Genomic DNA, 265818 nt, shown 5'->3' with positions numbered 1-265818 from the left:
ACGTTAACATACAAACACATTTCAAGTATAAACTATTAAACAACAATGGTTTAAAACCGGGAGGCTAACTATAGCCTAGCTAAATACAGCAGCTGCCACTCTTTATTCCGAATTAGTTGCGTTAGTTTAGCCGCTGTATTCTACGGTCTTTTCACATTATAGACAATTAAACGCACTCCTTGTCGTTTCTTTCATTATGTCATTCTATATCTCATACATAGTTTAGTTTAATGTGCTAGGCCTGCTAACTCAGAGTAGTGCTAGGCCTTATGCTAACCTGACACCGGACCGTAAACATACGGTAACGTTCATCTTCCGCACAGACCTTCCCCTAACTTTGATAAAAACGACAACATTGACTTAAAAATGGATTTCACGGTAATTTGACGCCAGACGTCAACGAGGAGACGTTTGGAGAAGTTTAACTTCTGCTGTCATTTGACTTTTAAAACAGTTACAACACAAATAAGTCGCCCTGCAGCGTTACACTACCGACAAAACTTTCATAAAATGTGTAATTTAAACTCAAGTTTTTCAACTAAACTTCTGAATAAGAAGATTAAACTGGGAACATATGCTAACGGCTAACAACAGCTAGCTCAGAGATGGCACCAATCATTACTGTGGGCGCCACATTATAAAAGAATAATGACAAAACAGAGCATTAACACAAGAAAGAGCAAATGTTTTTGAGTACTTTTAGAGTTATTTTGTTGTGCTTTTAGAGTTATCTCTATATTTTCTTTTGTTTTGTGCGTTTTTGTTGTACTTTTTTTTTGTCAATTTGTGTTTTTGTTGTGTTTTCAAAGTCATTTTTCATATTTTTCTTGTCATATTGTGTATTTTTTTTGTTATTTCATGTATTTTAATTAGTTTGTGTATTTTTGTTTTTTCTTGTCATTTTGTGTTGTTTTGTTGTTATTTTGTGTATTTTTTAGTCAAATTGTGGGTTTTTTTTTTTTGCGTTTTTGAACACAATTTCTTCTATAAATTCTCGTCATTTCATGTTTTTTGGCTCATTTTGTGTATTTTTTCTGCCTTTTTGTGTATATAGTTACTGTTTTGTGTATTTTTATTCAATTTTGTGTGTTTGTTTTTTTATGTATTTTTGGAGTCATGTTGGGTTTTTGTTTTGGGGGCCACACAAAATTAAATGACATGTGGCCCATGTCAGGTCTAGCTACATTTTTATTATCTGTGTTAGTTTAGCCAGTGTCTATTAAAACTAAATTACATTTTTGTCAGTGTACAAACTAATTGTCATGTATGAATAACTATGATATTTAACAATCACCTGTCATTCTCTAAAGTATTGTTGTATTATTAAACATTAACAATCTGTCCTGAGGGTTTTCCTTTAGAAACAACTTGGAACTATTGTGAGTTTTCTAGTGAGAGGGAACCCACAGCGGGGTCAGAGGTCAGCGTGGCTTTGTTTAAGTGGACACTTTATTAGCAGCCCATCCTCCGAATAGCAAAGGTCATCTGTGTAGAGAGAGAAAGGAAGAACAGAGCGAGCTTTTAGACACTAAGGTAAAAGTTTGGATGAATAGGAAGGAGCAGATACAGATGGATGGATGATGGATTAATGTTTTCTGATCGCTTAATCAAGTGTTGGGCCAAAAGTGCAAAGAAAAGACTATTAGTTTACACTCAGAACTACAATTTGATACAAAGCAGTTCAGACCAGTAAATTATGACAAATCACGATTTCCACCTTTATTTTAGTCGAAATATGTACGCTGTGTATAGGTTGGCATCTGTTGAACAACCTTTTTAGTGAAGAAAAGGACATTTCTTGAGAAAAACAAGTGTGTTTAATGTATCTACAAAGACGCAGAACATTTAATCACCGACGTCTGACCTGCTCAATGTAGTGTTTTACTTTAGGATTAAGTTTGGATATACAATGTGCTTCATCTATGTATAAAATATTTGAATAAAATCAATATCTTGTCTTGGATAGGCTCTGAGCATCAGTGATGTTCTGCTGCCTCCTGCTGGTCACATTTAGGCATTAGTTTGTGTTGTTTTTTCTTAAACAGAGCGCCCCCATGTGGACACATTAACAACAACAGTTACTTTTTATTATGATTCATGAATAGCGGTGGGATAATACACGGAGTTAACGATACGATACGACATTGGACTCAGGATAATGATATGAAAAAAAACATCAGTTCTGAAAATATGCTTTATTTTATTTTGATTCTTAACGACTGTGTAAAGCAAATTCTGACATTTTCTTTTAAACGCATTAAATAAGTCATAAATGTTTTCCTTAACACGTGTACAAAGCCATTCCACCATTTATAATGTAATTATGGAGCTTGGCTTCAAAAACTGTTTATAATTTCTGTGTTCAGGATTTAATGGGCGGGTCAGAAATCAGGGACACGTTACGTAACGTAGCATCATTAGCATAAACCCGATCCTGCTGCTGAAGCACACCAAACTTCTGCAGTCTCCAGCAGGTGCAATTTGGCCCCTAGCTGAAAACAAACCTCATATTCAAACTCAGGGGAATAAAACGCATCCACTGGTGCCACATTTTCTATGAAATTAGCACGTTTATACACCGCGATTTTGTTTTTTGCCTCTAGCGGGTGCAGTTTTGACTGTGCACATATTCGGGCGGAGCAGACCTTTCTGCTGACACCTCGTTTGGTCCAATCCGAGCACTTTTGGAAGCACGATGGATGCTGGAGCCACTTTCACACTGCTCTCTCCCATAGACACAGGACATGGAGGCAGTGCCCTTCCCGCGTGTGGGCGTGGTTCCAGCGTCTCAGAGCAGTGATAAGTGCTTGATTTTCCATGATTTTGAGACAGATTTTTATATACTTAGCAATTTTTTTCATCTTTCAAATGTGGCTCAGTGGTTAATGACATGTTTCTGTGTTGTGACAAACTCATAACACACATTTATTTCTGCTTTACACAAACTTGAACGACCTTTACGACTCAATAGCAATATAAAATACTACCCTCGATACCAATCGTACCATTGACGATATATCTTGCGCACAATATATCGAACCTAAAATATAAAACCTCTTTTTGGATTGTGATAGAAAGCTTTTCATTAATATAATATGTGATTATGTAACATTTATTTAATGCAAAAAACCAAACAAAACATGATGGAATCAGTTTAATAAAACAATGTGAGCTGTGTAACAAACATCTGTGTTGTGACCAATAATAATCACCGTAATAATGACTTGTTTGGAGTTGATGTGATTTAAATCAGGGTCAAAGGTCAGAGGATTAGTCCTGACAGAAGCACTGAGGGGGGTCTTTGAAAGCATGTCACAGCCAATCAGACGGAGCAGATGTTTGTGCTGCTGCACGTGAACCACGTCCAGATGTGGAGAGTGAAGCACCTCTGGATCATCTCAGTCCTCCACATGTGGAAAAACATCCTGTAATAAAAGGCTTGGGATTCACCATAAATATCAGCCAATGAAGTTATTGTTATTTTGGAACCAATAAGATGAGCTGATACCTAACTCCGCCCCTTTGGTCTTTGACCCTATGGAGCCAGCGCTGCTATGTGCTAAGCTAAACATGTGGAACTAGTTGCTACGTGCTAAGCTAACCATGTGAACATTTATCGTCTGTAACACATGGAACACAAAGATTCATCTTTAGTTTCTTTCTCCCTCACCTTAAAGACAAACAACATGTTTGGAAGGAATATGAAACGTACGCTGCACAGACGCTGAAAAACCGCCTGGAGTTCTCATGTTTATATGAAACATAATAGAATCACAAAACCACATAAAGACTACACTAAAAAGACACAACATAAGGACACATAATAAACAGGAGTCACACAAACACGAGACAAAAAGACACAATGCAACAAGAAAAACTTACAAAACAACAAAATACACTAAGTAACACCACCACAACACATTATGTGTATACGAAATACATGGGATGCAACGTTTCCTATGACAGAAACATCTTCAAGTTTTCTTCTCCGTCGCCTGAAAAGATGACGTCAACATGACAACGTTTAAAAGGAATATGAAACGTACGCTGCACAGACTGTGAAAGACGTTCAGTTAGATTGAAGTGTAGAGTTTAACGGCTGCATTTCCAACGCACATTAATACATTATTTGATTTTTGTTTAGTCACTTTAATTGTCTTTTAGGGACATACTCACTTTTAAAATAACTTTAGTAAAATCATTTTTGTAATGTGTGCATCACTGGTTTTTGTTGAAGTGTGTGTGTGTGTGTGTGTGTGTGTGCGTGCGTGCGTGCGTGCGTGTGTGTGTGTGTGTGCGTGTGTGTGTGTGTGTGTAAACCACAGGTTTTGAGGAACAACCACATTCTTGCAGTTTCTCCAACAGTATGTGGAGAAGGAAACGGGCTGTAAATCATGGGGAAGCTCCAGGTCGGTGGTTCCTCTGATAAGAACAAACTTTATGATAAACTGAAGGAAATGTTTCACTGGAGATGAACAAACAGAAGTTTATGTTTATTGTGAGGATGAGGGGCCACAGTGATGGAGCTAGTGTTTACGGCCACTGGCCAAAACCAGCCACTGTAAGACCACAGCTATGGGGGTTATAAATAAATGAATGAATGAATAAATACATACATACACAAAAAGCATGCATAATACAGGAAATAAATAAGTAATTAAAAAAAGTATTTCATTCTTTATTTACCATTATTAATTTATTCAAGTATTTCTTTAATTATTTTTTAAAATTTACATCTGCATTCATTAAACTATTTGTAATTCTATAATTATTTGAAAACACCAAGTCTGACTGAACGACGTGGCCCCGCCCCCTGCTGTTAAAGCGTTTGTATTTCACAGCAGTAACAAGAACAGCCGCTAGGTGGCGACACACACTGCATGTTTAGCGGTGATTCTCATTTATTTAACTTTAGTTATTAATGTATCCCATAAACACTGTACATATGAGTGTTTTTATGAAATAAAAGAATCAAAGGAGTCATTAATGTTAATGTGTTTAGTTTTAAAGGTATGTCATTTATGTATTTTTAAAATGTATATATATATATTTTTTAATTATATTTGTGAGTGTGGAAAGAGGGAAGACATTATGGAAAATAAAATAATAATATTAATTAATATTAATGGTAGTACTGTTATTAATGCAAAAAAAGGCATAAATAAATAAATAATAATACATAAATTAAGAGTGAAGAAAAGTTACATTTAATCAAATATAATATAATAAAATAAAGTAAAACAGAAAACATTTGAGGTAAATAAAAAACAATGAAATTAAATTGAGAACCTGATGCTCAGACAAAGGGAGGTGACGTATTGTATGTTGTAGAGTCAGTCACACAGTACTGTAGTCCTCCAGGAATCACACTGAGTCAGAGCTCCTGAGCAGATTTTCACTCATCGCAGCAGAAGATGAATCACAGATAATGTGAACAATGTGTCCCAGGAAAACCTGAGAGAGTGAATCACACGCATGACGTTTGTCCTTATTTACACTGGGACACACACACGCAGAGAACACACACGCACAAACACACAGAGAGAACAGACACACACACTAAAGGGTAGTTTAGTCAGAGATCCTAAAAACAAAGAAGAACAAAGACACGCTGATCAACAGAGCTCCGTTTTTAATCAAATCAGCACAGCAGCAACAACCTGTTTGTTTCTGAGAATTGTCAGAAAGTGTTAAATTCAACAAGCACCATTCAAAGAAAAGAGCAGAGCACACCTGTCCTGTGATGAAGACTTATAAATTAAAAATAATACACCCATGCAGAAAATCCCTGTGAAATGTACATTTGTCATCTTTATTGCAGAAAAGTTAAGGAAATCTTCCTGATTTCTTTTTCAAAAACCTTTTTTCTTCACCTCACCCTCGGCTCCTCCCTCCTCCTCCTTGGTGGTCTTCAGTTTACGGTCTTTTTTCTTTTTTAGTCACGTAGAAATGTTATTTTGAACGAGGAGATTGTTGGCGTGTATGTAGTGGAAATGATTCCCTGTACAATCATACATCCGTACAAAAAGAAATCCAAGAAGTGAATAAAAAAAACCAGCAGAAAGAGTTCAAAAAACCAAGAAGTACAAAGCAAACCTGGAGAATTAAAGCAAAGGTTTGTGAGTGTCCTGATGATTGAGAACAAGAAAACCACATCACCTGTAAATCCAGCTCTCAAATATCTGTTCATGGTTCTTTATCAGTTTGTTCATTATTGAAAAGGAATCGTCTTTAATCGTAGAAAGCGGCGCAGGAATCCTCAAGACTCTGTTACACAAAAATCTGTGACCACAGGGGGCGGCGTTTCCCAGCGTCAAGTATTTATGTCACAAAAAGCTGAGAACAGAAGAAGTTGAACACCGATGTAATGTACTGTACTCATCCTTCACTTTAAACTGTTTTTAACTCAGAAATCGTCTCTGTTTTTATCTCTAGTCGGTCACAATGTTCCACTTGCTGACGTCCTAAAGGTACGCGAAATATGGCGTCTTTCAAATGTATAAAATAACAGCCGTGATGTGTTTATTGCGTTAGCCTCTAATGATGACGTTAGCAAACAGATGAATGTGATTGGTCAAAGCTGAAGCCGTTTGACAGGCAAATGTTTACGTCACAGCTTTACTCGCTGATGGCTGCAGTTACTGTCTGAGGAGGAGGAAAAGTAGGCAGAGCCAAAGGCACGCAGCCTTTCTGCGATGAATGAATTAAGAATAATGTAAACATTTGTTTTTCTCAGCTCTTTTTTCTTTCTACTTCTATCCATCCTTATTTTCTTGACTTCTTCTGCTGTTCTTCATGTTTTCCCCAGTAAACCTCCTCCAACAGGTGAACAAAAAGTGCGTGCACGTAGCACGTTAGCGCTCACGTTTGCGCTCTTTGTTAGGGAAATCTTTTAATGGATGTCATATGAACTGAACGAGCTAACTCGCTAACGTTATTTGTGTAGCTACTTTCTGACAAACGTCACTAATTGCTTTAGAAAATTCTTACTCTAATAATAATTTGAATTAATTAGTTTTTATTTGATATCAAAACCACGTGAGTGTGGGCTTTTGTTATCTGTCGTCACGTTTCGTTCACTTGGTGCGTTGATGTAGCTGCTAGCATAAATGCTAATTAGCGCGGTTGTTTGTGACTCTACTCACAGACCTGGTGAAATGTCGCCCTCTGCTGTCACAGATTTATCTGCGATATTTCCATCTCATGTCTCTCTACGAGTCTTTGCCGTGTGATGAAAACCAAGTCCGTGAACGTCTCCATGGTGACCCTCATACTGTGGTCACCCTCATCACCACTTCGCGGTTGGTGGCGGCACTGATGCGTGGGTGGTTGGGCCTGAGCTGGCTGAGGATGTGGAGGATGGTGTAGCCACAGTGATGGTTGAGAATAGTCCTCAACCTCCGGCTGGGCCGCACGCCGCCACTAGCCAGGCTGTGAGGGTTGCCACGGGAACCGCGGCCTCCCGCCTTCCCCCCAGAACTCACCGGGTCACCCAAGTCCTTGGACTTCTCGTAGTTCAGAACCTTCCACTGCTGGTTGACGGCCTGCCATCGTTTGAAGATCCGATAAACGGACGAACCCTCGTGGATGATGAGGCCTGGAGATGCAGAAACAAACCAGTCAGGAATCGTACCAACAACCCTGAAAGTAGCTGCTGTGAATCCACTGGATGCCTCTATACTGGCTAACTATCGAACAATCAGAACCTTCCTTTCATGGCAAATCACAGAGAAGCTGGTCTTCAACCAACTGAGTCAATTCTTAACCTTCAACAGAATATTTAATACATTTCAGTCAGGCTTTGGTTCCGATCACAGCACAGAAACTGCTCTGATCAAAGTGATCAATGACTGATCAAAGTGATCAATGACTGATGATTCGGTTCTCATTCTATTGATCTAATGCAATGGTTTAAGTCCTACTTGGAGGACTGAAGTTACAGACGTGAACAATGTCCTGTGGGGTTCCTCAGGGCTCTGTTCTTGGACTCCTTCTGTTTAGCCTTTATATGCTTCCTTTAGGACTAATTCTACACAACTGTGAGGTTGATGATCAGATCAACTATATCTATGGACACAGGTCAAATAGTGGAGCCCAGAGTTCATGGCAAACATTTTAGTCGTTATGCTGCAAAGAAGAAGTGGAACAAACTGCAGCAGAGGTGAAGTCAGCATCACATGGAACATTTATAAATCTTTTTCTCTACTGACTGACTGAGAGGGAGATTTTTAATAATTTCATTGTTGATTTAATGTTTTTACTGCTGATTTTAAACGTTTCTATTAATTGATAAACATGTGTATGAAATGCACTTTAGAAATACATTTGCCTTGCCTGAAGATCAACAATGTGATTTTAAATCAAAAAGATTTAACACTTTCTGCCTGACTGTAAAACATAAAAAATTCTTTAAATTTGATTTATTTGATCAATTTCACTTTCTTTGGTTGTGTTTGCTCTAATCTTATTATTAATTATAAGGTGTGTTTTAAATGATAGCTGAGTCCTGATGTAAGAATGTATGTTGTGGAGGTTTTAAAATAAGAAAAAGAAAAGGAGGACGGGGAAAATAGTTTCACAGCTCAGAGTGTGACACCATCTGTTGTGTTGTCTTACACCAACAAATCACCGTTACACCAAGAAAACAGCCTCTGCTTCATCATCATCATCATCATCATCATCAGTATTTGTTTGTTATCTCATACCTTTGGACCGTCTGTCTGTTTCACTGCTGTCACTGCTCTGCTGAATGTGAGCAAGATGCATGTTCTCCTCCCCTTGCATAATGTGTGTGGTGTTGTGTTGTTGCGTAACGTGGCCTCTGTCAGCTCGGCTGTTTCCCAGAATCCTTCACACCGTCTTTACTTCAGTTACAGTGAAGTAAAGATCGACTCATCCTCCTAACTTATAGAAACATTCATAACTTCACTCAAACACTAAAGAGAAAATAAATGCTCAACTTTAATGACGTGTGTTGTTTTGTTGACAACTCAGCAAAAAAAGAAGAGGAAAAACAGCAGAACAAACAATAATCATCTTAGAGCCGTGTTGTGGACCCATCCACTCACAAAAACGTTATAAACCTCTGTCTGAAGAAGCAGATAGTTTGTGATGCGGTGCCGCCGCGCACAGTGATGGAAATGGAGGAGGAAGTAAACTCTGTGACCCGTGATTTAAAGGAAGTTTTGGATCACGGGAGTAATTTTAAATAACCATGAAATATTAACTTAAATAACTTTTAGCAGTACAAAAACGTTTTTAAATCCAAACAAAATGCGACACAGTGACGTCATGAAATACCACGTCAATACAAAGAGGTTCGTAATCTTAAAATGAACATTTTGTAACTTCAAATTACTTTTCTTGCATTTATAGGTAGATATGGTGCATAATAATGTGTTTAGTTAGACATAGATTTACGAATAAGAACATTTAGAAGGTTTGAAGTCACAGTGGAGAATCCCGTTAAGTACAGTAAGGAAGTATTTGTACTCCATTACTTCCCGCCTCAGCAACTTTTACCTATGCAGACGATGTCCATGAAGCCGTACATGCCGTAGCAGATCTGGAAGAGCAGATCCTGGCGCTGCCACTTTGCCGATGGGCTGAGCGACGACCAGATGAGCCACGAGATGCTGGCGATGAGGAACAGAGACCCCAGGATGATGGCGGCAATCTGGACTTTCTCTATCACCGTCAGAGAGATGGCCTGCCACTGGGAGGAAGAGAATACATCACGCTATGCTAACTTAAAGTAGAATACATCACGCTATGCTAACTTAAAGTAGAATACATCACGCTATGCTAACTTAAAGTAGAATACATCACGCTATGCTAACTTAAAGTAGAATACATCACGCTATGCTAACTTAAAGTAGAATACATCACGCTATGCTAACTTAAAGTAGAATACATCACGCTATGCTAACTTAAAGTAGAATACATCACGCTATGCTAACTTAAAGTAGAATACATCACGCTATGCTAACTTAAAGTAGAATACATCACACTATGCTAACTTAAAATAGAATACATCACGCTATGCTAACTTAAAGTAAAATACATCACGCTATGCTAACTTAAAGTAGAATACATCACGCTATGCTAACTTAAAGTAAAATACATCACACTATGCTAACTTAAAGTAGAATACATCACACTATGCTAACTTAAAGTAGAATACATCACGCTATGCTAACTTAAAGTAGAATACATCACGCTATGCTAACTTAAAGTAGAATACATCACGCTATGCTAACTTAAAGTAGAGAACATCACGCTATGCTAACTTAAATGAGGCTACATTACGCTATGCTAACTTAAAGGAGGCTACAATACACCATGCTAACTTAAAGTAGAATACATCACGCTATGCTAACTTAAAGTAGAATACATCACGCTATGCTAACTTAAAGTAGAATTCATCACGCTATGCTAACTTAAAGTAGAATACATCACGTTATGCTAACTTAAAGTAGAATACATCACGCTATGCTAACTTAAAGTAGAATACATCACGCTATGCTAACTTAAGGTAGAATACATCACGCTATGCTAACTTAAAGTAGAATACATCACGCTATGCTAGCTTAAAGTAGAATACATCACGCTATGCTAACTTAAAGTAGAATACATCACGCTATGCTAACTTAAAGTAGAATACATCACGCTATGCTAACTTAAAGTAGAATACATCACGCTATGCTAACTTAAAGTAGAATACCTCACGCTATGCTAACTTAAAGTAGAATACATCACACTATGCTAACTTAAATGAGGCTACATTACGCTATGCTAACTTAAAGGAGGCTACATTACGCTATGCTAACTTAAAGTAGAATACATCACGCTATGCTAACTTAAAGGAGGCTACATTACGCTATGCTAACTTAAAGTAGAATACATTACGCTATGCTAACTTAAAGTAAAATACATCACGCTATGCTAACTTAAAGGAGGCTACATTACGCTATGCTAACTTAAAGTAGAATACATCACACTATGCTAACTTAAAGTAGAATACATCACACTATGCTAACTTAAAGTAGAATACATCACGCTATGCTAACTTAAAGTAGAATACATCACACTATGCTAACTTAAAGTAGAATACATCACACTATGCTAACTTAAAGTAGAATACATCACGCTATGCTAGCTTAAATGAGGCTACATTACGCTATGCTAACTTAAAGGAGGCTACATTATGCTATGCTAACTTAAAGGAAGCTACATTACGCTATGCTAACTTAAAGGAGGCTACATTACGCTATGCTAACTTAAAGGAGGCTAGATTACGCTATGCTAACTTAAAGGAGGCTAAATTATGCTATGCTAACTTAAAGGAGAATACATTACGCTATGCTAACTTAAAGGAGGCTAGATTACGCTATGCTAACTTAAAGGAGAATACATTACGCTATGCTAACTTAAAGGAGGCTACATTATGCTATGCTAACTTAAAGGAGAATACATTACGCTATGCTAACTTAAAGGAGGCTAGATTACGCTATGCTAACTTAAAGGAAAATACATTACGCTATGCTAACTTAAAGGAGGCTAGATTACGCTATGCTAACTTAAAGGAGAATACATTACGCTATGCTAACTTAAAGCAGGCTATATCAGAAGTTTTTTCACAATGATTTTTTTAAACTTTTCCAAAACATTTTACCAAGTTTCCATGACTTAGTTCTGAAGCGTTAAGATCTTTTTTTTTTTGGCATACGCATTTCCTGGTTTTTTTAGCGTACACCAGCTGAAGTGTTCTTACCGACACACGGTTTTATAAATAAGGCAGAGAGTAAATTTGCGTGAATTTGTGAGATCTCGTGATTCTCACTCAATGATGCTGTCGGTGTGAAGCACTTTCACTTTGAGAAAATGCTTAATATCTTTGGGTTTAACATATGTTAAACATTAAAATAAAATAACCTATTTTTCCAAAACTTTTCCAAAAGAGTTCAAATATTCCATGACTTTTCAAGACTGGAAAATTGTTTTTTCAAATTCCATAACTTTTCCACGATTTTCATGACCGTGGGGAACCTGGATTAGTGTAAACTGAAGGTTTCTCTGTGAGTGATTGGTCACAGCTGTGGTGATTAATTACATTCCTGTAAAACCAGGGCGGGGTAGCTCTCGACAAACATCATTAAAATCCATTCAAGAATGACTGTAGGGCTGAGCTGTGATGCTCATGGTACTAACGTCGCTAATGACAGGCTGTGATTGGTCGGTACCTGCAGAGGGTTCTTGGTGCTGATGGCGAGCACCTGGTACTTGAAGTAGCACAGTTCACAGCTCCAGGACCCTCTCTCACTGATCCAGCGAATCAAACATGGCTGATGAGTACATCGCACGGAGCCGTCGCAGCGACACGGGCTCAGCAGCTCCCCCTGCAGGAGGCGAGAAGAAAAGAATGGTCAGTAATTCCTCTGCACAACATGACTACAAAAACACACAAAACGACAAAGAATGCACAAAATAACAGAAAAAAAAAAACATGAAAAACAAAGAAAAATATAAAAAATAACTTCAGAAATACGACAAAGTCACCACAATACACAAAATAACAAATAAAAACACATACCATGACAACAAAGATACACAAGGCCCTATGCTACAAATCTAGATAATTATATCCTGGATTAATCTCTGTTAACAGGATTCAACTAACCAAACATTCCCTGTCAGAGAGAAGCTGTCCTACGAAGGTCGATAACAACACGCCAATTTAAACCAAGTGAATACAGCCTCACTACGTGTGCGTTCATATGAAAGGGGTGGAGCTTGCAGCATCTGACCAATCAAGGGAGAGAACTGTCAGACTGAGCGTCTTTGCAGGAGGAACAGTTTATGATCTTAAATAAATATAATGAATATAAATCCATGATGACAATGAAAAGCAACAGTTTTAGTGCAGCCCACCAGGAGGCGGAGCTTTTATACTCCCTCAGATCTGATCCACTTCATAACTTGGTCCCAACCAGGTTAAGTGTTGCTTAAGTTTATAATGATGAATAATTAAAATCCATAATTCAGACCAAAAACAACATTGTTGTTACAGAAAAGGCAGGAATAAAATAACTCAGACAGGAAGTTGCTGATACTGTTAATGTGTAAAAATGTGAGATTATTAATGATATTAATCCATTAGATGGGATATCCCATTCAATGGATTAATATCATAAATAATGTTTTTTTACGCATTCACAGTCAGCTGATGAAGCCTGTGTCTCTGTATACGCGGACGAATGAAATCATATATTTATTACCAATTAATGACTTCAGTCCATCAGATATAAATCTATATCTTTCCTAAACGATGTCATCAGTAAATGAAAGGTTTGCAGAGAATATTTAGACATCGATGCTGTGTGGATCAGTGACACAGTGACGTGTTCACACATCACCTTTTATTGGACAGCTCGAGAACTGATTGGTCAGGAGGCGGGGCTTTAGCACACACTCAGATCCTAGCCAGAGTAAAACCTGCTCCCGACCAGGTTAGTCGTTCAGCATAAGCTACCATGGTGATTTAGCTCCGTAAGACGTTAGCAAGCTTCGTAGTCCAGCACACTGATTAAATCTCGGAAGTTAGCGCAATAAGAGGCATTCACGCTTTGTAACATACTCCCCAAATGACAACAAAGATAAACAAAATGGTAGAAAAAATGCAAAGAATAAAGTGAAATTTAAAAAAATAACTCTAGAAACATAACAAAGTCACCCCAATACAGACAATGACAAATAAAACACACAACATGATTACAAAGATACACAAAATGACAAGAAAAAAACAAAAATGACTAAAAACTCACCAAATGACAATAAAAACACTAAATCCTTTGTCCGTCCCCACATTCTGTGTTCCTTGGATTGAACAATCATATGTTTGTGTCCCTCAGTGTAATAAAGTCTGTCTCTACGTGAGGACGCGACCTCATCACATTCTGTTATTGTTGCAGAGCGACGTGAACTCAGGCTCTCCCTCACATCCCTCTCAGCATTGTTTGTCTGCTCAACGTCTGACAGAGAATGAGTCACCGACGCTCCCTCAAAGGTCGACTTTAAAGAGACAAAGACGAGCGACATGTGTGAAATCAAAGCAGTGTCAGAGTAGGAGGGACAAACAAAGGTCTGATCATTAGAACCATCATTAGAACCATCGTCTCTCCTTCTTTCAGCTGTAAAATGCTTAAAGTGAGTGTGTGAATCACACAAAGAAAGAGCTTTAAAACCCCTAAAAGAAGGTAAAACCAGCCTGAACGACCATTAACAAACACAAAAGGCCCAAAAAACAATTATAAAACAATATATTTTGACCCAAATGAAATAAAATGACCATAAACTGAGCACAAAGACGCCCAAAATGACCCGACCAGGTTTATTACAGCCATAAAAAGAGAAATATGGACGATCAAAACAATCCTTTTATCTTCTGTCAGCGATATAAATACTACGAGACACTAGAAACAAAGAATACACACAGAGATGGTTGATGTTTGCCATGGCAACAGGGGAGGAGCCAAACCAGCATGTTTTCTACACACTATACACACTAATGTAAACATGTGGGGTGAGTTCTGTGTACGCACAGATATATATTACAATATTTTTATTTATCAAGGTTTAAAAAGGAAAATGAGGAAATTGTTGGAATTTAAAAAAGGTTTTTGGTTTATAAAAGCTTCAGTGAATCAAACACTCATCATCATCATCATCATCGTCATCGTCATCGTCTCTGTGCAGAAACGTATCACATCATCACACATCAGTGTTGTCCAGTGTGACACACACACACACACACACACACACACACACAGTGGGTGAGTCATGTGCACTGAAGCTAACGAGCTAACTTTCTTTCTTTGTTAGCGTGCTGGCAGTGTTCCAGGCGTGTGGGATCATGGTGGTTATGAAAACACTGTCGTTTGTCACCTCGTCTTCACTTTGCTCGATTAAAACTCTCCATCTTTGTGAATCAGCACAGACTGTAAAAAGCCTCTGGGATATTTCACATTCTCACGCTCTGCGAACACGCACAAAACACCACTAACGGATCAGAGAATGACCACAAAGGGGTGAAAAAAAGACACGACACACAGATACACAAAGGAGCTCAGAAAGGGACACAAAAAGGACCAAATGCCTCCTTTAAAGGTCACAAACTGACCATGAATACAGCAAAGGACCATTAAAGGTTAAACAGGACTAAACCTAAACACACTAAATGACCTCAGAAATAATAAAACCTGACAATTACAACGATCAAACAACATCTTTTACGTCACAAATGGACCAGAAATTTATTAAAAGATCAAAAAAGTCTGAAAATGAATCAATGGGCAAAGAGATAAACATACTAAATATAACAGCACAAACTGACCAATAATATAATAATTAAATGACTTTAGTAAAACTGAACCTGAAAATAAAGTCATATAACAATATTGCAAATTGAGCATAAATGCAGAAAGTTTGCATAAAACGGGTGAAATATAACCATTCATAATGACCAGTAATAAAGAATAAGTTAGAATTGCAGAAACTCTGACTTTAAAAATGACAAAATTGCCCAAAATGGCAGAAAATAAGCACAAAAATAAAATAACCAAACAAGGAATTAAGACATAAGACTTGGAAGAATAACAAGAAAATTCACTAAAATACCTCAGACATAAGACGCTAAAATAACCAAATAATAACTTTAAAAATCACAAAGTGCCCTATAAATAAATAAAATAGCCACAAAAAGCTAATAGGATAAAGACTAATCTTAGATACCAAAACCTCCAGAACGTCAGAATAAAAGAGCTAAATTATACAACATTTATTAAATACTCAAACTAGGTTCGGATTAATAGATATCAATATTAATAGAAAAATCACAAACTGACTATAAATGCATAGAAACACTTAAAATTACACAAAACATGCTCCAAATGATCAGATGTAGAAAAAACCAGATGAAATAAGAGAATATCTCACAATACATCAGTGTTTAAAACGCTTGAATAAATAGCCACTGAAATAACATTATTAGAATAACCTATTAGCCTACAACGAATCTAAACACTAATGACAAGGCAGACAATAAAATGACACCAATAATTAATAGTAATAAAATAACAACTTCAACTGACACAAACTGATCATTAAATGCAGGAAATGACCAAAAACACAAATATGGCACCTGATAACTTCTTTAAAAAACACTTATTCTCTTTAAAAGCATAAATTGCTCACAAAGAATAGACAAGAGGATAAGTCCAAATAAATAAACTTCAAAGATTACAAATGGATCATAAATGTAATAAATGACCAAGAAAGATTTCAAAGGAGCAGAAAGATGAAGAAAACTGAGGGTGTGAATTAGATTAAGATTAAATATAAACTGAGCAAAGAGCCACGCTAAAGAAAGAAAAGAATCACAGAAAATATTAAAAGAAACAGATTGAATTTAAAAGATAAAACTCAGGCTCAGAATGACCAACGAAAGAAGATAAATGTAAAAAATAACATGAAATAGAAAAAGAAGTCATAAAATGACACGTCTAGATGACGTGTGTTAACCATAAAAAACATAGATTTAAATGAACAAGACAACAGTTATCAACATGAACCCAGTGACACAGAACAACTGAATCCAGGTAGAAAAGAGCTCTGAAAGGTTGAAAAGACGCACGTAAAAGTGCTAGAAAATGTGTAAAATATCCACAAAAAGAGCATTTACAAACATCAGTGGTTCACTTTTAGTTTTCTCTGCTACGCTGGAGGCATGAGTTTAATCCCCAGACCATGAATAAACTTTATTCCTCCAATAAATTAGACAAATAAAGAATCTAAAAACCCAAAAAAGACTGAGAAAAACAGGCAAATGAAGCAAGAATGATGGGAACGATAAACAGGAGAGGAAAAGCATAACCATTATTAATATTATCATTATTATTCTAACATCTGTGCAGTAAATGAGGTTAAACTAAACTAAAGACAGTACATCAAAAAGTGTGACTGTGACCTCAGTTACCTTCAGTAGATTGTACAGTAGATGTTTTACAGTGCAGGCATTACACAGCTACTCTGAACATTTCATCATCAGAAAAATGTTCCATGTTCAGTGTTTTTATCACTTTGTTTACAGTCAAACTAAAGTTAAATCACTAACACGGGCATCGATGGAGGTGGAATAAGCAGAAGGTGTGCAGAACATAAACTAAAGTTCATCAATCGTCCCACACAACATAAACAAATATTACTAAATGTGTGCAAAAAATGGGATTTCATTAAAAATATTTGGTAAAATGCAACTTTTTACCTCAATTTTATCTAGTATGCCCCTAGAGGTGGTTTAGGGTGGTGGTGTAACGGTTAATGTAGCAGGCTGTAATCACGAGTGGTGTGCCAAAATATTGATACCACGATATGTTGCAATATTTCATCTTGCCGTACGTTATCGATACACTGGCACCAAATATCGATTTTTTATTTTTTATATTACAACATACAAGACATGATGAAAACAACCTATATATACATGATACCAGATAATGTAGTACATACACAGTACAATGAAACAATTTTTTAAAAAATTTTATTCAGTTTATTTCCGACATGGTTACATTCACTTTTTTTTTTTTTTTTGTACATGCCGAAAAAGGAGACGAGAGAAGCAGTTTGCTTATCTGGGTCCCGTCCCCTGTTTTACCATCGCAAATTTACATGGGTTTACATGTCTCTCTGGTCAAACATTCTTGAGTTGTTCTGAACAGTCCTTTTTTGTGTATTCTCATCTGTAGTCAGTGTTGTCTTGTTTTTATTCCTCCTCCTCTCTATCGTTGTTCGTGTTGGCCTTGTTCCCTGCCAGACGTTGTTAGCATTCCTCCAGTTCAAGAACAGTTCCTCTTTCGAAGGTGTTTGGAAGGTTTTTCCCTTTTCATCCATAATGTCACCACTCGGGAATGTCTCTTTTGGACACACAAGTTTGCAGCTTGTTTTGTCTCTACATCAAGGTTAATCCAGCTGTTGTTAGTTCTATTGGCAGTGTTGTATTTTCCACTGTTAGATTTAACTTGTATAAACACATTATATCTTAGTTCATAAGCAAGGTAGTAATTTCATTGTACAGGAAAATGTGTTTCTAACTGCACATATGACAATAAACACTTTGAATTTAAATTTAATGTAATCCTTAATCACCCCACCACCTAGCAATTGAAATGAATAAATGACAGACCTTTTTTACTCTTGGTTTCCACATTTAATTCAGTCTCCGTAAAATAATCACAGTGAGTTTTGTTTCCAGTGTTTATATAGATCTGGGTCCATATCCATGATTACCATCAGTAATGTTGTTGTTTAGGTGGATCCTTCGTATTTTCCCAAGTCTTCCATCGTTTTGATGAATATTGGTTTTCCGTTCTCTTCTCCCAGTGGTGTGATGTAAATCCTGCAGTTCCTTGTCCACGTCTTTAAAATCTTTCCTCCTTTTTTATTTGGCGTGCCTTCCATGCGATGCTTGCATTTTTTTTTGTCAGGCTTTCATTAATAAAAACCTTCGTTTCCTTCAGCTTTCTTCCTTGCTTCAGTAGTTGTCCTTTGAATTTCATATTCGTGAAGGTTATTTTTACAGCTCTGTTATCATTTTTCTTTGGCAGGAGTTGATGTTGTCAGGGTTCAGGACAATGTCCTTCGACTCCAGGTAGTCAATGACCTGTTGCTCAATCGATTTTGTTTCTTCGTCACTTGCGTAACTCCTGGGTTTTATCTTTAGGCCTGTGATGATGACATCTTTCTCTCTTTCCTTTTGTTCCAGCTGTTCAACCCTGGCGTTCAACAATTTTATCTCTTCAGCATTTCTTTCATTCTTTTCTTTCACTACCTTTGCTTCGCTTTGTAGGTTTTCCAGTGAGTTTTCCAGCGTCTTTTCCAACGACTTTATCTCGACAGATAGGTTTCGTAGACCCTCGCGTATCATCTCCTTGACCTCTTCCAAACTCGAATTGGGTTCTGAAGGGCCTCCCTGCGGTTTTTTCACCATTTTCCTTCAGTCTTGGGCCCAATTTTTCAGGCTGTTCAGCTGTAGCCAAGGTCGTGTTATCAGAGCGAATGAAAACACGTCTGCTCTCTCCAAAGACCAGAGACTTATCATCTCCACTCCTCACACAATAGGTGAGGAGTGGAGTGTGTGTGTGTGTGTGTGTGCGTGTGTGTGTGTGTGCGTGCGTGTGCGTGTGTGTTTTACTTCCCTGTCATTCATGTGAAATTGATTGACGATGTTTTGTAATTCCAGTGAAATTGATTCAGTGTAGTAGATAAATTCTGAATTTCTTCAGTGACACAGATATCGTAAGTTATCGCGAATGAAATTTCTTGCTAATATATTGATTATCACAGAATCATTGTATCGTGATATTATCATTATCGTGGGCAAAATATCATGATAGCATTCTATCATGAAGTACCTGGTGATAGTGAGCTCTAGTATAGGGTCATTGGTTCTAATCCAACCTGGTCCCTAACTGTTGATGTCAGAGCGGAGGACTTCTCCTATTGGTCAGTCCATGTTCTGATCTCTAGAAAGTAAACAAGACTAAACATCTATCAGATATGATCTATGATAGAGCTTGGAACTAAATTTCACTACAGGTATGGTTAAAATTAGTAGCAGTGATTAATATTATTGGTGCTTATGCCCCCTGGTGGTGTCTCCACACACACGTTAACAAACCACTGCATGTACAAGTCTTCTTTAGCATCAGTGTTTGTAGATGAAGGCACGAGTAATCCTGGATTCTTATGGTGCGTTCATAGTGAAGGTTACCGTGGCGACTAGATTTTAATTTATGTTAATGTAAATGACGCAATGTCAAGTGACCTCCCTTCAAGTGATGTGACTCACATGATTCCAGCGACTCAATCTTTTCAAGCAACTTCGAGTGACGATGCGTCCAATCAGCAACGGCTTTCTCCCTATGTCACTCCCTTTTTGGTGGGTTTGACGAAGTGACAAAATGAGCAAAAAGTGCGACTATGTTGAACGACTCATCACAGGCGATTTAAGCGACTGTAGTCCCTGAAGTCACGTTTGGTGTGAATGCAGCTTTACAGGAAATGAACCATTTATTTATTTTGTTTCATTAACTTCATAAACCACTGATGGTCTTTGTAATATTCTCTGTACTGTAAATCTTTAAAATGTGATGGAAATTATCCAAATGTTGTTGTGAAACTGAGTCTTTTAAATTAATTGTTGTGAAAGAATTCAAAGGCAAATGGTTTTATTTTTCAAATTGACCATACTTCCATCCATTTTCTGACCCTCTTGTTCCTGTTTTTCCGGGTGGTGGGGGTCTGCTGGTGCTTATATCTGGATCTAATGGGGCGCTAGGTGGGGGTACACCCTGGAAAGGGTGCCAGTCCATCGCAGGGCAACACACAGGCAAACAAGCACTCACACTCACATTCACCCCATGGCCAATTTAGAGGCTCCACCCAAACTAACAGTCATGTTTTTGGATTGTGGGAGGAAGCAGCAGTACCACAATAAAACTCACACAGCATGAGGAGAACATGCAAACTCTACACAGAAAGGGCTGAAGTGTCCACCTCAGGGCTTGAACCCAGGACCTTATTGCTGTGAGGCGGACATGCAAACCACTAAACCAATTGCAAAATAACAAGTTGATGCAAAATGAGGCAAATAATAAAGTCACATAATGATAATGGCACAACTTTTGCTGCAATTTATCTCAAAAAACTGTCGCAAAATCAGGCGTTTTAGGCCAAAAAAATGAAATAAATTGGTCACGAAGCATCAGATTGATTGAATAAATATTTTTTAGAACATTTGTGTTTGTCATTAACATTCCTCACACTGGTCTATGGCTGCTAAACTACCGTGACAATATCGTACCGCTAATGTTTTAAATATCGTTGCATCTCTACTGACTGAGTGAAAGTTGTGAGCTCAGTTGTAGTAGTGTTGTTTTACAGTGTACATCGTGTGTGTGTGTGTGTGTGTGTGTGTGTGTGTGTGTGTGTGTGTGTGTGTGTGTGTGTGTGTGTGTGTGTGTGTCCTACCTGCTCCAGGCCCTGGAAACAGATCCTACACTGGGGGGTCCGGAGGCTGCTGGCGGTGCTGCCCACAGACACGCAGTCCAGGCCGGGTTTGGGCTCCTCGAAGGCCAGGCTCCGGGGTCGCGGCTCCCGGCCGTAGTATTCCTCCTCATCGTCCCGGGAATGGCAGTCGAAGGGCGGCCAGCCGCAGCCGCCCATCCCCAGCCCGCGCATGGAGGAGGAGGAGCTGTTCGGATCGGATCGTCTCTCTGGCTCTGAACCGGACCGACTCGAATCGGATCGCATAAACACCAAGAACTTCAGTTCATTAAAAAACATGCGGATCCGATACTTGAACATGTTGGGCTACATCTATTATAGCTCAATAATGATAACAATTATATTTATTATAACAATATAATATAATAATTATTATTGTTATTCAGCAGACATGTTGGTGTCCACATTGATCCAATCAGATAGAAAAAGATCTGACCCACTGATGGCATGTGTGTGTGTTATTCTGTGAGTGTGTGTGTGTGTGTGTGTGTGTGTGTGTGTGTGTGTGTGTGTGTGTGTGTGTCTAAGCCAATGCGGATGAAAGATTTCCGACTCTCTGTCAAACAGCTCAGTTTGTGTCGGTCCTTCTCCAGCCGCTCCGTGTCTGTCCCTGTCTGTCTCTGTGTCCGTGTCTGTCCCTGTCTGTCTCTGCGTGTCTCAGAGCAGAGGATCCTACATGTTTTTCTTGTGCTACCCGAAGCAGAAAACATCCGTAGAGCGGAGCAGAGGAGGAGATCCAGCAGAACCGACACCCAGCCACATTCCATCCACACAGTCCCGTCCCAAGAATAAAAGCAGCATAATAAAGAAAAACAATAATCCTCCTCCTGTGATGATGATGATGATGATGATGATGATGAAGGCCTCCTGTCCTCTTCACACCTCCTGCTTTATTGTTCCTCAGCTTCTGTCCAGTGAACCTGCTGATGGCTCTGATGGAGGATGGAGCTCCATCCTCTGCTGAAGCTCCTTCAGGTTTTCATGGATGCAGCAGCATCAGGAGGAGGAGGAGGAGGACAAGGCTCTGCTGGTGGGCCGGGATGCTGCTGCTACTGCCTCGGATTTTCCTGCTCCAAATTCTCCGTGTGGATGCTGAGCAGCTCTAGGAGGAAAAACGCGCTCACACACTCTGACATCCGGGTAATCACCGCTGATTCCACCGTCCGTGTCCGTGTCCGTGTCCGGTGGAGATGGAGATGCGCCGCCGCCCGGCAGCGATGGAGCTCCGGCTGCGTTTATTGTTGTCGCCGCTGACCGCGCTGCTGATGTGGACGCTGACGAGCACGTTGACGTGCACGCTGCGGTCACTTGCACCGGGAGCGCGCCAAGTACGAACCGGTGCTGGAGCAGCGTAAAGAAAATGACGCAAAACCGCCGCCAATAGAGAGTGAAACATATGAAATACACCTGGAACATCGCAGCAATAAATATTTCCTATTTAAAAATATATTAAATCAGAAAAACTGAAAAATATTTCCTATAAAAACAAGTCCACTTTTTATAAATAAACTTATTTTTTATCTCTTCGATTCAGTAAAACCGTAACTTTTTTCTTCTTCACTGAATGCAGCCAAAGTTTTTACAATAAAGTAAATAAAGGTGAAAAGGACCAGAAACTGACAAAAGCTGTGGAACGAAACACAACGTTTTATATTAAATAACGGCACAAAATAAATGTTAGGGTTAAAAAAGAAGAAAAAAATTACAAATAAAGTCTCATGAAAACCTTTAAACATGCAAGTTAAATGATTGAGTTTGGGGGTAAATATTAAAATAAAAACCACTTTGTACATAAAAATAGTTTAAGTAGAGGACACACATAAATAATGAAAGATAACACAAACTATTGGCAAATTTTAAATTAAAGTGAGGAAAAACAATTTGGCTTACCTGCATTAGGTTCCCCCTAAGGATGGAGTTAAATAACTTGGTTGTGGATTTAGGATATTTGGTTGTGTCAACACCCTGTTTCCACTCAGGTGTGCCTCGTCTCCTGATGGACTCCCTCCACTAAGAAAACATGGCGACACTGCTTTCAGTTATGCTGCAAAGAGCTTAAGTCAGTATCGAATATGAACATAGACTGAGAGGGTGATTATAATCAGTTTATGGTTTATTTAATGTTTTTATTGTTGGTTTTAAACCCTGTTAATGTTTCTGTTGCATTTTTTCCTTATACACTGAATTACCTTGTGTGGAAATGTGTAAAACAAGTACGTTTACCTTGCCTTAAACTGGTGATCTTAACCTCAGTGTAAACATATGGAGTGAGCAGAAATCTGCCTTTATTATTGTACAAAAACTATGGACTTTGGATATCCAATAATTAAAAAACCCTGATGATTTAAGATTAGTTACTGTCAGAACACGTTGAAATAATGTGGAAACATGAAAGAGTGCAGGTGTCCATCCTGACCTGAATGCAACACGCTGACAAATGGTATAATTAGCTCACTGACAGGACGGAGGCCAAATATAAGGCCATTGAACGCAGCACGGACAGAACGGTGTGTGTGTGTGTGTGTGTGTGTGTGTGTGTGTGCAGCACTGTGATATAACAGAAAATGTTTTGGGATGTAGCTTTAATGCTCTCGCAGAGTCCATTCTATATCTGTAAGAGGACAGATGGCCGTCCCTGTTGGTGCGACACACACACACGCGCGCACACACACACGCTGACAGGACGCAGCTCCTGTAAAATCCCAGAAAAGATCAAACCCTTCCAAACTCTGATCAGCTGTGTTCTCCTGAGCTGAAACAGGAGGTGATCATCGTTGGTCAAATCTGAGTCGTTGGAGCGTTTAACACAGCACAGATTCCAGGGAACGTTTTCATCGATAAATAAAACACACGTTTGAGGCGTTTGAGTGCAGAGGAGAACACAAATACAGCGAGAAGAGACGAGCAGTACAAAAAAACCCTGTAAGATACTCTATGACTAAGCACTCCTTAAACAGTGCAGAGAAGGTAACCAGGGAACGAGAAACACCTGAGTGGAGACAAGAGGAAACCTCTCACAATCTCTCTGCATTTACAATCAGAGCAGAGAGGGGGTGCCCAACACCAGCAGGGTCTACAGAATAAGCAGGTTGTTGTTAGCATTAGCATCATATACTCAGGTGGTGCCGTCCTCTTCCTGCTATAGATGGTCAGAACCAGGACACCGTCATCCATCCACAGACATCCTTAGTTTTTCAGAGAGCAACGTCTATCACAGCGAGAATAAAAAAAATGTGAGTATATCTAATCTGAGGGTCACATGACCAACATTAATGTTAGCATTAGAATAATGAAGAATCAGAGCATTAACACAGGAAACAACAAAGGCTTCATGTACTGCTGTGTTTGTCATTAATGTGGCCCTCTGTGGGCCCCAGGCCACCAGTTGTTTATTGGTGGACACCGACCGCTTCATCAAATCACATATTGACAGTAAATATGTCTGTATTTAGGACAGGAACAAATCTATTCTTTATACGTCTGTGACAAATAACAGGAACAGATCTATTATTATATGTCTAACAAAGGACAGGAAGTTCCTGTCTATACGGCTGTAATTAAGGACGTGAACAGATCTATAATCTATTAAATGAATAATGTTAGATGATGGTTAGTCTAATTATTGTGAACATTTTTCTGCATGAGTAAAAACTCACTTTAACTAATAATAATAAACATAGATCTATGAGGAAGAGGGCGTGTCATCCTCTAATCTAATCTAATCTAATCTGTGTTTTTAAAGGCCAGCTCTGCCTCCTCATTAAATCCAACCTTGGATGAAATGAATCAGGAAGCTGTTCTCTCTCCATCCTCCCACACACTCCTGGATCATTCCCAGCTGAGGGATTAACGTCGTTCTGAAGGAAAATCACAGGAATCTAAAGCTCCCACTCAGCCGATTGGACGATGGTCTCCTGCAGAAACGATCAATGAATGTGATCAGAGGCAATAAAAAGCTCTCAGAGGATTAGTGAACCATGTCAGAGGCCTTTAACAGCAGCTACACTAGGGCTCTAGACTGTACCCGTGTGGCCACAAGGTGGTACTGCAGCACTCAGTCCTGTCCTGCAGGGTTGGAGTCAATTACATCATCAATTATTATCCACGTTCAATAACAACTCAAATATGATTACGGTGACTGGTATTACTTTCAACTCCAACTAATATTTTTCCCTTGAAAGTCAAATACATTTATGTTCTCAATTACAATTATTGAGCCTCCAATAAGTAAGCCTCATAAAACATAACCTTCCTCGTGTTAGCATCGCTAATGCTAACAGGTCAGTTTGACCCATGTCTTAAATCAGCTGTAAAATACACTAATAAATATTATCTATCATCTGATTACTTTCTCATCTCTTGGTTTCCTTGTTAGGATTCCTAATCAATAAATATAATGGTATTAATATTTTAGGTGTGGACGTCTGAGACTTTTTAATGTCACTTTAACCAGAATTTATTTCTTTTTTTAATGGTAAAATGATCCTAAAGAGAAGTGACAGGTAGTGGGAAAAGTTGATCAGAAACATATAATTATTAAATACGTATGTGTATGACACAGAACTGTAACATGGTTCATCAGGTTTGTGTTGCAAATGACAGTTATTTAGAGAATGTTTATGCCAATTACAATTACAAAATAATTATTTTAATTCAATTACAATTAGATCAACATATATTTTCCTATTAAATCTCAAGTTAATCTAAACTTTGTGCTCATGTCAAATGTAAAAAATAAAACCACTTGTCTTTAAACATACAGGTGTGTGTGTGTGTGTGTGTGTTACTGATTTCATCATGGGTAAATAATAAAACAAAAACAAAAACAAATTAGCTTTCTCACCATCATCTTCTTTGTGTGTTCCATGCCCTCTAGAGATTGTTGTTTGCACACCCAGCCTGTCAAAATAAAAGTCCTGACGAGCTCTTCCTCTCTGCTTTAGTCTGACTTGTGTCACTTCTTATCAAATGTTCAATTTAACAAATGTCAAAGAAACAGGAAAGTCATGGGAAAAAACAAAACCAAGCATTTTTGGAGGAAATAAATGTGTCATGGAGGACATTGTGTTCCCTGATTCTAACACTGACTGTAATTCACTCACGGCTCGTTCCTCACGTGGAAAACTTTCCTTTTGACCTGATCTGTGTTTTTGTTCACTTCCAGAAACAGGTCAGGGTTGGATTCTTCCTTTGGCTGGAGTTTGACAGGCTTGTCCTAAAGCAGCAGTGTACAGGTTAAAAACTTCCAGTCAAAGGCAGAGGGGTTCCATAAATATGTAGATCTATTAGATATAGATATTAAACCAGTGGAAAGGATAAAAAAAACAAAAAAAAAAGCTTCCAGATGGTGTTTTTATTATTTGGAAAATTAAGTCTAAAAAAAAAAATCCAAGTTACAGAACGAGTGCACACAGTCAACGTGAGGAGGAGGAGTTATGGAGGGTAGCAAAGTTTAATGGGCTGACGTCCAATCAGAGAAGTCGACGGGTTCAAGTAAGACGTGCACTTACAGCTTAGCTTAAGTTAAAATAAGAGAAAACACTTTAAAAGTCTGTGGGAGAACATGTGCATCCTTTCAGCTTAACATAAATATTCACACATATCTTTACAAGGGAATTGAACACTGATGACAACCAAACTAAAGCACACGATCACACGAGAGTGAAATATGAGCGGACAAAGGAAAGAAAAATCAACAGGATTAAAAAGGAAAAGCAGCCAAACACTTCATTTCATTTCCTATGTTCGATGCCTGCACTAACCTGCTCTGAGCACACGACAGAGGCGTTCAGGGACCGTGGGAAAATCTACGACAGTATTCCAAAGACTATGTACAACATGTTTCTACAGTCCGTCGACATCTGGCTCAGGTTCAGTTAATAAATATCTGCAGAGGAATGGGTTGGTCAGCACATTACAGCAGCCTGTGGGAAAGGTGTGTGAGCGTCGCTGAGCAGAGGAAGAGGAGGGGGAGGAGCTAACAGGCTGCTGTCTGATGACTCATGCAGAAGGTTCTATTAAACATCCGTTCACTCCAATCAGGGTTGGCTGGAATTCCAGCGCTGTCCGTCATTCCCGAGCGTTCAGAGTTCCTGCTAGTCTGTGTGTGTGTGTGTGTGTGTGTGTGTGTGTGTGTATATATATGCGTGTGTGTGTGAGTGCGTGTTGTCCGACTATAGGAAAGCACTGGGATTGGCTCGAGGGTCCTTCTGGTTCCTGTAGCGAACGGCCAGCCACACACCCAGAATCTGTGACGCAACAACAACAAGAGTTAGAGTTAGCATCATTACCTCATTCATTAACCATGTGAGGGGGCGGAGCCTAGGATCTGTTCTTTGTCCAGAATTCTATAAAAACATCTATAGATCATAGTGATGGAAGGAATGAGTGATAAAGTGATAACACACATTTTAAAGAATCTCATTTTGTAAATAAATGGAATGAAAAAGTATTTAATGCATTGGTTCACAACCTTTTTTTGGATCGTGACCCCATTTTGATATCAAGAATTTCTGGCGATCCCAGACATTTTTTTTCTAGAATTAGTTTTTGATCATGTTTGAACTCAGATAGTCATTTTACTGCATTTTGTATATTTCACAAAGTGAAACGCAGTTGTTTAAGACTGTACTGTGTGTTGTTTTCATAATAATAATAATAAATTAAAAAAAATTTTTTTTTTTAAACATTTCTAAAATCTATTTAAATTTTTCAGAAATTTCAGGTGACCCCATTTAAACTGATGGGGTCCCGACCCCAAGGTTGAATAGATTTAGTTTAGTTTTGATCATTTCTCTTCGTCTCATGTCTGGGGGCGGGACCAAGACAGAGGCTGCGTCCGAAAATATTCCCTCCCATCTCCTTTCCTATCCACTTTTCCATAACCCCATGATGTCATCCAAGGTGTTAGGGGAGGAGTTAGGAAACGGCCATCACGTTTGTTTTGACGATCAGATGCACTTCCACTAGGTGACGTAATAATCTGATGGATTGGAACGCTCTTTTATCATGGCCACCACTTAAACACTTCCGGGGGTTAAATAACAGTGGATAGGAAAGGAGATAGGAGGGAGTATTGGGATGCAGCCTGACTTATTTTTTTTCTCTCTCCTTCTCTTCATTGCAAAACACACACTGCCATCTATTGGCCTGGTATGTCTACTACATCGTTTTCAGTGTTTCCCGCCGTCTTGTGTGAACAGAGATTGTTTAGAAAACATTACCGTGTGAATGTGGCACTTTTTGGAAACAAAAGCAAAATGTTGTTGTGTAAACAGGGCCTGAAACTCATGTATGGATGGATGCATTTCATACAAAAGCTATTAAAACACAATTTTAACACAATAAATCCACAGTGTTTGTGAGCTCAGAGGCTTTAGTGTGTGTGTGTGTGTGTTTTATCTGGATGGAGCTCCCACCTCAGTGAAGCTGAAGAAGAGGCCGACGCCCCCGAGGATCTTCAAAGCCTCCGTGGCGTGATTCAGCATCATCTCCCCACAGGCCAAACAGGAGCCGCTGTTTTTTGTACATAACTGTAGAAGAAGAAGAATAAAAATGTTCAGCGACTGTTTTTAGCTCCAGGATCTATTGTGAGGACAGGAAGTGGCCCACGGGTTCTAAAAGTTCTACCGCAGAAGGTCTGGGATACTGTTACTGGGTTACTGCACACGATTGGTTTCATGAGCATCTTCATGGTTTTATCTTTAATAAACTAAAGAAAGTCACATTTCATTATAAAGCAAATAAATAAATATATATTTTAACAATGCATTGTTAATTATTGACTGCTGTTATTTATTGATTGTTGTATTCTTACTTAAAAATAATACAATTATTGTTAAAAAGTATTTGCCAGAAAAAAGTAAGTGTATTTTCCAGAGTATAAGTATAAACTGTCATTTCAGAGCTGAATAAATATTATGAATCATTTTAAAAATAACGGTTTATTAATGGGACAATGGGTGGGATGATTGTAACTGAGCTCAGAGCGATGATGGGCGGGGCTTACTGCAGGGCAGGATTGCAGGTCTTGTTCAAACTGAACTCGGCTTCCCGTCACGTTGAGAAGGCCGCAGCAGTTGAGCTGCGTTTCCAAATCATTTTTAGTTTTATTCTCCAGGATCCTCCAGGTGGAGTTCAACAGCGCCTCCTGTAGGTACAAACAGTTCAGTACAGCTGTTACCGTCCAATAGACGGAGGGAGGAGAACGCCTTCATCTCACCTGCTGACCACGATTCATGGCCAGGCAGGAGCAGGACACGCCAAACTGGAAGAGGAACACGATGAAGAGGATGACCATGTACTGAGAGGAAGACGTCAAAGAAACAACCACAGCAGTAACCATGATCTTATCAAAACATCTCAAAAGTTCAGTCACTCCACTTCATCTACTCCATCATTCACTTTAAACAAATCAACTCCACTTTCAAAAATTCTTAAAATACTTTATTTTATTTATTCATTATTGTCCTTACACCTGTCTTGTGAAAATTATATAAAATATTAAATCTAATATAAATTTAAAATATATATTTTTTCTGATGCCACACAATTATTTCATAATAAAATCTGTTAGTTTTTCATATGTAGTTTTTTTTTTTCAATAGTAATAGTAAGAATGTTTATATTAAAAATATTAAAAAGTGAAGACATTTCTGATGTAAAAAAAGAGCAATTTAAAAAATAATAATAATAATGTATTTTTAAAGACTGTGTATAAATGTTAAGCTAAAAAAATTGCCTAAGTATTCTCAAATCTTTTAGATATTAAGGTTTCAGTTCCTCTACAATGCATATCATACATACATGCTGTATATATATATATATATGCTTTAAAAAGCATTTGTTGACCATTATCAGTGATTTATTCTCCGTTCTGTGAAAGGATACAAAGAACAACATGACTTGGTGGTGGTGAATGGCTCCGATCAGTCCCACGATGGAGATGAGCAGCAGGAAGACGCCCACCGCGATCACACCTCCAATGATGTGTATGCTGGACACCAGGCCGTAGCCTTTTCCCCACGCTGCTACACCAATCAGCAGCAAGCCCACCAACTGCAGGGAGGGGGGAGGAGTTAGGATGAGCTGTTTGATCATCTGAACGTAGTGTCATGTTAACACTCCACTAGAGTTACAGTAGCTCAGAGAATCATTATAGGATGAGAACAAGTACTTTCATATGATGGAGTGACTTATAGCTCAACTTTTCATGCTACAGCGCCATCTAAAGAGGAAAGTGTGAACTGGTCGTTGCTTCTAAGAGGTGTAGCTACAGTCAGCCAATCACAGACAATGTACACAGTTCCTCCTGTTTCTCAGGGTCAGCAGCATAGCATACAACAACAAAAATGTTAACAGAAATATACTAGTGCAATATAAACAATAACATAAAACAACAGAAATAAATAATAGAAACATATAAGAAAGAAAATACCCAGAATACACACAGGAACAGTAAAAATAAGTGTAAATACCAAAAAGGATGTTTTGCAGCATCAGAGCTTAGGCTTAATGTTCATCATTCATGGTTGATTCCAACTCTATGGTCAGAAACACGTGGATCAAACAGAGTGAAAGCTATTGTTTAACTTGGCAGGTATGCAAAGCTAGTTTTTTTAAACTCCACTCAAACATTGGCTGTGTTTATTCACAAAGCAGGTTTTAAAATCCTGGATGATGGTAATTACAGTCACTCAGCCTTTGGGGGGAGGGGGAAGAAGAAGAAGAAGAAGAAGAAGAAGAAGAAGAAGAAGAAGAAGAAGAAGGGGAGGAAGAAGAAGATGAAGATGAAGATGAAGAAGAAGAAGAAGAAGAAGAAGAAGACAACGACGAAAAAGACGACAAAGAAAGACCTCAGTCACAGGAAAAACTTTATCTCCATCGATATGCTGAAAGCTCCGAGAGTGGAAAATGTTTTCAGAGAAAATGTTCACAGAATGAACGTCACGCTGTGGGCAGCACGCGTCACATTTAAACACTGAAACCTTCTCGTAGAACTGCTCTGACATCTTATTGTTGATGGTCTACTGAGGGATGACTGTGTTTAAAAGCATCAGTCACGACTCACGAGGATACAAAACCGTTACCAAGGCCTCGGGTTCTACCACGGGACAAAAAAAAAATCAACAAGATGAAACCATGGCACAACATCAACATTAATAAGGGCCCCAGAAACATATGAAAACAGCAGAAAGAAAGCTTCATAGCCTACAGTGTCGTTAGGGAAGGGTCAGGGGTCTTTACCAACAGTATGGTACTCCTCATGCCAGTATGTGATTCAGAAACAGGAGGCAAGACGGACCAATGACACTCAAAGCTTGTAAAATACCAGCCTAAACCAGACATGGGCAACTGGCGGCCCGGGGGCCACATGCGCCCCTCGCACTAATTTTGAGTGGCCCCTAAAGTAAATACACAAAATTTCATTAAAAAAACCACACAAAAGTAGAGAAATATACATAAATAACATACATACATAAATAAATACACAAAATTACTCCAAATTCATAACAACAACAAAACAAAAAACCCCACAAAATTATAGACAGATTACAAAATGATGACAACAACAACATAGAAAACAAAAACACAAAAAATGTCTCCAAAATGACAACAAAAATACACACTTTTTCATAGCCCCGCTGTAGTAAAGGTTGCTCAACTCTAGCCTAAAACGAATGAAAACCAGAGGTTGTTTGTTTTATACTATTTGTTGTTATGTTTTATATGTAACTAAAAATGGAAATGAGCTTTTTGCTAAACCTCGAGAAACCATTTGTCATTATTAAACACACGCTTGTCAGCACATGCTGTCTTTTTAAACAAATAAAACTCGAAAATGAAACCTTGTGTCTGCTAAAGTGTGACTACATAAACAAACAACACAAACACAATACATTCAAGTTTTAATTTCACTTTTTGTTTAGACATCATATCAAGTCATCCAATTTTAGGAGATGTGAAGTCATTTTATCAGTTGATTATCGTTTCCAAAAACAATGAATCCATCGTTTCAATCCAATGTGAAAGTATGTAAAGTTTTATTCATTATGCGTTCGTTTATTGTTGTTTTTATTTAGAAACAATGACAGTACAGTTTCTATTTCTCAGACTCTGAGTTATTCCAGGACAAGTGCTTTGGTATTTCTACATCTTTTTCACAGGTTCACATTGTTTGAAGCACATTTTAACTCTAATAATTATTGATCTGACTCATGTTTACATTTTAAAAAGCAATTAAAAATGACACACACACACACACACACACACACACACACACACACACACACACACACACACACACACACACACACACACACACACACACACACACACACACACACACACACACACACGGTGGAGGGTCAAAGAACGGCTCCAACATGGCAACAGCTAAGCTAACAGGCTAACTCTACTGTCTACATCTGTGTTTACACGGCTAAGCTAAACCACACAGCTGTTTAAACTGTGTTTATACGTACCATTAAACATCTTGATAATGAAGACAATGTCACGGGGAGGAGAAATCATTAAAATAGAGTTAATATGGGTTTAAAGCAGCGGCTAACAAGTTAGCTCCCGGCTAACACGTCTCCATTCATCACAGTTAGCCGACAGCTAGCAGAGTTAGCATCCGTCACTCACCATGTAGACCACGTTGAGCGAGCACAGCGCGTTTTTGGAACAGGTGAAGCCGCCACAGACCATCTTAAAGCCGGATCAGGTCCCGAACAGAGTCCGTTACACTCAGACGATGAACGGGCAGCCGCTGTCAGCACTGACGTCACTGCAAAAACACCCCAGAGGGCGTCACTGGTGACGTAAGCGCATGACGTGACGTTTGCCTACGAGGACGCGTCATCGTTCCGAAAAAATAAAAATATTAATAATAATAATAATGATAACAATAATGATTATTATTGTTAAGATAAATATAGAAAATATGTGTTTTGAATTTGTTAAATGTTGATTAATTGTCACATTAAGAAAATAATTACATAAGCAGAGGCGAAAGAAACGAATTACAAGTACTCATGTTACTTTAATTGAGTTGGATTTTTTGGGTATTTGTACTTTTTTGAGTATATTTTTAACTCAGAAATTTTGCTTGTATTGAAGTACGTTTTAAAGTAATTTGTTACATTTCTATACACCCAACTATTACTGAACTAATGCTTATTTTTTTTAAATTTCTGTTTTATGGTCTCATTGAACATATTCCCTATATTCTTAGTCGTTCCATTTCTTATCAAAGCCACTTTCAATGATTTAGGTTGTGGTTTCTACCGCTTATGTTTATTATATTATATTATATTATATTATATTATATTATATTATATTATATTATATTATATTATATTATATTATATTATATTATATTATGTTATATTATATTATATTATATTATATTAATTATGGTGTTAGCCACATGGCACAGCTTTAGAGTTCATAAATATATATACAATTTTTTATTTATTTAGAATTGAATTCATTGATGTTATTTTATTTTTCAAATAATTGTACATTTTGACAAACATTTTATATTCTACAGATGCCTTTGTGGAGAATAAATGAAGTTCCAATTGTGCAATTTTTTGTCTGTTCCTTTTTAAGTTTCTACATGAGAGTTTTACTGTATGCAAGGGAACCTTACCAAGATTTATTACCAACAATACACGTGGTGGAGGTAAAAGTAATCAAGGATATACCAGTACTCTTTACACTGCTGTTATTATTACAGTAAATAAGTGAATATTTGCTCCAAAAGGCAGATCAGCAAAAACAACCGCTTTCACAGAACCAGTGAGAACAGTTTCCATGACGTTGTCTCCTTACTGGTATCAGTAATGTGAGATAGAGTTTCAGACCATCAGCACAGCCTCCATCGCTGAGGATGGTTTCAAATAAGGAAGTAAAATCATTTCATTTCAAACGTGCAGAGGAAACTGAACCCTCTATAGATGTGGTGTGCACATCGAGCTGGAGAGGAAGCAGAAAACAGCCGTTGTTGCTCCTTCTGGGCCTGACTCATGTACCAGGATGACCAGCAGCAGCAGATCTGTGGCCTCGGCTGCAATAAAAGCAGAGATCAAGAGACACGAGTGTGTGCAGAACGCCATCAGCAGACTGTCCAAGCAGTGTGAGAGGGTGCAGGACCAGCAGATACGCTCAGGACTCAAGGTTTACCTGCACAGTATCCAAGGTAGGAGGCATCACATCTGCTGTTAGAGGGGTCACCTGCAGGACCCTGACCTTAGGGTGAGGATCACCATCTATCAGTCTATCCTAGGAGAACATTCCCTGTGTTTTTAGGCTCATTTCAAACATTAAACAACTGTTCACAGCAGGGTTGAGGTCAATACATTTTTCAGTTACAATTATGTTTGCAATTACCCATGTTCAATTATTTTTTTTCCAATCAATTAAATTACTATGATTTTTTTCTCCTCAGAAAGTCAATTACAATTACGTTCTCAATTACTAAAGTTCAATTACAATTAATCACAATTACTGACTCTGACATTATTAACCTAATAAAAGTGAACCTTCCTCTTGTGTTAGCTTTCTGTTAGCATCTCTAATGCTAACTGGTCCTAAATCAGCTGTAAAATACACTAAAAACAATTATCTATCATCTAATTTATTTCCTATCTATTGATTACCTTCTTAGGCGTCATAATCAATGGAAATATAGATTTTAATAATTTTGGTGTGGGCATCACTATACCCATATATTTATATGTATTTTAAATGGTAAAACTAGGGAAAGCTTAATACGAAACATATTTTAATAATTGTTAACTACATATGTGTAGAACTGTACATAGTGTTGAATTACAATTGACATTTTTTAGAGAATTTTCCTGGCAATTACAATTACATAGTCAATTACCTAAACCTAATTACAATCTAATTACAATTACGACTGCAACAGATTTTCAAAATTATTATTACAATTATAATTATGCCATAATTTTAATTAATTATCAATTACGCGATTACAATTAAAAGTGACCCCAACCCTGGGTCACAGTGAATGCACTCTGACTTAATGATCAGAGACTAACAGTCAGTAAAGTAATACATCAGAAGATAGAATGAGTGTAAAGTGGGCCTATTCACACACAAAATATAATATAGTATAATATATATATAAAATATAATCTATGAGCAAAACTACATTTCAAGATACAATATGTGCCAGAACAACAGTGAAAAGGATGTGTATAACAACAGTAACAGGGGTTAAATGATATGAACTGCCTAAAGCACACAGGCTCACAGGAGAAAGTAAAAACTACAGAATCATTGTGTAAATGAAACTCAACAAAATGTGCAGGTTTTCACATTTTTTCTGGTGCTTATATTATATCACACAATTGCAGTAATTTTCAATGTTGATCTTTAAAAAAATTTAAATTCTTACAAAATCATTGAACTTTCTTCAAATCATGACATTATAGTTTCCTTAATTAAATAAAAATTGGTCATGACACAAACTCTAGGAAATGTAAAGTCCTGTTGGTACTAATATCTGCCACTTATTGCTGGATATCATCAGTTTCTTACATATTTCATGTATACGTGGAATCATAAACTAGGGCACAATAATGTTGAAATTACTTGTTTTCCCAACATAAAGTCTGTGGCCCACTTCAGATTAAACTGCTTCATATTTGGCCCCTAAACTAAAATCAGTTTGACACCCCCGGCCTAAAGGATGAAATAAAACAAAGCAGCAACATAAACCAGTTTAAAAAGCTTTTTAAATCATATATAATAAAAGTATAAAAAAGTAGAACAACAATTATACCTAGGACAGCAATAATATATATGTATATAATGGTATAAAATATATTAGTACTTAATAAACATAATAAAAGGTATATATTGTGATAGAGAATATCATTAATTTAAATACATGTCATACACATGCATGTGTATATGTGTTTGATGTGCAAGAATCAGATTCAGAATTCCTTTATTAATCCCAGGAGGAAATTGCTTAAACTGTATATATATATATACAGTTATATATATATATATATATATATATATATATATATATATATATATATATATATATATATAACTGTGTAGAATATATATTGCATGTGTATTGTGTAACATTAGTTTCTATTTTTTAAAATAATCTAGAGAGTTTAGTTTAGTTTATTGTGATGTGGTAGATGTGTATATATGAACTTTAGCTTTAACATACACACGTTAGCCTCATTAATTAGATAATTGACTGTTGTTTTTATGAAGACTGCCAAAATAAAAATTAAAAAATTCAAACACATTAACTGCATAAAACAATCATGGAGGTGTTGATTATGACTGGTTGAGGTTGACTCGTTTACCTCCATCCTCGGTGGAGGCTGAAGTGAATAAATGATAAACACTGGCCTTCTCACCGTCACTGACATTTAGAGTCACTATTAATGATGTTTCTCCGCAGCAGGAAGTAGAACCTGCTGTGTGGCCTCCTACATCCTGTCTGCCAATGTGCACACGGGCCTCAAAGCCACTTCCTCCCTCACAAACAGATCTGACTGCACTATCGCACATCATTTCCTGCTTCTCTTCCTCCAACCTCATTCTTTCAGTGCTAATAACGAAGCGTGAGGTGAAACAAAACGACTGTTTCTACACATCGTAGTAACGCCATGAAGTGATTTCACATTAATACACAGTTCAGTTACATCCTTCTGACTCGTCTTATATCTCATATTTGGATTATCTATTGAGTCATTTCAACAAATGTCCTACTCACTTTGGGGTCTCAAAAATGTTTGACATTTTTATCAATTGTTTCGTGATTATTCAATATTCACACTGTACATTTAGAGTGTGATCTGATCAATACTTGTTGATATATGGATAATGTAGTGAGGGGGTGTGTCCTTATTTATCTTCCATGTTCATCTTTCAATATATCAGTAACTCCATCACATAGAAAGGTAAATATGGTATAGTAATAAGCTCCACCCACTCTCTCAGAATATAGACATAGATCTGCTATACATCCTATCTGGTGGACATGTCAGCTCCTCTAAATAGTCACTAAGTCAGTGTGTGTTTGGGTCTGGAACATGTTTGGGTCTTCAGTAAACTACTTAGCATATGTCTCAGCTCCCTGTAATGTGATCAGCTTAGAGCTATGAACATAGACTGTTCACATCACTAATGATTAGTCACAGATATGCATTGGTTCTAGACTCACACACTCTGGAAATATGAACAATGTACTGTTTTTACTATTTTCATTGGTTCATAACTGTATGTGGGAATGTAAGAAAAAATCTGATCTGTTTTAATTGATAGTATTAAGGGTAATCTCTATTGGAATAAAAACTATTTTTATTTATGCAAGTTCTTCATTTTTTTGTGAATATTGAATAATTACGGAACAATTGATGTTTTATCTTGTCAAATATGTAATATCTTATGTCATATATGTTGCGTTTTCTTATGTCCTATATCTTGTATCATGTCTTGTGTTCATCAGTCAGATGAAGGTCTTTCGCCCCCTGGAGTATTTGAGCTTTTTAAAGTTCTCACACATCAGCAAAAAACAACATATTAATTGTGTAATTATGCTGCTGTGATCAAAGCAGGCTGATCCTCAGTGGACCAATAATAATAATAATAATATTTACTTTGATGAAACACTCTTCCTGGTGGCAGGGGCCTCGTTCAGTAGAATAACTCAGGAACTGTTGAGGAACAACATCAGCATAAATCATATTTTTAATAAGGATGTTTTCACTCTAACAGCTTTAGACGTGACGACAGGACGAGAGGTGGACTGTGTTGGGTTTACTATATAGATGTATTTGACATAGACTGTGTGTCTGTGTTAACCCTGTGATGGACGTGAGGAGGTGTCCAGCTGGGGATGGATGAATGCACACACACACACACACACAGGCTTGGTGTGTATCTGAGTGAGAGACGTTAGTGATGCTGGTGTCGGTTTCAGGATAATGAGATTTACTGTGTAGCTCTGCCAACTGCTGCCACCTCACGTGCACGCCCTCACAGACACGCCATGGATAGTTACACTGACTGAATGACTGTGCAACAGAAAAACAACAAATAACATAATCCTCCATATCCTTATCATTTATAACACTGCTTTTTACACAAACAAAGTAAAATCAACAATGCAAGTGTAATAAAAACATCTAACGGTTAAAAACGTCTCCTCCACATCTTTCTCTGACAATCTGTCTGTTTCATATTCCTTCCAAACACGTTGTGTATCCTTAAGAAGGAAACTAAAGATGAATCTTTGTGTTCCACGTATTACAGACAATAAATGTTCTTCTTCCTCTGAGACTGGGAAGTAATCTGTTTGGTTAGCTTAGCCCGTAGCGCACAGTCCCACATGTTTGGGTTAGCCAAGCACATAGTGACCAGCCCATAACAACTAGTTACTCATGTTTGGTTAGCTTAGCACAGGGCTGCCAAGTTTCAGAAAAAGACTTTAGTGACCTGATGCTCTCCCTGCACTGTGTCCTCCTAATGCTATAACCTAATCAATATTTCATATCATTTATCTGGGGACATGTCTCATGTTGTAGGTGTTTATCACAGATGTTGATGATGACAGAGGCTCCCACTTAAAACACTGTGGCCCAAGGCAGTGCTACCTTTACCTCAGCTCTCCTTGTCTGCAACAGAAAGGACGTCATTAAAAAGATCATCATGTAAAAAACATTCAAACATCAAGTCATTTTTCATTGAATCAATGTCTATAGAAATACACTATTACATACAATAATAATCATAAGAACAGTTCAAATGAACATTAAATTATGTATTTATGATGATATAACTTACAAGTGTAATTCGGCTACTACCAGTGTTCATAGCACTGCTAGTAGCTGAATAAGAGTTTTAATTATCTTAAGTTAATGTCTAACACAGACATACACATGTAGGAGTGGGAGATATGGGGAAAATCATATCACGATTTTTTTCATTTAAATCATTTAGACTATTTTAAAGTTATTTACCAATAAAACACCTTCTTTAAATCATGGCCCTAAATGAAAAAAAGAAATAAATGATCATTTAAGACAAGATCATTTTTTTTATTTTTTTTTTAAATTGTGTGTAAGTAATTTATCAAACTAGTTCTAAGTATAATTAACATTAAACTAAAGGTCTGACATGTTCTTATAGTCACAGTATTTTTACTTTGTTTAACTAAAGTAGTGTAGCATTAGCATTAGCATCACTGCTACATAACAAGACAGTATATCAGTGATTTCTATTAGTTATTGAGGTAACACACTCATATTAATAAAATCATACTTTAATCAGTGTTTGAACGCCTCATTTCATACAGTTTAGACAATCATATCCTTTACAAGATAAAACGTTACTGCTTTGGTTACATTAGGCCTGGGTGATATGGACCAATATTCATATCTATATATTTTTACTCTAAATGACAGTAGGTGATATAAACCATTTATTTTTTATCAATAATTTTACAATAAAAACAATAATAGGTCAAAGTCAGTGGAGCCACAAAGACCCTTTTATTAATCACTAGCAGCACAATAACTACATTTGGACTTTTTCCTTCATTAAGGCTGAAATGTGATTAAATGATGTAGTGATGATTTTTTCAGGGCAGCTCTGAGTTGTTGAAAGTAGTTTTTAAAGTAAATCACATTCAGGACACTGTGTGTGTGTGTGTGCGTGTGTGTGTGTGTGTGTGTGTGAGAGAGAGAGAGAGTGACAGAAAAACCCTTAAAACTGAATTAGGGTTGAAGAATGTTCCGCCTCGTGCCCATCGCCCGCTGCAGGGATGTGTCCCTGGAGATTGGTTTTCCAGGTCGGAGGATGGAGTGTGTGCATGTGTGTGTGTGTGTGTACTGGGGGGGGTACTTCTGCGCTGTTTAAACGCTTAATAATTCTTTGGTGTCTGTAACGCTGACTAGCAAATGGTGTGATTTGGCAGAGAAAAAACCTTTGGATGTTCTGTGTATGGACCACAGACATATGACGTAGACACTGCACCGCGAGGGTTAAGATGTGAACTACAGACGGTTCTACAATCTCCTGTTTTAATTCTCAATGATGACGAGTCGGTGCGTGTTGTGTGAGGTGTCGTTAGACCCGCCTTACATTGCTTTTGTTTGGTTTATTATTGTGTGATGCCTGCCATGATTGGTTAGATTTAGGCACAAGAAGACATGGATTGGTCTGGGATTGGTTATCTCCTTCAGTCTATCAGAGTTACTCCAGCTACGGCAAGCCGCAAGGATCAAAGTTCATTATCATGACAAAAATAGAGTATTGAATGGGGAAATATAAGTGTGAAAAATGTCAAGTGTGGCGTGTCATGTGAGAATGCATCAAATTGCGTGACTGTCACTCTCAGTGTGAGGCTTGGCAGCTCTGGCTTAGCATATAGTGACCAGTTTCGCATGTTTGGTTAGCTTAGCACGTAGCGCACAGTCCCACATGTTTAGGTTAGCTTAGCATGTAGCAACTAGTGCCACATGTAAGGTTAGCTTAGCACGTAGCGCACAGTCCCACATGTTTAGTTAGCTTAACGTGTAGCATCTGGTCCCACATGTTTGGGTTAGCTAACACATAGGCAAGGCAAGGCAAGGCAAATTTATTTATATAGCGCATTTCATACTCAAGGCAACTCAATGTGCTTTACATGATAAAACATTCAATTGTTTAAAATCAATAAGAACATTTAAAATCATCAGTAAAATCAATTAAAATCATCAGTAAAATCATCATTACATCAACAACATGACAAAAAATCTCTCTCTCAATCATATGCAGTAGAGAAAAAAAGTGCCTTTAACTTTGATTTAAAAATGTTCACATTGGATGCTGACTTCAGCTCTGCTGGCAGTTTGTTCCACTTCTTTGCAGCATAACAACTAAAAGCAGCATCACCATGTTTACTGTGAACTCTGGGCTCCACTATCTGATCTGTGTCCATAGATCTGAGAGACCTGCTGGGTTCATACCTGACTAACATGTCACTGATGTATTCTGGACCAAACCCATTCACAGATTTATACACCAGCAGCAGAACTTTAAAGTCTATTCTGAGGCTGACTGGGAGCCAGTGTAAAGACTTTAAAACTGGAGTAATGTGCTCTGACCTCTTTGTTCTGGTTAAGACCCGAGCTGCAGCGTTCTGAACCAGCTGTAGCTGTTTGATGCTCTTTTGGGGGATTCCTGTCAGAAGACCATTACAATAGTCCAGTCTGCTGGAGATAAAAGCATGGACCAGTTTCTCCTGGTCTTTCTGAGCCATTAAACCTTTCACTCTGGAGATGTTCTTTAGGTGGTAGAAGATGTTTTTGTGATAGATTTAATCTGATGCTGAATGTAAGATCTGAGTCAATCAGAACACCAAGGTTTTTGACTTGGTCTTTATCTTCTAAAGATCCAGACTCAGATACTTGCTGACAGCAGTCCTCTTTTCCTTGTTACCAAAGACAATCACCTCCATCTTGTCATGGTTTAGTTGAAGGAAGTTTTCACTCATCCAGCAGTTTACTTTTTCTAAACAGTCACACAACACCTCAATGGGACCATGGTCATCTGGGTTCAGTGATAGATATAGTTGTGTGTCATCTGCATAGCTCTGATAATCAACCTTACAGTTCTGTAAAATTTGTCCTAAAGGAAGCATATAAAGGTTAAACAGAAGGGGTCCAAGAACAGATCCCTGAGGAACCCCACAGGACATTGGTAATCTGTCAGATTCAAAGTTTCCAATGCTTACAAAATAGCTTCGCTCCTCCAAGTATGACTTAAACCATTGCATTACTTTTCCATTTAGTCCAACCCATTTAGTCCAACCCATAGCGAACAGTTCCACATGTTTGGGTTAGCTTAGCATGTAGCATACAGTCCCACATGTTCACCCACTAATAGTGAACGTGAGCTGTGTTTAGACGGTTGTGAGACAGGGAGCGTGCCTATATTCCCACAGCCCTATGTTCTCACATTTCCAAGATATTTCTTAAAATTAGGCCATATGTTCCCACAATTTTCACATCTCTACCCCTGGTAGTTAGGGGTTCGCCACTCAATCCCACGACTGGCGATTTGAAGGACAGAGCTAGCTTCCAAAGTCATCGCTACTCCAACATGGGGTTGCTGTAAAGTGACGGACCCTCATAACAAAATTAAGCTCACTTTCATTAGTTAGTGCAGTTTAGACACAGCGCACATTTAACTTTCTATAATTCTTTAATGAACAGTACACAACCTAATCTTAACATAGGGCTGACCCCGGGAGACAGGTTAGTTTTATTACTGATGGTGTGTTGTGTTGTTGCATTAGCTTAGCATGTAGCGGTGTTGGCTGAGCAGCATCACAGGGTAAGATGTGGGGCGACGCTATCAGGTCAATTATTGGTACAAACTCTAATTGACATGTAAAAAATAAGAGCTTTGCCTTTGTTGGTAGATAATTATTATAATAAATACAAATACTGGGATACATATTCATGCCCTTATGTGTATATTTATACTCAAATATATTATTGTATGTTATTAAGGGCGACCGTGGCTCAGGTGGTAGAGGGTCGTCTTCTGACTGAGAGGTTGGGGGTTTGATCCCAGTACCTGACTATGTGTCGAAGTGTCCTTGGGCAAGACACTGAACCCTAAGTTGCTCCCAGTGGTCGACTAGTGCCTTGCATGTCAGTCCTGTCCCACTGGTGTGTGAATGTGAGAGTGATTGGGTGAATGAGCTGATATATAAAGAGCTTTGAGACTGTTTCAGTGGTGATAAAGTGCTATATAAATCATGTCCATTAATTAATGAATTAATTAAGTTATTCATATTTAAGTATGAGCTCACAGTCACAGTAAAAGCACAGAGCAGTTTGCGTTTGTAAAGCTTTATCTGTGAGACTCTTCTTCTGTGGTGGAGGACGATAGATTTCTCCTTGAGCCAAAGGCACTGGTCTCAGAGTTGGTTAGTATTCAGTGTGAGTCACCACTGGCCTGTGTGTGTGTGTGTGTGTGTGTGTGTGTGTGTGTGTGTGTGTGTGTGTGTGTGTGCGTGTGTGTGTGTGTGTGTGCGTGTGTGTGTGTGTGTGTGTGTGTGTGCACAGACTATGGTTTGTGTTTTAATCAGAGATTATTAACTAGAAACAAAGATGTGGTGATAACAGGTGATTTGATTTAAATTTAAATTTGAACCAATTAAAAACCAACTTAATCTTATCCTTAGTTTAGGTCTTAGTTTAAATGATCCCCAGCCTGTGATTTCACTCACTGTATGTATTAAAGATGTTACAGTGCACGCTAATGTCCTTGTTTGTAGACATTACTAAATGTAGAAATGTAAAATGAAGGCAGAGTAAGATTAAAAATAACAACAAAAATTCAAGATCCAAAAATACCAGCAAAGTACAAAGAAAAAGAGTGAATCAGACAAAAAGACTTCCAACCATCAGAACTCAAATACTGAATGCAGCAGCATTAACTCAGTGTTCAGACACTCTTTAAGTAGTGAAGGGAGGCAATCAGGAGATGAAGCACACCTGAGTGACAACAGACATACTGACAAGACAGGGGATGAATTAACAGACATGAATTCAGATCAAACTAAGACCTAACAGAACATATTACCAACAAAATCTTCAACCAAACTGAAACAGGACTAACAAACACAATGAAAGAGGAGCCCACTGAGACTGGAACCCACAACCTTCCTTAAAGGACAAACTATATCAAATAAAAGAACCTTTGCAATAAAACGCAAGTAAAAAGATAAAGGATTGACCCAAAAATCACCCATAGACCCTCGACAATCTAAACTTTAAACTAAATAAAGTAATCAAAACACATTTTTAACAAAATATGGATGGACGTATTTAATGGATTTGCTTCATTATACAACTATATTGTATTATTATGTCATAAATACTTGCTTTGCGTTGTTAAAATATGCATGAACTGAACTTCATGCAAAAGCAGTTGATTATGAATTTTTGGAAAATGTTTCTAAACACCAGTTTTTATTTTTTCTTATCAGAAATTGTGAAAAATAAATCCATTGTGTTCAACCTGAATGTGTTAAATAGTTTCAGTCCTAATAACCAAATATTTAAACCCCATAATAATCAGTCCATGAAGTCTAATTCTAACAAATCAACCATCTGAGAGCTTTTATCTGTCATTCCTGAAGGACTTATCAATAGGATTTCTTGCTTCCTGATGTGGAAAAATAATCCCAAATCTCCCTCGTGTGTTTAATTAGGAATAAACAGATATATTAGGTTTGGTTGTGTGGTGTTAATATCGATGTCCGATACGCTACGGTTCTCTGAGAAGCTCCAGGTTCACGCTGAGAGCCACTACTGCTAATGAACACATCCCATTGGGAGCAGTGGACGACAGATCAATGCAGGAAACACACACACACACACACACACAATATAACAGCCATTCAGAGTGTGAGGAGAGGCAGCAGAGGAGATGATTGTACGGCCGGAGCTGGGAAGATTGGAACACCTTAGCAACAAATAAGCCAAGCCTCCTATAGGGGAGGAGCTACGTAAGGGAGCGGCACACACACACTGACACACATATGCACATGCACACACACAGTGGTATGAGATGGTTTTTTTCTGTTCAGTAAAAAATTCCTAAATTGGTTCACACACATAATCTGGGGTTGATTCCCTCACTGTCACTCATTTACGACTTGTGCGTGTGCGTGTGCAATGTGTTGAGATTCACCACCAGCTCCCCCACCCCACATCCCCCCCATGCAGGGTAGAACATGGAGGGGAGGGGCTGAGGGATGAAGTGCGCGGGCTGTTCTCAGTGTGAGAGGCGAGCGAAGGGAGAGGGAGTACGGGTGGGGAGGGTTGAAGGGATGAAGGAGAAGCCTTTGCATCGTGTCGACCGAGCGAGGAGGGAGGGAAGCAGGCTGTGAAGGAAGTGTGTGAGACTGGACTCAGTGAACCTGAGACAGCAGAGGACACGGAGACATGATGATGATGATGATGATGGCAGGACGCACCCTGGATCAGCCGAGCACGTTCTTATCTCTGCTGCTGCCAGGCTCTCAGAGCAGATGCTGATGTTACCACATGTGATGCTCGCTGTGATCCGACCGCTATGCGTGCCTGAGCGTGTCAACACACTGCATCTCTAAGGCTTCACCTTTTCACTGCTGACGTAGGATGAAGAACCTGAACCTGGAGGGATGAGCAACACGTACGGCTCAGAGGAATCTAAGGTCATGAAGAAAATCAGTGATTAATTGGTCATTTTCTAACAAAGGAACAGTTTGGATCCAAGTGACTTCATTTGCAACTCAAAAGACGTGAGAGGATTGTGAGGGGATGAGTTGAGACCCAAAGAAAAGACGTAGGATTCAGGGAATGGATAAAAGCAGCAGACGTTCTGCTGTGAAGTCTTCCAAGGAGAAATCTAGTCCTCCTCTGACTGAGATCTTTGTCTGGTCGGAGTATTGTGAGTCTCTTCGTCTGCTTTCATTCATCTGCTGTGCGTCGACTGAAGCCTGACCCGATGAGCGGAGGCGGCACCCTGCAGCAACGCACCACCTACCTCATCTCCCTCACCCTGGTCAAGGTAGAGGCTGTGGAGGAGAATGGGTCAGAGGCGAAGAGCGGCTGCCAAGGCCGGGAGCCGGAAGGTGGAGCTGAGAACGGGGCCAGAGTCATTCCAGGACAAGCTCACAGAGCCGAGGCGTACGAGGGACTCACGGAGAGGAAACCCATCAGCCCAAGAAGGGATAAACCTCTCTGTGGTGTGGAAACATCAAGTAAAGTCTCTGAGAATCCAACCGTCAATCTCCCGATCCCAGTGGAGCGGACTTCAGTCCAGAGGTCTAAAGACGTGGTGGAGGTTCCAACGAGACAATGCAGGTCTCCGGTTCTGACCACAACTCCTCCAGCTGAGGGCTTGGATCCATGTCATACACCGACCAGGACCAGCCTCCCGATCTGCCCGGCCAGTCAGCGGCCCGTCAGTCTGCTGAAGTCCCACAGCAGCGTCACCACCCGGGGCCGTGAGTTCAGAGAAGGCCGAGAACGCAGCCCGACGTCGGCCCAAAGCCTCGACCGGAAGGACTGCCGGGCCGCGACGCGCTCACCAGGGCCCTGCAGGGCCTCCTGGGCCGAGGCCAGCCGCCCTGAGGTATGGAAGGACGAGGTGGTGATCCCACTGGAGATTGGACTAATCAAAGACATGCCCAGGAAGGAGAGACTAAAGTCGGGCTCATCGTCACTACCGGGCGTTACGACACAGGTCTCCAAACCGGGCCGCAAAGGGAAGAGCCGCACGTTGGACAACAGCGACCTGAACAGCCTGTCAGAGGACCTGGGACTGAACCGGGATGCCCAGCAGGGCCAGCACAGCCAACGCTGTTCCGCCAAGGACCGCAAGATGCTCAAGTTCATCAGCGGCATTTTCACAAAGAGCAGCTCTGGGTCTGCGACGTCCTCGTCGACGCCGCCTCCCGTTTTCATTCAGAGAGACTCCAGTGAAGAAGAAGGTAGGACTTTAAACGTTTCACAACAGAGCACAGAACTTCACATCAGCAAGTTGGTTCTCTCCTGGTTCAGTTCGTCTCTCTTTTGGTTCTTGGTTCTGCAAAGTCTGTGAGAACTGTTGAGTGATTGGTCAAAAATCTGATGAAGGCGTGGCCTGTGTTGTTGTTGTCCCTCCCCTTGGTCGATCAGTGTAATACGTGTAAACATTCTCAAATAAAAAGGTGTCACATGTTCCTCAAAACAACACGCCGACAACCTGAAGTAGTTCAGATGTGTTCCCTCAATCTGTTCCGGATCGTGTCTGTTTTGTGATTGTTGCACCTAAAATGCCTGATCTTGTTGCAGCTTTTTTTTTTTTTTTAGAATTGCGGCAATAGTTGCAGTATTTTAATGCAAAGGAAACTAATGGCCTTTGCATTATTCCATAATAATAAAGACAGCTGCTTGGATTCACAAGTAAACAAGATATGGATTATTTTCATCACATTTTAAAAGTTTTTACAGCAGAGAATCAGTGGTTGTTTAAGACAAAAATAAAAAATCCTAAAATAAATCTATGGTACTTTTCCTGTAAGAATCTCCTCAATGCAGGATTGTAACTCTGAATGATGAATAGCATCATGATGATGTTGCACCATGTGCAGGGCCTCAGATTTTCAATTTTAAAATTTCCCCAATTCTGTTTCATAGTAAATTCCATGTCACTTTCCCCAAATCTGATTTGTTTTTCCATAATAAGACGTCGTGACAGGCTATTGAACATCTTGATGTAGAATTGTCCGTAAAGCTTGCAGGACCTGTAGCTTGACATTTTGACATTGGTTTTAGCCTTTATTATTTGTCTGGTTATAGTCTAGTATAAAATATAGGATATGAGAGCATGGATGAAACTGATTGGTTGTCATAATGCAGACACTGCACAGCTGTATGGTTCATCACAGTATTAATGTGCAGGATTCTTGTTATTTAACTGTTGGATGAAAACACAGGGACCACACTCAGTGAGTCTCTAAGTAAACCCCCCAGGGACCATTTAAAGACCATCACTCCATCATATTCATTTCTGAAGGATTTGAGCCTGAAGTCACCCCTCCCCCTGTGATCCAGGAGTGAAATAACGGATCTGAGCTCCATTTAACTCAGCTGGAGGTCTAATCTGCAGTTAAACACTCATCCCAGCATAGGATTTGTCCCAGAATGAAACCAGAAGGAGGGGCTTGGTGGTAAAATTACACTGTCCCAACTATTCCAAACATGACGCTTATCTGGAAATAATGCAGTAGGTTCTCTTTTCTGAGAATGATGGAAGTTTGCAGCTTTTAACACCAATTATATTCATAGAACACAAGCTCAGATTGAGAACTGATTATTTTTTTAAAGGTATGAAGCTGTTTAACTGTAGAGATCAAAACACTCTCCTCCACATCTGTCACATGTCTGTGCAGCATCCATTTCATATTGTGTATCTTTAAGGTGAGGAGAAGAAACTAGAAGATTATTCTTTGTGTTCTACGTGTTGCAGACAAGAACCCAATATAGAAACCACTACACATGTTTGAGTTAGCTTAGCATGTAGCCACCAATCCACATGATTTGGTTAGCTTAGCATGTAACAACCAGTCCAACATGTTTGGGTTCACAAATAAAAAAAACATTACAAAAAAAATAGATTAAATAAATAATAACGACCAATCCCACATGTTTGGTTTAGCTTAGCATGTAACAATGAATCACAAATATTTGGTTTAGCTTAGCATGTAGCAACCAATCACATATGTTTGGTTAGCTTAGCACATAGCGGTGCAGACTGATCTATCACTCCATCCATCCATCCATCCATCCATCCATCCTCCTAAGGTGGTATTGTCCTACTCCGGTTGGGGTTCTATCCCAGAGCTCTGGGGTAGTTTGAGGGTTCTTCAGAATCTTCAGCACTGTTGGTAGTTCTGAGGCATCTTCAGGTGAATTACTGCCACCTACTGGTCTGGAGTGTATATCTCTCCCAATTTGGTTCTGCTTTGAAAGCTCACCAACATTCAGAAACTTCTGCCACACCATGGACCAGAACCAGAACCAGAACCAGAACCAGAACCAGAACCATGGTGTCAGACCTGGTCTAGGACCGAAAAACAGCTGAACTCTTTTTTCTTCTTTGTGTCCTTTACCTTTCTGTTCAACGGTGAGCAGTAGCTCATCAAACCGTTGGTGTGTGTGTGTGTGTGTGCTTCATGTATTCATTCATCCTCTCATTGTGCATTCAGAAGGCGGGCAGGGAGGAGGGGTTGCTATGGCAATCGGCAGGACTAGTTATTGCTGCTGCTGCCACAGAGCCTAATAAAAGGGTAGTGTGTGTGTGTGTGTGTGTGTGTGTGTGTGTGTGTGTGTGTGTGTGTGTGTGTGTGTGTGTGTGTGTGTGTGTGTGTGTGTGTGTGTGTGTGTGAGAGAGAGAGAGAGAGTGACAGAAAAACCCTTAAAACTGAATTAGGGTTGAAGAATGTTCCGCCTCGTGCCCATCGCCCGCTGCAGGGATGTGTCCCTGGAGATTGGTTTTCCAGGTCGGAGGATGGAGTGTGTGCATGTGTGTGTGTGTGTGTGTGTGTGTGTAAGCAGCTGATGGACCTCACTGTTGGCAGTAGAGAGGGCTGGAGTCAGAGAAGCAGACAAAGGCTGACGGTGTGTGTGTGTGTGTGTGTGTGTGTGTAGAATGTCCCACTACGACACAAATAAAGTCATAATTTTATGACAATAAAGTCATTTTAATAGAAATTAAATTGTAATATTTTGAGAATAAAGCCATAACTTAAAAAATGGTAATGATACAGCGGTCAGAATTCCCTGTTGAAGTGAACACAACTAACAGCGATAGAGCTGAAGTCGACCACTTCATCCACATCAGACAAATATAATCTGACTAAATGTTCCACATTCTCCATAACGCACAAGTGACCACAACACACACAACATCCTCTTTGTGTTTCAATTTCATTCTCAGAAAATTGTGACTTCAATCTCATAAAATTATGATTTTATTAAGATATGACTTAATAACACTCATGATATTAATAAAAATAACTAGTTTATTCTTGAAATAATACAACTTTTAATCTTGTTTTATTTAAAGTCACACTCACTATTTTTAAGAGATATTAACACTCAGTATAATCCTCTCTGTTCAAAGCTTGAGTTCAAAGTAACATCTTCACACTGAGACTTGTCTGCATGAGTTAAAATACACTATAAACTGATGTTAGCTTAGCTATGTAGCGTAGCCTGTGCTAACAACACTAACAAACATCTTTGAAACGCTCAGCTACGCAGCTTCAACGTCATGATGTAACTTTTACTTTTGTCTGTGTTTTTTGATACTTTTCTCTCTCACATTCTTCTCTTTTTTCCTCCATAAAATTAAAAAAAGCAATGAGGCAGTTTGCAAAGTACAGATATTTGTAAAAACATGAAGTGAGTGAAAGTAAAAAGTCTTCACTAAAATAAATACTGAAATCCTGAAAGTAGTTTTTAAAGTAAATCACATTCAGGACACTTTAAGAATGTGTAAACAGCCCCGTTAGCTGCAGCAGCAGCAGATCTCTGCTGAGGAGAGACAGAGTTAGTTAGAGAAGAGAAACACATGCAGTGTTTCCTCAAACATCTCTCAGTGTTTAACAGACAGACAGACATCTGCACTGAGCCTCTGACAGACAGTCACTGACACAGCTGACTGTGTGTGTGTGTGTACTGGGGGGGGTACTTCTGCGCTGTTTAAGCGCTTAATAATTCTTTGGTGTCTGTAACGCTGACTAGCAAATGGTGTGATTTGGCAGAGAAAAAACCTTTGGATGTTCTGTGTATGGACCACAGACATATGACGTAGACACTGCACCGCGAGGGTTAAGATGTGAACTACAGACGGTTCTACAATCTCCTGTTTTAATTCTCAATGATGACGAGTCGGTGCGTGTTGTGTGAGGTGTCGTTAGACCCGCCTTACATTGCTTTTGTTTGGTTTATTATTGTGTGATGCCTGCCATGATTGGTTAGATTTAGGCACAAGAAGACATGGATTGGTCTGGGATTGGTTATCTCCTTCAGTCTATCAGAGTTACTCCAGCTACGGCAAGCCGCAAGGATCAAAGTTCATTATCATGACAAAAATAGAGTATTGAATGGGGAAATATAAGTGTGAAAAATGTCAAGTGTGGTGTGAGAATGCATCAAATTGCGTGACTGTCACACTCAAAGCGTGAGGCTTGGCAGCTCTGAATTATTATATAATATTCTTCCTTTATGTCAAAATAGGGAAAAGAAACAGATTTTGTACTAATCATTGCCATGGATGTTACTAACGTTACTAAAGGAACCCTGGACTGATTCATGTGCAGTTTGAATCAAACAAGGGACGTGAACCATATGTGACATGTGTTTAAATCCTGAGTGTGTAAGTGACAGCTGAGTGTGAACCCTAAGGTTTACTTAAAGGTGCAGACCACAACTCTCAGATCCCTCTATCCCCCTCCCTCCTTGCTGCTCTCTTGCCCTGCCTCCAAACTTTCCAAAGTCCCTCCCTCAGAGGAGCTAACAAGCTAACGTTAGTCGGACCACAATATCACAGTAATATAACATGCTCTGTTAAAAGCATATTACTGCAGTGCTTCTCTCTCTATATGCACACACCTCAGCAGCAGTAACAACTCAGTATCACTTACAGCAGCCATACAGAGGCTGCTGCACACACATGAACAACACATGCACTACAGAGTTCTAGTGTAACAATTACAAATCAAACATAATGTAAATCAAGCAGCAGTAATTATCTTTCAAGCAGAAAAGTCACCATTTCCATCTTCTACCCCTCCAGACCATACACTGTAAAAAAGACGGCACTCTAGCTCCGGGAAAGGGGTGGGGCCTGTGAGCAACAGCTGTCAGACAGCCCATCAAACACAATCCTGGCTCTGATTGGTTCTTTTTGCTCGTTCGCAGTGCAAAGGCAACAGGAGCAGCTGTCACTATGTCCTTACATAGTGACAGCTGATATGACAAAAAGTTACTTTTATAAGAGTTGCAGACTGCACCTTTAAGTCACAGCTCTGTGATTTAATGCCTCACCACCTTATATACAGTGAACCATAAAGATGATAAATGTGTTCCTGTCTCTGATCATTTGTCTCTTTCTGTCTCTACAGTGAACGTAGCCAACAGTCAGGAGTGGAGTCTGAGCAGAACCATCCCTGAGCTACGTCTGGTCAGGATTTATTATCATTATTATTAAGCTTTAATCGACTCAAACCACAAGTTGCTGAGGTGGTGCACTTTATTTAATAAAGAAAGATAATAATCTAAACACAAACTCCAAGACCAGAAAACAACAAAGTACAAAACAAATCTCGAAGTATACAACCTCAAAAATTGATTGACTGATTGGCTGAAAGCTCCAGAATGGCCACGCCCACATATAAAGCGATAATACGTGTGTTAGAGGCTAAAAGTTGATAAAATTACTCCAAAGACATTTTGATTTAAAAATCATTATGGGATGTTGGTGTCACTTTAACATGTGTCAAAATCAAGGCCCAGGGGCCAAATCTTGTCCTTTGGAGCATCCAAAAGTGGCCCACAGGAGAAAGTAAATCATTTACCAAACGATTCAATTGTAGAAATACACAAATTCAAGTCAACTCCACAATATTTGCAGGGCTCACAGTTTTTCTGTGCCTATATCACACAACTGTAGTCACACATTGTTGAGAGAACTCAATTATTCACAAACAACCTGACAAAATTCCCCCAAATTAGATTAAAATTTGCCACAAAATCAAAATATTTGGAATTGGAGATCCTACTGGAGATGATGTCATTAGTTTCTTGGAAATTGTTGGAGCCTTATCTAGTATAGATATCACTTATACATAGGGCACAATAATGTTGACATTTTTAACACCCAAACTCTGTGGCCTGCACACACGCACGCACGCACGCACGCACACGCACACGCACACGCACACACACACACACACACACACACACACACACACACACACAGAGGTTATCATGTGGTGATGCTGGAGAAACAAAGTTGTCCTTTTAAATTCAGTTTGCAGCTTTTTAATAAATAATAAATATTGTAAATCTTTACAACAATGAACATGATTAAAGTCCATTTGAACATTTCTATGCACTACTCATGGTTCGTTTAAGTTAATCATTATAAATCCATTCTGTGATGTGTGATCAGCTCTTCTTCTTCTCTCAGGGGGTTCTGGGAAGTCTGAAAAGTGGGAAGTCAGCGCTGGTGAACAAATACATCACAGGCAGCTACGTAGCTGTGGAGAAACCTGATGGTGAGCACCTTCTTCTTCATTTTATTAAGTTTTTCCAAGGTGAACATAGCCATCATTAGAACCTCCAGATCCAGAGGTTATTGGAGAATTTTTGGTGAACATCAAGAGAACATCTTAGGTTCTAACCTTGTCAAACTGTGTTCTTCAGGTGGGAGATATAAGAAGGAGGTTCTGGTTGATGGTCAGAGTCATTTATTATTGATCCGAGAAGAACCAGGCCCACCTGATGCTCAGGTACCTCTGAGTGTGTGTGTGTGTGTGTGTGTGTGTGTGTGTGTGTGTGTTCTAACAGTGTTCTTCCTCCTATAGTTCAGTAGCTGGGTAGATGCTGTGATCCTGGTCTTCAGTCTAGAGAACGAGGGAAGCTTCCAGGAGCTTTACCAGCTCTACAGTGACCTGAGCAGATATAGAACTGATGTTCCTGTGATTGTAGTGGGAACGCAAGGTAAAACACACACACACACACACACCCTTCATTCAGTAAATCTGTGTATTTAGCCTTGAATGCGGTCCAGAGCCACATGTTGAGAACCCTTCTCTTTCCAGATAAGATCAGCAGCTCAAACCCTCGAGTGATCGAGGACCAAAGAGCTCGACAGCTCTGCATCGACGTCCGTCACTCACTGTTCTACGAGACGTGTTCTACGTACGGCTTCAACGTGGACCGAGTGTTCTTAGAGGGTGAGACTGGTTCTGTTGTTAGGGTTCCTAATGAAGGACGGGAGGTTTGGGTTCCTAAGGAGGGATGGGAGGTTTGGGTTCCTAATGAAGGACGGGAGGTTTGGGTTCCTAAGGAGGGATGGGAGGTTTGGGTTCCTAAGGAGGGATGGGAGGTTTGGGTTCCTAAGGAGGGATGGGAGGTTTGGGTTCCTAAGGAGGGATGGGAGGTTTGGGTTCCTAAGGAGGGATGGGAGGTTTGGGTTCCTAATGAAGGACGGGAAGTTTGGGTTCCGAAGGAGGGACAGGAGAAGGTTGTAAGGGTCCTGTTGTTGTTCTGCAGCTGCTCAGAAGATCATCACTCAGAAGAAGCAGGCGGCGCTGCAGGCCTGTAAGTCTCTGCCCAACTCTCCCAGTCATTCTGGAGGATCCACACCTGGATCAGCATCGTTCCCTGGACAGGTAGGAGATCATCTTTGTATGTAGTCACTGAGCTTTAGAGGATCATTGAAACTGTCAGTTTGAGTTATTAGAGGAACGCTCTAAACTTAGTACGCACTGACAGGAAACAGTTTGTGTAGATACTTCCTTTAGAGACATGATGTAACAGTTGATGATCAGAATAAAACACACTGAAGAGTGACTCAGCTTCAAACTCTGAATAATGTGAGATAGACAGAATGCAACAAAATACACAACACTTCACAATAAAACACATCATTACAAAATACAATAACACAGACTATAACACAATACAAGATACAGTATAATAAACCAGTGGTTCTCAACTTTTTCAAAATGAACTCATACATGAACATTGAAGAACAGTCATGTGGAGACAGGACCATCTATAAGGGGGAATAAAGGAGAGATTTTTGGGGTCCATCCATAAAGTCAGTAAAATGATGGTTTATTGTTCTATGAATCTGTGATAACCACATTTATTTATTCATCTGAATAATATCCACTGTTATCCAGGAACGTTCATTATTATTATAGTCATCTTAAAGATGGAAATCATGGTTTTAATCACTAATAAAATGCTTCAAAGTGAATAAAAATGGTGGAAAAGGAGGTGAAATGAGATTTTAAAAACCACAGAAATTGGTTAAAAGTAACAAATTATAGTGGATAAAAACAGAGAGAAAAAGTGGTAAAAATGGTTCAAAGTGTCAATATTGGAACAATTAGTTTAAACTGATAAATAATGGGCATGACAAATGGTGAATGTGGTTAAATTGGCAAAAAAATAAGAGGTTAAAAGTGACAATAATGGGTCAAAATATGTGACATTAGGTGTAAAAGTAGTGAAAAAAGGTTTATAAGTGCTGCAAATGTCTGGAAAGTGGAAAAAATGAGCAGAAAACACATTGAAATGTGATGTAGAAGTGCCAAACGTAGGAGAAATGGAGCAAAAATACATTAAAAGGAGCAAAAATAAGGCAAGAAAAAGTGATGAAAATATGTTAAAATATGGTGAGTTTGGTGTAGTTGCAAAAAAAAATTAAAATTGTTCAGAAAATATTCTCTGTTTCTTAAAGGCATCTGGTGACCCTCTCCCAGTGTCTCACAACCCCAAATGGGGTCCTGACCCCAAGGGTGATAACCACTGTCATAGAGTACAGTAGAGTGAATTAAAGTAAAGTAGATTACAGTAGAGTAAGGTATTCTGTCATTAGTCTATATTCCAGTGCTCAGTCGGAACAGTTTGGCTCCGCCCACAAGCGTGAGGCTCACTCTCCTCTGCTCTGATCTTCAAACTTTAAATGGAACTGAAAGCCTTCATCATCAGCTCCTCATCATCATTCCTGACTGTTTGTGTGAAACCTGTTTCATCCTCATTCTCTCATCTCCATTGTCCCTCTTCACCCTGACCTCCTCCTGCTCCTCGTCCTCCTCCTGGTGGTCTCAGAGCACTAATGGTTTCTACGCCTGCTCCCTCCCCTCCACCCCCATCCTCTCCCACCGGGAGCTGCGGGTGTCACAGGGTGAGGGGTCGGTCGGGTCTCGCTCTCTGAGGAACATGAGCATCCCTCGTAGGCCCTCCCTCTTTAAGGTCAGTCATCTTCATCATCACCTCATCATCGTCACCTCTCATCGTTCTTCATCTATGCCTGGGGTGTTAAACTCATTTTAGTTCAGGGGCCAAATACAAAGTAGTTTGACCTTAAGTGGGCCACAGATTTTATGCTGAAAAACAAGCAATGTCAACATTAATATCCAGAAGTTTGTACTTTACACGACTTATAAATGATACATAAATGATGTTAGGCACCCACAATATCCAGGTAATAAGTGACAGATCTCGGCAGGATTTTCTCTTTTAAATTTTATTGATTTTGTGACCAATTTTTATTTAATTTGGGGAAATTATTGTAAATAATTTCAGGAAAATTGAGTTCTTAGAACAATTTGAGATTTAAAATGACTGTAGTCATGTGAAGAAATAACTTGGTTCCGGGTGTCTGATTGGTGGCACTAATGTAACACCATATTTTGTCCTGTTTGTGCATCAGAACCGAGACTCAGACAGAAGAGCTGGAGATCATAAAGCAGAGCTGAGCAGTCTGAGAGGAACCCCCATCAAACAGGTCAGAACTATACCAACATTTGGGTTTAAATCAAGTGAAAAAATGTATTTATATAAATAAGAAATAAGCAAAGTTAAACCATCAGGGGCGGAGTTAAATCAGTGACGCACTAATGTTTGAAACTCATTCAATAATCATAATTTTAATAGTTATATTGATTGTATTTATTGCTTCTGTAAGTTTAGCATTTCTAAAAAGTAATTAAAAAAATATATATATTTTTTTAAATCAGAAAACGTTAATGTTAATGACAAAGTTCTCCTTATAAAATAATTTTTTTTTATACACACGTATAAAGAACAGATCAGTTACTGTCCTTTGCTATAAATAAAGTTTGTGTTGGACTAGAAATGACTCGTCGTTCTTCAGTTTCTGACGTTAGCAGAACAAACATCTGCTGTTTCATCCTTTCCACCTTTTTGAGGATCGTTCTATTCTTAGTCAGACGTTCTATATTAATCGTGATGTCTGACCTGATGCTTTCCTCCATCAGATGATTTTGTGGAAACGCAGCAGCAGCTCCCTGAACAAGGAGTGGAAGAAGAAATATGTCACATTGTCCAACAACGGCACGCTGTCCTACCACTCCAGCTCCAGCGTAAGAACCTGCACACAATCAATACCATCATCAATACCATCAATACCATCAATACCATCAATACCATCAGCTGCAGTAAAAAGCTCTCACTGATGCTTCAGACACACACACTGGTCAATGAGAACCACTGATTATCCTCATAGGTTAACACTAGAAGAAATGTTTCTGCAACATCTATGCATTCTTGAAAAAAATAGTATTAATGTGTTTATTTTGCTTAATCTTGAGCGTCATCTGCAAAGACTAAACCAGACTTTATTTGGAGGAATAACACGTAAAAAGGGAAGTCAATGTTACACTGAAGTAAGGGGTGGAAAATGACTTCTCAAGGGTAACAAAAGCATAATTACTGTTGGTAAAACGTGATGCTGCTCAGCATGAAAACTACTTCCTATGAATTAGAAAAATAACAAAAATCTTTAATTATGTTTTTATATAAACACAAAATATCTCAATTATTCTTAGATAAAACTCTAATAAAAATTACAATCAAAAGGGAAACTATGTGAGGAAGATATCAGCAATACATACTGTACATACATATATCGTGAACAAACAGTAATTTGATCACAAACCATCTACTCTGAAATGTAAATTTGATCACTTTGAGTCATTTTAACAACAAGGAGGGACGAGAACAAGTATTTAACCAACATATAACAAAATATAAGGGACAGAAATCATGTATTATTTTTTTCAGGATTACTTACAGAACGTCCACGGGAAAGAGATCGACCTGCTGCGTGTGACCGTGAAAGTTCCTGGGAAGCGTCCCCCGAGGGCAGTGGCCCCTACTGGGCCGTCGTCCGTCCCACCCGGAGCTACACCTGGAGTGAATGGGCTGAGTAAGGAGGCGGGGCCTGCTGAGAGCAGCAGCACAGGTGAAGGTTTTTAATCTGTTTCTCTCTATGCAGATGATGTGAGACTATTTTTACAAACTCAGAATGTCTGCTGATGAACTCCAGCTGTTTTCAAACCTCCCACACATTGAACGTCTTCATCCTAACTACCTGATGTTTCCTTCTGTCAGTCCCTCAGCTGTGTCCGTCCACTCTGTCTGTAGCTGATGATCGATCCAGGGGTCTTTCCCCCCAGGGAGGAGACGTGGGTCTGTTGTCTCTCTCCACCAAAGCACAAAGTGTTGGTACGACACCTCACTTCTTCTGCTCATTATTCCATCCACATCCTTCATCATGTGCTGCATTAAACCCTGCAGATGCCCTGGAAGGCACAGCTAAAGACGGAGGTCAGTCGTCTCCCATGAGCGACCGCAAGAAGAACCGCAGGAAGAAGAGCATGAACCAGAAAGGAGACGCAGCCGTGGGACAAGCTGAAGGTGAAAAAGGTTTTACTTTGTCTTCATCCAGGAAGCTGCTTCTGCATGTTGATTCCTGGATAGCTGCAGCCCTGCAGGTTTTAAAGGCTGACCATTCTGCTCCAGAGATAATAATCATCTTCTCTGTGATATCAGTGTGTTTTCCTGCACATTTATGAAGTCTGTGAAAGGCCACAGAAACAAAGACTTTAGGGTCACAGATTGTAGACATTTATTGACCTTCTGTTAAAGAGAGAGAGTTTGTTTTTGGGTTTAAGAGAATTATAAAACAACAAAAATGATAATTAAACATGTGACTTTGTACAAGAAGAGGCAGTTGCAATGCATTCAATTTGATGAATAACATTAATGTCAACCCATGATAATAATAATGTTAAATTCTCACTTGTTTCCTCGTGTTTGAGACAGAAAAAAAGGATAGAAGTTAGACAACCTGTTTTTTTATGCTTTTTATGCTTAGATCCTTTTTCAAATGTTTATTTTTGTCTTTTCTCACTAAATGACTGACCCTTCCTTCCCTCTCTCTGATAATCTTCAGTGTTCTGTCTTTCTTTTCTTTCTTTCTGCTAACGTCTGTCTTTCTTTGTCCTTCCTTCCTTCGTCTGCAGCCAAACGCAAAATGTGGAAATTAAAAAGCTTTGGTAGCTTGAGAAACATTAACAAGACAGGTAACAGCACTGGGAGAGCGTCCAGACACACGGTTGTTTACATCACGTCTCAGTTTCCACCCTCTCCTGTGTCTGACACACACATACTGTACCAGCCATAACATTATGACCACCCACAGAGAGGACATCTACAGCTCAGATCACAAACACTATTTAGAAAGACATGGTGGGAACATCCTTCAAAGGTAAACATTTGGGTTCCTAAATCTGATTTAAAATCACCAACATGTTTGAGAAATGATAATAAAAGTGAAAACATCATCTCTGAAGGTCCTGGTCCTTTTCCTGAGCAGATGATTTCTAGCACCCCTCAGCACCCAGACTATAACTTTGTGTTGTTAACAGTAAAGGTGTAATGAAAAATGTGGAGATATCACAATATTTCACTGCACAATTATCATAACAATCCAAAAAAAATGTCCAAATCGATTCTTTTAATCATGTTCATAACAAAAAAGACATTTAATTGTGGTAACATCTGCATAGCCTGTAAACTCCTGGTCACTAGGTGTCAGTGAATGCATCATCAGACCTTGTTAAACTACCTCATTCTTCAATGCACTTTTATAAAACATACTGGGCTCTTTGATAGATGTATGTGGTTTCTTTTTTTAAAGAATATAAGTACTTGACAGAATCAGAAGAAAAAGTTAAACTTTTTTGAAAAATGTAATTTCACAGTTTAATAAACATACCACTTGTATTTGATATTTGTACTTGAATTACAGTTAGTTACCATTTACTGGTTCTCACGTTTAAAAAAATTAAATTAAGTGTATTTCATACCATTTTGTACTTATAAAGGTAAAATGATTGATATCGCAATATATATCTTATTGTTTAGTATCGGCATACATTGTATAGTGACATCTAAATCATGAATCGTATCGTATCGTCCTAGTTGACGGTGAGTGTTTTTTGCCAAAACATTAAACGCTAAGTTTCTAAATGTTCCTCAGTTCTGCTTAAAGCTCACGTTCAGCCATGAAAGAAGGTGATTAGAAACAATCAGCAGGTGGTCAGAATGTTATGGTTCACTTCCCCAGCCTCAGTTCTTCAATATATACTCATTTCTGTGTGAATCCTGTTTTTTTCACCTTTTCTCCGTTGGTCCCTTCACTCCCTCAACGCTCATCTCCAACGTAAATACTCAAATCTTCTTTTTGGTGGTTTTTAACAGACGAGGAGAACGCAGACTTCATCATTGTGTCGTTCACGGGCCAATCATGGCACTTTGAGGCTCCGAGTCTGGAGGAGCGCGACTCGTGGGTGTCGGCCATCGAGAGTCAGATCCTGGCCAGCCTGCAGTCGTGTGAGAGCGGCCGGAACAAGGTGAGGCCCACAGAGGGTTCTCATCCTGTTTGTTTGTTTGTTTGGGGCCACACAAAACCAAACAGAGGGCCGCAAGTGGCCCCAAGGCCTCCTTTTAGAGAAGAAAAGCTTTCCAAAAATGAACAAAAATAATAAGAAATGACAGAGAAACGAATGTCTACTGAAGATTGCGTGTGTGTGTGTGTGTGTGTGTGTAGGCTCGTCGTAGCAGTCAGAGTGAGGCGGTGGCGCTGCAGGCCATCAGAAACGCTAAAGGAAATGGACTGTGTGTGGACTGTGAAGCTCCCAGTGAGTTTCTGAATCTTTTTTTTCACATTCTTCATTCTTGTTTTTTCCTCTTTATTATGTTATTTAACATTATTGAGCTGAATAAATAATTAACAAATTTTAAACCTAAAATTTAGATTTTGTGTATTGGAAATTACCATGGCCTATGAGAGTAATTTCATTAATTTCATTATACTAATATTTATGTATTGGTTCTTATATGAAAATTTTATTTATCACTTAATTGTCTTAAAACAACAACTACTGATCAAATGAATGATTATTTTGATTTGATTGTTTGGTTAATTCTCAGATCCCACGTGGGCCAGTCTGAACCTGGGTGCTCTGATCTGTATCGAGTGTTCAGGGATCCACAGGAACCTGGGGACTCACCTGTCCCGGGTCCGTTCTCTGGACCTGGACGACTGGCCTGGAGAGCTCACACAGGTTCTGGCGGCCATCGGGAACCACATGGCCAACAGCATCTGGGAACGCTGCACACAGGGTCGGGTCAAACCCACCCCACAGGCCACACGGTGGGTGGAGTCACTGAGGAGGGGGAGGAGTCAACACAACTAATTAGGAGACACATTTTCAATTTTCATGTCAAGAGCAATGAGGCCAAGAAACCAAAAAGTTTTCTATTATTTCACATATTTCTTTTCCTCAGTAATCAAAGCTTTCTAAATGTGACCAGAACCAGCTGAAGTTCAAATAAAACCCAGATCTTGTGGAATGAGTGAAAACATTGTTAAAAATGAGTCTGAAACCTTTTTGGAAGATGAAATCGGATCCAGAACAAGAATCGTCTCAGGATTGAAAGCAATGCTTGCACCTGAAACTCTTCCACATAACTTAGTTTTTATTTTTCCGTTTCCGGTCAGAATCGTTGCTAAACGAGCTCAAAAAGCTCAGAAGAACTGCTAAGTATCACAAAAAAATTGCTAAGAAGGGATTAACGAAACTCCCACAAATCCAGATTAGTCCACATCCTGGTGTGTGAACATTGTGGAACCTTCATAGAACCGTTAAAACCAGGAGATCTGCTGGACGTTCTCACACTGATCTGATCTTCATCCTCTGATGTTCCTCAGGGAGGAGCGAGAGTCTTGGATCCGGGCTAAGTACGAGCAGCGGGCGTTTCTGGCCCCGCCCCAGCCCTGTGGGGGAGAGGACGGGGTCCCGGCCCGCCTCCTGTCGGCCGTGACGGACAGAGACCTTCCCCGGTTGCTGCTCCTATTGGCTCACAGCAGCAAGGACCAGATCAACGGAGCTTCATCACCATCATCATCATCACCGACTGGCTCCGCCCTGCACGCCGCCTGTCAGCTTGGGGACGTGGTCATGACCCAACTGCTGATCTGGGTGGGTTTTAATCAGTCAATTCATTATCTAAGCAATTTACATAGATTTACAGAACACCACCAACAGAAATGGAACAACTTAAAGGATCCGTGACACTCCCTCATAATGTTCAACATACTGTATGTATGTGAACACTGATTGGCTGAAAGCTCCAAAATGGCAACGCCCACATAAAAAGAGTCTGTTTGAGGCCAAAAGTTGACATAAATGACTTCAAAGTTTAATTCTTCAGCTTTAGTGTGATCATAGAACATTATGGGAATGGCTGGTGTGGCTTTATGGGTTATGGTTAGCTTAGCATGTAGCAATGCTGGCTGAGCAGGGTCTAAGTTAAAAGGGGCGGGACTATGATATCAGGTCAACCTATCTCTTTAAAGGGTCTAATTGGACCAATAAACAAATAAATTATTTTCCATCATCTGCTGATAATAAAAAGATAAAGTTTTAATAATCTTGCAGCCCATCGTTAGTTTACTTTTTTTTTTTTTTTATTTTGTTTGTAGGAAAAAAATATTTCTTTGGGTTTGCAAAACAAAAATGTGACAAAAAAGTTAAATGTGCTTATCTTGGGTTCAAATGCATCTTTGCAATGCATTTTTTTTATCAAATAAATGTGAGAATATGAATGTTTTCTACAGTTTATATCAGTAATATGAGCTCAGTGTTATTATGCTGATCAGTCTATAATCAGTGTTTCCCTCGCCATTAACACGTTTCCTGTTCCTCACACAGTACGGCATTGACGTGAAAGCGAAGGATCACCAAGGCCAAACCGCCATGGCGATCGCTAGGAAAAGTGGCAGCAGAGGTTGCTCTGACATCCTGCTCCAACATGGCTGCTCCAACGAGGCCTCGCCCACCGCCACACCCTCCACGCCCGTACTCGCACGCCGCTCCAGCACGGCCAGCCTGGGACGCACCAGCTCCAGGAAACGGGTGTCGTAGACGTAGACGTGGACTTCTACGGCGTTAGATCAGTGCCACAATTCTTTTCAGACAAAGACGAACTCAACGCGCTCATAAAACTGTTTAAAGACAACAATGGAGGATGTTTCTGAGACAAAAGCTCCGCCTCCAGTCTGTGCAGCAGCTGTTTCATTTTCTTTTTTTTTTAAATGTAATGATTTCAGGTGATGATAAGGAAACTTGAAAAAGGTTTTTAGAATCTTTGCTTTCCAATTCTGTGTTACAAAATACTGAATTCCCTGTATGGATTCTATCTATCAACATCTACTCTGTTCTCATAAAGACTGAAATCAAATTCTGTTTCTCAAACTGAAGGAAAACGTCTTTCAATCACAGCCTGTGCAGCAACCGTTTGATATTTTTTACTCATACAAAGTCTCTTCCCGCTCTCTGCTGCTTTTCCTTTTCTTTTTTATATATTTATTTAACCAGGTTTGTCCCATTGAGATCATTAGTGCAGTTACAGAGGAACCTAGAACCTTCTCAGACCTTGATAACGTTACACACAGACAGGGTAGGCTGTAAAGATTTTAAACACATTCATTTGTACAAACGTTTCAAGTTTGAATTCAGATAAACAAGTATTTCAATCTTACACCCGCCTAACGCCCTAACGCCCAAACGCCACGACCCTGAAAACAGGAACAAGTGGGTCAGAAGATGGATGGAAGTTTTTCAATCAAAAGGAGAAACTAAGCTAAACGCGTTCTTGTCCACATTTGTCGTTAAACTATAAGATAACCTTTATTCACCCACCCAGAGGAAATTTGCACAGTTCCAGCAGCAGATAAAAATAAAATAAATAAAACAAGTATAATAAAAAATAGAAGATATATACACATGGGCCTGTACACAGTACAGAGAGAAAGGACATTGTCCAATATAAACAGAATATAAACATATACACTAAACTAGCTGACTAGTATAAAGATTGTAACATCCATGATTTCTCATTCAAACAAACAGCTCTGTGCACAGTGTTACTCATGTGTCACAATTCTTTACCAATCAGAGCTCGGGAACAAAATCTGATTGGCTGTTTATCCTCCAGGAGAGACGGTCCGTAATATAAAGAAATCCCACAGAAACCAAAATGAAACCAGACTTTAACATAAGGACGTCCCACTGCAGAGAGAAACAGATTAAAGGAATATGAAACAGTCACTGCACAGACTGTATTTAATAAAAATAAGAGACTTTCCGTGGTTTCTTCCATTTTATAGTTTTTCACTCATTGTTGAGTTGAACGTGAGCTGCTGGCAGGAGGAGAGCAGAGTTGATCTTTGCTTACGTGGCACAAACGTAACGTCATTGACTGACTTCAAACCATGAGGATGAAACTGGATCCAAGTATCAGAATCTCTTTGTTTCATCAGACTGAGGAGCAAACGGGACGTGTGTGGTTGCTGGTTTGAAAAGCGTCTGCAGTAGAAACGTTTCCTGTTTCTCCTTCACTTCCTGAACCAGAAGTGCAATAATCGACGAGGCCTCATCATGACTGTTCGCTACGACTCGTGGTCGTTGGACCGAGAACCAAACTTTTCCTTCCCTTTGACTTTAATAAACCTGCCGTGTGTCATGATGTTGTTTGTTCTTCGTGCAGATGTATCCAGAACCAGATGTTAGCATAGCAGCAGACTTTACCTGTACTTATATCATACTTAATGTTCAAATATGTGACAAACACCTCCACACTGGGTTTTGTAAATGGTTTTACTGGAAGTTTTGAAATGTTTTCTTAGTTTTTTCTGTTTTGTTTTTTTAAAAAAGAATTTAATCGTCAACATGGAAACAGATGTTCTTTATCTTTACAGATGTTAGAAGCATCCAACCGTCTGACAGACAGAGTGAAGCAATGGTAATTGGAATAAAAATAAACCTGTTTTTTTTAGCATGTTGTGTTTTCACCTGGATTCCGGAATAAGACGTCCTGATGCATAGAAATATACACTAACCATAAAGGGATGCAAAACAGACATATGTTGAAGAAAAATCAAGTTGTTCAATGATATTATTTACAATCTTTACAAAATACACAGAAAAATACTCAAATATCAAAGTGTAGATATAAAGCAAGCACAGAAACACACAAATGGTATCAAAAAAGGATACAAATACAAACACGCTTCATAAATTACAGAAAAAATACACAAAATATTCATAAAGACACACGACACTTGCAAACTAACAAAAATGTGTCCAATAAAAATACAAGTAGGATCATGAAAAGTTACACAATGGAATTATAAAATCATCAGAAATAGACACAAAATGATAGTAAAACTGATTTAACGTCAATAAACACAAACACTGAAGAAGATACAGAAACAGAGAGAAGTTCATCACAAAAAAAGAAAAACACAAATGTGCAGTTCTCCCTCCAGCCTGTAGGGGCGGACCTAGCGTGTTTGATCTCAGTGACGTCATCATTCAGCGACGCTGGGTGTAGCCGTAGCGGAGCATTTGTTATTGATGAAGAGGAGGAAAAACACACAAAACAACACAAATTTAACAAACAAACGGACGGACCGACGTTAATGGTGAGCGACACACAAACGGGTTCATTTGAACTTTATTAATGAGTGAATTCAGACTTTAAACAGGAAAACAAATACTTTGAAAAAAACGTGCAGTAAAACATACAAACTGTTCACCTTCATGTCATCTCTGATCACAGGTTGTGTAAAAATACAGGTTTAATTAATACATTAAATTATTTAAAAAGCCTAACATTTCCGGACTGATTATTATTATGTAACACAGGCTTTTAGTTTTAGTTCAAATATTATATTTTTATTTAACTCTGTAGTTAAGCAGGAAAAGCCCATTGAGATGGTCAATAATTTATTTATTATATATAATAATAAACTAAATCAGCAGCTCAGCCACAGTGCTTTAAATATTAACATTTTACATTACTTCATGTCATTTATTTACCGTTTAAATAATTGATTATTGAAAACATCTGCATCTATTGTAATGTATTATTGTCATAATTACTAGTTACAATATCACTAACAGAAAATATACACTTTATACTACATATAGATTACTTTATAAAATACACAAACATAAGGGTTAAAATATGCAACATTAAAGGGTTCCTAGTCATGTTTACATGTTATTATACATTAATCGTGTTGTTTTAAAAAAACTTTATTGTTGCAGTTTTTTAACATTACAGCAGAATAACTAAGTAAAAACATTTTACATTTGCGTTTGGCTTTTCATTTGGTACATTTTCAATAACCAACCAACCCTGAAATCTGATCTGTTATTTCCAATACAAAGTTTTTTAGGACAGAATATATGAACATTTACTCTGATCAGGTTTGCAGATCCATAATAAAAGTTACATTTCAGGGATTACATATTCTCGACAGTTTCTCTTCAGGTCCCATCTCAGTTTTAAGTATTTATGGATAAATTGGGTTTAAATTGTAAGAAGGAATAGATTCTAGATATGTTTGTTTTTTCTTTTAATGTTGCTTTCTGTTGTGTCCATTAAATGTTATATTGGCAGGAACTGTTCAACATTAATGGTGTTTTTATTAAAATAACTTTTCTGACACATTTTCTCACAAAGACATAATCCAGGATTTGTAAACGTATCATCAGGATGTTTAAACACTGAATCTGTTTCAGGTTTGGATTACGTTCTTTTGTGGATGTGAACACTTGGTCCTGAAGGTCACCTGCTCCGTTTGTCTGCTGTCGGCCTGAAGCTGCTCAGCCATGAGAGTCCGCCTACTGGGTTCTGGCCACGCCTCCAGCATCCTGGCCGAGCTGAACCGCTGCCGTGAGTCGCGGCGTTACTGCGACGTCACGTTGAACGTGGGGAATGTGATGTTTGCGGCGCACAGCGCGGTGTTGGCATGTTCCGGCTCGTATTTCAGGAACCTTCTGAGCAACACTTCCACCTCCAGCTCCACCTTCTCCCTGCAGTTCATCTCCTCCGCCTCCTTTGAGAAACTGCTGACCTTCGTGTACACGGGGGAGGTTCTAACGGACCTGATGGAGGTGGGCGTGCTGTGTGAGCTCGCTCAGCGCCTGGGCGTCGACCAGCTGGTGAAGGCGTGTCACCACACATTTCCTGACCTTCAGTCATCAGCCTCTGATAAACCAACGAGTCCTGGAAACATCAACGTGGACTCCACGGGGATGATAGCTGCGTCTTCACTCTGCTCCTCATCATCTTCGTCAGCTGCTCCCACGCCCAGCGACGCCCCCTCACATGCTGACCAATCCTCCTCCGTCAGGTTTCTGCAGGACGCCCTGGACCTGAAGACGGAGGACATCCAGGATGATGTTTGCTACGCCCCAACTCCAGAGGGACAAGATGTGAGCGCTAGGGGCCACGGATCTCAGCAGATGAAGACGGAACCACAGGACGTGAGCTCAGAACCTCCCATGGTCTCCTTCTCCCTCTCACACTCACCTCAGCCCCAGACCTTCATTCCTGCCTCTTCCTCACTGAGCTCAGTGAGTGGCCTCCAGGAGGCGACAGAGAGGGACAAGCTGCAGATGTTTAAGGAGGAGGAGGAGGACCTGCAGACCCACATGATGGAGGGAACATCAGACGACATCATAGAACTCAGTGACGAAGAAGACTTCATGGAGGAAGACGAGGACCTCGTGTTTGTGGAGAATGGAGACGACATGAGCAGCCAGGTGAGTTAGCATTAGCATGTGTTACCATTAGCTGTTAGCGGGATGAGGACAGATTTACACACGTTTAGTTTTTACATTTGAACTTTTCCTATAAGTCCTTACATATATTTAAAACGTACATTTTAAAGACCTATTACCTCTTCATTTGTACACCAGTGTTTCTCAACCTTTTCAGACTGTGACCCCCAAAATAAAGGTCCCATAGAGCAGGGACCCCCACTGTAGCTGAAGGTGGTTGAACACAGACATGAACATTGAAGAACAGTCATGTGGAGACAGGACCATCTATAAGGGGGAATAAAGGAGAGATTTTTGGGGTCCATCCATAAAGTCAGTAAAATGATGGTCTATTGTTCTATGAATCTGTGATAACCACATTTATTTATTCATCTGAATAATATCCACTGTTATCCAGGAACGTTTATTATTATTATTATAGTCATCTTAAAGATGGAAATCATGGTTTTAATCACAAATAAAATGGTTCAAAGATGCTGGAAAATGTGGTGAAATGGGATTTTAAAAAAGGACAGAAAAAGTGGTAAAAAGGGTTCAAAGTGTCAATATTGGAACAATTAGTTTAAACTGGTAAATAATGGGCAGGACAAATGGTGAATGTGGTTAAATTGGCAAAAATAATCATGAAATATGGTGAAAAGTGACAATAATGGGTCAATATATGTGACATTAGATGGAAAAGTGGTAGAAAGGGTTTATAAGTGATGAACATGTCTGGAAAGTGGAAAAAATGTGCAAAAAAGTCATTGAAATGTAATGTAGAAATGTAGCATAAATGCATTAAAAGGAGCAAAAATATGGCAAGAAAAAGTGATGAAAATAGGTTAAAATATGGTGAGTTTTGTGTAGTTGCAGAAAAAGGGTGTGATGCACTGACATGTCTTAGACTGTAGATAAAACTGGTAGTGGGCTTAACTTTAGACACGTTGATCCTAAATACCTGTTTTAGGTATTACCACTCACTCCTTCCCTCTGTCCACCACCATTATACCTAAGCTTCACACTGGTCACCAGACTGGTTTGATTACACAACATAATAAACAACTATAACATCACATCTCACTCTCACTTAAAAGCAGTCAACTCTTCCCCACCCTTCCATTTCCTACCCTGACTCCCTCTTCCCTGTTCCCTCCCCCTCATCCAGGTGTAACACTGCATTGCTGTCTTTAAAAGATTACACTTCTTGCCGTGTTGACCTTCGACAGCATGTGCAGACAAATAAAAAATAGAAAATAAAATAAAATGAAAAATAAGAATATTGTTCAAAAATTATTCCTAGTTTCTTGAAGGCATCTGGCGAACCCCTCCCTGTGTCTCGCAACCCTCAGGTTGAGAACCCCCGTTGTAGACAATCTATTGCTAGTCCTCTGCCCCCTGGTGTCTCATCTTTGCACTACAGTTATAACAATCAGAGGGTTCACATTTTTTAATCCATGGCTTCATCTGATTAACCTGCAGCTGTAGAAGCAGTTTAATATTTTGATTACTTTACGGTGATATTTTCATTCAAACATTGACCAATATTTTGGGAGAAGAACTTCCTCAGATGAAGGATTGATGATGAGATGCCAAACGTTTCTGTCCAACTGCATTTCTTTCAGTTAAAACAGGTTTTAATGTGTAAAAAGATAAACATATTTAGTACTTCTCCTATATTTGCACTTTTAATTTTCAGAAAACCAAACATTACCTGCTTGTAATTTATTTCTTTATTTAAAATGCTAAATTATCATGTGGTGCGACTGCTGCTTCTAAAAAATCTTTAGAATTACTCTAAATCTATTATCATTTTTACCCTATTTGATAAGTTTGTAAGATAAGAGTATTTTTAAAGTATTTCTGTATTTATTTCCATCATAATATTAATGCAAACTTTTTCTGGTGATTCCCATTTTTGGAAAAATCATGCGATGTGACCATTAACAAATGACCTCTTTGGAACTTTTATTTTTGAAATTCGATGAAGGACAGGAAGTTGCATCATACACAAACTTGTGATGGACCCGTTGGAGCAGCTAACAGGTTTGTTTCTCTCTCACCTTTTTAACACTCGGTTTGTAGTTTCAATGTTTGGACATCATGTGCAATAACCTTAAAAAAATAATAATAATTAAGTTTTTCTACAAACATATAATTGATTATAAATTTCACAGTAACCCTTTGTGGGTAGCTAGCTTGTTTTGTTGAGGTCGCTAATTGTTAGCATCTTAACTTTGATTTAAGTTGAAATGCAGAGAGCTTTCAATCAGTGATGTATGTCGTAAATTGGACATTTTTGTGCTTTTATATTTCATTATTAATTTATATAAATGTCATTTTTCTGCTATTTGTGGGTTTTTTGTTATATTTTAGACATTTTTGTACATTACAAGAAGTTTTTTAAAACTCATTAATTACAGCATGTGATCTAACTTTGGTAATCATACATTTTTCACTAATTTATTACTTATTTATAATTTTTATCTATTTTACCAGATTCCGCTGTCAAGCAAAGTGAAAAGCACTCGCCACAGGCAGCGTGTGAATTCTGACCACAAAGAAAGAGAAACAAAGGAGAAGAGAAAGGTATCTGACTAATGGAAACTGTAAAGAATGCAACATGAAGTACATGTCGTGTTTCATTTCCTCAGAGAAATTCTACTTTTTATTTTTCACGTTAGTTTTTAGCTACAAGAAAATAAAAGAACAGGAAAAGATTTAGAATGTGAAGTTAAACAAGCCAGAGAGAGAAATGTTAGGCTGCATCTTTTTACACAGAAGATTAAATGTTAGTTAAGCTAGGTTTAATGTTAGTTAAGCTAGGTTTAATGTTAGTTAAGCTAGGTTTAACGTTAAGCTTGGTTTACTGTTGGTTAAGCTAGGTTTACTGTTAGTTAAGCTAGGTTTAATGTTGGTTGAGCTAGGTTCAATGTTGGTTAAGCTAGGTTCAATGTTGGTTAAGCTAGGTTCAATGTTGGTTGAGCTAGGTTTACTGTTAGTTAAGCTAGGTTTACTGTTAGTTAAGCTAGGTTCAATGTTAGTTAAGCTAGGTTTAATGTTTGTTAAGCTAGGTTTACTGTTTGATTTAATGTTTTATTAAGAAGTGTTCATGAAATGCTCGATTCAATATTTGTTTATTATTATTACATTTATGAAATGTTTGTGGACTAGAGAACATTTAATTAAATATGGTTTGAACTACCTTTGCTTGGAATTTATTGTTGATCTTTTTTAATGATTTTCATACCATATCATAGATATTTCATATCTTTGTTTTGACAAATTCTGTGACCACAATAGTTCCAACTACTGTTGTTTCTTTGTTGGCCTGAGTCTAAAAACACAAGCTCTTCTTCTACGACATAAACCCTTATGTAGTCCTAAGGAGCCTTTACTTCCCCTTAAAAAGACGCTCCGTGGCTGATGTTAGAAAAATGTACGTAAGCGGAATACGTCTATGTTTACAGCATTCTCACAATAACGAAAACAGTACTAGACTACTCGACAAGTGATCTTTTATTGATTTTACTGAGAAAAAATTTAACTCTCTAGCTGTTAGCATTTATGATGCTAACAGCACCTATTGTAGACCAGAAAACATCAGAGCTACATAATAGATAGTTTAGTTTTAGTAAAACTACAAACTGAAACAATGTGACTGTGTGCCAGGATCGAGACCTGCTGAATGAGTTAAGTGAAGGAGAGTCTGATGAAGGGGAGGAGTCTAACCTAGCCTGGGTGGATTCTGCCGAGGAATCGACGTCGCTCAGTGACTCAGAACCTCCACGGAAAGTGAGGCTGTCCCAGCGGTCCTACCCTCCACCACATGGGTCTGAAGGTAGGTTCACTATTATAACTAATACTTTATTGTTCTAGTCTATGACTCAAACATCTCCCATATATATAGAAAACTAACAAATCAGGTTGAAATGTTTGGGAAACCGACGTGGTCTAAAGTAGTCTTTCATTTTTTTCAGCGTGTGTCACAGATCCATCCCTGGCTCATGAGGTTGGTAAAGATGGCAGCACCGTGTGGTCGCTTGTTGAGCCTGTGGGAGGCGCTGAAAGAAGCCCCCAACCAAACATTTTCACTGAGTGTGCTGGTCCATCTCCACATGCACAAGGAAACATCCTTGACAAACTGTCAGCGTTTCAGTGCCTGTGTGACGACATCTTGCTGGAGCACGTGAGGGGTTGCACCGTGGCCGCGGCACGTGGCCGGGGGCAGGAGACGGGATCCTGGGATCTGACTCTAGCAGAACTGAAGGCCTTTATCGCTCTCCTGTATGTACGGGGTGCGTACTGCGGGAAGAACATTGATGTGGGGAGTTTCTGGGCTGAAGATTGGGGCAATGCCTTCTTCATCGCCACCCTCTCCAGGACCAGGTTCAGGGAGATAATGCGCTACCTGTGCTTCGACCAAAAGGAGACCCGTCGTTCCCGAGTGATCGCGGACAAATTTGCGCAGCTGAGGGAAGTGTGGGACCACTTCACCCAGAACTGTATCGCGTCCTTCCAGCCAGGGTCAGACATTACGGTGGCCCAACAACGGTTCACGCAGTATACGCCAAATACACAGGACAAATCTGGATTTAAGTTCTGGATGGCAGCAGATGTGGAGAGCAAATACTTCCTGACTGGTTGTCCGTACCTGGAGAAAGACGACAACAGGCCCATCACGCAGCGCCGTAGGGAAAGCTTGGTGTTGGGTCTGTTGGAGCCGTTTGTTGGTAAAGGAAGGAACGTCACCACTGATGATAGTGTGACCTCCATCCCACTGGCCAACGCTCTGCTGTCCATGAACACAAGCCTGGTCGGAAACATCAGCAAGCACCAACGGGAGCTCCCGCCCTCAGTGAAAGACACGATGAAGCTGTTCAGCACCAAGCTTCTGAAACAAGGGCAGGTGGTGCTGTCCGTGTACCAGCGCGAGCCCAGGAAGAACGTCCCCATCCTCAGCACCCGGCACCACAACGTGGACATCCTCACAGACCACAAGAGGGAGCCAGAGACGGTTACTTATTACAACCGCACCAAAATTGGCGTGGACGCCCTGGTTCAAATGGCTCACCAGTTCTCTGTCAGAGGTTAGATTTTATTATCTCATACAAGTAAAATATACATGGACATGTATGTGTATTTTATTATGACATTGAACCTCTGCCTACAATGGGGGGGGGGGGGTTGTTCTCCACTCCGCCCCTCCCCCACGGTAGCTGCAATGTAGCACACAGATGTAAAAACCTCAGACGTGCTTTGAAGACATTTAAAACAAGTAAAAACACACTTTCCACAATATTTCACTGCACTGCCAATCAGAACCAGCCTTACCTTCACACCCAATTAGTTGTTATGTAAGGACCGCTTCAAGCTGAGCTGCTATGAGAGGGATCTGTAGGCTAAGCTAATGGGCTAAACTAATGGACAGAATTCCTTCATAGAAAGTCCTTGAATGCAGCTTGTTCAGAGCACTACTACGTTTCTACTTACAGGGGATATAATGGGAGGTGTCATGACTAACCACACCCCCACCACATTGTTCCCTCTTATTTCCTTGTGGCTAAATGATGAACTCTGTCAGGAGAATTTACCTGTTGGTTCAGGTGCTGATCCTCATTCAATCAATAAACACGTCCTTTCACGCAGCTTTCATCACAGTTTCTAACAATATTTGTGCACTTCCAACACCTAACTACTCAGCCATGGCTCGTTTCTGCTGCTAACAACAGCTCTGTTAGCCTGTTAGGCTAATTGTGATGCTGAGTGGGTGCAGGGAGGTTCACAAGAAGCAGGAAGTTGGTGAGAAGGTGATATTTAATCCTCACCTAACATACAACCTTTATCACTGAGGGAGGGGCTACACACAGCTGCTGAAAACTACACTTCCTGTTACGCCTCTACCTCCCACAATGCACCAGTTATTTTAAGTGACAGGCCGTGACCATCAACCAGTGTGTTATATCCTGATTAAAAAGGAGACTCTACATAGTTTATGCCCCAAGATATAAAATTGTTTTAAAAAGTCCTTTTAATGTGTTTTTTTAATAAAAACGTGCACATATTTTGTTTATTGATAATACATTAAACACATTTTTTGTTATAAAAGTTTCCACTACAGGAACACTTTAAATACATTTCTAACCAAAGCCATTAAGAGTTTTTTGAAGTTAGTGTAAAGGTTGTTGGCAAAATTGTTTTTAAAGCTGTTATTTACTAAATCTGATCTATCTATCCTTCCATTGACATTAACATATACATATTTTTTGTTTTATCTTCTGTAGACTGTGTGTAACTCTCTCTCCCCCTGTAGGTAGTGCACGTCGATGGCCAGTTGCTGCGTTCTACCTGGTTTTGGACCTGGCTGCCATCAACGCCTGGGTGCTCTACAGGGGCTGCATGGGGGACCAGGTCCCTAGGAGGGACTTCATGCTACAGCTAGCCCAGGAGCTACGCTCTGAGTGGATGGTGTTAAAGCAGCAGTATCGTGTGTTTGGGCCCTTAGAGGACACAGAAGAACGTAAACGAGTAAAGTGCATGGTGAAGGCTCGATGCAAACAGAACAAAACTTTTATGAAGTGTCTGAGCTGCAGGAAACCTGTGTGTGGAAAGTGTACGGCCAGGGAGCTGAGTGTGTGTGCTAAGTGTGTGTGATGGTACACTCTTCATTAGACAGCGCTAATCTGTGAAATCCGGTCCAATGTATCGTTGTTAGTGACTCACACGGTTTATGATACGATAGAATCACGATATAATCAATATAAATCTGAGTTTCTCAGTTTATTTACTGTGATTAAGGGTGCGTTCACACATGCCTCTTTGATCCTCACTATGCTTCACTTCCTCTGATAGTTCTGGTCTTTTGGTCTTTTTGTGACATGTGAAAGCTCACTAGAACTCTGGTACGAAGCCAACAAGTGAACTCTGGTCCTCTATAAAATGTGGGTCTCTGTTCGCCTCAAGCGAAGCATGGTGTGGTTTTTAAACATGTGAGAAAGCAAACGGGACCAAATATAGGAATTTATGTTGAAGCGCAATAGTGACAGAGCAACTCCATCTGTGACTGGACAGCAGCGACACACAGCAATCACGCACAATGTTGCGGCAACAGGCACGCGCACACACTCACAACCCAGTGCTCCATCAGGCAGCACACACACAAATATCCATCCAACCATTTTCAGACTCACTTTGTCAGCAAACTAACAAACATGTCACAAACATTTCCTCACTTTCTTCCGTATTTACTCCCACATCATTCATTTGTCTCACTTCTCTCTCTTCCTCAAACTGTTCACATGGTCATTAACGGCTACACACCTGACTGCTCTTTGTTTTACCTGCTCATACATTCACATCTTCAAACATTACACACCCTTACCGGTAACTTACCGGTGACATGACGCCTCTGAGTGCCGACAGGTGTGAGACGAAGCGTCATCAGCTGTGTTTATGTAGCGCATGTTGTGGGATTAGGAGTTATTTTTAATTATTATCAATTACATTCCCAGGGGGTTTGTTTTAGGATTTCCTTTGGAAAACATATGAAGAGGGATCAAATATAGGACATGAAGGCACAACTGTCCGTAATCACACAAACCGTCGTCACGGCAACAAGCACACAAACACACCTAGCACTCCTCCATCTTGCGGCAACACACATACATACACAACACAAACATTTCCACTCATTGTATTTGAGGGTCATTTTGAATCATTAATTACGTTTTTAGAGGATTGATTGAGGATTTCCTTTGGAAAATGCATTTTTCTGACAGAATTCTATGGAGGCTAAAGTATTCTATCCAATAGGTGACCGACCGTTTTGCCTGCGTGACGTTGTTCAGAAAGTTTGGTGTGCTTGGCCAATAGAATGTGTGAAAGCGGACCGGACTAAATTAAAATGCAACAATGTTGCAGATTCACTGCCTGAACTCCACCGAGTCCACTGGACTATATGTGTGAAAGCACCCATAGTGTCTGAGACAAACACTGAACAAAAAAGTTTAAAATGTAAATTAAATGAAGTATTTGCTCACACAGGCCTGTGTTGATACAATAAATCAGACTCATTCATTCATCTTTGTGTTATTTCTGTTCCTATCAGCAGACGTCAGAGCTATAGTTAATCACTAGGACACTTCACACACTCCTAAATAATCTATTGGCTCTGATTTAAGCCAACATTAATGTTAATGGATTGTGGGAAAAACCCATGGGGAGATGTGGCATTGGTTGCATCTGAATAGTCCCTCCTATCTCCTTTCTTAACCACTTAAGGGGTAAAAAAGTGTCCAAGTTCTCTTTAAGCTCAGGAAAAGAGTCTCAATGCTTCCTTTATAACCTCCTTTAGCCTAGAAAACACTGATACATCCTTCACCAAAGGAGACCAGATAATGATGACCCACAATTCCTTGCGCCGACAACATTTAAAGGGACACACACACCCGAGCGCTCACATAAACTCACGATGACCGACAAGTAACGTAGATCATGTCAGTTACTAATGCAATAATATGAACAACTTTAAAGAAATAATGTAAAACCCATATATTATTATATATAGACATATCAGATTATAACTGATATAAAACAAACACTGTGGTTCTAGGAAAATGATCAGACATTTTAATCCACATGATGTTTTATTCAACATAATTCATATTAGTGAGTAGAAGGTGAGTGTGATCAACCATTCTCTATGTGACATTCTTTAGTTTACCTTCAGTTCCTCGTAGCCATGGTAACCTCTTTTTGTTTGATTTACATTCAAACCTGTGATTTATGACATTATATCAGTGGAAAGTGTTAGAAATTAGCTTTTAGTTTATTTTAGGAAGTGGAGTTTTTTTCACCACAGCAGACGTCATTATTACGTCACCGAGTGGAAGTGTGTCTGATCATCAAAACAAATGTGATGTCCATTTCCTAACTCCTTTCCTAACACCTTTCATTTACCCAGTGATGTTATAAAAAAGTGGATCGGAAAGGAGATAGGAGGGACTATTAGGACACAGCCATGGTGTTACAGGTATGGCCTGTTGCTTTAAGGGAGGTGTTACATTGTGAGGGTAATGTAGTTTTTCAGTCAGTTAATAGTGATGTTCTCCGTGTGCACTCTCTCGCTGTTTATGACCAAATGAGAGGATTAAAGGTACATCTTACCCTCAAGTACCCGTCTGCTTCTTCCTCCCTGCACTCACCTGGGATGCAGTCAGCAGTACGAACCGCTGTCCGCATTTTCCGGAGTTTTTGAGAGAGGAAAAGAGTGAAAAGAGAAGGAATACTGCGCAGCACACGTGGGAAATGGGACACGAAGAAAACGTTAGCAGCAGGTGAGCCTGTAGGCCTCACTACAACAGCGCCACCAAGGGGGGACTGGAAGCTTACTCCTCCACCTTCAACGCACACCAAACCATTCCTCGCTGGATTGAGAAACATAAGGGGTGATGCAGGAAGTAGATGGATGGGATTGGTTTCTCAGGCATCCCCTAGAGTAGGAGGAGGGCCCTTCCACCAGGTGGTCAGAGCGCTCCTATCAAGACAACAGGCTATCATCATGTGCACAGAGAACATTGTGAAAACTGGGATTTGGAGCAGGCAGTGGGTGCATTGAGCATGGTCGGGTTAGTGAAGGCAGGGTTTCCACGAGTGCTATCCCTCAACGCTTTGGCTGAGCTTATCATCAACAGTGCGGGGAACACCCTAATGCCAGTGGACAACTTGGACTTACAGGTGGATATCCGTGGTCTTGTCCATGCATGGCTCGGTGCGTTTAGAGTCCAGCCTCACAACGATCATGTCTTCCTGCGTCCTGACCTTTGTGCTGCCTGGATGAACCTGCTGCGGAACAACAACGCATTCAGAGCAAATAATGAGGCTCAGCCAGCACCTGGAGAAGCCGTGCCCGCTTCGGGTCCAGGAGAGCGGCACCCCTGGGCACTGGCTGGGTACCATGATATCAATGTTCAAACTGGGCAACAAGTAGCAGGAGGGAGGGCTGGAGCACTCCTCGCTGTTGTGGAAATACTGGCGCTCATCGCTGTGTTAACTCCACAAGGTGTGTGACGCAAGACTGAATTCATTAACATGCTAGTCTTTGGGATGACCATTATCACCAGTGTAAAGGCTTTTTCAAACTAAAACATTCTCCTGTGAAATCTGTGACCTGTTGACCTGCACAACTCAAAGAATCAGAATCGAGAATCGTCGAGAACAGGAATCAAAATTGAGAATCGGAATCAGAATCGTTAAAATCCAAACGATGCCCAACCCTACCCAGTGACACTAGACCGGATGGGAGTTAGCCCTGAGGACCCAACCTCAACGCAGATTCAAGGATTCTGAGTTCATCAACCTCCTGTATGCAGCGCTCCAACTGTCCATCCAGGGAGGAGGATCTCAGCTTATGACTCTATGGCGTCCTGGATAATGTCACTGTTTCTGCCAAAATGATCATCAACACCCGAGTTGCCCAATATATTGCAAATCGTGGAGCTCATAACATCTAAAGAGCTCAGCCAATCGTCCATAATTCTCAGGCTCGTTCATATATTCACGCAGTAGTGAAGTTTTTTATATCAACTTAATACACAAAGTTCATAGAAACCAAAGACAAATATAACTTTTCTGTTTTTTTTTTTAAAGAACACTAATATTCTCAGAATTATTGTTGATATTTTGCAAATGTTGACTTGTTTTATATAGCTTTATTTATAACTGCTAATGTTGAACCTTTCTATGGATGCAGGTTATGTTGATGTCTTGATATCTGAACACAGGGTTAAGTTTAACTCACAGATTTATCAATGAGAGACATATTCGTTATTGCCATTAAACGCTGCCTTTTCCATGACAGGGACAGTATTTTGTTTTGCCATAAGTTTCTATTTGCTCTTGTGCGATGGACATTTTTGTTACACAGTATTAAGAGAGAGAAATGTGTAATGCTTTTAATTTAATATCACTGTCTGAATACTTTAAGCTTTCTCTTCATCTGCTGTGTCAGAGTATGGACCAGGTTTACAGTGTTCACTGAATGATTATAATGCTGGAGTGATGTTAAGGCTTTAATCATCATCTACAGTGGGGGTAGTGTTACAGACCCCAGGTGTTGCATTGTGGGAGGCAGAGGTATAACTGTTTATTTACATGTTGGGTAATGTAGTTCTTCAGTCAGTCAGTAGTGATGTTCTCTGTGAAGTTACATTCAGCGTGTTTAAGCACATCTCACCCAGTATGCAGTGTCAGCATTACGGACCGCTGCTGTTACCAGTAACAACGAGCCACGGCTGAGCCTCCTTACCACGGTTTGGGGACCACCTGGCCAAGGTAACAGTTGCTCAATATGTGTAACCCAGGAAAGTTTCCTTATAGTCTAGTTAAGTAGTTTAATTGGGCGATATGGACCAAAACTCATATCTTCATATTTTTTCTTAAAAAAGTTTATATATGATATAAATCTTATTTTCAACTCAATTAAGGCTGACGAGAAAGATAATTCTGGGTTATTTTTACTAACGTAAAATGCCACACATCTAATTTATTAACGAACTAACCCATGTGACCAACCAATGGTAGATCTAAATTATTATTATTGTTTTATTTATTTATTATTTTGGGACACACACAGACTTTCAAACAACAAAAAAAGGTAACTATGGGCTTTAAGGGATGGGGCATGTCCCTGATCTCTCAGGTGTGACAGGGCGTGGCAGTAGTGGGGCGGAGCTTCACGTTAACTAAACGGTGACAAAGTCTCACTTATGACGCAAAGACTGCGACTAAAAGCACTAGAAACTTATCATTCAAATATGAACTCTGACGTAATAATGAAAAACACAAACAGTGACGTCAGTAACGCCTGAAAACCTGTTTCCCTCTCCTGCAGGTGACCGGAAGTACTTTGTCCTGTGGCACGTGCTCAGTCCTCCTCCCCGAGGACCCGTCCGCCATCAGCGGGCATGCGCAGTCTCACCTGACCGCGCGCGGAGCATGCGCAGTGTGCGGAGCGGCGTTCACGGACCGAGCAGCCGCCGTTTCCCACGCGCTGTCCCACGTTGGCGTGAAGCTCCACACCTGCGACATGTGCGGCCTGCACTGCTGCTCCCGGGAAAAACTGCTGTGTCACATCCGGCAGGCGCAGGCCAATGGTTACACGGAGCTACAAGGGGCGGAGCCACAGGTGGCGCTGACGAGCAGCGGAAAGCACGAGCTGCAGTGCGTGGTCTGTAGACAAACCCTCAGTAGGGACTTACAGGTGAGTTAATATTAGAATATTTAATACTGATTATTAATGAATAACTAACATCTACTACAGTGTTTTTTCATTTGAATAAACTGCTTTTATTGGCTGACCTTTATTCTACAGCTTTATATTTAATGTAAGAGACTAAGGCGCCACCTGCTGGACGTTTGTGTCTCTGCAGCCAGTATCTAGTAAATAGAGGTTTTGCGGCTGACGTCACAGCAGGTCATGTGATCTTTGTTTTTCAATCATGTTGTACGGCTTGGCCTCGTGGCACACAGATCACTGTTTTATTAAATAAAGTCAGTGTTTCACCTCTGGATGTAGAAAGACCCACGTGGTATCATTGACGTCAGTGCAAAACCTTTATATAGATACATGTAAACATGAATGAATAAATAAAAATATCATTATGTATTTTTTTAAATAGTTCAAATTGTAAATAACTAAAACTTCTGATACTAAAGTTTTTAATAAATCTGAGCACGACAAACACTATGTGACACATTATTTACATGCTTACAACGCACGGAAAAGTTCAACATTCTATTAGATTTCTGTAAAACATAATATCATTTATTTAAATATTTATAAACGTGAGAAAACTGTAAAATCTTCAAGATATCTAACCATAAATACAATCTATGTATTCTACAATCCTGATAAAAGAATAAAATGGAAAAATATATTTTTTCTCATATTGAAATACACAACAGCACTACTGACTTTAAATGAGATTATTTTAATGTATTTATTTCATGTTAACGTGGACTCTGACCGTGTGTGTGTGTGTGTGTGTGTCTCTCTCTCTCTCTCTACAGGCATTGAAGGACCATGTGCTGTTACACGTCAGCGCTCACACTCTGAGCTGTGGCGTGTGTGCACGCTCGTTCCCATCGCTGTGCGCGCTGCTGTGGCATGGCCTGGGTCACCTCCACGTGCCCGTGTTCACGTGCACGCTCTGCGGACACTGCTTCGCTCAGCGCTCCCTGCTGGATGCGCACGCCAGAGCGTGTACGCAGCCCCTGCACACACAGCCTTCGTTCTGCGTTAAACGTAAAGCAGAGCGCCCCCTGGAGGCCCAGCCTTCATCATCATCCTCTCCTGGTGACGTCACCAAAGTGTCCTCTCCACGGTACGGTTGTCGTTACTGCGGGAAGTCGTTCGCCCACTCCGGGGAGTTCACGTACCACCTGCGTATCCACACGGGGGAGAAGCCGTACGAGTGCCGCGTGTGTCTGCGTCTGTTCAGGGGTCGCTCCACCATCATCAGCCACCTGAGGACGCACGGCGGTGCGCTCATGTACTGCTGCACCGTGTGCGGACGCTACTTCTCTACAATGAAGCTTATGGCGGCGCACATGGAGCTACACGGTGAGGACGTCCCCCCAGACTTTAACCTAGAGCAGACATTCATGTACAACGACCGCTCTAAAGAACCGCTGCCTCCCAGCGACCCCTGAACGCATCATATCACCTGGAGCTGTTGATCAGTCTGGAGGATGAAAATAAATACTCTTCTCATCACACGCCCCATTAAACAGACGTTATTAAAGATATCCACCACTTTTTCTACAAATGTGTCCTAAAATCTTCCAAATGTTCTTATTAGTAGATCTGTGTCTAATAAAACACATTATTCACCATATTCATTTATTTCCTTTTAAAAATAGGACTACTTTGCAGTTTTAGAGCTTGTGTTCCTCCATCTTGAAATCACGTGATTGATGATGTCACGGCTCCACTACCTGTAAACCTTCTATTTTCTATTAAAGTGAAACATTCAGCCTGATTTTTACATCATTTAACAGATTTTTCAGTCACAATAACAACTTGTGTTGCTTTTAGTTGCTCTACACATAATCAGGAAATGTTGATGTTGATGTAAACCTCTTGTTTACAGAAAGATGATAAAAACAGTTCCAACTCTGAGGTTTGGTTGTAGACAATGACAATAGGAGAGTTAATCAATGACACCAACATTTGTTGATCAGTTTTATCTCTTTAAATGTTAGAAAATTAGTATTTAATCACAATTGTGTTGAAATATCTTATTTTTTGCAATTATAAGTTGGTCGTTCGTTGACTAAAAATTATTAAAGAACTACTGATTAAAATCCTGAATGATGGATTTTATTAGTCACATGACAAGGCTCTATGGCCTCTGATTAAAATCTGCTTAATTTTAAATCTTAAAAACACTCACCTGTTGGTTTATATTAAACCCTATTAATAATTATTAGACAGTTGTTACTTTCTACAGTGTGTGTGTGCGTTTCCACCTCCACTCATCCTTGTTTTTAAGTCCTGGAGGAAATTGCAAGTGCACAAAAACTCACGAGTCGTCACATTTTTGATGACCTTGCATAAATGTCCTGTGGCTCTCTGTGACCTTTGACCCCCCGTCTTTCCTGTCATTGTGGAGTTTTCCTTCTTTCCAAGGTTTGAGCCGTCAGTGAAAACTTCCTCCAGGATCTGAAGCTTCGTCTCCATCGTATGACTCGACTCGCTCTGAAATGACTTTTTATTCCATTTATTAAATTAAATTAAACCTAAAAGAATAAAATCCAAACTTAGATCATCCAAAATAAAATGACCTTCAAATAACAATCAAAGCATCTTTAAACAACAAAGACGTTTTCCAATTGTTCCCAAGAAACACAATCGTCTTGTATTTAACCTTTAAACTATTGTTATTAAACTGGTGAAGAAGAAGAGCTTAGAACTACTGAGAAGACAAGCAAAGATGGAGAGATGGTGCAGAGGAGGAAGGATGAAGCTGGAAGAGGAGGAGTTAGAAGAAGAGATGCTGAGTATCAGAGCAGTGATTGGTTCAGATGTTGATGAGGATGTTTGGTATCAGGATAAAACAGAAGAACAGATGATGTGAGAGTTTGGATAAAAGCTGGAAATGGATGAAGACTTTGTTCCTGAAGAGAAGAAGTCATGGTGAGATATGAGACCATGGACTCTGAAGGAGATCAGAGACTGCAGAGTAGAGAGGAGGTCTAGAGGTGGAGGGAATGTGCAAAAAGAGCCAGAATTGTGTTTGATGGACAGAGAGAGGTGCTGCAGTAATATGCATGTTATATTACTGTGATGTTGCTGTCAGGCTAACGTTAGCTTGTTAGCTCCTCTGAGGGAGGGACTTTGGAAAGTTTGGAGGCAGGGCAAGAGAGGGATCTGAGAGTTGCGGACTGCATCTTTAATTCAGAGTTTTTCAACCTTGGGGTCGTAACCTTGTGTCGGGTCACCTGAGATTTCTAGTAATTGATTAAAAAAAGAAGTCATTAAAAGTATATTTTTACATTTTTTTAAATCATTGTTTTTAAGTCTATACTTTCATTTCACAAAAAAATTGGTTTAATTAAAATTCTGAATAGAAATATCAAGTTAGCTCTTATTGTGACTTAGTGCATTAATCCTGGCTAAACTATGGATTTGTAACAACAAAATGATCAAAAATGAAATGTAACAGAAACGAGTCTCTGAGATCGCCAGATGTTTGCGATATTTGTGATGAAATGGGGTCCAGACTGAAAAAAGGTTGGGAACCACGTCTGAGGCAGATTCTCTAACCGTTTTATTGCTTTTCACAATAAAATGTGAAATATAAATGAATTCATTACATTTAAAACATGTGATTCTGATTTTATTGAACTAATAATGAAAGGAAATGTTTCAGAGTTTGTGTTTATTGGATGGAGCTCTGACTTTGTTTACGGACATCACTTCCTGTGACATCATTTCCTGTCCATGTTTGTAGTGAACATCGGTCAGAGGGAGATGATCATGTGTTCCTACGAGCCTGCGTTGGATTGGCTGGTGCTGGGGTTGCTGACCTTACGTTGTTTCCCGGGCTCGTCTCCGTTGACCTTGGTGCCTGTTCCTGGCCTCGCCCCCGGCCCCTCCCTGTGGACGGCGCCCAGCAGCGTGTTGATGAGGTTGTTCCTGAAGCTCTTACTGAGGAAGTTGTAGAGCAGCGGGTTAGCGACGCAGTGCAGCAGCGAGAGGCTCTGGACCACGTTGAAGGAGAAGTAGAGCGCCTCCACGGCGTTGCAGCTCATCAGGTGAGGAACCAGGTCATCCACCACCATCAGGAACATCACCATGTGGTACGGCAACCAGCACAGCACAAACACCAAGGAGTACACGTGCACCAACCACACGTCACGCCCCCCCTGAGCCTGGGGCGCCGAACGTGCAGCGCGAGCGATCAGAACATTACAGAACACGATGACGGCGCCCGGGCCCAGGAACTGGAAGACTAGGTTGAGGAAGGACACGGACACGTACCACTCCACAAAGTTGTTCTCAGGCAGCATGTAGCAGCCCGGCTCGTCGTCCCACTCCAGCAGGTCCACGTGCACGTTCTCCATCAGCGCCAGAACCAGAGAGAACAGCCACAGAGAACCGCACAGAACCCAGCGGCGCCGCCCCAGCACCGGGAACAGGCTGGTGGAGGGGCGGGTCAGGGACAGGTAGCGCTCCAGGGTCATACAGCCCAGGAACAGAGAGCTGCTGTAGAAGTTGACCACATAGATGATGTTGGTGACCTTACACAGGACACGCCCCCACAGCCACACTTTGTCCAGGGTCACCTCCATCATAAAGAACGGCAGGATGACGATCACCATCAGGTCCGACACGCTCACGTTGATGATGCAGAACAGCACGCCATTGGACGTGTGGCGGCGCCGCCAGTTGACCCACAGCACCAGAAGGTTCTCCAGGAGGCCGGCCATGAAGATGAACAGGTAGAGCAGGAACAAGACCACGCGCCGGGGGTTGGCATCCAGCTCTATGGTGCAATCATACACGAACCACGGAGAGCTGTTGGTGCTCAGAGACACGTTGTGTTCAAGAGCGTCCATTGTTCTACACGAGAAGAAGGTAAACACGTCAGTAACGCCAACCTAACGAACCAGAACTGGAAATCAAAAATCATCATAATCAACAAGATCTATTCTTTATACGTCTGCAACAAAGGACAGGAACACATCTATTCTTTAAGGAGACTCTTATTGTTTCTGTGAACATTTTTTCATCTTTTCTGATGAAACCGTTGATGGATTATAAAACATTCACTCAATATCAATTTAAAGGTTTTCATTAATGTAAAAACATTTCTAGGGTTTCAATCCTCAGTCAGACGAGAAAAAGATGGTACATTTATTGGGCATCAGAGGTCACATGGCCCGTTCCAACCTCCAAACACAGATAAAGTCGTCTCAGCAATTTCTCCCCGAAAGCGCTAGTGCTTTTATTTTGAAGGCGACGCGTAAGTGACATTTATTTGGTACCGCTTGTCATTTTTCAGATGTTTCAGATGTTATGACCTTCAATGGAAAATGTATTTAACATAATCAGAACATTTGACACATTTAACACAAAATAAAGTTTTACTTTTACTTATCTATAATTCTTTTGTCTTCTTTAATATTGTGTGTTGTGATTAATAGAGGATATTATTTATTAGCAGCTCACTGCCTTGCTCAAAGGCTCTCAGCAATGGTTGGTATAACATCAATGAGCCACTGACCATCTTTAACACTCACTGTCTCTAATAATCAGATTAATAATAATCAGAACACAATAAATAATGCCCTACCTTTTAATGAAGCAGAGAAGAAGTCACTGATCCTTCTGAAGTGGAGATGATTCCCTCCTGATCTGATTCAGAGGATGAACAGACATGCAGAGACACAAGCCCCTCCCACTTCCCATCACACACACGTTCCATCAGAGCTGAATATCCTCCAAAATAAAGAACCTCAAATGACGCCATTGAAGGAAATGAACCAATCATTGCACAGATCTACTCACTATATGTCTATAAAAGGTGAAACATTTCAAACTTGTATAAAATTAAAAGAACTGATTTATTGAAGGTTCTTTAATTTGATTGGACAAGCTTCCTTCCTGGTCAGAGGTCAAGGGTCAGAGGTTGTCTGCTCCTATTGGACGTCTGTCAGTCACATGGTTCCACTGTTTACCTGGAGCTGAGCTCAGAACAATGACAGGAAGCTGCTCTACATCATAAGCTGGAGGACAAGGACCTGCTGGAGGTCCCTGAGGGACGTGAGCTCTGCTGCTGCTGCTCATCCTGCCTCAGCTCCAGGAACCAGTCAGCACTTTGGAACAGGAAGGGACGAGTCAGCAGAAAACACTGAGTCAGAACAGAACACGCTGACAGACAACAGACTAATAGAATCATGAGACTCACCTTTACCTCAGATTGAACACCAATCAGCACACGCTCACTTTGGGTTTGGTTTACTGTCATATGATCAAATTCAACAACCTGTTCACTTTGAACACTTTCCATTTAAAAAAGATGATTATACTAAACTCACTGGTAATTATATATATTATAGAAAATCATTAAAATTTGAATTAACAATGATGAGATTAAACATGTTATGGAGCCTCACATGAGAGGATGAATTTATTCTGGTCGTTTGACTCCAGGATGTGTTTAATCTACATGTTTGTCTGGAAAAAGCCAATAAATTAAATAATTGTTGTCCCGTTGGTCTTCAGCTCACTCAGGAATGTGCTTTTATTTTGAAGGGGTGATTTACTTTGACAGCAGAGTATCTCATTCAATAATTCACACCTCAAACAAAGAGCTAAAGATCCTCTGGAATTTCATTCCTTTAAAAAAGTTTAAAGTGTATTTTGATTTATTATTTTTTTTAAAAACATACAAATTATTTTAAATCATATCACTTTGTTTTTTATATAAAGTCTGTCCTCTGAAGCTGGATTTCATTGTAGTGTGCTGTACTATGACACTGGTTAACTTCTGACAGGGCTAAATCACTATGGTAACTTAGACTGAACACTAAACCTGGTCTGGAGTAGGTTTTATCCAAGATATACTTTTTTTTCTGGAATCATTCTAGGAAAACGGCCGATACGGCGGTGAATATAAGGGAAATGAAGTAGAGTGTGTTCCACGTGTTAAAGTGTTGAGACACTTCAGCTTCATCTTTGTTATCGTCAACATTTATTAAATATATTAGAGAATCTGAACAGTTTCCTACGTGTGTAAATTAAAGCGTGTCAGAGACCAGGAGGTCTGAGTCCGAGGAAGGAAATGGATCAAAGCAAAGCTGGAATGTGAGGAATCCTGCCTGTCCACCAGGGGGTGGTAGAGCCTCACAGCAGGAAAACATTAGTGTGGTTGTGGTGAAGCTCCGCCCCTTCCTGTTGGATGGTTAGTGTCAGTGAGTTGCGTCCTAACGCTGTGCGGCTACGGCGAGCGTCGTCTGGAGACAGTTTCACGCAAAAATGTTTGAGATGAAGTCTCGGAAGCGTTTGGCGTACTGCTCTGGGTGAACCGTGGAGATCTCAGCACCGGCCTGGGAAAAAAGAGCAGGAAGAGGAAGAGGAAGTGGAAGTGGAAGGTCATGAACATCGTCTGCGTCTCAGCTTCACTGTCGTTGTGTAAAACTCACTCCGTGTTTAACGGTTTTAGCAGCGTGAGCCGCTTTCTTCTTAGTGTCGTACTGTGTGAGGACGTCGATCAGACCCATGAAGTAGACCTCCCTCTGCGGCGCTCCTGGGAATAAATATATTCATTCATTTAAGAGTGAAAGAAGAAATAAGAAAAAAATAGCAAAACATATTTAAAAAAATGTTAAGAATAATAATAGAAAGGAAAAACAAAAAGGTAATTAAATTAATAAATAAAAGAAAAAAGGTTAAAAAAAAAATCATTAAATAACGAAAGAATAAATAAATAAAAAATTAAACATAGAAGAAAATAAATATAAATAAACAAGAAATTAAAAAATATTGCGTAAAAATTAAAAAAGAAAAAAGTATACAAAAAACCAAAAATAAGAAAAAGAATAAATGTACAGATGAAAGTGTTTTTTTTTTTTAAAATACCCGAGTTAAAAAAACATGAGAAAAATCAAAGTAAAAAGAAAATATGAATAAAAGAAAAATTTAAATAGTAAATAAATAATAGAAAAACAGAATAAAAGATTCAAGAAAAAAATATATTTAAGAAAAAATAAAAGAAGAAATGATCAAAAAGTAAAATTAGGAAAACAAAGAATAAAAACATTAAAAGAAAGACAGAAATAAATAAGAAAGAATCTGAGACGTTTAGATCTACATCTGTACAAACTGGTGGTCATGATGGGAGGAGCTTAGTGGACCAACCCTGGAGTGGGCGGAGCCTCACCTGAGCAGCAGCCCACAGCGTAGACGTCCACGTAGGGGTCGAACTCTCCTGGTCCCAGAGGTTTGTATGACGACATGTAGCCAGCGATGCCTTCAGGGGACGTCCCGTAGGAGCCCACCATGGGGCCGCCCGTCACCCCGTTCTCTACCTCACCCTCCTCCTCGTTCACCGCCTCCTCACACTCATCGTCCTCACGCTCAGCTCGACCCACGTCATGGATTCCCAGCAGCAGACTGTAGTCCATGATCTTCAGCTTCACCAGGAACTAAACATGTGGAGAACATCTGGGTGAACATCTGCTGCCCCACCATCCTCTCCTGGTGGAGGAGCAGAGAACCTCACCTCTACATCTTTGTTCAGCTTCTCCATGAACTTCTCCTTCTGCTCCTCTGTCACGTAAACCTTCTGCATGTTGTTCCTGAAGTCCTTGTCCTTGAACGTGGGAAGTTCTTTTACCTTCAGGAAAAACAAGACGGATCAGGACCTCAGAGGAAAGAGTGGGCGGAGCTCACACGCATGCACGCACACAGCCGTTACCCGTTCTTTGTCGCTTGCTTCTCGATCCACCAGAGAACCCTAGAACAGGACGAGAGCAGGAAGGATCAAAACATGCTTACTCACCTCCCAGAATGCACTGGGGCATTTAAAAGTAACAGCACCAATTTATCACAAAATATGAATAAATATATTAATTAATATTAAATACGAAAAGGTTTGATGTATTCTAATGGAGTTTTTCCCTCGTTCTCAGAAGTCAACATATGGCGCTGATTGAAGACTGTGGGCGGGGCCAAATCCTCAGACGTGAATGCATTTCAGTAAAGCTCTCGTCTGATATTTAACATCCTTCCTAAATTATATCTTAGAGTAAAAAAAGCAGAAATACTAAACACAAAGTTCAGCCAGTGAGAGCTGAAGGAGAAATGTGTTTATTTCATCACTTCAATCTAAAGCTGCTGCTTCCAATACAAACAGTAAAGGGTTAAGGTTAGTCATAACCCGAACCCGCACACCGCAGGTCGTCTGACCCCACGCTGACGGGGCAAAACGCAGTTATTGAGCTGTGTCAGGACGCACACGGCAGGGTGTCTATTCGTATGCTGATCCGTGGCTGGACGAACGCCACAGCTCCCCTGGTCATACGCTGACATGGCTGCAGCCAGCACCAGGACGCACGCCGTGGAGCCAAGACCAGGACGCCAAAGGGCCTCGGGAGCGGAGCTCACCTTGCCTCCACTCACCTCGGACCATGAGGTGTCCGTGAGTAATCAAAGTGCACAACCGTATGGGCCCCAACAAATAATACAGGAATACAGGGGACTGATTTATGTTCTTGTTCATATGAACAGTTGAAAAAAAACTAAATATCATTACCTGGTAAAAAAAAGGACACTTTGAGGTTCATCAAAAATAAATGGTTTTTGTTCTGATTTATAATTCTGTCTAGTGCCTGGTTTATAAAGTAAACAGAAAACGAGGTAATTAGCCTAAATCTCAGACTACTGGTTATTTGTATAACTTAAATTTAAACTGAGGGTTACACTGCTAAATGATTTAAAAAGTTTCTAAATGATTTAAAAAGTTTCTAAATGATTTAAAAAGTTTCTAAATGATTTAAAAAGTTGCTAAATAATCTATAAATCAGGCTGAATGATTCACTCTAATAGAAAACAATGGATGTTTACAGGCAGTGGGGCCATGTGACATCATCAATCACATGATTTCAAGATGGAGGAACACAGGCTCTAAAACTGTAAAGTAGTCCTATTTTTAAGATGAATATGGTTCATAATGTGTTTAGTTATAAATAGATCTACTAATAAGGACATTTAGAAGATTTTAGGTCAAAACGGTGGAAGATGACTTTAATAACCAGGGGGTTTCAGGCTCTTTCTTCTTCTTCTCCTCACCTTCAGGTCGTACTTGCGGTGAACCACCAGCCTGTGGCTGAACATGTTCCTCATGACGATCAGGTAGGTCTCCTCACTGTCCACGCTCACACGGTACATGCCCAGGAACTGAGGCAGCAGCGTGCTGCCATGACATTTCACAATGTGCTGAGAGAACAGATCAATAACAGATCAATAACAGATCAATAACAGATCAATAACAGATCAATAACAGATCAATAACAGAGTCACTGACAGCAAGAAATGAACATTTCACAGAGAAATGAACAAGAAAAGAGCATCTTTCTAAACAGTTATTTTAATGTGTTATTATAAAAAGGGACATATTTTGTTTATTGGTAACACATTAAACACCTTTTTGTTATATAGATTCACACTACAGGTACATTTTAAGGTACAAAAATATAGTGTAAAAATTATGAAAAGAAAAAGTATAAATGAAAGAAAAAGTAAAAGAAAAAAGAGAAATGTAAAAATAAAATACATTAAGAAAAAATTAATAAATGTACAGACAAAGAAAAATACACGAGTAACAAATGAGAAATAAGAAAAATAAAAACTTAATATAATAGAATCACTAAAAAGTTCAATAACAGAGGGAAGAGTGACAGAACAGTAGGTAGATCATTGTGTGAGGTTTTAAACACATCAACACACAGAGTAAACTGTGAGATTGAATTAATGAAAAAAATGATAGTTTCCAGGTCAGACACAGAGAAGTAAAAATAGAGTCGACCTCATTGATAGAGGACAAAACTCCAGTTATTAGAATTCATCTGATGGAAAGAACTAACCTGGTGATACTCAGACAGGATGTTGTGCATGTCGGCTACGTCTTCACTGGAGATCTGTTTGACCACCAGCGTTCTGTCGTAGGAGTTCAGCAACAGAGAGTCTCCCTGGTCATCAGCGCTCCTCATGGGGGGGCTGCGGGTCAGAGACACCTGACAACACACACAGGAAGTCCTCCTAAAGCAGATGTGTCGAACTGAAGGCCTGGGGGCCAAATCTGGCCCAGAAAACAAGTGGTTCTCAACCTTTTCAGCCCACAACCCCCAAAATAAAGGTCCCAGAGAACAGGGACCCTCCAAAATAAAGGTCCCAGAGAACAGGGACCCTCCAAAATAAAGGTCCCAGAGAACAGGGACCCTCCAAAATAAAGGTCCCAGAGAACGGGGACCCTCCAAAATAAAGGTCCCAGAGAGCAGAGACCCACCAAAATAAAGGTCCCATAGAACGGGGACCCCCACTGTAGCTGAAGGTGGTTGAACACAGACATGAACATTGAAGAACAGTCATGTGGAGACAGGACCATCTATAAGGGGGAATAAAGGAGAGATTTTTGGGGTCCATCCATAAAGTCAGTAAAATGATGGTCTATTGTTCTATGAATCTGTGATAACCACATTTATTTATTCATCTGAATAATATCCACTGTTATCCAGGAACGTTTATTATTATTATAATAGTCATCTTAAAGATGGAAATCATGGTTTTAATCACTAATAAAATAGTTCAAAGATGTTGGAAAATGTGGTGAAATGGGATTTTAAAAACCACAGATAATGGTTAAAAGTTGTAAATTAGAGTGGATAAAAACAGACAGAAAAAGGGTTTAAAGTGTCAATATTGGAACAATTAGTTTAAACTGGCAAATAATGGGCATCACAAATGGTGAATGTGGTTCAATTGGCAAAAATCTATACTATACTTCAAGGGAGGTCTGTGTGTGTGTGTGTGTGTGTGTGTGTGTGTGTGTGTGTGTGTGTGTGTGTGTGTGTGTGTGTGTGTGTGTGTGGAGCAAATATCTCCCCGACGCGGTGCCAGTTCGACCTGAAACTCGATCGCCGAGTTCCAAATACCCCGAGTGTGTGTATCTGTTATTTTGGAGTAATTTGGTCATTTCAAAATGTTTATTTTTATTTTATTTCACTTCTGGACGGCCCCGAAATGAAACCTATTCAACTTTTGACCTCAGGGTGTGAGGGGGCGCTAGAGGGACCTCACCCGGAAGTTGTATAACGGACCACCATTTAGTCCGGCTACAGTCTGTGTCACGACCCATCCATAGGGTGGTAGTGACTGGAATGTTACGCTCTGAGTCAGATCTAAGTGTTTACATGTTACATAGTGAAGGTCACCTGATTACTGCAGCTTCTCTCACAACACACCTGTCACTACATCTAACTACTGACAATAGAGAAGTTTAGTGAAAGTTAGGCAGGAACACGTGGATGAACTGGTGCGTATGAATTTAGAATGGATTCCCCCCCAACAAAAAACTAAACAATATTTATACAGGAAGTACACAAAACGACAACAGAAATGCACAAAAATATACAAAATGACTCCAAAAAACATATACAGTATTACAGAAAAATACACCAAACAACAAAAATATGAAAATGACTCAATATATACAAAACTAAATATTTATACAAAAAATACACTAAAATGACAACAGAAATGCACAAAACTACATAAAAAAATACAGAAAATTACTCCAGAATAACACTACAATGGCAACAACAAACAATAATTAAAACAAAAAATATAAAAATGAGTAAAAAAAACCCAACACATTCATCATACGCATGTCTCATAGAATTAAACCAGGGAAATTGCACACGTTATTTTACTTTGCACCTGCAAATATACCCCTTAATAATGCTACAGAGTATATTATTATTATGGCTGTAATTGACAACTCTCCTTAAGCGCCCACTATATGAATGCATACTTCCGACGGGCACTGTACTAGTAATCATAAAATATGGTGAAAAAAGGTTAAAAGTGACAATAATGGATCAACATATGTGACATTAGGTGGAAAAGGTTAATAAGATGTCTGGAAAGTGGAAAAACGTGATGTAGAAGTGTCAGAAATGGGAGAAATGTAACAACAATGCAATAAAAGGAGCAAGAAAAAGTGATGAAAATAGGTTAAAATAAGGTGAGTTTGGTGGTTCCAGAAAAATGATAAAAATAATCAAAAATGGGCTCAAATTGTTCAGAACATATTCTTAGTTTCTTTAAGGCATCTGGTGACCCTTTCCCAGTGTCTCATGACCTCAAATAGGGTCATGACCCCAAGATTGAGAACCCCTGCTGCAGCATCTAGCAAAGCAAACATGGTTTCCAATGAAATGATAACATTGAGCTAAACTGACCACAGATGGATCAAACAGACTGGTATAGAGCTACGTTTTTAATTTAGAAAGGAAGTACTGAGCTGAGCCACAGCCGTTAGCATTAGCTCGAGGCTAAAAACAATGCTAGGACACAAAGACAGTACACTGATGTCTCCTACACCTAATGGAAACGCACAGCAAACAAAGGCTGTGTTGTAAATGTCCAACTAACGGACTCTCCACTACACACTCAATGAGTATATACTGTCTACTATAGACTATCTACTATAGACTATCTACTGTCTACTATAGTATGATTAGGATGATCAGCGTTCCCACTGAAGTATTCTTCCAAGTTTCCCAAGATGCATCAGGAACCTCCAGCGTTAAAAAACTTGTTCACACTGAGGCTAAATATCTCTGTTGATTCTTCACCTTTATTTTGAAAGTTCTAAAAACATTTGAAGTGAGAAAGTGACCAAGTAGAATATCAACATGTGCTCATTTGATCCATAAAACTCACATAGACATATTTCATTCACACATTTTATGAGACTATCCATTGGTCTACTGACTAAACTTCCTGTTCACTCCAAAATAAGAGCCCTATTTACAAAAGAGTTCAACTAATGGAAGACAAGAGAAGATTCTTTTATTTTGAAAAGAGAATGTTTGATTTTTAGCTTGAAGCCAGTCCTAGAACCCTTATATATTCCTCTCACAATAAATAAGTAAATAAATCATAAATAATGGTCTTAATGTTAATCAGTAATTGATTTACATCGTTTTCTTGGAGAATAAACTCACAGAACAAATAAAAATAATATTTTTCTAATGAATGAATGTGTAATATATGAGGTAGAAGTGTCTCACCTGATAATCCAGGTCTTCTATCCCAAAGCGCTCTCTCAGGTTTCTGAACACCTGAGGACAATACTCTTTGAACTTAAAATGTCCAGGAAGATTCTCTCTGAGAAAAAACGAGAGATTAAATATTAAAGTGAGGCAGCCACTCTGAGCTCGACTGCTCCTGTCTGCCTGTTCAAGGCTGATTAAGAGAGTCTCTCACTTGTTGAAAAGGTGGTTGTTGACTTTGATCTTGGTGTTAGCTTTGAAGTCGTCAGGCAGTAACATGACAGGAACAGGAACCTGGTTCAGATCATTGATCTAAACACAGACAAACAGTTTTAACCTGACAGATGATTGTTCCGCTTTCCGTCTTATTGTGGTTATTAGGGCTAAATGAGGATGAAGCACAGACACAAACACCCACAGCATGTGAACGCCACAGAAATCATTCCATACAAATCACAGAAGAAAAACTAAACCAACTGAAAATACCTTCATTTTCTGAGTAAAAGTCACATTTTCTCATTTAAATCTGAGGCTGTGATTTATACAACGATGCCACTTTTAACAGTAACTGTAAACTGTTCTAAAGTGATATATAAGACACTCCATCACTGGTTGTAACCAACACTCTAGTTCAGATCCAATAGATATCACGATAAGGCGTAATCAATGTATCCATAACGTTGCTACATATTTATACATGACAATAAATCTGTGGACATAATATTTCAATATTACTTAATATTGAGGGGAGCCCCGTACGCATTAAAATAGAAAACAAACGAGGTTTAACTTATCAAATATTGTTAATATCTGATATTGATAATGGGCAGGAATAATCCAAAGCACCACATTAATTTTTTCAACAAAAAAAATGTACATTCTTTGTAAAATATTATCAAGAAATGATAGTAAAAAATTCAATAATTGAAATGTAAGTTATAATCTATGAAAAGTAACATGCACTCCGGAAAATATGTTACACATTTTAACAAACAACTACTCTGCTTTGATCAGCTCTGCTATTACACACACACATATATATATATGTGTGTGTGTACATTCTTGAATGAAATAAATGAAGGAATAATACAAATGAAGAAGGAGCCTATCAATTTAAATTCTGGTTCTATAGTAAACAATGCAAAATTGCATAATAGTACTTTTTCTTTTTTAAAAGTGCAACTCAAAATGTATTTTGTGCCTTAACAATTGGACTTAAAAAAAAAAAAAAAAAAAAAAAAAAAACAGTCATTGCCCTGTATTTACATCAGATATTTTTTGGACCAGCAGAGGGCGCTGGTAACCCAGTGGTCGGCTGGCATGTTCTAGCAGTGAAGAAGAGATGCTATGCTAGCAGACAGAGCTAATAGAAAAATGTGACTTTTACATGTATTCACATAATACTACAGATATTCTTTTGGTGCTAAAGGGGTAATGAATCATTTATGAACATGTTTAAGAGTAGAAGGCAGCCAGAAAGAAAGTAGTAGCAGATTCCGCCCGCCGCCTCAACATTTGGACAAGAGGACAAATATATATATAAAAAAGTAATGTGATTCAATTTTCAGAAAATCGATATCAGCCGTGATACCTACAGTATGTATCAATTTTAAACTGCCTTACGATTAATCGTTACATCTCTAGTGTACATACATATATGATGAAAATCAGTCCAAACTTTCAGGCCACACCAACACATTTCCTATATATTGTTATTAAAACTATTGGTTTCAATAGTTTGAACAAAACGTTCCAAGGTGATACAGGGTTTCTGCAGAAATCAGCCAGGCACATTTTATGCTTTTTAATGCTATTCTGTAAAATTTGAATGTCATTACATAGATTTTTTTGTGTGCAAAAGATCCATTTTACATTTATACTGTCACTACAAATATCTCATGTTAAACATATCAGAACGTATGGAAGTGAGCGAGTACTGATATTACACTGAAGCGTCAGCACTAGTTCCCCTTTAAGGCGTGTTCACTGGTTTTTGCACATCAGCAAAAATAAAAAGGACCAGCATTGTTCACTGCATGACTCAGCTCATTTATAAAATGCTAGTTTTGTCATTTCCACAGGTGAAACATTTTACTATTTCCTGGAACAATTGAGAAATGTGTATGAGTTGTGCTGCAAACTACAGAAAATGTTGAATACCACAGTATTAGATCTAAGGATTTTAACGCAATTTAAGGCCTTAGGTTTTACTAAATTAATTTATTGACTTTTAAAAGCTATTTTAATGCCCCACAGAAACCCTGTAATAACATAACCCCGCCCTGTTAGTCTTTGACTGTGCTCAGCCAGTGTTGCTACATGCTAAGCTAACCAAACATGTGTGGCTGGTCTTTGTAAGGAGTAAAAATCCATAACACGTTTGGAAGGAATATGAAACAGACGCTGCACGGACTGTAAGTGAAAGACGTGCAAACAAACAGGAAAGATAGATACAAATACAGAAATTTTAAAAAAAAATAAATTAATAAATAAATATTGGTCAAGATATATATACACATATATATAAAGCAAGGAATCTCTGGGTGTGTGTGTGTGTCTCGCGAGCGCAGGCAGAGCGCCAACACTCCGCTGTGGCTTCGCTTTTTGCTTGCTTCGGTGAACTGTGTGTGTGTGTGTGTGTGTGTGTGTGTGTGTGTGTGTGTGTGTGTGTGTGTGTGTGTGTGTGTGTGTGTGATTCAGAACTAAATTTACATCAGGAATTGAGTGTTTACAAGGTCAGTTTAAAGAAAATGTAACTTTTAATTTGACTTAAAGAGAATTAAAGCTCCCATGTAAACGTGAGCGTCTCAAAGTGTTTCTCCAGTCATAACTTCATGCTGCTGCATTGCTTTTCCCAATGTATTCATTTTAATATATGAAAACAATATTTATCACTGAAATTCATGTCCATGGGGCACAGAGAAATCAGACTTTACGCTGGATCAAAAAATGTCAATGTCCAAGGAGCAATCTTTAAGTTTTCTTTGATTTATTCCATTTAAAATGTCTGACAACTTGGCGTTTCCTCGTGTCATCCTACGTACCTGGCCCATTAATGACGGATCACCTGGTACCATATACATCAACATGTAGAATTTACCCAATGCAAACTGCTAAATAAATAAATCTCACAAAAATAAACAAGTTCATATTGAACAGTAATTTAATTACATTAATACTTCCAGCTGAATCTGTAACTGACGGCGTTTGTTTATGACCTGAAAATGCCTCACTTCCTGTTGTTTTACGTTCTTCTATCAATGAGTTGGTGAGTGCAAAGATAAGAATGTGAGTTTTGAGCTGGACACATTGGTTAGAGGTTAGAGCTGATGCTGCACAGTGAGTAAATAATTGACTCCACAGAGTAAAAGTTACATCATCAACAGAAAGGCATTCAGGTGTGGTGAATCTGGTGGTTTACGTGACATGTTGATGGTTTTCTGAGAAAGTAAAAAGTCAGACATCAGAAAAAAGACTATTTGTATGAAAAAACAAAAACAGTAATATCTGTTAGGGGGTGTGTCCAAACAAAATTATTCAATACAAAAACAGATTCCTTTAAATATTATGCAAAAAGTGGCTCAGGTGGTAGAGGGTCGTCTTCTGATCGAGAGGTTGGAGGTTTGATCCCAGTACCTGACTATGTGTCGAAGTGTCCTTGGGCAAGACACTGAACCCTAAGTTGCTCCCAGTGGTCGACTAGTGCCTTGCATGTCAGTCCTGTCCCACTGGTGTGTGAATGTGAGAGTGATTGGGTGAATGAGCTGATATGTAAAGCGCTTTGAGACTGTTTCAGTGGTGATAAAGCTCTATATAAATCATGTCTATTTACCATTTATTTATCATTGCTGTTGATTTCTAAGAGTTTTATCAATATTTCAACATTTTAGCTTCTGTTTTTATGTTACATTTGAATTGTTCTTTAAATATCAACATAGAAAATATGTTTTGAAAAGTTTAAAATCACAGAGTTTACATGTGTTTTAGCTGAATCGTCCTTGTTTTAATGTGTTTGTCATTGAACATTTTCATCTACTCATGACTTTATTCTATATTACAGTAGGTGTATTGTTGTTGGAATGGACACATATCTCTGCATTGAACAACAATACATTATTAAGAGAAAACATTCAAAAACACTTTATTGAGAGGAAAGAGGTTTATACAAACTGAGTAGTAAATTAATTTTAGGGTCTGTGAGTGTGTGGACAAGGAAAAGCTTTAGTGATTAATTATGTAGAATATAAGATTCTGGAATAGTTTGTCAATGGAAATTAAAGAGTGTACAAATATCAAAAAATTTAGAAGAAAATGTCTTTATGTTGTGTGTAATATATTTTTGTGTGTCAGGGACTAAAGATGAAAAATAACCTTCTGGATAAATCTGGTACATTTTTAATCTGAATATTAATGTACACTGTCCCTGTTAAATAAAACAAATAATAAATATAAAGATGAGACAAAATTAATATATTAACAGCAGCAGCAATGGTTAGAAAACAGGATGCTGAAAATTAGATAATTTGTTGGTACTGTAATGTAGGAAAAGAGGCGGGACTAATAAGTTTATACTTCCACCCTTTAGAACACAAAATGTTTGTGGAAATATTATTTTTTCTGGAAGGAATCCATCTACATCAAGTACTTTGGTTATTTCCTTATAGTTTTGCATTTGCAAATTGTTCGAAATAAAACAGTAAATATACGTTTTTCAGGCACCGAATGTGCGGGATGACGGATTCCTCCATGACACCTAGCTAGCCTAGCTGCTAGCAGTGACGTTGACACGGAGGTTTGAGCAGCTCACCGAATGATTGACGCCCCACATGAAGACACTCTGGACGGGGTCGCTGGCCCGGAACACCTTCACCTTCTGCTGGACGAAGTGCTTCTTCTTGGTCTTGGTTTTGGGGGCCAGGAGCACCATAGGGCTGGAGGCGCTGCCCGAGTTAGCCAGCGCCGCCATGGCCGCGGGAGACGCCTGGGAGGGCGGCTACGGTCCGTGAGAGGCTCCGCTGCTGCTCCGACTCTTCAGGCTAAGGTCACCCTGACGAACGGGACCAGGACCAGGATCGGGACACCGATGGTACTCAGAGTGTGACCGGATGACAGCGGAGACACACACATCACCGCCATGTGGCGAGGTGATGACTGACAGCAGAAACAGCCAATCAGGGGCCGTCATGTGACCAACGGGGGCGGGAACGAATCTTGTACTTCAATGTTTAAATATTCATGTTTTTATTTATTTATTTATATTTATTATTTAATCTATTAAATCTACGGAAGTCCATTTCCCCCAGTAAAAAAAATGTTAAGTAATAATTATGAAGATACTATCTCAAAATTATGAATTCAATTTATTTATTTATTCAGGAGAAATCTATGGTATAGGGAACAAAAAATTGACATCATTAAAAATAATAAATGCCGACTTTAAATAAATAATTAAATAAATAATCAATACATAATTGCAGTAATAAATACATAATTGCAGTAATAAATACATAAATTAATCAAATAATAGTTAGTTTTTTATTTTTGTTACCATATTTTGATATTTGTTTATTTCCTCGATTGGGTATGCTTTTTATATGTATTTATTGTATTCCATATTTTATATATAATTTTAATTACACATTTATTTTTAATTATGTCATTTTTTGTCTCCTCATACGATGGAAGATATGGCATCCCATTATCACCAGTAAAACTAGATGAGATACTATCTCATAATTATGACTTAAAAATTATTATTATTTTTGATTGATTGTTTATTCTGAGTTCATTGTGCATTACATATACACATGACTCTTTTCAAACTAACATACTTTCATATATACATGAACTCAAAAAGCCCTGTCATTTTCATAATTCATATCAGTGGTTGCTTTCTTTCACAAAACAAACATAACAGATAAACAGTTTACATGCAAGAAACATACATACTGTATGTATACACATAAATATACAAAAAGATATGTTACTAACAATGGTAAGTACTTTAGTAGATCACAATCTATTGTCAAGCTCATATTTTATTTTATTTATTCAGTTTATTTCCGACATGGTTACATTCACTTTTTTTACATTTTTTTTTTTTTTTCTTTTTTTTGTACATGCCGAAAAAGGAGTCGAGAGAAGCAGTTTGCTTATCTAGGTCCCGTCCCCTGTTTTGTACATCAAAAATTAACATGGGTTTACATGTCTCTCTGGTCAAACATTCTTAGGTTGTTCTGAACAGTCCTTTTTGTGTAGGATTCATTCTCATCTGTAGTCAGTGTTGTCTTTTTTTTTTTTTTTTTAATTCCTCCTCCTCTCTATTGTTGTTTGTGTTGGCCTTGTTCCCTGTCAGACGTTGTTTGCATTCCTCCAGTTCAAGAAAAGTTCATCTTTTTTCGAAGTTGTTCGAAAGGTTTTTCCCTTTTCATCCATGACGTCACCACTCCATGTCTCTTTTGGACACAAGTTTGCAGCTTGTTTTGCAGTATTTTCCACTGTTATATTTAACCATTTCTTGTATAAACACATTACTATGTCTTAGTTCATAAGCAAGGTAGTAATGTAATCCTTAATCACCCCACCACCTAGCAACTGAAATGAATAAATGACAGACCTTTTTTAATCTTGGTTTCCACATTGAATTCAGTGTCAATGAAATAATCACAGTCTGAGTTTTGTTTCCAGTGTTTATATAGATCTGGGTCCATATCCATGATTACCATCAGTAATGTTGTTGTTTAGATGGATCCTTCATATTTTCCCAAGTCTTCCATCGTTTTGATGAGGATTGGTTTTCCGTTCTCTTTTCCCAGTGGTGTGATATAAATCCTGCAGTTTTTCGTCCACGTCTTTAGAATCTTTCCTCCTTTTTTTATTTGGCGTGCCTTCCATGCAATGCTGGCGTTTTTTTTAGTCAGGTTTTCATTAACAGTTTTTTATATATTCATATCATTCTTACACTAAGAACACCTCCTACATTGTTCACCCAGATACAACCTTTACCTTTATAGTCTATATATATATTTCATTTATTTTTTAGTCACAAAAATCACCGCTATTGTTATAGTTCAGCGTCATCATGCACAACAATCTTTTTAGCACTGTCATTGCCATTTTACTTTCCCAAGTTGTTTTTTTTTAATTATGAAGTAGTATCTCATATTTATGACTTGGGATTTTTGTTATTATTTTACCATTCCTAGATGTTTTTCAGTTTTTTTTTTTTTTTTTAAACTCAGATGTTATTTTCTCTGGTCATTTTTATTTTCTCTGGTCTTTGGAGAGAGCAGACGTGTTTTCATTCGCTCCGATAACACGACCTTGGCTACAGCCTGAAAAATTGGGCCCAAGACTGAAGGAAAATGGTGAAAAAACCGCAGGGAGGCCCTTCAGAACCCAATTCGGGTTTGGAAGAGGTCAAGGAGATGATACGCAAGGGTCTACGAAACCTATCTGCCGAGATAAAGTCGTTGGAAAAGACGCTGGAAAACTCACTGGAAAACCTACAAAGCGAAGCAAAGGTACTGAAAGAAAAGAATGAAAGAAATGCTGAAGAGATAAAATTGTTGAACGCCAGGGTTGAAGAGTTGGAACAAAAGGAAAGAGAGAAAGATGTCATCATCACAGGCCTAAAGATAAAACCCAGTAGTTACGCGAGTGACGAAGAAACAAAATGGATTGAACAACAGGTCATTGACTACCTGGAGTCGAAGGACATTGTCCTGAACCCTGACAACATCAACTCCTGCCAAAGAAAAATGATAACAGAGCTGTAAAAATAACCTTCACGAATATGAAATTCAAAGGAGAACTACTGAAGCAAGGAAGAAAGCTGAAGGAAACGAAGGTTTTTATTAATGAAAGCCTGACAAAAAAAATGCAAGCATCGCATGGAAGGCACGCCAAATAAAAAAAGGAGGAAAGATTTTAAAGACGTGGACAAGGAACTGCAGGATTTACATCACACCACTGGGAGAAGAGAACGGAAAACCAATCCTCATCAAAACGATGGAAGACTTGAGAAAATACGAAGGATCCACCTAAACAACAACATTACTGATGGTAATCATGGATATGGACCCAGATCTATATAAACACTGGAAACAAAACTCAGACTGTGATTATTTTACGGAGACTGAATTAAATGTGGAAACCAAGAGTAAAAAAGGTCTGTCATTTATTCATTTCAATTACTAGGTGGTGGGGTGATTAAGGATTACATTAAATTTAAATTCAAAGTGTTTATTGTCATATGTGCAGTTAGAAACACGTTTTCCTGTACAATGAAATTGCTTATGAACTAAGATATAATAATGTGTTTATACAAGTTAAATCTAACAGTGGAAAATACAACACTGCCAATATAACTAACAACAGCTGGATTAACCTTGATGTAGAGACAAAACAAGCTGCAAACTTGTGTGTCCAAAAGAGACATTCCCGAGTGGTGACATTATGGATGAAAAGGGAAAAACCTTCCAAACACCTTCGAAAGAGGAACTATTCTTGAACTGGAGGAATGCTAACAACGTCTGGCAGGGAACAAGGCCAACACAAACAACGATAGAGAGGAGGAGGAATAAAAACAAGACAACACTGACTACAGATGAGAAAACACAAAAAAGGACTGTTCAGAACAACATGTAAATTTGCGATGGTAAAACAGGGGACGGGACCCAGATAAGCAAACTGCTTCTCTTGTCTCCTTTTTCGGCATGTACAAAAAAAAAAAAAAAAAAAAAAGCGAATGTAACCATGTCGGAAATAAACTGAATAAATAAAAAATAAAAAAATAAACTAAAGATGTTAAATTAACGATTAAAGGTAAATCAGTTTATAAAATTGAATATTCACAAGATTTGTGTCGTAGAATAATAAAGTAATAACATAGTATATGATGTGACATGTACATTTTAATTTATAATGAACAGCCAGGGTGCAGAAGTGTGGTCCTGGAGCGCTCCTGTCCTGCACGTTTAAGGTCTGGTCCCTTGTCCAAAAGTCCTGAATGTAATGATGGTATAGACAGCCTGATAAACATGCAGGACAGGAGCTCTCCAGGACCACACATGGCCACCCCTGGTGTACAGAATGTTTATGAAACAGAAACAATCGCCCTAAAAAACACACACAAGTCCAGGAGTTTTATTAATATATGTTTATTCTCCAGTTTTGTTATCATTGTGTTTATTTTCCTATTGGTAAATCTTACAGGCCCGTTTGTGCGTGGACCTTTGATCACGGTACACACACATCGGCACAAACAGAGCAACTCTAATCACACAGTTTTTATGACGGAGGGAAGCACTCCAACAAAGACTCATTTAAATCCTCTGTTTCTCCCACTTTGATCTGAGATTTAACATCATGATGTGTCGACGGAGAACGACAGTAAAACAGACATTCTCAGCTCTCAAAGAAACAAAGAACATAAATCAAAGGAAAGATTGAACATGAGAAAGACGTACAGCAGTTGAATGGAGCTCAGAGGATGAAATGTGACGACTTTTACCATAAAAGTGCCTTCATGGCACCAAACGAAACAACCTTAGTATTTAAATAAGAAACTGCTGACAATATAAAAATACATGGCACTGTACTGTAGTTTGTTAAATAAACCAACGGTTCATATATAAAATATTATATCGATGTGTATAAAAATATGCCTTACAACTTTTTGAAAAGAGATAACAGCCGTAAGCTTCAGGTGTGCTCGCCACTTAGAATCTAACGCACACACAAACAATGAACAGATTAGCATTAGCTTAGCACGCCATTTAGACCCAGAATGTCAACAGAAGCATCCAGAGTCACTACTACACCACCTCACATATATTCACATACTTTTATATTCTCAGATAAGATACTTGATGGAAATATAAACTCCAAAATAAATAATGAAAAAGAAAGGATGTGTTAGATGAAGGTATAGTACTGTTAAAGTTAGCCCCTCCCCCCAGATGTTTTACATCACATATCATTTTTTCTTCTGAACAGAGTTGAGTTTAATGCACAGAAAATATATAGTAAGGATGTATTGTACGTGTAATGAGCATCGACCCAAACACTCTTTATGAAGCTGTTGGATTTAAAATAATCAGTATTGGAATGTCCCTAAAAAAACACTGAATATTAATACTATATTATTATTATTATTATTTTTGACACTGGTATGTGGGCGGGGTTCCCTCAGCTGTACAGTTCTACTGTCTGGTGGGTTAGCGGGTGAAGAAGAGGACCAAAAATGGGAGGTGGCCAGTATGAGTCTCGTCCTACCAGCATCACTGTGGCTCCTCCTCCTGATTGGCTCCTCTGGTTCTACACATCAATGACTTGAAGCCTTGAAGACATGAACAGGTGAGGAACTTTCTTTAAAGATCTCAGGACTACATGGGTCAGGTGGTAGAGGGCGTCCTCTGATTGAGAGGTTGGGGGTTCAATCCCAGTCTATGCCTGTCAAAGTGTCCCTGAGCAAGACACTGAACCCTACGTTGCTCCTAATGGTCGACTAGCGCCTCGCATGGCAGCTCAGTCCCATTAAGTGAATGAACTGATATTTCGGTGTTGTAATATCTATCTATCGATCTATCAATCTATTTATCTAATAAACTGTGTGGATGTTTAATCCTGCCTTGGTGTTTTGTTTTATCAGTAATTATTGTTATTTGTCTTACTTGTTCTCTTTTGTCATGTTGTATTCTCTCTGTTTTTAACACCTTTTACACTCTGGGTTGCCTTTTAAAATCTAACCAGAGACACCAGATGAAAACTAGCCTCTTTTGGCTAAATCATTTACAGCATGTCTGTTCATTAATGTGCATTGTCCCCTTTAAATAATCAATGAATTCAATTCAAATTCAAGGATGTAGACTTTATTAAATCTCTGGTTGTTTCTCTGTAGTGTCTTTGGACTCAGTCAGGAACAAGTGAACCGATATTAATGTAGATGCTGTATTATTTCTAAGTTCTCCCTGACCTACTGTAACTGTTATAAAATGTTTTAGGAAAATCTTCGATTTTTATTGCATCACAAATCAGAATGCATATAAATCTTTAGACGCATATAATTATGTACTTTGTGGTCGTGCAAAACGTAAAGTTTTATGACATGGGTTCAGTGTTTTAACAGGGACTAAAGGGTGGACGTGCTCAGGGGTTCGTCATGTGCCAAGTTGAGTGTTTGGAAATGAACTAACCAGATTTTTTTAGTTGAAAACAGGAGCTAATGCTTGAGCAGAGAAGAGCTGTACTGGTGGTACATGATATGATAATAAACCAACATGCCTATGTTTGATATGTAAAACATCAGAGTTAGTGGGTGGACTTGAGATGGCACTGTACGATGATAGTGAGTGTATCTTTGGAGAGAGAGGGATGGAGGACAGGGATGATGTTTGCATTAAATCACCTGCTTTAACAGTATTTCAGCCACTGAGATCAAACACAGGCAGTGTCAGCTATCCTAAAGTCAACAGGAATGATAGAAATGTGCCAGGGCCAGAGTGGAGGGATACACACGGACTGTAGGGAGTGACGAGGCTGCTGAACTGTAGAGAGAACATGAAGTGGTTTCCATCCAGAGTGGTTCATCCCTGCTACCTTCAGTCCACGTGGTGTCAGACACCCTCTGCCCCTGTGCTCCTCCTCCATCACCTCCAGCTCCACCTCCTCTACCAGCTCCAGGCTCAGGACCAACGGGTCCTTACTCCCCGTCACAGGGTACAGAACCATCCTCGCTGGCACGTGAAGGCACCAGCGTACCAAACTCATCTACACACCAGCAGTGGCCACGCTGCATTCCTTTAGAGGAACGACACTGGGCAGAGAGAGAACAAGATGTTAATCATCATTAATCATCAATACGACACATTAACACGAAATTTAAGCTTATATTAAAGGTTGACCAACATGTTGACCTGATAACACAGCCCCGCCCCTCTGCTAAGGAAGCACTGATATGTGCTAAACTACGTACGGTTTAGTTCTGTTTATATAGTTCTTATTATATATTGCTGTGATTCATTTCGTCAGTTATAAATTCAATTTATCATTTCAGTATGGGACGTTTGGTTTGGTATTAAAGAATATTTGAATATTACACACAGACAGCACGATTAGCCTAGCCGCTAGCCTCTGATTATCAACCATTACGACCAACATAAAATCCATCGCCAGAATTTGAAGAAAGACCATGATTCAGGTCTATGTTTGAAAAGTCTATGAACATAAACTAGTAGATACAAACACATCACTCCACTGTGTAAGACTGGAACTTTACAGTAACGCCATTTTATCGGGACGTCACTAATACTTTTTACTTTATGGTGTTATTGCATTAATTTGAACCAATTCCTCTTCAGCCGGCTGCGATCTAGTCCTACATTTCATATGATACGTTTACCAAGACAAGTTTACATCTTCGAATGCTGAAGGTCATCCTCAAGGAGTGACGACAGAAACATGACTCATCGCTGGTATGGAGTTCCTTCACAGTGTTTGAGGTAAACAGCTTGGAATGCAAAGATAATACTGTCCAACGAAGAAAAAATCTCCTCAAGTTTTCTCATCCCTCACCTGAGAAGACGCCATAAAACTGACCACATTTGTAAGGAATAAGAAGCAGACGCTGCATAGATTGTTAGAAAAAGCCCTGAAAAAAGTGGAGGAACAGATCTAGTTTTCATACGTTTGTGTCAAAGGACATCCTACTATCCTATCTATTGCAGGTTTTACCTGCTTTCTCCTGTAGAAGCCACGTGTGTCACAGTTGGGGATATAGATGTCTCTGTCAGACTGGAACAGGGTCAGCTCTAGACCAATCAGGACGCTGTTCAGCAGTCTACGACACGGTGCCTGAAAAAAACAGAGGATGACTTTAAACGTCAGGGAGAGAGAGGAGCTCGCTCGCCCTCAGGTGACGGGGTTGGCTCAGATCAGATTCTCACACACACACGTTGATGTGGATCACAGAGGATTAAACACTGATGCAGAAACAGAAATCTGTGCGTTTATGTTCCTGTCAGATCTCACACTCTATTGTGTAGCATTATATAACGTATGTTACACAATTGTTGAGTTTTTCAGGTCAGTGATGGTTTGAACAGGATTTTATGTCACTTTGTGGATCAAATTGAGACGTTTCAGTCACTCCTTCAGCTCAGTGAAGGACAGAGATCAAACTTTCCTGATTCTCATCATGCTCAATTAGTTCTGCCGCATAGCAGCACACATCATGCACCATAATGCATGGCTCTGAAGTGTGTGTGTGTGTGTGTGTGTGTACATGCCACTGCAACACCTCAAACCGCACAGGATGGGATGCAGCTGAACGTACGACATACCCATCATCCTCTCTGTGATCTCATGCTGATCACATTCTAACATCCAAAGGTTGAAACCATAGAGACAGAATTGACTTACTTTTTCAATGTCACCACCGTGTGAGGGATGAGGACCTGAGGGAGACAACACGTCACAGTGAGTCAGGAATCAACGCCTCAGAGCGTGTGAAGCAAACATTCGACTCACACACACACATCTGAAAGAGGCCTTTTTAATCTGATTAAACATAGCTAATGTCCGTCATTCTGTCAGAGTTCAGTGCAGTGCCTGTGTTCCAACAGTAGAGGGAGTTCACTGACACATAAAGCAGATGTTCAGGATGTTCAGGATGTAGGTGACACTGTGACTCCTTCACATTCATCCTGTTTCTACACAGAAGAATCATTCTATTGGTCTGTGTCTCAGGCTCTGATTAACCTGTGTTGTGGGTTCAGATCCTGATGTGGGTCTAGATATGTGCTGTTCCTCAGCGCCTCATGTTCTACAGCGGGGGGGGGGGATGTCAGTGCGTGTGTCCATCAGTGTGAGGTCTTACCTGTGGGGCGGGGCCTCTCCGTGGGACTAGTCCTGCTGTGCTTGGCGCAGAGCCCTCGTCCCTGTAGCAGAGCCTGCAGGGGGCTGTGGTCCCGGGGAGGGGGCATACAGCGGAGTCCCCGACCACAGCTCAGGGTGTAGATGCCGCAGGGCTCACCCTGCGCCAGCGCCGTGGTGCTGCCGGCACCGTGGTGGTCCCTGGGGGGCCGACCCACCCCCAGCGGATCCTTGCAGGAGGGACAGACCTTGAAGGGGCCCAGACGGCTCCCCCAGGTCCAAGATCCGCAGTGAGCGACCAGCAGTACCAGCACCGCCGCTAAGTTATAGAGGAGAGGCATCTTCTGTTCCTGAGCAGGTCTGAGGTTCCCCCCCGTACCTCTGTCAGTTTAATGTGGCTGATGCTATTTCTGGATGTGTCCCCCCCTTTCTGGCTCAGGATCAGTATTCTTCACGTTCCCGTACAGTAGTCTTCGTCAGTCTTCCTCAAGCTCAGTCCCCTGCAGTGGAGGAGAAGAATGGAGATGGAGACACACGCACAGCAGCAGCTTTTAAAGATCTGAAAGGCGGTGGTAGAGAGAGAGAGAGAGAGAGAGAGAGAGAGAGAGAGAGAGGGAGAGAGAGCACACATTATGACACCTTCAGGGGCTGGAACTCAGAGAGAGAGTGAGTGAGTGTGGGGGGTGGATTATTAGATCAAGTCAGAAAGCATCCAAACCTTTACGTCCACCTTCTTTCACTCCTTTCTTTCTTTCATTCATCATCACACTGACCGTGGTCACGTCTGAATCCTTTCCACGTCCTGGTGGATGTCACAGACCTTTTCCTTTAGAGCGTTCTCCATGGTAACAAACGTTCCTCCAGGCTCTGCAGCGACAGAAAGGAAAATGTCCATCTCCCTCACCTGCAGCACTCTCACCTCTCAAAGTTTGTAGAATAACACGTATAAAACTCATCTGTTCAACACTGTTAAACTAATCTCAACTGTAGTAATTCCAGTAAGATTATTTTTGGAATAATATGTTAAGGTTTCATTTATTTCTTAGGAAATCCACTTTAATACCTGACATGAAACTTCGAAGGAAACATCAAAGCAATCAGCAGATGCCTGACGAAGACTGTCAGTTGACATATCAAAACGTATCAGGAAATAAAAATGGATTTCCTAAGGAACAGTAGTCTGAATAAATGAAACCTTAACAAATGAACTTTATCTGCTTTCTCACTCTCTGAGCATCTCTACCGTTCTTTTGGTTTCTGTTACATTTGTCGACACAAAATCTGGTTCACGGAGATCAAGAAGAAGAAGTGAGATGATTTCCATTTCCAAGCACAAGGGTGATGTCCAAATATGCAACAACTACAGATCAATCAAGTTGATCAGTGAGGTCATGACACTATAGACTGCGGAGGTCTGACAGCAGTGTGGTGTGCTGTCAATCACACACAGCTTTAAAAAACAGATGAAATGTCTTCATCCAATAGGAACTGGATTTTAAAAAGTATGTAAACAGGTTCGTTCAGCTGGAATCAGATTTTTAGCTTGATTAATACAATCAAAACTGTGATCAAAAATCGAGCTAATAGTACATGTAGCACACTAGCTTGACAGGAACCAGAAACTGTGTTCTGCACATGCACCACCCTCTCTATGGGAGACTAAGATTACATAACTTCTGGAAAAAACAGAAGATCTTGGAGGTCGAGAAGCAGAAAAAAGCCAATGTCATGCTGCTGCAGCTAAAGGGCATCTGAAAAAACAAGGTTTGGGTTAGCTTAGCGTGTAGCAACGAGTCTCACACATTTGGGCTAGGTTAGCATATAGCAATTAGTTCCACACGTTTCGGTTAGCTTACCACTTAGCAACGAGTGCGACATGTTTGGGTTAGCTAAGCATGTCGCAACGAGTTTCACACATTTGGGTTAGCTTAGCTAATAGCAACAAGTCCCAAATGTTTGAGTTAGCTTACCACGTAGCAACGAGTCACATACATTTGGATTAATTAAGCATGTAGCAAAGAGTCCCACATGTTTGGGTTAGTTTACCACGTAGTAAGGAGTCCCAAATGTTTGGGTTAGCTTAGCATGTAGCAACGAGTCCCACACATTTCTTTTAGCTTAGCATGTAGCAGCCAGTCCCACACTTTTGGGTTAGCTTAGCATGTAGCAACGAGTCCCACACATTTCTTTTAGCTTAGCATGTAGCAGCCAGTCCCACACTTTTGGGTTAGCTTAGCATGTAGCAATAGGTTGCACAAGTTTGAGTTAGCTTAGCATGTAGCAATGCTCGGTCAATTGATTATGTGTAAGATAATTAATTATTGTACATCCCTAATATCTGGATCTTGAAAATAAATCTGCCACAAAAGGTAGAACAATTTGCATTGATTTCTTTAAACATGAATGTAATTAAATACATAAATTAAACACAAATGAAAAACAAAAAATAAACAGTATTATATGTAATCCTTTTTGCTGAGGCATTGATGGATACTGTAAGATGTTGTGGGGTCAGAGGTGAATGGATGAAGCTGATCACATTAATAATCAGTCTGTTGCTCTGATTAATCCTGACGGTAGAAATCACCTGTTGTCCTGTGTTCCTATCGGTCCACGAGAGGTTGTTCCCACATATCTGCAGAATGTTCCAACACACTTGCCAGACCAATGGGGGCCAATGGGGGTTCTCTTTTCCACACAGATGTCGAGTGTTGGTTTTTCTTCCTCAGGCAGATCCACGGCTTCCTCCAAAGATCATGTGTTTCACAGCTGTTTCACTGCTGCTTTCCACACATCAACCAACGACCTAATCTGTGAACGTCATCAATTGTTTCTATTTGGGACAGTGGATTAAAGGGATCACTTACTGCCAGTTCTAAGAGTTGTTCAATGAAGTGAATGATACATGTTTGAGACTAAACGATCAACTGACCACGATGCTGGAAAATATAAATAATATTAATAATTTAAAGAGTCATTTGAAAAATGGGGCCCCTTGGCACATACGGAGTAATGGGCCCCATTCATATATTGGTATGTGTCAATGATTCAGTACCACCAACTGTAGCATAATTTGACTGACAAAAACGGCATAATCATAATTTACATTGAATTACCTTTGAAACGATATATCACACAACTATGTTCCCATAAATCTGGAAATTACTGGAAATGGGGGGTGGGCCCCCGAGCCCCAGTTAAAAAAAGGGCCCCGAGTATCTCATCATATTCTTTCTTAGTGTATTTATACCAAACTGTATTCCAATCTGACGATAACTAACGGAGGAGTAGTCGTTTGAAAAATGGGGCCCCATGACACGTACGGGGTAATGGGCCCCATTTATATGTGCTAATGATTCGGTACCACCAATCGTTGTAGTATATGACTCGCAAATAAATGAGAAATGAACCTTCATTTATTTTTTTTTTCTTGTGGCCCCAAATCGAAAATCGGGCTCCGAGCATCGATGCGTACACACCCATAGATAATAGCTACCAAATATCAGTCAGATCCGTTCATAAATAACAGAGTAGTGATTTTAACTAGTGTACACAACAAGAACAACAACAAAGTGAGGGCGTTTTCAGTCTGGTGGAAAAGTGGTGGAAAGTGTTTATAAGTGCTGAAAATGTCTTGTAAGTGGAAAAAATGTGCAGAAAAGTCATTGAGATGTGATGTAGAAGTGTCAGAAATGGGAGTAATGTAGCAAAAATACATTAAAAAGAGCAAAAATATGTCAAGAAAAAGTGATGAAAAATGTTAAAATATGATGAGTTTGGTATAGTTGCAGAAAAATGTTTAATTGGCTCAAATTGTTCAGAAAATATTCTTCATTTCTTAAAGGCATCTGGCGACCCCTTCCCAGTGTCTCACGATCCCAAATGGGATTCCGACCCCAAGGTTGAGAACCCCTGGTGTAAAGGGCCGGCTTTGGCCCCTGGGCCTGGAGTTTGACACGTTTTTATGGGTTTTTCTGTGTTGCCTTCCGTAGTTTTTATGTTACACTTTTTCAGTAAATGTCGCCACTGCGGGATGAATAAAGAATATCTACTCCACATGTGTGGTAAGGCATTAAAACATGACCAAGGCATGAAAACAATAAATTAAATCATTGTGTTCCACAATATCAGTAAACCTAGCAAACACTGTATATTCTCTCCTAATAATTATTGTCATTAACAATGCTTTTACTCTTTACATGTTACCGAATGGGAGCTCCGACATCAGGCAGCCTTTGTCACGTGTGGGAGGTCAGAAAATCCACAGTTCCGAGTTTTCTGTGAGGGAATATAAACTAATATAAATACATATGAACTATAAACACTATCAGTGGGATTCGAATCCTCGGCAATGAATGCGCCACGTTTGGCTGTTTCAAAAAAAACGTGTTGGGTTGTAATAAAATACCAACTGGTGATTGGCTGGTTGCGGTCTAGTCGTGATTGGTCGGAGGATGACGGCGCCTTGACGTCATTGTAGCGCGCTGAAGCTCGCTGCCCAAAGCTCGGTGACCAAAGCTAAACTATCTGACTCCCTTAATGGCTGACGGACCGCAGTTTGCTGATTCCTCATCCACCGGACGTTTCAAAGGTAAACACACACCGGCACAGCGTCACTGTCACACCGGGGAAAGCCTGAGCTGTTACCGGCAACGGAAGAACTGTTTGTCACACCGACATCCGCTCAAAGCTAAAGCTAACGATGGTCATAGGTTACCTTAGCGACCGCAGTGAATGACCTAACAGTGGTAGTTTCATCACTTTGGTTTTTATAACAAAGACACTCCACCGTTTTTAATACATTTAAAGACTGAAATGTAAAGTAAACGCTTTGTGAGAATAAATTACCTTTAGCTAGCGTTAGCATGGAATCACTGCAGATGTAAACATTGACACGCCCCCTCCGCTTTGGGACTGTAGCGGTTTGACAGTTTACATATAAACTCACTGGTTCATATTAACACGAAAAAGAACGTAAAGAAGGTCAGACTGACATTTATATGTGAGAAATTAAAGCTTTAAATGTACAATAATGTGTGTTAATTTAAATCTGCAGATGACATGCCTGATTTGACTCTTTATCCATCATGTGTGCAATATTTGTTTTGCAAATCTTTACTAATTTCTGTGACCTAGTATTTTATATTTATTATCCTTTTTATTTTTATCTGAATATTTTCAATCAATATTCCAATGTAATCGTAACATTAATTATTGACGTGGACAAGAAACTGCAGGATTTACATCACACCACTGGGAGAAGAGAACGGAAAACCAATATTCATCAAAACGATGGAAGACTTGGGAAAATACGAAGGATCCACCTAAACAACAACATTACTGATGGTAATCATGGATATGGACCCAGATCAATATAAACACTGGAAACAAGACTCAGACTGTGCTTACTTTACAGACATTGAATTCAATGTGGAAACCAAGAGTAAAAAAGGTCTGTCACTTATTCATTTCAATTGTCATAGTATGTATGCAAATTTTGAACACATTACAACCTGTACAACCTTGTACAAGTTTGAAATAATAGCACTGTCAGAAACTTGGCTAAATGAACAAAAAGGTATGAAATTTAAGGATATAAATTTGTCTGTAAGAACAGATTATATAAACCAGGTGGTGGGGTGGCATTATACATAAAAGATAACAATGAAATTGAGATACTAGAATCGATGAGTACAACTGTGGAGGAGTAATGGAATGTGTAACAGTAAAAATAACGAGACCAAAGGGAGAGAAGATATTAATCTGCTGTTTGTATCGAGCTCCTGATTGTAAAATAGACCTATTTAATGAGAACCTAACCAAAATAATAGAAAAGGCTAAACACAAGAACATATTGATCTGTGGAGACTTCAATATAAACATTCTAAATCCCTTGAAAAACACACACATCGAAGACTTTACTAATTACATGTACACAAATGGACTAAAGCCTCTTATAACGAAACCAACTAGAATCAATAAACGCAGCTCAACACTGATAGATAACATCTTAACAAACATACAAAATTCAGATCTAACCAATGGAATATTAATAAATGACATCTCTGACCATCTACCAATATTTATCATATTTAATACTAACGACAACATCTACCTAGAAACACTAGAACCAAAAACATACAAAAGACTGGAAGGAGAAAAACAACTAGAAAACTTTAAACAACAGATAAGAAAAGAAACGTAGAAGGAGGTTTACACAAAACAAGATGTGAACAGAGCATATGACACATTCACTGACATAATAACTACAATATATGATAAATGCTGCCCTTTGAAACAAATAACAATCAAACGTAAGACAAACACAATACCATGGATTGATAAAAAAATTAGCAAACGCATGCAAAAAAAAAATACATTATATAAAAAATATCTTAAAGACAAAACATTGAAAACAAAACTATGATACAAAAAATACAGATACAAAGTCAACACTCTCCTAAGAGAAAAAAAGAGAATATTATGAAAAATATTTTAATGGAATGCAATTAAGAAAAAAATTGCAGAAGAACTTAATTTCTTCATAAATATTGGAATGGAGACTGGGAGAGGAATATATCAACATCCAACACTTAAATGGAACCATTTTGACAGTGAGAATATAGAGAATGATAAGTATTTAACACTTGAAGAAGTAACGGAAGCAGAGGTGAAAGCAATCATTACAAACTGTAATTAAAAAAAATCCAGAGACGTTAATAATCTAACTATGAGTCTACTAAAAACTATAACAGCTGAAATAACACCACCACTAACATATATCAGCAATCTCTCATTCAAAAATGGTATTTTCCCAGACCAAATGAAAATCGCAAAAATCAGACTGATCCACAATAGTGGAGACAAACGAGATTTCACCAATTATCGACCTATTTCAATATTACCGCAATTATCGAAAATTCTAGAAAAAACTGTTCATGAAAAGGCTGGAGAAATTCATAGAAGAGAATAATATATTAAACGAAGGCCAATATGGGTTCAGAAAAGGACGTTCAACAGCAATGGCTATAACTGATACCACGGGAAATATAAGAGATGCATTAGAAAATAATTTATATGTATTCGGCATTTTTTTGGACCTTAAAACAGCATTTGACACAATAAACCACGATATTCTGGAGGAAAAACTTCAAAACTACAGCATTAGGCACAACGCCTTAAACTGGATTAAAAGTTATATGAGAAATAAGAGACAATATGTGGACTTTGAACAAAACATATCAATATGCCAAACCATACAATGTGGTGTGCCACAGGGTTCAATTTTTGGGCCAAAACTGTTCATTCTATATATAAACGACATTTTCAAAGTCTCAAATTGCCTTAAACTAACGTTGTTTGGACGACACAACCATCCTATGTTCAGGTAAAGACATTAAAACTCTAATAGAAATGACGAATGAGGAACTATCAATAATCCAAACATGGCTCAATGTAAATAAACTAGCCCTAAACGTCAGCAAAACAAAATTCATCAGCTTTGGAAATAAAAAAATAACAGAAAATATTAGACTGAAACTAGACATGGATATAATTGAACAAGTAAAAGAATATAGAGCACTAGGAGTGTGGATAGATGAGAAACTGACCTGGAAAAAACACATACAAGTAGTTAAAAACAAAGTTGCTAAAAGCAGCTTCATCCTATGGAAATTACAACAAATACTACAAACCACATCACTGAAGACAATCTATTCTTCCCTTGTTGGGTCACATTTAAATTACTGCTCAGAAATCTGGGGAAACACCTACAAAACGTATCTTAAACCTTTATTTAAACTTTAAAAAAAAGCAATTAAAATTCTATATAAAGCACCACACAACACACACACACACAAATGAACTATTTGAAAAGGCGAAATACCTAAAACTGCAAGAAATAATACACTACAACACACAAATTCTAGCATTTAGGGCCTCACTTAAAACACTCCCATATCAAATACAAAAATGTTTCACATACAAACACACTGCTTATGAACTAAGACATAATAATGTGTTTATACAAGAAAGGGTTAAATCTAACATTGGAAAATACAGCACTGTAAATAGAGCTATCAACAGCTGGAATAACCTTGATGCAGAGACAAAACAAGCTGCAAACTTGACTAGATATAAAGAAAAAACTCGGAAGACATTTTTACATGAATACAAGATCAACACATCAACGAGATGGAATTTATCAACTGGTCATTGAACACAATCGACTTAATCTTCACGAACAGAAGATCACTACAACACGAACCAGCGTGTCCAAAAGAGACATTCCCGAGTGGTTACGTCATGGATGGAAAGGGAAAAACCCAAATGCTGTGCCTCTCAATCCTCTCAGTGGAAGATGTGGAGGACCTCTGCCTGTTAGGGGTCATGATCATTGGCCTGCTAATGATGGGGTATGTGCCTTTCTAATCCTTCGTATGCTAAGAAAACTTTCTGAAGATATCAAGTACTTCGAAAGAAGATGAACTTTTCTTTTGAACTGGAGGAACGCAAACAACATCTGGGAATGAAATCCGCAGGGAACAAGGCCGACACGAACAACGACAGAGAGGAGGAGGAATAAAGAAAGACAACACTGACTACAGATGAGAATAAATCCTACACAAAAAAAAAAAATGAAATTGTGTTCAGAACAACCTAAGAATGTTTGACCAGAGAGACAAGCTTTGATGTATATTTTCTGTGTTCAAAACAGGGGACGGGACTTCGATAAGCAAACTGCTTCTCTCGTCTCCTTTTTCGGCATGTACAAAAAAAAAAAAAAAAGTGAATGTAACCATGTCGGAAATAAACTGAATAAATAAATAAATAAATAAATAAATATACCAATTGGTTAAAACAACAACAATAATATATTATACACCACATTTTCTTTCCTTTCAATTAAAAAGAAAAAAAAAATGTGACTAATAATTTGCAAATATGAATGCAATTGATCACGATTAATTACATTATGTTGTAGAATTTCTAAACAAGACAATTTTGTTTATTTTGAAATGGTTAAATTAATTATGTTGAAATCTGTAATATTTGCATTTCTTTTTCTCAAAGTAAAAGAGACAAAATAGCAGAGAGCAGCTCTCTGTTTATAAACTACTGTAATTATATGTCTTAATGACGCTCTGTAGATGTAGAGGAGAATTATTTTGAAAAGCTAAATGGACTGGTAAATGGTAAATGGACATGATTTATATAGAACTTTATCACCACTGAAACAGTCTCAAAGCGCTTTACATATCAGCTCATTCACCCAATCACTCTCACATTCACACACCAGTGGGACAGGACTGACATGCAAGGCGCTAGTCGACCATTGGGAGCAACTTAGGGTTCAGTGTCTTGCCCAAGGACACTTCAACACATAGTCAGGTACTGGGATCGAACCCCCAACCTCTCAATCAGAAGACGACCCTCTACCACCTGAGCCACGGTCGCCCAGAGGCTAAAAACCTCTGAATCCTTAATTGTTCTTTGCTGTTTTGTTTTCGTATGTGGTTTTATTTTAATGTACTTATGCTCTGCCATTTAAAATTCTCAGTGTTTTGCTAAAGTTTCCATGTCTTGTATTGTTCATTTTTAACAAAGTTCTCCTAATGCTAAGTTAATGTGATAATATTCACAGCCCTGTTTAATATGAGTGTGTATTGCCTGGCATTTGGCGATACAGTTTGTATCCTGATACATAGGTCACGATAATGATATGATATATCCCGATATTAAAGTATAAGGTGATTATTGCAATTATTATTATTTTTTTTTATTAATGGCCTAAGAAACAACAAATCTGTAAATGTGTACACCTTCATGAGAACATTATGTATTATGTATTTACACTCAAAACATTGGCTTTAACGTGACATGTGCCAATAACTTAGAATAAAAAATAACATACAATCTACCTGTGGCTTTTAAACCAACTTTACCTTTAGTGTAACTTAACTGAGGTAAATGTTTAGAACAACAAATAAATGTCGAAAGTTAGTATTTCATTGAAAAACCACAGTCTGGTCAACATGCCCAGGTTTCAGCTCTTCTTTGTACAGTTATAATGTCTCTTGTAGTGGAAAACACTTTCCTGGTTAAATAAAGGTGTTTAAAAAAATATAATAAATAAATCAATATGGATGCATTTTTTCAACATCCCTACGATTTAACATATTAAACAGGTATCATAGCATTATTGCTACCACAGAACAGTCCAAAATACATGAACAAACTTTCAAGTAAAAACAAGGATATTTTACACTTTTACAAATAGTGCAACTATTGACCCCTGACATGCATGTTAATCTAATAAACTCACACAGGGATAAACATTTCTCATTTATTAATAGAGTTCATTTGCCCTTTGGAGGGAATTGGAAATCTGTGTTTTTGTAGATTTACAAAGTTGTTTTTTGTTTGTGTGAATGTTTACATGCAGATCAAATCTTTTCACATTGATCTTTATTCCATTAAATCATCACATTGAACTGTAGAAACCTCCATGTATGAGCACAGCAGATCTAGTAGTGATGACGTATGTTCTCACTGTCCCGTTTCCCTAACGTAGATGGATGACATCAATGTGCTCCACCACAGATGTCTTCTGAATCTGAGGCGTCGGATACGAGACATCGGTGACGCTCGACCGGCTCAGGAACGATACACCAGGCTGCACAAGGATGGAGACATGCTCAGGTTAGACAGTTTCTACATATTTATGACATAAAGGTTCTGTTTGCATAATATGACATCACTGGGGCTCACCATAGAGGATCATTTTTAGTTTAAATAAAACTTGTTTATTTGACCCCCTATTGCCTTATTGTACTGTGTATGCACTGTATTATGTCTGTGTATCATGTGTATAGGTATATATTGTTTTTGTCGTGTTCTGTATGTTGCAATATAAAATTAAATTTCAATTAAAAAAAACTCTGAAATACAGAGAACCAATAAGATAAGCAGATATAAGTCACAACGAGACGATACGTTTTAATGAATGAGAAACTGTAAATAAATAAAACGACTATATATTTGTATTTGTTTAGAAAGTAAAATGTGTCTTTAATGTATTAACAAGTTTGTTTATAAATTATACACACCCCCCCCACCCTCACCTCAGTGTTTGATAAAATGATGTAACTTCTTTTTAAACGTGTTGTTAGTGTGTGTGTGTGTGTCTGTGTGTGTGTGTGTGTGTGTGTGTGTGTGCGTGCGCGTGCGTGAGGTGCGTGTCGTTGGACCTTAATGCGTATCAGCGGTTGATAACCTGTAATTTTCCTCTTTAGTTACCAAGGGAACTCTGAGGAAGTGGGTTGCTATGTGGCTGGTTGTCCTCTATCCAAGCAGAACTGCTACTTCGAGGTAAGACTGACATAGTGAAGCTTAGAGCTGCTGTTTATCAGGAGGTTGTTTTATATTCTTCCATGTTTCTGCACAAGCACCCCAAACACAACAAAGAACCAGCCCCCACATTGGTTCTCTGTTAAAAACGCACAGAGGGAGGAGCCATCCACATTATTATGGTCACGTACCCCATACTATTATTCCTGCTTGTGCCATAGATTGCTTTTCCATCCCTGCAGCAATTTTATCCTCAGGAATCCTGAAGCTGACCTTTTTCTGAGCTTTATATTAAACTCATTAAATCTTTCCGAGCACTCCCTGCAGTGTGCTCCTGTACCTTAAAGGGTACACGCACCCCTGTTTGGGAACCACTGTCCTAGGGTTAAAGGAGCTTCTCTCAGGGATTAGTTGCAGGTTCTCTATGTTTCCTCTTTGCTGTGTCTGTGTCTTATCCTCCACAGATGGAATGTTTATTCCAGTAGCTGAAGATGTAGCTAAATCTCTGAACCAGCCCCACATGACATGAAAGGCCTGCTATGACAGTAGAAGAACATCCAGCCAATAAGAACACAGATGATCCACTCGTGCAGAGTGTTTGTTTAAAGTCTTTAACTTTAACTTCATTTTTCCAGCTTTCATTGGACGTCTTTTCATCAAAAGGTGGCAGAACTTTGTCATTACCAGCTTCTATCCTCTGCTCTCATTGGTTGTTCAATTATATTTTCTCACTTTTTCTTCATTTTGATTTTTCTAATTAGACAGTTACCAAATGTTAACAAAAGGAAAGTACTCATTGGCCACATTTATGTGACAGCTTTAATTCCTCTTTAATTCAGAATAAAAGTTAAATCCACTTTAAACTGACCTTGTAAACAATTCATTCTGAATGAAATGGTAATTCTGAATTAAACCTAAATACAAATTAAGTGGCTGGTTTATTCTGATTTTAATTCTGAATTAAATAATTCCTCAATCTTGTAAACATTGAATTCTGCTTCAAATGAATTCTGATTGTTCTGCACATGCTCATCTGGTCACAACGTATGTTATGAAATCTCTGTTCATCATCAACTGACGAGTAAAACTTTGACAAAAAAGATGAGTGGATAACTTAAATCCGTCCATTGTTTTAGTTTCTGCACACTTCTTCCTCACTTTTTAACAGTAGAGCGCCCCCTAGGACACGTACCTGTACAACATGTAACAAACCAAAGCCGCTCATTAGAAGTCACAATGTTTAGGAGGTAGACTCAGAGAAGTGATGCAGACACAGTGATGTATGTTACCTCTGTGGACTTTGGCTTGTTGCTCTGATTGGCTGTGACTCACAGCTTGTGATTGTGTTTGTCTCTGTGCCCAGTTTAATGTTTTTATTGTACCAAAATAACTCAGTGAATGGGTTTATAATGAAGATGCTTCACCTGTGAAAACACTCAACACTTTGACCTCAGCATGAAACCAATCAATCCACCTCAAATCAATACTTTTCTGATGTGTTTTCTGAGAAATTCACATTGATGAGGTTATGTTTAACCTTTATTTACAGCGTGTGTGGTTACCTGTATATCAGAGCCAGTCCAACATCCAGATCTTTGATTACTAAACTTTTATTTTGGTAGTCAGCAGGAATCGCAAAACCATTTCACCATTACAGAATCATTAATCATTGAAGACATTTTCAGTGTTTAAACAAAAACACACAAAATGATGATAGTAATTATTTTGATTAGAACTCGAACTGTAAATACAAAAGTTGATGATCTCTATGGAGTTAAGTACATCATTACATCACAATCTTTGATACAGGAAATGACATAAATGATAAAAACTGTAGCAATAAATCTTTTCAAGAGGCACTAAATTCTGTTTCGTTCCACTTATTTACAAAATGTGATTATTTAAATTGTGTGTTTTCACTATTCATTCCATCATTATGATCTAAAGGTATTTTTTCACAGAATTCTGAGCAAAATGTTGTAGTCGGACAAAGGGGGGACTTGGGTTCCTAAAGTAAGAGAAAGGGGTACATAAAGCAAAAAAAGTCACAGAAACATGAATCACAACTTATTCAGTTGTAGATATCTCCAAAATAATACACAAATTTAATTAAACTCCACTATATTAACAGGGCTCACATTTTCCCTATGTTTATATCACACGATAGAAGTTATTTTTAATCTGAAATTGTTAAAATAACGACATTTTTCCCAAATCCTGCAATTTTCTTCAAGTTATTCCACAAAATGTTATCAAATTACATAAAAATTGGTCACAATATCAAATAAATGTAAAGTGTAGATCCTGCGGGGACTGATTTCTGTTACTTATTGCTTTGATGTGATCAGTACATATTTTATAATTCATTTATACGTGGAAGTGAAAACTAGAGCACAATAATGAATAAATTACTCCTTTACCCACCTAAAATCTGTGGCCCACTTTAGATAAACTGCTCCGTATTTGGCCCCTGAACTAAAATGAGTTTCACACCCCTGATCTAGGGCCTGTCCTCTGAAGCTGGATCAATATATCCTGGATCAGTATATCCTGATATGTGTGTGTTAGCTTCAGCTAACCAAACATTCTCTGTACTATGAAGCAGGATATAAACACGTTGACTAACCCAGGTTGGCTACATGCACGTTCCTGTGACAGGGGGCGGAGTTGGCAGTGTCAGACCAATCACAATCACAGAGAAACTGTGGAGAGCAACTTAGGTCACTATTGAGGACAAATTCTCTAAAAATATGAAGAATTAAAATCCATAATTCAGACCAAAAACAGGTGGGACTTTAGTACTGGCTCAGTTTTTATCCACTTCTGAACCTACTCCCAACCAGGTTCGGTGTTCAGCCTAAGTTACCATGGTGATTTAACCTGATAACCAGTGTCATAGTACAGCACACATGGAATAATTCCTAGAAGTTAGCGCGATAAGAGGAAATGCAGCTTCTCAGTACAGGCCCAACAAAGTTTATTCATGTGATGACTTGTGAAATACTTTAAACTGAACTTTCTATGGCTGTCTAATAAATTATTTTAATGATATCTGACAAAAAAGAAAATGAAGCAAACCATGAAGTGGTTCTAATGTGGCGTAAATGATGGTTTGTAGGATAATAAAAGTGGAATTAATGAATGGATATATTACAGTATGCTGCTTTTTAAATCTCATCATTATCCAGGTGAACATGTGATTGATCTTTTTATGGTTTTTCTGACTTTGGGCGACTTCTGTGTCTGTGAAGTGTCGTCATGCATTCCTGGGCTAAAATAGGCTCATAAATGATGAATGATTAGAGTTTCTATTGACACAGTGCTGACATGTTACAGTAAAGGTGTATGAAAGCCTCAACTGATGTTGTTCATTTAAGAAATAATATTTCTTAAATGATTTCAATGGGTTTAACACAAATGATAATGAATTTTCTCATTGTCTTCAGGTGACCATAGTGGACTCAGGTGTGAGGGGGTCCATCGCTGTAGGTCTGGTGCCAAAGTTCTATCGTCTGGACCACCAACCGGGCTGGCTGCCGTACTCTGTAGCTTACCACGCCGACAACGGCAAGTAAGTGAAACCACACAGTTGTTCTTTTATAGTTTTGGCTCATTTAAAAACACCTGAATTTATAAAAAAAAAAAACACTCAAAAATATTTCCTTTTTTTCATGAGAAGATTCTTCAGATGTTTCCATATGAAATTTATGGTTAAAGATCAATGGATACACTTTTTACACAATTCCACGTTACATGAAGTGACGCACATGGTCACATGATCACTTCTCTGTGAGAAAACATGACGCGGTGCATGTGGACAGAAGAGGAGATATTTATTATTATTAGACTTAATAATAATTATTGATTATTATTAGACTTCATAATATCTATTGATTATTATTAGACTTCATAATATCTATTGATTATTAGACTTAATATTCATTAGTGATTATTAGACATTAATAATTACTGATTATTAGACTTAATAATAATTAGTGATTATTAGACTAATAATAATTAGTGATTATTAGACTTAATAATGATTAGTGATTATTAGACTTAATAATGATTAGTGATTATTAGACTTAATAATGATTAGTGATTATTAGACTAATAATAATTAGTGATTATTAGACTAATAATAATTAGTGATTATTAGACTAATAATGATTAGTGATTATTAGACTTAATAATGATTAGTGATTATTAGACTTAATAATAATTAGTGATTATTAGACTAATAATAATTAATTATTATTAGACTAATAATGATTAATTATTATTAGACTAATAATAATTAGTGATTATTAGACTAATAATAATTAGTGATTATTAGACTAATAATGATTAGTGATTATTAGACTTAATAATGATTAGTGATTATTAGACTAATAATAATTAGTGATTATTAGACTAATAATAATTAGTGATTATTAGACTAATAATAATTAGTGATTATTAGACGTAATAATGATTAGTGATTATTAGACGTAATAATGATTAGTGATTATTAGACTAATAATGATTAGTGATTATTAGACTAATAATGATTAGTGATTATTAGACTTAATAATAATTAGTGATTATTAGACTAATAATAATTAGTGATTATTAGACTAATAATGATTAGTGATTATTAGACTTAATAATGATTAGTGATTATTAGACTTAATAATGATTAGTGATTATTAGACTAATAATGATTAGTGATTATTAGACTAATAATAATTAGTGATTATTAGACTAATAATAATTAGTGATTATTAGACTAATAATAATTAGTGATTATTAGACTTAATAATGATTAGTGATTATTAGATTAATAATAATTAGTGATTATTAGACTTAATAATGATTAGTGATTATTAGACTTAATAATGATTAGTGATTATTAGACTAATAATGATTAGTGATTATTAGACTAATAATAATTAGTGATTATTAGACTAATAATGATTAGTGATTATTAGACTTAATAATGATTAGTGATTATTAGACTTAATAATAATTAGTGATTATTAGACTAATAATAATTAGTGATTATTAGACTTAATAATAATTAGTGATTATTAGACTTAATAATGATTAGTGATTATTAGACTTAATAATAATTAGTGATTATTAGACTAATAATAATTAGTGATTATTAGACTAATAATAATTAGTGATTATTAGACTAATAATGATTAGTGATTATTAGACTTAATAATGATTAGTGATTATTAGACTTAATAATAATTAGTGATTATTAGACTAATAATAATTAGTGATTATTAGACTAATAATAATTAGTGATTATTAGACTAATAATGATTAGTGATTATTAGACTTAATAATGATTAGTGATTATTAGACTTAATAATAATTAGTGATTATTAGACTAATAATAATTAGTGATTATTAGACTAATAATGATTAGTGATTATTAGACTTAATAATGATTAGTGATTATTAGACTTAATAATAATTAGTGATTATTAGACTAATAATAATTAGTGATTATTAGACTTAATAATGATTAGTGATTATTAGACTTAATAATGATTAGTGATTATTAGACTTAATAATGATTAGTGATTATTAGACTAATAATGATTAGTGATTATTAGACTTAATAATGATTAGAGATTATTAGACTAATAATGATTAGTGATTATTAGACTAATAATGATTAGTGATTATTAGACTAATAATAATTAGTGCCACATTAGATGTGAAACAACCTATGAATACAGAATGTTCTAAGGAGGTGTGTAACGTCCATCTTCCTGCTGAGAAGTCTCACAGGATGAGATTTCACCAGAGTTACCAGGCTCCGCCCCCAAAACAACTTTTAATGGAAACACCTTCAAACACACATTAGACTTTGTGGAAACTTTAGAAATTTCACTTTGATTTTGTGAAAAACTGTAAAGGAAATACAGTAGATAGATATATTATTTATGTTCCACACTCACTACCTTTTCTGACCTGTGGGGGCAGCAACAGGCCTCTGCTGCATTTAGAAGAACAACACCACCACCAATGAAGGGTAGAGAGAGTCAGCATGTCAGAATCTGAAGGAAAAAACAATACTAGTTACATATTTCATTGAAGAGTCTTTAATGAACAGGATAATCCCAAACTTTAAGGGGAACTCTTGGTTTTCAGGCTGTACAATGGTAACCCAGTGGGGCAACAATTTGGACCCAAATGTGCTCGTGGAGATCGGATCGGATGTGGAATACAGTCAGAAAACATCCAAGAGGGACTCACAACGGTCTTCTTCACCAAAAATAGAAAAGAGGTGAGTGTGTTTTTGTGTAAATAGTTTGCATTCTTTCTGTGAGGTCTGGTACTAATGATTGAGGAGTATGAGGTTGTTGGTTTGAGTCTGTCACTGACTCTGACTCTGCTGCCGCTCAGGTGGGTTCTGTGGAGGTTCCTTTGTGTGCAGACGGCCTGTTCCCTGCGGTAGGGATGCACTCCCTGGGGGAGGAGGTGAAGGTGGACCTGCAGGCCCACTGGTTCCTAGACGAGGAAGACAGCATGATGATGATGGTGGACAGCCACGAGGACGACTGGGGACGGCTCTATGACGTCAGAGTCAGTGGCACGGTAAGACTAGGGGGAGGAGCCTATCACAGGTCAGAGGCTCCGCCCTCATCAGTTTTAAAAGCTACTGATGTGAAGGTGTCAAAGGTGGAGAATCATCAGAGATATTTAGCCTCAGTGTGCTTCAGGTTTTTAATGCTGGAGGTTCCAAATGCATCTTGGGAAACTTGTAAGAACACTCATCATTCTAATCATACTATAGTATATAGTAGACTGTTTATAATCATTGAGTTTGTAGTGTAAAGTACGTTAGTGGGACATTTCAAACATGATTTATAATCATCAACTTAATCAGTCTTTCAATCCAAACTCTTCATATTTGCTTCCTTCATACCTGTCTCTCCTCACCTTGTTTTTTCTCTGTTTGTTGTTGTTTCCCATGAGGAATCTAATTATGGTTTTCAGTTGCACAACATTTCTTCTCTTTATTTTTCTCCCTCTTCTCTGCTCACTAAATACTTTGGTTGTGAATCAATCATATCAATATAATTTATTTAACCTGGATCCTTTATTTACAAGAGTGACCTGGGCAAGATGGCAGCACAAAAAACACAACAGTTACAATAAAAACACACACACAGGTTTATATGTTTACATAACAGTCACAAGATTAATTTGAGCTCACCACTATTTCTATTTCTTCTATAATTATCTTGAATTCTCCCAGAGTAGAGTTTAGATTCTTGGTTCAGGCCTCATTTTCCCCCTCAGCTTCATTTTTAACTCTTTATTTATTTATTTTACTTTTTTTAAAATCTCTATTACCTTAATATGATTTTTTAATAAACACAAAAACACTTCTATGTTGTTATGGTATCATTTCTAAAGTGATTTCTGTTAGTAGTGGACAGGATATTAACAGCGTTGTGTTTAGTTGTTCAGCGTTCACATTCACTGATGATTATTTGCTGATTTTGCTCATTCCTCACTTGTTGCTGGAGCTCAGAGAACAAATATGATTGGTTCTTCAGTCTGGTCTGCGTACTGTAACATACTGGGTTCTATGTTCTGGTTAAGTTCCACTGTGTGCTGAGTGTTGATTGGCTGGGAGGCTAGGGAAAGGGCGGGCGTAAGTGGGGAAAAGAGTGAACAATACACCTTTTCGCGTGACGTCAGCACTTGACTTAGCAACGAGCGCTGACATTTTAAAAGTGGTAATCATTTGCCTGACAATCGTTATTTACCGCTGATTTTGCAGTCTGGTTGATTTTTATTGTATAATGACCAAATCCTGCGTATTATTTACCTGTCATAACCACGTCTGGCTGAAGGTAAAGATATCATTTCACAGAAATGAAACAGAAATGATGGATCCAATCACTGAGGAGAACAAACGTAGATAGAACTACATGAAGCCCAAAATCAAAGTGGTCGTATGTTTACAGTAGACATTATGTTAACGGTAGGTTGTGTATTTAAAGGATCCAATTTCTTCCTGACTGATTTTATGACATTGATTATGAATTATCCTACATTTAAATTGTAATTTATTCAGTAATGACTGAAATGTTTATGGCTAGTATGTCTAACTTGAAGACAAGCAACGTGAAATTAACAGTAAATATGCAATGTGTTGACTTGTATATGAACTGTAAGTATATTAAATAAACAAATGTGCTTCATTAACCCATTTATGTTTTAATTTAGGCTGTTTTATTATTATTATTATTAGCAGGGCTAGCCTAGCATATCCACATCGCGTAACGAGCCAATTATCATGATGACACAGGCCTACATAGACGTAAAAACATATACATAAGTCTACCTTAAACAAAATATATACATCCAAGCTTTAGTAACTCCTCATCTTCTCCATTGTGTAGACACCAGGGCTGTTAATGAGCTACTCTTAAACATCAGGTCATTGGAGATCTGTGTCAGGTCGGGCTTTATGCCCGCGGGCTCTGCTCGGGCTGGATTTTTTGGACCTGATCTAAACTCTACCTCAGAGTTACAAGATGTGTCAGTTTCAAGTCCATTCCATCATTATTCCATAATCATTCCAGGTAGAACGGGCAGATCATTTAAAGGCCTGGTTCAGTTCTGACTCTGGGGACCTGCATCCGTGCGGTGTCTTGAGAGCACAGGTTATACTGACTGATGTTTCTACACATGTATAAACACAAATATGTTGGTAGAAGTTTAAGAATAGATTTATAAATTAAAGTCAACCAGTGAGAAAGTCTACAAATATACAAAGATGGGCAACGAGCGACCGCATGTAGGCCTCTATTCTCCCAAAAAGCCGTACCGCGGTGCTGTGTCCCTGCACACCTCCATCCACCCTCTGGGTGGAGCCTCCCTGAAATGTGGGCATTCCCATTTAAATCTGGCCTTGCGTGTATTCTCCCGTCTGCTTAAGTTCTTACGTTCTTCTGATTCTAGAATCAGTGCAGCGCCCCCAGAAGGTGAAACATTATATTGCACTAGAAATATGGACTTAGTTACAATTTAATCCACACAGACAGAGTCACACAAGCAGATCAAAGAATTGACCATCAGCGTTATGTTCACATTTAACATGTTTTAAACGGGACAAAATGTGTTACATTTCATTATATTTTATTTGTGTCGACCACTCCTTGTCCTGGAAGGTAGGTGTGTGTGTGTGTGTGTGTGTGTGTGCGTGCGTGCGTGCTTCAGCTTGATGACTGAATTCTGAATGCACAAATTTAAGAAGTTTTTAAAATCAGGCTTTCCAAACAAACATTAATCTGGTGTTAATATGAGGGGAAAAGAGAGATTTTAACTGTGACTCAGACAGAAAAATCTGTCCAATCCTCTCACTGCAGTAATCTGATCAATAGTCTGATCAATAATCTGATCAAATCAACTTGTTATATTGTTTATCAATGAAAGTGTTTCAAATTAAAACTGCGCTTTATCATTTTCACAGATTTCAACTACATTTACAAGAGTTGGGAAAACTCCATGTTCTGTGATGTCTAGACAGCCCAAAATAATGACATCATGACCCAGTCCGCCTTCATTCACAGACTACGCACTTTTGGTTGATTTACGTGCGGTGGGCCTGTCAGGAACCTGGACTGGAGAATACGCGTAGGAGAGAGGAGCGTATAACTGCAGGCGCGTAAAAAAGAGCTTAAGTCGAGACGGGAGAATAGAGCCATAATGAACAGTGATATACAATATCCTGTTTATTTAAAAACTCATGAGGAGCTCATGCATAAAAAGCATAGTAGTTGTTGCACCCATAGTTGTGGTGGGGATCAAATGTTTTCTGACTCGCATTGAAAAACATGATTGATTTCTAAAAGAGAAAACCCAGTTCAACCTCCTCTTGAACACAAGTTGATCAATATGCAGTTTAAAGGACAAGTTCTGACCAATCAGATCAAGTGAATGAAACTAATAAAGTGTGGACGTGTTTTCTACTCATTTATTAGTGTTTTTAATGATGAACTCCACCATGTCGGTTCCTCCAGCAGCACCTGATTCACTCACTACGGGTCCAAACATAGGAGAAGTTTACTGTGCTGCTATTTGATGAATGTAGATAATAACGTCCTCTGGCGAGGAGGAGGGGGAGGGGGAGGAGGAGGAGGAGGAGGAGGAGGAGGAGGAGGAGGAGGGGGAGGAGGAGGAGGGATGGATCAGTGTGAGATAAATGTCTTTCTGAGCCTGGTATGTCTTTGATGAGGTGCTAGTGAAAAGCAGAAAACCACAGAATGCACACAGAGAACCAGTGGCAGCAGAAACATGTTTACATTAGTCCTGTTTGATAAAAGCCCACCTGCTCTTCATCACTTTGTAACGCTCTGTTTCTATTGTTACCTTCAAATATACCTTCATCATTCACTCTGTCAGCGCTGATAAAGTCTGTATTAACGTGTGTCCTCGCTTTGAACCACTCACTGTACTCACAGCAGTGACTGTTGAACCTGTGCATTGAGATATAATGGGTTTAAAGCCTGGTGTGTCTGTGTGTGTGTGTGTGTCTGTGTGTGTGTCTGTGTGTGTGTGTGTGTGTCTGTGTGTGTCTGTGTGTGATGTCATTAGTTCTCATTAATCAGCTGTAAACATTAACTGTAACCATGCTGTGTTAGCGGCCTGTCAGGAGTGGTTAATTACACTTTATCCTCTTGTATATTTAGGCGTTTTGTGTGCTTTGGTCATATTTTTGTTGTCATTTTGTATGTTTTATTTTTTGTGTGCTTTTGTAGTAGTTTTGTGTATTTCTGTTATATTTTTGTGCATTTTTGTTATTGTTTTGTATATTGTTCTGTTTTTTGTAGTTCTTTTGTTTGTTTTTGCCTGTGGCGGGCCATGCATTTCACCCCGAGGCCTTCAATGACATCCTACTGAGTCCAACCTAAATGAATACACCTCATTATACCATCAATATACACCACAGTGCGAGAATCCATACAGACTCACACATGCACATTACATCACTCTTTATATAGGCTGTTCAAGCAACACTTAATTTCCAGAGCATTTAGACTCAATAAGCTCGTATTCACAATTAAAAGTAAGAAACTAAGATCACAGATATTGTACTGCCAAATCTGAAAACTAAAAGCTGATTTTAGAGATTAGTCAACAAAGTTTTATTAGTCCACCAAAAGTATATGTGAGCTTAAACAAGTTCGTCCAATAAAACGAGCATTGACGCGGTTCATATAAGACACCAACGAGGCCATAACAAAACCAACAATTCATTGAAAATTTTAAAAGTAAAGCAAACACATTATTTGGATTTGTTTTAGAGAAAATGCAATTGTAAAACAACTAGGGGTGTGAAAAAAAATGTATTTTACGATATATCTCGATTTTTTTGGGTGCTGATTTGAAATCGATTTTTATTATTTTGTTTTACTTATTTATTTATTTATTGGATATTTAATCAATATTTTTGTGTATTTGTGCAATATTTCAGTGGTTGCAATGCTTTCAATGTGTTGCTATGGTTATTTGATGCACTATATTTTATGATGGCGGTGTGTAATACCTGTAATATTTATGTATGCAGACATTTTATTTTCATATAATCTGTTCACATCAGTGTTTAAAATGATACAATAGGAGAAATTATTTGCTCTTATTTTTGTGTATAGTCAGTAACTCAGGGTGATTTATCCTTAATGTTCTCACTTATAGTTGTTACAATGTCGTTGTTATGTTGTCATGGTTACTTAGAGACTTCTATACAGTAGTTTCAGTGAAAAGAAACTGGTTGCACTTGATTTTATGATGACAGTTTGTAACACTGTATTTTTTTTTACATTGAAAATGAGCAAAAACACTATTAATAAATAATAAATAGGATGTTTTGAAGCAAATAGTTTTGACTCAATTTATCCTGAATAATCAATATCTGCGATTAACATATACAGCAACTTGATTTTTCATCTCTACGTTTAATTTTGATAATAACTGAGTAGAATATCGTGATAATATTGTATCGTGACGCACGTATCGCGATACGTATCATATTGCAACATCCTTGCCAATACTCACCCCTAAAAACAACTGAACATGTTGCTCAGCTGTGCATCCCATGTTATTTACATTATAAATTGCAGTGGATCAGAATATATTTTAAAATTTGTTTTGCCTTGTTACCATTGATTGATTACTAACAAAATAAAATGGCAAAAACATATTAAAAATACAAATAAAATGCTTGAACTCACCAACATGGATCGTCTGTTTATTTGAAAATAAAATCCATCTTTCTTAAGAAGACCTCAATAGCTCTGTTGTAATAATAATATCAGTAATAATAATACATTTGATCTGTGTGCTTCAGGTCCATGAGTAAGTCCTTTTCTATGGACATGGAGGCTAACGCTGATAGCCGTGTCTGTGCGCTTGTGTTTCTGACATAAGTTTTAAGACGCTTCAATGCTGAGCATGAATGCTCATTAGAGGATACATCTTACAGCTGCCTTCTGGGTTCTCACGAGTGCTTATCCAATCACAGGATGCGTAGATGTCAACTTCAGCGTAAGACACAAAAATACACAAATCATATTCATGTCTCATAGAATTAAACCAGATAAATCACACACACTATTTTACTTTACACCCACAAATAAACTCCTTTATAACACTACAGAGTACAGTATGTACACCTCTATGTACATCCAACCTTCAAACACATACTCATTTAGCCATAATTGACAACTCTACTTAAGCTCCTCCCACTATATGAATACATACTTCCAATGGGCACTGTACTAGTATATATAACACTGGAAGCAGCGCAACCAAGAAGATAAAATATGACATAAAGAGAACAGACCAGGGAGAATAAGTTTATTTAAAAATGTATCTGAAAGAAAAATACATGAAGTTTTCTGTGCATGTTTAGGCCAGCAGAGAAGACCTTGCTGGCCCTGACGGCCCACCCCTGGTTTTTGTTGTGTTTGTGTATAACGGTTATCATTTTGTATATTGTTCTCACTTTTGTGTGCTTTTATAGTTGTTTTGTGTGGTATTTCTGTGTATATTTGCTGTTGTTTTGTCATGTGCTACGTTGCGTCCCGTGTCTGACGCAGAGGCTGCTGTTTGCATTGTTCATAGCTATTGTTTGTTTATAAGTATGACAACTATAAATCTACAGCTTTGTCAACACACAAACATTGTTGTTGTGAGTTCAGCTGAGCTACGGCTGTAATTAGAGGCATTAGGTGCATCTCAGTGTAAACACGCCCCCACTGCAGCTTTTGTCCTTCTCTTAAAGCTCTTTGGCAAACACACTGTTTCAAAGTTTGATGCATCGACTTAAAAGATAAAAAATTTTCCTGCTGCTGTTTGTCTTTCACTTGGGTCCTTTCTGTGTGGAGTTTGCATGTTCTCCCCGTGCTGCGTGGGTTTCCTCCAGGTACTCCGTCTTCCTCCCACAATCCAAAAACATGACTAAGGTTGAGTGGAGTCTCTAAATGGCCCATAGGAGTGAATGAGAGTGAGTGGTTGTCTGTCTGTGTTGCCATGTGATGGACTGGCGCCCTGTCCAGGGTGTACCCCCGCCCAGCGCCCAATGAGAGCCGGAGATTGGCACCGACAGACCCCCGTGAAAATGGATGTATGTTTGTCTTTCCTCCAATAACCCAAATAAATCGTGTTGTACAATTGTATGATGTGAGAAACCACATCTTTGTACGATAAACTGATACAGTTTTAATAAATCACAGCAATAGATCATAAATCAAAGTAAGTCACTCCTACAGTATGTGCAGTTTTTACATTTAATTCTTGCACTAATCAATGTCACATCAAAACATAAATATTGGCATCCCTGCAACAAAATCCACTTACAAAAAACAGCAACTTAACATTTTAACAGATTTAGTTTGACAAATTCAATAAAACTCTACATCATGTTTTGTAGAACATGATAGAAGTCATTATTTCTCTCAAAATCGTTGAAAGAACCTAATTTTTCCAAAATCCTGCTCAATCCTCAAATTACTTGACCAGATTTTCCCAAATTAAATAAATATAGTCACTCAAATTATTACATAATATTTTAATTAATTAAATAGAAATTGGTCACAAAATCTATAGACATGTAAAGTGTAGATTGTGTTGGGACTGATATCTGTCATTTATTGCTTAGATGCCGTCAGTTTCTTACATATTTTGTATTTAATGAATGACCCTGCTTTAGAATCCAACAATAGTGAATGTTTTTCCTCCAGATGTTAGTGTTGCTGCTCTCATTGAACTCTTTACATTGTCAGAGGTCATTTTCCTGATCATTTGTGTGAGGACAGAAACAATGAGCGCTCTGAGCCAAATGTAGCGCTGTGGTTTGGACGCCGCGTGCTGCCTCTTGTCCTCGGACCAGAAGCTGTAAATCCAGGTTTTAATTTATCCCCTTCTCGAGCTCCAGCAGCTGAGACGCTGCGTCCATCAGTCACTGAGAGCTCAGTACGTCTAACGTGGAGCGTGTTGTTGTAGCAGCTGGTCACAGCTGTCCTGTCATCAGTGCTTTCAGAGAAAGTAACTAATGATATTTACTGAGACGTGAAAAATCGCTGCAATTCAACCGTGTCATTACTTTGTTTATACTGCAATAAAACACATAAGCTCATTAGATTTGTGGAGAAATGGCCTCTAACATCACTCTCATTTATTACAGCAGCATTACTGTACATGCATTCACAGGACAAATCAGTGTCGTTACTAAGAAATCCATCGTCCAACAACTACTACTGTGTTCCTGTTTGAGATTTTAATCTTTTAAAGAAAGAAATAAAGAGTTAAACTACCAGACCTTCCTCAGCCCTGGCTCATGTTTTATATCTGAAGGTGAAACTTAGATTGTTCTTTATTTTCAACCCCTACGCCCTAGGTTCCCAAAGTGGGGTACGCAAATTGTAAACTAGATTATGAACGGACCAGCATTCAGGAGCCTCCATGCATTGCCACAGATTACACATTAGTCGATGTAAGACATGGTTACAGATGCTGATGATTATGATTATTATTATATGTTATTCCTCAACAGGATAGGTCAAATTCAGAGACACATTTCACTGTAAGGCTACATTATATATGACATTACATCAGTGGTTTCCTACTTTTTTGGGTCGTGAACCCATTTTAATATCACATTTTTGACGTCTCCAGAGACTTTTTCTTTCTTCCTAGAATTATCTGTTGATCATGTTTGTTTGTGACCGCTCCGATATTTTTATACTGCTTTTCATTTGAACTTGGTTTATTTTTAGGAAAGAGAAAATATAGAATATAGTTGTTTTGTTTGTGGTGAAAAACAATTAAATTAAAAAGTTTAAAAAATATTTTTTTAATCATGATGTTTTTATTATTATTATAAATTGTTGGACATTTCAGGGGACCCTATTTGAGTTCCAGGTGACCCAAAAAGGGGTCATGACTCAAGGTTTAAAAACATTTCATTACATTATTATGTTTAAGTGTGCAAGAGTAGGGGGTACATGGCTTCAGGTTAAATGTCTGAAGGGGTACAGGACTGTGGAACCACTGCCCTACGCTCTGATGGCGCCCCCTACGGTGTGTTTTCAACCAGCGTAGGGGGCTTTTCTGTTGTTTTATCCTTTTTTAATCAGTACTGTCCTAATAATTGTTACACACTTGTTTAAACTCTTTTTAATCTGCCCGTGTCCATATTAGTCCTCACATTACTTTGTATATTACCTCATTTATATATGAAGCAGTCTTTAAATCCAATGTTATTTATTTTCTATACAATGAGTATTAGTTTAATCTGAAGGTACGGCTCGTACCACCCTTAAAAATCATTGTATCACATGACAAGGTGTCAACCTATGGAGCAGTTTAATGAACACGTGAAAAGTGCTACTAGTCTGCAGATATTCAAAATACATTATAAGACAAGTGTTTTACAAATAGCAACATCAACAAGACAAAAGCATTTTAGTGCATTTTGACATCACACAGTTATTGCAAACTACATACATTATATTGGTGTTCATGATACTGCATTTATATTTGTTCCAAATACACAACCTGTCCACTATCTATGATGTCATTATTTCTTTACTTCCAAACTCTTTACCACCAATCTACCCTAGTCTACCCACACCAAGGACCCTCTACACAGAAAATCAATCAACTCCACAGTATTGATCACATACTCCAAACTGGACAGTTCATAACTGATTAGTTCTTTTCTTATTATTTTCATTCTTGTCTTATCATCAGTTATGTTTTCCAGTAACGATGTGTTAGCAGTAGGTAGCATATTTGCTAACCAGCTAACTTTCATGGACACAGACAATAGGATCCTTTTACATTTTGGTTGATTACACAGGAAGTCTGCAGCTTAACTTTATTTTTTCACTGCAGATATATTGTATGTAGTTCAGTGACTTTACCTGAATGAACCAACCTAACTGTCCCTGCCTGCTAACATACACACCACAAATGTTTTAATCCTTGAAACAATGATAACACATCCTTCGTAGGTGCAGTAACTAATCATTTCTATTAAAATCTGGTTAGAACTGCCTCCCTCCAACGACTGTCAACCCTTCATCACTCATTGGCCGTGTGGAGCTTTTCATCACCTCTTCATTCACTCCCATCATTATCACCATTAGAAGATCCCAGTCCAATTCCACCGGAGGCTCCAGAAACCAGCAGGTATTTGGACCAGGTCGTAAAAAGCTGCTTTTACAGGATAATAAGTAGTTCAGGAACAACTCCACCATGTCCCAACAGTTCAGAGTGAGAGGATGCAACACCTATAGGTTCAGAGCAGTATACACTCACTACTTCTAGTGTTCAGTGTCAGAGTGGAGCTGTGTGCCAGTGGAGGATGAAGCTGGCTCTGACTTGGAGGCAGTGAGGAAAGTGTTTTATGAGAGGAATCAAGTCCAAGTCACAATAGACAAGACGGGAAAAGTTTCCATCTGGGCTCACGTCCAGTTTCTCTCTGTTCTCCGTGGGGATGAGGTTCATTACATTTCATTACCTCCAACGTATCTCAGCCAGCTGGAGTCTCCAAACCTGCAGAGAGTCTACCAGATATGTGATCTTCATCTGAGCTTCAAGGTTACGTTTAAACTCCAGGAAGTTTAACGTGATGCTGCCAAGATTAGAAATAATTATGTAATTACAGACGTGTGGATGCAATGCTGCCACTGTTTTCTTTAATATATAACTGAGCTCTATATGACGAGGGATAAACTCTATAACTGGGTTGTTTTTGGTGCTAAATAAATGATAAAAAGGAATTGAAACATTAATGTGGAATGGCGTATTAGGGCCAATAAAAAGAAATCTGGGCACTAGGAGATTAAAGTCATAATATTTCAAGAGTAAAGTCGTAATTTTGTGAGAATAAAACGTAAATCCAAACAGGATGTTGTGTGTGACGCGTTCTGGAGAATGTGGAATATTCAGTGAGATTCATATTTGTCTTTATGTTTCACACATGGTGGAATATTATCATCACCACTATTATCACTTTAAGAACTTTGAAGACACTTTGCAGACATTTGCGTTTGTTCCAAAGAACCAGACTGATTTGGAGCTATTAGCCTCTTTTATTGTGGAGGAAAGTGGTTGACTGCAGACATATCAACGTTGGTTGTGTTCACTTCAACTGGGAATTCTAAACGCTGTAACATTACCAGTTTATTAAATATACAGCTTTATTCTCATAAAATTATGACTTGCATCTCGTCGTGCTCAGATTTTATTTGAATGTGGCCCTAATACAGCTTTGTAGAACAACATCTGTGGAACAAAAATAGAAGTTTCTTAATTTATGTCCGTCTTTAATTTATAAATAATTCCCTTACAAGAAACAACAGGAATCTAGTAAAGCTCACCTGTTCTGTCCACTAGGGATTTATTTCACTCACACTGTACACATTATTATTTTGGATAAAAAGTTACTGACTTCATTTCAGATTAAATTGTTCTAAATTAACTAAATTCATCCATGAATCGAATTTGCAAAAACGGATAAAAGAATAGCTTTTGTCAATTAGTGAATTTAAATGACATTGTTTCCTAATTGTTTATTATCATTTCTTATCTTTTCTTGTCTCGTTGTTTCTTATTGTTCGCTTTTCCTTTATTATCTTTATTTCCTCAGACGTCTGGAAGGATGTGAACCTCAGACGTTAATTCATCCTTCCTCAGGATTTCTCCATATGTTTGCATAAGCTCTGGTGCTGTGCTTTTATTTCATGTTGCTGTTATCAGTGTGATGATGAGTCCTTTCTATTCACAGTAATGGCAGCTTTAAAGCTATTTAAAATCTAGCGTTCTTTAAGCTCTCCCATTAGCTGTGACAGGAAGCTGGCACGGCCTCTGGTCTTTACGCGTTACATCAGTTTCCCAGGCAGCAGCCGAACAACAAAACATCACCGTCACGAGAGAATCAGAGAAAAAGAGGCGACATTGTCAGCGTTTTCACTCAGGCATGCTTCGCTCAAGGCTACGTCTGCTTTTAATGCTCAACCACCTCCTCCCATTACTCAGCATCAGGGATACAATGAGCAGAGGATGAAACTACATATGAACCAGTGCTGATCTACTCACAGTCTACGGTCGTGTCCCGAACAGAACGGAGCTGTTGAGACATGAATGCACGGCTGATGAGTGGAAAACAAAGTCTTTAAGCTTTAGTCCAATCTAAAGTTAGGTGCTTTATTTTGTGTTTCCTTTATTTTATTCCTAGCCTTCATATCTTACAGTATATTGACCAGAGAAGAAGAACATTTTCAATATGTAAAACACAAGATTCCATGTCATTTCAACAAATTTACAGGACATCTCATGCACTTCGGTCTAAAAAAAAATCTGAATTTGTTTACCAATTTTCCCGTAATTATTCAATATTCACACTGTCAATTTTTTAGTGTGATTGGATGAATACTTTTTGAGATGTGGACAATTTAGTGAAGGGGGTTATGTATAGATTTTCGTGCATTTTCGGCTTCCATAGAAAACTGAATTTTAGTACAGTAATATAACTCAAATTAACACCATTTTGAACTCTGTCAAGTTTTCATCATGTCAGATAGCCATGCAAAGTGTTCCTCTGGGTCAGAGAAAAACAAATGACTTTACCAGGTTTGAAGCTACAGAGAAACTACCATATGATTCCATCATGAGAACATGTACCTCACAAAGTTTGAATTAGAAAAAACACCCCCAAAAAAGAGAAAATGTAGAATGTGAGACATTTGTACTTAATTATTGTGTTTTCAAAAATAAATGTTTTTCTGATGCAATGGTTTTTATATGTTTTATATTACTAGTGAAAACTAATAAATAATAAATGATTATAGACACAGAGCCAAGCTACAATGGCTCATATAAAGGATTTTCAATATTGGCGAGTGGTGAAATAAACCAAAGTTGGGGTCCAAAATAAAAATGAAGAAGTCTCATATAGAAAAATAGTTTTACATCCCAATAAAGAGTAGCCTCTATCTATCTATCTATCTATAAAGCAAGGAATTTCTATCTGTGTGTCTGTGGCTCAAATATCTCTGTGAATCAGGCTCAGATTGACCTGAGACTTTCAACATGGCTGCTGCTTGGTTCAAAGGTGTGCAACTTCAGATTTGTTTGGACTGCAATGATACCGTTGATTAGTTATTTCATAAAATTGTCCACTGCCACTGGAGTCACCTGCGTGCCTGTTTAATTCAGAATTCAATTTGCATCAGGAATTAAGTGTTTACAAGGTCAGTTTAAAGAGGATTTAACTTTTATTCTGAATTAAAGAGGAATTTAAGCTCCCATGTAAACGTGAGTGTCTCAAAGTGTTTCTCCAGACATAACTTCATGCTACTGTGTTGCTTTTAAATATATGAAAACACAATAATTATCACTCTACATATTTCACAACAAACCTAAATGTCCCTGAAGTCCCACTTTCAAACACAACCTCATTTAACCATCCATGAAAAAGCTACCTCCCACTTTATTATATCTGTACATACTTCCTACGGACACTGACCTAGTGTAGAAGAATGAAAACAGATCAGATTTTTTCTTACATTCCCACATGCAGTTATGGGCCAATGAATATAGTATAAAAAGAGTATTTTTTTTTTAGGTTTCCAATGTGTGTGACCCAAGAATCAATGTCACAAAATTTATTTATCTATTATTGATTATTTCTTTCTTTATTTGTTAGGTTTTCTTTTTTATTGTTTATTTTATGAATTTCTAACTTTATGTGTCTTATAGTTATTTTGTGTTAATGCTGCTACAGCTCTCACATTCTGCAGTGAAGTGTAATGTAACATGTGTCACTGTGTGTGAACTTCTCGTCTTCACTCAACATAGAAACAGTTTTTTTGGTCGTCTCAACATCCTCCTCCTCGTCTCCTGTTTCTATCCACACCTGCTCAGATATTCAGGGCTAAATAGGAGCTAATGTGTTTGTGTTTGTTGGTGTAACTGCAGCAGCATCTGTCCGTACACGCAGCTCCATCACCGTAGGCGGAGCAGCTTTAGAGTGTCAGCCTCGTTCAGGGCATTCCTGCTCAGCTTTGTTGGTTGTTCAGTCGCTCACCTTGGAAACAGCAGCCGCTCAGGATCCTGTTGGAGCCTGAGGACAGTGCACGAGGGGAGTGCACGAGAAGGAGTAATGGAAAAACTCAGCTCAAAGTTGTTGGGTGGGCATCACAGACTTTAGTGATGTCAGCAAAGGGTCACACATGCATCATTCACACCTTCAGCTGTCATTTAATCATAAACGAGTGCTACACTAATCTGATCAATATTAGGAAACCGCAGGACCTTATTAAAATATATGGTTATATAGAACAGGGGTTCTCAACCTTGGGGTCTCGAGACACTGGGAGAGGGTCACCAGATGCTTCAAGAAACTGAGAATATTTTCTGAACAATTTGAGCCCATTTTGGTTAATTTTTACCATTTTTCTGCAACTACACCAAACACAATATTTTAACCTATTTTCATCACTTTTTTTGTCATATTTTTTCTCCTTTTAATGTATTTTTGCTACATTTCTCCCATTTCTGACACTTCTACATCACATTTTAATGCCTTTTCTGCACACAAGACATATTCAGCACTTATAAACTCTTTCCACCAATTTTCCACCATTATTGTCACTTTTAACCTCTTTTCACCATATTTCATGATTAATTTTGCCAATTTAACCACATTCACCATTTGTCCTGCCCATTATTTGCCAGTTTAAAGTAATTGTTCCAATATTGACACTTTGAACCCTTTTTACCACTTTTTCTGTCTGTTTCTATCCACTCTAATTTACAACTTCTAACCAATTTCTGTGGTTTTTAAAATCCCATTACACCACCTTTTTCATAATTTTGGTCACTTTTAACTTATTCTATTTCTGTTTAAAACAAGGATTTCCATCTTTAAGATGACTATAATAATAATAATAATAAACGTTCCTGGATAACAGTGGATATTATTCAGATGAATAAATAAATGTGGTCCTATCATTAACTATTTTTGCAGTGGAACCATCATTAGTTATTTTATCTGATATTCTGCTTTGTTTGTGCTGATCACATTAGTCGTCTTGAGGTTGTTTTAATTGTGCCAGGGTTTGATTCCCTGAAGCTCCAGCTCATTTGACCTGGTGTGAACACAACAGGACTTTGGTGTGGGTCAGAGGAGCATTAGCCATGAACACAATAGAAGTGACCCAGATGTGCACGGTATTGTGGGTAGGAAAAAGAACCACTGAAGACATGAACACACAGAACACAAGGAGCAGTGAGTCATTTATTTTACTGGGTAAAGGGGTCAGGGCAGGGGTCTGCAACCTCCGGCTCTGGAGCCTTATGTGGCTCTTTGACTCTTTTGCAATGGCTCCCTATAGCTTTAAAGATATTGAAATATTTTTAATTTTCTTACCTCCTCTCTCTTGATGGTGAGAAGGCATTCGATAGGGTTGAGTGGCCTTATCTTTTCAATGTTTTGTCACGATTTGGATACGGAGAAACATTCCGCAGGTGGGTTCAGTTACTCTATATAAATCCCACGGCAGAAATTCTGACAAACAAAAATGTGTCTACTCCAATTAAAATAATGCGTGGGTGTAGGCAGGGCTGCCCCCTGTCACCTCTCCTGTTCACTCTAGCATTGGAACCACTAGCCATAGCAGTACGTGCACATACACATATTTCTGGAATTGTAGTTGATCAAGTAGAACATAGACTCTCATTATACGCGGATGACATAATATTATTTCTTTCTCAATTAGATCAATCTATCCCCGCCTTGCTATAACTAATCGATGAGTTTGGTCGTATCTCAGGTTATACTATAAATAGATCTAAATCCTCTATTCTCCTGCTGGACAAGAAAAAGAGAGATACACCTCCTGTAGTAACCTCACAGTTTCATTCAGTCCACCAGTTTACGTATTTAGGAATTAAAATACTCCCAAGTTTGGCTCTAATAGGTCAAAATAATTATGAATCTGTAACTAAAGAAATAACTGATAACGTTAATAGATGGATGTCTCTTCCCATGTCTCTGGTTGGTCGAATCAACATTTACAAAATGAATATACTCCCCAAATTGCTGTACATCTTTCAGAATATTCCCTTACCACCTCCAAATGTTTGGTTTAAGAAGATTAAAACATTAATACTCAGCTTCATATGGAAAAACCAAAGAGCTAGGATAAGGCTGTCCCTACTTCATTTATCTCATGGCGAGGGAGGACTGAAATGTCCAAATATAATGTGGTATTACTGGGCAGCGCAACTTAGGTCCATCAGGTATTATTTCAGTACAACGGATGCTCCCCAGTGGACAGAAATGGAAAATAGGGTCTTAAGCCCATCTTTACCTTTATATATTTTATCCGATTCAGAAGCTAACTTACTTAAAAAAAACCACAAATCCAATTGTTAAGAATATGGTTAAAGTATGGTACAATACTAAAAAAGTTATGAAAGAACCAGTTACTCTGTCACAGCTGAGCCTGATATGGGCAAACCAAGAATTTAAACCAGGCAGAGGTGATGCAGTGTTTAAACAATGGGCACTAAATGGTTTGGGTCAAATTCAGGATTTATACACTGCAGGGTCAGATGATATGATGTCATTTGAAACTCTTCAACATAAATATAATATACATAGGAAATACTTTTTTAAATATCTTCAACTTAGAAACTTTATTCATAAAAACAAAGCAATCTTTTAAAACCATTTAAATCTAAATTAGAGCTCTTAGTTACTGAAGACAGTTCGAAAAAAGGAGCAATCTCACAATTTTATAATTTATTGGCATCAAATTCTTCAAAGAACTCAACTATTAAACTAGAGGCATGGAGAAAGGACCTAGAAATTAATCTATCTCTTGAAGAATAGCGTTCTGTTTGTATAAAAGCCCAAAAACAAACTATTAACTCAAGGTTAAGGATACTGCAATATAAGTGGTTAATGATAGTTTACATCACTCCAGTTAAATTGAATAAATACAACCCTGACATTCCAGATACTTGTACAAAGTGTAATGAAGAAAAGGGTTCACTTTTTCACTGCATTTGGGAATGTAGGGTAATTCAGTCTTTTTGGAATGCAGTTACACAAACTTTAAAAGACATCATCTCAAAAAGCTTAACTCAAGAACCTGCTTTTTTCATTTTGGGAATTTATCCAAACTATCCTAAATACGCTAAATGTGAACGGATTCTTATTGACATTGGTTTACTACAAGCCAAGCTTCTGATTGCACTGAACTGGAAAAGCTGTAGGGCTCCCAGTATTGGTCAATGGGCCAAACAGATGTTGACAATTCTACCAGTGGAATGGATTACATATCTTCTGAAAGGGAAAAGTGACTTGTTTGAATCCATATGGAGGCCATTTATCACCTACGTGGAACATTTGAATCTATCCGAGGATCGTAATGAGGACTCATGAGACTAATCGGACTTGGGACTATACCTTTTGAGTTTTATATTCTTTTTTTTAGTTACCCTTTTTTTGTTTTTTTTTTCTTCTTGGAAATATGGATGTCTCTGTACACTCCTGTAACATGACATTCTTTTTGAAGAAGCAGAACCACGGGTGTGTGTCTGGGAGGTTGTACTGTTGTTGTGTGTTGTAAAGCAAAAAATAATAAAGACATTGTTGGAAAAAAAAAATAAAATTTCTTACAGAGGGTATCAATAATGATTAATGTCATGGACAACAAATAAAATCATGGTAGAAAAAATTGTCAACCTAAAAATAAATCACATTGTGCAATAACTCCTTTCTACTTCATTTCCTGCAACATCTATAGACCATCAACTCTCCACCTACAACCAAAGGGTGAGTGGATTGATATCCTCGGGTTAAATCATTGAGAGGTTTTGCGATGGCTGAGTACCCCTTTATAAAGCAGCAGTAATAGCCTGCAAATCCCAAAAAAGAGTGAGATTAGTTGGAATGGGCCAGGATTTTAGTGCAGCTACCTTTTCTGGGTCAGTCTCAACACCTTTCTCTGAAACAGATATTTAACGGATGTCTGGAAAAATGTGCACTTTTTGGGCAAAAGTTTTAACTCGTAGTTTTGTAGATAGCTTAACACCTTCAGTAGACGACTTTTGTGCTCCTGTATTGTTTTAGAGAAAATGATCAGGTCATCCAAAAACACAAGATGTTCTTTCAAGTGAAGGTCACCCATACATTTCTCCATTAATCTTTGGAAAGTTGCTGGTGCATTAACTCCCTGGGGCTTTCTGTTAAATTCCTTATCTGCTTCATGCATTTCAATTTGGTAATAGCCTGATTTAAGGTCAAGGACTGAAAACCATTTGGATCCAGTGAGGGCTGTAAATGGTTCTTCCACGTTAGGTAACACGTAGGCATCTTTAACTGTTTGCAAATGGAGTTTGTGATAATCAATGCAAAGTCGAATGTCCCCATTTTTCTTCTTAACAACTATTGGGAATGAAAAAGATGATTCTGACTCCTGTATTACACAGGTATGAGAAGCTCTTTAAGGTGCTTTGTAACAGCTTCTATACTGTATCTTGAGGGTGAATGGGTCTTGCACGATGCTTGAATGGAGTGTTGTCATGGATATTGATGTGGTGCTTAGTGCAACCAAAATCCAGGTCATGATGAGAGAATACATCTCACATGGCATTTAACTTGGTGATTACTCTTTCTTTCAACTCTGGTGGTATTGGTGACTTGTCAAAATTGAATTTCAGCAGGTGAGCTTGGCTAACTGATGTTAATGGACTAGTCACAGTGGATACATTCATACTGCGCCAGATCTGCTATGACACCCAGTGAATGTATGGAGGTATCTTGTTCTGACTCATTTCTCATGATGTTTGGAACCAGATGAGGGGAACGAGTAAGCAGGGCGATCAGACAGCTGCCAACACACAAACCACCTGGCAGGCCTGAATCAGGGCTACAGCATACTGACTAGCTGGAATAAAAACTTAAGTGAAACCTTTGAGTACCACTGTGCTGCCAGCAGGGATGAGAACAGGAGTTTTGCTATGCAGGGTTACATCATCGATTTGATTGTTAGAATTTTGTTGGTAAGTTACTTGGAGAGTTTACAACAATACTCAGAGACTAGAGGAATGTGGCTGGAAAAAAAATCTTTTCACTTTGCTGGAACTCATCATAGAGTGTTTCGAGAGTGTTCATACCGATCAGGATTGATGTTGGAAATCCTGGTCTTACATCAGGAACAATAAGTGCCAATGTTGAAACAGTAATGGCATTTCCAACAAAGGTTTCTGGAAATGTTATGGTGGTTTGAATGTAGCCAAGATAAGGAACATATTGGCCAGCGGAACCTTCAACTTGGAGCAAATCTTGTAATGATTGCACAGGTTGATTGAACAGACGTTTATTATAAAATGAAACAGGTATTGTAATTACTTGAGAACCAGTATCAAGAAGACAGGAACTCTTGTGACCATTGACTGTGATATCAGCTGTGCATCTTGACCCAGTAAGTCCTCTTGGTAATCCAGTCTTGGATCTTGACCTTGATAGTTTCTGAGTGTCCCCTATCAGAAACTGCAGCTATTTTAAATGTCCATGAGCAGTGGAATGTTGTTTTTTGTCACTTTTACTGCCTATTTGGAAATTTCTTGCGCTTTGCACTGACCAATGCTGGGTTCGGATCTGCATTGCATTGAGGTTGAATGTGTCCATCTTCCCCACAGCGGCAGCAGAACACAGGTTTTGAATCGGAAGAAGCTGCTCCTGATTGTTTTTCAGACTTCCTCCTCTCAAATCTTTGGGCGGGGTCAAGGGTCACAGGTGAGGGTTTGGTCTGACTGGCAGTTAAAACAGCCAGCTGTTGTTGGATGGAAGTCATCTGTTGAGAGAGCTATTTGGTTAAATTTTTCATCCTTAAATTCTTTGCCGCTTCTCTGTCCTCTTCGGTTTGTAGAGGCAGTAAAAACTCAGCAAAAGAAGGTGGGTGTGATTTCCTTAGCTTTAGTTGCAGTTCTGAAATTAATCCATTATTCCAACATCCTCTACAAAATTGAGCCAACAAGGGGTTGTCAATTTCCCTCTCAGCTACACCTCCTCTTCTCACAGCATGCTGCAGTGCGACTTGGAGTCAAATATTCTGAAGGCTTCTCAGCTCGATTCTGATATGTGTCCATGAAATTAGCATAAAGTTCTTCCTGAACAGTATCATGAACTAAATCAACTAAAAGACTATTCTACTAGACTATTGAATGGAGGACAGAATAGTTAAACTGCCAATGTGGTGGTTAAATATGCATGCTTGATATGTGACAAGAAATTAGCAATTAGCATGTGTTGACTGATAGGATCATGTGTTATGAAATTCAAGTTATTTTTGTAGCCCTTTAAATACATTAACTAAAGAAAAACTTCTTTACATAACATTATTCAATATAATTTTAACTGTATATAATTTTATACACTGTATTGTCTTCATTGAGAAGGTACTTTTTTGGCTCCTGAAGGACTTTAATCCAGGTGAGATTAGGTCAAATGTATCCTTTGAGGATAAAGGTTGCAGACCCCTCAGTTAGGGTCTAACCCCAGTGTTTGATGTCAGTAACAGCGCCTCTCGCTGGCAGTTTGGAATCAAACCAACATGTTGAAATGATCAGCTTTACTTTAGGTCCAGGATATATGTTCTACCTATGGCTGTAATAACAACCTCCAACTTCTTTCAAAGACAAATTTTTATACAATTGTTCTCTTCATCCTCTCCCTGGTCCCCCCCCCCCTCAGCTGCTGGAGTACGTAGGCAAGGGGAAGAGTATCATGGATGTGGGTTTGGCTCAGGCCCGTCAGCCTCTCACCACGCGCTGCCACTACTACGAGGTGGAGATCATCGACGCTGGAGAGAAGTGCTACATCGCCCTGGGCTTGGCCCGAAGGGTGAGCTTTCTAAGAAACACACACACACACACACAGGGATGTATATTGCATTAAAATGTTTTCCAGTATTTGGTTCCACTTCTCTCCACTCAAGCATTACTGACAACACTAATGGTTCCAAACCAAACTTTAAACTGGATAATGGTTCACGTTTCCATGCTCGCTGTGGATCCTCTGGGGTTAAGGCGTGGCGAGGAGCAGTAGGGACGTCCTAAGACCATTTCTTCCAAAATCAGTACGAGGACACTAATAACTGAATGCAAAACACATCAGCCGTCATTTAAATTCAGTTTTGAACAAGTTTACTCTGCCAAAGCAAGTGTAACATAGAACGATGTACACGCAAAGAGAATACGAGTTCACATTGTGTGGTAGGACAATACCAACCTGTGACTTATAAACATTGGTATCTGACCAATCACAGCACACCAATGATCAGGTGTTGATAAATACGGCGGCTGAATTCTATCATCAATAACTTGATACGCCCTTAAATCTTCCTGGTTCAGAGGCCCCGCCCACTGATGTCAAACAAACACTGGCAAGAAAAGAAACATTTCTGAGATGAAAATCGACGTGGAGGAGCAAAACAAAGATGTTGTTTTTGCCAATTCACATAACTGATGAAATACTGCAGCACATCCGCTGCTCCATAGAGAGCATATTGACACACTGCATGTGTGCATGGACAAGAAAGTACTCCAGAGGGAAGATCATCGGCTGCCCTCTCTGAAACATCTGTACAGTTCCTGCTGTGCAGTCTCAGGAAGGCAAACAAACTAGTCAAGAACCCATTTCACCCAGATTACGCACTGTTGGAACTAATGCCCCCTGGCATGTGCCTCAGGACAATAAAAGCGAGAACAAACAGGATGAAAAATAGTTTTTACGCCAGGCCTATAATTGCACTCAACGGACAAAAACCGGACACACACACACACTGTTAGGGAATTGTGCAATAACAGAAACAAAGTGCAATAACAAATGTGAAATGACTTATAGTATGAATGTTGTGTGGTATATTGCTCATGTTAGTTTTTATTTGTTTTTAATTGTTTATGAATGCTTGGTACCTATGCACCTTGAGGATTGCACTTTTTAATTTTGTTGTGCTGCTACAATAAAGTGATTGATTCTCTTCAGTGGACCTGACGTAGATCTGATCGTAGCGTACGCTCACGTGAAAACTGAAGCTTGGTGAATTTGGCACGTCGTACGCTCACATCTGAACATACCAACGGTTGTTAAATGAGGGCCATGGCGCCCTGACTCACTGCTTCTGCTGCTAAAAGTCAAATCAACACTGAACAGTTTAAGTTCCAACATCAATGAAAACAGCAGCTGTGGTTTTCCTTCCTGTCAGTCTGAAAATATTAAAACTATTAAAACTATTTCCACTGCAGCGAGTCCTGGACTGACCTGCTCTGAACGATGCTTTAGATAGAAGAAGAAGTAGGATTGATACATTTTGTACTTTGATCTCCTCAACTGCCAGTCTTCCTCAGAGGCATCTGCTGATTGCTTTGAAGTGTCCTAATGAAGAACATGGAACAACATGGAATTAAAATCAGAATTACTTTATTAATTCAGATGGAAATTGCTTTTGTTACAGTCGCTCAAGACAATATAACAAATAAAAGAATAAATGTTAAACAAAGATGAAAGAAAAAATAAATGTTAAATAAGTGTACAATTAAGTGAAAGACTGTTAAAAATAAGGATCAGATACACACACATTACAGTAGTAAAAAAATAAGATAGATAATACTACTAACAATAATTATACAAATATGATTCCAACAATCAAGTTGTGAGGTTACAGTGATGAATTATACAGTTTGATCTCCACAGGTAGGAATGATTTCCTGTGGCGTTCTGTGGAGCACCGTGGTTGGATCAACCTGGTTCTAAAGGTTCTAAAGGTTCTAAAGGCTTTAAAGGTTCTAAAGGTGTGTCTGTGACTGACCAGCACATCATGACTAAGATGGCCTTCACCTTGGACAGGCTCCTCCTCTCAGAGAGTCCAGTTTAATCCACAACGTCACTGACCTTGTGGATGCGTCTGTTGTGTCTGTGACCCTCAGTCTGTTCCCCCAGCAAACAACACTCACCACCACTGACCATCTCCATCTTCTATGTGATGGATCTCTTGGTGCTGCAGAGTGAAGTAGAACAACCTTTACCTAAACGTTACAGCAGCTTAGCACTAAACATAGCATAGCATGTACATTTGATCAAAGGTTCCATGGATCAGCAGCAGGAGAAGCTCCACTCTTCACATGTAGATATGATGATGTTGACCTTCTTAAAATGGAAAACAATCATTGACTTCTTTGTGATGAGTTGTGTTTTATCATTTTTGACTTTAGATCAGACTCTGCTCAGTATTTTTGGAGAGAATCAATGAGTGAGAAGTTTCACTATTGGACTTTAAACTAACGTAGAAACCAAAGTTGTTGAACTCTACTTGTTGCTGTTGCCAGCGTCTCCTCCTGTTGTTTTGTGATAAGTGTAAATTTGAAGCTCTGAGCTTTGTTTTGTGTCTGTAATCTAAGATTTGTTTTGACCCTGGTGCGGAGCCAGGGCCTGCCCTGACCTCTCAGTAGTGAGATAAGGCTGTGAGTGAATGTACAGCATGTATACGCTGTTGTTTTCCATCAGTACACACAAGGGTTGCTAAGCTGTGGCTCAAAGAGAGATCAAGGATTAGTGAAGGGTGGAGGGAGGGGGAAGGAGGGGGTGGAGGTGAAAAGTGGAACGCTATTGAGAAAGTGCAGCAAGAAAGACAAACAGATACCTAGAGAGGAACGGAACGACCCTGAGTGAGGACACAGAGATGGATGACCTCTGCCCTTTGATCACAAGACAGCACGAAGCCCCGCCCACCAAAGGAACAGCAACTCAATCACCTCTCAATGATATCCCATACCGTACATCAATGTTTCTCAAATAGGGGTACATGTACCCTTAGGGGTTTGTGATGGCACCACAGGAGGGAGGGAGAGAGAGAGAGAGAGAGAGAGAAATAAAAACTATAGAAATAAATCTTTTTGGAGCTAAATACTGTTTGTTTCTACTTTTATACAAAATGTGTGTAATCACTCCTTCATTCAATCAATGTGCTCTATCGTAGTTTTTCATATTATTCAAAGTGTCGTAGTGGAACAAACACAGAACTTGGATTCACAAATGAATGAAAGGAGGAACTTGAGTCAAAAAGGTTTGAGAACCACCCTTTCCTCTGCACACACCCAACACAGCATAACGTGGATGGCTGTTCATCATAGGAATGGGATCCACACAAGGTTCCTGCTGCTTAACAGAAGGTTTTCCTTGCCGCCATGATGAATTCATGTTGGGTGTGGGATACATATGTATGTGTATATACGTATATATGCATATGTGTGTATCCATAAAATGAAGAGTCCGTCCTTAAGACTGCTCTACTGTAAAGTGTCTTGAGATACCATTGGTTATGATTTGGTGCTATACAAATAAAGATTGATTGATTGATTGATTGAACCACTGATGTGCATCAGGGTCTCTCCAGCTCTGTTGAGCGTAGGGGCCCCCAACGTTGAAATTTTTCTCCCCTACGGAGCGATGGCGCCCCCTACGCTCTGTTTTCAGCAACGTTGGGGGGATTTGCTGTTGTTTTTTTCCTTTTGTAATTGTTACCGTCGTAATAATTGTTACACACTTGGACTTAAAGGGACTTCCAGGCGTGCACTGGTTGTTTTAACTCTCTTTTTAATCTGAATAACCCAGAAACAAAGGACTGATGACATCATCACTGTGGAGGTAGGACTGATGACCAATTCAACAAATAACATTTTTATTTTAAAGTAAGGCTGGAACAAAGATAAAAAAAAAACCCAACTTTAGCATTACTTCACTAAATTTGTCCCTCTGAGAATTATACATTTTTAAATTTTCCGTGCCAATGGCGCTCACTTGCGTCCCACACGATCTCCCTATGCTGTGAAAAATTCCTGGTAAGAACCCTGTACATCATAACAGTTACTTACGTTAGTCTCGTATTCTCTGTGGAATACCAGCGTTAAAGACTGAGAGTTTATTTAATGATATTTTATGACTTTTTAAAGGGAGTTTAAACTAATTATCCTAATCAGAACATTACTCTCCAGGGCCCTCATTTATAAAACCGTGCGTAGCTCACCTGCAGCACTTTTTTCTTTATAGATCACAGCCCAGTCAGGAGATCTCATCCTCCTGTCCCGCCCTGGGCACGCCCACATTCTATCATCAAAGGAGATCATGAACATCTAAATGAGCTGCTGACCAATGGGATTCTACCATCATTAGTGGCAGAAGTTGTCACGTGCAGGTGCAGACCCAAATGTAGGGATGGAGGCGGAGTTATTGATCTCTTAGGCATGGTCAGGCAAGCAGCGATTCAGCACACAGGTGGTCAGTCCAGGGAGGCAGAGGTATTCAAAAATACAAAAAAGACAAAACCAAGAACACGGAACGAGGGTAAACAAGAAGGATGTCCAAAAGCAAAAACACTTGTTGCCCAGGTAACAAGTGATAACGTAGAAATGACAAGAAAAAGGAATTTCAGAACGAGCTAGAGATATTAGTGAGGGATGATAGGATTTATTTATTGGTCACAGTAATAAATAAATTAAAACAGTCATCACTGCAGTAAATGGATGAATCGTGATGATGATGTCATCGTGCGCCAAGTTTGTCTGATTGTTTTCACATTTTATATGTTCATGTTCATGCATTAATTTTCCCTCAGAGCCTTAATACAAACATTTAAATTCATGATCTAATGTCTCACTGTTCACATCTATATCTATGCTATGATTTTGTGAATCTATAATAACTGTGATATGTGAACACATTAAATATATGAGATGAATCTGGCTTTAATTTACCACTGTTGTCTGTGCTCCAGGTTCAAGCACCAGTGTTCACATTCTCACTCTATGTTTGTTTCTATAAATCACAACCTTTGCTCTGCAAATGGACGGCGCCATTTTTAAGCCTTGTTTTTTGCGCGAGCAAAGCTTTATAAATGAGGCGTGCGTGTGTTCCAAAGGCCTAAACGTGCCGTCCCAGATCTCGTGTTCCTCTCCCAGTTAAACAAACAGACCTGCATTAGCAGCTGTGGGTCGGGCCCCTATAGTGGATCACATACCAACAGAAGCTCCAGCTGGGCTCATTTAGGGCTTAAGTGTTATTTTTAGGCAGCTCTGATGTGTCAGAGCGATAGCTGCAGGAGATGATGATGTTTCCCTCCGTACCCGCACCTTCCCACTCAGACTTTTATCCAGACTTGTTTACTCTGTCACTGGGTGGAAATGCAGGCAGTTCTGATGACACCCTGAACGCATCACCAGCTGTACGCTATTGTTGTGCTTTTATATGAGAAACACATTAAAGGTCAGGAGTGGAATCCTTTTAGTATCTGTTAGTGAAGGTCGTGATAGTAAACAGTTGGTTACAGGTTTCATTGAGGGCGTATCACCACTCATTGTGTTTTACTTTAAGGCAGTGGGTCCCAACCAGGGGCACTTGAACACATCTGAGGGGATACACAGACCTTTTTAGGGTTCACTCACTCACAGTGAAATAACGCCGCCTTCAAAATTAAGTTGGTTTTTTTTGAGCCACTGGAATGGGTTTGACGGCCGACTTTGGGTCCAAAACAACCACATGTTGAGAAGCTCTGCACTAAAGTAATCAGTCGTGTTTTCTTCATGTGCACCGTGGCGTTTTTAAAGACATATGATGTATCACAGGTATACAGAAGAACTCAAATGCAACGCAGGAAGGAATAGACAGATACTGAAATATCTAAATAAGATTGAATAAACGGGCCCCGCACAAAACCAGGAAGATAACTGAAATATTCCCCACTCGGATTTGTTATTTAATAAAGAACTCAGATTCCACCCTTAATAATCAAAAACAGGAACTCTCAATTCCCCACTTTAATAATCACACTCAGGAACTCTCAATATTTTCTAGGAGTTTGAAGTCTCTCTTAACGGGTTGATTATCTAGCAAGAGTCTGACTGAACAGAGGGAGGATATATAACCTCCTCCAACATGACGAGGGAATGAGGAGCAGCTGTGGAGAGCAGGAAAACATGGACAGGAACAGGGAGTGAATAAGGAGGTAAACCATAACTAACTAAGCAGACTCATGACATGATGGCTTTGAGCAGCTGATCCATTCATCAGACTCAGTCTGCTCTCTGCATTAAAGATCCATAAATCTGCTCTGTGTGTTCAACCTGTGGTCAGCGTCTCCGTCTACACCGCTGATCACATCAGATTAGCACCGAGGGCTCATCAATCAGTGACAGTCGCTCAGAGGAATTATCCGTCTGTGGTGCAGACGATTTTCCTTCCTGTGAGTCTGTGCTGGGTTCTAATCGTGTTCCTTCTCTTTCCTGGTCCCAGTCCCAGCAGGATGTGATGAGATGTTTCCCTAAAGATGAGCCTTTAAGCTCTGCACTGTGTCCTTCTGCTTCACACATCTATACGGGTACAGTGACCCAGTCTGACCCAGTCATCAACTGGACTGCACTGGTGTGAGATATGTAAAGCCAACATCAACATTTCCTCATATGTGACATTGAATAGGATATTAACATTTATTGCCCCGCCCCTCTCCTTTGGAACATTTTTAAAACTTTTCCACAGTTAATTTGTTGCTCAAACTGATTTCTGTGTCGTCTGGATTTTTCTAAGATTGAAATGTGTCAGTCTGAAGCGTGAGAAAGCAAGAAGCAGCATTGACCTTTCACCTTCTTTTTACACAACAAACCAAAGGATAAACAAGGCAAATGTATTTCTTTACAACATTTCATACACATTTCAATGTGCTTTACATGATTAAAAAGTGCAACAGAAAACATTTAAACAGTTTAAAAATCAATAAGAACATTAAATCAACAATAATATAGTTATAGATTATAATTTATTATATTAGAAATCTCCCTCTTAGTCATACACAGTAGAGAAATGGATGCTGACTTCAGCTGTTTGCAGCATAACAACTAAAATGTTTGCTATGAACTCTGGGCTCCACTATCTGACCTGTGTCCATAGATGTGACTAACTAAAAGTCTGACTAAAACTTCTTCAGTTGGACTAAATACCAACATGTGATAAATGGTCAGTAATGTTTAATAAAGTTAGAGTAACATAAAGAATGAACGTGTTGGTCGTGTTTATGTGTATCAGACACAGGTTGTAGGAGGTGAACAGGTGAACATTAAAGGATGAATCCTGTGTTTCCACAGAGGAAGGGAAGGTGTAGCTTAGCTCAGAGCTAATTATGTGTGAGTCACTCTCTGCTGCAGTCGGCCCGCTGGGTGTTTCTGTGGGCAGGGTGAGACCTGCAGTAAGACTCACATCACATGGAGAGGAACTCATCCTCAGCTTTGAGAAACACTGAGGAGTTTCCACAACACAGCGACCAGTCACCGCCGTTAGCATGTTAGCACAAAGGAGGAGACACAGAAACCATCAAACATCTCCTCATCCTTCATTAAAGGACCTGCATCATATGTAACAGTGTTTACATACACGTGCTGTGACTGAGTGTTGATGAGAAACACCGTAATAATAGAAAAGTGTGCAAGGACATCAAAAACAAGAGTTTCCTTTGCTATATTTAGTCCCCTAAACACTACAGTAGAGATACTAGTGTGTGTGTGAAATGTTAATCAGTGTGTACCTTCATGTGTGTGTGCAGGATTACCCCAAAAACAGACACCCCGGGTGGAGCCGAGGATCTGTGGCTTATCATGCAGGTGAGGAAAAAAAACTCTTTGTTTTTAAATCAAATAAAACCTAGAAAGAAAATACACTTTTAGTTTGATGGATGCTTATAATAAAGCTGTCAGATCTAGAAAAGAAAAACCCAATGTGCAGATTCATAAAATGATGACGATGAGGATTCTTTAAAAGAAACAAAGATCAACAACTTAAGACACGTGTCAAATTTGAGACCCTGGGACCAAAGCCTTTTAAAACATCCAAATGGGTCCACAGGGAAAAGTAAAAATGTCAGAGAAAACATGAATCATTGTGTAAAGGACCAAATAATGTAGTTGTAGATATCTCATAGGGTTTCAAAGGGCCATAAAATATCTGGCAAATTTCCACTGGAACTTAAGCTCTGGAATTTTGTCAATATTAAAAAAATAGAAACTTTTCATGGGAATTGTTTATTGAAATTAAGCAGACACCGTATCATATCCAATCTTAATATTGGCATCCATATTAAAATAATACACTTTATAAAAAACACATTTCAGCTGATTTATTTGGAAGTAGAACTTTACAATTATTCAAGTGGAGTTTCATTGAATTGTCACAAATGTATCTACTATATTTGCAGTCGTTTGTAGTTTTTCCATTTCTACTCTCAAATTATTGAAAGAAATCCTAATTTTTCCAAATTTCTGCTCAATCCTCAAATTATTTAACCAAATTTCCCCAAATTAATTAAATATAGTCCCTGCCTGTCACCTATTGCTTGGATATTGTCTGTGCCTTATATAATACATATGTTCTATCATTTATACATGTACAAATAATCTATATTATCTGCCGTCCACTTCAGATCAAACTTATCCATATTTGTCCCCTGAACTGAAATGAGTTGGACACCCCTGGTTTAAGATGTTAATGATGTAGAACTAAACGTGTTGTAGGAAGTGGAAAGGAAGGAGGAGGAAGTGGAGGAAAATGAAACATTTGTTTCCCAGAGAGAGTGACATGATTGTTGTGCTATGTCTGATAATCCTCTGAGGAAGATGGATGGTGAGATAAGATGAAGGTATCGCTTTCAGTCTGATAAGGACTAACAAGATGTTAGCTGTGATTAGGAAGCAGCTGCTAACAGTAGCTGTTGGAGCTGATCTGGTATCACGTTAGCGCTGTTGATAGCTAAGCTGGCGGCGCTGATAGCGAGCGGTGCTGAGGCCTTCAGTGGGACTTCTGATGTCTGAGGAGATAACGTCACAAACAACCCAGACTGAACATGTGTGAGAAGATAAGTGACTAAAGACTGTGTTTCTCCTGATGTTCCTCACTCTGAAGGAAACAGGTTTAGATATGATCAGTGTGTGATGCTGTCATCGCTGATTAATCCACCTCCTGACACCACTCGTTGGTGATCTTAGCGGCAGATTCACTAAGATCTGAAATAAAGGCTGGTAAACCAGGTGCACCCCTAATTCCTTTGGTGTCAGTGGTTGCTCACCTGCTGTGGTTCACTAACATTTCACCACTAGTAGGTGTGATTTTAGACGTGGTGGAGACGCCATATTTAAATGAACATTTTGCTCGTTCAACGTGGAGAGGTAAGAACACAGAAGCACTAAATGACATTTGAAGAAGTTCAATTGGAGGCAGATGGGCTTCTCTGTCTGCTGCACACACATATAATAATATAGAAAAATAAATAATCTAATAAATAAATATATATATATTTTACTTTAAAACCTATATTTCTTCCCCTAATTTAATGTGGGTGCTCCACTAGGTCCTGTAACTTTGCTCTTAAAACGGGTGGATTTGGACATAAACGTCCTATTGATCTGTTGATACCATTGATCTGAGTTAATACAGCCTACTTTACATATTGATTAGAGGGAAACACACACTCCTGATTGGGCTTTGTATGGCTTATTAGTGCGTAAAGTGACGTTTGCACACGTTTTCATACCCCTAAACCTTTAGCGTTATGTATCTTAGCATACGGTTTCGTAGTGCTAGCATTAGCATAACAACAGCTACTGGACGAATGATGACGAATTTCCTCATTGATTTCATGTTTCCCGTTCTGTTCAGGAAATGTGATGTTGATCCTTTGGTTGATTTTGCCGTCAGTCGTGGTTATTCTTCAGTAGTTTGTTACAGTCAGTGATTCCTCTCTCACTTCAACCACCAGAGCGTGTCAGCACACTGTTTAAGGGAGAGTAAAGCTCCCTTTAGAAGAGCTCTTCTTCTCTGCAAACCTCAGAGTTGGAACTGTCGCCCTGCTGTCACAGATTGTTTTTTGGGTCACAACTGTTTTGTTGTTTTTCTGTAAACAAAAGAGGTTCACATCAACATTCAATCAGGCTGAATGTTTGACTTTAATAGAAAACAATGGGAGGTTTACAATCACATGATTTTAAGATGGAGGAACACAGGCTCTAAAACTGTAAAGTAGTCCTGTTTTTAAAAGGAAATTAAACAAATAAGAAGCATAATAATGTGTTTTGTTAAACATAGATCTACTAATAAGGACATTTCAAACAATTTTGGCCACATTTGTAAAAACAGTGGAGGATCCCTTTAATAATGAGCTGGAATGGAATATCAAAAACAACAGAACTGATGCATTGTGGGTAATCATGTGACCATTTTCAATACTCAGTGAGTCAACACAACCTGCTGCAGAAACACACACACTAACATGCTGAGTCACTACAGCAGCACCAACCTGAGTAAAGTCACACACCTACAGCTGTATGGTTTCATTTATCCACTGATAAACTAATATTAATGTGTAATCCTTCAGTTTGGGGTAAAGTGTAGTTCCATAGTGACGTGTTCCTGATAATGAGGAAGTGTGTGAGCGTTCACACTGTAACTCAACAGAAATATTATTCCATGTCTGCATTTGTTTGCTTTGAAAATCTGCACCTTTTTGTTTTGATAGAAATGCTTTAGTTTGACCTCCAGATCAGCTTCTTGTTCACTCTGCACATTCCTGTCGTGTTTGGAGTAAACGTATATACACTCTAGCCCTGGACGGACTGATAATAATAACAGTTGATGCTGTGTGAGCTCCGCTGGGCGCCGTAGATGATTCGTCCTCGCTGACTGACAGACGCTATCAGACGCTCACTGAGGCTCTCTCTGAGACCTGGAGGCTGCTGCGCTGCTGGTTCGGCCACAGAAATGTGCAGAGCTCCCATTAATCTTCTTTGTTAGAGCATAACATGATGCGTGTGGTTTTCCACGCTCTCCTCATACCTGGGCTAAGATGGACGATGGCGTTCAGCTGCTCTAAGTCAACACTCTCTCTACTCGAGTGGCTCAGAAACCTCAGGCTTTCTTTGGCTGATCCACAAATACTTGTCATACAGCAGCGTTACACACACAGTGTGTTAGCGGCGCTAGCTGTTAGCTCTCTGTTTATTCACTTTTATGGTCAGTTTTTATTTTGGAGCTCAGGATATCACTGCAGCAGCCAAAGCTTTTATTGGCTTCACTTTGACTTCTTAGTGACTGACTTTGTTTTCACCGTTATTCTGAGGACTCTCAGAGTCATATATATATATATATATATATATATGTGTAATATACAGTATGTACTGGTGCTTACACCATATCTGTTCTCTGCTTTGAGATTAGATTAGACTTTATTAATCCCAAAACACAAAAATCACTCATTACAGCAGTGAAAGATAAAAGTTCATTTCATGTCATTTCAACAAATATCCCACACACTTCAGTCTAAAAAAAATCTAAATTTTTTTACCAGTTGTTTTGTAATTATTCAATATTCACTAGGGATGTAATGATTCACTCAACTCCCGATACGATTTGATTCACGATACAATTCTCTCAGGATTTATTTTACAAAATAAATCCTGAGAGACAAATAATGACTTCTTCAGATAAAATACTATTTTCTTTTATCTTTCATTGTAAAAGAATCCCTTGATAAATTATGCAAAACAATGCAATTTAATAAAAAAAAAATCCTGAATGAAATAAATAAATAAATTGTAGAAATGAAGAAGTTTATTCATTTAAATTCTGTCTCTACAGTAAACTATGCTAAACTACATAATAGTTCCTTTTCTTTTTAAAAGTGCAACTGAAAATGTATTTTGTGCTTTAACAATTGGACTTTTAAACAAATCCCATATGAAATAAATAATATAAATAACAAACTATGGTTTTCATTCTCTCTCTCTTGTTTCTTTCTTTCCTCTCTCTGACCTCTGACCTTGGATTTCACATGTTCTTTATTTCTCATCTCTTTCATTTTGTCTTGGAGAAGCCAACATGCTTCCACACTTCTGATTTAAAACACGGTGGTGTGTCCTGACATTCAAATTCTAAATAGATAGCACCCTTTGCTGTAAAAAAAATAATAAATTAAATTAAATTAAATATATATATATATATACAGTATATATATTATTATTATTATTGTATCGATGTGAACCGTGACACCTTTGAATCAATTTTTAACTGCCTTACGATTAATCTTAATTCCCCAATATTCTCACTGTAAATGTTTAGTTTGATCTGATCAATACTTTAAAGATATGGATAATGTAGTGAGGGGGTGTGTCCTTATTTATCTTCCATGTTCATCTTTCAATATATCAGTAACTCCATCACATAGAAAGGTAAATATGGTACAGTAATAAGCTCCACCCACTCTCTCAGAATATAGAAATAGATCTGCTATACATCCTATCTGGTGGACATGTCAGCTCCTCTAAATAGTCACTAAGTCAGTGTGTGTTTGGGTCTGGAACATGTTTGGGTCTTCAGTAAACTACTTAGCTTATGTCTCAGCTCCCTGTAATGTGATCAGCTTAGAGCTATGAACATAGACTGTTCACATCACTAATGATTAGTCACAGATATGCATTGGTTCTAGACTCACACGCTCTGGAAATATGAACAAAATGCTTAGTTTTTTACTATTTTCATTGGTCTATAACTGCATGTGGGAATATAAGAAAAAAAAAGATTGTTTTAATTTATAGTTTAAAGGTAGTTTTTTTTACAGCTCTACCTAGTGTTAGAACCAGGAGGTGCAGCTCATACATGAATTATCTTTGTCACAGTTTCATTTCTTCCTTTACTTTGGCTCTAGTCTCTACTCTCCTCACTTCCTCACAGCTTTTCCACATTGAGCAGTTTTTCCTCAAAAACCAGAGCAGCTTTAGAGCATTAAGGATTCTTCTGCTGTTTGTTCAGTGTGAGCTCAGACCATCATCATGTAACGATTCCCCTGTCTCTTCCAAGGCGATAAAGCTACAACGCACTTTTAGGTAATGGGTGGATCTGTCTACCAGGGGTGAATACCAACACATGCACAAACAAATAAAAATAGCTTTGACTTTAGTTATTAGTTTAAATCATAACCCACCCAAACGCTGGAACGTAAACCCATTTACAAACACAAAACTACGCAATAAGGCGCAAGGAAAACTATGGTTTGGCAATCCATAAAAAGTCTGTGCACCTGAAGTCCAAACCCCGAAGCCTTGTTCCCACCGCAGGGTCGGTCCTACGGGGTAAAATAAACACGCTTATAGTAACAGGTAGGTGGTTATGTGGCCATAGGCTGCCTGGTTACTCACAAACACCAAGCGGCTGCCCTTCCATGCATCCAACGTTGGACCACATGATCCCCGCAGCTCCATGAAGCGTTTACTCATAAACACAAAGGGTACAATCCACAAAGAGGTTAGCTCCACAGCATCACAGCTCTGGGCAGTGTCAAGTTGGCGTGTGACGTCACAACACTATGCGTGTCCATGCACGTGACCTGTTCCCCTCATATAGCAGGAACATCTCCGATTCACCATTACATTCATATATTTGTTTCAATAATACCACAGTGCTAACAAAAATGATCATAATTAAATGATTTGATATCCTCTATGATCAGGTTCTGCACAATAAATAACAAATTACAGGGTTTGGTTCACCTCATGCTGGGTGACACACATGTAGGAACCTATGTGGTCCTTACAGTCTGATGGATGGAGCTCATTTTAGGGCAGAAGACCAGTGTCCATCATGCATGGTGTGTGTGTGTGTGAGTGAGTGGAGAGGTTGATGTGTTCCAGCTGTGTGTCTGCTACAGTTCTTCAGTGGGAGGAGTCCATGCCATGTGCTGCCTTCATTACTATCAGGATCAACCAATTAGTGATCAGCAGCAGGCCTCATCACCTCATCATCCTCAGATAACGTGGATCAAACCGGGATCCAATCAGATTACAGCTCAGTTTCTTAACATGAGGGATGATGCACCTGCATGACATCATCGTCACCATCTCACAGAGTTACATTGGAGGACTTCATCTGGTCCTCATTGCTACTTTGGAGCCTGATTGGTCACAAATATAAGGAGGGCGTGGTCAATTATGACCTAGTTTGGATCAAACGTGACAAACTTTTCCACACACCTCAATAACAAAGGACAGGAACAGATCTATTCTTTATACGTCTCTTTTCCTCTTTTAGTCCTGATCCAAACCCTCGAGTCTGGATCCAGTTTTTTCTTCAGTTTTTTGCTCCAGCTGTGAATTAAACACCTGGTTTGGATGAAGGTTCACGTCTATCTCTGTGAATCTAGTTTAAATGTCATCATTTGTGGCTGTTCTATATTTGGATCCTCAGACGTGTCCAACTTAGATTCAAACTGTTTCCACTGCCTCCCAGAGCCAGATTTAGCTCCACACGCTTCATTTTCCAGCTTTTCCAGCAGTAACAGTGGTTTAATGCGTGGGAGTTTGATGTTTCTAACATTTCTCTGTAGAAAGCATCATCAACATGTCCCCACACAGTTACCAATACACTTATTTTTACCATTTTTATGCAACTCCACCAAACTCACCATATTTTAACCTATTTTCATCACTTTTTCATACCATATTTTTGCTCTCATTTCAATGACTTTTCTGCACGTTTTTCCACTTTCCAGACATGTTCTGCACTTATAAACCCTTTCTACCACTTTTACACCTAATGTCACATATTTTTATTTATTTATTATTTATTCAGTTCATTTCCAACATGGTTGCAATCACAGAAATTCACTTTGACAGTCAGAGCAAAATCACATCGTTTTTTTTTTTTTTTTTATTTAGATCCATTATTGACACTTTAACCTCTCCATGTCATGCCCATTATTTACCAGTTTACACTAATTATTCCAATATTGACACTTTAAACCTTTTTTAAACCACTTTTTCTGTCTGTTTTTATCCACTCTATTTTGCAACTTTTTATCAATTTCTGTGGTTTTTAAAATCCCATTTCACCACATTTTCCACCATTTTTGGTCACTTTGAACCATTTTATTAGTGATTAAAACCATGATTTCCATCTTTAAGATGACTATAATAATAATAATAATAATAAACGTTCCTGGATAACAGTGGATATTATTCAGATGAATAAATAAATGTGGTTATCACAGATTCATAGAACAATGGACCATCATGTTACTGACTTTATTCTCCCTTATAGATGGTCCTGTCTCCACATGACTGTTCTTCAATGTTGGGCTGAACAGGTTGAGAACCACTGCTAAAGACGGATCATAGAAGTGTTTGCCTTAAAATTCTGTTGTTTTTACTGGGGATGGTATTGATGTTTTATTTCTTTATTCTCGTTGTCTTATCTTATCATCTGAACTTTAGCTGCTTTGTGAACATCATCTTCTTCACTTTTCCTCTCCTCAGAGGCCACGCCCACTCGGTGACCTTCCAGTGGTCTGTGCTCCAGTTCTAATTTTAACCTCTGGTGGCGTGGTCTGAAGGACCCGCATGGTTAGTGTGCGTGTGCAGATAGTGGTTGTTTGAACAGGGATGGTTCCCATGACAACGACAAATATTTACAGCATCAGCAGCGCCAGGTCTGTTCAGGAGAGCAGATACCTTTCTTTGATTTTCCATGGTTGGTTCCCTTTGTAGGAAGTTTCCGGAACATGAACAGTTCTATGGTTTCTCTCTCACTACTGCAGCTTTAAAGGTGCAGTCTGCAACTCTCAGATCCCTCTCTCACCCTCACTCCTCGCTGCTCTCTTGCCCTCCCTCAGAGGAGCTAACAAGCTAACGTTAGCCCGACAGCAACATCACAGTAATATAACATGCTCTGTTAAAAACATATTACTGCAGCACTTCTCTCTGTATGTGCACACACCTCAGCAGCAGTAACAACTCAGTATCACTTACAGCAGCCACACAGAGGCTGCTACGCACACATGAACACATGCACCACAGAGTTCTAGTGTAACAATTACAAATCAAACATAATGTCAATCAAGCAGAAAAGTCACCAATTCCATCTTCTACTCCTCCAGACCATACACTGTAAAAAAGACGGCGTTCCAGCGAGAATGAAGGAGGCATCTTCACTATATTTATCTGTATACTTTATTTATTAGAGTTATTAATTTGCTTCCATCTTGCTCCTACTACTCCCTTATACTTTCTCAACCAATTTGAACAAGTTTGGTGTCATAACATGCAGATAATATCTGTCCATTCTAATATGTATTGGCTTTTTTCTAACTTTTCTACTTTTCCAACTATCTCTCTTTTTCATTTTTCATTTTCTAATCCACAATTTCAACGTTTTAAACCTTCAACTCTGAACTTCAGCTGGTCAACCATTCTTCAACATGTTCAGCTGTCTGTTCACTTTCAGCTAAGAACTTTTTCAGCTTTTTTCTTCTTCCTTCAGGATTTTCAACTTCATTTTGATTATTTTAGATCCTTCAACCTATTTCAGCAATTTTCATCACATCTGCTACATTATTACTCGGAGGGTACATTGGCTAGGCTAATACTAGGCAAATGCTTATTTGATGCTAGGTTGATGCTAATGCTATGCTAATGTTAGGCTGATGTTAATGCTAAGCTAATGTTAGGCTGATGTTAATGCTAAGCTCTTCACTGGATGGATCCTTTCAGATTTTTTAAACACATGTACGTAGACTACGTCACTTCCTTCACTCGCAATCCTTACGATAGAGCTGCTGAGATGTGATATTTGAATGTAAACTGACCATACGATGTTTGTTAAATATTTTAATAGTACACATTTAAATATGTGATTGTTTTGTGGGGTTTTTAATTGTTAATTTAAAAACAAAACTGATAAAAACACTATACACAACATTGAGAATCAAAAATCAAACAGAAGATAAAAACTAAAATAAACCAGAATTCACTTAAAACATAAATTTCTAATTGTTTTTAGACAGAATCTTTTTATTTAATTGAAATTAAAACACATGAAACACAGCACTGTACAGACAATGTAAATAGAGGACGTTAGCACAGTCACAGTGATAGTACACACACAAAAACAAAGCTATTAACTGCACATGGTAAATTAGTAAAGCGTAAACTTGCAGCAGTAGCCTGTGCTATAGTACTTTATTTTTTATTTTTTATGTCCACATGTAAGAACGGAACAAACAACACCCTTGTAAACCCAGCCCTACCCTGAACACAATGTTTATAAAGAATATTTTTATAGTTAATGTATATGAAAGTCTATAAAAAGTAACATGAATATAATAACACATGATCATGTGATCAACACATGCTAATTACTCATTTCTTGCCACACATCAAACATACATATTTAACCTGTACATTGGTGGTTAAATGAATCTGTTCCCACACAATTAAAATCTGTATTTTCTTCCAGAAATAGTGTTTTTGTTGGTTTAGTTTCTTACCAGGGATTTAAAACTTAAGGTTAGTCACAGGTGGAGGAAAGTTGATGGTCTGTAGATGTTGTAGGAGGTGAAGTAGGAAGTTACTGAGTCGCATTTGCGAACATTTTGGTCACAGACTCGAGCCCTGCATAATGTCTGCTAACCATTGTGCATGTGTGGGCGGGGCAGCGTCTCTCCATCTGAGCAGAACTACACCCCTGGCCAGAGGAGAAGCAGTTTTTACGCTGACAGCTGTAATTCTCCATCAGTGACACCAAACATAGCAACAAGAGGGTTGGGATTCAGGTTAACGTTTATTATCTGGGATATGGTGTGAAATACCTCTGTCCAAAATTTATGAAGACTAGGGCAATACATATGGATAAGTGATGCTTCAGCACTCTTGCATTTGTTGCAGTATGGGTCAATGTCAGGATAAAAATGAGATAGTTTAACTTTAGAGAGATGAGCTCTGTGTACTTCTTTGAAATGGATGAGGCAGTGGCGAGCACAGAGAGATGATGTATAGAGCTCCAAGCGTTTTCAGATAAAGACAGGCCTAAGTCTTCCTCCCATGATCTTTTAAATGTGTCTGTAGTGTCCTGCTTTATGTCTACCACCATGTTATAGAGGACAAAAATGAGCCTTTTACGATATGGGTTCAGGGACAGGACTGAGTCGACAGTGGTTGTTTCTAACGACGAGGGGAGACGAAAAAACTTTGAAATAAGAAATTGTCTTGCCTGCAGGTACCTGAAGAAGTTAGACTTTGGTAGATTAAACTTTTCACTCAGCTGCTCAAATGATGCTAGTTTATGAACAAGTCTTTAAAACGTACAATCCCCTTCCTGTGCCACTCACAAAAAACAGGGTCATGTAATGAAGGTTCAAAAAGATGGTTTGATTCAACAGGGCTTAAAAGAGGAAAACTGTCAAGCCCAAATACATTCCTGAATTGAGCCCGTATTCTTAGAGTGTTTAACCACTGGGTTCTTAATGGGTTGGATTGGGGGGACAGGAAGTGATGATCCCAGCAGCGCAGGAACAGACACATTTTTGTTGAAATTTAACTCCATACCCACCCAGTCAGGGCATTTAGCCTGGTTGAGAAAAAAGGACCAGAATGAGAAGCAACGCAATTGACAGATAGGAACGAAGATTAGGGAGCGCCAGACCACCGCTTGCTTTGGGTTTCTGGAGAAGGGTCTTGTTGAGGCGAGGACGTTTACCCCACCATAGATATGATGAAATAATTGAATCAAGCTTGACAAAAAATGCTCTGAGGACAAAGATCAGCAAGGCCTGAAATAAGTACAAAAAATTTAGTTGGATGTTCATTTTCACAACATTAATACGTCCCACTAGAGATATGGACAAAGGGGACCACTGGGAGAAGTTTAGTTTAGTTTGGTCGAGCATTTTGACTTAATATTTACAAGTGACTGAAATACCCAAATGAGATAATTTGCTATTTTCAGCTTTCAAAGGGAGGTTGCTAAAGTCTAATGAGCGTGCTTCACCGGAATGTTGACCGAACTGATTGTGCAGCATTAAGACATGGGGCAATGAGGTAGTCGGGTCTGAGATGAACAACAAACAATCATCAGCATACAGAGAGACCCTGTGTTCTTTGCCGTTTCTCTTAACACCCAAAAGGCTAGTGTCTCGATAACTAAATAAATAGCAATGGGCTTAGAGGACAGCCCTGGTGGGTACCCCGATGCAGATTGGTTTCGACCGCTGGGAGTTTGTACGGATGAAACTAATTCTTTTTAAATAGCAGGGTTTCAACCTTTTAAATATTACACGAACCGGGTGTAGACGCATTTCACACATGTGTTGAAAGGATCTGAAAGAATCTGAAAGGATTAGGTCCATGAAAGGATTGGGCACTTACACTATTGTTAGGTTAATGCTAATGCTATGCTAATATTATGTTGATGTTAATGATAAGCTATTGTAAGGCTAATGCTGATTAATGCCGATGCCAGTCAATGCTAATGCTAAGGTTATTGTTAGATAATGTTAACATTAATGTTAGTTTATGCTAGTTAATGCTAGGTTAATGTTATTGCTATATTGATGCTAGGCTAATGTTAGCTAATGCTGGGTCAGTGCTAATTGCAGGCTAATGTTAATGCTAGGTTAATGTTAGCTAATGTTAGGCTAATCCTATTGCAGCTCACTTGCATTTTCTTCAAGAGATGCAACTATTCTAGTTATAATAATGTTCCTCCTTTAAAGAATTAAGATTTGTTTGTTTGTTTATTATAATGACGTGTGTCCCAGTATTCCTGCTGGTGGTAACAATGACTTCCCTTTGTTCACAGATGATGGGAAGATCTTCCACGGCAGCGGAGTGGGAGACGCATTCGGTCCTCGATGCTTCAAAGGAGACATTATGGGATGTGGAATCATGTTCCCACGGGACTACATCCTGGACTCTGAAGGTGGGCGTGGCTCATTAACCTCAATTATCAACTTGTTTTAACTAAACACGAGTTTCAGTGGATCATAGTTTTATCACCATTCATCTGTAAATCCTTACGGAGAGGTCAGACAAAACTTAATTCTTCATATTTTTAAAGAGTTATGCCTCATTTGTGACATAAGTTACTCTCCAGTTTCTCTGTGATTGGTCTGACGCTGTAATCTCCTCCTCTGTCACTAGAGCGCGCACATAGCCAGAGATTAGTCTAGATTAGTTGGACAGCTTCTGACTGACGGAGAATGTTCAGATAGGTGAAGCTAACGTAGATAAATCCAGGATATAATTATCTAGCTTCATAGTACAGGCCTTTGATGTTTCCTGTTAATGCTTTGATCAGGATTCTAAAGTCAAACATCCTCAGTTTTCCATGTGTTTCCTGGTGTTGGATGTGGTTGGATAACTCATCCAATCAGAGGAGGCATATATAGGTGTATATTTGACACCTCACGCTGCTTCGTCCTCAGGTGACTCCGACCAATGGGAGGGTCTACAGGTGTTTCCAGGTCACGACTCTCTCTGCCTATACCACAGGGATGAGGAGGATGATGAAGAGGAAGAGGAAGAGGAAGGAGAGCAGGAGGAGGAAGGAAGGAGAGTCACAGTGAGTTTAACATTAAAGTGTGTGAATGTGAAAAAATTAGATCATCTGATTGGTCCACGGGCTGGAGTCTGACACGCCTGCTCCTCCTGCTGACCAATCAGAGAATGATGCACCGATAATGATCATTTCTCACATTTGAAACTTAAAACTGACATAAAACACATTATTTCCGTATGTTTGAATTGTTTGCATCTCTTTAAAAGAATCCATCTGTTACATCCATGTGGTCTTTCTTTGTTTCTTTTAAATGTGACTGAAGATGATCAAAGTCACTAAACAAAAAGCATCAGTCTTCCTCTCTGAGGGAAAGGGGCGGGGCTTCTTCTTCTTCTATGGTATTTACAGCATGTGTTTACTGTATTCACTGCAGATCGATGATGTCATCAGATCAATTCATCGTTTGTATTTTATACCAGAATGCATTATGGGAAATCCTACATAATTAATCTTCCACTCACAGCCCAGTATGAAGCAGCTGTACAGTCACAGTGATGTTTAATCACATTATTAATCACTAGATGGCGCTACAGGCTGATAAGGCCCTTCATTTTATATTTCATAAAGTAGTGGCTTATAATCCAGAGAATACAGTTAACATTTGGAGGATAATTTAAGGATTATGATGTAAAACTTTATTTGAACAGAAATAAAATAATTAAAAAGTGAAATTCAGTAAAATGAGTAACAGCCTTCAAAATAAAAGCATAGAATCAACTTCTCTATCCATATAAATAGAAATAAATCCATGACCCACTGATATAAGATCCATGTCCACTTTAGGGTCCAGACCCAGCGGTTTAGAAGCACCATCAGTGATAACATTTAAGTGAAGACTGAGTGACTTTCACACTAATATTAACCCTTTCACTGCCCCCTGGTGGTCAAACCACAGAAGGACATTCATACCAACATGAGATCCACATCTGCAAATCTCTTAAATATTATCAATAATAACCCAATAAATATATCAACATATAAGGATAAAATTAACCACACATAGCAAAACACTGGACATCAGTGTTATAATAGTGTTAATAAATAAATCTCTACTGGTCTAATACACACTACCAGTCAAAAGGTTTAGAACACCCTTTAAAAAAAGGTTTGGTTCCCCAAAACTAAAAAATCATGTACATTTTAGAAAGATACAAATAGGCCTTTTTCAGGGAGCATGAAGTTAACAATTAACAGTTAACAATTTAAATCTGTTCTGCAACAATGAAGGTTAAAAGCTGGTGCTACTCATTCCTAGAGGTGTTCCAACTTTTCTTGGTTCCTTCCAACTTCTGCATAAAAGCAGTGTTAGAACACACTGTGGTACCAGACCCTCATGAGCACCAGCTGAACAGCATTGTTCATGGATTCCATCATTTATTTTTAAACTGAAATCACTTATTTTTTCTATGCTTTCCTTTCAGAGTGCAGTGACACAATAAACTGAGTAATTTTCAGTAAAAAACTGAAACCGGTAGTGTATATTATAGATTTATTACATTTATAGACAAGAATATAGAGAAATAAATGAGACCAACATATATACAGAACAATGATCAAATAAACCATGTATAGTAAAATTATTTAAAATATGCTTTCTAAATTAAAAGAATAAAGAAATACATGTATGCTATCACAGCACCATAACAATGTTAAATAATATTATTGTTTCTAATCTTTAATTAAACACACTGTCTGTCGCCCCCCTGTGGCCCCCAGGTGTTCTTCACCAGGAACGGGAAGCTGATGGGTCGTAGGGAGGTGGTGGAGCCTGAGGGGGGGCTGTTCCCCACTGTGGGAATGCTGAGCAGTGGAGAGAAGGTGAAGGTGGACCTTCATCCTCTCAGCGGCTGAACATCCTCCACACGGAAACATTCCTCATGGTCCAAACTCTTCCAGAAACGGGTCGGGGGGGTTGCCAGGTCTCACGTCAAGAATCAAGTACCCAGTTGTGTGTAAAGTAGTGACAGCAGAGAACAATCAACACACATGTAGTTTACACAGAAATACACACTTTGTTACACAAAAGTACACAATCACTCCATCAGGATGACACACAAACATTTGGTTAAATATTGATCTGATATTGATCATCTACTTAACTCTATTTATGGCAAAGATGAACTATGGATTGTTTCTGTGAGATGTTTATGACTCACCAGGTGTTTATGAATGAATGCAGCGTTTTATTTCTGTCAATCTTGTTTGTAAACATTTGTTTGTTTTTTAAAGCAGTAAAAGGTTTAATGTGTTTATTCTTGATTAACTTTTTATCACAGATACAAACACAACAGCTCCATAACTTCAGAATGAGTTTGACTTATACAATGCTGAGATTTATGTCAATATTTTAACCAGCAACTCCACATAGTGAGGAAAACAGTGATTTTTTTTTTTTCTATGACACTGACTTCTTGGTATTAGCTCCGCCTCCTACATCATGATATGGTTTATAAAAGCAGATGATATATAAAGAAAATATATCTTAACCATTATTTGCACAGGATTAGTTTTATCTCGGGACCACATGCGATTTGTAATAATTGCAGAGAATGTCTGTGACGTTAATCCCGTGTGAATCGGACGTGTCAGTAATTTTTAAAGTAAAAATTCCCCCACAAATGACCTACTCCAATGCGAATAGGCATCTGTGTGATTTGGACAGAAATGGGCAGGATTTGATGTGTGATTATGTGTTTTGTTGTACGAGGTAAACACAGACACCAGGACGCATGTTTATTTACTTTTGGCAAAGAATGGAAGCTGCTTTGGAGTCCCGGGCCTGCAAAACCTTATGGGCCCGTAACGTACGGCAACAAAGAAAGAAGGCTGAAGAGAAGGAGCGTTATCAGAAACAAATGGTGGATCATGTTGTGCTTTGCACTCTGTGGTAAGAATCTTTTTTTTGTTTTGTTTGTAGCCTTCTATTTAATACAGCTGGCTACGCTAGCAGTAACAGCACCGAGCTGTGGTCAAAAGTCTGCAAAGTTGTTTTAACATCAACTCACACTGTTTCACATTTTCAGATGTCTGTAAATTTCAGCAAAATCTCAGGCTTTGGTTATCCCGTGCAAATGTGTCACATAAAAAGCAGACGTTGGGGGTCATTTATGTATTACATGGGGTCCCTACATAAAACTAATCCTCCTGTGTGAATATGGCTTTAGTCACTTATAATCAGCAGACATGGCAACCATGAATTAGCCCCTCCTCCTACTTGTGGTGATGTTAAACTCTTAAAGGCACACCGCAGACTTTGTGACCAAAAGAGTCAAATGTATTATTTTACATGATTCCTCAGGCTGATATACAGCGCTGACAGTATCAATGCTTTGAGCGGGACTTCCCTCTGGAAATAGTGTGTGTGTGTGTGTGTGTGTGTGTGTGTGTGTGTGCGTGTGTGTGTGTGTGTGTGTGTGTGTGTGTGTGTGTGTGTGTGTGTGTGTGTGTGCGTGTGTGCGTGCGTGCGTGCGTGCGTGCGTGCGTGCGTGCGTGCGTGCGTGTGTGTGTGTGACGGAGGAGAGAGGTAGTCTGATCACTTGTTTTCCTCCGTATGTTTACAGCACTTATAGACAGCGCCGCTTTTACCGTATAAAATAAAAGATCAATTTACGGAGTTACTAAAGTTTGAGTTCACTCAGATTGTTGGCTCAAGAAGTTACCGCTTTAATTTTCCCCGATAAATTGAGGAAGTGTAGTACAGCCCTATGCACTGTAGTGTGGGAGGGGCTACTGCTTCCTCTCTACAGATGATGGAGGGAGAGTAGTGAGTCAACCACTGTCTGCATACATAATCAAAAGACGAGAGGATGACCTCACTGACTGACTGACTGATGATTTTAGCGACAATGCTGCTGCGCTTGTGGCCACTAGGGGCGCTTGACGTGAAAGTTACAGGTCTAGCGCCCCTAGTGGCCAAAAGTTACAAAGCATTGCTTCATTCTATATCTCAAACTATTCAAACAATTCTCAGATAGAAGTCACAATTAAGACTGCTGAGATCTCAGATTCATAAAACTAAAACTAAAGTCAAAATAAAGCTTAAACAGTCAATTCTAGAATTGACAGAATTTTAAACCAAAGTATTTTTTAATTTGTCAAATAACTAATTTCTCAAACATTCTCAAATTAAAAACAGTATAAAGTCTAGAAACTTAATGAAATTGTTAAAAAGCTTTGTTGGCATTTAGCTGAAACAAGTCAAACGTGTAGTTTTTAATGTTTCATATTTAATGTAATTCGTCACCAAAGACATGAAAAATCAGATCAAATCAGTTTGTGAGAAACACTTTATTTTTATTAGTGGAGGATAAACGTCCTCTTCAAAAATAACAGCATTGTTTGAATAACAGCCCTTAGCATTAGCATCATGTGACATCACAGCGAGGAGAGGAAACGACTCCCGCGGCAGAAGCTTCAGACACGTCAGTTAAAAAGTATTTATTTGGTCACGTTTTTAAAAACTTGGAATGTTTTAGGCACGTTGTCACTTTGATTTAAGGAGAAACAGGAAGGATTGGCATCAGACGTCTTCCTCCTCCTCATAGTATCGGTTCTGTTTGATCATCTCCTCCACCGTCAGAGGCTCCTCCTCCTCAACCTCCTTGTCCTCGCTGTCCCAGAAACCCACGTCCTGTTGGTTGATCTCGGCTTCAGGAGACGGAATTGTTGTCGGACTCTTCGTTTTCTCCCCCTCCATCAGCTGCTGAAGCTCCTCCTCTTCCTGCTGAAGCTCCTCCCCCTCCTCAGAGAGCTCAGACACCTTGCTTTTCATCTCCTCCTCTTCCTCCTCCTCTGTGGGCGTGTCCATGCTGGGTGTGGGGGCGCCCCCTGGTGGTGGGACAGTAAAAGCCAGGCTGAGCTCCTTGAGGGAGGAGCTACTGCGCAGAACGGGCGACCCTCGCTCCTCCTCTGGAGGCGGAGACTCCTCCCTCTCCTCTGGGGGCCACTTGGCCCTGATTGGCTTCCCAATCGAGCCTCCGTCAGGGTCACGACTCGGCGTTTCCGACTCATTGCGCGGAGGCCAGGAGATCTTGAGGCGACGCGTCTCAGCGTGTCTGTCAGACTTATCGGACGAGCCCTGGCCCAGAGCCTCCATGGTGGCGGTGAGGACAGTGACCTTAGCCAGGGGGGACTCCTCCACACTGGGGCTCTCAGGCTCAGAGGCTGGGCTCTGGTTCTGGGTCTCAGAGGAGGAGGACTGGGGGGAGGAGTCGGCTCCGTCCGTGCGGCTCTCCCACAGCTCTTTGTGGGGTCGGTGTCCAAAGCCCTCGTCGTAGTTTCCTTTGGCTTTGAACAGCTGACAGAAGTGAGGTTTACAGTAAACGTTGCTGTGCAGAGACGCGTAATTCGCCAAACTGGAAGAGAATCAACCAATCAGAAACAAGGTAGCACGCACATCTGTAGCAACATGTTCTGAAGGACTTTATGTCCCTAAAGAGAAGAAATAAATAATCAGATTAACTTTAAGGAGCTCCGTTTTCTGCTCTAAGTTTAATTATTTACTAAACATTCAGCAACATAAACGTCCTCTGACAGACATTTATTTAAAAGAAAACATTGTTTAAATAAAGTCTGACCTTAGTTTGGTGTTGCAGTGTGAGCAGCGGAAACAGGAAGTGTGGAAAACCTGCTGATTGGCTACGAGACGCTCCAGAGGATAGACCGTCTTCTGACAGGACACACACGACTCTCTGAGGGGTAGACCAAAGCTCTACACACGCACACGCACACACACACAGGAAAAAGAGGTGAAGAAGAAGGAGGAAGTGGAGATGAAGAAAAGGAAAATAAAAGATAAGGAGAAAAATATACTTTAATCTTTTTAATTCTAACCTTTAAACAAGTCCAGGATGTTTATATAAAACTTTCCTTAATAATAATAATAATGAATTAATGGACCAGTAGACAGTGACAATGCTGAGAAACCAAACTGCTGACTCACCCTGGGAGTCTTACTGCGGGAGTCCTTCTGATGGGAAGCAGCAGGAGTACCAGGACCAGCTGGAGCACCAGGACTGGAGTCTGTAATCAGTAGTAGAGACTGTAGTCAACACTAGGGGGAGCTGTTTATATTAAAACAGAACTAACAGGTGATGATACAGCAGATCAACTGGTCATCACTTTAACGTGTTTACATTAATGTTGTTTATCACATGTCTTTATCACAGCTTTTCACTCATTCAGTGTTTACATCAGTCACACGATGAAGCGTACCACCAACAGGTACAGATGTTTAACATCATCCAACAGTGGTTTTACTGCCCGTGTGCCTCAGATCACACTGTTCAACCATCACACACAGTATCTGATTGGTTGAGGGGCGGGACAACACCATCAACCAATCAGACATTGTTCTGTTCTCCTGGAGTTTAGATCTAACAATGTTTGTTCCCATTGGACACACACACACACACACACACACACACACACACACAGTGTGTTACCAATGGCGTCGGAACTGAAAACTTGTTGTCCGTTCACTTCTGGCTCAGAATTCTGAAACAAGACGAGAAAACATAATTATCTTTATCACACAACCTTCAGAGCAGCAGCAGGAAGAAGAAGAAAAGGAGGAGGAGCTCACATTGTCCAGACTGAATGGAGGAACGTTCTCCTTCTGCTTCACATTGAATCCATCAGACTGACACACACACACACACACACACACACACACACACACACACACACACACACACACACACACACACACACACACACACACACACACACACACACACACACACACACACACACACACACACACACACACACACACACACACACACACACACACACACACACACACGGGGGAAGTGGGCGGGGCCAGATTATCAGGTTGACTTGTTAGTTTAAAATGTATTTATTAAATAGCGTATTACAATATTAACATTTTAAAGTATATTAATATATAATGAATATTCCTTATTTGCACAGTCAGCACATATTTATGTAACAAATGCCAATGACTGATTTTATTGGATTGTTTTGTTTTTTTCTGACTTCCTTCACTTCCATCTGAGTCTCTGATACTCACGTTGGCTGAGGATGGAGACACTTCCTGTTTGGAGACGGCGGCCTGGTAGAGCGCCATCCTGTCCCTCAGAGGGGTGGAGTCAGATAGACTTCCATCTGTTCAACACAGATACACAACTGTCTTTAGGACCAGTGTATCCTCTGTAGAAGAGTCTCAAAGTTTAATGTTGCACAACCAAAGTCAGTGTGTGATTCAGCCTGATCAGACACAGACCATCATGTGTGGAATGTTCAGCCTGAGGCAGGAAGCAGAGGTCAGGAAAAAGGGGGTGGGGCTAGAAACTCTTCCTGAGGATCAGTGCAGGAACGTCAGGGTTTAGTGAGGCCTCAGCGTCGTTACTGGGAGGAAGTGACCCTCATTTTGTTTTTGTTACTCACACACAGTTCCTGTCCTTGTTTTAATCATCTGATTTCATTGGCTGTCACTTTATACCACCAACACATAGAATTATCAGAATCTTTGTTAGTGCAGGTCAGAGGCGTGTCCATATTTAAGCCCCGCCCCCTCAGTGACAGCAGTGAGCCATTGAGGACTGACTAGTTTGATAACTAGTCATAACTGTAGTGTTTTAAATCAACTGGTGACTGAGTGCTCAATAGTCAGTCATCAGTTAACACAGACACCAGTTTCACCCTAACACCGATTTAGAGTGTGAACGATCCTCCTTCAAAGTAAAAGCACTGAAATACCACTTTAGTAACAAACACAGTAAAAGTGTAGCTGAGTTTGTTTTTCATGTTTCAGTGATCGATGATGATGATGATGATGAGTATTGATCAACATCACTAATGTCTACATAGTGGCCCTCAGGCTCCTGTTGTTTGGTACGAGGAGCTGAAGCTCTGAGGAGGGTTTGCATGTTCTCCCCAGGTTGTTTATCTCTCAACGTTAGATCAAAGTGCTGAACATTGAACAGTTTGTAGTGACGTACCTCCGAGTAGTGACTCCATGTTGGCTCCGCCTCCGTCTGTCTGCTCTGAGGACGTCTGCAGGACACAAGATATACACACACAAGTCCATCAGTGTGTGTGTGTGTGTGCACTTTAATCTCCTTAGCAGCTCAGGAAGATGAAGGCTGAGAAAAACGCTCCTTCTGTGCACAGACAGGAAGTGTTGACGTAGGACTACAGGAAGCTCTGATTGGACCTGAAGGTCCAGCTGAGCAGAAGTTGAAGATTTAAAGTTTGATCTTCTCCCGTTTTATCCTCATCCATACTTTGGTTCACCTGATGTTCACCCTCTGATCCTTGAGGTCCAACAGGTTGAGAATGTGTGCAGGCTGCAGCACGCTGCGTTCAGGAACATCTCACACACGTACAAATGAGATGGAAACATGTTGGAGCTCATTCTTGATTCACTTCTGTCAGAACATCTCATACTCGTCAGCAGTTAATGATCAACATTCAGCATTTAATCCACTGTTAACAGTCTGCTGACGGCTAACGCTAACGCTAGCCTGTTCCTTTGAGGTCAATGCTAAAACAACAATCATCTTACTGAGGACGGTAGCTAATGTTGCTAATGTTGTCTTCTTTTGATTTTGAACAGCAAAAGGCTTTAGTTTACTGACAACAGCTAATGCTAACATTATTGTTTGAGCTAAATAAAATGGCTACTTTCTTCCTGTAAACTGAAGCTAACGTTGTCCCTAAAAATCCAAACAGCAATCCCTTTGACTTAAGGGAAAACAGCTAATGCTAACAACACATAGCTTTAACGTCAGTCTACTAGGAAAAATAGCTAGCGCTAACTAAAACATTAGCTTAAAACAATTAATGAAAATCTGCTAATGCAAACAGCAATGAGATTAACTTTTCTTATGGTAAATACTAAAAGTAAAGAATATCAGTTTCTGGAAGACAGTAGCTTGTAGTCGAAGCTAATGCTAACAGCACAGGAAAAATAAGCTAATGCTAACAGTCCTAGAGCTACTTTTTTCAGGTGTCACTAGCAATGATGCGATGCTAACGTATAACTATGAAAAATGAGCTCAAGTTCACAAGAAAGTGACTAAAGCTGATGTAATTTAGTTAAATTTAAAGTTTAACCAATTAGTTAGAGACAAAGTTAGATTTGAGACTGATGAGAAACGGATGAAAGAAAGAGTAAAAACAGATCTGTAGGAGCTAAAAAACCAAACAAAAATATGAAACAGCCACAGCACAGATTGTCTACATCCAGACCATCCCAGAGGAACAGATGGTTCCTTTCTTCTTCTTCTCTCTGTTCTCCTGGGATTTAAAGCCGAGACCTCACAATCACAAGCTTCATGTCATGGGTTTAAATCCCAAGAAAAAGTTGAAACAGAGAATGAGAAACAAAAGAGCGTCAGACGCACAACGTGTGTCAGAAAGTACGAGACTGGTGTGTGTGTGTGTGTGTGTGTGTGTGTGTGTGTCAGATGTAACCAGCGTGTGGATCAGTGAACCAGACAAAGACACTGCTGCCTTTAATCCAGATACTGGCACACACACACACACACACACACACACACACACACACACACACACACACACACACACACACACACACACACACACACACACACACACACACACACACACACACACACACACACACACACACACACACACACACACACACACACACACACACACACACACACACACACACACACACACACACACACACACACACCAAAGACTTCATTCAACAGAAAAATCAACAAACCTGAGGAGGAGGACGAGGCCACGTGGAGAGTGAACAAAGAGAACCTGTAACGTGCTCTGAGCTGGTCTGAAGGACTCGTACCTTCAGCCTGTGGCAGACTGACAGACTGAGGCTGATCAGACATAATGAGGGGGGTGGGACATGGAGCAGCTGGTGCTGGGGGGGGGGCTCATAATAGGAACGATGGGGGGGGGATTCACCATCATTATTGGACCAATAATTAACCATATCCACTGACCTGGTGAGTCAACCACAGCCCCGCCCCTTTTGTCCTATTTATCTTTTCCATTTCTTTTTTTATATTTTCAAAATTATTTTTATATTTTTGTAAGTAATTAGTTTTTAAATTTACAGGCAGGAGATGAGAAGCTGCTGCTGGGCCGGGAGACGAGAGGGTCCGACTCAGCATCAGGAGCCGATGGTGATAAAGTCTGAGACCAGTGATGTTTACAGTGTGAGTCACAAAACAATTCAAAAGTGACACAAAAGCCCTGGAGTGGCAAAAAATGACAAAAACAGAGGAAACAAGTGGTATGTCATGGCTAAAGGGAACTTAAATGAGCAAAAAATAAGAACAAATTATATTTATTGGTAAAAGGAGCTGAAATCTGAAAAAATGTTAAACATGACGAAAAGGGGCAAAAACGGGACAAAGGAAAAGTTTCTCCTTTTAAGGTTTTCTAGGAGAATAATAATTAAAATGAAGACAAAGAACCACATGTGACCTAATAATGCCCCCCCCCCCCCCCCCCAAAAGATATTTGTCCCTGTTAGTGTATTATTTAAAATGACCTCATTTATGACAAACCACATGTTTCCTCCCACAGTGAGACCATCTGTACAGTAAATGAAGGCGTGTCCCTCCATCACCCTGAGGACAGTGAGAGGGGGCGAGCGAGTCAGCTGAGCAGAGAGAGAGAGAGGTGAGACCATGTGAACATAAGCATCATCTCCTCAGGCTGAACAGACTCCTCCCTCCATCTTTACCTCCTGGAACACAAGCAGCTCTTCACCAACATTAGATTTAAAAATAGATTTAACGTCCGTACGGTTTAAAAAAGGTGTGAAATTTACTGTGATTGAAATAAAACGGTTCCTAAAGATGATGAAAAATGGACAAACTCAAGGATTTGAACAAAGTTTTTGCAAAATTTTTTACATTTAAAATGAAAAAGAAGCAGAAAAAAGCTTCAAAACAAAGAAAAACGTCCCAATTTAGACGTTGTTTGATAATTACTTTAGAATACAAAGTAGTTACTGTTACAACTAGTCCAAAAATAAAATAAGTTATTTTACATCTAAAGAGAACAGAACATTGTTTGTAGGACAGTGATGTACAGATCTATGTGGTGTAGAAGAGGACACGCTCTCTCTAACATCTATATTCCATAACCATCTATCCACTTCTGATGCTCAACAACAACAACCTACGCTAACGCTAACGCTAACCACCAAACTCTCAGAGGGAAAAATATCTTCATTAAAGATACAAGAAAGTTATTGGTTAAAACAACAACAGCCACGCCCTTTTATCCTGTTACTGTAGGAAGAATAATTCACACTATTGGTCAACCAGATGTTTCCCTTCACATCATTATTTCAATGTTACACATTCCTTTAGCTAACTGCTACCTGCACATGCTAGCATGCTAATTAGCTACCTTTAACAGAAACAAGCTGCATGTTTTGTGTCTGGTTAAAATCCAGCTGCTGTTCCATGGTGGGCGGGGCTTAAATCACATGGTGTCTCCTGGAGCTTAGCTTAGCTTAGCCGTACGTTGCCAGAGTAGGGCTAATGTTTATTTGAGTTCAGACACAACGTTTTCCTCTCGTCCTTCACTGAAAACAAACACTAGGATATCTGAGGACGTTTAGTCCACGATGAAGAAACAAGACACAACAAAAATAAAATCAACAACTTTCTAGAATCTGTGAGACTGGTATGGAAACAATCACGCTCGCCCCTCCCCTCCCTGTTTCCAACATGATTTACTTCCTGTTTCCCTGTCGTTCACCGTCATCCTCATGAACACGTCTATTATTCTCTCTTCTCTACATTGTTCTTCATTTTTCCTTCAGGATTGTCCACCATTGAACCATCACTACAGATAGACTTTAGTCGAGCTGCCCATAGGAACGCCCCTAACAGCTGATGGAGCACCATGTTTGTTAACGGATCTGTGATTGGCTGAAAAACAGTGTCACACAGAGATCCAGAGTTCTCTCAGAACATTTTAGATTAAAGATTGTGAATAAAATCTACTTTCTAAATAATAAACACACACTATAGACTACAGTATATGGAGTTTGGAACAAATGAAGACAAAAAAACGTACATACTGCAGCTTTAAGGACAATTATTGACATTAGCTGTTTCCATTACTCTTGGAAATGCTCTAAATAATTCAATAAAACAGGTAATGAAACAGTTTTTATTCTTTCATGAGGAGGTTTTTCAGATTAAAATGTATCGTTAAAGCGAGATATTAGACTTTGTTGGAATTTCAGAAATATCACTTAGTTTTATTTTGAGAAACAGAGATGGAAACACAGCGAGAGTTCCTTAATTTAAGAGTAGTTGGAATATTAGTGATGACAAATGTATTTTCTGTTGTGACATCACAAGTTATGATGATGACCAACTGAAGTGATACACCCACAGGTAACAGAGCTCCTCCCACTTTGTTTACAACAGCAAGAAAAGGTTCTGATGTGAACTTTGTAGGAAGCGTTTTAGAAGTTTTAAAGTCACGCTCAGAGGAGGAGGAGGAGGAGGAGGACTCACCTGCTCGTGGTCGTCTCGTCGCTCAAACATCATCTTCAGACTGTTGATGGGAACACTGGGCCTCTCCTTCTCCTCTTCCTCCCTGCTCGGCTCCATCAGCTCGGGGGGCGGGGCGTGAGAGCCGCTTCCAGTTGATGGACTGGTGCTGGTGTGAGGCGTGGGGGCGGGGCTAGAGGGCGTTGACTGAGGCTGCTGCTCCCAACGTTTCTTCAGAACACTTAAGGTCCCACTGAGCAGCGACGAAGGCAGAGGTTCTACAAGCTGTAGGAGAGAGAGATGATTGGATCACGTCTCGCTCAGAACAGCCAATCATTTCATTCCAAAAAGTTTCTTTATTCTACGTTTTAACGTATTTAACAGAACGCCGTCATCAATGACATCACTTTGTTCTTCGGGTCGTTTTTCTTTATACTCGACACCATCTGAGCAGAACTTTATCAAATTGTTCAGGGATTGGTCAGATATCTGACATAGGCGTGGTTAGTGTTATTAAAGCCCCGCCCCCTGGGTCTGTCAGCCTATCATGTGTGTGTGCTGCATCATCAAAATGTCTTTTAGACATTCTGAAAAGAGGAAATACTGACAGTTTCCTCCTGGGTCAAATAAATTGAACGTAGAGCAAATTAAACAGTTAAAGTTGGTGTTAGAGTTAAACTGGTGATCATGTTATCATGTGACTGGGGCCGCTGTTGTTTTCTATGTTGTGTTTCTGACTAAAGTAAATGCAGTGACATCATTAAAACCTCACTCTGTCATCAGTTATAACGGTCACCAGTAGAATCAATACACCAATAACAATAATGCTACTTTTCTTTCTCCTCAGCTCAAAGGAAAATAAAGACCGTAAAACTAACCAATGACAACGTCCTAAAGCAGCTCACGTCCCCATTGGTCAGTAGCTTTACAGTGATGGGAGGAGCTACAAACATGGGTTTATTTTAAGGGAATTAACTTACCAAACTAGATTTAACCTTCAATCCTTTAAATTCCCTGTTATTTTCCCATTAAATCCCATTTTCATTTTATCATTGAATGGATGCTCATGTTTATTTTTTGATATGATAGTTATTTTAAGTTACTCCCAATTTCAATTGGCACAAGCCAGTGATCAGTTGTTTTAGCTCCGCCTCCACAGCGTGTCCTGTACCTCTTGCTCCTCCTTTTCCAAAAGTCATGATTCACAGATTGATTATCAGCTTTTCTTTGATTAATTATGACTAACATCACTGCTTTAAACCAACCATGCACATCATATTGTTTTAACACTGGACAAATTCTTCAGACAAACTGTAAAAATGACAAAAGAAAGAAAAAAACAGTTGTTTAAAGTTAATGAGAATAGCCCAACATTTAAACAGTTTCTGATGAAAACGTCTGATTCTACGTTAACAGTTTAAAACAAAGACAGTAAAGAACACACATCAGTCTGATCTGAGGAGGAAAGAAGAAGAAAAGAAAAGGAGAGTAAAAACAAAAGCAGCTGCAGCAGCACATCTGTAAACCTGAGTGTGAGACGTCCTCCCCCGCCGGCCGCCGTCCTGTCGCCGCTACACTGGGAGCGTGTGTGTGTGTGTGTGTGTATGTGTTGGCTCCAGATGTGAAACAGTGATTGGAACGAAGCGCGTGAAGCAACATGCAGAGAAAAGGGGAGGAAACAAGTGGGAGGAAAGGAGGGGGAGGGGAGGGGGAGGGGGCGAAAGGTGAGGAGGAGAAAATGAGAAACAGAAACATTCAGTGACGGAGGAAAAGTTCAGGAAATGAAGAAAAGTTTAGAGCTGATGAACTTTGATGTGATTCAACACAGAAACGTCCAGGAATTCACAAGATAAGACCAATAAACAGAGCCCCGCCCCTTTACTCTTTAACCCTGCTCAGACAGCGCCGCTACATGCTAAGCTAACAAACATGTGGGACTGGTTGTTGAATGCTAAGCTAACAAACATGTGGGACTGGTTGTTACATGCTAAGCTAACAAACATGTGGGACTGGTTGCTACGTACTAAGCTAACCAAACATGTGGGACTGGTTGTTGAATGCTAAGCTAACAAACATGTGGGACTGGTTGTTGAATGCTAAGCTAACAAACATGTGGGACTGGTTGTTACATGCTAAGCTAACAAACGTGTGGGACTGGTCGCTACATGCTAAGCTAACAAACACCTAAAAGAGTAACTAAACCCCTGCTTTCTGCTGACCTGCCACTAGGAGGGAAATTCAAAAAATGCCTTGATAATGGGGGTTACTGCTATAGCAGTAAGACACGCCCACTCTGTCAGCCCATACTGCTGTTCACAGAGACAGACAGTGATACACACACTGATGTGTCTGTACACACACACACAGAGTTCATAAGCTGAAATGTGTCACTACTACCACACACACACAATCACAACGTGAACCTCACACACTTTACAGACACCAGTCAGGGGCAAACAGCCCTGCTCTCGCACACATAGCGATAAGACGGGGACACACATCCGCGCACACGCAAGACAGACCGGAATACACACACAGCATAGATGTGTCTGTAAATACACACACAGCTTCGTGAACACTGATTAGTGCAGAATCTGCTTTTTATAGAAGCACAAAGTTAAAAACGTCACCGCACACAGAACACTGTGGACTTCTTCATTGCCTGTCAGTCAATGCTCACCGAGGACTGTGATTGGAGGAAACCCTCTCACTCCTCTCAAGTTTTATAGGAGAGGCGGGGCCAACAGTAAAAGTTCAGCAAAATTCAGTTGTAATAGCAGCGTTCAACCCTTAGAGGATTAATAAACAGCACTACTTCATACCCAAATACATCTGTATTCAGCAGAAAACTGTGGTTTAGTTGCTCTTTAAAGAAACACAACATGTTTGAAATATGAAACGGACGCTGCACAGACTGTCTTACAGTTAATAAGCTTTCTCATTTGTCATTTAAGACTTTTGTAAAAACATTTATTTTGAAAGTCAAAATTTGTGTATAACATACACCTCAACCAGCAATTATATCGACGCTGCCGTCACCATGGAAACCAGTCAATCAAAGTGTTCGTTTAAAAAGGATTTTGTGAGCACGCAGAGAAGGATTAACATCAAGTTACGCACCAGGTTCTTCTTCTCTGCGTTTCCCTCCTCGGCTGCTAGCTGGTATCTGAAACAGACCAAGGACCAGCTTGAGACACTTTGAACACAGGAGACGTTTTAATAAATTTAATAAATTACAGGACACGTCTCTGTATCTCCTCAGCGGAGAAGATGAGATGACTTTCAAATACCTTTGTTTCTTGTGTGGAAACATTAATGATCTGTGTACGTAGTGTAGATTTGACTTCAAAAATATTGTAGAAAACTTCCTCCTGATGCTAAGACGACAAACTCTAAACTCACAAACTGGCCAGAAGTCCTGATAATTATTTACAACAAAATACAAATAAATCAAGAAAACTGAAGCATAACACTGAATAATTAACCTTAATCACATCAATATTTAGGTTTTAATTACTGTGATAACATAACCTCAGATGCTGGAGGTTTATTCTTCGTCTCCATCATGTGAGTGATATTTATGTTCACCAATCAGAACAGCCTTCCTGGGCTGCTGGCCAATCAGAGATGGTTACAGGACACACGCTTGTATGTGCTACAGTGAGTCTCTGAGTACGTTAACAACTACACTAGGGTCTATAAAATACACGTTAATGGATTCACAGAATCAAACAATTAATAATGGAATCTACTGTTGAACGCAGAAATGCACAGAATCAGGTTTAAACGCCGTCACCGTGAGAAAAAGGACGTTTTTATGCAGAAATGTCCTTTCTACTCATCCTGTCCTCTTCAAGCATCACCTAAACACCATCACTGACTCCTAAACCAGAGCCACCAGTGCCTGTTTAACTTTAATGTGTCTGTAAAACTCAGAGCGTTTAAACATCTCATCAGATCTACAGAAGATCTGTGGATAAAGTTGTTCTGTTGTTGTGGACGAGATCATCAATACCAGTGATTGTAGAGTCTGAAACATCATAGATTATTGATCACTTCTGATACTGTAAATATTCTGACCCCTAGTGGTGAAATAACTGATGTATCTTTGTGTTCATTTATTTTTGTTTAATCATTACAGTCTGGAATGATGTCATCAGGATCATTTAAAATAGGTTGATCAAAATGTAATCAATAAACCTGATCAGATTCAGTAAATCAATGATTCCTGAGGGTAAATATGGTGACATTAATGCTGTTCTCATACATCTTTATATGATATTATAATTAAATAGAACAGTCAGAATAATCCATGTCACTACAACTTATATCTTACTTTAATTGTACCTCACTTTTTATTTTTTACATACATTTTTGTTTAATTATGGGTTTTTTATTTATTAGTATTTTGTTTCCTCACAAGAGTTAAACTAATATTATCTGAAAAAATTTATTAATATTTCTAAAAAAAACCCACAATTTTAAAAAATTGATGTGGAAAACAGAATTTGGAAAAAAAAATCAAAACGCATATGCATTTATGTATATATATATATATATATATATATAAAAAATATTTTTAAAAATCGTAAATCGAATCAAAATCGCAATATCTGTCAGAAATATCGCAATTAGGTTTTTTGTCAAAATCGTGCAGCCCTACTGAACATGAAGATAAATGAAAAAAATAAAAACCCTTAAAAAGTGACACAATGTATTTACTATCATTAGTATTTGATTTATGTGTTTGGAGAGAAAAAAGTGTTAAAAATAATCAACAGTAATCCAAAAAAAAAAAAAAAAAAAAAAAACAAGGACCAAAATTTTTTATTTGTTTCATTTTCTCTTCTTTTTAAAACAACAACAATAAAAATATATTATTTAATTATAAAGTCTGCTTGTATTTATACACTCGAAATACGTTCAAAACATTAAGTGAAATCCTATAACCTCCCAAAATATCAATCCACACATAAAAAAAATATTTAAAAACAAGAAGAAACAAATGAATGACATTAAAAAAGGATGTGAAAATCAGAAAAATGTAAATATAAATCTCAGATGAATAAATAAACAGACCAACACTGCCTCCTGGTGGTCATTTACCATTAACACAGTCACAGTAATCTGATGTGATCATGTTAACTGGTGACTGTGTGTTTCCGCTGCTTGTCCTCAGAGGTCAGTCATTAGTTGATACGTACACCAGTTTCACCACAACACCAGTAAAGCTCAGACTTGCAGAGTGATCAAAGAACCAATCAGAGGAGGCCGTGGGACTCACCTGGAGAAGCGCTCTTTGATGGCGTTGTTTTGTCCTCTAACAGTGACTATGGACAGTTCTTTAGCCGTGACCCTGAGGGACTGGGACGACCAGTGACGACGACTGAACGGAGCTGTAGACGCCATCGATCGGACCCTGGACGGAACGTTCTCCAAACTGGATTGAGGAAGAAGTCAGATAAAACTAAAGAAAAAAACTTATTTACAAAAAACCTCATTACAATTTTACTGACAGATATTGTGAATGCGATTCGATTTATGATTTTTAAAAATATTTTATTCATTTAAATGCATATGCGTTTATTTTTTTCCCAAATTCCGTGTTTTCCACATTATTTTTTCAAAATTCAATTTTTTCAAAAAATATTAGTTTTTAACTTCTGTGAAGAAACAAAATAAATACTAATAAAAAAGAAAACTATAATTAAACAAAAACATATGTCCATTTTTTTTTACAATTAAAGTAAGATATAAGTTGTAGTGACATGGATTATTCTGACTGTTCTATTTAATTATATCATATAAAGATGTATGAGAACAGCATTAATGTCACCATATTTACCCTCAGGAATCATTGATTTACTGAATCTGATCAGGTTTATTGATTACATTTTGATCAACCTATTTTAAATGATCCTGATGACATCATTCCAGAATGTAATGATTAAACAAAAATAAATGAACACAAAGATACATCAGTTATTTCACCACTAGGGGTCAGAATATTTACAGTATCAGAAGTGATCAATAATCTATGATGTTTCAGACAATCACTGGTATTGATGATCTCGTCCACAACAACAGAACAACTTTATCCACAGATCTTCTGTAGATCTGATGAGATGTTTAAACGCTCTGAGTTTTACAGACACATTAAAGTTAAACAGGCACTGGTGGCTCTGGTTTAGGAGTCAGTGATGGTGTTTAGGTGATGCTTGAAGAGGACAGGATGAGTAGAAAGGACATTTCTGCATAAAAACGTCCTTTTTCTCACGGTGACGGCGTTTAAACCTGATTCTGTGCATTTCTGCGTTCAACAGTAGATTCCATTATTAATTGTTTGATTCTGTGAATCCATTAACGTGTATTTTATAGACCCTAGTGTAGTTGTTAACGTACTCAGAGACTCACTGTAGCACATACAAGCGTGTGTCCTGTAACCATCTCTGATTGGCCAGCAGCCCAGGAAGGCTGTTCTGATTGGTGAACATAAATATCACTCACATGATGGAGACGAAGAATAAACCTCCAGCATCTGAGGTTATGTTATCACAGTAATTAAAACCTAAATATTGATGTGATTAAGGTTAATTATTCAGTGTTAAACTTTACTCTCAGGTCACAGATCAGCTTCTAATGATGACAGTGTTACATTGAAATAGTTTTTGGGTTTTTTTTTGCATCTTTTTGTGATCAGTGTGTGTGTTTTGGGGGTTATAAGTTGTGTAGTGTTGTGTAGTGTGTACTCTATTTGTCCTCTGTTACTTTCCATGAATGCTGTGAAGCACTGGTGAACAAATGTGTGTGCATAAACAAACAAGCATTTACACACAGACACACACGCATTTGTGTGTGTAAACACTCCACACAACCTAAAGTACACACAGACACATGTGCATGTGTAAGTACATATTTACCATCACACACACAATACAACGCACACACGTGCAGTTACTTTAGGTTTTTAAGAGTTACCTTTTGTTGTTGTTTAGTGTGTTTTAGGGGATGTTGTGTATTGTGTTGTGTGTCATGTATCTTTCCAGATAAGGAGAAAGAAACTTTATGTTCCACATGTTGCAGAGAGTAAATGAGAATACACAGACCACTACATGTTTGTTAGCTTAGCACGTAGCAACCAAGCTACATGTTTGTTAGCTTAGCACATAGTAAGCAGTCTATATGTTTGTTAGCTTAGCACGTAGCAACCAGTCTACAAGTTTGTTAGCTTAGCACGTAGCAACCAATCTACATGTTTGTTAGCTTAGCACATAATAAACAGTCTATATGTTTGTTAGCTTAGCACGTAGCAACCAGTCTACACGTTTGTTAGCTTAGCACGTAGCAACCAGTCTACAAGTTTGTTAGCTTAGCATGTAGCAACCAGTCTACATGTTTTTTGCTTAGCATGTAGCAACCAGTCTACATGTTTGTTAGCTTAGCATGTAGCAACCAGTCTACATGTTTGTTAGCTTAGCACGTAGCAGCACTGGCTGAGCAGGGTCAAAGAGTAAAAGGGCGGGGTTACGTTATCAAATCAACTTAAAGTGTTTGAGCTGATGAAATAGAAAATGTTCCATTATTGGCTGTTAAGCTCTGGTACCGATAAATATCGTTCATCCCTAGGTTTAACTTTAGTTTAATCAGATCTTTGACTCATTCATCAGTTAAAAGTAGAAAAGACTTCTTACCTGTAACTTTCTCAGTGTCTCCTGGAGGCGTGTCTAGTGTTGTTTCATCCACAGTTTTTCAGCAGCTCGTCCGACTACAGAGTCCTATTAACTGTCCTGTCAGCCAATCAGAACGCAGCTCTCTGTCCACCTGGCCCAGGTAGAATTCTGCTCTAGCAGCAGTAGTATCACAGCTCTATGGAGCAGCAGAGGAAGAGGAAGAAGGGGAGGAGATCCACTGGATTCCTGGAAGCTGAGCAGCTCTCTCTCACAGGATGTGAGTCACTGAGGACAGACGACTGAAAGGGAGGAAGAGGAGGAAGAGGAGGAAGAGGAGGAGGAGGAAGAGGAGGAAGAGCGCTCAACGCTAAAGATAACAGCATTTAAAAACTCAAACAAACAACAAAATAGTAGAGGCTTTACTGCAACAGAAGAGAAATAATGTATAATGTCCCATCTATGATAACTAGCTACATGTGATGATAATTACATGAATTTATTGGTTAGAATTTAGAAAGTGAGATTTATGAGACACAGAGTCCTAATTATGGAATGTTTAGAGTTCAGTAACAGTAGACAGGATGAGAACAGATGTGTAAAAGGTACTATATAGACTATCTACTATAGACTATCTACTGACTACTATAGACTATAGACTGTCTACTATAGACTATCTACTGTCTACTATAGACTATCTACTGACTACTATAGACTATCTACTATAGACTATCTACTATAGACTATAGACTGTCTACTATAGACTATCTACTGACTACTATAGACTATCTACTGACTACTATAGACTATCTACTATAGACTGTCTACTGTCTACTATAGACTATCTACTATAGACTATCTACTGTCTACTATAGACTATCTACTGACTACTATAGACTATCTACTATAGACTGTCTACTATAGACTATCTACTGTCTACTATAGACTATCCACTATAGACTATCTACTGACTACTATAGTATGATTAGGATGATCAGCGTTCCCACTGAAGTATTCTTCCAAGTTTCCCAAGATGCATCAGGAACCTCCAGCGTTAAAAAACTTGTTCACACTGAGGATAAATATCTCTGTTGATTCTTCACCTTTATTTTGAAAGTTCTGAAAACATTTGAAGTGAGAAAGTGACCAAGTAGAATATCAACATGTGCTCATTTGATCCATAAAACTCACATAGACATATTTCATTCACACATTTTATGAGACTATCCATTGGTCTACTGACTAAACTTCCTGTTCACTCCAAAATAAGAGCCCTATTTACAAGAGTTAAAAAAATAAATAATGGAAGAAAGGAAAAGATGGTTTTATTTTGAAAAGGGGATGTTTGATTTTTATCTTGAAGTTGGTCCCAGGAGCATTTTATGTTCAGCTCCCAATGCATCATGGGACAGTTGAGTATGACTAGTGTCCACACCGTGCATACTTAAAAAATGTAGACGTCACACTTAGTAAGAGTAGTACGATAGGGTGACATTTACAACATGCCCTAAGTTTTTAAACATGGTGAGGAAATTGAAGTTAATCATGGCTCACTGTGATTGGCTCCTTCTTCAGCCAATAGCAAGCCTGCAGGTTTAAGCTTCATAACATTTAACGTCATAAAGCATCACAACAACTGGAGCATCAATACAATGACTCCTCCACACCAGTAGGTGGCAGTAGGAAACACCACTGGATTCTAATGAGGAGTTAATAAATGATGGTCATTTAATGATTGAAACACAGTTTAGTTCAGTCTGTTCACACAAACATGTGTCCAACATGAGGTTCACGCTTTATTTCCACCATGAGAAGAATTAGAACGCTAACACTGTCCTCACTGACACATCACAACTAATCCTGTCTGTTTTAGATTCATTAACACGTTGGAATCTGCAGAGAAACATCAGCGTCTGTGACTCTGGGACGACTCGTCACGTCTGACAGGAAGTCACATGACCAGTCAGTTATTCTACAACCAGAGGCTCTGGAGCCACATGTGGCTCTTTAGCTTCTCTGCTGAGGCTCATCACTGATCAACAGGTCAGCCCCTCCCTTTTCATCCAATCACTGCATCCCTCTGACATCACCACAAAACGACCCAATTCTAAGATTCTACATCTTTTATTGTGAAATATCACTTACTCACTTATTGTTACATTCATTGAAATTTATTATGAAATCTGAGAGAAAGTTGTAAATGTGTTTCTAATAAATTCCAAAAGGGTTGATGTGAGAAGGAAATTATTTTACAGTACAATAGTTTTACTTCATAATCAATAATCTAATTATCAATAATCATCACATGTTTGAGGGAAAAGTGTGTGATTAACGTTGTGCTGCAGGTTGACCAGCAGGTGTCGCTACATTTCTTTGTATCGATCCATTCTAATCCTACATTGATCGGCTTCATATCGATTAACCCAATCACCATTTACCATCTGAGCTCCTCTGACTTCATACTTCACTGTTTTTATAAGTTAATATTATAATGTATAAGTTAAGTGTTTTTACTCACCGGAGCGGAAGTTCATCCTCAGAACATCAAACAAGCGCCGCCAACAGCAGCACGTGCGGCTGCGCGTTAATTAACGCTGATTATTACAGCAGGGTGTGTCCTTCCGCCGGCGGAGGGATACATGACAGAGAGAAAGAGTTTCAAAAATATCTAAAACTTCATTTTCAAACAAAAACAAACAAATAAAAATAATTGAGAAGAAACAAAACTAAATTGTCCTGTTTAGTAATTATCTATTTTTTTAATGTAGTTTTATTTTACATTTACTTTACTTAGTTAAAACATGACTGATAGATTGATATGAGTCTCCCATAGGAGTAAATAGGAGTGTAAGTTTAATGTCATATAAATATATTTGATTTTATTCATCAGACTTAAATCGTTATTTTTCTGTCTCATTAATAACTTTATGACAAATTTGTCATTTGTTTGTCTTTTGTTAATCTAATATGTAGTACTAATGTTCTGCCACTAGATGTCAGTAACAAAAGACTGATTATCAACAGCACGTGAAGACATGAAACATTAGCAAAGATGACTTTATATTTTCGTCTTTGTTGGAGGTTTATATGTTCGAATGAATTAGAAAATGAAATAATAGTTAGAAATAATAATAATAATTTTTATTATTATTATGTGTGTGTGTGTGTGTGAGCGTGTCTGTGTGCGCAGTGTTTGTGTGTGTGAGCGTGTGTGTGTGTATGTGTGTGCAGTGTATGTGAGTGTGTGTGTGTGTGTGTGTGTGTGTGTATGTGTGTGCAGTGTATGTGTGTGTGTGTGTGAGTGAGTGTGTGTGTGTGTGAGCGTGTGTATGTGTGTGTGTGCGTGAGTGTGTGTGTGTGTGAGCATGCGTGTGTATGTGAGTGTGTATGTGTGTGCAGTGTATGTGAGTGAGTGTGTGTGTGAGCGTGTGTGTGTGTGTGTGAGCGTGTGTGTGTGTGCAGTGTGTGTGCGTGTGTGTGTGTGTGTGAGAGTGTGTGTGTGTGTGTGTGTGTGAGCGTGTCTGTGTGCGCAGTGTTTGTGTGTGTGTGTGTGTGTGAGCGTGTGTGTGTGAGAGTGTGTGTGTGTGTGCAGTGTGTGTGTGTGTGTGTGTGTGTGAGCGTGTGTGTGTGAGAGTGTGTGTGTGTGTGCAGTGTGTGTGTGTGTGCAGTGTGTGTGTGTGTGCAGTGTGTGTGTGTGCAGTGTGTGTGTGTGTGTTTATGCTGTGATTGGAGGGGAACTGGGTGGTTCTCACATGGTTTTAATTTTCTGTTCCTTCACAGTCAGAGTCAGTTCAGGCCTAAAGGCTTTAGTGACATTTAAACCAGTGGAATAGATTTATAAACCATCCATAATGTCTACATAACTGACAGTCTGTGCAGCGTACGTTTCATATTCTATAAAAACATGTTGTGTATCTTTAAGGTGAGGAGAAGGAAACTAAAGATGAATCTTTGTGTTCTACGTGTTACAGACAATAAATGTTCTTCTTCCTCTGAGACTGAAGGACATCTATACAGATACCACTACACATGTTAGTTAGCTTAGCATGTAGCCACCAGTCCCACATGCTTGGTTAGCTTAGAACGTAGCGGCCCTAGCTAAGCAGGGTCAAAGGCTAAAGACTGTGAAACAGTAACACAGTGTTTGAAGATGTTCTTCACTTTAACAGCTTCCTTCCTTTCTTCTTCTTTCCTGCACACGTGCATCCTGACGCTCACGTGCACACATGCATCCTGCTGATTGGATGAAGCTCATTTACAGTATCCTATTAAGCTCAGAGAAAACTGAGACGCTCATTATTGCTTCATACCAGTGACATCACTGGTATGAAGCAATAATTAGTGACATCACTGGTATGAAGCAATACCTGGCAGATCTGAGGATGTCAGTCAAAATCAGTTTGTGAAAGTTCTCTTTGATGAAGACATGTCTCTAGTGCAATATTCGAGACAGTTATTAAAGAACGGTTTCTTTCAACTGTTTAATATCTCCAAACTGAGACAGATGTTTTCACAAAAAGAGCTGGTGATTATTATTCATGCTTATGTGTCGTTGTGGTTGAACTACTGTAACTACCTGTTGACCTGCCTAAATAAGAAGGAGCTGATCCACCTACAGTATGTTCTCAACTCTGACCTCCACCATCAGCACAGACCATATTACTGCTGGTCTGAAGTATCTCCATGGACTTCCTGTTGCCTTCAGAGTGAACTTTAAAATTCTGGTCCTGACTTTCAGGAGCTTCATGGACAGGCTCCAGATGATATCAGAGATCTGGTCCAGCTCTACACTTCAGGTCAAAACCTGCTAATGGTTCCAGGAACCTGTAGTAAAACCAGAGACAATCTTTTAAAGACGTTGCACCTCGTCTCTGGAATCATCTTCCTCCGTCCTTTCACTCCTTTGACTCTGTGGAGATTTTTAAAAAGCAGCTAAAGACTTATTTTTTGAACAGACTTTCTAGAGCCAATAGATCTGCTTTTATGATTGTGTTTTTTATTGTTTGAATTTCATTGTGTTCACTGTAAAGCACTGTGTGACCTCTGAGTGAAAACACTATATACATAAAGTTTACTTACTTATTTACCTGATATAACTTATAAAAAAAGACTCTGAGGTAAAACAGAACCAAAGGTAAAAGTTTCATCTGAGGGTCAAAGAGATTTATGATGTAATAAGTAATAAGTGTATGTGTGTGTGTGTGTGTGTGTGTGTGTAGACATCAAACAGAAGCTGATAAGATAAACACACACAGTGTGTTACTGTGACAGGAGTGTGTGTGTGTGTGTTTAGTGTCACTCATTGGACTCTGCACACACCATGTTTTATATTCTTAGTTTGTCCAAAAGTTTTTAGTGAATGTAACCTGTAGGACAAGGTTCATCAACTGGTGGTCCCAGGGCCACATGTGGTCCAACTTTAAGCAGGAGTGGCCCTGCACCTGGTTCATTAAAAACATTTTTTTTATCATTGATAGAGAATGAAAGAAAAGAAGACTCAAAGAACAGGAAGGTTGTTGGTTCTTTTGTTGGGTTATAAATGTTTTGGATACTTTGGAACGTCCAATGTGTATAAAGTCCAGAGGAGGGATTCCCTCCTTGACCATTTCATCAGGTTGTAACTAACTGATTCATTCTCTTTCATGAGAAGTTGAAGTAAAACATTAAAAACAAAACTGTTTTGACTCAAGACCTTTGTTTTCTACATTCGAGGGTGTGTAGCACATTATTTCAGCCACACTTCATGTGATGATTTGTTGGTTGTTTTTTTGCATTCATTGGTCGTGGATGTGTTGGTTCATTTGTTGGTTTGTACATTGTTCCACATGTTTGTCAATATGTTATTTGTTTGTTAATCTGAGCATGTATTAAGTTAATAGTTGGTTTCTGGTTCATTCAATAACAGCAAAGGTCACATAGAGTTACAGTAACTAGTAGTGAGTCTGTAGAGAAGACGACCAACACTACACCTGTCCAGTCTGTGTGAGCCCTGATTAATCTCTATAGTAGATCAGCAACTTAGTCCCATTGGTGTGTGAATGAGTGAAAGTGGCTGGCAGTGTAAAGTAAGTGGTAATTAAAGCTATTAAAGCTAACGGCTAAGCTAAGCTAAACCCATTCAGAGGGGACGGGGTTTGATTCTTCTAAACTTTTCCATCTTTGGTTCGTTTCCAAAACATAAAGCTGTGTTTTTATTTTGAGACTCAGCTCTTCTTCAAGCTGTTTGCTTTCCTTTCACAGTTTTCATGAGATATGATTATTATTATCTCACCCAGTCTGTTTCTCACAATCCCAGTCTCTGTCAGTTTTCTCGCCCTCTTCATGTTTTTTATTGTTTCTTTGGGGCTTCTGCAGTGAATGAGGAAAACAGCAGCGAGCTTCTTCATCTTTGTTGTTCCTGTGATGGTTCCAGATGTGAGCCGCAGGAGCAACAAAAACATTTACTAAAATGTGAAAAAGAAAAGAAACACATAGAAAACGTGTGTAATCAAAAGCATCGAGAGGTATTTACCACCAAAAGATTAACAACCTTTCAAAAACGTTCTTCCTAAAATGCTTTCAGAACTTTCAAAGTTTTCTTTTTGGATCTTTTTGCATTAGTTGTGTTAATCTGTCTTTTGATGAGTTTATGAAAAAGTGTCATAATAATTAGTAGTAATAAGTAGTATTTATTTGTTGTTATTGTGTTTTCATTCATCCTTGTCATTGATGCTTATACAGGTTCTCTTTCTTTAGCCTGTTTGTCTTATTTATTCACTTTGTAGTTGTTTTGTGTGATCCTGATACTTTAGACGCACACTAAAGCTTCCATGACATTAAAACAACCCAATTCTCTCCTACTCATCACTGTTCACACAGTTCAGAGGTAAACCACACAAAATTGTTTCCTATTGGTCTCTTTAGAAGCTCTGCTCAGTGATGTGAGAGCTTTTAATTGGTCAGTTAATTGTGTTCCAACATCCTACTAATGAGGAGGAGGAAAAGGAGAGACAAGGACAGCAGTAAAGTTTAAATCATTATCTGTAGGAAACATCGACACAAACACCAACAGACACCAACAGACATCTAATGTTGACAACAAAAACTGGGGATTGTTCATAGGAGTGTGTGTGTGTGTGTGTGTGTGTGTGTGTGTGTGTGTGTGTGTGTGGTTGTTTGGACCTTTTGTTTCAGCCCTCCAAAAAGGCTAGTCAGGTGTCACACAGATGTAACAACTTGTGTTTGTATTTGTTGGTTCTTATTCAAACTTTATTGACCACAGATCATAAACCACGTTATAAACCTGAAACAGAGTAAATGCTTTATCACGTTACATTCATCACACTTTTACCAGTGCTATATGGCTGATTTAACAGTCGTTACATATCAATGGGCCGTGTGTTCCTGACAAAGGTCTGGTTTTTCACCTTCTTTGTTCAGTCGTCTCTTAGCACTGAATGCCAATTCATTTCATACTCACGTTTTGAAACATAGTGACATCACCGAGGTGTCATCACTGCCCTTGAGTTATGATGACTACCAGTCAACAGAGCCATTCCAACTTACCCTGGCCGCCATGACTTGGTCAACATCAGTTCTTTCCATTATCAACTCAGGTTATTAATTAACATTATTAATTATTAATTTTCTGAACCTGTTCAGGTGCCCACAATAACACCAAAGTGCCCTCAAACAAAGATCTCCGTGGTCATTGCTGACCACAAGCATAAGGCCACCAAGTAGGCAGGCCCCACCTTCTTTCTTCCTACTGAGTGTAGGCTTGCCCTTGAATCACTCAGTTTCCTCCCAGGGTCACGTCAGTCCTGAGCACGTCTCTCTTTCCGGGGTCCCATGTCACCCGGCGTGCGCTGCCCTCACTTTCGTCGCACTGTGAGGTCTCAAGCTCTCCCTCTGATCCGTGCACACCTTGGCCGTTTTTACAGGCCAGTCAACTTTCAGACTGGTTGTAGATATAGATGTAGCTCCAGGCCTTCCACTTTGGTCCGATAGGACCCACAGTTTAAGGGACAAGCCTCCCGCCTTTGAGAGGTCTTCCATTTCTCCGGGGGGCAAACTAGTTGTAGCTGCAGCTGCAGAGCCCGGCCTCCCACAGTTTAGGGGTGAAGCCTCCCGCCTTTGAGAGGTTTTCCACTTCTCTGGTGAATTCCTGAGGTTCCTTGAGGTCCTTGCGGGATGTCAAGGCGTTGTCCACACAGCTTTCTTCCATCAGGATTCGGTGCTTCGTACTCATAGCTTCAGAGCATACCTTTTGGTGACAACTGTCTTCTCCATCTCTTCGATTCCTTGGACGATCAACTTAAAGTTCTCGCCTTTGAGCTTAAGATGCCTTGTAGCTTCATTGGAGATATAATTGGTGTCTGAGGCGAGATTGATTAAAGTACCAATGAGATTACCAGAGTTTTTTGTTGCTTCTAGCTGCATCATTACAACTGGGTATTCCTTTGGTTTACAGCCAGAATCAACACACACTGTTGTCGAGGCCTTGTTTGAGAAGGCTTCCTTGACCTCTGATTTCAGCTCTGGAGGCAGCTTTGCACAGGGCTTTTCTTGCTTGTTGGTCAATTCCAAACCTCCGGCTTCCGCATTTGCATTGCTCTGCTCCCCATTGTTTTTCTCCTTCTTGTTCAGTGGTCACGGGCAGAGCAAGTAGTTGTGATCTGAAGACCCTTCTCTCCGACAGTCCTCTTTTGAGCATCAGTATCTTTGGGTGCAGCTTCCGTCATGAAGGAGCAAGCACTGGAAACATGCTCCTGCTTTCTTTAGCTGAGCTTTCTTACTCGCCAAATTGAGCTTTCTGAAGGCTTTACAGGCAAATAGCCTGCATGCATGCTCAGTGTCTCCACACAAGATGCATGAGCTTGGTTGGGAGCCTCCTTGAGTGTTTCTTAAGGTGGCTTTGGTGAAGGCTTTCTTATCCTGTCTGGCGCATGACCCCTCAGGATTAACAGCTAAGCTGGGCTGTAGCTGGTCCATTTTCTTGAGAAAGTCTTCCTGTTTCTTCAGGTACTGTTGCAAACATGCAACATGGTTTTGCGATAAAAACCCACTTCCAGGGTTATTCTTGTATGTCAGCCACCCTTTTTTCATAGAGTCTGGAAGTTTACTTTCAATTCAATGCACCTTGATTTTTCACCACATCTTCCTGTCCTAGGACTTGGAGGTCTCACAGGGCCCTCTCCACAGCCTGAATCAGTTCAATAACCTTTCTTGGGTGGTTTCCCTTAACCGGGTAAAGTTCTTGCACTTCTTTTGAGATCAGCAGCACTATTTTTGGCTTGTTTCCGTACCTGTTGTCCAGGAGCCTGAATACTAGCAGAACCACAGCTAGACAGTACAAGATTCCTCTTTACCCTTTCATCAAAGCTGCCTAGAAGGTGGAACCATTTTACATTTTCCAATTGATGAAGTTTCCCCGACTGCTGTAGATCCTCCTATTCAGCTTTCCAGTGGTAGTAATCTCTCACGTTACCAGTGAACATGGGCAGGCGTGCTCGCCCTAGAGTGATCAGGGGTCTTAAGTCGTGAGCCATGGGGTATGAGCCACGTGGTAGGCTTGCTGTATTTAGAGGTAGGCTGGTATTGAGGTTGGGGGGCACATGGGGCGAACTAGGCTGGAAGATGCTGACAGGGGGATATAGTAAGAGTCTGCAGAGTAGTTTTGGTACCGTGGACAGTAGCTGCTTGCTCGGGGGTTCCGACGTGCCTTTGGTTCTGGTCTTGTTCTACTTTGATGCGCCACCTTTTCTGTTATGCGTTGGGGATCCCTTGGCGCCTCATCACAGAAACTCGAGGTGCTTTTATCTTTCTGCAGCTTCTCTTCATTGTCCCGGTCTTGCCATGTTCACTGATCCCATAGCTCCGCTTGGTGGTTCTTTAGCTTGCTAGCACGGTCTCTGAACTCAGTTGCCTTGGCCCCAGGAATTAAGTCTCTCCACTCATCCAATCTCTTTTTGAGCACTGAGACAGTCCATTCGAGTTTTCTACCCATTAGTCCACAATGCTTTTTCAACAGCTGAAGGTCGGTTGCTTTGACTTGCTCCATGGCTGACTCAGCCTCCCTGGTAAGGGTGGTTATTTCGTCTTCAGCGAACCTGGTCGAGAAGCTTGCCATGACAATCTCTTTGGCATCCTTAAACGCCACGTCACACAGTGTTGTTTTCTCATCAATGTCTTTCGTCATTCTTTTAACTTCCTCACCGCCCACTTCTCTTAAGGCCTTCTCGATCCCAGCTACTATGATGTTGTGATTCTCACTTTTAAAGGCCCTCCACTCACTCCTCATTTGCCCGGCAGGTCAACCCTGAGAGTGAGGTATTTGTCCCTTTTAGTGAATTCGGTCAGGGCTGCTGAATGCTTCTGTTATAGTCATCTTGTTATCTTTCCTGGCGTTGATCGAATTTATGTTTTTTCTGCCGGTGGGTACTTGTAGTCCTCTATTTGGCCTCCACTTGTTTATTTGTCGGCTAGTAGATTAAGATATTAGCCTTATGGGTGGGCTGTTAGCTTCAGTCAGAAGTCTTTAATGACTATTCTCGCCTTCATTCTTCAATGCTCCATGGATTGGAACAGTCCACTTTCCTTGGGACCATGCCTTGGTTTACAACTAAAGACAACCCTGGTTTATAACTGTTTGGACCTTTGGTTTCAGCCCTCCAAAAAGGCTAGTCAGGCTTTACACAGATGTCACAACTTGTGTTTGCTGGTTCATATTCAAACTTTATTGACCACAATGGTAGACTGTGGTCTACTGTGATTTCTATCCTTTTTTGTCTCTTTATGTCCAATTGTCTTCTTTATGTTTGTCTTTGTGGTAAATCACTGTGTAAACGATCTTCACACCTCCTCCCCTGACTCTCTGATTATTTGTTCTTCTTTGAATAGACACAAGTAAAGCTGTAGGCCTGATGGTGTCAGCACCACAGTGCTAAAGGCTTATAAGCCCCCCACCCACCCCCAGCTCTGTGGAATATTCCAACACGTTAAAGACGTCTCAGACTAAACAGACTGATCCACAAGGCCAGTGACACTGGGGGGTTAAACTGTTAAAATGGACTTTATCAAGGCTGTCATAAATGTCCCATTAATGCACTATCCACTACAAATTCAATGAGTATATGCTGTCTACTACATACTATAGTATATACTAGTGTCTACTATATATTATAGTATATACTAGTGTCTACTATATATTATAGTATATACTAGTGTCTACTATATACTAGTTTCTACTATATATTATAGTATATACTAGTGTCTACTATATATTATAGTATATACTAGTGTCTACTATATACTATAGTATATACTAGTTTCTACTATATATTATAGTATATACTAGTTTCTACTATATATTATAGTATATACTAGTTTCTACTATATATTATAGTATATACTAGTTTCTACTATATACTATAGTATATACTAGTTTCTACTATATTTTATAGTATATACTAGTTTCTACTATATATTATAGTATATACTAGTTTCTACTATATATTATAGTATATACTAGTTTCTACTATATACTATAGTATATACTAGTTTCTACTATATTTTATAGTATATACTAGTTTCTACTATATATTATAGTATATACTAGTGTCTACTATATATTATAGTATATACTAGTGTCTACTATATATTATAGTATATACTAGTGTCTACTACATACTATAGTATATACTAGTGTCTACTATATACTATAGTATATACTAGTGTCTACTATATATTTTAGTATATACTAGTTTCTACTATATATTTTAGTATATACTAGTGTCTACTACATACTAGTGTCTGCTATATATTATAGTATATACTAGTGTCTACTATATACTATAGTATATACTAGTGTCTACTACATACTATAGTATATACTAGTGTCTACTACATACTATAGTATATACTAGTGTCTACTACATACTATAGTATATACTAGTGTCTACTACATACTATAGTATATACTAGTGTCTACTACATACTATAGTATATACTAGTGTCTACTACATACTATAGTATATACTAGTGTCTACTACATACTATAGTATATACTAGTGTCTACTACATACTAGTGTCTGCTATATATTATAGTATATACTAGTGTCTACTACATACTATAGTATATACTAGTGTCTACTATATACTATAGTATATACTAGTGTCTACTATATATTTTAGTATATACTAGTTTCTACTATATATTTTAGTATATACTAGTGTCTACTACATACTAGTGTCTGCTATATATTATAGTATATACTAGTGTCTACTATATACTATAGTATATACTAGTGTCTACTACATACTATAGTATATACTAGTGTCTACTACATACTATAGTATATACTAGTGTCTACTACATACTATAGTATATACTAGTGTCTACTACATACTATAGTATATACTAGTGTCTACTACATACTATAGTATATACTAGTGTCTACTACATACTATAGTATATACTAGTGTCTACTACATACTATAGTATATACTAGTGTCTACTACATACTATAGTATATACTAGTGTCTACTACATACTAGTGTCTGCTATATATTATAGTATATACTAGTGTCTACTATATACTATAGTATATACTAGTGTCTACTACATACTATAGTATATACTAGTGTCTACTACATACTATAGTATATACTAGTGTCTACTACATACTATAGTATATACTAGTGTCTACTACATACTATAGTATATACTAGTGTCTACTATATACTATAGTATATACTAGTGTCTACTACATACTATAGTATATACTAGTGTCTACTACATACTATAGTATATACTAGTGTCTACTACATACTATAGTATATACTAGTGTCTACTACATACTATAGTATATACTAGTGTCTACTATATACTATAGTATATACTAGTGTCTACTACATACTATAGTATATACTAGTGTCTGCTATATACTATAGTATATACTAGTGTCTACTATATACTATAGTATATACTAGTGTCTACTATATATTATAGTATATACTAGTGTCTACTATATACTATAGTATATACTAGTGTCTACTATATACTATAGTATATACTAGTGTCTACTATATATTATAGTATATACTAGTGTCTACTATATATTATAGTATATACTAGTGTCTACTATATACTATAGTATATACTAGTGTCTACTATATACTATAGTATATACTAGTGTCTACTATATATTATAGTATATACTAGTGTCTACTATATACTATAGTATATACTAGTGTCTACTATATACTATAGTATATACTAGTGTCTACTATATACTATAGTCTGATTAGGATGATGAGCGTTCCGACTGAAGTATACTTCCAAGTTTCCCAAGATGCATTTGGAACCTACAGCGTTTAAAAACCTGAATCACCCTGACAACATGGTATACCTTATTAGTTTTGTCCTGGGGAAATTATGTAATGATTTTATAAAAGAAAATATTTAAAAAAAAGAAAAGCTTTAAAAGCAGTAACACATCTTTACATCTATAAAAGCCCTTCGTGCTTCATTCCCTCCTTGCACCTTAAATGTTTTTTTTGTGTGCTAAATAAATAAATGAAATAAAATCTTAAAGAAACTTAATTCTACAATCAAAAACCCAAACAAAAAAAAAAAAATGCAGAATAATCAGATGAAATCATAATTACATGAAAATAAAGATCAAAAACATCTGAAAGCTCATGTTTGAAAACTAAAAGTCGTATTAGGAACATTTCCATTATACTTCGTTTACAGCCCTCATCTCACTCTCCATGGTTCAACACCAGTGTTTATTATACACACGTTCAATGGAAATACAAATGTTTAGTGTTCCTGGGTTTTTCTCAGAAGATCAGTGAAGATCAGCAGAGCTTTGAAGGAGACTTTGCCCCACATTTTTATTACCACAATAAGTTTAACACATGCTGTGTAAGACAAGTAGAAATGAGACAAAATAAAGACAAGACAATGATCAGATCAAGACAAGATAAAGATGAGACAAACAGAGACAAACCATAAAACAAAAGACAACAAAATATAAGACAAATAAATACAAAACAAGACAAATTAAGACAAGAAATAACACAAGATATAAGACAAAACCAGATCAAGTTAAGAAATCCAGACAAGACAAATCCTAAAAAAAAGAATACAAAGAACATTAAATATAGATTGTATTTGTGTTCTATACAAATACAATGTATTTGTTTAAATACAAATACAAATACAAATACAATGTATTTGTATAGAACATTTCATACACAAGGCAATCAATGTGCTTTACATGACATTTAACTGTTTAAAAATCAATAAGAACATTAAAATCAGCACAAGACACAAAGAGAAAAAGGACACATAAAGTGGAACTAGTAAAAACGGAAAGATTTGACATAAAAAGTTTTCCAAAAAAATAAACGTAAGAATTTTAAATTAAACTTTACGACTATTAACATTTTGGAAATGTTTTGGATAAATATTTTTGTTTTAAAAGTGATCAAAATCAATGGTTCCTACATTCCTATAAAGCTGTAATATGTAAATATATAAAGGGGCGGAGCTAAGGCAATGCCAATGGTAAATAACTGCATTTCCCGCGCGGACAGTATTGATAAGTTCTCCTGGCAACAGGCCCCGCCCCCTGGCAACAGGCCCCGCTCCTTTCTCGCACGTGCGTGTCGTCAGATTCCTCCGCAGCAGCGGCTGAGCGCGGGTGTGTGTGCGCATGCGCAGAGGACGTACCACTATCATCCAGTGAGAGTTGATCAGAGAAACCGTTACCGTCAACACACCGGGAGAGACACACGGTACACCGGGTACACCGACCAGGACACAGCCTCAACCAGGACACCGGGGCCGCTGAGACCCGACCCGCCCCCACGGTGAGTCCCCCCTCCTCCCCCCGCGGGGTGAGCAGACAAAGCGGGGGAATGTTCGCCCTCATCCCGGTGGAGGCTGTTCCGGTACTAACCGGGCCTCCGGGCGGCTTTAGGGACACTCAGTCCCGTTACCGGTGTCGTGATGCTGTCCGCTGCTAGTTTTACGTCACACGTGAAGACGGTGAAGCTACGCACGCCCGGGGAAAGTCACCTTCACCCGGTTCTAGAGTTTAGGGTCAGACGGACCGGATTATAGAGACGTTCACCGTGTTCCGGTCTATTATAGAGCTAGGATGGAATATTATTACATTGTCTACACTTTACTCTATCATTTACATTTCAACACTTATCGATCTGTGTGAGATGGTTTTAAATGACTCTATGATTATAGCTCTATGTTGTATTGATTACAGATGTGATCTGACCCACATCAGGTGATGACATAACAGTTAGATCTACACATATATCTACACACTCAGTTTATAACAGCCACATAGATCTACACACATAGAGTCTGACTCTGACTGACTTCAAACTGTTGATTTGTTACATTTCACAAAGTCTTGAAAGTTTATTTAAATTGATGGGATTTATTTTTTAATCTAATTATTTTTTCTGACACATTTAGTTGTAGCGTGGTCAGTTTTTGATATTTTAAAACATTTATTTTGCTAAATAAATGATGCTCTAACTAGTTGATTGTGTTCTCATATCAACCTTTCCATTAAGCCTTTGACACAGTAACTATTGATTAGATTACTGTGATCAATCCTGTCTGAAATAAAGAACCAATCAGCATTAGAGAAGTCAGCTGACCCAAATTAATTAAATGAAACTATATTTAAATAAAGCCAAATATAACATTAAGAGTTATATTGAAACCTGACACTTCCTCATCAGCAGCGTTAGTGGTGTTTTTCTCTGACTACAGAGATGAAATATGACCCACATGTTGCCAGAAATATCAGCATTTAAACACAAACACATTATATTCAGAATGAGTTTTGAATTCTGACATTATTTCAACAACTATATAAACGTATCAGTCAGATCAATACATCTATCTATAGCAGATTAGATGCTAATCTAATGCTATTAGCAGATTTATGATCAATCAGTAGATATTAATATGCATTTAGCTTCAGCTGAGCTCTTAAGCTTTCACTGTTTTGAGTTAAACCTGAGTTAATCTGAGCTTTACCAACACTTTGTGTTTAGAATCAAAGAGAATCAGATTAAATGTCTGCAGTCTAAATTATTGTTGAAAGAACTCAAACTTTTTCCAAAATCTTGCAATATTTCTCAAATTATTCCATAAAATTTCCCCAAATCGAATACAGTTTGGTCAAAATATAAATAAATCAAAAGACATTTAAGCATCTGTTATTGATTAGATATTGTTGATACCTTCTATACTTTATGTCTAATTTATAACTGGAAGTGAAAACCAGGGAACATTAATGTTGAAATGGCTTGTTTTCCAATCTAAGTTCTGTGGCCCACTTAAGGTCAAACTAGTTCATATTTGAGCCCTGAACTAAAATGAGTTTTACATGGCTGATATAAAGCAATAAATAATGAAGTTATTATATACGTGAGATTATCAGAATGATGGTTGTAGAAGCTCGTCATCGTCTTTTCTCTGTTGACTTGAACTTGTGTAATCATGTCTGTGTGTCGTGAGTGTTCTATAGTTCCTAGAGCTGCTGTATTAGATTTCCTGTGGTTTGTTGTGCTAGTTTCTGGCGTGGACCTCTGAGTCAGTAGATATAAACTAGTGGCGTGCGTCTGTGTGACCTCTGTGACCTCTCTGCATGACCATCCAGTAGAGCACTCCGTTCTCTCTGTGAAGCTGGAGCTGAGCCACGTGCACGGTTCATAGACTCTAGCCTAGCGTAGCCTTAGCTGTGCATTGCTCCCTCTCAACCAATGGAAAGATAGTGTGACATCAATGCACGCCGCTCCTCATTGTCCCTAAACGGCCGCGCTGCTGTGGTCTAATAATAGGAGGCACCGCTGTGTCGTTCTGTGTTTGGGGCACCAAGGTGACCCTCTACCCTACACCATCTGAGGAATAATACTACAGTCCATCTGCACTAGCTTAATGTTCCATGTTAGCAGCATTAGCTGCTAATGTTTGTTTAACATGGGCTTGAATGATGAGGGTGTGTTAGTGGTAACGGAGTGGAGTGGACACACCATCACACACTGAGCTACTACTAACTAATAACTAATGTTCTTCATTCTCATCAAAGAGTGGTTCTGGGGTTTCCATGGATACAGTGGATGAAAAAGGAAAAGTGCTGAAAATCATCAATAGAACATGTTACAATAAAACTAGATGAACTAGAACACTAGAATTTTGACTGTAAACTATGTTAAAAAGTATAAGGCCTGGACATGATTTTTCCCAAATGTGGCCCTAATAAAATTTCTGCCCATTTTCTCAGTAATCTGTACTTTTACTCTATTTACAAAAGAATTAATTTCTGCCTAAAATAGAGGGAGTTTTTTCTTCCCACTGTCGCTAAATGCTTCTTCATGTGGATCTTTTTCTTAATACGGACTTTATATTTTGTTAAGTGCACTGAGATGACTTTGTTGTATTTGCGCTATACAAATATCTCTGTGAATCAGTCTCATACTGAGCTGAGACTTTCAACATGGCTGCTGCTTGCTCCAAGGGTGTGCGACATATGATTTGTTTGGACTGCAATGATACCTTTCATAAATTATTTCTAAAGATTGTCTTAAATGCAGCTTTGCAGAATAGCTCAATGTTGACAAGTAGTCTTGGTAACTCAGGATACGTTGAAAGCTGCATAGAATCTACAGGAGTGACTACACAAAGGGCTTTTAAAAACCACTGAAGTGGGTCTAAAATCCTTAAAAACACCCTGTAAATATTGACCAGCAGGTGTCCTCAGTGAGCAATGTTTGTAACTAAGGTTAGTAATGATGGGCAGAGGTTCCGTATCGGGGTAGCAGAGCTGAGACGGGCTTGAGGAACGGTGCGTCCCGACTCGCAGAGTGACATCACTCCATGGAGTGGCTGCACTTTTTGTTTGGTGTGTGTGTGCGTGTGTGCGTGCGTGCGTGCGTGCGTGCGTGCGTGCGTGTGTGTGTGTGTGTGTTCAATTCAGAATTAAATTTGCATTAGGAAGTGTGTTTACAAGCTAAGATCAGTTTTATTCTGATTTAAAGCTCCCATGTAAACCATCCATGAAAAAAAGCTACTTAACCTTCCACTTTTCTATAGACATATTTCATTCGGGCCCTGAATTCGTTACATTTGATGAAAATGTCCTCCTTACTTTTCTTGAACTCAGAGGATTTAATACGTGACATGGACACAAAGGAATGTTAACTGCTGCAAAGCTGCGTTGCCAGGTTGGGTTTAGAATGTGTGATGGGGTTGTTTAAAGACATTTTGGATTTTATCTGGCAACGTAGAACAGTCGGCTTAATGTGAGGTGAAATGTTGGAACATTAAAGATGTAAATGAGCAGAAAACAAACAGCAGTGAATGTAGCTCTGTAGGTCAGTTAAAGTGTTAGCGATCATTAGCATACATTACATTCAGTCACATCTACGTTAGAAAACATCATCACATGACGAGAACAAGTGACTTTTGATTATTGGAGCTGAGTGAACGTTGACCTTCCTGGAGGACCAACAGCTGAACATTTCTCTGAGCTCAGAGTCTCAGTGTCAGCTATCAACCTCTGATCTGATCTTTAACATTAGATATAGAAACATAGAGCAGACATTCTTCTGTCTTACATATACACTTATATCAGGATAGGCTGTAGGTTTTAATCTGATTGTTACTCTAATTAACTTCCATTCAATTGTTTTTTTTTTTTGCATATAATAGAAAACCTTTTATTTAAAATGTAGTGTTATATAAATTAAATTGCAAAAACGTACTAACAGTTAGGATGCTTTGATTAAAACGTTTAAAAAACAACAATATTAACATGAAAAATCAATATTACATGAAAAGTAGTATAGTGAAGTCAAAACCAGCTATGTTTGTATGTATTTATTCATATATTTATCAAGGACAATACAAACATCATTGTCTCAGATAAAGAGGAAAATAAGTAGCGTATGGCGCTAGTAGCTCAGGTTACTGTAACATAAAACACTTTAGAAGAAGAAATACAACTTACACAAAACAAAGAACATAGACATTATTAAAAAAGGAGATAAAAAAGTGACAACATTATACTTTATAATGAACTGCTGTAAACCAGTGTAATTTGTTAAAGAAAATAAGGTTAAATCAGGTTCTCAACTAATGACTCTGGGAGTGTCATTCATCTGTTTTTAATCATCTGTTGGATAAAACCAGCTAAACCTTCTTCAGTTTGCTCATGGCACAGATTCAACTCTAGAAACAGTACATCTATCTGTGTGTGTGAAGGTTCTCAGTCATCAGCATATATTCAGGTGTGACATCACAGTGTGTGAAATGATCTCAACCAAACACCCTGTTGCTTTTTCCCACTCATCTGATCAGATCTGATCAGATCTGATCTGATCTGATCAGATCAATGAATAGACCCCACAGTGTTCAGTGTGTTTTTAGGTGAAATGTGTGTGTTCAGGCCTGTGTGGATCACATCCAGTCTTTGTTGGATCTTGTTTTTATTGGTTTTTATTGGAGGTTTTTTTTTGTGCCAATGAATGAAAGCCAATAAAAGCTGAAATGTTGCCAGATCTGAAGCTAAGCTATGCTAGCCTGTGGCTCAGAACGATGAGAAAGCTGTTTAGCAATGTTCACATCCGTAAGTCTAATCTCAGTACAGGGTGTGTCATCATGTAACGCCAAAGCTCAGCAAGTTCATCATTAAACTGTGTTTAAAGGTTTATTATCCTCACTTTCTCTGTTTTTGGGATCGTTCTGTAAAATACATTTTCATTTTTCCCAAAATCCAATGTTTCCACATTTATTTTTACAATTCTGTTTTTCAGAAAATATTGGTTTTTAACTCCTTTGAGGAAACAAAATAAAAAGACAATTATAATTAAACAAAAAAGTTTGTGAAAATCAAAGTGTAATTTAAAGCTCCAGTTCAAATAGATCTAAGTTGTAGTGACATAGATTATTGTGATTATTTATAATATATCTTATAACTCTGTATGAGAGCAGAAGTAATGTCAAGCCTCAGGGATCAATTGTTTAATTAATCTGATCAGGTTTATTGATTACGTTTTGATCACCTTCAATGATCCACAAAGGTTTATTAACTAGGCTTTACATGATCAGGATTTTTTGTTTAACAAAACAATCATTGATCCGATCGTATGATTTCAGGTGGTTTTTTTAAAACACTGATTGAATTCCTTCAGTTTTATCTGATACAGATTCACAGCAAATCAAACACAGCCTGTGACTGTGAGGGAGTGGAAGAATTAACATGCAGGGCGTGGCCCTTTAACTGTCAATCAATTCCCTAGTCGCTCGACCATGTGTGGAGTGAGGGAGCAGATCCATTATAATAATAAACGTTGCAGCTGTTGAATTAAACCAGAGTCTGGTCACGTCGTTCTCAATGACTGCTGCTAGGCAACCACAGGTAGTTCTGTCCATCATCACCATGACACGGACAGAAGTGCATTGCTCCGCTACACAAAACAAGCGCACACACACACACACACACACACACACTAACAGCAGACGCACATTTATTTCTGTCATTAATAAATCTTTGTAGAATATTTAATAAACATGAATGTAGAGGAATGCTGATTATATCATATCAATCAGGTCACATGATCATTAGTGTAAAAGTAAGATTAAAAACCAACGTCTGTTCAAACACTTCCTCCTTTAAACCCGTTCTAATTCCAACACATGCTGCTTTAAACTCTGTATTTATACTGGAAATTATGACCAGGTGATAATTTACCCTTCTAATGCTAATGCTAATGCTAATCCTTGAATAACCTATTGACAGAGAGGCAACAAATCTGTCAGGGCCATTTATTTGTTGAACTTATTTCTGATTAAAAACACTGTATGCTACTTACAATTATTAACATTTAATAAAGTTTTATTTGTACAGCATCAAATACAACACAGTCATTTCATGGCATCAGATTTAAAATTTTATTTCATGCAAAAAATACACACAAACTGTTAATAAATGAATAAATAGTGTTAAAACCCTGAGGACTGAAAAACAACTCTTTATTCTCACCATAGAAATGAAAGTATGTGTTAAACGTGTCCTAACGCAGTGTGTGAACGCTAACAGTGTTTATGTTGTAAAGGAAATCCTTCCTCTGCTCAAAGCTCATTAACTAAAGTGTGTGTAGTTAATCGGAGACACCTGAACACAACCATGTGTCCATCACATGTTCAGAGCACGTTTCCTCTGCATGCTGTGATGTGTCTAATAAAGACACCACAACAACTACCAGCATTGTTTTAATGATGATGCAGAACTACAGCTGTTTCCTCCTAAAAGCTCCACACACTCACTGATGTCACTACTGTGTTCTAAAACCTTCTAAATGTTCTTATTAGTAGATCTATGTCTAACAAAACACATTATTTATTCACCATATTCATTCAATAACCTTTTATAAATAGGACTACTTTACAGTTTTACAGCCTGTGTTCCTCCATCTTGAAATCATGTGATTGATGATGTCACACGGCCCCACTGCCTGTAAACATCCATTGTTTTCTATTGGAATGAAACATTCAGCCTGATTTATAGATTATTTAGTAGATTTATAGATTATTTAGTAGATTTATAGATTATTTAGTAGATTTATAGATTATTTAGTAGATTTATAGATTATTTAGTAGATTTATAGATTATTTAGTAGATTTATAGATGTAAAACTGTAAAGTAGTCTCATTTTCAAAAGGTAATTAAATGAATATGGTGAATAAATAAAGTGTTATGTTAGACAATGATCTACTAAAGAACATTTTAAAATGTATTTAAATCCAGACGTGTATAAACAGTGAAGGATTCTTTAATAATGAGTCTTTAGATGGACTATGTTGGAAAGCAGGTAACTCCAGTTCTCTCTCACACACGCACACGCACACACACGCACGCACACACACACACACACACACACACACACACACACACACACACCAGTTTTTATCACACCGTGAGGACCAATGACAGAATAATGTCTTATGGGATCCACCCTTTCTGAAGGTCATACAGATCTGATTTTAACTTCTAAAATCATGAAAAATTTAAGGGAACACAAATCACTTGAAACATCTAACACTCACTGAAAAAGTTCAAACCTGAATTTTCGGTCCCCACGTCGTGAGTGATATTTCAGGAGGTGGACCCCACCAGGGTAGAAAAACCAACACACACACACACACACACAGCAGAATGAAAGGACTCATTGATGGTTATTCAGTAGTTGACCTGCTTTAGTTCCACAAACAGCTCATTTACATGTTTCTGTTTCTTTCTGTTAGCTCTACATGTAGAATAATCAGTGATGTTTAATTAGCTGCTAAAGCACTAACCTTCATAAAACATGTTCACTGTGAAACGTAGACGCTACACGGCAGCATGTTGACATTTACACACCCACAGTCCTTGGTTACTGTTACAATCAAACTTATATAACATGTTAGTCCTTTACAGTCAGGTCAGGTGTGTGTGCGTGTGTGTGTGTGTGTGTGTGTGTGTGTGTGTGTGTGTGTGTGTGTGTGTGTGTGTGTGTGTGTGTGTGTGTGTGTGTGTGTGTGTGTGTGTGTGTGTGTGTGTGTGTGTGTGTGTGTGTGTGTGTGTGTGTGTGTGTGTGTGTGCGTGCGTGCGTGCGTGTGGGGGGGGGGGGGGGGGTGTGTGCGTGTGCGTGTGCGTGGGGGGGGGGTGTGCGTGTGTGTATGTGTGTGTGTGCGCGTGTGTGTGTGTGTGTGTGTGTGTGTGTGTGTGTGTGTGTGTGTGTGTTGACACCATCATGTCTTTAGGTTTAAACTAAACACAGCCCAGGAGGGCGTTTGTTTTCATCCCAAATACAGAATCAACAGATAAAAGCTTTTAGTAGGGGTGTCGACCTCATTTTAGTTCAGAGGCCAAACAAATAAAGAGCAGTTTATTCAGATTATTGGCGGTAAAACAATCTTCTTGTGCTCTAGTTTATACTTCCACTTATCAATGATATATAAAGTATGTAAGGCCTGTTCCTGTCCTCCCATGTTACAGTATATGTGATTGTCTTATCATGTTTCTTGGTCAAGCTGTAACTGAAACGGAATTTCCCCTCAGGGATTAATTACGTGTAATCAATCAATAGCCAATCAATAAGTAACAGATATTAGTCACTGCTGCATCTTCACCTGAATCTTCTTTCATTTTTATTATAGTGCTATATAAACATTATAAATTACACACGTACAGTAGAAATAAAAGTTCCAAAGAGAATGTTTGCAGCATCAGAGCTCGAGAGTAATTTGAGTAAAATTGCATAATTTAGAGAAATGTAAAGTTCTTTCAACAGTTTGAGATTTAAAATGATTGCGTGGGAAAACTGTGATCCCTGCAAATATAGTGGAGTATCATTGAATATGTGTAATTAAAGGAGATGAGAATGAACTGGTCATTTACACACTGGCTCACGTTTTCTCTTTCATTTTCTTACTTTCTCCTGTGGGCCACGTTTCATCCTATAATGGGCCGGATTTGGTCCCCGAGCCCACGGAACTAACTCCCTGCAACATAATTGGCTAACGTACACAGAACATCGCACAGTTTCACCATATTTTTGAGTTAATGTCACAAGTGTTCAGAGGAGATGAACAAATATCGCTCAGAAACAGAAAATAATATTATTCACCAAGATGTAGCGTAATTAATCCCTACTCAGCACTTTTGAAATGGTTTTGGGATGTTGAGTTTGTCAGTGTTTAGTTTGGTTCTGATGGAGTTTCTCTGGTTCTTCCTTTGGTTCCTGTTCCCTGTCAGTAGGTGATTCACAGACGGAGGTACAGACCAGCTTGTAGATGATATAATAAACAGTAATAAATCATGTCCAGGGGTTTTTCCTCCCTCTGAATATATTTTTCATGGAAAGGTTTTGAACCCAGTGATGGATTCAAAGAGGACCCAGTAGAGTCGTCTGTTACTTCCCAGAAGCTCCTTTACGTTCCTCTCACTTTGAGCCATGACTGAGGTCAACGTTGATCGTCCATGGTTCAGGTTCCCTCTACAGGTGTCACATGTTACAACTGAACGTTGTTTACTTCATGTTTAGCTATTTTAACATTTACCATCCACTCAGACTTCCACAGTTTGTTTTGAACCTTGAACATCTCACTTTATCTACAACGTACTGACCTGTGAAACATAGTTTTTGGTAAAGTCTATAGCAGATCTCTGTCATGGTTGAATACTCCAGATGTAAATGTGACTTCTTTTGATCTTCTGAACATTCAGGATTTATTGTCAGTTGATTCTCAGGGTTTCCACCTTTTCTTCACGTTAATCCAATGATGTCATTCACTATGCCAGACATGGGCAACTGGTGGTCCGGGGGCCACATGTGGCCCAGTCACACAATCATTTATCATATTAGGGAAAAATCTGTATTTCTTTTGAACAACTTAAAAAAACAATATATGAACAGTTTATAGTGCAAAATAAAACTTTAAATAAAAAGTACCAAAAAATTAACCCAATAATTTCATATGTACCAATAGTTCACTGAACAAATACTTTCACTAAAATTCAACTTATTGGAAACAATTACAGCTGTCATTAGATATGCAGCAGAGCTCACGTTTTAATTGTCAATATTGCCGATGATCAGGTTAATTTAACTGTAGCAACTAAATCGTGATCATGATTAAAATGTGATTAATTGTGCAGTGTGTGTGTGTGTGTGTGTGTGTGTGTGTGTGTGTGTGTGTGTGTGTGTGTGTGTGTGTGTGTGTGTGTGTGTGTGTGTGTGTGTGTGTGTGTGTGTGTGTGTGTGTGTGTGTGTGTGTGTGTGTGCGTGTCCAACTATCGTGTGAGCAACGTGAGCAGCACAGTGTGTGCCAGCCTTACTCTACAGCCTCTGACTGACCTGTCATCATGGAAGATTTATAGCTCCTCCCCCTCCTCTTACAGCGGGAAAGGCCAAGGTTATGGAGGGAACGTTTGGTCTATATTTACAGCTGGAGCATCAGTAGAAGTCTGTCTGCTGAGTGACTGTTGAAAGATTTGTGACCTTAACTGATCAGTTGGATAAATACTGAGTGTGTGGATTGATTTCATTGGCACTGTTGGAGTTTATTCTGAAGGAGCTCAGAGAAATTAAAAGGATGAGGTTCAGGTTCACTAGGAAGTCTGGGGTCACTGAGATCTGTTCACACGTTAGCCAACATGTAGCTGTGTGGATAGCAAAAGAAACTCTCTAGTGATCAGCTGTAGAGTCAGCGTCTACAGACACGCCCACTCATGCATATGCATGGCGCTTCTAAAAACTGCCCGTTTTTAGAAGCGCCATTAAAGTGACTTTTCAGAGGCTAAAAGTCCAGAAAACAGGCGAGTTTGGGAAAATAAAGCTCAGATACTTTATTGTTATTGTTCATAGAACAAATGGAGATGAAAAATAACCTGATCCTGGACCTTTAAATTACAGGAGGTGCTGATCATATCAAGATGCATTTTGGCAGGTCCATAATACAGCTTTACAAACGTTACAAAGTTACAGAAATCATAAAAACAGTTAGATTTGTTTTCATTCTGTATTTGTGAAGCTAAACACTCTCACACTTTTACAGTCAAACTGTTTTTCATCAACAAAGATTTGTTACACATTTGTTTCTCTTCATTGGGAATTTGTTGTTTTTTTGTCTAGTGAGTATTTTATATTGTGATGGTATTTCATATCATATCGTGAGTCGACTCTTTGGTTTCACCCCTAACACATTAACACTGCCACACACACGGTGTGTTTTGGTTTGTTATCGTGGATCTTAATTTGTTCTAAGTTCAGCTGATGTAAATATATTTAAAATGAGTTTTTTTTTTCTCGTCTCAGTTTATTAATAGTGTGATTTATAAAGATGTGATTTATTGTGGTTTAATGCACCAACATGTACTTGTTGATGTTGATGATGACCTTTACTCATGGAATGTGGTTTGACTTTTATCCAAAGCAGTGATAAATTATGAGATTTACTGTAAACTAAACCAAACACAGAGAGTTTCCAGAGCTTTCTTTACATTCCTGTGAGAGTTATGTGGTTTGTTTCCCTGAACTGTCCTTGAACATATCTACACTGCACATACTCTGTAATACTGTCATATTAACCTCACAGATTCTATTGGTCAGAAGTACATAACACACACACACACTGCATGTTAGTCCTTTAACGTGTTAGGAGCTGTGATGTCTGGAAATCTCTCATAAAGGTAAAAAGTGTGCACGTGTGGTGTGAATGCAGCACGTGCTCATTGCTAGGATAGCTGTTAGCATGTGTGCTCATTGCTGTTAGCGAGCAGTAACACTAGCCGTCTGTTCATTCTGTGAAATGTTTCTCAGTCCCACTGACAGACGCGTGCATGTGAGGTCAGAACCTTCACGCCCTTATCACACATTGGTGATGTCACACACACACAGGCAGAATACAGTACTTCATAGTCCATTTTTACTTACAAAAATTATAAGACAACTTGGTAATGCGTGTGTTTGTATATATATGATATATATATATAAACAGTATGTCTTAGGGCTGGACGATATGGACCAAAAATCATATCTCGATTATTTTTTTTATTTATTTATTTATTTTTTCTCACAATGGTGATATACGACGTAAATCTTGTCGCGGCAAATTTGCGGTTGACCTCATTTGGAGACATGATTTATTGCTCTGGTTGAATGATGGAGTCCAGTCGAAGCGTTGATGATTTTATAAAAAAAGATTTATTATGAACTAAATGAAAAAGAGTACAAAGAAGAAGTGTCCCATCCCGTTCAGAAACAACGCAGGATGGTCAAAAAGCTCCGGCCAGAGGAAGAAAGCAAGACTGACTAAAGATCACACTTTACACACACATTTCTACCCAATTCAACTGTTCTACCCCCACCTTAGAGATAAGAAGGAGAAGCAGGGAGGAGGTCAAGTCACCCGGTATCTGTCCTTGATGGTGTGTGTGCGTGTATATCTGCATGTGAGTTTGAGTTTGGCCTTCACTGTGGATACAATACAATCTAACATGACTCAGCTGTTCAAAAGTGTAAAGAGTAATGCATGACAAATTGTACATATGACCACATATTTGACGATATGATGATGAATATAATAATTGCCATAACAATCTCAATATTTTTAACTAAGTAAATTCTCACCAGAAATAAAATTCTGTTAAATTTGCTGATAAAAAAATGCCACACAGACACAATTATTAACAAACAGCTGATCAATATGTTCCTATATGTTTCTAATCTAAGGGACAGCACATGTGAGTGAGTTCTAGAGTTTAGAACACAGTGATCATTGAACTGAGCAAAACAACTCCTAAAACCAGGATTTTAATACAAAATAAGATATTAAAAAAACAACTAAAAATATATATCTTTATTGGCCATATTGTAATTTTCTATATCGCCAAAATAGAAAACTCGATATATCTTGAATCTCGATTTATTGCCGTGTGTTTATCTGTCATCACAGTGAATATTGATTATTAACTCTTTGGGATTTCTGGCATATAAAAATGCCTTTAATCAATGTTTTCCCACAATGTGTGCTTCTGCACGGTGCTTTGTGTAATGCAGCATTAGCATTAGCATTAGCGCCACTAGACTTCAGGTGAGAAACATACCAGTGAACAAATCTTTACTTCAGCTCCTGTTCAATATTCCTTTCATCCATGGATTTATATTCAATAACTTTGGAGATGAAAACTCTTAAAAAAAATCTTCACATGAAGTTGTTCAGTTTATAAAAAATAATTAACCATACAATATTAACGTTTACTATTTTGTGCGTGTGTGCATGTGTGTGCGTGTGTGCATGTGTGTGTGTGTGCATGTGTGTGCATGCGCGTGTGCATGGGTGTGCGTGCGTGCGTGTGTGTGCGTGCGTGTGCATGTGTGTGTGCGTGTGTGTGTGTGTGTGTGTGTGTGTGTGTAAAAGGAACAGAAGTGAAAGCAGAGCAGAATGAACAGTTACTGCTTTAATGCTGTCAATCATTACAGTAAGATTTTATGTTCCAGTTACTTCCTGTAACTTTATCATTGTGTGTCGTAGGATCAATAAAAATCCATTGATCCAAACAGAAGCAGACGTGTTATTGGAGCTGATCATAAATAACTGATCAATAGAAACAGCAGTAAATGTGTGTCAGGTCAGTATTTAATGACGCTGCACAGAGACAGACATTAGAAACTTAATCTACAGACTGATAAAGGACTAAACACCTCAGGCACTAATATCAGAATAAAAGTGACAAGCTGGAGGCCTTTAATTAATATGAATAATAATAATAATAATGATAAAGGAAGAGCTCAGCATAAAGTATGTTCTCTATTCTTGGGTGTATAAAATATTTATAAGCTGTAACACTTAAAACCACATCCTAACTGAAATATTATAACTGATATACAGATAATAGGGATTTATAAAAGCTGATGTTTCTGATAGTATTGGTCGATATGTAGAATAAGAACATGAATATACACGGGTCAGGATATAAATTGTTAAACATAAACAAGTTCTTCTATTACCAAATTATGATTCAACACAAAGAAAACTTTTAGTCTTTAGAATTATTTAATGTTCTTGTTTGGTTTAAGTCACAAAGACTGAAGTTGTAGATATAAAGTGTTTTTTCTTCTGGACCAATTCTTTCTTCTGAGGAAGACTGACAGTTGGCAGTCGGAATATGTCAGGAGATCAAAGTAAATTTCCTGAAAAAAAATTTGTCTGAATAAATGAAACCTCTATAGTGTGTGTGTGTGCGCGTGTGTGTGTGTGTGTGTGTTCCTCAAATATATCTGTGAATCAGGCTCAGATTGAGCTGAGACTTTCAACATGGCTGCTGCTTGGTTCAAAGGTGTGCAACGTCAGATTTGTTTGGAAGGTAATAATACCGTTCATAAATTATTTCATAAAATTGTCTTAAATGCAGTTTTGCAGAACAGCTCAATCTTGACAGGTAGTCATGGTAATTCAGGATAAGTTGAAAGCTGCGTAGAATCTACAGGAATGACTGCACAAAGGGCTTTTAAAAATGACTAAAGTGCGTCTAATATCCTAAAAAACACCTTGTAAATATTAAATGTGTGTAAAATTCAGAATGAAATTTACATTAGGAGTTGAGTATTTACAAGGTCAGTTTAAAGAGGATTTAACTTTTATTCTGAATTCAAGAGGAATTAAAGCTCCCACATAAACCAGCTTCTAACCTCCCACTTTTCTATAGACATATTTCATACGTACACTGCACTAGTATTATTATAAAAAGACAAAATGAACTTATTATGTAAGGAGTCTTTCTTTCTACATATTTGTTGATTATTCAATAATTTTAATTAGTTAATGTGCAAAACAACAATGTCCTGAAAAAGTGACTTTATAAATATATAAATACACTGTTACAGATTCAGTGCAACCTTGAAAACGACGAACATTAGGATTAAAGCAGGTTTTGAGTCAGAAACCACAGCCTGTCAACATGAGTGTCTGCTGGATTAATTAATTAATTAATTAATTAATACAAATTAATTAGGTACTTATGTCAATCAACTCATAGGACGTGTGGATATGTTCACCAGGAGCGACTCACCTAAAAAAACCTACAACTCCAGTTTTATTTCCATCATAGCTCACATTTTGCTGATGATCAGGTTAATTTAACCGTGGACGTAGTGGTGGGTGATATGAGATAAATATCATATCATTTTTTCTTTGTGAAATCACATCAGGATTTTTTTCATTTAAATCATTTAGACTATTTTAAAGTTATTTACCAATAAAACACCTTCTTTAAATCATGGCCCTAAATGCAAAAAAGAAATAAATGATCATTTAAGACAAGATCATTTTTTTAAATTTTTTTTTAAATTGTATGTAAGTAATTTATCAAACTAGTTCTAAGTATAATTAACATTAAACTAAAGGTCTGACATGTTCTTATAGTCACAGTATTTTTACTTTGTTTAACTAAAGTAGTGTAGCATTAGCATTAGCATCACATGCTACATAACAAGGCAGTATATCAGTGATTTCTATTAGTTATTGAGGTAACACACTCATATTAATAAAATCATACTTTAAACAGTGTTTGAACGCCTCATTTCACACAGTTTAGACAATCATATCCTTTACAAGATAAAACGTTACTGCTTTGGTTACATTAGGCCTGGGTGATATGGACCAATATTCATATCTATATATTTTTACTCTAAATGACAATAGGTGATATAAACCATTTATTTTTTATCAATAGTTTTACAATAAAAACAATAATGGGTCAAAGTCAGTGGAGCCACAAAGACCCTTTTATTAATCACTAGCAGCACAATAACTACATTTGGACTTTTTCCTTCATTAAGGCTGAAATGTGATTAAATGATGTAGTGATGATTTTTTCAGGGCAGCTCTGAGTTGTTGAAAGTAGTTTTTAAAGTAAATCACATTCAGGACACTGTCTCTTTAAGAATGTGTAAACAGCCCCGTTAGCTGCAGCAGCAGCAGAGTTAGTTAGAGAAGAGAAACACATGCAGTGTTTCCTCAAACATCTCTCAGTGTTTAACAGACAGACAGACATCTGCACTGAGCCTCTGACAGACAGTCACTGACACAACTGACTGTGGGGGGGTGGGGGGGGGGGGGACTTCTGCTCTGTTTAAGCACTAAATTAATCTTAATTAATGTCTGTAACGCTGACACACTGACTAGTAAATGGTGTGATTTGGCAGAAAAAAACATTGGGTGTTCTGTGTTTGGACCATAGACATATGACACAGACACGGCACCGCAGCTGTTAAAATGTAAACTACAGACAGTTTTACGATCTCCGTGATTTTGGAGATCGTCGTCATATTGTCATCCTTAACGATCTAATATCGTCAGATCGCACACCCTTACGTGGAGGCCAAAATGGTGATCATGATGAATTGTGCAGCTTTACGTTTTAGTACAAAGTGATGTAATCATGTAGACTGAAGGAAACATCTAAACATGTCCTCTGTTTTTCCTCCTACTTCTGTTATTTAGTTTTATTTGCGGAAAAGCAGAACTTCTTCTTTCTCTGAGTCTTTAAATTTTGGATGAGTTTGTGCAGATGTTTTTGAAAAAACCTCCATAGCTCCTCCTCCTCAGCCTGTTTAACCTTTAACTGATCAACAGTTAGTTTTTAACACCTCCTCCACCTTGTTTCTCCTCAGGTGTTTGTTGACTCCTCCTCCTTCTCCTCTGTTCCTCCCCGTGGTCAGCAATGCCTCCAGCACTGGGCGGACCCCAGGGCTACACCCCTCCTGAGGGGGGGTGGGGCTGGGCGGTGGTGGTCGGGGCCTTCATCTCCATCGGCTTCTCCTACGCCTTCCCCAAGTCCATCACCGTCTTCTTCAAGGAGATCGAGACCATCTTTGATGCCACGCCCAGTCAGGTGTCCTGGATCTCCTCCATCATGTTGGCAGTGATGTACGCAGGAGGTGAGACATCATGACTGTAGCTCCGCCCACATACATTTCCCCAATCACACTCATAACAGGATAATAAACTCCCAGATATCGAGCCACACATGCATCATACGGTTATTATTTATTTGTGAGACGTTTGCTCCTCTTATTAAACATCAGAACACGTTTTTCATCAACACATTTTGTGTAAATGTGTGATTTATGTGTATTTGTGTCATCAATCTAAATCTAACGACTGCTAACTGCACCATCAGATTTCTCTTTCTCTCTGACTTAATGTTTTTGGGAAAATGATGCATGTGAGTGTGATTCTGTGCTGCTTGCTTTTGTTTGATGACATTATAGAAATATTGTTATTTTAGGAGGAGAATTTCCTATATTCTGTGTTTTCTGTGAGGATTGGAGGCCCTGTATCCTGTAGGGGTGGCAGATAAAATCAATGCAAGTAATCAATAATCAATGCATACATGTTAAATAATCAATACTTTAAATGATTAATTACATGAAATACTGATGAAGGAATTTTAGCGGATATTTTCAAAGCACTGTGGTTTAGTTTATTTTTAATAAATTGTATATAATCCATGATTTAGAATATCCTTTTAATTTATTTAGAGTTTTTTATTGTATTGTAAATGTTACAGCAAAGATGCTGCTAATACATTCTTTATTAATTAAGGAGGATTTTTAATTGTCATTATGTGCATGAAGATGAATATGAAATAATGTTAAGCCCTTAAAAAATAAAGAGAGTAAAAGAATAATAATAATAATAGAAAAACAGCAGTAACTGATCTAATGTATGGGTTTATCAGTCTCTAAATGACATAGTTGTTGTACTAGTGAACATTACAAACAGTTCTACCTGCTGCACGTCTCAGCTCTGGTATAAGTGACTTTTAAAATGTGACGTTAGAACTTTATGTTGATGGTTGAAAGGGTCGAGATGTGGTGAAGGTGTGTGTGGAGAGCAGTTTGATGTATGATGTCAGATGTGAGAGACATGAATAGGTTACAGAGATGGATGGAAGTGCTACAGGTACAGTAAATATATAAAGTCTGGGCTATGGGGTAGGATGGCAAGATGGAAGCTTTATCTTACTAAGATAAACATCTAAGCCCAGTGTCGCGGCAAATTTGCGGTTGACCTCATTTGGAGACATGATTTATGCTCTGGTTGAATGATGGAGTCCAGTCGAAGCGTTGATGATTTTATAAAAAAAAGGATTTATTATAAACTAAATAAAAAAGAGTTCAAAGAAGCTTCCATCCTGTAAGAATGAAAGGCAGGATGGTTAAAAGGCTCAAGTTTTAATAGCTTCAACTTTATACAGATATGAGAAGAAGTCCCAACCCTGAAGGAAGAAAAGGAGGGGGTCACATGCTCCCAACAGTGGAGATGTTGGAGGATGATGAAGATGTGTGTATTATGAGGAAGGCTGGGCGCCATTGTTATCTGTCCTTGATAGTGTGTGTGCGTGTATACTGTATCTGCATGTGAGTTTGAGTTTGGCCTTCAGTAGAGACTCTACTGTTTAATCTAACATGACTCAGCTGTTCAAAAGTGCAAAGAGTAATGGAGTCATCATGTATATATATATACAGTATATATACAGTATATTTATCCTATTTATCCTTTATTCTCTATCTATCCTTTATTTATCCCTCATCCTTTATATTAATCATTATTATTATTATTATTATTATTGTTGCTGAATTGTTCTTTGTTTTTGTTTGTTTTGTTGTTTGTTTTGTTCACCAACTACCAAGACAAATTCCTTGTACTGTCCTTAAAACTGTACATGGCCATTAAAACATTTCTGATTCTGATGTATTAAAACATGACAAATTGTACACATGAACACACATTTGACGATATGATGATGAATATAATAATTGCCATAACACCAGCTTCATTATTGGTCTGATGGAACCATGGTGGAACTTTTTGGCCATAATTCCAAAAGATATATTTGGTGCAGAAACATCACTAGAAGAACACCATACAGTACCTACAGTGGGGCAAGTCTCTGACGGAGACCGACTCCTCAAATGGAAAAATGGCAGAAATAACTTTAGGATGATCAGAGGAAGTTCACACAGAACTAACATGTTTTCCATCTTCATAACGTTCCAGATTTAATATTTTTACATTTTAATTGCTCCACATTATCAGAAATTAATCTGTCATCACAGTGAATATTGATTATTAACTTCCAGGGATTTCTGGCATTTTAAAATGCTTTTAAACCAATGTTTTTCCCACAACATGTGCTTCTGCACGGTGCTTTGTGTAATGCAGCATTAGTGTGTGTGTGTGTGTGTGTGTGTAACTTCAGCCATATGTTAAAGCTCTTTAATCTGTTCCTCCTCCTCCTGGAGAAGTGACTGAGCTGTCGTCTTAAAACGCCACTTCCACACACACACACACACACACACACACACACACACACACACACACACACACACACACACTCCAGTGTTTAAAGGTAGAAGCTAACAGGAGAAAAAGTCTTGATCACTAAAGCTTTGATCACATGATCACAGAGACACAAACATGTGATTGTCACATGATCAACATTAGTGTCAGCATTACAATGTCTGGCATTGACACAGAACACAACAAAATGTGTGTGTGTTAGTTTTGGATATTTTACCATTAGTTTAGTATATTATTTCTGTTGCTATTTTGTGTGTTTTTAAAGTCATTTCTTGTGTTTTTTTTAAGTGTATGTGAATGTTGTTGGGAGGGGCTTGTGCACAATATCATTGTACTTTGTACGACAATAAAATTATTCTTTTATTCTTCTTTTTAGAATCATTTAATGTAGTTATTTGGAGGTTGTCCTCCTTTAGTATCAGTAATGATTAGTGTGATATGTTGCATGTTTTTTAAATTGTTCATAAAAGCCGTGTTAAAACTTGTTTAAAGTGTTCCAATCTGTCACATGTAAAAACACGTTTAGAAGAATATAAATGGGTGGAGCTTAAACTGTCAATAGAAACCATAGAAAAATGATCTAGAGGTGATTATGAACAGCTGTTAAAACTGTATTTCTCTGCAGATGTTCAGAATGTTTCTGGGATGATTTAAAGAAAAGTTGAATAAAAGCTGCTGCTGACAGGAAACAGTTAAACACTTCCTGTCTGAGCTACGACGCTATAAACGTGGGCGACTGACCACAGCCTCATTAACCCTTTACACTGTCAGGATTCATATAAACATCCATTAAAAACCAACGTTTATCATTAAAATGACTCCTCTAATGAACATAATGTGATGATGTCATAGTTAGCTGTCATATTGGATCACATGACTAAACTTTAAACTAAATTTGTGAGATTTTAGTGGTTTTTGTATGATTAGTGATGAAATCAGAGAAACGTTTACACGTGTCTCCAGATGATTGAGTCTGACCTCTGACCTCTGACCTCTGCTGTGACTGTCTCTGTTTTTAATAAACATGTGGGAGGTAAAAGAAGGCGTGGCCACGGTAACAAACATTACTGTGTGATGTCATTCCATCAACAGAATCCAACCAATAGGAGATGTTCACAGACTAAAGCTAGCAGCAGCCTGTTAGCATGTCGCTAAACGCTAAAATCACCAAATGTTGAGCAATATTTAATCCACTTCAGACTTTTATCACAACTGTGATCATCTCATAATCAATATTCATATCAGGAGGAAAACAAATAGTATTTACTGTCATATTAGTGTGTATTTTAGTGGTTTATTGTGTAGTTTTGTGTATTTCTAAAGGTGTTACACAATAACTAACCTCTACTTTATCACTGAGGGAGCAGCTCCCCCTGCTGGAGGCACACTGAACTACAGATATGAATATTATATAAAACAGACAAATAGAAAGATGTGTAAAAGTCTGTATTGTATTTAATAATACCAATCTATATAAGTTTAATCATTTTACTATTGATTAGTTTTAGAGTTTAACTTCTTTTGTCATTAAATATCTCCTGTAATTGTGAGTGTGTGTGATGTGTGTGTGTGTGTGTGTGTGTGTCTGTCAGGTCCGATCAGCAGCATCCTGGTCAATAAGTTTGGAAGTCGACCAATCATGATGATCGGAGGTTGTCTGTCTGGGACGGGACTCGTCATCGCTTCGTTCTGTAACACCGTGGAACAGCTTTACTTCTTCATCGGAGTCATAGGAGGTGTGTGTGTGTGTGTGTGTGTGTGTGTGTGTGTGTGTGTGTGTGTGTGTGTGTGTGTGTGTGCGCGTGCGTGCGTGCGTGTGCGCGTGTGATGAGCAGTTTTAACATTTCATAAGTAGCAGTAATTATAGATCTGCATAGTTAGATTTTGACATGTTGTAATTCCATGGCCACATATCCATAATATAATTCTGACCAGTTACAATTGTATTGTTTATCTATAATTGTTCTTACTTTTCAATTATAATAAATTGAATTGTAGATATTAGTTATTTAATTCTGATATATCATCTTGGGATTGTAACTACCGTAGTAAGAATCTAATTTCAGATATCTACAGTATAATTCTTACTAGTAACAACTTTATTTTAGATGTCTACAATTCATTTTCTAACTAGACAGAATTGAATTATAAATATGAAAAACTGGGCTTTCTATGAGTTAAAATAACATTTCAGATGAAATGTTTAAACTGTTTGATAAGACGAGTCATTTTAACATTTGATATGTTCCACATATCAGAATACAATTGTTTATATGTGAAAAGGTAAAATACTTTTTCACTAGTTATAATATTTTTCTACATGTGTAAATGGAATAGTAGATATCTATAGTTGTTATTCTAATGTGAAAATAGAATAACTGATATCTGTAAATGAGTTTTAACTAGTTAAATGTAAATACTACTAATCTATACTGATTAAATGTTTACACACACACACACACACACACACACACACTGACACACTCTCGTTCTTCTCTTCCCGCCTCAGGCCTGGGTTTGGCGTTTAACTTGAACCCCGCCCTCACCATGATCGGTAAATACTTCTTCAAACGGCGTCCGATCGCTAACGGGATAGCGATGGCGGGTAGCCCCGTGTTCCTGTCCACGCTGGCCCCCCTCAACACGTGGCTGTACGACGCCTTCGGGTGGAGAGGGAGTTTCCTGATCTTGGGGGGGCTGCTGCTCAACTGCTGCGTAGCGGGGTCTCTGATGCGCCCCATTGGACCCAAAGCTCCGCCCCCCCCGCACCCTGACAGTGAGGGGGAGGCGAAGGCCCTGGACTCCGCACCACAGAAGAAGAGCGTGGTGCAGACCATCAACTCGTTCATCGACCTGACGCTGTTCAAACACCGGGGCTTCCTGCTCTACCTCCTGGGAAACGTGATCATGTTCTTCGGCCTGTTCGCGCCGCTCGTCTTCCTCTCTAACTACGCTAAGAGCAAAGACATCAGCAAAGAACGCGCGGCCTTCCTGCTGTCCGTGCTGGCGTTCGTGGACATGTTCGCCCGCCCCTCCATGGGGCTCCTGGCCAACACGAAGTGGGTCCGCCCTCGAGTCCAGTACTTCTTCGCCGCCGCCGTCCTCTACAACGGCGTGTGCCACGTGTTCGCGCCACTGTCCGCGGACTACACGGGCTTCGTCATCTACGCCATCTTCTTTGGGTTTGCGTTCGGATGGCTCAGCGCCGTGCTGTTTGAGACCCTCATGGACCTGGTGGGGGCGCAGAGGTTCTCCTCAGCCGTAGGACTGGTTACCATCGTAGAGTGTGGCCCCGTGCTGCTGGGACCCCCCCCTCACAGGTACACACACACGCACTAGAGCTGAGTAAAATAATCTGTTTAATCAATCTTTTATTGATTTCATTGAATTTTTCTAGAATCGATTCATAGACGCTGAAATAGATTTATTTTACTCTCACTCCTCTCGTCTCACGCTATATTCTGGTGTTAGCAACGACTACTACTGTGTGAGAGTGACTTCAGCCCACTGCAAACATGGCAGACGAAGCTCCGCCCCCACTTAAAGCTGATATCTGGAGTTTCTGAGAAATCTGTTTATGTATGATTCTTTAGAAATCTGAAAAAACTAGTGTTTTATTATGGTCTACTGCTGGTGGTCATTCATATATATTAATGAATATAAGTCCTGCCTTCGTCCTATAGACCCCTATACACATAGAAACGATCACAGTGTGCCCAGCCAATAGGCTTCCACTTCCTGTAGCGGAGTGAATGCACGTGCGTAAACGGAAACGAGGCCACGCGTCACAACAGCAAACATGTAAATATGATTTTACCTCAGAAATGTCCATCACCAAAAGAATAACGATGAGTCATAGACCTGTATCAATGTGACCTTATGTTCCGCTATGCGCTTACACAAAAGAGGCGTGGCTTCTCGTAGAGGCAGGGGGAGGTGTTTAGGGAGGGACAGCGAGATAGTCACTTTTAAATGTTCTCTCTCTTTCCATCCTCCAGATATCAGCTTTAAGTCAGAAGTTTGAAACTTTATTATTATTAATATTAGGGATGTAACGATTCACTCAACTCACGATACGATTCTCTCACGATTTATTTTACAAAATGGGACTGTAGACAAATGATACATACTGTATTATTTTCCTTTTATTTTTCATTTTTAAAAAAATCCCTTGATAAACTATTCAAAACAATGCAATTTAACTAAAAATAAATCTTGAATGAAATAAATAAAGGAATAATACAAATGAAGAAGAAGCGTATTAATTTAAACTCTGGTTCCATAGTAAACAATAAAAAACTGCAACTGAAAATGTATTTTGTGCCTAAACAAACAGTCATTGCCCTGTATTTACAGCAGATATTTGTTTGGACCAGCAGAGGGCGCTGGTAACCCAGTGGTCGGTTGGCATGTAGATATATTCTGTGCAGTGAAGAAGAGATGCTATGCTAGCAGACAGAGCTAATAGAAAAACGTGACTTTTACAGATATTCACGTAATATTACAGATATTCTTTCGCTGCTGAAGGGGTAAGGAATCATTTATGAACATGTTTAAGAATAGAAGGTGGCCAGAAAGAAAGTAGTAGCAGATTCTGCCCACCGCCTCAGCATTTGGACAAGAGAAGGATAAATATATAGCGCCACCTGCTGTTTAAAAAAAGTACTGAGATTAAATTTTCAGAAATTCGATATGAATCGTGATACCTATGAATCGATTTTTAACTTTAATCGTTACCTCCCTAATTAATATTCAAATAAATTTGAAAGATCAAAATCGAATCACGATTATTCGAAATCAAACTGATTCAGGAAATTGGTGATGATTCTAGAGCTGCACAATTAATTACATTTTAATGGTGATCATGGTGATTTCACGATTAAATAAACCTGATCGTCAGCAATATTTACATTTATAATACAGGCTCTGCATTTATTAACTTAGCCTTTGGGACACTTTAAATTCTTGGGTTAATTTTTTAAAATTATAATTACATTTTAAAGCTTAATTTTTCACTGTAATAAATATATATATATATATATATATATATATATATATATATAGTTTAGCTGGAGCTCTGATATCAATCAATATTTTACCTTAAAAAACACATTTTTTGATTAATTTAACATCCAACTATAAAAAGAAATAAAAACACTGGACAGATCATACATTTGTACATTAATGAGAAGAGATAACATAAATTCATATTAATATGTTTTTAATCTGGTTATTTATTGTTTGTGCTGTAATATTTTAACTTATATAATCTTACGAAATACCTATTCTCTATATTTCTTATTTTTAATGTGCATGTTATTTGTATAATGTATATTACAAGTTTTGTCAAAGATAAATAATAAGAAATAAGAAAAAGTAACATCTGCCTTTTTATTAATCATACATTTGTATTATAAATTCAAACCTTTACTGTTCTTTGATGATGATGCAACTTTATGAAATTATCCACATAAAGCAGATGATATTAACATTATTTAAATTAAATAACTAAATGTTTAGATTTAAAGTCTAACTTTTATGAATAAAAATCAAAAATACATTTTGTTTGTAAAATATAACGTCCATAAAAACCAATATTTCTGTTCTTTAAAGACTCCCATTGATGGACCATCTGTCAGGTTTCTCCTTCTTTCCTTTGACTCATTAAAAACCAACATCTTTACTTTAATGTTTGACTATAATCAATATTTAGAGGAAAAAGTTTGACTGAAGCGACTCACCTCACGTCCTAAAGCCTGTGATGGAGGAACACACACACACACACACACACACACACATCATGTTGTTAACGTGTGTGTGTTACAGGAAGTTTCTATAACTACTACCATCACTACGACTACACGTACATCAGCTGTGGGATCATCCTCATCATCGCCAGCGTCTTCCTCTTCGTGGGGATGGGCATCAACTACCACCTGCTGGCCAATGAAAAGAAGGAGGAGGAGTGTCGGCAGAAGGGGGAGGAGTCAAAGGAGGAGCGTGCCGCCATGCTGACTCCTGCTGGAGGAGAGAACAACACGGCCCCGCCCACCACCGTCTCCATGGCGGAGGTGGCTCGGATGGACGAGGACACGGTTTAGACACGTGTGTGTGTGTAAACGGACTTGTGTCGAACACACACTCACACAGAGAGATTAAAACATCACAAAGCCATACACACATTAGTGCTGAGTCAGCGTCTCACTGCAGCCCCGCCTCCTCTTTGTGTCTGACGTGCCTTCAAATGGTCAGAACCACAGAAGAAGACTTTGGTTTTGGATGAAAAACGTGTCAGGAATGTAAAGTTAATACTTGTTAAAAATGAGGGAAACGAAAGTCGTTTTGGTCTGAAATCAAATGACAGTAACGACAAAATAAAAACGTAAAACCTGGAGGAATTGATTAAAACACAAGACTAATAACTACGATCAAAGCAATCAATAAATATTTGCACCACAAACACAACTGTAACACAGTTTTTACAAAGACTTCACTCCTCCAGGAATTTGTTCACAAAATCATTGCAATCAATACGATCAATAGGTTCAATATCTCCAAATGAAGGAAAGAATGCATTTTGTTTTTAATGTCGTTCATCAAATGCTGAGTCACAATGAACAAACTCAACTAAAGGGACGCTGAGGGTCTTTTTCTGCAATAATTGTTCGTAATATTAAGACTTAAAGACACAAAAAGCAGCTAAAACGACTGTAACACAATTTAACACATTTAAAGAGTGTGTGTCGTTCCTCAGGTTCCCGTCAAGGTCCAGACGTTTCCTCCAATCAGAACGCACACACACAGCTGATTGTGTTTGTGTGTAGTTTAATGTACGTGTGTTAGTAACACAATAATCGCACAAAGGTGATGAAGCTCTAGTTTGGACACGTTTCCTTCAGATAAACTTTTGTTTCAACGTTTCACGTGTTCATCATTTCACCAGCAACAACAAACTGAACTGTTTGTTTAGTATTTTACTGATTTTAGAATATTTCAGCTCAAACCTTCACAGTAAAGTCCACAATCTGTTCTTTTCTCTGTCAAACAGAAGCAACTTAAGGTTTAATAACCTTCAGTTTGTTTAATAACGTTTCAAATGCTTTTTGAAGCTCAAATGAACAAAGTTTCTGGAAGATTTAGTTTTTTAGTTGTGGTGGATGTTTTTATGTCTGTATGTGTTCAGTTTTTATGATGGAGCGACTGAATAAACAGTTTTTAAAACAAAACCCTACAAACAAGTGCCTTTATTTCCTCCAATTATGGTATAAAAATAACCATTAATGAACATAAATGTCTTCATTCATTGAAAATCTACAGTGAATATATGACATAAAACTTATTGTCTAAAAAAAGAAAAACATCCCTTTAATTAACAAAATCATATGTTTTCTAATTATTTATACTCCACTTCCTGTTGCCACGTTAGCTCCTGTTATTTCTGCTGAATTCATAGTTTTGATGATCATGGCAGGATTTATTCAATAATTTACTTATTTATTTACACGTTAAAATCCAGCTCCACATTTGGAAACAAAATAAATTAGTTGTAAATATTTCACTTCAGTTTTTATGAATAAAGCCACAAATAGTTTTTACAGCAAAACTCGGCAAATCTGTGGTTTTATTTTGTCCAACGCATGCAGTTACTCACCTGTGATTAATTTAACCACTGAGATGGTTTCGTTATTAATAAACGTGGTCATTTTTTTATGCAAACGATGTTGGACTTTTTCTCAGAAATGTTTAAGATATAATAAATGTAAATATAAATATATATTTACAATAATGAGTCAATGTTCTGGTCTAAACCCAGAGAGGTGGAGACGTTCAATAGATGGAGGTGTGTGTGGACGAGGTGATGGAGCTGTGACGCTGCAGAGGGCGGGAACAGAGCAGCAGGAGGCGGAGCTCCAGGGAGACGCTGCTGGAGAAGGAGGAGTAGATCCATGGGTTGGTGATGGAGTTCAGACTGGCCAGGAGCATCAGGAGGGTGAACGCTGCTCCTGGAGGACAGACGGACATGATGGGGTCACAACCTATTATTATTATTATTATTGATTACTGATCAATCACTGTACCGTTAACAGGAGGGTGGGGGTCCCAGGCTGCCCACAGCTGCACGATGAAGAACGGAGCCCAACACACGGAGTAGAAGAGCACGATGACCAGAGTCATCCTCACCGTCTTAGACATGGCAGCAGAGGGCGCTGTAGCAGCAGGGGGTGCTGTAGGGGACGCAGAGACCTCAGCAGGGGGCGCTACAGGGGGTTCCGTCAGCTCAGCTGTAAAAACATTGAACAGTGAATTCGATCAGAGTTCCCAACCCTCGGGCTGTGGCCCTGCAGCGGGCCGGTGGTTGGACTAGTGAACATGTTATCCTGTGACTGATGAATAGTCACCACTTCTCATGATCACCAGTTGCAGTGATACACCTGTAGGTTGCTCTTTGTATGAGGCTGTTTCATTCTAACCTGTGTGTGTAGAGACGTGGGCTTCAACGCTGAGGACAGACTTTCCTCCTGATGTTCTGAGGACGTCTGGTCCTGATGGAGACGTACGACGCTCTGACCTCAGGCACAGGTTTGAGTGAATCTCCCTGAAGATTCTCACCTAGAAGGAGAACAAGGAAACATGGCGACAGGAACTGAATTCACCCTAAGAACATCTGGATTAAAACATGTCTGAACGGAGCTTCATGTACCAGGAGGAACTTTAAATATCTCTTTAATATTTGTTGTTGTTCATTGATCTGACCTGGCAGACGATGATGATGAGGACGGGGAGGATGAAGATGACAAGTGTCATCCAGGTGACGTAAGCTCTGAGCACCCAAAACTTCTCAAAGGTTCCCCAACATTCATAAACTCCAGGAGACACTTCAGAACGAGAGAAGATGAAGACCTGCAGGAGGAGGAAGGATTAGATACACACACACACATAGATACACACACACATAGATACACACACACAGATACACACACACACACACAGATACACACACACACAGATACACACACACACACCTAGATACACACACACACACACACACACACACCTGAGGCAGACTGAGAACCAATGAGAGGCTCCAGGCCATCAGGATGAAGTATTTGCGGCGTCTTGTGGTCAAGCTACGGTGCGCCTGCAGGGGGCAGCAGATGGCGTAGTGACGGTCCATCGTCATGGCAACAATCATATAGGAGGAAGCAAACATACCGACCACCTGTAGATATTTGACCATCCGACACACACAGTCTGGACCTGGGAGGAGGCCCTCAGCGTCCCACACCAGCTGAGGAAGAACCTGAGGAGGAGGAGGAGGAGGAGGAGTCTGTCCCCATGTAGGACGGATGATGGATGGATGATGGATGAAGGATAGATGGTTGGATGGATGATGGTTGGATGTTACCTGAAAAAGCGCCACCACCAGGTCGGCCACACACAGGTTGATCATGAACTGATGCAGTGGGTTGCTATGGCAACGCTTCCTCCTCAGCAGCACGGCCAGCACCAGCCCGTTGCCAAGCAACGTTGTCACCAGGACGACCGCCAGCAGCAGAACTTTAGCAGTTGCCAGCACCACGTCACGCTGAGGATTGGAGCTCTCTGATTGGATGACAGACGACATCCTGTCTGTGGACAGAGGACAGACAGTCAGCTGTCCTTTGACCTGCAACATGATGATACCACCACCATGCTTCCTCCACAGAATAAACATACTCACGGTTAGCATGTCAACATCATGCTAACCGTTAGCATGTCAACATCATGCTAACCGTTAGCATGTCAACATCATGCTAACCGTTAGCATGTCAAAATCATGTTAACCGTTAGCATATCAACATCATGTTAACCATTAGCATGTCATCATCATGCTAACAATTAGCATGTCATCATCATGCTAACCGTTAGCATGTTTATTAACAACGTTTATCACACTATGCTCACATTGATCATTAGTGTTAATCATTGATTCACTGCTGTAAACAACAACAACAACAACAATGAGGGATGTTTACAAACTTCCTCCTCATTGTTTACATTGTTTACAGTTAAAAATCTTCACTTCACACAATCGTTCAGCTTCTCTCACAAAGTTACTTTACTTATGATTTTTTTACTAATGTTTAGGAGAATTTTTCTCTGCTGTTTGTTTGTTTTCTACAGGATTACGTCCAAGCTTTGATCTTCTTTCTTCTTTTTTTCTGTTTGATGTATAATCAACGCTTCAGACTAAAGTATTTTTTCTCACATTATATAAGTAAATGAAATGTCTGTAGCCATCTTCACAGAAAGTGTGGATATTATTTTTTTAACAGTTTATAAATCATTTACTCAGCAAAAACATTTCTCTGATTTTTAATTTTTTTAAATTTTGGGGAAAACATTTGATTTTTATTTTGAATCATAAACTGATCAGTTCAGTGACATCATTTATAACTTACTGTTAACTTAAATCATGTTCTGCTTTTATTTTGAAAGGTGCTTTGGGCCAGTGTGTGCGTTTACTGAAGAAGTCGCTGTGCTGCTCCTGATTGGATGATAGTGACGTTGAAATGACAGACATTAAACACTGATGTTAGAAATCTACTGGTCCCCTGTGTTACCTGGTGACTGAGTGTCAGCTGGTCAGTCATCAGTTAAACTAGACACCAGTGAAGATCAATAGAGAACCATCATCGCTCCTTTCAGGTCAAATATAAATATAAATGACATGTTTAGTGAACTTTTATTTGAAAAATAACACCTTAAAAGGTCTGATCAGTTTTATTTCTTCTTATCTGTGACATAGACACATTGATTCTCAGTGTTTAGCATTAGCTCCGCCTTCTTTTTCTTTAGGTTTTGTATTTTTTATTATTATCTGTTTCATCTATTCAGGATGTTTGTGGAACATCACAGGTTTATTAATGTGTAGGTGATCTTGTGAATAATTCTATATAAATACTTCAATTCTTTCCCTGTGAGTTATGAAGTTATTATTAATTGTGTTTTTCTTACAGGAGCTGATACTGAGCCAATAATAAGTTGGAAAAAAAAAACTCAAACTTTGCCACGGTTCTCAACAAATCAGCATCTTTAGAGAAAAACATCTTTGGTGTGGATCAGATGTTGGATCAGATGTTGGATCAGATGTTGGATGTGTTGGTTTGTTGTTGCTGCTGTGGTCAAAGTGTCAGATAAACAGGTGAAGCTGAATGTTTCTCTTCACATTGTTTGCTTTGGCTCTGAGTTTGTGTGAGAATCGTCTTGTTTTTAGGAGAAACAGCAGCTCAGTGAAAATAAAAGAGGTCAGTGAAAGTCACACGTTCACAATAAAATCCTCAGGAAAGCAAAGAAAAAAGACAATAAAAATCACATGAATAAAACTTTCACTCCTAGAAAAGTTCATATTTCAACTCAAGAACTTGGAAATATTTATTTTCAAAATATAACGTTTATGAACTAAAACACGTTAACATTCAAACACGTTGTTCAACGTCACTTTTCTGTGATTTTCTGCCTTTTTCAATCAAAAACAACTTATAAACACAATCATTCATAAACACTCACACATTTTTAGAAACTCACACACACAGGGAGAACATGCAAACTCCACGTAGAAAGGAAGCAGTTTTCCACCCCTAATAAACATATATTTATATTGTACACTTCCTGATTTTCAGACTTTTCCTGTTCATATGATGCTGGGACCAATAAAGTTTTATTTTTATTAGCATCTTTCTAAATATTAAGTCTAACTTTAATGCCTGATATATATTTATTAATAAAGAAACCTGTAATTAGGTTCAAAGAACTCTAACGTAACTATATATACTTTGCTGCTTTTCAACATCTCGTCATTTAAAGGCCTGGAAATAAATAATGTAACAAAAATCACAGTATTTGTGTTCATAAAAATTATCATTATTTGTATACAGATGTTGTCGAGGAGCAGGAATAACAATTGCAAAAATATTCAACACTGGAAAAATCATATATTCCTACATTAATGAGAATAGATATTATTATTATGTTTTTAATCTGGTTATTTATAGTTTGTGCTGTAATACTTTAACTTATATGATTTTACTAAATACCTATTCTCTATATTTCTTATTTTTAACGTGTATAATGTATTATTACAAGCTTTGTCAAAGATAAATAACAGCAGCACTAAAAATGGAAATATAAGATCTGCCTTTTTATTAATCATACATTTGTATTATAAATTCAAACCTTTACTGTTCTTTGATGATGATGCAACTTTATGAAATTATCCACATAAAGCAGATGATATTAACATTATTTAAATTAAATAACTAAATGTTTAGATTTAAAGTCTAACTTTTATGAATAAAAATCAAAAATACATTTTGTTTGTAAAATATAACATCCATAAAAACCAATATTTCTGTTCTTTAAAGACTCCCATTGATGGACCATCTGTCAGGTTTCTCCTTCTTTCCTTTGACTCATTAAAAACCAACATCTTTACTTTAATGTTTGACTATAATCAATATTTAGAGGAAAAAGTTTGACTGAAGCGACTCACCTCACGTCCTGAAGCCTGTGATGGAGGAACACACACACACACACACACACACACACACACACACAATGAAGTCCCTCAGCAGACCTCCAACCTCTGCCTCCATCAGTGGGAGGGGCCAATCAGTGACGTGTAGTCAGGGTAGACAAGGAAGGCAGTGCCTACCCAAGGGTGAATTGATATTTTGAGTATTTGTTTTAATTATAATATAAATATAAATAGTTTATTTTTCCGTTTCCAATATCCTACAGTACCTATAAGTTTGAAAGTATCAGCATTTTGTGCTTTTCATATCCCAAATCGCTAAACATCACTATTTCCAAGCCGCTGTAAGGCAGGAGGAGGAGCAAGGAGGAGGCCACACCTCCTCCCAAAAGCCCATCGCTGCTCCGCCTCTGTTCCCATAGTGTGTTTTTACATGTTTGCACATGCTCAGTCAGTTCTCCAAGATGAAAACCATTTATGTCCAAAGACAGCTCTCTACGCTACCTTTGGACGTAACCGTGCTATGCTAAATGCTATACGTACATTCACAGTGCATTAGTGAATTGATCCAACGTGACCGCTGCTGCTACGTTCTCTAGCTAGTGGGCTGGATAACACTACAGTCAGGATGACAGCACTAGAGACGATAAAGAAACTTTGTTTAGAGGAAAAACGACAGCTTTTAAAAGATGGAGACACACAAACACACACACACAGCATCCAGTAAGTCTAATGCTAATGTTTGCGTAACTAGATTACATACAAAGTCAATGGATAGACGCGGTTAGAGGATAATTCTTCTCCTGTTGGCCGCGGCGTGCGAGCACCCGATTTTCAGTGACATTCGTCATTTGCTTGAGTTGAAAATATTGACGAGCAGACGTTAAAGCCAATCACAGTCCTTGTTGACAATGACATCAGAACGTCAACACGAACACTGACCTTTTCACCCGTTCAACCATGGAGGAGAAAATAATGGTAGTGGTGTGTGACCACCTGGAACATTATGCTGCATTCACAACAGACGCGGCACAAATTGATATGGGTTTGAGCTCCGTCTGAGATACGATAACCAAATGAGGTGTGTGGATATCAATACCTTGATGGAGTTCTAAAATGAGAAGTGCACAGTTACTTTCTCCAGAGTTATTGCCTTTTTTCTGTTTTTTAACTCTGTTTGAGGTATTTTCAAAGGGGACGATTTTCTTATAGCATGGCTGTAGGGTTAGCCGTGTTAGTGTTAGCGATGTTCGTTCTTGTGTTGCTGGTTCCCTGCAGATGGAGAACAAGACGTTAATGAGAACATCTGGACATGGAGTGTGCTGTGGTATCTGCAGCAGATCCTAGACACTGTGAGATAGAGCTAGGAATCTCTTCTTTAAACTATTCCTGCTTCATACTAGGGAATAGGGATGGAAATCGAAAACCGGTTCTTTCTGAAAAAGTCCTGCATATTGTGTTTATGCTAGCACCAAGTGAAGCTCCTCCCACTATATCGTTGTTTGCTGTCCACTGCAGAGAATCCACCTCCTCCACCCACAGCTGTGCTGTTTCTAGCGTCTCTGTTGCAACGCTAGTCACTTCCTGGTTCTGTACACTCACACTAAAGTTGCTTCTTGCACAAACTTTTCTTCTGAAAACAACAAACTTCAGCAAAAACACACACCTGGTCACCAGTTTATGACCTCATAACAAGTGATCAGACACTGGAGACGGACTGGTACTGATGGTTGTCTTTAGTTTGATCTTTCACACACACACACACACACACACACACACACACACACACACACACGCACACACGCACACACGCACACACACACACACACACACGCACACACACACACGGCTGATGATGTAACAACAGGGACGGTGTCTCTGAAGGTCCATTTATAGAAATGTAAACAAAGACTAAAGTAAAGCTTTATCGTTTAAATACTTAAGAAGTGCAGCTGTACTTTTGGTTAATATTTTCTTTTTTACAGAAGAATTATTTGTTTTATGTCTGAATTAGTTTTGGATCAAGTTGTTCAAGTTCAAAAGGAGCACTGTAAATATTCTCAAATGTTTGTAGCCAAAATATGTCATATGTATAATAATAATAATAATAATAATTCATCAATTTTATATAGCGCTTTTGTATAAATTATTATACAGTGAAAACAATCTATAACTGGTGGATTAAAAGAGCTGATATTTCTGGAGGAAATTAAAGAGACAAAGATAATATAATAAAGAGTTAACGTAAACAAATCAATCATTAGTGATCCATCCCCCCAGAGTGTGTGTGTGTGTGTGTGTGTGTGTGTGTGTGTGTGTGTGTGTGTGTGTGTGTGTGTGTGTGTGTGTGTGTGTGTGTGTGTGTGTGTGCGAGTTCACTCTCACAATTTAAACAAAGTAAAAAGCTCAGCATCACAACATCATTTCAGGTTAATTTTCTAGGTCTTTCTTTCTTGTGATGTCACTTCCTGTGAATCTTGATTTTTACAAACATCAGTTGTGGCAGCGTCCCAGATGTGGATTGTGATGTTACGCACCTGCATGCTACGATCATGCTGTCAAAGCTGATCTCAGGGTAACCGTCGGCAACCTTCTCACAGCACTGTAAGAAGAGGCCGTCAGCCAACTTCCTGTTTGGAACACAACACATTGTACGCTAACTTCCTGTAACACAACACACAACACAACATCAGTGTGTCCACACACACTCTGAGATTAGCACACACACACACACACTAACATGATGTTGGCCTTGTGCACGGCCGTCACTCTCCTCCGTCCGTTCTCCCTGGCAGTTCTGAAGGCGTAGTCAGCGATAGGTAGAGACTTAGTTCTGGTGATGATCTTCAGATTCTCCACCACACCTGGAATGTTCTGAAGAAGAAGAAGAAGAAGAAGAAGAAGAAGAAGAAGAAGAAGAAGAAGAAGAAGAAGTCCAATGAAGCTTTAACCTATTCATCATGTTTCACTGCAAAATTCACCCCATTTTAAATCCCAACTAAAGGGACACCAACATCCCATAATGTTCTTTAGATGATCAATCTGAAGCTGAAGAATCAAACTTTGTAGCTAATTCCTGTCAGAAATATCAACTTTTAGCCTCAAACACACGTTCCTTTATATGTGGGCGTGGTCGTATTGAGCTTTCAGCCAATCAGAGTCCATGTATCATGTTGTGGTTATGTCAGATCAGTGCCGTTTAGAGAGAGTTATGACAATAGAAGTTTGAAATGCTTGACCATTACATGATTCATGTTGACTCAAATAGTTCCCAGAAGTTATTAGCGGGCAATTAGAATCCAATGATTTCTAATGACATAACTGGGATTTTCTATAATTTGTCGTCAATAACTGCATTGATTTACAATAATTATACAGTACACTGTCATACTGTATGTATGTGTATATATATATATATATATATATATAAAACCCTAACCCTCCACAGCTCTTCCATGCTGTGGAGTGACTCACATGCCGGATGGACAGCTTACAGACCGAGGTGAGAGGCCTGAAGGCACAGCGATGTGAGGATGACGACCCACGGACACGCAGGGACTGGCGGCCTGTCTGTCACTGTGACTGTGACAGAGTTGGTTGCAGGTCTGTCGACAGAGATTTCCAGAGGGATGATCAGGCAAGCGGTCGTTCTCCACAACGCGGATATCTGAGTGGATACAGGACCAGCGACTGGTCGGCTCAGGAGTGGATGCACCGGGATGCCGCTGCAGGCTTCTCGCCACAACGGAGCTCTTGAGCACCCCTTCCTTCTGAGACACGACAGCCGAGACGAGAGGTGAGGTTCTCGTCTCCTTCTCGGCGCAATCCATCTCTTTCCCCACACTGGCCGGAGAGGGGAAACTTCCAGTAGCTGCAATTGTGACCCGGATACCAGCTTCATCACCACAGGGTCAACGTGAGGATTCAACTGCTTCGGCTCCTGAACCAGTGATGGTGAGCGAGTCCAAGTTTACAGCATACGTTAAAGGTTTGGTGGAAGTTATGGATGTTAATATGCTGATTGACTCTGGATCTACTGTTTCATTGATTTCTGAGGAATTTAAGATATCTGTCCCATCCCTACGTAAACGTGTGTTACAGACTTAGTACACATTTGGTTGGGCCGTTAATGGAAATTTACTGGACACCTTGGGCACTGTAACTCTCCCTATACAGTTAGGGGGAAAATGTTATGAGCAGGTTGTTCATGTTGTGCAGGGACAGACTGTCCTGTTAGGTTTTGACTTTTTGCTACAAACTCACGCTCTTTTAGATGTGGGGCGGGACTTTCTCCGCCTCAGTGACACTGATGTTTCTCGTATGTTGTCTGTGGACTTCATTCCTATGTGTTGTAACATTTCTGTGTCTACTGGTGTTACCATTCCACCTTTCAGTGCGATGATTGTGCCTGTCCAGGTAGATTCTTCTAAACATGTTGGGCCCCCCATTGCCTCTTACTTGAGCTATTTGGAGCCAGAGCTTCGCGACAGCATGGGTCTGGTGGTTGCATGTACTGTGGCGCCGGTTACTAATGGGCACACTGCTGCACAGCTATTGAATTCTGCTGACCATGAACTGGCTGTACACTCTGGCTCACATTTGAGGGTTTTACACCATGTTAACGGGTGTGACATATTTACCTCCACGGCGCTTGTTGGTTCTCAACGGGTTGCTGATCCTCTGCCAGATTTATCTGAATGTGCTGCAACAAATGTGCAGAGGCAGCAACTACAGGCTTTGCTGGAGGTGCATCGGGGTGTGTTCCTTCCTGGTAGAAATCAAGCAGTTAAGACTGATATGATCAAGCATCACATCAACACAGGTGACAACCGGCCAGTTAAACGACGAGCTTATCGGACCTCTCCAGAAAAGAGGAAGGAGATTGAGAGGCAGGTTCAGTGTCTTCTGGAGGACAGTGTCATTGAGGAGAGCTGTAGTCCTTGGTCTTCTCCTGTGGTGCTGGTGAGAAAAAAAGCAACACATGGCGATTCTGTGTGGACTACAGGGGCCTGAATGTAGTGACAATTAAAGACTCTCATCCGCTGCCACGGGTGGACGACACATTGGACGCCCTGGCAGGGACCGCCTGGTTCAGCACACTGGACTTCTCTGACGGTTACTGGCAGGTGGAAGTGGCGGAGCAGGATAGCCTCAAGACTGCGTTTACCACTGGCCAGGGCCTTTACCAATTCAGGTCCATGCCCATGGGTCTCACCAACGCACCAGCAACTTTCCAGCGGGTCATGGAGCTGGTATTGAAGGGGCTGCCATGGCACATCTACATGGTTTGTCTCGACGACATACTGGTGTACAGCCAAACATTTGAGGATCATCTTGAGGCCCTGGGGCAGGTTTTCAGTTGGATTGGAGAAGCTGGGCTAAGACTGAATGCCAGGAAGTGCCATCTCACCTGCAACAGTGTTATCTTCCTGGGTCACTTGATTTCGGCTGAGGGGCTCCGCCCGGACCCTCGAAACACACTCAAGGTAAAGACCTGGCCGGTACTCCAGTCGGCTACAGAAGTGTGTGCGTTTCTTGGTCTCTGCTCCTATTATTGAAGATTTGTCAAGTGTTTTGCTCAATGTGCCACTTCTCTCAGTCACCTCACGGAGACTGCCAGATGGCATTTGAGTTCCTTAGAGACGCTGTCTGTGCAGAACTGGTCGTCTGTCATCCTGACTTTGCTAAGCCTTTCAAACTGTACACCGATGCATCTCAGGTAGCGGTTGGTGCTGTGTTGGCGCAAGACTCTGACAGTCAGGAGAAAGTGGTGACATACGCTAATCAATCTCTCACAGCGGCTGAACGCTGGTCGACATTTAATAGAGAGCTGTGGGCGATCGTGTGGGCTGTTCGAAGTTTTAGGCATTATTTGGAACATCATCAGTTCACTATTGTCACGGATCATCATCCATTGTTGGGTCTTCTAAAACTCATCATTGACAATGACAGGACGGGGCGTAGAAGTGGCTGGGCCCTGGAGCTGAACCATTATGATTGGGCGATTGTGCACAAAAAGGGGGCCCAACATACCAATGTTGATGCTCTGTCACACAGGCCCGGTGTCAGTGAGGGGTCACTGGACGATGGTGCCCCATGTGCCTCCACCACTCTCATAAGCACCAGCACACAAACAGCCATGGACAGTGATTCAATCGTTGTGTGTTCGGTTGAGCCCTCTCAATCAGATTCTACCTCAGCCACCTTCTTCTGGTAGCTGTGCTGCTGATCCGAATCAAGCTTTAATCTACACCCTGTCACATGATGGCTCCAGTGTGAGAGAACTACAACAACAAGATGCTGACATTGGCCAGGTTTTGGCCTGGCTGGAAGAAGATCAGAGACCTCCTCGGTGGAGGCTGAGAGGTGCTTGCCGGGGATTGAAGAAGCTGTGGCATGAGTTTGAAGGTTGAAGTTGGTTGATGGTCTTCTGTGTAGAGCTGTTTGTCTTTCTGAGGCTGGCCTGGCCACCCAGGTGGTGGTTCCTTCCATCTTGGTCCTTGAGGTCCTGCGACATCTTCATGGCACCCCTCTCACAGCTCACCTTGCCCATGAACGTGTTTTAGCACACACAAGAGCTGTGTGTTATTGGCCCTACATGCACACTGACATACTAACATGTTGTGAACAGTGTTATTTCACTAAATTTATCCATCTTTACACTATTCCTGATCAGAAAGCCACCACTGTCTCTGAGTGTCTCTTTAAAGATTATGTCCTGGAGCATGGGGTTATGGAAACACTACACACTGATATAGGCAGACAATTTGAGTCAGAGGTTGTGAAACATTTATGTTGCAAGTTGGGCGTGAAGAAGACTCACACCACGCCTTACCATCCAAAGTCTGATGGGATGGTGGAGAGGTTCAATAGGACCCTTATTGATCAGCTTGCTAAGACTCTCCTGTCATGTGAGGGGGAGTGGGACTGTTTCCTGTTGGAGGGGGCTTTTCAGAATCAGAATCAGAATCAGAATCAACTTTATTGACCAAGTAATGTTTGTTATACACACGAGGAATTTGACTTGGTGAACTGTGCTCTCTCTAATAGTGTAAACATTAAATAATAACAATCAACCACAAAAAATAATAATACATATAAACATAAATATAAACAGTAGTTAGACTACAATGTGCAAAACTATATAAAATATCAAGATAATAATAATAGTATAAAATAAAAAAATAAAATATAATAATAATAAGATTATAGTGCAGTAGTGCATTGATGGGTAGTGCAGGTGAACATTTAAATTATACATGAACATTCTCAGTGACAGATTAATCCACGGTTGTTGTGTTTAGTTCCAGGTTATTTCATAGAACCAGGTCTGACACTCTTTGACTGTTTAGTGTTGATCACAGTGACAGCCTGGGGGAACAAACTTTTGCCTATAACACCAGTGTGTACTAGAGTACTGGGTTCACACCTTATTTTCTCATGTATGGCAGGGAGGCCCGTACGCCAGTGGATGTGTTGCTGGGTCCTTTGGGGCGGGGCCTGTGTCTCTGGAGGGTTTTGTGGAGTCCCTCCTCAGGCGCTTGGAGACAGTGTTTGGTCTAACACGGGACAATAATTTTGAATCAAGTTTAAAACAGAAGACTTTGTATGACAGCAGGATGAGGCATTAGCCCTATGAGGTGGGGGACCTGGTGTAGCTCAACGACTTTATTTTCACGTGTTCTTTCATTGAGAGTGGGGTGTTTTTTTTCATCTTTCTTTTATTGTATGCTCTTACATTGCTAAGCAGTTATTAAAATGTATTTTAATGCTGCATTTTGTCATAGTGTTTCAGAAAATTAATTTGGTAAATGTTTCAAATAACTGACAATGTACCTTTGACAAATGATGTGGATAGAAAAGATTAATATCTGGCTTTATTCGACGATGCGACAGACTTTGGTCGTTCAAATGTTCATATGCTGTAATCTCACCAGTTTTCTTGTGGTTACGGTAACTGGATAGGTAAGGAAGTACGCTTGAAAGCTTCAGGTAGGGATTGAACCCACCATGGGCCATCTTTCTTATCTGTCCGAAAAAGACGTAGCAAAAACTTTCATTCTGCAAACGCAAAAGATGTCTTCTCAACATCAGGCCATCGCTTCACTTCAACAACGGTCTACTAATGGGGTGACCGTGGCTCAGTGGTAGAGTGGGTTGTCCAGTGACCGAAGGGTTGAAGGTTCAAATCCCGCTCTAACTAAGTCATTGTCGTTGTGTCCTTGGGCAAGGCACTTTACCTACAATTGCCTTGTATGAGCCATGCCTCTGTCATTCTACATTGTGGCGTACTGTATGACTGTGTGAGTGACTGGTGTGAATGAATAATGGTTTCTGTAACGCGCTTTGAGTCTCCTCGAAGAAAGCGCTATATAAATCCAAGCCATTATTATTATGGGTGGTTTAAACTGTTTTATTTTATTATTATTTTTTTAAAAAAAACGTGCAATATACTTATATGTATAGGAATCTTACACATGTTTTTTGCTCTTGATATGTATTTATATCTGCACCTTATTTTTTTAAACACTTCTACCTTGTGTGAATACTGCTGCTGTTTTAACCTGTGTTTTTTAATCCTTCTATAAGAGCCAATGCAACGAAATGTCATTCTTATCTGTACTGTAAAGTTTAAGTTTGAATGAAAATAAAGAACGTCTAAGTCTAAACTCTCAACACTAGACCGTTTGGTTCATGGTCTATGGTTCACGGTCCATGCAGCGGTCCTACCTGTAGCTGGTGTCCGATCAGAGGCTGCAGTGAGGAGGACAGGACGCGCACGGAGCGACCGTTCATCGTGTCAGTGAGGCTGGGGGCGCGCTGCGCGTTCACAGTGCTAATCCGTCTGTGCAGGTCACACACGCGCACGCACATAAAGATTAAAAATTGCGCTCTTGGTTTTATTCTATTATTGTTAAATAAATAATTGACTGCTTTTAGATTGGTCTACTGTTGAAATGATCTTCATTTAACATTTACTATTGTTAAAATCTATTTCTTTCACGTTTTCAACGGTTAACAAATTATACCTAATATCCACCAGCAGGGGGCGACAGACCCACATCTACTCAGCGCTTTATTCTCAAATGTTCAGTGATTTTTAAAAATATTTCTAAATAAAGAAAACTATGGATACAATATCTAATCATTGACAAAAACATTAGCTAAAGAGATATCAGAGTAGCTTTACATATCAAAGGAAAACAGAGAAAAAATTAAATGAGAAATCTTTACAAAAAATAAATGGGGTGGCATTTTAAAATGTTTACAAGTCAAATAACAATGTATTTGAATGTAATACATAAATATCACTAGGAAACATTGTGGTCTAATATCCTATACATGTGTACAGTGAAGCAGTCATTTAACAAACAGTTATCATTTGCGTTTCCATCACCCTCAGAAATGTGCAAAATCTACATAGTTTAAAAAAAACGAATTTTGAAGAAGAACTCAAATATTGGTTTTTCAGACGTTTCGATAGAAACGTTAAAGCAAATGTCCCGGATGATGATGTCACCGTCTGGTTCAGTTCTTCTGCATCAGGTCAAAGGTCAGAGTGATAAACTCTCCATCGCTGACGTGTAGGAAGGAGTCTGACACAGATTTAGATTCCTTGAAAGATTTTTTGCGTAAACGTGGCATCAGTCTCCGAGGCAGAAAGACCGAGTTAGCTGCTAAAGCTAATGCTGCTTAAGCTAATGCTGCTAAAACTAATGCTGCTAAAGCTAATGCTGCTAAAACTAATGCTGCTAAAGCTAATGCTGCTAAAACTAATGCTGCTAAAGCTAATGCTGCTAAAACTAATGCTGCTAAAGCTAATGCTGCTAAAACTAATGCTGCTAAAGCTAATGCTGCTAAAACTAATGCAGCTAAAGCTAATGCTGCTAAAGCTAATGCTGCTAAAGCTAATGCAGCTAAAGCTAATGCTGCTAAAGCTAATGCTGCTAAAACTAATGCTGCTAAAACTAATGCAGCTAAAGCTAATGCTGCTAAAACTAATGCTGCTAAAGCTAATGCTGCTAAAAACTAATGCAGCTAAAACTAATGCTGCTAAAGCTAATGCTGCTAAAACTAATGCTGCTAAAGCTAATGCTGCTAAAGCTAATGCTGCTAAAACTAATGCTGCTAAAACTAATGCTGCTAAAGCTAATGCTGCTAAAACTAATGCAGCTAAAGCTAATGCTGCTAAAGCTAATGCTGCTAAAACTAATGCTGCTAAAACTAATGCTGCTAAAGCAAATGCTGCTAAATCTAATGCTGCTAAAGCTAATGCTGCTAAAGCTAATGCTGCTAAAACTAATGCAGCTAAAGCTAATGCTGCTAAAGCTAATGCTGCTAAAACTAATGCTGCTAAAACTAATGCTGCTAAAGCTAATTCTGCTAAATCTAATGCTGCTAAAGCTAATGCTGCTAAATCTAATGCTGCACACAAGCTGAAAATTCTGTTTATTTCTGACTTTTCAAACTGTTTCAGCTGATGGTGTTACTCCAGTTCACTAACCTGTCCATCTTGTGCACTTCCTTTAAATGTGTAAATGTAATTAAAATATTATATTAATAAAAATAATTATGGATCTGGTTAGTGAATGGTGGACCTCGTAAATGTATCTTTTCACAGTGAGAACTAATACTGTCCTTTTCACACTCAGACATCCCACTTGTCCCATCAATAATAATAATATATTTTATTTACAAGTGCTTTTCAAAAACTCTAAAACACTTTACAGTTGTTAAAACAATTACACAAGTCAGAAAAAAGAAAGAAAAGTTAAAATCTCATAGGAGTGGAAACAGAGGAGGTCTGTCACTGATGCTTTTTCTACATCGGTTTTTTTTATAAAAGTGCTCAGATATGTGCATCATTCCCGGGTAGAGTCCTAATCCACCCGCTGGAGACCCAGGTAGTCTGTTTTCATTCACCTGTGGGGAAGTGAGGGGACTGTCCGAGTTTAGCTGCTTCCATCGGTTTTTAAAAGTGGCAGATCGGCCGAAATCGGCCTCAGCGGGAAACCCTGGGGGACCTCCTCTAGTCCGAATATGTGTAATATCAATAATATGAACAATAAAAATACTGTTAGGTAGGAAATATCAACAGAGTGAACGAGCTCGTTTATGTTTATATCCCTAACGAACTATGACCCGCCGCTCATGCGCAGTTAAAGAGTGTGGGAAGGCTTATATGCGTCACAGGACGTGACGTACCTGGTCACATGACCACTTCTCTCTGCGTAAACATGGTGTAGTACGTGTGGACAGAAGAGGAGACCCAGACATTTCTTAGCGTTATACTTAAAAAATTAAAAAAATTACTGCCAATTTTTTTTTGAGTAAATAACAAAAATCTGTGTTTCAGTAGTTTTATCGTTTGTATTATATGATGAACTGAGACTCGGCAGAATTACAGTTCCAGTCCACCTGTCACACTGTGACGTCACCGCTGATATAAAACGCTCAGAAAGATGATGGTTTACCCTCAAGTCTGCAGTAGACTAAATGTTTGCTACTTATTGATTTTCTTTTTGTGACTTTTCATCCATTAGAAATTAATTTAATTTTATCTTGTGTATATTAGTTTTTTCCCCACTCTTTTTTCGACCTCATGACATTTTCATCTTATAAATTATAACTTTGTGAATCCCATTTTTTTTTAAATAAACATCCATATATAAACATTTGATGTAATATGAACTTTATATTTCAGATATATTACTTTTCATCTCGCAAAAATGACTTCTATCTCATAATTATTACATTTAATATTTTATCCGTTGCGTTTTACTGTGAAATTATTACTAATTTATAATAATGTTTAATGATTAGTGATTATTTTCACATACTTATGATTTAATCTCGGAACACAAGAGATACTTGTAAACGTCACTCTACAAATTCACGTTTTTCGTTCCTAAACCGTTTCCAGCGTCAGGCTGGTAGTTGTAGTTCTATTTTTGCGGCGCTTCAGCTTCTTCGTGTGAACGTGACGGTGCTGCTTAACGCTTTTTCCCAGAATCCCTAATGGCAGCGCCCCGCCCCCTTCCTCTCTGCCTCCCCTCCCACTTCACTGGGCCGCGAGGAAGTCTCAAGATGGCTGACGTCGCTCTGAAGTAACGCTCCGCAACATGAAGCCGTGAGCGTGGAAGAACGCGAGGGAGGCACCATCGGCCTTTTAGTTTTTATTTTGTTTTAGTTTTTTTTTTTTTTTTTTTAAATTTTCTTTCGCCAAACATCCATCTCATTCCGTGCGACGCCCGTCTGGGACTCGGGGGTTGACGCGTCAAATCACGCCGGGATCCAGCCAGCAGCTAACGGCTAGCCACAGTTAGCCCGTCGGTCCGTTTGGACTGTCCACGTTCATTAGTTTGTTTCACACCGGTTATTCGATAGTAGCCCGCCGGGGAGCGTTCGTTACACACGCACTCACATCCACATGTCAGATCGAAACCGTCAAACGCCGCTGACATTAAGAAAACTGCGGTTTTAAAGTAAGTTCTGGTTCACATCATGTCCGTGTACTGGTCACCAGCTAATGCGCAGTCCTGACCACTAATCAGTCGGATCACACGGTTTCCCACGACACCTGTCAAAGCTCCGCCACATTAAGGCGCGTCGCCGTTACTTTCCGCTGTAGTTGGAGCTAAATTATGAGGTAGTGAAGCGATGTGGAACTTTTTTCTGGCCTTTCTGGCATCTGACCAACAGTGCTGAGCAGGGATGGACGCTAGGCTCCACTAACCCGGGTTAACAGCAGTAGTCACGGATTAATCTGACAGTGTAGTGCACAGGCGTAGTTCAACTTAACTCGTGGCTAACTACGCTCCAAACACGGCGTACAGGACGTATTCAGAGCCCGGGCACCGGCTCAGCAGCACCGTGATGGGCGTGCAGGGCTTCCAGGAGTTTCTGGAGAAGCGGTGCCCGGGGGCCGCGGTCCCAGTGGACCTTCTGAAGCTGGCCCGCACCGCGGCCCGTCAGATGCCCCCCCACCACCACCACCACCATCATCATCACCACCATCACCCCGGGCCCATGCCTCCCCCGCCCCCGCCTCCGCCCGCCCGGATCCTGATCGACGCGGACTCCGGCCTGCAGCGGCTCTACGGCGGCTACCAGACGGACTGGGTGTGCGGCGGGGAGTGGAACGCCATGCTCGGGTACCTGGCCGCCCTGTCACAGGCCTGCCTGTACCAGGGTGGCCTGGAGCTGGTCGTGGTGTTCAACGGCACGCTGGGGAAGGAGCGCTGGCCCGAGTGGGCGCGGCGTGCTCAAGGGCAGCGGCAGACAGCGCAGCTGATCGTCAACCACGTCGGCAGCAAGGCCACCCCGCCTCCCCGGGCATGGTTCCTGCCCCCGGCCTGCCTCAGCCACTGCGTCCGCCTCGCCATGTTCCGCTTCAGAGTGCGGGTAAGAACACACACACACACACACACACACACACACTATCATTTTATATATATATATATATATATATATATATAGATAGATAGATAGATAGATAACAAACTCAAACCTGTGCAAAAATATTAATGATCAATAATGTGGAGCTGATTAATAATGTAATCTTCACTTCATTCTTTGGGGGAGGATTGAGGGCTAAAAACGCCAGATTTGTTCAGGTTTGACACTTAAAGATAAATAAAACAGTGTAATAAAAATGGAAGATATATACACATGGGCCTGTACACAGTGCGGAGAGAAAGTGGGAAGACATGTATGAACAATAAAAACAATATAAACACACTAAAATAGCTGACTGTGGATTGGCTACGAGATAAGTTCAGAGATGATGGATGTGTTGCTTTTGTTTAAAACCAACAAACTTTTCCATTGTGGATGTAAACCAATCAAGCTTAAAATATACACATCATATCCTATGTCTAGCATTAAAAATTATATATATCATTACATAAAATCATCATTGTGAGATAAAGTCAGTGTTAAGATAACAGAGTTCATGGTTATGAGAAAGTAATTGCTATAAAACGTGTAGATTATCTGATGAGCATTCACCACAGTTGCACTAATTCATTGCTGTTTAAACTAAGCTTCTATTAGGTATGGGTGATATGAAACAAAACTCATTTCTATATTTTATCTCAAAATAGCAATATACGATATAAATCCAAATATTTTTGTCAGTCTGAGCAGAAAGAGAATGAAATAATGCATTGAATTTTATATAGCACTTTATCATAGACACTCAAAGTCACTTTACAGAATGAAGACATTATTCTTTCACTCCACACTTAGTGGTGGTAAGCTACTATTGTAGCCACAGATGCCTTGGGGCAGACTGACGGAAGCGAGGCTGCCATAGTGCGCCATAGGCTCCTCCCACCACCACCAACACTCACTTACTCACTGCATTCACACGAGTCAATGTGGGTGAAGTGCCTTGCCCAAGGACATAATGACAGATACCACAGCACTGACTGTCCCCCACTGTGGCCCCTGGATTCTTAGTGGTCTCCATCATCTACTGACCAGGACCAGACCTGCTGATCCTCACAGATCTAACCAGATCAGCCAATCACAGGCTGGGATGGACACAATTCTGGGTTAAATTTGCTGATGCAAAATGCCACACAGAAACATTTATAAACAAACAGCTGATCAATATGTTCCACTTTAGTCTGTTTCTCTTCTAAGGGACAGCATGTGTGAGTGAGTTCTGTAGATGAATGTCTGGGATAGGACACACTCTGATCATCTAAAACCTGTTCTGAGAAGTAGAGAAAGAAACCACTCCTAAAAGCAGTATTTAATACTAAATAAAAATATATTGATACAGGCAATATTGTAATTTTCAATATTATCAAAGTAGAAATCTCGACACATCTTGAATCTGGATATATGGTCCAGCTCTATCATCTACAGGGCTATAGAGGCATAGATTAAGCATAGATTTATAAATAATAAAGCACATGAGACTGAGCTGCACAAACACACCTTTAACTCTAAAGAGGCTCTGATGGTGAAATAATAATTAACACTGATGATGTGGCTGCTAGAGTATCTTATTATTCTGATCTCTATCTTACATTTGTTACTTTTGTATTCGTAGCCTGTGCAGCTGCTTCTCCATCAGAGAGAAGAGAGATGAAGTAATAACCTGTAATGTGACAATTCACACCTTTTCAGTACAAATAATGAACGTACACACTGGGAATGTTCACACATAGTAAAGTATCATTTTGTAAACAGAATACAATTATTTAAGAACACACAAACGTGTTGCTCACACCACACGGACTATTTTTCCATCAGGCGTGGATAGAAGTCTGAATAATGATCAATAACAGTTAATGTGATGCTAGGGATGTCTCTAATTGATTAGATCTCTCTATAAATCAGTTGTGTAGTGTGATTTGTTTTGGGGGAGGAGCCTGGACAGACTTCACTGACTGTTGGAGGAGATTAGAGGTTCTCCAACCGTCAGGAAGACTGACTCATGCACACACACACACACACACACACACACACAAACCCTATTCTATTCTATATAACTCTGGGGATGTATCGGCCTGCTGTACTAGAGTAATGTTCTGTTTAAGTAACTGTACTCATAGAAGTAGAATGTGGACAGTCCCACCTCTGCTGGTCATGTGACTGAGTTTTATAAGTGTTCATGTTAGATTGTGGTGATTCAGGTGCGTTGGTTGTTCCAAACGTTACACGACAAGTTGTGCATGAGAGAATATGGACATTTAATTTCATCCAATGATCCATGATGTCACACTACAGTCAGTCCTAAATGTAACATCACATCACCATGGTTACAGAACCTTAAAGCTGATCTTTTCCTTCTATTAGCCTCACTGCAGATGTTTAGTTCAGTGTAACAGGAATTTAAATGTGTATTTCAGTTTAGTGTTGGTCTGCAGTCTGACTTTGTCCTTCATTTAAAACGGATTGAATGTGTTCATCTGAGTCCATGGTGTAATAATCCCCCTGATGTACCATCCAGATGTTTGCCTCTGCTCCTCTGATGTATATATGTAGGGCTGATCATCCCTCACATCAGTAAAGCGCCCCCTGCTGGTGTGTCTTCCTTATTTATCAGCCTATATATTACATAACTTGAACCCAGTGAACCCTAACATGCATTGTTGAGCTGCTGCCAAGTATTCAGACTATTTATAGCGGCACTGCTATTGTACAGCGGCTAATTTATTCTTTGAATGTTAACATGTTTAAGGATAGATCATTTTACATAGGTGTTAAAAAAACAAAGGGATTACTGTATATATAATTTACACAAACTAGCCTCTGGAAGAAGGGAGATTAAAACTTAAAATTAATCTTTGTGTTTCACGTATTACAGAGGGTTAAGACTAGGAAGGAACTCTATAGAGAGACCAGTTCACATGTTTGGTTAGCTTAGCATGTCGCGGTGTCGGCTGAGGAGGAGCAAAGGATAAACGGGTGGGGCTATGTGACCAGGTCTACTTTTTGTTTAAAATTGTCCTGTGGGTCTGATGATGATCATATGAGACATTTTTAGGATGGTGAGTTATTCCTAATGTAGTAGATGTTTTAGTGATGGACTGTGGTCTGACCCAGGACAGGGAGGAACTGTGATGGGATCAGTGCTCTTTAAACAGATAATCACTGGGATGGATTTGTGTAAATTCTAGGGATGTCCCGATACAACTTTTCCACTTCTGATCTGATACCGATTGCAGCCTTGAGTATTTATCGATATCGATACGATACAATATCAGCACAAATCACACATACTTTTATGACATATTTTGTAGTGTGGAATGTTAGAAAAGGTTTGATCAAATGATGTCACTCAGAGAACAATAGGGATGAGAAAAACTGACCCATTTATTATTAACCAGTTGGTTACACACATTTTAACCTTCAACATAATATCTACAGTATTCTACAGTTGAATAAAATAAATAAATAAATTATATCTGTTATGGTTTCAGACATTTTAGATGCAGTCCGATAAAATTCGATATTTGTTATCTGGCTGATATCTGACTGATATCAATATCGGATTGAGACACCCCTAGTAAATTCTGCTGTTTTCAGGAAAAATCATGCAGTTTATGATGTGAAAATTTTTTCCGTCTTTTCTTTGTCTTTGCAGAGCAAATCTCATTGTAAACTGTAAAACATTTATGATTCACTCACTGTTACATAATGTAAATTAAAAGGACCTGACAGGGCTCCACATGAACCCTGATGCTGTTTACAAAGCAGGAGGAACCCGGTTGGGTGTATCGCCCTCATTTATCCTCTTATCTCACAGTTACTGCACACATATTCACACTCATCCTGCTTGTTTAATTTCCCTATCAGTGTTTTACTTCTTGGCAGAAATATAAAAATAATGAATCAACGGTTCTCTCCCAGTGTGCTCTGCTCCACCTGGTGAGCTACGCTCCATAGACTCAGACGGACTGACTGTGGTTAATGGTTAATAATCCTGCTCTGAGGATGGCTTACCATCACTTTAAGGAAGTGATGGTAAGTCGTGCCACACTTTCCTAAACGACAAACGTAGCATTAGTATTCAGAGTGTTAGTCATGTCTCCACTCATCAGAACGACAACCAGCAGTCACTGTAACAACAAACCAAGCTTTGGTGGAAGTTATACAATCTATAGTAGAAAACATGCTAAGTAATTTACATTAAGAGTTGGTGGAAAACACTGCAGGTGAGTTTCGATTTTTTTCACCCACATGTCAGATGTTTTCATGTCTATGAACAGAACAATTCTGATTAAAAAAAAAAAAAAAAAAAATACAACCCAGGCCTCTTTTATATGGATAAAAAATCATCACGTATCTGATAATCTGTAATGTAACTGCTGTATGAACGACCAGGTCACATTCTATCAGACCTTTACATCATCAAGAATATATTATGTCATAATTCTGCCTCCCAAAAGGAGAGGGTGGGGAGGGGGGGATGCAAGTAGAAAAGTAGACAGGAAGGAGACTGAATTCTTAAAATTAATACATACTAGTACAGTGCCCGTCGGAAGTATGCATTTATGTGGGAGCATAGTTAAAGTTGTCAATTATGGCCAAATGAGTATGTGTTGGATGTAAAAGAGGTGTACATACTCTGTTGTGTTATAAAGGGGTTTATTTGCCAGTGCAAATGTGGGTGAAATTTTCCTGGTTTATTCTATGGTGTGCATGCAAGTAGACATGTTTGTTTGGTTTTACTCATTTTTATATTTTTTTGTTTGGTGTATTTTTCTGTAATGCATGTTTTTTGGAAGTCATCATTGTGTATTTTTTTTTTCTTTCAGTTGTCTTTTTGTGCGTTTTTTGTATAATTGTTTTTGGTTGCCATTGTAGTGTAATTCTGGAGTTATTTTGTGTACTTTGTGTATAAATATTGTTTAGTTTTTTGTTTTATTTTACTCATTTAGAATATTTTTTATTATAAATAATACCTTATGTGTGGCGAGGGTGTGTGTATGTTTCCGTGAAATATTTAAGACGCTGATAACCAAACTCCATAGCCATTGTAGGACCAATCAGAAAAGTAACAAAACTGCTCAAAACAAAATGTAAAGCTCCAAAATACATGAGTGAATAAGTAAATTAAAGTATTACTGTATCTACAATTCAGCTGTTTTAAAAACAAAAATCATTGTTTACCTTCAAACCGAGTGGTCAGAGTTTAACTTCCATACACGGCACCACAGAGAATCTACAGTTTATCAGATGAAGTATTGAACGGGTTGAGGTCAATACTGACTATAGTGAAACAGTGCGTTAGTGAACAATTACACAGACAGTTATATGGTTTATACAATTGGAAACTTGTCTGTAAAAGACTCATCAGTGGCTGATGGTTTCAATGATCTATTCAGAGAGCTCTATGTTTGAGATGCTAATGATAGCATGATACAGGAGGAAGTGGAGTCTGGTACAGAGATGGAGACGGAAGAGGAAGTGGAGTCTGTGACCCACGATTTAAAGGACATTTGGGTCACGGGAATAATTTTAAATAACCATGAAATATTAACTTGAATATATATACATGTGTGAGAGCGTTCTATATATATAAAATATGATTTTTCCTTTATCCCAATGGTGCACTTCTACAAAAGAATATATTTCAGGTGAAATTCCATCAAAAGGTTGTAGTTACTGTGAATATATGATTTACAAATCTTGTTCATAACCTAAAGTCATTGTTTATATTAAAAGATGCAATTTACATTACTACCACATTCTGTATGATTCTATGAGGCAGAGTTATGGAAATGATGGACACATGAATATACTTATTACACTCACTGTCTCTCCTATAAACTCAGTTGATGTGAATAACATCACTATTCCTACAATGACTCTTTCATCTTCAAGTGGACGTCATGGGGTAATAAAAGCACAGAGAACTTCCACTCAGCCCTTAAGAGGGCAAACCATGAGGAATACCTATTGAGTTTTTAGTTTAGTTGATGAAAGATACTAAAATGTATCTTATACATGAAAATGTTTATTGTAGTAAAACAGGGACTACAAGATCTTTAAAAAATAACTTATAACTGCTGTTACAATACCAAGCTTTGTGTCCTTTGATCAATATGATTGGAGCCTGGATATAACATCCATGGTAAAACAGTGTTTTAAAAATAAAACAGGATGTAATGCCTTTTTCATTCAATACCTGTAGATGAACAGTTTTGGGAACGGGACAAATCATCATCCAGATACATATGACCAGGGAAAATACCTAGAGTAAGAACAAAGCTCTGCAGCTTCCATCATAACCTGGGTCTTCAGCCATGACAAATGTTTTAAGAACAGTCATTTATGTAACAAAAGGAAATTAATTGAATATTAACAAGGTGTGGAGTGTGTATATCAGTGGGATCAGTAATGTAAGGTGTGTGGAGGTGGGTGGTGATGGACACTTTACAATGTTTTATGATGAAAATACTTTTATTTCCTTTTCAATCATGTGAAGTACAAGACATTTGTAATATTTAATCCAGGATTGGACAACTGGCGGTCCGGGGGACACATGTGGTCCATGGTCTATTGTTGCGTAGCACAACAATAGACGGCCTGCGTTCTGCAGACTATCACTTTGAGCTGCTTGATGGCCCTGATGTCTGCGTGGATGTTGTGGAGATGTCCGGATGTGATTGACACCATCACTTCAAGTTCATGGAGTGTCTAAAATTGAAAGGAATCATGAAAGGATAAATCTAGTGATATATTCTATACTTTGTCAAAAAATTCCATAATAAGACCAAAACCAATAGATTAATGATCCTACTAACAAGTATTAGTTGTGTAGCCAAAGCCTGACGTAGCATAAATATAGACACAAAGCATTTTCATATATTTTGGAGTTGCCCCTCTGTGACTCCTTTTTGGACTAACATTCACAGCATCCTGGAAACTGACTTTTGAACCAAATAAAATTATGAATAAAAATAAATAAATGCTCACCCACCATTTATTGGGAACACCCAACACGGAGCTGGCAGAAGTTAGAGCAGAAGCCAGGGTGTAAGTTCTCAGAATAGATCCCCTGCAACACCCATTTTTTCTATTTTCCTACATAGCCTGTCAGTCAACAATAATAACACTCTCAAAGACTTTTTATTTACAGTTATTACAGTAGTGTCAAAGATGCACAAAATCCTCTTGCTGGGGACCAATACAAACAACAGTACCTTTCCTGTTCGTCCATGTCAGCATTATCACATTTTCCGCTTCCTAAAAACAAATTCATACATATCAAACCACTAAACTATAACCTGTGCTGGAACATCTTGACAAAATACCAGAAGTTATTGACAACTCAATTATATTTTTAATAAAATTAAATTTTTGACACCATTTCAATGCAATAGCGCATCTCACCAAGCATCTAAAAATTAAAAAAAAGCCTTCACCTTTGAAACGAATTCCCAGGGTCTTGGCACCATCTGTGCTGCAATTGTGCTCTCCCTCTGCTTTACATATCTACAGTATACTCTAACACCTGTGCCACAGTCGCTCCAACATGAGGACAGATACAGACCACAGAGAGTGATGAGGAGGAGCTATTGAGCAAGAGATAAATCACAGTGGCTCAGTTATTTGATATGGTTTACCTTTTAACCACCTGATGGAGAGGGGGCGGGGCTGAGTGCTCTTTAAAGTGTGATTTACATATAGACATTGGGGCTGATTTTAATCCTGATTTTAATCTTTCTCGCCCAAGAATGGAACACTGACAATCTGCTCTGAAAAGGGGTGGGGCCAACTATTGTAAATCTTAAACTTTTTCGGTGAGTGCGTGTGATTAAACATGTAATGCTGCATTCAAGGCAACTCAGACCTCTGCATTTCTCATTTGAAAATTCCCATCTCAGAGTTCAGCAGCAGCACGTGGAAATATCTCCAACATGGCTGACTGCTAGAATAGAATTGTTTTTTCTTGAGTGGGAGCTCCGCCTTCAAGTGACGTTCAGTCACTTTTTTGAGTACGAGGTTGGAAAGTTTAGAGTTCTGAGTTGCTTGGAATGCAGCATTAGATCACGTGAGATTTCAATCGATGGGACAGTTTTTCTGTGTGTGTGTTAACGGAACACACACACACACACACACACACACACACACGCACACACACACACACACACACACACACACACACACACACCCACCCACCCAGTGTTAATAAAAGCTGTTCTGACTGTTTATCTTCACGTGTGTCTTTAACAAATAAAACGTCTTTGCAGATTTAAAAATCATTGCTCCCCTGCCGTGATGCAGAGCTCACTCACACGTGCTGTCCCTCAGAGACACTCAGACTAAAGTGGGTCACGTGTTGATATTGTGCAGCTGCTGCTAATAAAAGCTCCAGTGTCTACGTGTGTGTGTGGCTTTGACCCAGAATCCTCTTTGTGTCACACTTTAAGAACCAACATGTAGAGATGAGTTCTGCTCTATGTTCCATTCATACAGTCGTTCACATGTTTTATCTTAGAAAACAAACATTCCATAGACGTGAACAGACCTTAGTCCTTAGTTTCTACGGTTTGTGTCCATGTGTCTCAATGTGTTGTTTTTTTCATGTGCAGGTTGTGCAGACGTTGGAGGACCACCACCAGGAAGTGCTGTCCCTCTACAGGGACTATGGGTTCGCTGGTCTGATCGCTCAGGACTCTGAGTTCGCGCTGTGCAACGTTCCTGCCTACTTCTCCTCACACGCTCTCAAACTGAGCTGGAACGGAAAGAACCTGACCACCCACCAGTACCTGCTGTCTGAGGCCGCTAGGCAGCTGGGCCTCAAGACACAGCACCTGCCCTGCTTTGCTGCTCTGCTGGGTGAGAAAGACTTGATCCCCATCCCATCGTTTCACACCAGCTGCTGAACTAAAGTGATATGATGAAGCTAAAAGTGATCAAACACAGATAGATGTGTGGGGCAGTATGATGAGCAGCTGGCGTTAGCTATAGAGGAAATGTGATATTCTCTAAAAACATGTCGGTCAGGGACAGTCGGTGTCTTATCACCACCTCCAGGAGAGTTACTCTGAACAACTTCATAGAGGTTTTAGATATCACGCAATACTCAACGAACAAGTTGTGCTGCAGTCTGCTCTGTCCCTTTAATGGGACCCTCTACTGTTTTTACAAGTTTAATCCATTGTATGTTATCTACAACTTATATATGATCGTTTACAAAAAGTCCTGTCTCTGCTGTATGTTTTACTTAAACAAAATCTTCCTGTGGGCTGGACTAGATGGTCTGACAGGCTGAACTTGGACAGTGGGCCTTGAGGTTGACACATGATTTAGAGCAACCAAAAGCAGCACAAGTTGTCAATTTCACTGAAAAAAACTAAATGATCTAAAAAGCATTAAATAATCTAAAAAGCTGTTAAATGCTTCACTCTAATAGAAAACAATAGGATGTTTACAGGCAGTGGGGCCGTGTGACATAATTCACGTGATTTCAAGATGGCTCTAAAACTGTAAAGTAGTCCTGTTTTTAAAAGACACTTTATGTATTTAGTTAGACATATATCTACTAATAAGGACATTTAGAAGATTTTAGGACAGATTTATAAAAAAAACACTGCCAAAGATCCTGTATTCATATAAGATGGACTAGTGCTGGCTAGTATTCATACTGCTATGAATTTATGTCTTTGTATTGTATCTTCATCGACCCAAAACGACTAGTGACAGATGTAAGGACTTTCACACTTGTTAAGAGACTTCTACAGATGATATATAAGCCACGCCCCCTCTCACAGGCAGCTCAGTACAATATTCAGACCTTATGAAATGGATGATGGTGGTTTGCTGCCTCTAAATCAGTAGAAAATGGCTTCATACTCGGTCGTGTTTACAGAAAATGTTGTTTTAATATCTGGAAACTTGTATACAAATATAATATGGTAAAAAAAATAGTGATATGAATTTTTTGTTTTATTAAAAGTCAGTGAATGATCCTGATGATGTAGCTGAGGGTTGGAGGGACTCGGGGATAGGTGAGGACAGTAGTGGCAGAAAGTGTTGATTAGATCAAACTAACTGTGCTTACTTTGTGTTTCTGATGTTTTCTAATGTTACGTTTGCTCCACTTTATGCAGGAAACCATATTCTGCCTGATGAGGACCTGGCTGCCTTCCACTGGAGTCTGCTGGGACCAGAACACCCACTCGCTTCTCTCAAGGTACCAGTGCCTTTTTATTCATGTGGTGATGAACCGCTGAGGGCTGCAGTGTGTTCATGATTAAACTGTCTTTAACTGTGCTTTTATAAAATGCTTTTATTTTGAAATATTACAACTCAACGCTGAATTATTTGATAAATTTCTAGTGATACACACTGTTCTGTACATGTTGGTATTTACTCTGTAACACACACACATACTGTTGATTATTTTACTGTAACTGACCCATAGGTGCTCAAGTTCTTCGGGTTGTTCTGAACCTTTAATGTACGATGACATTAGTATTAAATCTGGTCTAATATTGCATTAAAAATAGTCTCAACACATTGGGATAGAAATCACTTTCTGAAACAGGAAGGGGAATATAACTTTGTCTTCATCCAACCACCTGTTTAATGTGAAGCTATGGTGAAGTGTGTGATATTCTCTGGGTCAGAGGTGTCTGTAAAGTGTGTGTGTTCGTCTGTCTCAGGTGCGAGCTCATCAGCTGGTGCTGCCTCCCTGTGAGGTGGTGATCAAAGCCGTCTCTGAGTACGTCTCCTCCATCAAAGACCTGGGAAACCTGGACGCCATCGCCAGAGACGTCTTCAAACAGTCACAGGTGAATAATCCAGTCCACACCAGTATAGATATCTACCACAATGAGTGACAGGGAAGTCCCGCCCCCGTCAGTGTAGCTCGTGTTGTAGAGTATTGACTACTTTGCTAAATAGAATAACAAGCTCATTCTGACGCTGTATGTGTCATGGTAGCGGTCGGTCATCAGTTTCAGCACAACACCAGTAAACCTCCTTCACAGCAAACATTTCCCCTTAAATGTAAAATATAGTCTTTAGTGTTATTAATAGAGCTGTACAATGCCATGAATCTGACAATACGATTCACAAGTTGCATGTCACGATACAATAGCATAAACAATATGATGTACACCACAATATAAATAATTACAAATGTCTCCTTTACAAGTACAAAATGGTATAAAGTAAAATTTATTTCATTTTTTTTAAACTTGTGAAAGCAAGTAAAAAAGTAACTAACAGTAATTAAAAAACAAGTGGTGTGGCATTTTTCAGATTCTCATTCTGTTAAGTTCTTTTTTTTCTTCTTCAAAGTAACCACATACATATCAGCTAAAAGTCATTGAGGAGTGAGGTAGTTTAACAAGGTCTGATGGTGCGTTCACATGACACCTAATGGCCAGGAGTTTATGTGCTAAGATATGTTACTGCACTTAAATATTTTTTTTTCTTTTAAAAACATTTTTTGGATCAATACGATAATCGTGCAGTGAAATATGATATATCACAAAATTCATCTTTTCTGACGCCCTTAGTTTAAGAAGTGACTTTTCAATGAATCTTCTCCCAGGCTGGTAAACAGCCCCCAACAATGCTCAGCACTGCACATGTGTAGGTGTGTTTATCTTCAGTGTGTAGCCCATATGACGTCTCTCTCATGTTCTTTGCTCTCCAGTCTCGTATGGAGGACAAGGTGGAACGCTTTAAGAAAGCTGTGGAGTATTTCTCTGCTGCCTCCAAGCCTCGCTCCCCCAACATGGGGCCTCCCTCCTTCCTCTGTGAGTTAAGCTCATCTCTGGCTTTATGCACATCTTTATTTTTTTGATTTTCTGTATTTGTGTCTTTCAGTACCTGGGTTTGGACCCTCTCTGTTTGGGGGACCACCTGGTCACATGGGACCGATGCAGCCTGGAAAGAACCAGGTAGGTTTCCTCAGTTTAACACTTTACTCTGCGTCAAAGAAGTGAAGAGGTTTACTCTGAGGACAGCATTAGTTCCCCTCCTTGGAATTTATAATGCTCTCCTTTTTTACTCTTAACGACTAAACCAGGGTTTTTCAACCTTTGGGTCACATCAAATGTCTTGTAATGAAATAGTTTTTAAAATACTATTAAACAATTAAAATTATATTTTTTAATTTCTAAAAAAGATTTATTTTTATTTTCAGCAGTGTCCTTAGAGCTGGGTTATTCAACCTTGGTGGGTTCGCCTGGAAATAAAATTCAAATGGGGTTGCCTGAAATGTCAAGTAATAAAAAAAAAATGAAATAATGAATTTTTTTTTTTTTATTTAAAAAAAGATTTATTATTTTTATCTATTTTGCACAATTAAAAATTACACGTATCACAGAAATAGATATACAGTGCAGGAAGAGGAAGAAGGCTCAAAAAGCTTAAATAATTATTTTTTCTTTTCAAATTAAAACACCACACACAATCTCAAACAGACTGTATTTGTCTATTTTCTCAAATATAAATTGAGTTAAAAAAAAGCAGTAAAAAATATCTGAGCTGGTACATATTATCACTTTGTGCATTGATACTGGCTTCTTTGTGTTAGTAACACAGTAATAAATAATAAAAATAAAAATTATTTTAGGGAAAAAAGATGTCCGGGGTCTACAGAAATGTTTTGTAATCGGTGAGAAATAGTGTGTGTGTGTGTGTGTGTGCGTGTGTGCGTGCGTGTTAAATGAAGGGTGCGATCTGATGTCCACGGTGGCTAAAACCACTAAACGGGTTCTAATGTGTCCCTTTGTTCTTCTCCTGTGTGCTTTGGACCAGGAAGATGCTGAACTTTGGTCACATTTTGAGTTGGTGTTAAGATGCTCAGTGATCTTGTGACCATGACAACAGAAGTTGTAATGAGTAAAGATGAATACATAGCTGTGGTCTGAGGTGTTTTTATTGTGACAGCAGTAAAGCTTTGTGACTTGTCACCAGTAATAATGATCACCAGTTGAGGTGATACACCGACAGGTATGAGTGTTTTAATCCCGTCAGTTAAAACTTTCATCACGTTGTTCTTCTTAACTCTTCTCTTCCTGTTCTCACCTCTCATCCAATCAGTTCCTCCCCCCAGTTCCAGGACTGAAACCACCCTATCAGAATGCTCCGTTTGGGCCCCCCGGCTCCGGCCCGATGTTTCCTCCTCAGCAGCCACCACCTCACGACTGCAATGACTCTCTGGCCGGAAAAATGAGCTTCACTGATTGGTCTGCTCCGTACGACCCAACCCAGGGCGGGAGTCGGTTACCCAACCATAACAGCGGCACTCAATCCGGCCCCTCCCCCTCTCCGTCCTCATCATCAGACGGAGACGAACCAAATGACAGCAACTCAAAGTAAGATCAAAAACTCAAAGTAACTCACATTATGGAGAGAAATCTGAGACAGAATCCACATCTCTGTTCTTTTAGAGGATGAACGGTGTGAGGTTGACGGACACTAATGCATTCTGGGAGTGAGAAAGAGTCACTAGTTAGCATCATATGCTAATGAAGGGACGGGAAAATTAAATCCCGGCTTGCAATTGGCATTAGAAAGTATTCCAACGAATCAGAGAGCTGGATTTGGTTCTAATCCTACTTCACTTGAAAATGTCTGTGGTAGTTCAATCTGGCTGTTTTTAGTTTACTAGTAGTACTAGTAAAGCATAGAGATTCATTAGTAGAAGTATGGATGTGTAGAACCAAATCGAGCTCTCCGATTGGTTAGAATACTTAAGAAAGCCAATGGCAAGCCTGAATGTACTTTCCCCGCCCCCTCATTAGCATATGATGCTAACTAGTGACACCTTTACTTCACTAGTAAAATATACTCGCTCATTAGTAAACCTAAACTGATCACAACTAGAGATTGATAATGGTCAATATCACTGATATCGAGAGCTGGGCGATATATCAAGATTCAAGATATATTGAGTTTATTTTGGGGATATAAAAAAATTACAATATCGCCTGTATTGATATACATATTTTTTATAGCTTATTTTATTTTAAAATACTTGTTTTAGGAGTCACAGCTTTCACTACTTCTCTGAACAGCGTAAAAAGCACAGTTTGATGGTTTTCTGAATGTGTCTTAACCTGGATCTTCATCTAAACAAGCCACACTACAGAACTCACTCTCACATGCTGTCCCTTAGAGGAGAAAAAGAGAAGTGTCAAATGTTGTGCAGTTTTTTGTTAATAAATGTGTCTGTGTGGCATTTTGGGTAATCAGATTGAATCCAGAATTGTCTTTTTGGTCAGAATGAATTTGAAATGATGGAGGTTTATATCGTGTATATATCGCTATATTGAGAGATGTAGGGCTGTAGACAACCAAGGAAATGGTTGGTCGACCACGGTACACCGTGGCTATGGCACACATAGTGATGAGTCGACCAAAAAAGAAAGGTAGAATGAATGATCAGGTGCAGAGGAGGACGAGGAGATAGAAAATTAGATGCAGTAAATATTTAGTTTTGGTGTTTTGTGGTGCTGATTTGCTTTTAAACACAGACCATTTATGATATGAACCTTATTCAAGTTTTGACCAGAACCCGACAAAGCAAAAGTGAAACCTACAGATTTTTTTCCTCATACAAATGACATATTTACATTTGTTTTAGTGGTAAATCTGCTTTTATTAATAAACAATGTCAACATCAGATCAGCACACGGAGAAACAAACACACATCAAAAACACAGCTGTACAGTGTGCCCCGCGGGGCCAGAGACAGCAGTGGATCTATTTACATATACCACGTATGAAATATAAGGATAATCCATGTTATTGTGCAGAAAAAGGATTGATTTAACAATGGATGCTGGTGCTTCAAGCCTGTCTTAATTTGTTCCCTCTATGATCTGATCTGATCTGATCTGATCTGAGTACAGTCTCTGACAGCTGAAGCAAAACTTTTTTTTTTTGCAGCCTGTGCTCATGAGCTAACCTCTATCTACAACATATGAAGTATAAACATTGTGATAAAGAAACCTAATTTAGTCTGCTAAAATATTCAGAATGTTTAAAGAGGCATGTTATAGACCTTTAAATTATATTTTAACATTCTGATGTGTTTGTTTTATTTACCTGTGGGTGGATGTGCCGTAGCAGCTTTAGCAGAGCTTTAGCATAGCTAGCTTGTTGTGAGAGGACAAGCTGCCGTTTCTGAGCCCTCTCAAAGTCAGACTCCTTCTACGGTGGTGACATAAAATTATTCCAGGGAAAGAAAGATGGAACAGCTCCACTTTCTAGGCGTCTGATGGTGGATCCACTGACTAAATCCTCCTGAGTGAAGTGCTGATGTAGTGTAGAATACAGATTCTGAGCCCTCATTCCTCCTAACTGCTTAGATCCACTGCCTCCTTTGGTCTAGGTCCGTCAGAAAACCGTGGTTAGATGGGTACGGCTGTTCTCTTGCTCCACAAGAGCAACCACACCGAGAATGAGCATTTTTGTCACTGTCTAATGCTAAAGCTATAGCCACAGGAAGTTATTACACACCACTTACAGTTAAAAATGTGGAAGTGTGAAAAAGGTCTTTTAGTCGACAAAACGACCAAAGTTGGAGCCCTAGAGATGACTTTTGGTCTAAATCACCCAGCACTACGGATATCACATTTATGCTCAAATGATTTCCATAAATTACATGACAAAGCTATTAATATAAGAATGTTGTATTGACAGACATCCCTCCTTTAATTTTCTGTCACATTCTCTCGTGTGTGTGCGTGTCACTGAGGTGTTACTCACACCAGTCCACACTGTTCCTCCCACAGGAATCAACAGGTGTTAAACACATTGTTTAGATGAATCATTGGTAGGGTCAGCACAGTGTTAGATTTACAGTAAACACACAACGTCCTCCTACAGCTCTGATGTCTTGATGCAGTAAAAACATGCTCAATAAAAGCCTTCATTGGTTTTTAGATCTGATCTCTCTCTGTTTTCAGCCATTTGACAGACAAGCCCTCTCAGTGGGAGGAGCCCGCAGGAAGAGCGGGCTCCGGTTCTGCAGACAGTTCCCACGGCAACGGGAGCGGGTCAAACATTCCATCACTGTTGTCCATGGCAACGCGGAGTCACATGGACATAACCACGCCCCCCCCTGCCTCAGGTGAACACTTCCCCGTCCACGGATCAAGGCACAAAGCCGTGTTCCTTTTCGTGTTCTCTCCAAGTTTCTCTCTGTGTTCCTCACCTGCTGCTCTCTGGTTCCAGGTCAGCGCTGAGGTTCTCCGTGTAGCTGAGCACAGACACAGAAGAGGACTGATGTACCCACAGATCTACCACATATTGACCAAGGTATGCTTGGACAGTCATGGTTCTGATTGGCTGCTCAGGTCTGGTCCTGGAGAGCTCCTGTCCTGCATATCGTAGATGGTTGATATCATGCAACTTTGCAGAAAACCTGATAAAAAGCTAGCCTCTACAATCCCAGGGAGCATCTAAACCTACAGGGGGCTCTACAAGGACCTGGACCGATACACTAAACCAGAATTATGTATTAAAACTTATTGTAGAGCTTCTATATTCAGCCTGTGCAGCTATTACAGTCTTTACGGTAGCGTTCTAGCAACAAGGATAAATGCTCTGATTTAGAACATGCAGGACAGGAGCTCTCCAGGACCAGACTTTGACACCCTGTGCTACAGTGTTCTCAGATATACAGTAATAATAATATTCATAATACTGCTGTGGGTCCAGTCAGTGGTTGGTTCCTGTTTCTCACCCTCTGGTCTGGTGTCCTGGTGTGTCCCTCAGGGAGAGATGAAGATGCCTGTGTGTATAGAGGATGAGTGTAACTCTGAGCTGCCTCCTGCATCGCTGCTGTTCCGCGCTGCTCGTCAGTACGCTTACGGAGTCCTCTTCAGCCTGGCTGAGATGCACCGTCGACTGGAACGGCTCGCTCTGCGTAAGAGGGCTCCCCTGGAAGGTACCACTACTATTATTATTATCCTCCCCACAAAGTGGATGGGGGATATAGGTTTGGGCTCCGTCCGTCCGAGTTAAAGGGGACAGTTTTTCTCAGAAAATGTATAAAATAACCAAATTCGGTGTGTGGCTTCAGGGTGTCAATACCCTGATTGAGTTTGAAAATGAGAAGCTCGAAAATATTTTTTCTGAAGTTATTGCCTTTGTTCCGTTTTTCATTTTTGATGGGGGATGTTGAGAACTGTCTTTGTTGTTATTGTTATTATTATTATTATTATTACAACAGAGACTCATCTCCAGTTCATTTCATAGAACATTTTATGTCTGTGCTGCTCCGTCATTACAACCCACTACAAGCACACGAGCAGAACCTGATCAGGCATTTTATAGACAAAGAAATTACGCTTTTCATGCTCGTCATGACTCGTGTTTTCTCATTGAACTAAACGTTATTTATCAAAGGCTTATTTTCAAAAGATGAGGAAATCTGACTTCTTTTTTACTGTCATACATGTGACTCTGCTCATGAAACAGCCTGTGTTTGTGTAAACATAACGTTATTATAAATGAGGACAACACAAGTATTTAACAATAGAACAAATCACATTTAAGGTAAAAAAACAAAACAAAACAAACGCAACAAAAGAAAAAGGCCTGTTTGAGTTTAAGTGCAACAAATGCAAAAATACTGTTAAAGAAACCAAATGGCTGTAACCTACTATATATATATATATATATATATATATATATATATATATAGATTCAGATAACCTACAGTGTATCTGTTTCTATTGGGGAATAACAATGACCACATTATCAACATTTGTCTGCATTTAGAATAACATCCTGAGCCGCCATTTTGTTTGTTTATGGTTTGTGGTTTCATTTTATGGCATTTTTGTTCTGTTTTTTTTTTTTAATTTGTGTATTTTATTTTTTTGTAGTGTTTTTGGAGTTACTTTGTGCACTTTGTGTTGTCCTTCTAAAAGTTATAATATTTTGAACTTCTTGCATCACACATTCCCCCCCCCCTGTGGGTTATTCTCAGTCCTGAGTCTAAGCTCCTTCCTGTTCCTGTTCCAGTTCCTCCAGTGATCGTTAAAGAGTGGAGCAGTGGGAAGGCCAAGTCTGCGCTGACCCCCGAGCTGGTTCCCGCCTTATGTTTCCGTGAGTGGACATGCCCCAACCTGCGGCGCCTGTGGCTGGGTCGGTCCAGCGAGGACCGCTCCAGGAGGACCAGAGCTTTCTTGGCGTGTCTGCGCTCCGACTGCCCTGCTCTGCTCAACCCAGCACAGGTTCCTCAGCATCTGCTGCTCATGTGCTGTGTGCTCAGGTACCGTGAGAAACTCACTGCTGTTTTTTATTGACCGGATCTGATTAAATAGCAATAATGTTTTTTTATTTTCTAAGAACACAATAGAACAATAAATAAAAGAACAGTAATTTAATTTTAAATTAGCTGCCTGTGACAAACGTTTAGCATATTTTACATCATAATTTATAGCTTCAAATCCATCGTACGCAGCCTATTAGTGATGCATGAAAAATGATTTGTTTTAAACCTGGCCAATACACAATAATTATAAATAAGATATGTTAATAAAAGCCAAAGATAAAAGCACTTCATGTATGTTTTACATTTTTCAAGTTAACACAACACAGTTAAGAAATTGAATAAATTTAGGGAAAAATGTCACAATTTTCCAGTTGTAGAGTATAAATGTAAAACGGAGAAATAAAAAAATAAAGACAAATGCTGAAGAGTGACTTTACGAAAAATTTAAAGTCAAATTAGGACGTTCAT

General features: G+C 38.9%; 12 protein-coding genes across 25 annotated transcripts in view; 5 read left to right on the top strand and 7 right to left on the bottom strand.

The window, feature by feature from the left end:
* Positions 1-5708: 5708 nt before the first annotated feature.
* Positions 5709-22589, bottom strand: marchf9 (membrane-associated ring finger (C3HC4) 9). Its single transcript, XM_028452234.1, has 4 exons — positions 21085-22589; positions 12243-12398; positions 9523-9715; positions 5709-7597 (listed from the first exon to the last, which is right to left on the bottom strand). The coding sequence occupies exons 1-4, from the start codon at positions 21418-21420 to the stop codon at positions 7269-7271; spliced, it is 1014 nt and encodes a 337-aa protein (XP_028308035.1). The 5' UTR covers positions 21421-22589; the 3' UTR covers positions 5709-7268.
* Positions 22590-26553: 3964 nt separating this feature from the next.
* Positions 26554-32915, bottom strand: tspan31 (tetraspanin 31). The gene is made up of 6 exons (XM_028452235.1): positions 32767-32915; positions 30010-30177; positions 29342-29422; positions 29129-29269; positions 28539-28652; positions 26554-27368 (listed from the first exon to the last, which is right to left on the bottom strand). Exons 1-6 carry the CDS (start codon positions 32827-32829, stop codon positions 27294-27296), a joined length of 642 nt encoding a protein of 213 aa, XP_028308036.1. The 5' UTR covers positions 32830-32915; the 3' UTR covers positions 26554-27293.
* Positions 32916-34066: 1151 nt separating this feature from the next.
* agap2 (ArfGAP with GTPase domain, ankyrin repeat and PH domain 2) lies at positions 34067-64673 on the top strand. Of its 5 annotated transcripts, none has more exons than XM_028452232.1 (19): positions 34067-34324; positions 51845-51903; positions 52912-52999; positions 53148-53233; positions 53309-53444; positions 53546-53680; positions 54000-54118; positions 55569-55712; positions 56173-56247; positions 56741-56845; positions 57546-57726; positions 57876-57989; positions 58062-58181; positions 58790-58849; positions 60030-60181; positions 60379-60469; positions 60762-60984; positions 61543-61813; positions 62546-64673. In XM_028452232.1, exons 1-19 carry the CDS (start codon positions 34162-34164, stop codon positions 62756-62758), a joined length of 2535 nt encoding a protein of 844 aa, XP_028308033.1. In that variant the 5' UTR covers positions 34067-34161; the 3' UTR covers positions 62759-64673. The 5 variants fall into 5 exon arrangements, with proteins under 5 accessions (XP_028308033.1, XP_028308034.1, XP_028308030.1 ...); XM_028452229.1 differs by lacking the exon at positions 34067-34324 and adding an exon at positions 45024-46663; XM_028452233.1 differs by lacking the exon at positions 58790-58849.
* Positions 64674-65203: 530 nt separating this feature from the next.
* Positions 65204-81340, top strand: zbtb39 (zinc finger and BTB domain containing 39). Of its 3 annotated transcripts, XM_028453987.1 has the most exons (6): positions 65204-65319; positions 66425-67450; positions 69947-70036; positions 71120-71288; positions 71428-72537; positions 73761-75865. In XM_028453987.1, exons 2-6 carry the CDS (start codon positions 66515-66517, stop codon positions 74099-74101), a joined length of 2646 nt encoding a protein of 881 aa, XP_028309788.1. In that variant the 5' UTR covers positions 65204-65319; positions 66425-66514; the 3' UTR covers positions 74102-75865. The 3 variants fall into 3 exon arrangements, with proteins under 3 accessions (XP_028309788.1, XP_028309789.1, XP_028309790.1); XM_028453988.1 differs by lacking the exon at positions 69947-70036; XM_028453989.1 differs by lacking the exons at positions 69947-70036; positions 71120-71288; positions 71428-72537; positions 73761-75865 and adding exons at positions 79338-79706; positions 80516-81340.
* A 1913-nt stretch (positions 81341-83253) lies between these two features.
* On the bottom strand, positions 83254-86303 carry ackr5 (atypical chemokine receptor 5). The gene is made up of 2 exons (XM_028453304.1): positions 85306-86303; positions 83254-84572 (listed from the first exon to the last, which is right to left on the bottom strand). Exon 2 carries the CDS (start codon positions 84566-84568, stop codon positions 83495-83497), a length of 1074 nt encoding a protein of 357 aa, XP_028309105.1. The 5' UTR covers positions 84569-84572; positions 85306-86303; the 3' UTR covers positions 83254-83494.
* A 380-nt stretch (positions 86304-86683) lies between these two features.
* Positions 86684-98972, bottom strand: pip4k2ca (phosphatidylinositol-5-phosphate 4-kinase, type II, gamma a). The gene is made up of 10 exons (XM_028453303.1): positions 98598-98972; positions 94005-94102; positions 93809-93905; positions 90599-90748; positions 89805-89951; positions 88432-88470; positions 88237-88350; positions 87895-88159; positions 87158-87261; positions 86684-87061 (listed from the first exon to the last, which is right to left on the bottom strand). Exons 1-10 carry the CDS (start codon positions 98754-98756, stop codon positions 86981-86983), a joined length of 1254 nt encoding a protein of 417 aa, XP_028309104.1. The 5' UTR covers positions 98757-98972; the 3' UTR covers positions 86684-86980.
* A 3990-nt stretch (positions 98973-102962) lies between these two features.
* On the bottom strand, positions 102963-111947 carry igfbp6b (insulin-like growth factor binding protein 6b). Of its 2 annotated transcripts, XM_028453006.1 has the most exons (7): positions 111872-111947; positions 110253-110476; positions 108384-108532; positions 107670-108165; positions 107213-107247; positions 106526-106645; positions 102963-105608 (listed from the first exon to the last, which is right to left on the bottom strand). In XM_028453006.1, exons 4-7 carry the CDS (start codon positions 108004-108006, stop codon positions 105495-105497), a joined length of 606 nt encoding a protein of 201 aa, XP_028308807.1. In that variant the 5' UTR covers positions 108007-108165; positions 108384-108532; positions 110253-110476; positions 111872-111947; the 3' UTR covers positions 102963-105494. The 2 variants fall into 2 exon arrangements, with proteins under 2 accessions (XP_028308807.1, XP_028308806.1); XM_028453005.1 differs by lacking the exons at positions 108384-108532; positions 110253-110476; positions 111872-111947 and having other exon boundaries at positions 107670-108216.
* A 190-nt stretch (positions 111948-112137) lies between these two features.
* spryd3 (SPRY domain containing 3) lies at positions 112138-169272 on the top strand. Of its 3 annotated transcripts, none has more exons than XM_028453278.1 (12): positions 112138-112256; positions 118239-118366; positions 118960-119035; positions 122461-122585; positions 125165-125300; positions 125420-125611; positions 135587-135727; positions 146310-146459; positions 154201-154258; positions 166266-166385; positions 166891-167027; positions 168741-169272. In XM_028453278.1, exons 2-12 carry the CDS (start codon positions 118239-118241, stop codon positions 168873-168875), a joined length of 1398 nt encoding a protein of 465 aa, XP_028309079.1. In that variant the 5' UTR covers positions 112138-112256; the 3' UTR covers positions 168876-169272. The 3 variants fall into 3 exon arrangements, with proteins under 3 accessions (XP_028309079.1, XP_028309081.1, XP_028309080.1); XM_028453279.1 differs by having other exon boundaries at positions 112151-112256; positions 118268-118366; XM_028453280.1 differs by lacking the exon at positions 135587-135727.
* Positions 169273-171292: 2020 nt separating this feature from the next.
* lima1a (LIM domain and actin binding 1a) lies at positions 171293-187467 on the bottom strand. 4 transcript variants are annotated; one of them, XM_028453652.1, is made up of 11 exons: positions 187201-187467; positions 184794-184949; positions 182630-182675; positions 179534-179794; positions 174989-175043; positions 174058-174152; positions 173608-173646; positions 173468-173519; positions 172966-173045; positions 172601-172734; positions 171293-172378 (listed from the first exon to the last, which is right to left on the bottom strand). In XM_028453652.1, the coding sequence occupies exons 2-11, from the start codon at positions 184916-184918 to the stop codon at positions 171544-171546; spliced, it is 1722 nt and encodes a 573-aa protein (XP_028309453.1). In that variant the 5' UTR covers positions 184919-184949; positions 187201-187467; the 3' UTR covers positions 171293-171543. The 4 variants fall into 4 exon arrangements, with proteins under 4 accessions (XP_028309453.1, XP_028309454.1, XP_028309452.1 ...); XM_028453653.1 differs by having other exon boundaries at positions 173608-173640; XM_028453651.1 differs by having other exon boundaries at positions 173608-173664; positions 187201-187465.
* Positions 187468-201832: 14365 nt separating this feature from the next.
* LOC114467417 (monocarboxylate transporter 1-like) lies at positions 201833-228339 on the top strand. Of its 2 annotated transcripts, none has more exons than XM_028453696.1 (5): positions 201833-202038; positions 218419-218685; positions 222706-222849; positions 223623-224433; positions 226940-228339. In XM_028453696.1, exons 2-5 carry the CDS (start codon positions 218469-218471, stop codon positions 226950-226952), a joined length of 1185 nt encoding a protein of 394 aa, XP_028309497.1. In that variant the 5' UTR covers positions 201833-202038; positions 218419-218468; the 3' UTR covers positions 226953-228339. The 2 variants fall into 2 exon arrangements, with proteins under 2 accessions (XP_028309497.1, XP_028309498.1); XM_028453697.1 differs by having other exon boundaries at positions 201835-202038; positions 223623-224426; positions 226934-228339.
* Positions 228340-228801: 462 nt separating this feature from the next.
* Positions 228802-233681, bottom strand: LOC114466970 (vasopressin V2 receptor-like). Its single transcript, XM_028452855.1, has 7 exons — positions 233646-233681; positions 230520-230743; positions 230169-230414; positions 229868-230014; positions 229649-229723; positions 229192-229357; positions 228802-229116 (listed from the first exon to the last, which is right to left on the bottom strand). Exons 2-7 carry the CDS (start codon positions 230736-230738, stop codon positions 228941-228943), a joined length of 1029 nt encoding a protein of 342 aa, XP_028308656.1. The 5' UTR covers positions 230739-230743; positions 233646-233681; the 3' UTR covers positions 228802-228940.
* A 12007-nt stretch (positions 233682-245688) lies between these two features.
* LOC114466956 (constitutive coactivator of PPAR-gamma-like protein 2) overlaps positions 245689-265818 on the top strand; it is a 27368-nt gene continuing 7238 nt past the window's right edge. Inside the window, 12 exon segments of the mRNA XM_028452830.1 lie at positions 245689-247031; positions 255689-255935; positions 257210-257292; positions 257765-257893; positions 258766-258868; positions 258939-259012; positions 260160-260434; positions 263033-263180; positions 263182-263196; positions 263301-263384; positions 263844-264015; positions 265098-265347. Coding sequence (XP_028308631.1) covers positions 246504-247031; positions 255689-255935; positions 257210-257292; positions 257765-257893; positions 258766-258868; positions 258939-259012; positions 260160-260434; positions 263033-263180; positions 263182-263196; positions 263301-263384; positions 263844-264015; positions 265098-265347 — 2108 coding nt within the window. The 5' untranslated portion in view covers positions 245689-246503.

The sequence above is a fragment of the Gouania willdenowi genome, chromosome 7 (assembly GCF_900634775.1).
Source record: "Gouania willdenowi chromosome 7, fGouWil2.1, whole genome shotgun sequence".
NCBI lineage: Eukaryota > Metazoa > Chordata > Actinopteri > Blenniiformes > Gobiesocidae > Gouania > Gouania willdenowi.
This window is presented reverse-complemented; position numbering and strand designations above follow the sequence as displayed.

Bases quoted from the DNA above. Each gene is read 5' to 3' on its own strand.
- marchf9 (XM_028452234.1), bottom strand. From the start codon at position 21,420: ATGTTCAAGTATCGGATCCGCATGTTTTTTAATGAACTGAAGTTCTTG. The intron at 9,716-12,242 runs GTACCGACCAAT...TCTTCCTCCCAG, and splicing joins GCACCAAGAACCCTCTGCAG to TGGCAGGCCATCTCTCTGAC. The intron at 7,598-9,522 runs GTAAAAGTTGCT...CTGCATCTCCAG, and splicing joins CATGGACATCGTCTGCATAG to GCCTCATCATCCACGAGGGT.
- igfbp6b (XM_028453006.1), bottom strand. From the start codon at position 108,006: ATGCCTCTCCTCTATAACTTAGCGGCGGTGCTGGTACTGCTGGTCGCT. The intron at 107,248-107,669 runs GTAAGACCTCAC...TGTCTCCCTCAG, and splicing joins GGAGAGGCCCCGCCCCACAG to GTCCTCATCCCTCACACGGT. The intron at 105,609-106,525 runs GTAAAACCTGCA...CTCTCTGCCCAG, and splicing joins GCTTCTACAGGAGAAAGCAG to TGTCGTTCCTCTAAAGGAAT.
- agap2 (XM_028452229.1), top strand. From the start codon at position 45,676: ATGAGCGGAGGCGGCACCCTGCAGCAACGCACCACCTACCTCATCTCC. The intron at 46,664-51,844 runs GTAGGACTTTAA...CTGTCTCTACAG, and splicing joins AGACTCCAGTGAAGAAGAAG to TGAACGTAGCCAACAGTCAG. The intron at 60,985-61,542 runs GTGGGTGGAGTC...GATGTTCCTCAG, and splicing joins CCCACCCCACAGGCCACACG to GGAGGAGCGAGAGTCTTGGA.
- lima1a (XM_028453651.1), bottom strand. From the start codon at position 184,918: ATGGCGTCTACAGCTCCGTTCAGTCGTCGTCACTGGTCGTCCCAGTCC. The intron at 182,676-184,793 runs GTGAGTCCCACG...GGTCTGTTTCAG, and splicing joins ATCAAAGAGCGCTTCTCCAG to ATACCAGCTAGCAGCCGAGG. The intron at 174,153-174,988 runs GTACGTCACTAC...TGTGTTGAACAG, and splicing joins CATGGAGTCACTACTCGGAG to ATGGAAGTCTATCTGACTCC.
- LOC114466970 (XM_028452855.1), bottom strand. From the start codon at position 230,738: ATGTCGTCTGTCATCCAATCAGAGAGCTCCAATCCTCAGCGTGACGTG. The intron at 229,724-229,867 runs GTCAGATCAATG...TTCTCCTTCTAG, and splicing joins TCATCATCATCGTCTGCCAG to GTGAGAATCTTCAGGGAGAT. The intron at 229,358-229,648 runs GTCCTCAGAACA...CCCCCTGCTGAG, and splicing joins CGTCTCCATCAGGACCAGAC to GTCTCTGCGTCCCCTACAGC.
- tspan31 (XM_028452235.1), bottom strand. From the start codon at position 32,829: ATGGTCTGTGGCGGCTTCACCTGTTCCAAAAACGCGCTGTGCTCGCTC. The intron at 30,178-32,766 runs GTGAGTGACGGA...CCCTCCCTGCAG, and splicing joins CGCTCAACGTGGTCTACATG to TTGGTGGGCTTGCTGCTGAT. The intron at 27,369-28,538 runs GTGGGAGCTCCA...GTTGCGTCACAG, and splicing joins TCTTCTTCAGCTTCACTGAG to ATTCTGGGTGTGTGGCTGGC.
- spryd3 (XM_028453278.1), top strand. From the start codon at position 118,239: ATGGATGACATCAATGTGCTCCACCACAGATGTCTTCTGAATCTGAGG. The intron at 154,259-166,265 runs GTGAGGAAAAAA...CTTTGTTCACAG, and splicing joins ATCTGTGGCTTATCATGCAG to ATGATGGGAAGATCTTCCAC. The intron at 167,028-168,740 runs GTGAGTTTAACA...TGTGGCCCCCAG, and splicing joins AGGAAGGAAGGAGAGTCACA to GTGTTCTTCACCAGGAACGG.
- ackr5 (XM_028453304.1), bottom strand. From the start codon at position 84,568: ATGGACGCTCTTGAACACAACGTGTCTCTGAGCACCAACAGCTCTCCG.
- LOC114467417 (XM_028453697.1), top strand. From the start codon at position 218,469: ATGCCTCCAGCACTGGGCGGACCCCAGGGCTACACCCCTCCTGAGGGG. The intron at 222,850-223,622 runs GTGTGTGTGTGT...TTCCCGCCTCAG, and splicing joins CTTCATCGGAGTCATAGGAG to GCCTGGGTTTGGCGTTTAAC. The intron at 224,427-226,933 runs CTCACAGGTACA...AACGTGTGTGTG, and splicing joins CGTGCTGCTGGGACCCCCCC to TTACAGGAAGTTTCTATAAC.
- zbtb39 (XM_028453987.1), top strand. From the start codon at position 66,515: ATGAGAGTCCGCCTACTGGGTTCTGGCCACGCCTCCAGCATCCTGGCC. The intron at 67,451-69,946 runs GTGAGTTAGCAT...CTATTTTACCAG, and splicing joins GAGACGACATGAGCAGCCAG to ATTCCGCTGTCAAGCAAAGT. The intron at 70,037-71,119 runs GTATCTGACTAA...ACTGTGTGCCAG, and splicing joins AAACAAAGGAGAAGAGAAAG to GATCGAGACCTGCTGAATGA.
- pip4k2ca (XM_028453303.1), bottom strand. From the start codon at position 98,756: ATGGCGGCGCTGGCTAACTCGGGCAGCGCCTCCAGCCCTATGGTGCTC. The intron at 94,103-98,597 runs GTGAGCTGCTCA...GTCTGTGTTTAG, and splicing joins TGTGGGGCGTCAATCATTCG to ATCAATGATCTGAACCAGGT. The intron at 89,952-90,598 runs GTTAGTTCTTTC...CTGTTCTCTCAG, and splicing joins TCCTGTCTGAGTATCACCAG to CACATTGTGAAATGTCATGG.